Below are 288,358 nucleotides of genomic sequence, written 5' to 3'. Positions count from 1 at the left end.
TCGCGTGTCTGTTGCTGCTGGGCATGTGATCGAGATGCCTGACGTCTTTTCTAATGTACGCCGTTCCAAGCGCCTTCGCTGTGAATCCTATTTCGTTGATGTCGGCCGCTCTTTCGAGCACCTGTTGTAAATTATTAACAAATTGCTGATGTCATTTGTCTTCACGTGCCTTTTCAGTTTCCTGTGATTCATACTGCTGTACAAGCTAGCGCTGTAATGTGTATTTACCACACACTCATTCCTATACGAAATCTGCTGATTTAGGTCTCCTCTACCTGCCTTTACATTTTTGACACATAGTTTATGACCACCCTGTATATGTCGAACACTAGGAAAGAAAGACTTCAATATCAGCTTATGTATTTATTTAATCTGATTTGTTGAGGGCCACCAGGCGTTCTCTTACATTGGACGTGGGTTTCACACATACAGTACCTTTTTACATCATGATTTCCTAGAAGCAACAATTTTAATGTGACAGGCAGAGTCTGCAGTGACAATGTGAGTAAATAATACTGACTGTGAACTAATGAAGTTAATACTGGCAGTACTTCTACTACTGCAGCTCTACCAATAATGATAATAACCATAATAATAATGATAGTAATAATGACACTGGTGATAGTGGCGGATATAAAAAGAATTTATAGGTTACAAAATAGATGTTTTCTGATTTATGGAGTTCTGGGGAAAGGAGATTTAAGGAGACTGCCGCAGCTAAGAAGACTGACAGTGAACAAATTGCAGTTGGAAAGAATGATGTAAAGGGGCAACAAATGTGTACACAGACAATTTTAATCATTATTGCTGCTTTAGTAAATACGTCATGAAGTGTCTTCTGAAGTTGGAGAGGCTATTCAGTTCTCTAATATAATGAGGGAGTTTATTCTGAGACTGCAGCAGTATGTGATATTACATTTCTGCTTCATACGATCAGTAAAATCCGACTTCCACAACCATTCCTTAAGCTATTCTTCTTTAGTTTTTCATGCTCTTGGGTAACTGACTCAGTGTCAATAATTCTTAGGTGTACGGTGTGCTGAAATTGTTTCCAGATCCCTGGACGAACGTCCTAGCACATTCTATATCTACACCTACATCCGCATATATATTCCGAAGTCCACCATTCGGAGTATGGCGGAGGATACGTTTCAACACTGCTAGTCATTCCCTTTCCTCTTCCAGTCCCATATACAGCAAGATAAAAGAAATCAGGTCTTGTAAGGCAGCATATAGACAGTGTTTTTTTTTTCGCTGTCTTCACGGTCCTTAGGCAAAATGTATGTTGTGGTAGTCAGTTCAATCTGCATTCTGTCGCAAATGATGGTTCGCTAAACTTTCTCAATAGTGTTTCACGAAGAGAAAGTATTCTAGCCGTCCGCTATGGCCGAGCGGTTCCAGGCGCTTCCGTCCGGAACCGTGCTGCTGCTACGGTTGCAGGTTCGAATCCTGCCTCGGGCAGGACTGATGACCTCAGAGTTTTAAGTCCCATAGTTCTTAGAACTATTTCAACCATTTAAAAGGATTCTCATTTGAGGTCACGTAGCATTTCCGAAATACTTTCGAGCTGATCACACCTGTCGGTAATAAATCTAGCAGCATGCCTTTGAATTGTTTCGATGTTTTCCTGCTACCCAACCTGCTGATCATCTCAATCACTCTGACAGTATTCAAGAATGGGTCGCCCTAGTGTTCTACACGCGGTCTCGTATATAGAGAGCTACATTTGAATTCTCTCAATAAACAGAAGTCGTCTATTCGCCTTTCATACTACCGTCCTTTTCTGTTTGTTCCGTTTCACGCCGCTTTGCAATATTACACCTAAATTGACTGAACCTGTGTCAAGCAGTAAACCGCTATTACTTTATTCGATAGATAAGGAACAGTTTTTCGTACTCTTCTGCATTAATTTAAATTTTTTCACATTTACAACAAGCTGCCATTCATCACATCGAATCCAATTTCTGCCTAAATCACCTTATATACTCCTACATCCACTTAAAGACAACATTTTCCCCTTCGCTACATCGTTAGTAGCAGTTGGATTTTTCATGTATATAGTGAACAACAGATTCCTATCACACTTCCCTGAGGAACTCCTGAAGATAGCCTTGTCTCTGATGAACATTTTCCATCCACTATAATGTACTCGCTTCTACTACTAAAAAGTTTCTGGAACCGAGCGACCGCTACGGTCGCAGGTTCCAATCCTGCCTTGGGCATGATTGTGTGTGATGTCCTTAGGGTAGTTAGGTTTAAGTAGTTCTAAGTTCTAGGGGACTGATGACCTTAGAAGTTAAGTCCCATAGTGCTCAGAGCCATTTGAACCACTTGAACTAAAAAGTTTTCGAGCCACTCACATACTTGAGTTTCGTTCGGTCAGACATTCAACAGTTACAGTTTGGTACTGTGTTTAATGCTCTCCGCAAATCCACCAGTGTAGCATCTGCCAGTTGTCCTTCAGCATGATTCACAGGATATCATGCGAGCAAAGGGGAAACTGGGTTTCGCACGAGCGATGCTTTATAAATCCATGCCGATTTGTGGAGAGACGCTTTTCCCTCTCAAGGAAATGTATTGTGTTCGAGCGTAAATAGGCTCAAGGATTCTGCACCAAACTGAAGTTAAGGATGTTGATCTGCAAAACTGAAGATCCATTGTTTAGACCTTCTTATACATAGGAGTCATCAGCGCTTTTTTCCAATAGGTTGGGACTTGTCGTGAGCTAGTGATTGGCAATGAAAGCAATCTAAGTAAGATGCCTCACGTCCCTTTAACAATTGTTTGTCTTCTGGTTTCGAAAAGCTTTACGAATTTTGTGACAACCCCACTCTAGCGCACTATTTAAATCTTTTAGTTTTTGATTTTTAGTTGTAGTCCGCCTGTCGTAAATTGCTTTCAAATCTTAACATCTACAATCATGAGACAAAACATTATGACCACCTGCTTAATAGTTTGTTTGTCCATCTTTGCAACGAAATACGTTACTGATTCTGCGTTCATGGATCCTGCAGTCTGTTGGTAGCTTTGGGGAGGTATGTGGCATTAGATTTCTACGCATAGGTCATATAAATCGCATAAGTGTCCGCAGCTCGTGGTCGTGCGGTAACGTTCTCGCTTCCCGCGCCCGGGTTCCCGGGTTCGATTCCCGACGGGGTCAGGGATTTTCTCTGCCTCGTGATGACTGGGTGTTGTGTGCTGTCCTTAGGTTAGTTAGGTTTAAGTAGTTCTAAGTTCTAGGGGACTGATGACCATAGATGTTAAGTCCCATAGTGCTCAGAGCCATTTGAACCATTTGAATCGCATAAGTAAAGAGCTGCTGATATGCGCCCTATAGGATTTATATCAGGCGAACCTGGTAGCCGAGACATCAACTGAGTTCACTATAATGCTCCTCAAACCACTGTAGCACGGTTCTAGCTCCGAGACACGGACAGTTACATTGCTGAAAAATGACATCGATGTCGGGGAAGACATCAAGCATCAAGGGATGGAAGTCGTTCGCATCAGCGTGTCTTCGATTACTGCCACAGGTCCCATGCAAACACAGGAGAATGTCTCCCACAGCATAATACAGGTACTGGTCCCATCAGCCTCCGTCTTTGGTGCGCTGCACGTTTAGAGCCGCTGTTCCCTTCGATCAAGACGTTTGTGGAGACGACCAGCAACGTTGTGTAGCAAAACTTTGATTCACCCAAAGTGCCGACACGTTTACATTGATCGATGGTCGAATCCCGATGGCCCCGTTGACCACTGCAATCGTAACTGACGATGTCGTTAGGTCAACATGTGAGCAACTAGGGGTAGTCTTCTACGGAGCTCCAAGTTCAACAATGTACGATGAACTGTGTGCTGCCTAACACTTGTGCGTGAGCCAGCGTTGTGCTCTTTCGGTAGAGATGCCGCAGGTCACCATCTATCCTACTTTACAGAGCAGGCAAGCCTCCGAACCCCACGTTCTTTGAAGAGTCGTGGACGTCCAAACATTTTTCTCAGCCCCTTTCCATAGATGCTCACGACAATAGCACGTGAACATTCGACCAGCTTCGTCGTTTTCGAGATAGTCGTTCTCAGGCTCTGCATAATAATAATCTGTCTTTTGTCAAAGTCTCTCATCTCTATGAATTTCCCCATGCGCAGCCCATATCTTTGCTAGAGTGACCCCTTCCGAGTCTGTACCGCTCACATAGTTTTGTTACTGCGTCACGTGTCCACAACACCGGCAGGCGGCAACCAACGTACCGGTTGGTAGTGGCCATTTGTGTTTTGGCTGTACACGCTATACGTATTAATTTTTCCAATGAGTGACAAATGTAGTTTTCGAAACTACGCTGCCGACAAGTTTCACAGTCTAAACGTAACTAAAGCAGCAAACACTACGATTAGCTCTAATCCCGGTGCTACCGAAACAATATTCAGTGCACCTGCCGGCGGCCATGATCCTCAGTACTCATCTACGACCACGTCCGTTAAACAATCAGGCGCGGTTTATTGTTTTGTTTCTATTTCGCTCTTTGTTTTTACTGCCTAAAGCAGTAAGCCTCTGGAATTGTAATCAATATGAATAAAACCGAACTAAATGGCGGAACACGTAAGACAATGGGCACGATTTTGGAAGTGCTCGCGCGGCCCCTCCCGCTGGAGGTTCGAATCCTCCCTTGGGCATGGGTGTGTGAGTTGTTCTTAGCATAAGTTAGTTCAAATAGTGTGTAAGTCTAGAGACCGACGACCTAAGCAGTTCGGTTCCTTAGGAGTTCATACACAATTGAACGTTTTAGGAAGTGTTCTTTTTAGATCGGCGTCGTAAAGCAAGAATTCGCATCAATGCAGTCGGGTCTGCAATGGTATTTCCAGCTGAAGTGGTGTGCCTCAAAGAAACGAAAAACAGCTTTGGATACAAGTAACAGCAATTCAGCTCCCTTAGAGCGTATATCTATCAGGAAGAAAAGAATAGCAACAGTACCATGCACAATTTTGTAAAAAAACCACGTACGTCAATCAAAAAGAAAAGAATAGAAACTGGACCATGCACAATTTTGTACAAAACCACGTTTTGTTAAGAATCGTTCTGTAGAAAAATGAGTGGATATGGGGATACTAAATAAGACTTATAATTAAATAATATCCTTAACGTGAAGACTGCAAAGGAATCCGTAATTAGTAAATGTTATTGAGTAAGAATTTATTTTAGGAACTTTAAACAACCAGATAGAAAATTCTATGCAGCGATTTCTGAAGGACTGTATAGTAATTTATTACGTTAAGATTTCCGACACCAGTAATGTGAACACTGTAATTATGAAGGTATCCTGAATTAATAAATTATTATATAAACAATTAACGGGTCACGTACTTCGTTTTGGCAATATGCCAGTTTCTTAAACATCTGATATATTGGTTTATATTGTAAAATTATCTATTCCTAGATCACATGACCTGAAATCAACAAGAACAGTGACCCTTTTCTGGGAAGAATGCTGACTAACATGTGAGCATCTTCTGTCAAGTCAAGGCCGCAAAGGTGACAAATAGAATCTTCAGTATTAGGGCTAAGAAAATAATCTACAGATATACTGCTAAATAACCTTAAAAATGTTTATCGTAGTGGAGAACATGTCGTATCTGAGCCACGTGAAATACTGAACAGCTTCTGCAAATACAGTGAAGCGCCAAAGAAACTGGTACAAGCATGCGTATTCAAATACAGAGATATGTAAACAGGCAGAATACGGCGCTGCGATCGATAACGCATATGTAAGACAACAAGTGTCTGGCGCAGTTGTTAGATCGGTAACTGTTGCTACATTGGCAGGTTATCAAGATTTAAGTAAGTTTGAACGTGGTTGTAGCCGGCGCACAAGCGATGGGACACAGCATCTCCGATGTAGGGATGAAGTAATGATTTTCCAATAAGACCGTTTCACGAGTTTACCGTGAATGTTAGGAATCCGGTAAAACATCAAATCTTTGACATCGCCGGCCGGAAAAAGATCCTGCAAGAACGGGACCAACGACGACTGAAGAGAATCTTTCAACGTGACAGAAGAGCCACCCTTCCAAAAATTTCTGTAGAGTTGAGTGCTGGGCCATCAACAAGAGGCAGCATGCAAACCATTCAACGAAACATCATCGATATGGGCTTTCGGGGCCGAAGACCCATTCGTGTACCCTTGATGACTGCACGACACATAGCTTTACGCCTCGCCTGGGCCCGTCACCACCGACATTGGACTGTTCACGACTGGAAACATGGTGCCTGGTAGGACAAGTCTCCTTTCAAACGATATCGAGCAGATGGACGCTACGGGTAAGGAGACAATCTCATAAATCCATGGACCCTGTATGTCAGCATGGGACTGTTCAGGCTGGTGGAGGCTCTGAAATGGTGTGGGGAGTGTGCAGTTGGAGTGATATGGGACCCCTGATACATCGAGATACAAGTGTGACAGGTGGCACGTACGTAAGCATCCTGTTTGATTACCTGCATCCATTCATTTTCATTGTGCATTAGGCAATTCCAGCAGGACAATGCGACACCCCATACGTCCAGAATTGCTACAGAGTGGCTCCAAGAACACTCTTCTGAGTTTAAACACTTCCACAGGCCACCAAACACCCCAGATATGAACATTACTCAGCATATCTTGGATACCTTGCAACTTGCTGTTCAGAAGAGATCTCCATCCCGTCGTACTCTCACGGATTTATGGGCAGCTCTGCAGGATTCATGGTGTCAGTTCCCTCCAGCACTACTTCAGACATTAGTCATGTTCATGCCACATCGTGTTGGGGCGCATACGCGTGCTCGTGGCGGGCCCTACACAATATTAGGCAGCTGTACCAGTTTCTTTGGCTCTTTAGTGTATTTTTTTTACGTTAGGACATTACGCCCTGCAGCAGTTTCGAGCTCCGTGTAAATAGTCACATGACGTAGTGCAACTCTTCTCAGTTTCTAATAATACCCACCCCTCAAAATAAAACATTTACAGGTAAATCCAAACGCTGCAGACAACTATGAAGCGAATTGCAAAGCGTACTTTCATTGGACCATGTATTAGGGCTTCTACCCATTCCATTCACATACTGATTGCGGCCGCAACCTCATAGGACTCTGGAAGTTCAGACTGAATACTATAACAAAACGTTGAAGCTCACTACCTGAATCAATTTTAGCCATGTTGGTTAAGTTTAGGAATCACGACTATGTGGAAAAATTATTTGTATATATCTGATCCTAGTCACATTTATTCATTTTGCGTTTGCTCGTTATCAGGCGTTTATGCATACATATGTACGTTACTTATAAATAAAATGTCTTCATCTAGATTAAGACAGAATACCGCATTGTTCACTGTTCCGCTGCTGGAGTAGCTATTGGTGTATTTCGGGAGAGAGGAGTTAGAGGATGGTCAGGAGACGATTTCCTGCTGGCGTGGAGCTGTGACTCGTTTATTGTGGTTGAAACCCAGGCCAGTGTGGGATGTGGATATTTTTTCATCACTTGTTATATTGCGATAATCTTGCGAGACGCCGGCCGAGGTGGCCGAGCGGTTCTAGGCGCTACAATCTGGAACCGCGCGACCGCTACGGTCGCAGGTTCGAATCCTGCCTCGAGCATGGATGTGTGTGATGTCCTTAGGTTAGTTAGGTTCAAGTCGTTCTAAGTTTTAGGGGACTGATGACCTCAGAAGTTAAGTCCCATAGTGCTCAGAGCCAATTGAACCATTTTTCTTGCGAGACATTTCCAATATTTCCCGTTGTTCACTTACGATTTTGGCGTCGTTGGTACACTCGCGGAACTGTTATGTAACATCAGACACTTGCATTGTTTAGTCTGACACTGACTTGGACATGTTTTACAGCACAGTGCGTTTGTATATACACTCCTGGAAATGGAAAAAAGAACACATTGACACCGGTGTGTCAGACCCACCATACTTGCTCCGGACACTGCGAGAGGGCTGTATAAGCAATGATCACACGCACGGCACAGCGGACACACCAGGAACCGCGGTGTTGGCCGTCAAATGGCGGTAGCTGCGCAGCATTTGTGCACCGCCGCCGTCAGTGTCAGCCAGTTTGCCGTGGCATACGGAGCTCCATCGCAGTCTTTAACACTGGTAGCATGCCGCGACAGCGTGGACGTGAACCGTATGTGCAGTTGACGGACTTTGAGCGAGGGCGTATAGTGGGCATGTGGGAGGCCGGGTGGACGTACCGCCGAATTGCTCAACACGTGGGGCGTGAAGTCTCCACAGTACATCGATGTTGTCGCCAGTGGTCGGCGGAAGGTGCACGTGCCCGTCGACCTGGGACCGGACCGCAGCGACGCACGGATGCACGCCAAGACCGTAGGATCCTACGCAGTGCCGTAGGGGACCGCACCGCCACTTCCCAGCAAATTAGGGACACTGTTGCTCCTGGGGTATCGGCGAGGACCATTCGCAACCGTCTCCATGAAGCTGGGCTACGGTCCCGCACACCGTTAGGCCGTCTTCCGCTCACGCCCCAACATCGTGCAGCCCGCCTCCAGTGGTGTCGCGACAGGCGTGAATGGAGGGACGAATGGAGACGTGTCGTCTTCAGCGATGAGAGTCGCTTCTGCCTTGGTGCCAACGATGGTCGTATGCGTGTTTGGCGCCGTGCAGGTTAGCGCCACAATCAGGACTGCATACGACCGAGGCACACAGGGCCAACACCCGGCATCATGGTGTGGGGAGCGATCTCCTACACTGGCCGTACACCACTGGTGATCGTCGAGGGGACACTGAATAGTGCACGGTACATCCAAACCGTCATCGAACCCATCGTTCTACCATTCCTAGACCGGCAAGGGAACTTGCTGTTCCAACAGGACAATGCACGTCCGCATGTATCCCGTGCCACCCAACGTGCTCTAGAAGGTGTAAGTCAACTACCCTGGCCAGCAAGATCTCCGGATCTGTCCCCCATTGAGCATGTTTGGGACTGGATGAAGCGTCGTCTCACGCGGTCTGCACGTCCAGCACGAACGCTGGTCCAACTGAGGCGCCAGGTGGAAATGGCATGGCAAGCCGTTCCACAGGACTACATCCAGCATCTCTACGATCGTCTCCATTGGAGAATAGCAGCCTGCATTGCTGCGAAAGGTGGATATACACTGTACTAGTGCCAACATTGTGCATGCTCTGTTGCCTGTGTCTATGTGCCTGTGGTTCTGTCAGTGTGATCATGTGACGTATCTGACCGCAGGAATGTGTCAATAAAGTTTCCCCTTCCTGGGACAATGAATTCACGGTGTTCTTATTTCAATTTCCAGCAGTGTAGATGTAAACAGAATACACTTAATACAATATGGTGGCCTTGCAGACTGTGGATGAGTATCGACAATCGCTTCTTTACTGCGATATTCGTGTATCTAAGTGTTAGGTACTCATTTGTTTCGCACTGGTACTTCTTAAATCCGTTCGATTTGAACTGGCTAGAGGCTATTGAAGAATTTTGAGTTTTATAATTCAGTTATACACATAAGAATATTATGTTCATTTTCTTGTTACTGTAAACTGAAATTTCGATTTCTTCTATGATATCCATTCTTTTACCTTTTTCCGATTTTGTGCAAATTTTCAAGATTATCTTAGATTTTCATTATTGTGTGTTGTTACCGCTGATTTGTTATGTTTCTCAGTTGTAAATGTTCTTTAAATATTCTCTAAATGTTCTTTAAATCAAATTCAGAAAGTTTGTGTCAGTGTGGCACATCTAATATTGTTTGCGTTGCCTGTAGACAATTTTGTAAATACCAGAGCGTCAAGAGCTCTGACGGTTTTATGCTTTAAACTCATTTTAATATGTTACATTAAACGTATAATAAATAAGTGTGATGTAGCAAGAAAACGTAAATATTAAACAGCGAGCTCTGGGTTTTCTGAATGGTGCGCTAGAGAGAAGTAGAGACGCCCTGAAATCTGCATGCGTTGCGCGTTGTGGAAAGCATAATTCTAGCCCGTATGGCCACATCCCCCTGTATCTGTCACGGACCCCACGCCGCTCGCAACAAGGGGTATACGTATCTGGCGCTCAGTGTATGTACTGCACATCTGAACGGACGGATGGGACCAGGTGATAAGCGGTTATCAGAGAACCGAGACTTATACTGCGGCCCCGTTTCCGCACAGCCACAATCGCCGACTCACGGCGTTTGTACTGCCAGGACCTCGTCTACATCTATCTACATGGATACTACGTAAATCGCATTTACGTGCCTGGCAAAGAGTTCATCAAACCACCTTCGCAATAATTCTCTATTCTTCCAATCTCGAACAGCGCGCGGAAGAAAGGAAAACCGATATACAGGGTGATTCAAAAAGAATACCACAACTTTAGGAATTTAAAACTCTGTAACGACAAAAGGCAGAGCTAAGCACTATCTGTCGGCGAATTAAGGGAGCTATAAAGTTTCATTTAGTTGTACATTTGTTCGCTTGAGGCGCTGTTGACTAGGCGTCAGCGTCAGTTGATGCTAAGATGGCGACCGCTCAACAGAAAGCTTTTTGTGTTATTGAGTACGGCAGAAGTGAATCGACGACAGTTGTTCAGCGTGCATTTCGAACGAAGTATGGTGTTAAACCTCCTGATAGGTGGTGTATTAAACATTGGTATAAACAGTTTACAGAGAATGGGTGTTTGTGCAAAGGGAAAAGTTCTGGACGGCCGGGAACGAGTGATGAAAATGTAGCACGCATCCAGCAAGCATTTGTTCGCAGTCCAGCAAAAATCGACTCGCAGAGCTAGCAGAGAGCTGCAAATTCCACAATCAACTTTATGGAGAGTCCTACGAAAAAGGTTAGTTATGAAACCTTATCGTATGAAATTGGTTCAAGCACTGTCTGCAGCTGATAAGATTAAAAGAATCGATTTCTGTGATTTTATCCTTGTTCAAATGGAAACAGATGAATCTTTCGTTTCAAAGATTGTGTTTAGTGATGAAGCAACTTTCCACACTAACGGGAAAGTCAACCGTCACAATGTCTGTATATGGGGCACTGAGAATCCGCGGGAAACAACTCAGTATGAACGTGATTCGCCTAAGGTGAACGTTTTCTGTGCCATTTCAGCCAATAAAGTTTTTGATCCCTTTTTCTTCGAAGGTGCTACTGTAACTGGACTACAGTATCTGGGGATGTCAGAGAATTGGCTGTTCCCTCAGCTCGAACAAGAAGCACAGCAATTCATATTTCAGCAGGATGGAGCGCCACCACATTGGCACTTATCTGTCCGTAACTACCTGAACGTCAACTACCCGAGGCGATGGATCGGCCGCCAGGCAGCCCGTGCCAGAGCACTTCATCACTGGCCTCCAAGAAGCCCTGATCTTACCCCCTGCGATTTTTTCTTATGGGGGTATGTTAAGGATATGGTGTTTCGGTCACCTCTCCCAGCCACCATTGATGATTTGAAACGAGAAATAACAGCAGCTATCCAAACTGTTACGCCTGATATGCTACAGAGAGTGTGGTAAGAGTTGGAGTATCGGGTTGATATTGCTCGAGTGTCTGGAGGGGGCCATATTGAACATCTCTGAACTTTTTTTTGAGTGAAAAAAAAACTTTTTAAATACTCTTTGTAATGATGTATAGCAGAAGGTTATATTATGTTTCTTTCATTAAATACACATTTTTAAAGTTGTGGTATTCTTTTTGAATCACCCTGTATTTCAGTGCGAGCTCTGATTTCCCTTATTTTATTATGATGATAGTTTCTGCATATGTAGGTCGGCGTCAACAACCACTTTCGCATTCGGAGGAGAAAGTTGGCGATTGGAACTTCGCGAGAAGATTCCGCTGCAACGGAAAACTCTCTTGTTTTAAAGATGTCCACCCCAAATCCTGTATCATTTCAGTGACACTCTCTCCCCTATTTCGCGATAATACAAAACGTGCTCCTTATCTTTGAACTTTCTCGACGTACTCTGTTACTCCTATCCGGTGAGCAATCCATACCGCGTAGCAGTACTCCAACAGAGGACGGACAAGCTCAGTGTAGGCAATCTCTTTAGATCTCTTGAATCGTCTAAGTGTTTTGTCAGTAAAACGCAGTCTTTGGTTCGCCTTCCCCACAACATTTGCTGTGAGTTCTTTCCAATTTAAATCGTTCGTTATTGTAATTCCTAGGTACTTAGTTGAATTTACGGCCTTTGGATTTGACTGATTTATCATGTAACCGAATTTTAATGGATTCCTTGTAGCACTTACGTGGATGACCTGACACTTTTCATTATTTAGGGTCAACTGCCAGTTTTCGCACCATACATATATCTTTCCTAATTCGTTTTGCAACTTGATGTGATCTTCTGATGACTTTATTAGACGATACTTTTTGTGCCCTCTCGTTGTCACTATAGGCATGGGAAGCATGGATAGGATGTTGTTTGGTAGCCGGTAGGCTTTTCCTATAACACAATTGCACGCATTTATATACACTATTCTGGTTTCTATGTGCTGCCTGCGACTGTCTACGACTGCAAGTGACTGCGCTGCGACTGATAACTCAACTCGCTGACTCACTGGATGACAGACTGGAACTCACTGGATGACTGACTGGGTCCTCTGGTCCGCGGCGGCGATCTGAATACCGGCGGCCGAGAGACCGTTGTCGGCGTGTTTCTTGCGAGTCTGTCTTTGGCCCATATCGATCTTCTCGCAACCTCTTCACCGCCTGGAGTGCCAGCGCCAGCTTACGCCAGCACAATAACCGACAGCATCATCTGCAAACAACATAATAAGGCTTCTCAGATTGTCTCCAAAATCATTTATATAGATAAGGAACATACCTGCATACACCACAACTCTCACACACACACACATTCCGCCAACACTGTTCCTCAATACCAATACTAATAAACAAGCAGATTATTCTCAATTTAAAAGTTGTGAAATTCACTGCCTGCCAAGAAAAAAAAAAGAAAAAGTGAACTACCCGGAATGGTAGGAGGAAACTTCCCGTGAGATGATTTGAGATGTTATTTCAGTGAATAAAAAGGACTTGGCAGAATGACCCCACTAACCAGTATGATGTTACACTGGCCTGGATGAATACACTGATCAGTGTGAAAAGGTGCCATGAAGCCGTTGTATCCGGTCCTGAGACAAGCTGACTTACTACCGTTTTAAGTAGTCCATCATATTCTGGATACTGGCACCTGTACAGATACAACATCTGAACTGTTGATGGAGTTACAGTGTGCGTTGTGCTCAATAAGCCGAACCAGAAGTGGCTTGAATTTAATAGTGTTGACACCAATTGAGAGATTTATACCAAATAAAAAAAAAATTATGAGGCTGATCCCTCCTTGGTACACAAAATGCGTCAGAACACTGTTCCAGAATCAAAGAAAAAAGCGTGCCAAAATTAAACGAATGCAAAGTCGCCACGATTGAAGGTCTTTTACTTTTTATTATGGGTCATCAGTCTTCTGACTGGTTTGATGCGGCCCGCCACGAATTCCTCTCCTGTGCTAACCTCTTCATCTCAGAGTAGCACTTGAAATCTACGTCCTCTATTATTTGCTGGATGTATTCCAATCTCTGTCTGCCTCTACAGATTTTGCCCTCTACAGCTCCCTTTAGTACCATGGAAGTCATTCCCGCATGTCTTAACAGATGTCCTATCATCATTTCCCTTCACCTTATGAGTGTTCTCCACATATTCCTTTCCTCTCTGATTCTGCACAGAACCTTCTCATTCCTTACCTTATCACCCCACCTAATTCTCAACATCCGTCTGTAGCACCACATCTCAAATGCTTCGATTCTCATCTGTTACGGTTTTCCCACAGTCCATGTTTCACTACCATACAATGCTTTACTCCAGACGTACATTTTCAGAATTTTCTTCCTCAAATTAAGGCCCGATATTAGATATTAGTAGACTTCTCTTGGCCAGGAATGCCCTTTTTGCCATTGCTAGTCTGCCTTTGATGTCCTCCTTGCTCCGTCCGTCATTGCTTATTTTACTTCCAAAGTAGCAGAATTCCTTAACTTCATCTATTTCGTGACCATCGCTGTTCTCATTTCTACGACTTTTCAGTGCCTTCATCTTTCTTCGATTTACTCTCAATCCATATTCTGTACTCATTATACTGTTCATTCCATTCAGCAGATCCTGTAATTCTTCTTCACTTTCACTCAGGATAGCAATATCAACAGTGAATCATATCATTGATATCCTTTCACCTTGACTTTTAATTCCACTCCTGAGCCTTTCTTTTATTCCCATCATTGCTTCCTCGATGTACAGATTGAACAGTAGGGGTGAAAGAGTACATCCTTGTCTTACACCCTTTTTAATATGAACAGATCGTTCTTGGTCGTCTACTCTTATTATTCCCTCTTGGCTGTTGTACATATTGTATATCACCCGCCTCTCTCTATAGCTTACCCCTATTTTTCTCAGAATTTCGAACATCTTGCACCATTTTACATTGTCGAATGTTTTTTCCAGGTCGACAAATCCTATGAATGTGTCTTGATTTTTCTTTAGTCTTGCTTCCATTACTAACCCCAACATCAAAATGGTACAAATGGTTCTGAGCACTATGGGACTCAACATCTGAGATCACCAGTCCCTTAGAACTTAGAACTACTTAAACCTAACTAACCTAAGGACATCACACACATCCATGCCCGAGGCAGAATTCAATCCTGCGACCGTAGCGGTCGCGCGGTTCCAGACTGAAGCGCCTAGAATCGCTCGGCCACACCGGCCGGCCCGCAACATCAGAATTGCCTCTCTCGTGCCATTACCTTTCCTAAAGCCAAACTATCGTCATCTAGCGCATCTTCCATTTTATTTTCCATTCTTCTGTATATTATTCTTGGGTGAAGCTGAGGGAATTAGTTTAGGTAATGAGACACTTAAGATAGTAGATGAGCTCTGCTATTTGGGCACCAAATTAACTGATGGTTATCGAAGTACATAGGATATGAAATGCAGACTGACAATGGCAAGAGAGGTGTTTCTGAAGAAGAGAAATTTGATAGCATCGAGTTTAGATTTAAGGGTCAGGAAGTGTTTTCTGAAAGTGTTTTTACGAAATGTAACCATGTATGGAAGTGAAACCAAGTGGCCGTGCGGTTCTAGGCGTTTCAGTCTGGAACCGCGAGACTGATACGGTCGCAGATTCGAATCCTGCCTCGGGCATGGACGTGTGTGATGTCCTTAGGTTAGTTAGCTTTAAGTAGTTTTAAGTTCTAGGGGACTGATGACCGCTGATGTTAAGTCCCTTAGTGCTCAGAGCCATTTTTGAAACCAAGAGAGGAAAACAGCAAGCAGATTAAGTACAATATGGGTTTCAGTAGTTACTCGGAGACGAAGATGCTTGCACAGGATAGAGTGGAATGGAGAGCTGCATCAAACCAGCCTTCGGACTGAAGATCACAACAGGAACAACAACAACAACAGCTTTTCAGCTCAAACATCCAAGCTGCTTTAACCATAATGTGATAGATATTCCTCTTTGAATAATGAATGTACTGAATCAGTTTATTTTGAGACGTATGATGTGCGTTGCCGACTGGACCAAACTCGGTGTCCCTTGCGCTGCCAAACTCGTAGGGGGAAATAGCCCGCCCCCTGTGAATGGCGCTGTCGGCAGGCATCTCTTTACGTTTCTACTCGCTGAAAGGGTCCTTAATGGGTTACGTCAGCCGCTTATCGGCCAATCGAGTGGCTCACCCAGTAAATAGAGAAAGGGGGAGGCACTCACTGTCGATCGCTCACGAGCTATCGACCGCAGATCGACCGCAGCTGTTGTTTGCACCGCCCGACACTCGGTGCTCTTGGCGGGTGTAGCGGCGCTGCATGACAGCATTCACCGCCTTCTCGTCCCTGGCCTCTTCGCCGCGCACTGCAGAATGTGTAATATTCCTGTGAGGAAAACGATTTCAATTAGACTCTAAAAAACTTATTAAAATATTACAGGTAAAAGATACTCAGAGTTAAATTAGCTTTTGAAAGAGATAACCTCTGAAATGGAAACTAATCTGCTTGAAATGAAATAAAGAAGTCGCTGAATTGCAAATTGATTAATTAAATTTGAAACTCGTAATTAAATTTCTTGAAATGTCTTTGGGTAACTTTGAACAAAAAATGAAAAATGCTTTTAGTTTAAGTCTGTGGCAGTCAATGGTGCACTCATTAAATGGCATTGATAATATATGCTGCTCAGTGGCATTTTTCTTCCGCTGCTCGGCGGTCTCGCTGCTAAATACGTCGCGATCCTTTCTGAGATGGATATGTGAAATGCTCTCTCTATAGAACAGTCGGAGATTGTCGTTTTGCAATGAAGATACACTCATCTGGAAACTGGTAAGACAGGTCTGTCCAGAAACAAATTACTAAAAGAGGAAAACACAGTTCCATGTTGTATGAGATTCCTCCGTTACAGAACTGGACCGTCCGCAGGTTCGTGGTGCCAAACCAATGTCCATCAATTCCGAATGTATACAGATGGTTCAAATGGCTCTGAGCACTATGGGACTTAACATCTATGGTCATCAGTCCCCTAGAACTTTACTTAAACCTAACTAACCTAAGGACATCACACAACACCCAGTCATCACGTGGCAGAGAAAATCCCTGACCCCGCCGGGAATCGAACCCGGGCGCGGGAAGCGAGAACGCTACCGCACGACCACGAGCTGCGGACGAATGTATACAGAGCTTAGCAACACATCGAGAATATGTTTCACTCAGTCTTGGAGTAAATAACGTTAATTACGTTTTTCTCAAAAGAAAGATGAATTATATTCTGAAAGATCCTCAGACTCAGTTACAAGTCCCATTGTATCCTCTAATGTTATTGCCGTAGCATTACGTGAATCTTTCTCATTAACCTGAATTCGAATATGATGGCTTGCAACAAAAGTTCGCAGTTTCACAAAAGAGTTAATAACAGAGTAATCATCCATTTTAGATTAACAGTTCATGTTAGTACCATAGAGTAGCGCTGCGCGGCACAGAATGCGGAGCTCTCTCTCACATAGGAGATAAACAAATATTATTTGTTGGAAAAAAAATTAATGTTCACAGTGTGTACTCACAGAGTAATATTCCGCAAGTTAGTAAACCCAAATTGAACGTCTAAGATAACGTAAATACTCAGTGAGTCGATGTTGTTAAAACCAAAATTGAATATCTAAGTCAATGTAAACACTCAATAAGTTGATGTTAAATGTCATAATTATATATTACAAATGTCTTTCTCGGGAACGAAATGACTTGCTAGAGAACACTTCATAAGTACAATAATGTTCTAAAGGTTCGTAAACCTACATTAAAAGAACAAGAAAAAGCAAATACTAAATAACTAGGTGTCAAATGTCGTAAGGGAATATTACAAAGCGACTCAGTATGTCGTCTTCGAGGCTATATCGATGTTCCAGATGTGATGTTTCTGGTCACAACACGCATCCATTCATTCTATTTACACGACAGTGGCGTTAAATTGTGGAAAAATTTAGTGAGAGCTACTAGACAGCTATTCATTGGCCCACATACTTTCGCAAAACGATCAGACATCTTCAGCAAAACAGACCGTCTGTCGCCTAAGGCTTAATAGGTGATCGAGTTCTTCACTTACATCTATACTCCACAAACAACTGTGAAATTCATAACAGAGAGTACTTCCCGTTCCGTTTGAGTATGGAGTGCGGCTCGAATGACTGGTCAAACGCCTCTGTGTACACTGTAGGTAGGCAGTCTAACCTCGCCACCGCAATTCCTACGGGAACGATCGCAGGGGCATCTAGCACATATATGAGCAGATCCCTCACTTAAATGTAGTTCTTGAAACTTTGTAACTGTGGTTTCGCGATATAGTCTGCTTCTATCATGAAGAGTCTGCCAGTTCAGCTCAACATTTTGTGACACTCTCCCATTGGTCAGATAAACCTATAACTATATGTGCTTTCCATCCTAGTATACGTTTAAAACCCTCGTTCGTCTTATTTGGTATGCGTCCCAGAATATGACGAATATTCTACGATGGGTCGCATATATGGTTCCTAAGCAGTTAGTTTTGCAGACTGATTGCATTTTCATAATATTCTACAATGCCACCTGCCTTACCTAGACTGAACCTATTTGATTGTTCATTTCATATCCTTACATAATGGTACACCAAGATGTTTATATGATTTGGCCGAATCCAGTTTTTGCTCGTTAATACTGTACTCGTAGGGTACTAGTTTTTTTCATGTTCTGAGATGCACATTCGTAAATTTATGACGCTGCCGTCGGGATTTACTTTTTAATTATTGTGATTTATTACAATTATGACCGTGAACGCACAGTACCGCTCAACGGCGTGTTATACCGAAAATTCAGGTATACACGGTACTAAAATTTCACAGTCACGTGCACATACTTATAATTCAAATTAAAAAGAAAGAAACTTACGGCAGTTGGAAGAATGACGTAAGTTTGTTAATGATCTAAAATACTGTATCACTGAATCATACAATAACTTTGCGTCGTAATAAATATGGAAATCATACATGAAAACTACACTGCTAGTCAGCGACTAATCTAGGTAACAATTTAGACAGATGATACTGCGCAGTTAATACACAGATCAAAAAATGATTACATCACCTCGGTTCCGAGAGTTCCGGAACCTGTACAGAAAATTGGTATGGAGATCAACATAAACATCATTTCCGCCCTTTTTGATGGTCATTGCATGTTGTACCACCATACAGCGAGACTTTCAAAGGTGGTGGTCAAAATTTCTGTACACGCCGGTGCCTCTAATACTCAGTAGCACGTCCTCTTGCATTGCTGCACGCCTGTATTCGTGGTGGCATACTATCCACAAATTCATCAAGACATTGTTGGTACAGATTGTCCCACTGCTCAACGGCCATTAGGCGTAGATCTCTGAAAGTAGTTGGTTGGTCACGTCTTCCATAAACAGCCCTTTTCAATCAACCCCAGGCATTTTCGATAGGGTTCATGTCTGGAGAAAATGCTGCCCACTCTAGTCGAGCGATGTCGTTATCCTGAAGGAAGTTATTCACAAGATGTGCACTATGGGGGCGCGAATTGTCGTCCATGAAGACGAATGACGCTGCCGATATGGTTGCACTATCGGTCGGAGGATGGCATTCAATATCGTACAGCCGTTACGGCGCTTTTCATGACCACCAGCGGCGTACGTCGGCCCCACATAATGCCACCCCAAAACAGCAGGGAACCGCCACATTGCTGCACTCGCTGGACAGTGTGTCTAAGGCGTTCAGCCTGACCGGCTTGCCTCCAGACACGTCTCCGATGACTATCTGGTTGACGGCAATTGTGACACTCATCTGTGAAGAGAACATGATGCCAGTCCTGGACTGTCCATTCGATATGTTGCTGAGTCCATGCTGCATGGTGTCGTGGTTGCAAAGATAGGCCTCGCTATGGACGTCGGGAGAGCAGTTGCGCATCATAGAGACTATTGCGCACAGTTTGAGTCGTAAGACGGCGTCCTGTGGCTGCACGAAAAGCATTATTCAACATGGTGGCGTTGCTGTCAGGGTTCCTCCGAGCCATAATCCGTAGGTAGGTTCATCCACTGCAGCAGTAGCCCTTGGGCGGGCTGAGACAGGCATGTCATCGACAGTTCCTGTCTCTCTGTATCTCCTCCACAACATCGCTTTGGTTCACTCCGAGACGCCTGGACACTTCCGTTTTCGTGAGCCCTTCCTGGCTCAAAGTAACAATGCGGACGCGAACTAACCGCGGTATTGACCGTCTAGGCATGGTTGAACTACAGACAACACGAGCCGTGTACCTCCTTCCTGGTGGATCGACTGGAACTGATCGGCTGTCGGACCCCCTCCATCTAATAGGCGCAGCTGATGCATGGTTGATTGCATCTTTGCCCTGCTTTAGTGATTTCTCTGAAAAGTAAAAGGGACTGTATCTGTGATACAATTTCTACAGTCAACGTCTGCCTTCAGGAGTTCTGGGAACTTTTTTGATGTGTGTAAATCTATTCATTGACTGCAATGGACGAATTGTACGTTCAAAAGAAACTTCTTACTTTAGTGCCTAACTTCTATCCTGAAGCGCCAACTGGTATAGGCATGCGTATTCAAATACAGAGATACATAAATAGGCACTATTAGCGCTCAGGTCGCAACGCCTATGTAAGACAAGAGTCTGTCGCAGTTGTTAGCTCGCTTAGTGCTGCTGCAGTGGCAGGTTATCAAGAGCGTCTCTGAGGTAACGATGAAGTGGGAATTTTTCCCGTATGAGCATTTCACAAGTGTACCGTGAATATCAGGAATCCGGTAAAACATCAACTCTCCGATATCGCTGCGACCGGAAAAAGGTCCTCCAAGAACGGGACCAACGACGACTGAAGACAATCGTTCAACGTGACAGAAGTGCAACCCTTCCGCAAATTGCTGCAGATTTCAATGCTGGGTCATCAAAAAGTGTCAGTATGCGAACCATTTAACGAAACAACATCGATACGGGCTTTCGGAGCCGAAGGCCCACTCGTGTACCCTTGATGACTGCACGACACAAAGCTTTACGCCCCACTTGGGCGCGTCAACAACGACATTGGACTGTAGGTGACTGGAAACATGTTGCCTGGTGGGACGAGTCTCGTTTCAAATTGTATCGAGTGGATGACGTGAACGGGTATGGAGACAATCTCACGAATTCAAGGACCCTGCATGTCCGCAGGGGACTGTTCAAGTTGGTGGAGGTTTTGTAATGGTGTGGGGCGTGTGCAGTTGGAGTGATACGAAACCCCTCATACGTCTAGTTACGACTCTGACAGGTGACACGGACGTAATCATCCGGTATGATCACAGGGTTGTAGCCTCTCCCCGATGTTATTCAATCTGTATATTGAGCAAGCAGTAAAGGAAACAAAAGAAAAATTCGGAGTAGGTATTAAAATCCATGGAGAAGAAATAAAAACTTTGAGGTTCGCCGATGACATTGTAATTCTGTCAGAGACAGCAAAGGTTTCGGAAGAGCAGTTGAACGGAATGGATGGTGCCTTGAAGGGAGGATATAAGATGAACATCAACAAAAGCAAAACGAGGATAATGGAATGTAGTCGAATTAAGTCGGGTGATGTTGAGGGTATTAGATTAGGAAATGAGAAACTTAAAGTAGTAAAGGAGTTTTGCTATTTGGGGAGCAAAATAACTGATGATGGTCGAAGTAGAGAGGATATAAAATGTAGACTGGCAATGGCAAGGAAAGCGTTTCTGAAGAAGAGAAATTTGTTAACATCGAGTATAGATTTAAGTGTCAGGAAGTCGTTTCTGAAAGTATTTGTATGGAGTGTAGCCATGTATGGAAGTGAAACATGGACGATAAATAGTTTGGACAAGAAGAGAATAGAAGCTTTCGAAATGTGGTGCTACAGAAGAATGCTGAAGATTAGATGGGTAGATCACATAACTAATGAGGAGGTACTGAATGGGATTGGGGAGAAGAGGAGTTTGTGGCACAACTTGACCAGAAGAAGGGATCGGTTGGTAGGGCATGTTCTGAGGCATCAAGGGATCACCAATTTAGTATTGGAGGGCAGCGTAGAGGGTAAAAATCGTAGGGGGAGACCAAGAGATGAATACACTAAGCAGATTCAGAAGGATGTAGGTTGCAGTAGGTACTGGGAGATGAAGAAGCTTGCACAGGATAGAGTAGCATGGAGAGCTGCATCAAACCAGTCTCAGGACTGAAGACCACAACAACAACAACATGATCACTTGCATCCATTCATGACCATTATGCATTCTGAGGGACTTGGGCAATTCCAGCAGGAATATTGGACATCCCACACACCCAGAATTGCTGCAGAAGGGCTCCAGAAACACTTTTCTGAGTTTAAACACTTCCGCTGGCCACCAAACTCCCCAGACATGAACATTATTGAGCATATATGGGATGCCTTGCAACATGCTTTTCAGAAGAGATTGCCACCCCCTCGTACTCTTACGGATTTATGGACAGCCCTGCAGGATTCATGGTATCATTCCCTCCAACACTACTTTACATTTTAGTTAAGTCCATGGCACGTCGCGTTGCGGCACTTCTGCGTGCTCGCGGGGGCCCCACGAGATATTAGGCAGGTGTAGCAGTTTCTTTGGCTCTTCAGTGTATTATCAATCAAAATAATGTATTATGGTGGACTCCAAAAAATAGTGAATAAAAGAAACAAACTGTCTGCACCGCATTAATTTTCGAATCGCAGCTGGACTTTACAAATGTAACTTAGGTGGCCATTTGCCACAGACTTTGTGGTTCAGTGGTGGATACAGAATTTTTATATTCTCTTCCATTTCTTCTCTTCCACCTTTCATAGTATCCAACGTTTTCTTCTGATATCACCATACATAACCATTTTACTGGTATTTCTCCATACGGTTTTCCTCGTTCATCACGAACAAACACAACTGCACTCAGAGTAGACATCACAACAACGGCAGACGGCCACAGGCTACTACTCTCTCTGCTGTTACAATAAATTAAGTCTCTGCCCACCTGCTACAGTTCTCTTACAGACATAATAAAATGCTTTAAATACTTATTACACTTCCTACATTTATATGCTTAATTTTTGCAATAAATTGACCACAAAAATAATAATATCTGCAGTTCCTAGTTTCTCAACCAGAAATATGACAACATTTCTCCAAAACGTTCTTCAAGCAAGTAACAGACGGCCTTACTTGTTTCATTTACAGAAAATTTGCGCATACTTCGAAATACCTCAAACGGGATTATCAATTGAAATTAACAAATACACACATGAAAATGATACTGTACCTTTATGTTCCGGAAGCGAATGTCCTTAAAGGCGTGTTACTGTATGACTTAGCCGTATGGCTACAGTTTTTGAACATCTAGAGCAAGTTGCTAATCTTTGCACCACTGAAATATTATAAAGATCTGAGTGAATATTATTGCAGCTATTTTCAGACAGTACTCCTTTACGGATAATCAAATTACCTACAAAGAGCCTGAGGTTTCTACTCGTACTGTCAGCAGACTCATTGATATACCTCCGTACCAAGGAATCCTCAATCCAGTCATAAATTTCGCATGATTTCCGATCCGATCGTACGATCGGTACTAAGCGCAGGTGTGGTGCTGAGTCAAAGAAATCTTGCGTTCAAGGTCATAGCACAGGGAGAGCCCAGTATTAGATATTCTAGTAATAGTTTGCAGAAAAATGGTTCAAATGGCTCTGAGCACTATGGGACTCAACTGCTGTGGTCATCAGTCCCCTAGAACTTAGAACTACTTAAACCTAACTAACCTAAGGACATCACACACACCCATTCCCGAGGCAGGATTCGAACCTGCGACCGTAGCAGCAGCCCGGCTCCGGGCTGGAGCGCCTAGAACCGCACGGCCACCGCGGCCGGCGTTTGCAGAAAACCATTAAACTGAGGGTCTACTAGGGAAGACAGCTATCCCAGAGCCGTGAAAAAAGTGAGGTGTGGACCGCTTGCAAAAACCTGTAATGTTCGGACACAGTATTGCTAGTGTCGTACTTGGCACAGTCAAGTCGTTTAAATATCTGGGCGTAACGTTGCAAAGCGATATGAGGTGGAACGAGCATGTGAGAAATGTGGTAGGGAAGGCGAATGGTCGACTTTGGTTTATTTGGAGAATTCTAGGAAACAGTGGTTCACCTGTTGGTTCAAATGGCTCTAAGCACTATTGGACTTAACATCTGAGGTCATCAGTCCCCTAGAACTTAGAACTACTTAAACCTAACTAACCTAAGGACAGCACACACATCCATGCCCGAGGCAGGATTCGAACCTGCGACCGTAGCGGTCGCGCGGTTCCAGACCGAAGCGCCTAGAACCGCTCGGCCACACAGGCCGGCGGTTCACCTGTAAAGGAGACTGCATATAGGACGCTGGTGCGACCTATTGTTGAGTACTGTTCGAGTGCTTGAGATCCGTACCAGGTCGGATTGAAGGAAGACATGGAAGTAATTCAGAGGCGGGGTGCTAGATTTGTTGCCGGTAGATTCGAACAACACGTAAGTGTTACGGAGATGCTTCGGTAAATCAAATGGGAATCCCTGGAGGGAAGGTGGCATTCTTTTCGAGAAACGCTATTGAGAAAATTTAGAGAATGGGCATTTGAAGCCGACTGCCGAACAATTCTACAGCCGGCAACATACATTGCGCGTAAGGACCGCGAAGATACGGTACCAGTAATTAGGGCTCATACGGAGGCATCCAGACAGTCGTTTTTCCTTCGCTCTCTTTGCGAGTGGAATAGGAAAGGAAATGACAAGTAGTAGTACAGGGTACCCTCCGCCACCCACCATACGGTGGCTTGCGGAGTATCGATGTAGATGTAGGTGTAGATGAATGCATCATGACTGATCCGAACCCAAGAAACAAGATGAATGGTACACATAAGGAGTTAAGTGAACACAATGTAAATAGAACACAACATAACTGACGGAAATTCCAGTTGACAAACAGGAAAGTGAGGTGAATAAAGGGAGTGACATGAACGCAAAAATAGTAACGGGATCACAAAATGTGCTTCATGAGTGAAGTAAACTCAACATGAGTAAATGGATTGCAGCTTAAGTGACAAGAAAGCAAACTGGCTGACAGAATTCCGAAACTAGTACCGGGATTCCAACATAAGAGAATACAGCATGGGTAACTGGAACACATCATGTGTGATGGGCAAGAATCATGATTGAATGGACTCATGACTGAATGGGACAGGAATGATCGTTAGTAAACAAAACTCAACGAGTGAAGGGAACCAAAAGTGAGTGAAACGAATACAATGTAGGAGGAAGGGGCGTTTCATCAATGACTGGAGAACGCTTCATGAGTGATGGCGAAACTTGACGGATAGAAAAGCAGCTTGATTTATGGGAATGTAACGTCAGTGATAGAAATGCAGCTGAGTGAGTAAAATTTAGCCTGAGTGAAGAGACCAAAACTTACGTAAAGAGGACAGGAAATTTTTGAAGGGAGCACAAGATGAATGAATGGACAGCAACAGGGATGAATCGAACAAAACATTAGTGATAGTGTTGTAAAATGAGTTCAGAGAATGCAACGTGAGTGAAGCAGCATGAGTTAAGGAACAGTAACATGAGAGAAGGGAACTCAAAATTAGGGAAATGACTGCAGGATAAGAAAAGTGACTGTAGCCTGAGTAATGATAAGAAAATTGGGTGAAAAGGATTCAGACTGAGTGAAGAGACCACAACAAGAGTGAAGGAAATCCAAAGGGACTGATTGGTGTATAATGTGCACAAAGGCAACGCATCATATCCAACGTAAGTGTAACATAAATGAAGATGTTAAAAACGAGATGATGGAACGTAAAATGAGTGAGAAGAGGAACACAACATGAGCGATGAGAAAATAACATGCGCGGCAAGATTGCAAAATGCATGTGAGTGGAACGTCAATTGACTAAAGATAGCATGATATGTGTGTCGGGGACTCAAAATTTGTGAACAGAATGCAACTCAAGTTACTGGAATAAAAATTAGAGGACGTAATTGAACACGTACGCACCCAACATGAGTGGCAGGAATGCAAAATGAACAAAGATAATATAGCACAAGTGATGGCATTGCAAAATTAGTTAAAAAATGCAAAATGAACAAAAATAATAAATTAAACGGAAGGAGACAATTGTTCTCCAGAGTGGATATATTTGCCACTGCGTGTATTTGGTTTTCGGTGGACGTGTTTTGAACTGGTATTTGATTACATCTCTTGAAGAGGCACATGAATTTCGTTCCACGCAAACGTATTGTATGGTGATATCTATTATAAAAGAACAGACAAACATGCTCTGCATTGCAACAGCGTAGTACCACGTTCACGATGTTTCAGTCTTTGAGCAAATGCAGTGCTACAAACGTTTGTGATTTTGCATTTAAATCAAATTGAGCCGTGGTAAAAATTGCTGTTTTGAAGAGCACGCCGCAGCACGTAGTGTGAAGCAGTCGCTCTCAGTTTCTGGCGGTGGCGCCGCTGTGGCAATCGCAGCTTTGGTGTCTCCCTCTGGTGGGAAAGGGGAAAGGTTGCCTGTTCACGTGCATTTAAGGGGGCTATGAGCTCGCTAGTCGGTCAGTTGGTCAGCCGGGTCAGTGTGGGGCAATCAGTGTCTGTCTGTCTGTCGTTCGGAGTGCTAGTATGTCTGTCGTTCGGATCAACCTTTAAAGCCAGCAAATGAGAGTCTTTCCATTCCTCCAGTAAGAGAACTCAGCGAGTGGTAGCCCGGTCGGGGCTTAGTTCCACCATCTGAGTCTGCACGTTAGGCCGCCAGTCTGCTCGAGTTTGCTCGGGCAATGGTCATTGGCGGATGAATTGATCGGTTGGTCGATCGCGCACTGAGACACAAGATGACATGTCCATCTTGAGCGTCGGCGCATGTGAGGTCGCCACGCGAGTCCAGTGGGCTGCGGCGTATAGCGAGGGGTAGTAACTTCGCGGTCAACACGAGAGCGACAGGAGTCAACCCACGACATTGGTCTGGCTGGTGCGAGCTGTGTCGCCGTGAGACGGGAGATCGGCGCGCCTTCCTGCGTCCGTTGAAGCGGCTGGCAGCGGATGGTTCGGGAGAGCGATTTGGGGGTGCTGCAACAGGTCTTCTCGAGAAATCGCAGTTTATTAGAAGTTAAGTGATTTGTGATATGTTGTTTGATTTACTCTTGTTAAATTCTACTTGTTTTCTTGGTGAGGTCAGTAACTTAAGTTGCATTCGTCTCCGTTTGCCCACCCGCGGAAATGTGGTTGTTTATAAATTGGGTGGTCCGTTTTTCCCTTGTGGAGTAGGGGCGGATTAGAGCAACCTACGTTTCGTGTTGTTCGGTAATCTCCCTATCAATCTACCGTACGTTAGTAGCTGCCTCTGTCATGTTTGTCGGATTTGGTGTGTTAACGAATTTATTGCTTGGAGTGTAACGGCCTAATGCCTGAAATGTTTTGATCTTTGGAAACTTTGATTTTATTACCTATGATCTTGAGAGGCGGTATGTGTGTACTGTAGAGCATCTTAACTGTTGTTTGGCCAACCTTGTATAATTTTATAAAGATTGCATTTCATGGGCTTTTATTTAAATGATCATTTTAGTATATAAAGAGGCCACTCTTTCACCGTAAGACTTTTGTTAGAAGTTAAAATCAAGTTGCACCTTCGGTGGCAAGGTTAATATTTTAATTATTAGTGTTTTGTACCATTTCCATCCCTCCTACGGGGGGTGCATAATTTGTGTGCTTGTGTAAATTGTTAAAACTCTTAGTTTAAAGTTATCCGGTGTGTTGCAGATTTGCACCAGTGTAGTCTTTCAGAGGCTGTTGTGAACGGTCGTAACTACGGCCGTGTCAAAAGGGAGCAGCAAGGTTCTCTGCCCGAAAGCTCATACAGTCAAAACTTGTTTCTTTCTGCCTCTGAAGAAATTGTAACTTTGATATTTAGAGGGTGCTTTCTGATTATAATTTTAAATCAGTTTCTTAAAAAAAAGTTCTTAGGCACTATTAAAGTGAATAAAATTCCCGTTTGTTAAAAGGAATTTGGTTATGATTTCATCAGTTACTTCGTGGCAACTACTTCCGTGCTTACATAGTGTGGTTAAATGTGTTGATGTTCTTGATGAATCGTTAGTAAATAAAATAAATTCTTAAGAATATTCTTTGAAAATAAATCACGGTTCACGAATCACTACTGGTACTTTTTGTATCACAGCTTTACTTCTACTATACACTGATCACATTGGTCTCCATTATGAAGTTACAAGTGAAGAAGTACCCCACGTGCAGGAACGCCATCTTCCACTTGTAGGCATCCAAGGTATCAGCAGAGGCGACTGCGGCAAACTTGGAAAACCTATGTGGAGCGAGCAGCCGTGACCCCATTGTACGGCCGGGCTGGCAGTTCGCGCCTCATCAATTCTCATTGATATCAGCGGCGGCACAGGGCGTGGGCCGTGTCGTCGCCTTGCTGATAAGAGCGCCGGGTCAGCGCTCACGCCAGGAGACGGATGGTCCCGCGCCAGTTCGGCGGCTTAGCCTCCCCGCACTACCTGCCCCTCCTAACAGCTGTAGGTACAAGCCTCGCCCAGAACTGCAGACGACAGTCTGTCGCAGGATCCTGTTGCAAATTCTGAGCTCCGGAATTGTCACGTTCCTGGAGAAAAACAAAATCGTGTGATACACGGCTTGTTTTATCCACACAAGGTATACAGGGTTAGGACTAAAATATGGAAACATCGCAAGAGATGTGTGCTTGAACATAAATGCAGCTGTTCACCAAGTCTGCAAGTTGCACTGTTGTATTTGACCACAAACGGCACCTGTACAATGTCCTCAGTACGTTGCAATGTCAATCGTGGTCATGGCAACCTTTTGTGTAGTTCCGAGTACGTTGTGTCGGAGGTAGGTGACACCGAAAGTGGGCAAATTGTCGGTTCTTTCGGCGGTGTGTGTGTGTGTGTGGGGGGGGGAGGGGGCGCAAAATTAACTGAGGTCATCAGCGACCATGTCATAATCTTAGAACACTGTTGAAGAAGATAAAAGCGACAACGCGTTAAGCCCAGTCAATAGAAGGAAAGAGAGCTAGAAACAAGAACTTTCCCTTGGAGCAATGTCCAAAAAATACGCCGCAGAGACGACGGAGAACCCGAACCAAAGTTTAAATGGCACAACTTTGACATAGAGGCAGAAGAGCGAAAGAAACTGATACACAGGCCCAATATCGCGTAGGGCCCTCGCAAATACGCAGAAGTGCCGCAACACAACGTGGCATGGACTCGACTAACGTCTGACGTAGTGCTGGAGGGAATTGACACCGTGAATCCTGCAGGGCTGTCCATAAATCCGTAAGAGTACGATGGGTGGAGATCTCTTCTAAACAGCACGGTGCAACGCATCCCAGATATGCCCAATAATGTTCGTGTCTGGCGAGTTTGGTGGCCAGCGGAAGTGTTTAAACTCAAAAGAGTCTTTCTGGAGCCACTCTGTAGCAATTCTTGACGTGTAGGGTGTCGCATTGTTCTGCTGGAATTGCCCAAGTCCGTCAGAATGCACAATGATCATGACTCGATGAGAGTGATCACACAGGATACTTACGTACGTGTCACGTGTCAGAATTGTATCTAGACGTATCAGGAGTCCCGTATGGAGAGAAGTCTTCCGAAGTAAGAGTGATTTCAGGTGTGCCGCAGGTGAGTGTCGTAGGACCGTTGCTATTCACAATATACATAAATGACTTTGTGGATAACATCGGAAGTTCACTGAGGTTTTTTGCTGATAATGCTGTAGTATATCGAAAGGTTGTAACAATGGAAAATTGTACTGAAATGCAGGAGGATCTGCAACGAATTGACGCATGGTGCACGGAATGGCAATTGAATCTCAATGTAGACAAGTGTAATGTGCTGCGAATACATAGAAAGAACGATCATTTAGCTACAATATAGTAGGTCAGCAACTGGAAGCATTTAATCCCATAAATTATCTGGGACTAGGTATTAGGAGAGATTAAAAATGAAATGACCATATAAAATTAATAGCCGGTAAAGCAGATGCCAGACTGAGATTCATTGGAAGAATCCTAAGGAAATGCAGTCCGAAAACAAAGGAAGTAGGTTACAGTACACTTGTTCACCCACTGCTTGAATACTGCTCACCGGTGTGGGATCCGTACCAGATAGGGTTGATACAATAGAGAAGATCCAACGGAGTGCAGCGCGCTTCGTTACAGGACCGTTGCGGAGATGATAGATAAACTCCAGTGGAAGACTCTGCAAGAGAGACGCTCAGTAGCTCGGTACGGGCTTTTGTTGAAGTTTCGAGAACATACTTTCACCGAGGAGTCAAGCAGTATATTGCTCCATCCTACGTATATCTCACGAAGAGACCATGAGGATAAAATTGGAGAGATTAGAGCCCACACAAAGGCATACCGACAATCTTTCTTTCCACGAACAATACGAGACTGGAATAGAAGGGAGAACCGATAGAGCTGCTCAAGGTACCCTCCGCCACACACCGTCAGGTAGATTGCGGGGTGTGGATGTAGATGCAGATGTAGATGCATCAGTCCAACTGCACACCCTCCACACCATTACAGAGGCTCCACCAGCTTAAACAGTCCCCTGCTGACCCGCAGGGTCCATGGATTCATGATACTGTCTCCATACGCGCACACTTCCAACCGTTCGATACAATTCGAAGCGAGACTGGTCCGACCAGGCAACATGTTTCCAGTCATCAACAGACCAATGTCGGTGTTGACGCGCGCGAGCGAGGCGTCAAGCTTTGTGTCGTGCAGTCATCAAGCGTACACGAGCGATCCTACGGCTCCGAAAGCACATATCGACACTGTTTCGTTGAATGGTCCGCACGCTGACACTTGTTGATGCCCGGCATTGAAATCTGCACCAATTTGCGGAAGGTTTGCACTTCTGTCATGTTGAACGATTATCTTCGGTCGTCGTTGGTCCCGTTCTTGGAGGATCTTTTTCCGGCCGCAGCGATATCGGGTAGTTGATGTTTTACCGGATTCCCGATATTCACGGTAGACTCGTGAAATGGTTGTACGGGAAAATCCCCACTTCATCTCTGCCTCGGAGATTCTCTGTCTCATCGTTCGTGCGCCGACTCTAACACCACGTTGAAACTGACTTAAATCTTGATAACCTGCCATTGTAACAGCAATAACCGATCTAACAACTGCTCTTTTTTTTTTCATTTTTCGATTTATGTTCCCCCACATAGTGGCGGAGGGGGGCGGGTGGGGGGGGGGGGGGGGGAGAACAACTGCTCCAGACACTTGCTGTCTTATATAGGCGTTGCCGACCGCAGCGCCGCATTCGTCCTGTTTACACCTCTCTGTATTTGAATGCTCATGCCTATACCACTTTCTTTGGCGCTTCAGTGTGGAAAGGTCTTGATCGCACAATTCTTTCTAAGCGCTACGCGTTTCAAAATTTCACCATCAGACAAGCTGTGGAATGAAATGTCCAAGAAAATTCACGATAGAATATATATATATATATATATATATATATATATATATATATATATAAGTAGGCATCTAAGTATTCCAATACACACAAATTTCAATTAGTATCGTACTTATATTAAAATCAAAGCTCACGAAAGTGAGCACATAGACTGAATACAACATTTGGTGTCAGAAGTGCCCGAATACTTTACAGTACATCATCCTTGTCACTTGAACAAATTATTTTTCGAAGTTATAATCTACGCCTAAAATTTCCGATAAATATTTTGCCTAATAAATCCGCGAAAACCGGGGAAATAAAATACCCGGGGTGGACCAAAACTAGCAAACTAGGGCACGACGGTTCCACATGTCAGTGGCGGTTTCCCGACAGCGTCTGTTCCACATGTTAGTGGCGGCTGATTTGTGATTCAAGGCTCCACAACCTTGATCCTACCAACTGGCACATGTCAGACCAAAATACAATTACAAGTAAAATCATGGTTCGTGTATGTAATAACAAAAGTACCCCAGGTGGTGAAATCCACCCACCTAGCAGAAAGGTGGCAACCGGTCTATCGGATTCTGGGGAGACCGGACCTACACGACTTGTGAGTGGATCGGAACACTCTGGAAAACTTCCCAAAAATGAAGATTACATTGGAACAGTAAACATACGGACACTAATACAAACCGGAAAATTATACACATTAACAGAAGAATTAAAGAAGCTGAAAATCCAAATCCTAGCAGTACAAGAGACCAGATTTCCTGATAATCAAATCACTGACTACAATGGCTTCAGAATTTTTAAAAGTGGAACGGACAGAAAAATTGGTAAAGGGGCAAACATGCTTGGTATGGCCTTTATGGTCGAAAAATCCTCAGTTAAATTTGTAAAATCTGTAAAAACTATTAGCAATAGACTAATGTTTCTTAGGTTGAAACACAAGAATAAATATTACACCCTAATTAATGTTCACGCACCCTGCAACGTTGACAATAGAAAGGACCTAGACAATGTGGATAAATTTTGGGAACGATTAGAACTTGAAATGTCAAAGATACCGAGGAATGATGTCAAAATACTTCTTGGAGATTTCAATGCACAGATTGGCAGAGAAAAGAAATACAGGAAGACGGTTGGGCTATACCCAGCACACAAATTGACCAACGAAAATGGCATGCGACTAATCCAACTTTGTCAACAATTCAACATGAAAATCAGCTCAACGTCGTTCAATAAGAAACCAAGAAAACAGAAGACCTGGAGATCCCCTATAAGCCAATTGGGAGAATTTCAAATTGACCATGTGGCCATCTCATATAACTTCCAAAAAGAGATCAGATATATCCAGGTTAGGAGAGGTGCAAATATTGACTCAGATAATTATCTCACAAGAGTTCGGGTCCAATTCACCCCAAGAAGGAAAACACCAAGAATTCCACCAGCAGTCCCAAAATTTGACCTACAAAAACTAACAGAATCAGAAACAATTAAAAAATGGGAAAATTCTCCCGCAAACAACTGGGAAACATTCAAGGAAAAAATCACAAAAATAGCGAAGGAGCAAATACCACTGAAGAAGCACAAACATCCATGGTGGAATATGGAATGCGAAAAGGCAATTCAAGTTCGTACAGAAGCCTTTGCGAAGTACAGTTCAAATAAAAATGAGAAAACTCTTCGAAACTTTTTAGAAACACGGAAACTTTCAAATAAACTTATTAGACAAGAGAAGAGAAAGTATGTAACTCAGCAACTGGAATCAATAGAAGCAGATTTTAAAAATTATAATACGCATGGATTCTACAAAACTTTTGCAAACCAAATTAAAGGGTATATCCCTCAAAATGTCTGTTTTCGGAAATCAGATGGGAATCTGGCACTAAGCGACGAAGAAAACTGAAGAATTAGCCAAATATTTTGAAACGCTACTAAACTGTCAAGAACCAACAGAACCTCTTCCAATATCCAGCACTAAAGCCCCGCAACAGCAAGACTCTGTACCGCCAACTGAAGAAGAAATTATCAAACACATAAACAAACTCAAAAATAACAAAGCATCAGGAGAAGATAGAATTGTAGCCGAATTTCTCAAAAGTCTAGGGTCTAACTCAAGAAATGAGCTAGTTAAAATTATTCAAAACATATGGGTTACTGAAGAAATACCAGAAGATTGGAAATGTGCCCTAATACATCCGTTACATAAAAAAGGGGATAAATCGGATGTGAACAACTATAGAGGAATCTCCTTACTTGCCGTCACATACAAGATATTATCAGCTTGTCTTCTTGAAAGAACACAAAAACTGCTAGAACCCAAAATCTCAGATTTCCAAGCTGGTTTCAGACCAAACAGATCATGTCCAGAACAAATTTTAAACTTGAAATTGATTACAAGGATGAGACAAATGCGAAGGAAGCCTACAGTATATGTCTTTGTCGACTTTAAAAAGGCATATGATTCAATTCACAGACCCACACTATTTAAAATTCTTGAAGAACAAGGACTGGATAAGAAGACACGGAACATCATAGAGCAGACATTAACAAATACAAAATGCAAAGTGAAATTCATGGGAAAACTTTCAAAATCATTTGAGATAAAAACTGGGGTTAGACAAGGTGATGGATTATCACCTCTGTTATTTAACTTAGTTCTGGATAGAGTCATGGCAGAATGGGAAAAAGAACTCAAAAAAGAAAAGTACTGGAAACCAATATCACTGGGAACCAAAAAAGATGACCTACAAATCCCCTACTTAGCCTACGCAGACGATCTTGCAATAATGGCAGATTCTAGTGAAATGGCAGTCAAACAGATAGAAACCTTAAAAGAGTGTGCAGGAAAAGTTGGCCTACAAATATCTTTTGAGAAAACGGTGTTTACAACAACAAATCTAGAAATTTCTAAGTTACAAACCAAATATGGAGAAATTAAGAGGGTACCATACTTTAAATATTTAGGAGAGATAATTTCTGAAAAATACTCACAACAAGAAAGAATATTAAAAGCTCGTAGGGGTCTAGGGCTGGTCCAAAACATTTACAATAAAAAATGTCTATCTATAAATACAAAAATTAAACATTATAAGTCGGTAATTAAACCAATAATGCTATATGCCAGCGAAACCTTGACACTTAAAAGGAAAACAGATATGGAAAACCTGAAGAAAGAGGAAAGGAAAATCATTAGGAAAATTCTGGGACCAAGATGGACCAAAGAGGGGTATAGATTACAGAAAAATTATAAAATTGAAGAATTTTCTAACATAGAGATAGACATGAGGAAGAGGCGTCTAAAATTCTATGGCCACATAATGAGACTTCCCGATCACAGACTCACAAAAAAAATAGTAAGATACGTAGCATCCCTTGTTAATGGAGGAGAATGGATCAAAAATGTAAAGAAAGATCTGGAATTAGCCAACATTACTACTGAAGACATGAACAAAAGAAACAATTTCAAACTTAAAGTTGACAAATGGGAGGTCAAACCAGAGACAAAAGCGCCGAGAACTGGAACAAAATGGAGCGAAGAAAGAAAAGCTGAATTCTCGCAAAGAATGAAGACCTGGTGGGCAAACAAGAAGAATAAGAAGCCCCAGAAGTGAACCATCTTTACTTAGCGTCTTCCATGTTGGGAGCTTTACGACTAATAATAATAATAATAATAAATCCGCGAGTTCAGTCCACAAATTGCGAACTATATCCCGATTATATTTTTCATCCTCAGGATGCCACAAACCACTCCTTTGAGTAAACTTTCCAGTTTCTCGCAACCCGTGTTTCGTGACGTGTCGCCAATTATTAGCGAAAAGGAAATGTTTTGAATCTCACCGAATGTCGTCCGAAATCTGTACGTTCGGGCGATGAGGGAGGCTGCATTGTGCCCGCGCACGTAGTAGCATACTGATTTGAAAAGATCGGCCATCTTCGGACGACATCGGTCGTAGGCGGAATCCACCGATATCGGTGCCACTGTGACTGCAGCCTTAGACCACGGAATAACGCCAAAGCTATAAAAATCCTTCTAAGTAAATCTGTTACCAATTAACGTGGAACTGTCTCTCGGTGGAGCTGCTAGGTAGTACTCATTTCATTTGGCAGCAGAGCAGTAAATACTCAGTCTGGGAGTTGCATGTCGCAGCAGTTGGTTTCCCAGCGGACTTGCGCGCCGAGGCGGTCCTGCGAGTCCCACCTGTTGCTCCCCTCTGCAGGTGCCGGAGGAGCTGCCATTCAGAGCGAGACGTCACGTGACGTCACGTCCTCCGCTAATGGGCCGCGGGGGACTCCCAAGTAAGAGCGCGCACGCCAACCGGCAGATTGCAGGGGCGGATCGTGACCGGATTGCCACAGTAGACCCCCCCCCCTCCTTCCTTCCCTCAACCACCAAAAATTCGCCTCCCACCTCTTAACGGATGGTTGGCTAAGCAGGTGGGGCGGGGAAGGGGGGGGGGGGGCGTTTCAGCTTTCGTCTCAAAGTCGTATTCACAGTTGTCTTCAGTAGAGGGCCTTGGCTACATCCACCTTACCCATTGGCAGTGTGAGAATCACAGCTCGCTTCTGTAGGAGAAGATATGGTCGACGGGTAGCTCGTTTCCATTGCTGAGGCCGCCGACACAGCAGTACGCCATGAGACAACATCAAAGAGACACAAAATTACTTCTGGGACGAATCTCCACTCTGTAGCGGAGTGTGCGCTGATTAGACACTTCCTGGGACATCAAAATTGAGACTCGAATCTTGAGCTTAGCCTTTCGCGGGTAAGTGCTTCACCAAATAAGCTATCCCAGTACGACTCCTACTCGCTCTTATCTTTAATCTCCCTAAATGTTCCATAAGTTTGCTGTTTGAGAGGGTTTCCTTCTGAAAAAAGCATCCTGAAATAAATAATACTGACGTATAATTTCATTCGTTAAGTCTTATTAGCATGTTTTCACTCGAGCGCTTTCTCGCTTGTTTGTCCGTTCGGTACAAATTTTGCAATTAATTTTAAACTAACTTCTCGGTGAGCTAGAGTGTCTCTTTTCCTGTTCCAGTCACGACTGGTTCGTGGGAAAAACGATTGCAATACATTGGTTAAGCCACGTAAAGAGAAACTAAAATAAACCTGAAATTTATCACGAGTCTCTGTTGTAATCTCAACAAAATGTTGGAAATCGAATGAAAAATTTTACACATTCAAGACTAAAAAGCAGAAAAGAATTATTATCTAAGTAAAAATGAATTTTTAATGTATCGCTTTTTAAAGGCAAAGGTCTCTTTGTACTTTCTCTACACTTTAGACTTATCTCTTTGATTAACATGTAACCGATCGGCAAGATCGTGCTGTTTGTGACCTGCTGAAAGTAAAGCCACAACCCTCACTCTATCAAAGTGTTGTATGCCTCTACGTGAATGAAGCTGTTGTTAATACTGGACTGCTCGCGGTGTTCCGCTGTGGCATCGGTACGTTTACATGACTGGAAAACAGCCACAAAGCATACCAGCAGTAAACACCGTGCAATATATGGGTTCTAACTGGACAATGAATGAAGTGCCTAGGTTAATGAGTCCTCTAGTATCGTAGACTACATTTTACAATAGTATTAGAACCATGAATCATCATTGGCCGAGCCGTATCCAAAACAATGAAGACACGTTTTGTGGAATCACTGGTGCTGCCTGTGCTCTTGTTCACTGCAAGACCTCGACCGAGAGCCGAACTGATGTCTTCGACAAGTGGTGTTGATGGATGGTGTTACGCGTACCAAGGACAAAAATAAGAACCCAATACTTCCATTACAGAAGAACTTAACAGCAGTTTACCTTCCCTTATTGGTCAAAGGTACCTCCAGTTCCTTCGACGCATTTTGAGAACAGAAGGCCATCTTGCAAGGCAAAATCGAAGCCAGGAGAGCACGAGGAAGAGCAGCAAGTATGTTGTTGGATCACGCGAAGAAAATTACCGGCCTGACGGCAAAGAAAGCCAATTTTCAAAGTCCACTTCAAGAGTACTACGAGTTATGATAATGCTAAGCAAATACTTTCTTCTTAAGGTGCAAAAAGGAAGTTGCCACCCGCGCATTAGGCACAGACGAGTAGAATAATAATAATAATTTAAACAATAATAATAATACCAATAATAATAATAATTCCCGTGGAGTCCCGGGAAAAGAATAGGCCTCCGGTATGTTCTGCCAGTCGTAAAAGGCGACGAAAAGAAAAAACCACTAATAGGGCTAACCCCCCTTTTAGTGTGATTAGTTGGTTCAGGACAGATCTAAAGAAGCCTCGGACAAGCGCCGTCATGGTCGGGGACGACGCTTGAACCCTATGCCCGCCCACAATGGTAACGACACTGCTAGCCAACTGGAAAATGATTCAAATCCAAATAGAGGTGTTTTGCAGGATATGCTTCCTGCAACCACCCTAGAAGGAAAACAAAGACAGAGGATGAGATGGTCAAATGAAGTTAATCGACACCTCATGTTCTCTTATTACCAAGCAACCAACCTAGGAACCAACACAACTGGATACAGATCACAAGTATACACAACATTTATTACCAGATACCCAGAATTAAAATTTTTAACAGAACAACGACTAGCTGATCAGATCCGTGTAATAATCAGAAATAACAGGTTACCCCAGTCAGAATTAGAAAACATCAAACAACAAGTACAACAAATTCTGGAACAAAATAATGTGCAATTGGAAGAAGAAGAAAATACAGTAATGGACTCAAACATCCCAGAGCAAACAAACAAAGATCAACACGCATCAATTAAACAGTCAGAGGAAAACTAAATCTTAAGACAGCCACCAGAACAAGCACAAATAGGACACGAAGTGACACACATGTTAGATATAGAAGAAAAATTTCAGCTGACATATATAGAATACAAAGACACAAATACAGACATTAGACCATTCTTGCATAGACCGCCAAGTAACCCACAAGTCGAAACAACAATAAAAACTATCAACACAATCATACACAACAAAATAAATGAAAACACAACTATGGAAGAGTTACAACTACTGGTTTATGTAGGAGCACTCACTACACTAAATATACACACTAGGCAGAGATCAGAACCAACCAACACACAGAAGAAACCCACAAAACCAGCATGGCAACACAGGCTACAGATCAGAATAGAAAAACTGAGAAAAGACATCGGACAGATAACACAATTTATAAGAAATGAAATGTCAGAAAAAAAAAAACGAAAAGGGTTAGGTAAAATCTCACAACAAGAAGTGATAGAGCAATTAGATGAAAAGAAGCAGAAATTACAAGCATTGGCCAAACGACTTAGAAGATACAAAAAAGTGAAAATAGAAGGAAACAAAACCAAACATTCAACACAAACCAAAAGAAATTTTACCAGACAATAGATAACACACACATTAAAATAGACAATCCACCAAACATAACAGACATGGAACACTTCTGGAGCAACATATGGTCAAACCTGGTACAACATAACAGGCATGCACGGTGGATACAAGCAGAAACAGATACATACAAGATGATACCACAAATGCCTGAAGTGATAATTTTGCAACATTAAGTCACCCGAGCAATTAATTCTACGCACAGTTGGAAAGCCCCTGGAAATGATAAAATAGCAAATTTCTGGCTAAAGAAATTCACCTCAACACATTCACATCTAACTAAATTATTTAACAGTTACATTGCAGACCCATACACATTCCCTGATACACTTACATATGGAATAACTTATCTGAAACCTAAAGATCAAGCAGACACAGCAAACCCAGCTAAATATTGCCCCATAACATGCCTACCAACAATATACAAAATATTAACTTCAGTCATTACACAGAAATTAATGACATACAACACAGAACAATATTATAAATGAAGAACAACAAGTATGTTGCAAAGGAGCACGAGGATGTAAAGAGCAGCTGGTAATAGATGCAGAGGTGACATATCAAGCTAAAACTAAACAAAGGTCGCTACACTATGCATACATTGCATTTTGATAGTGTACCCCACTCATGATTACTACAAATATTGAATATATACAAAGTAGATCCTAAATTGATACAGTTCCTAAACATAGTAATGAAAAATTGGAGAACCACACTTAATATCCAAACAAATTCAAACAATATCACATCACAGCCAATTCAGATTAAGCATGGAATATACCAAGGAGACTCATTAAGTCCTTTCTGGTTCTGACATAACGTCTGAGAAAGGAAAGAAATAATAATAATAATTTGTTTTAGTTTAGAAGTAACATCATGTCTGAGCATTTTTACTACCGCCATTATCAAACGCTATTTTTCTCGCTAGTATTATGATGTGCCATAGAGCATCTGCGTGCTGCTATGGAAAAAGAGCCCCTTCAGTGTGAATAACAATTGTAAATGAATCTGTCTAAGACTCACAACTTCTGATTGATACCAAACTCTTATGCTTTTCACTCAGATTGCTATTCGTCTCTCTCTCAGATGAAATAACCAACTCTAAAACGAAATCAATATTTTTACAGTAAAAAAATCTGGAAGCAAGAACTATAGTAAACTTATACATATTACAATAGCTACAGATTTTCATTCTTTTATGGCCTGATGCTAAAAGGATATTACACTAAGAAATATTATATTCGCTGTTACGTTCTCGGTGTCTAAATATTAAGACAAATGCGCTGCCATCTGTTGACTATCAGTGGTACTCCGACTGCTTGCTCAGCGCAACCAGATCCAATTATTGTTGTCGTCGTCGCCACAAATGACTTCGTGGAAAGTAATTATTTCCTCCATCCATCTCCCGTTCACGTACGGTACATCAAAAAACGAAGTGACATAAACTGAGAACTAGTGACAGAGGAAATGAAACTAATAATCAGAAAGAACAAACCAGCCATAAATACAAATATAAAAACTTTTGACGAGAAAATCATAAACAATATACACAGAAAACTAAAACAATGCAGTGCACTCGCCACCAAGGCGGACAAAGGAAACTCTCTAGTCTTAATAAGAGAGGCAGACTACACTGAGAAAACAGAAGAATTCCTGGAAGGAAAAAAAATAATCAAGCTAACCAGTCACCCAACACAAAGATACCAAAGGAACCTGAAGGCTCTCTTAAAAAGCATCGCAGGCAGCCTGACACAGAACCAGACACAATGACACAAAATAATCCTAAAGCTCCACTCTTAACAAGCCTTCCAAAGATCTACAAACCTCTCATTCCAGTCAAACGAGCGATTGATTTCAGAAAAGCCACATCTTACTTCCTAGGGAGATACATGCACACATTCCTACAGAAAACATAAGCATACACATGTAACAGAAGCCTCAAAATCACAGGAAACATAGTAGAAAAAATTAAGAACATCAACATACCCACCCCCCCCCCCCCACACACACACACACACACACACACACACACACACACACACACACACACCAGCAAAACGGATGTCTTTTGATATTACATCCTTGTAAGTACGCATACCCACAGAAGAAATTGTAACCACTATAGAACAACAGCTAAACAGCAAGAAAATCCCAGACGTACAAGTAAATGAAATGTCATTCATTCTTAATCTAATCACAAAAGAACAAAAATACTTCACTTTCAACAACAATTTTTATTTTCATGGAGGGAGCTACCCATAGAGTCCCCCTTCAGTGGAATTTTAGCCAATGTTTTGTTGATCATATAGAGAACGGAATAGTCATCAACATCGTAAAACAAGAAAGGTACAAAATAATGTACTGGTACCGATATGTAGATATAATCTGTCTCATAGATGAACACAAAATAGGACAGAAGAGCTACACGGTAACATCAACACAGCACACCCATGAATACACTTCACAATGGAAGATTACAAAAACAATAAACTAAATTTCCTGGATCTTAAAATCACAATAAACGACAACCAACATGAATTTTCCATCTACAGAAAAGTCACAACCACAAGCACTGTTATTCATAGCTCATCCAATCAGCCGACAGCTCATAAATATGCCAGTTTCATACACTTGCTCCACAGGATAAACAGAACACCTCATAAACCAGAAAAATACACACTGAAAGTAAATATAATTTAAAAAATTGCACTTGAAAATTAATACAAAACAGACACTACAAACAAGTTCAACAAAAAGTTAAAAATGAATGGTAATAATAATGGCCAGCCACTCAAGAGCTCAGCCAAAGAGACTGAAAACATAGAGGCAGAACACACAGATAACACGGCAGACCACACCACATCAAGAAAAAAGAAGCAAATGGTATACACCAACGTACAATAACGAAATAGCACGTAGAATTGGAAACATATTGAAAAAGCAAGGTGTTGTGTCTAGACCATACAGCCTAGACACAATGAGGTAGCTAGGTGCACGCTATACTAACGCAGACGGGCTTGAAGTTCTGGAACATGAGACTTATTAATGAATTAGAAGAAAAGTACGTAGATGTTACTTAACTTTTATTCTCTTGTTGGAATACATCTCTTGAATAGTAGTACGCTATAAGCACTGATACAAATGGCGCCTTGCTAGGTAGTAGCTATGGACTAAGCTGAAGGCTATTCTATCTGTCTCTCGGCAAATGAGAGGAAGGCGTCGTACGTCTGGTCGCAAGCTATGTCGTCCGTACAACTGGGGCGAGGTCTAGTCCGTGTATTGTGACCTGCCATGTGGTGGCGCTAGGATTGCGATTACACAGTGGCGACACGCGGGTCCGACATGTACTACAGGACCGCGGCCGATTTAAGTTACCACCTAGCAAGTGTGGTGTCTAGCGGTGACACCACACAAGGGATCCCAGTAACACTCAGAATAAGCAATACAAAGGCTAAGATCAGACAGAACAATCTCAGACAAATTCAGCAATACAGAAATATACCAACTCACATATAACTCCTATCGTGTCAGTACACACGACAAAGAAGCAAAAATTTCCGAACAAGGTACACAAAGCACATGAGAACTCTGGAAAGTGTCAGCACACATCCCACCTTTTCAGAATACCTAATGCATAAAAACCACCACTCCGCTAATATCGAAACTCATCTACATATCCTGAAACACAGCAACAGTTTTACCGAAAACTGACGATAGAAGAAAATTATTACACACAAAAGGCCATAGTGGAAGGAAAAAGCGTAATAAACGAAAACGCAGCACTTTGCAACAACATACTCTTTACCGCTCTAAGAGAACTGACACAGGACACAGAACAAAACACACACACACACACACACACACACACACACACACACACACACACTCACTCACATACAGAGAGAGAGAGAGAGGTGGGGGGGGGGGGGGTAGACATAAATATGGAACAGAAGTCGACAGAACTCTCGCCAAATTTTTTACAACAACCTCGTATATGCTATTTTTGCACGTTTTAGAATTGAAGACTCCACTGATGATGTCGATACTGTTGCTGAAAGAAGTTTGGAGAATAAATAAGGAAAATAAAATACAAAGGTGTTTTGGATCAAGGCGGACCCACAATCCCATATTACTGTTTTTACGCAAACCAGTAACAATTATTTATTTTCCATTTAATAAGGAATTTTATGAACAGATTGGTGATATGGAAAGTGCCTTATCACCTTCGGTGGATAATTTTGAGTCGAATGCGTCGGACTCTGCAAGTTTTCATGGGGACAGGCGCTTTTTATCGCCAGTCTTTACGGATTTCTACGAACATGTGTGATCGGTTTACGGCCAGAGCATTAGTAGAAGATAAAGTTTGGTTGCGGCTGATTTCCTGTAACTTTGTGAAGCAGGAAGCCTAGAAATCTCTTTGTCTAAATAAAACAGTACAGTTAATAACCAACTAAAGCACTAAGTAACTCGCGAGATGTATAAATAGCAATAACAGGCGCTGGTTACTAACATAATTATCGTCAGGAACGCTCTACCGTGATAGATGGGAAACAGATTGTAAGGGCTCTCTACGGCAGGTGCAGCGCTCTTCCGAAACAGCCTGTTTTCCACGTCACAATCGATTCTTCCTCTTCCGTTTGCACACCACAGCGACTGCGAAGGGCTGGTCGTGCGCCTAATAGTCAGGCAACCATCAGGTCAGTAGAGAGTAACACGTGTGGCGCTGATATCAATGTAGTTACGGTTGTATACGTTCTGCAATAACAAAAGCCAAGTGTCATAATTGTATGCAGGACGGATTGTTAATAGAACTTTTTTCAAACTTATTTACACTTACTATAACAGTCACAATGATTCTATGCCACTATTTATTTTAGTTTATTTGCTACATGTTGCGCACCTCCAGGCCAGGTAATATGGTGTCAAATGTATAGCAGGGGGATTATGATTTACAGCATTTTAGAAACGTAAAATACTAGTCGAGGCTTGTAAAATATTTGACCTTCTTTACGACACAATCTCTTAAACCATTAGCGCTGGAAAAAAAAAACCCAGGGGATTCTGAGGAAATTTCATTAGGTGATGAGACACTGAAAGCAGTAGATGGGTTCTGGTATTTGGGTTGTAAAATAACTGAAGATGGCGGAAGTCCAGAGAATATAAAATCCAGTCTGGTAATAGCAAGCAAATTGTTTCTGAAAAAGAGAAATTTACTAACGTCGAATGTATATTCAAGTGTTAGGAAGAATCTTTTGAAGGTATCTGCCTGGAGTGCAGTTCTCACGGAAGTGAGACGTGGACAGTGAATAGTTCTCTACGGAAGAATGTTGAAAAGTAGATGGGCAAATAAATAACAAATGAGCTACTGAATCGAAATGGGGAAAAAATAAATTAAAGGCACAACCAGACTAAAAGAGGGAATCTGTTGATAGGACACATACTGAGACATCAAGGAATCGCAGTTTGGTAGTGGAGGGAAATGTGGAGGGTAGAAATGGTAGAAAGAGACCAAGGCTTGAATACAGTAAACATGTTCAAGTGGATGTAGGTTTCAGTAGTTACGCAGAGATGAAGAGACTTGCGGAGAACAGACTAGCGTGGAGGATTGTATCAAACCGGTCTTCGGACTGAAGACCACAAAAACAGAGAAAGGTAAATGAAAACACTTCCGAAATTTATCTTGTTCCTTTTCTGTTGAAACAGATGACCTGGAATAACGAGTCGTTGTAATATTCTAAATCTCTCGACGGTTTGACGTGAAAAGAAGGTTAATCAAAGTTGGTTATGATTTGTAGTGATTGCGGTCCTTCACTTATAACATTTAAAAAATGTCAACAGAATTGAGAGGTGGAGAGGATCTTTGTCTCTTGAAGATTTCAGTGTCACATTTTTAAGTGCTATTTAAACCACTCTGCGTGTGAAAGGAATGAGTACCCAAAGAGTTATCTTTTTCCCTACGTAATCAAAGTGAACATTTATCAAACAATACAAGTGTCTGGAATTCTGTAGAACTTACGTTGTTTATGACGAACGAAGGTACATTATTTCATTAAATGAGACAACAAGTTTACTGTTACCAGTCTCTGTTTATTTATTATCCAAGACGCGTTTCAAAGGTTTAAACCTCCATCATCAGGTGGATTTACATTTATTAACAAATGTAAATCCACCTGATGGAGGAGGTTTAAACCTTTGAAACGCGTCGTGGAGATAAATAAAAAGTGACTGGTAACAGTAAACTTGTTGTTTCATTTAATGTCCATAACAGTCATGGTAAAGCCTAATCTAAAATGTTCGCATTTACATTATTTCAGCTGTCTCGTAAATGCTTTCTGAGATTTTTGGGGCGTGAGCTCTTAGAATATAATTTTCATTGTGTCTTCATGAATTCCAGTGGCCGCTGACGAGAAATTGGAAGCCAATTGTTCGATTATCAAACGACCGAACATTATTCGTCTTCTATCGTTAACTTTTTTAATCGCAGGCAGAACCCCCCCGCCCTGAAATTAATTAGCCGATCGTTTTTCCTTAAGTTATGTATTTTTCTACGTAAGAACTGTTCTCCACTGACAGGTCGTCCATCATTGAATAATGACGTCATCCACCATGTGGAAGTCTGATGGAAGGGTTTGGGTTTGGCGAATGCCTGGATAACGTTGCTTGTCATCACGTGTAATGCGAAAAGTGAGTTACGGAGCGGGCGGGTGTTAGAGTGTTGGAGACCTTTTTGCAGTTTGGGTGTGGTCCCCGTATTGCGCTTAATAAACCGCTTTATTCAGAACGACATGAACATTTTTAAAGCATTGCGTACTGGGTACAGTAGAGGAACAGTTCGGACACGATGACTGTTCTGATCAACATGACAATGCATCCTGTCATGAAGCAGTATCTGTGAGGCAAAGTGAGGCAGGACAATGGCATTCTAGAAATGTACTGGTCTGTCCAGAGTCCCGACATGAACAAAACAGGAGTTAGACCACACACTTCGCTCCAGACCCCATAGTCTAACATCACTGACTCCTCCGGTTGTGGCTCTTGAGGAAGAGTGGACTGCCATTCCCCCACAGACATTCACACGCCATATTGAAGGTATCCCCAGCAGAGTTAAACCTGCGATAAAGGCGTATGGTGGACACACCACATATTAATGGCCACGAATAAATGTCAGATACTTTTGACCAGATAGCGCAGGTCGAGATGTATGTAAGCGATTGTGCTGTGTCATTACAAACGTAAAAATTGAGTTGTCAACAGGCCAGGATATAAGAAAAGTGTTCAGACGTTAAAGACAATTACCTCGAAAAAGTAATTTGCACAAAAATTCTTGTAGAATTTAAATACTTTGGATTAAAGGAGACCATACACCAGAAACCAGAGGTGCTGAGTTGTCGATAGCCACACACAAACGAAAGAAAACTTACTAGTTGCCGAGGTTATATTCTGATGAGCTAGAGTAAAATACACACACGCACACAAGTGCGTGCACTCATACACACTTCTCTGTCCCTACATGGTGCAACTGGATTGCCAGTACCAATGTTTTGTTTCGCCGCAGGTGGATTGGTTGCGGTGGGGGTAGTATTGGGTGGGGTAGATGAAGAGGGAGGTAGAAGGCAGGGTGTGGGATGGGTGGCTAGCGGCTCAGAGGGAGGCGGTTGGTTTACACCTAGGAATGTGGAAGGGACAGGTAGCAAGAATATGGGCTAGGCATGTAGTGCACAATTCTAGGAGCCAGTGGGGAGGGGCGCACGCTGAAGGTGACATGCAGATATGAATTTGGAGGGGGTGACAGGATTGAGGAAAGAGGAACTGTTGAGTGGAGGGTGTGAGGACAGTGGTTTACCTAAATTGAGACGAGAACGATTACAGGAGTGGAGGATGTGTTGAAAGGATAACTCCTATATGCACAGTTTATAAAAGCTGGTGGTGGAGGGAAGGATTCAGATTGAAACTGAACATCTTATGCTCATGTGCATGTTGTGCCACTGGGTTGTCAACTTTGTTCTTTGCACTAGCTTGAGAGTAGCAATTCGTCCTAGTGCAGAGTTGGTTGGTGGTCATACCAACATAAAACGCTGTTCATTGTTTGTAGCAGAGCACGTATATGACATGGCTGCTTGCACAGGTGGCCCAGGATCTGATGGACTAGGATCAGCTTGTGATAGGACAGGAGTAGGAGTTGCAGGGTGGGTAGATTGGCCAGGTTCTGCAACATTCTCCACTCCTATAATCATCCTCGTCTCAGTCTCAGGTAACCCACTGACCATTCACCCTCCAAAAAACAATTTACCCTTCCTCCAGCGAGTCACCTTCTCCCAGTTCACGTTCTAATGTCCCTTCAGCGTGTGTCACTCCCCACTGGTCCCTGCAATCATTCATTACATGCCAAGCCCTTATACCATATCTGCATCCCCTGACTTCTGCATTCCTAGCCAACAATCCGACTGGCTCCCTCCGAGCCTCTAGCCATCCACACCTTGTCTCCTTTCCTGCCTCCCGCCTCGCTCTCTCTCTACTTAGCCCACCCGACGCTACCCCCACCACAATCAGTCCACATGCCGAGAAACAAAGCATTGGCACTGTTGTCCACCTGGCACCATTTAGGGGCTGAGGTGCTTGTGTGTGTGTGTGTGTGTGTGTGTGTGTGTGTGTGTGTCTGTGTGTTTTACTCTAGTTTGTCAGACTATAACTCCAAAAGCTAGCAAATTGTCCTTCATCTGTGTATGCCTATCAACAACCCAATATATATGCTTTTCTGTGAGTGGTCTCTTTTAAAAGTAATTTGCTTTGGATACACTTCAGCCTTTCAGTGCTAGGATGACACAATTTCTACTTGTCCTCGTCAGGGCTGCCCGCTCTCCTGCCGCCTCAGATGGCGGTCGCGTCCATCACGGGCAGCACGAGGTACCCAGACAGGTGTGGTTAATTAGCAGGGAGCTCGGTACCCTCATCCATCTTGTCGGGTCCGCTCTCAGCGTAAAGTCAAGGCTTTCCATTCTCTGCCACGATCAATGCTGCTCTCTTGTTTGTGGATAGGTGAGTGCTTACAGTCTGACTGCTGGAACTTGCGCGAATGCGATGTACATATATGCTGTCAGAAATCAGCATCCCTTATTAGTTTGTTATGTGCCAGAAGATATCAGGTCATGTAGTAACCACATTTGCATTTACTCACCAAAAGGTGTTAATTAATAAAACAGAATCTGTTGTTATCTTTATCTCTTCAAGACATTAAACATCACGCATTGTGCTACTAAATCTGTCATTCTACAGAATAAATGGTGCAACAGACTATTCGTTCACAGTATACCAAAAAATGCAAAATTTGAACGAAATAACTTATGAAATAGAGAAGGAAACAGTTTTAGAGCTGGAGGAACATCATTGTTAATGAAACTTCCTGGCAGATTAAAACTGTGTGCCTGACCGAGACTCGAACTCGCGACCTTTGCCTTTCGCGACCAAGTCCTCTACCAGCTGAGCTACCCAAGCACGACTCACGTCCCGTCCTCACAGCTTTACTTCTACTAGTACCTCGTCTCCCATCTTCCAAACTTAACAGAAGCACTCCTGTGCCGACGGGGCGTGAGTCGTGCTTGGGTAGCTCAGATGGTAGAGCACTTGCACGCGATAGGCAAAGGACCCGAATTCGAGTCTCGGTCCGGCACACAGTTTTAATCTGCCAGGAAGTTTCATATCAGCGCACACTCCGCTGCAGAGTGAAAATCTCATTCTGGATTATTATTAATGTTCCACAATTTTCACTGTTATATTCTCTACTGTTTCTCACGTATTTATATGTCTTTCATTTGTATATGGTAACTATAATTACTTTTGCGAATAACACAAAAAATGTAACCATCAGTCTTGTAGAGGAAATTAGCAAGACTAGAGATGCAAAAGAACAGAGTAAGAGTAGGGCGATTGTATTGCATATTTAGACTCAATCACTGGTAAAAAAAACGCCTTACTTGAAGATCGCAAAAGTGAGAACCACTCTCAAAACAAACAATAACTTACAACGGACACTGCAGTATGCACCCCGTAAATCTGGGCCATTTTCAAAATCTATAATTTACAAAATCGGTCGTGAAAGCTGCCCAAACTTCTACCTTGGCCAAAGGGGAACGTTCAGCACAAGTGTTAAAGAACATACGATGTCGTGTGACAGTTACCCCTTCCATCTTCTCAGCACATTTAAAGAAATCCGAGCACAAAGCACTCGATGCAAGTTCTCCACAAAATACATAAAGGTAAATTAAGTGTGAAATTACAGTAAGTGGAAATTTGCAACAACTTTAGAAATCAGTCCGAAAGTTTTTTAACTGAACGGGACGATTTACGAAATAACGAACTCCCTGACTGTTTTGTATCTGTTCTTCGACGAAATGCTACAGTACCTTACAACATGAAACGTCCCCTTAGAAAAATTATTCATGACTGTGCTTAACCTGACACACAATATTTTTAGCGCAACGCAATCTGACTCTCAATAATCCCTACAAAAGAATGGCCCTGTCTAACATTAACCTATACCTTTCACAAATCATTTACCTCACAAAAATCTTCGTTACTCGAACTACTGCAATACAGCGAGCGCCACTACTGCCAGCTAAATAAAAGATTCAAGCTACGGAATGCACTAACTACTGATAGGCATAGTTAGCAAATGAAAGATTATAATAGAGAACAAACAATGTATTTACCTTAATAGTCATAATATATATAGCAGTTCATGACATCCAGTCTTACAAATTTCAAAACTCCTCCATGTCTCTCCTCACATCCACCACTGCTGGCGGCTCAACTCCAACTGCGCAACGCTACGCGCTGTTCACATCCAGCTGCCGCTGCCCAACACTATAATGGCGAATATTACAACAATGCCACCCAGCCACAGACTGCACACAGCACAGCCAGTGATTTTCATCAGAGCGCTACGTGGCGTTACCAATATAAAAACCTAAACAGCCTACTTACATAGCCCCCATGCTCCCCACAAAAAATTTTACAAATTGTTTTTGTTCCCATATTGTTTGTTTCTATGGTAATCTGTGTCATATTCATTACTACGGAAATGCGATCTTTCTCTGTAACTATTATTACTCTGCTAGTGGTTGTCATACGGGTGGTGTCTGTTTTGGTCACGATATGTGTTGTGAGAATAGCATTGTCGTGTCCAGTTATTATTTCTGTCGTCACGGAATTGTGACGGATGTTACCTGTAGTGATTGTTTTCCTGTTTTCGCATCCCGCGACTTCCTGTGTCAATTTCTAATTCTTGTAAGAGTCCTTGAAAAGCTTCAATGTCGTCTTTGCAACGTCCTGCCAAAATAATATTTCTTAAATGTTCAGGCAATTTTATTAAGCAAATGCGGATGAGTTCTGAAGGGCTGTATGGGTTTGACAGGTACTGATTCTTGTGCAACATGTCTTCAAAATATTTCACAAGACTGGAAAATTCAGATTGTTCGAAATGTTTCATCATTATGATGCTATGTTTTACTCGGTCTTGTGTAGCTTGAGACCAATATGCTGAGAGGAAGGCATGATAAAAATCTCCTTCACTGTGACAATCGTGAATGACCGATCGCATTCTTACAGCTGGTTCATTCTCCAAGTAGCCACACATAAATTCTAACCTGTGCTCCAATGACCAGTTGGGAGGAAAACAATGAGAGAATTGATGGAGCCACGCTTGTGGATGAATGTCGTTGGCAGAATTCTTAAACGTTTTGAATTTACGTGTAGTAATGAACAGCTTATAGTCAAAATCATCGTGTCGGCGAGTAGCATATCGGTCATTGTTACGTCGTGTCGGCGGTTCCATCTCAAAATTCGGTGCACCTTGCCAATTTCTTTCATAATTTCCGAAATGCCCTGTGTTATTATTTTGTGGCTTTTCCGTATTTCTAAGTTCCTCTTCCCGTGTTGGAGCGCGAGTGTCCTCTGAAATATGAAATTTTTGTATTACTTGTGCCAACTGATCTTGTACTTCACGGATTTCTCTTTTGTATTGCGTATTAATTTGATTCTGATTTTGTTTGAATTTCTTAATTTGTTCCTACTCTTCTGTGTCAGTGATGGCTACAGGTCTTGTGTCATTCAGATCATCATCTACCTTTACAAATCACTTACCTCACAAAAATCTTCGTTACTCGAACTACTGCAATACAGCGAGCGCCACTACTGCCAGCTAAATAAAAGATTCAAGCTACGGAATGCACTAACTACTGATAGGCATAGTTAGCAAATGAAAGATTATAATAGAGAACAAACAATGTATTTACCTTAATAGTCATAATATATATAGCAGTTCATGACATCCAGTCTTACAAATTTCAAAACTCCTCCATCTCTCTCCTCACATCCACCACTGCTGGCGGCTCACCTCCGACTGCGCAACGCTACGCGCTGTTCACATCCAGCTGCCGCTGTCCAACACTATAATGGCGAATATTACAACAATGCCAACCGGCCACAGACTGCACACAGCACAGCCAGTGATTTTCATCAGAGCGCTACGTGGCGTTACCAATATAAAAACCTAAACAGCCTACTTACAACTTCTACCTTGGCCAAAGGGGAACGTTCAGCACAAGTGTTAAAGAACGTACGATGTCGTGTGACAGTTACCCCTTCCATCTTCTCAGCACATTTAAAGAAATCCGAGCACAAAGCACTCGATACAAGTTCTCCACAAAATACATAAAGGTAAATTAAGTGTGAAATTACAGTAAGTGGAAATTTGCAACAACTTTAGAAATCAGTCCGAAAGTTTTTTAACTGAACGGGACGATTTACGAAATAACGAACTCCCTGACTGTTTTGTATCTGTTCTTCGACGAAATGCTACAGTACCTTACAACCTATCAGAATGATCATGGTGATTCAAGACAAGCGCGGACGTCTCACAGATAATTATATAGTCCTTAATCTTAAGATGCCGTGGTTTTAATGAGTAGCTGTGGAATACAGTCATATCTTATTATGTTATTGTCCGCCCCCGGTGGCTGAGTGGAGCCGGCACGGTGGCTCAGCGTGTTCGGTCAGAGGGTTACGTGCCCTATGTAAAAAAAAAAAAAAGAAAAAAGTTAATCGATCATCAACGAACTTAAACGGATGTCTTACGACGTCTGCCCCGAGCAGACGCAACGAACAAAAGCGAACAAAATGAGATTTAAAAAAAAAAAAAAAAGAAAAGAAAACTAGTCAGCGCGACAGACTGTCAATCCTAAGGGCCCGGGTTCGATTCCCGGCTGGGTCAGAGTTTTTGTCCGCTCAGGGACAGGGTTTGTGTTGTCCTACTCATCATCATTTCATCCCCATCGACGCGCAAGTCGCCGAAGTGTCGTCAAATCGAAAGACTTGCACCAGGCGAGCGGTCTACCCGACGGGAGGCCCTCGTCGCACGGCATTATTATTATTATATTATTGTAACTGGTAGATTATATTCTGTCGTAGTGGAAATATCATTAAAGTTACTCATTGCTCCTAGCCCCATGTGCACGGTATTAAATGGATATGGAAAACTTATGACACATTTATCATCTTTGTAAATATGCAGTTTACCAGTGACCTTTAGATCTAATGTTGTTACAGTGGTACTTGAACTGGTCTAAGGCCGAAATGTAAAATGGTACAAAAACAAATAAAAAATAGCAGTTGAAAGTATCAATGAGTCATTAAAAGATTAATACGCACATTTATTTAGTTTGAAACCGGCAGATGTTTTCCCTATTTTGTTCCCCTGTTTTTCATACTTCGTAAACCCATCTTATTTTTATGTCTACGTAAGTTTATTAAATGAACGTATGTCAGAGTTAAGTAAAATCTGACAGATATGTACCCTGAAATACTTGCTGAATCATTTATATGTAATCAACAAAAATAATACTCTGGCACGTTATTTAAAGCCAACAAAACATTAACAGTTCTCAATTATATTTTCTTTATACGTTTTCATTTTAAAATAGTCTCAAAGATTTTGTCTCACGGGAAAAGGAACAGTTTTCGTTAATTTTCGAAGAGCGGAGTAATAAAAAAATTTATTTATCCGTTTACAGTGGTTGCACTATGCCTTCCTCATGTAGAGGGATTCCATCTGGCAGCCTAGCCTGGCAAGTATCTTCACTGACGACCCAGAATTTATATTAATAATCGATGCTCTGAAATCAGACCTATTCCTTTCCTTTTGGAGCGAAAGAAACCAGTGAGAAACAGAAAAAAAATGATAATTTGTTCTCAAGCGATCTTAGAAAGTATTGTCGATGGTCTCCACACGCCGATGTGTTACTGGTCCAGTACGGACTCCGCCAAGCTTCCCAGGTATGGTTCTCGTGCGCAGTGGGTCAGCGGGTCGGCTGCAGCCGTTACCCCACTGTCGCAGGCCGGCGTTATTTCACACTCGGGATGACGGGATTAGGCGGCAGGGCGCGATCTGGGTCAAGTACGGCGCCATCGGGACTTCGCTCGCCTTCAGAGGCCGTGAAGCGACTGGATCCACCGCTCATGTCTGATTAGTTCTGCCGGCAGCGCCACGGCTTCCGTCACATACCTCTGATTAACTTCGGCCAAGTTCTCATGCTTCATTTGCAGCAGCTACGATGCCAGGCTGATCTCTTCGGAAAACTTCGAAAACTCTATAAGAACTCAGAGTGAAAATGAGAAGTTGGCGCAGGATGGTGCACGCCATAGGCTGCAAATGCTAAAATACGAGAAGAAGACCTTTGAGGAAGAAACAAAATCTGGTGTGTTGTTTTAGGAACACACACGCGAATTACTTGAAATGATATCCTAACCCGGCAGTTCAACGAATGTTTAGTAACAAATGCAAATTTAATCATTAACTGCGTCCTCGTCGGTTCAGTCATTTCATTTCACTGTATTGAATTCGTTAAATTTATTCTTATTTAATATGGGTCTACATTTTATCGGGTCTCAAAGCAACAGTTCAAGATGTAGGATTGGTTCAAAATGGCTCTGAGCACTATGGGACTTAACTTCTGAGGTCATCAGTCCCCTAGAACTTAGAACTACTTAAACCTAACTAACCTAAGGACATCACGCACATCCATGCCCGAGGCAGGATTCGAACCTGCGACCGTAGCGGTCTCGCGGTTCCAGACTGAAGCGCATAGAACCGCACGGCCACTCCGGCCGGCGATGCAGGATTACCCATCACTGAACACATACACAACATGCAAAATCTGAAATATTACTCTCCTCAAAAATTTCACCGTTGGGATGCAATTGATTAAGACATATGATAATATAAAAATTCACTGATTACCAGGAGCAATTGTGATTAAAGACACACTAGTTCTGACACACGTATACTCTTCCCCAGTGCTGCACATTATTTTCTTAAAACCTTATAACCTGAGCAATTTGAAGACATACGTTTACAACAGAAATAAATCAAACATTCACTTCAATTATACTGCCGAAAAAAATCAGTGCACCAATTCAGAAGTTTCCAATTCACTCAAGATTTATTATTGCAACAGTGCATATGGAGTACACGAAATGATTGCCTTTACAAAAATGGCTCTGAGCACTATTGAAATTAACATCTGAGGTCATCAGTCCCCTAGAACTCAGAACTACTTAAACCTAACTAACCTAAGGACATCACACACATCCATGCCCGAGGCAGGATTCTACCCTGCGACCGTAGCAGTCGCGCGGTTCCGGACTGAAGCGCCTAGAGCCGCTCGGCCACAGCGGCCGGCGAGTCACACGAATCACTTCTCGTCCCATCGTATCCCACACGTGCTCGACTGGAGACACGTCTGGTGATCGTGCTGGCCCGGGAAGTTGCTGCAGTGTGTGGGCGAGCATCATTCATTTCGAACAACACTTAACCTTCATGTTGCAAGAACGCAAAAGAACTGATCTAACAACATTCTGCACGTACCTAGTGCACCCTCTAGAAACACCAAAGAACGTGAGTTGTAGCTTATCGCACGCAGACCGTAAGCCCTGGGGGTGGGTCCAGTGTGTGTTAAACGAAAGCATCTACGAGACAGCACTCACCAGGTCTACTTCGTACACGCAAAGGACCATCAATTCCGGGCAGGCAGAACCTGCTTTCATCGCTGAAGACCACGGCGCTTCATTCCATCTTCCAGGTGATCGTCTGACGGAACCAGTAGAGCCGTGCACGTCGATGCTGTGACGTGAGTGGAAGTCTGGCTAGAGGTGAGCGTGTCCATAGTGCCACTGCTAACGACAGGTTCGCAACAGCTAAAGCGTCTGGGCTCACAACCCCGCGTATTCGGGCTGTGGTATCCGTACGATCTGCCACTGGTGCCCTTGTACTACGACGATCCTGGAGGACGTCTGTGGTGCGTCGACGTCCAGAACACCGTCTAGGGGTGTGAGAATGGTCACGTGACCGCTGATACCAGCGTCGTTGCACAACTGAAGCAACATGTCCAGCGTGTGTGCCAAATCTCCCATAGTTCCATCCCACCACTCGGAAGGCCACAGTTTCACCCCTTCTAAACAATTTGGCTCTTTGAAGCACGAGTGCTTCTCCGTGGAACAGTTACCTGCGTGCTTCACACGTTTGCACCGCACCGAGCCTTTTGGCTGTGAGCGTTCCCTATCAAAGGGTAGATACAGATGGCGCACTGGTGGTAATGCGACCACGTTATCTACTGGCGGACGACGTTGAAACCGTTACCAATACCTCAGTAATGAGGAGGTACTGAACAGGATTGGGGAGAAGAGAAGTTTGTGGCACAACTTGACCAGAAGAAGGGATCGGTTGGTAGGACATGTTCTGAGGCATCAAGGGATCACCAATTTAGTATTGGAGGGCAGCGTGGAGGGTAAAAATCGTAGGGGGAGACCAAGAGATGCATACACTAAGCAGATTCAGAAGGATGTAGGTTGCAGTAGGTACTGGGAGATGAAGAAGCTTGCACAGGATAGAGTAGCATGGAGAGCTGCATCAAACGAGTCTCAGGACTGAAGACCACAACAACAACAACATACCTCAGTACTGCACCCCAGGTGGCATGTGTCGTCATCGCATCAAAATCGACGTCGTCTTTCCAGACGAACTCATTTTTTTCCGGCTGTGTATGTGTTGTTGCTATTACTGTATAGAAAAGGATTTCACTCCTATCTTAATGTCATGGTTGTTGTTTTTGTTATTCCAGAAAGCTCGTTCAAGAAGTGAGAATGTGTTTACCATAGAGAAACGACGTGAACTCAGTTTAGATACACATACAGCTTCGAAAAAGTTTTTTGAAAGTGTGAACAGAGCTGTGAGACATAATGACTAGGCTGAATATCCTGTACATCCTATTGGACCTATAAACAGCTTATACAAGGGCACAAAGATAATAAAAAAGTTTGAAATAGTAAAACTAAAGTTATCATTACCAATAAAGGACTTAATGAAGGTAGTAGCTTGTCACGAACATCATTTAACGTGTACATACACATATCAAAAAAAAGTTTTCCATCACCTCGGAGCCGGCCGAAGTGGCCGCGCGGTTCTGGCGCTGCAGTCTGGAACCGCGAGACCGCTACGATCGCAGGTTCGAATCCTGCCTCGGGCATGGATATGTGTGATGTCCTTAGGTTAGTTAGTTTTAACTAGTTCTAAGTTCTAGGGGACTAATGACCTCAGCAGTTGAGTCCCATAGTGCTCAGAGCCAGAGCCATCACCTCGGTTCCGTGAGTTCCGGAACCTGTACAGAAAATTGGAATAGAGAATCAACGTAAACACTATTTCCGCCCTTTTTATTGCTCATGAAAATCACACATTGCATGTTGTACCACCATACAGCGAGACCTTCAGAGGTGGTGATCCTGATTGCTGTACACACCGGTGCGTCTGATACCCAGTAGCACGTACTCTTGCATTGATGCATGCCTGTGTGAGTCGTGGCATACAATCCACAAGTTCTTCAAGGCACTGTTGGTCCAGATTGTCCCATTGTAACCCAATATGCTCTGCAGAGTGTCGACGTGTTGCCTTGGCCTTGTTGATCACCAGATCTGTCTCCAACAGAGCACGTATGGGACATCATCAGACGAAAATTCAATCCCTGTATAAACGACCAAGTGCAACAGGCATGGAACTCCACCTCATACACTGACATTCGGCGCCTATGCAACACAATGCAATAACGCTTGCATGCTCAACATTTTGGCGGTTACATCGGTTATTAATGCACCAGAATTTCACATTTGTAATGACCAACCCTGCGCTTACATTAAACTTTGATCTTGTAATGTTAACCATATAGATTACCTACACAAATGTGTTCCAAGGTTTCATTACTCTACATTAATCAATATTAGGTGTTGCTATTTCGTTTTTCCGTCAGTGTACTTACACTACTGACCGTTAAAATTGCTACACCACGAAGATGACGTGCTACAGACGCGAAAGTTAACCGACAGGAAGAAGATGCTGTGATATGCAAATGATTAGCTTTTCATAACATTCACACAAGGTTGGCGCCGGTGGCGACACCTACAACGTGCTGACATGAAGAAAGTTTCCAACCTATTTCTCATACACAAAAAGCAGTTGACCGGCGTTGCCTCGTGAAACGTTGTGATGCCTCGCGTAAGGAGAAGAAATGCGTACCATCACGGTTACGACTTTGATAAAGGTCGGAATGTAGCCTATCGCCACTGCGGTTTATCGTAACGTGAGATTGCTCGCGTTAGTCGAGATCCAATGACTGTTAGCAGAATATGGAATCAGTGGGTTCAGGAGGGTAATACGGGACGCCGTGCTGGATCCCAACGGCCACGTATCACTAGCAGTCGAGGTGACAGGCATCTTATCCGCATAGCTGTAACGGATGGTGCAGCACGTCTCGATCCCTGAGTCAACAGATGGGGACGTTCGCAAGACAACAACCATCTGCACGAACAGTTCGACGACGTTTGCAGCAGCATGGACTATCAGCTCGGAGACCATTGCTGCGGTTACCCTTGACGCTGCATCACACACAGGAGCGCCTGCGACGGTGTACCCAACGACGATCTGGGTGCACGAATGGCAAAACGTCATTTTTTCGGATGAATCCAGGTTCTGTTTACAGCATCATGATGATCGCATCCGTGTTTGGTGACATCGCTATGAACGCACATTGGAAGCGCGTATTCGTCATCGCCATACTGGCGTATCACCCGGCGTGATGGTATGGGGTGCCATTGTTTATACGTTTCGGTCACCTCTTGTTCGCATTGACGGCACTTTGAACAGTGGACTTTACATTTCAGATGTGTTACGACCCGTGGCTCTACCTTTCATTCGATCCCTGCGAAACCCTACATTTCAGCAGGCTAATGCAGGACCGCATGTTGCATGTCCTGTACGGGCCTTTCTGGATACAGAAAATGTTCGACTGCTGCCCTGGCCAGCACATTCTCCAGATCTCCCACTAAAAAGTGGTTCAAATGGTTCTGACCACTATTGGACTTAACACCTGAGGTCATCAGTCCCCTAGAACTTGGAACTATTTAAACCTAACTAATCTAAGGACATCACAACAGATCCATGCCCGAGGCAGGATTCGCACCTACGACCGTAGCAGTCGCGCGGTTCCAGACTGTAGCGCCTAGAACCGCTTGGCCACCCCGGCCGGCGATCTCTCACCAACTGAAAACGTCTGGTCAATTGTGGCCGAGCAACGGGCTCGTCACAATACGTCAGTCACTACGCTTGATGAACTGTGGTATCGTTCTAGGCGTTCAGTGCGGAACCGCGCGACTGCTACGGTCGCAGGTTCGAATCCTGTCTCGGACATGGATGTGTGTGATGTCTTTAGGTTAGTTAGGTTTAAGTAGTTCTAAGTTCTAGGGGACTGATGACCACAGATTTTAAGTCCCATAGTGCTCAAAGCCATTTGAACCATTTTGTGAACTGTGGTATCGTGTTGAAGCTGCATGGGCAGCTGTACCTGTACATGCCATCCAAGCTCTGTTTGACTCAATACCCAGGCGTATCAATGCCGTTATTACGGCCAGAGGTGGTTGTTCTGCGTACTGATTTCTCAGGATCTATGCACCAAAATTGCGTGAAAATGTAATCACATGTCAGTTCTAGTATAATACGAGTATCTGTCCAATGAATACCCGTTTATCTTCTGCATTTCTTCTTGGTGTAGCAATTTTAATGGCCAGTAGAGTATATTTGTGTTGTGTGGGATGCCTACGTGTGTGTTATTTTGCATGTCTTGCTTTGCAGGCGAAGTGATTTCAGATACTGCTCTTCAGTATGAGTTTATTAGAATCGTAAAAACTGATCCAACAAAAAGCATCACCTGAATTTCCACTTCTTCACGACAACATTTCTTGAAACGCTCTCTGTATACAAACTAGTTGTCCAGTTACTGAGCTGACATTCTTTTAAGAACAACAGACGACAAATCTTGAAAGTGTTAATGCCACATTCAATAGTGCTATCTACGAGGGCAGTTCAATAAGTAATGCAACACATTTTTTTTCTCGGCCAATTTTGGTTGAAAAAACCGGAAATTTCTTGTGGAATATTTTCAAACATTCCCGCTTCGTCTCGTATAGTTTCATTGACTTCCGACAGGTGGCAGCGCTGTACGGAGCTGTTAAAATGGCGTCTGTAACGGATGTGCGTTGCAAACAACGGGCAGTGATCGAGTTTCTTTTGGCGGAAAACCAGAGCATCTCAGATATTCATAGGCGCTTGCAGAATGTCTACGGTGATCTGGCAGTGGACAAAAGTACGGTGAGTCGTTGGGCAAAGCGTGTGTCATCGTCGCCGCAAGGTCAAGCAAGACTGTCTGATCTCCCGCGTGCTGGCCGGCCGTGCACAGCTGTGACTCCTGCAATGGCGGAGCGTGCGAACACACTCGTTCGAGATGATCGACGGATCACCATCAAACAACTCAGTGCTCAACTTGACATCTCTGTTGGTAGTGCTGTCACAATTGTTCACCAGTTGGGATAGTCAAAGGTTTGTTCCCGCTGGGTCCCTCGTTGTCTAACCGATCACCATAAAGAGCAAAGGAGAACCATCTGTGCGGAATTGCTTGCTCGTCATGTGGCTGAGGGTGACAATTTCTTGTCAAAGATTGTTACAGGCGATGAAACACGGGTTCATCACTTCGAACCTGAAACAAAACGGCAATCAATGGAGTGGCGCCACACCCACTCCCCTACCAAGAAAAAGTTTAAAGCCATACCCTCAGCCGGTAAAGTCATGGTTACAGTCTTCTGGGACGTTGAAGGGGTTATTCTGTTCGATGTCCTTCCCCATGGTCAAACGATCAACTCTGAAGTGTATTGTGCTACTCTTCAGAAATTGAAGAAACGACTTCAGCGTGTTCGTAGGCACAAAAATCAGAACGAACTTCTCCTTCTTCATGACAACGCAAGACCTCACACAAGTCTTCGCACCCGAGAGGAGCTCACAAAACTTCAGTGGACTGTTCTTCCTCATGCACCCTACAGCCCCGATCACGCACCGTCGGATTTCCATATGTTTGGCCCAATGAAGGACGCAATCCGTGGGACGCACTACGTGGATGATGAAGAAGTTATTGATGCAGTACGACGTTGGCTCCGACATCGACCAGTGGAATGGTACCGTGCAGGCATAAAGGCCCTCATTTCAAGGTGGCGTAAGGCCGTAGCATTGAATGAAGATTACGTTGAAAAATAGTGTTGTGTAGCTAAAAGATTGGGGAATAACCTGGTGTATTTCAATGCTGAATAAAACAACCCCTGTTTCAGAAAAAAATGTGTTGCATTACTTATTGAACTGCCCTCGTACTAGTTGTTTTTAAAAGCTTAAAAGACGAGCGTAATTTTTGATAAATGGAACATTTCTTCAAAATGCGATCACCAGTTATTAGTTGGCTCACTTTACCCTGAGGTGACCAAAGTCGTGGGATGTCTCCTAATATCTTGTCGGACCTCCTTTTGCCTGGTGTAGTGCAGCAACTCGACGTCGTGTGGACTCAAGAAGTCGCTGTAAGTCCTCTGCATAAATATTGAGCCCTGCTGCTTCAGTAGCCTTCCATAATTGCGAAAGTGCTGCCGGTGCACTAACTGACCTCTCGAATATGTTTCATAAATATTCGATGGGATTTATGTCAGGCGATCTGGGTGACGAAATCATTCTCTCGAATTCTCCGGAGTGTTCTTCAAACCAGCCGCGAAACGTTGTGGCCCAGTGACATGGCACGTTGTTATCTATAAAAAATCCATCGTTGTTTGGGAACACGAAGTCTCCAAGTAGCCGAACGTAGGCATTTCTACAGGGATTGCCCCCAAAGTAACGCACCACTTTTTTTTCAGCCGAAAACAATGCTACAAATGCGAAACATTACGTATGTATTATTTGAAGTCTCCTAAGTGAATGCGCCAAGTTTCTGTCACTTCCGACGGATAGCGTAGCTGCAGGACAGTTTCAAAATGACGTCTGTAGGTGATGTATGTTACAAGCAACATCCTGTCACTGAATTTCTCACTGCAGAGAAAGGAACTGTCAGCAATATTTATAAGTGCTTGTGCAAAGTCTGTGGAGCATCTGCTGTCGACAGGAGTACACTTAGGGGAGGCCGCCAATTGTGAAATTCAGATTCGATTCATACTGCACATAATAAAAGCTCATGGCCAGAGGTGTAATGTGGCAAAGCACCAAGATGCACTTCTCAGCCGTTGTCGAGAAAATCGACAGTTAATAGAAACCGTTGCGGTGAAATACTCTCTACGATGTATAACTTCCTGTAGCGTCGTGGCGCAGCGGTAAGCGCTTGGGTTCGTAATATAAAGGTCGCCGGATCGAATCTCGCGCCATGCAACCTTTTTTTTTTTAGTATTTTTTTTTTGTAATTCAAATATATATATATATATATATATATATATATATATATATATATATATATATATATATCATGGGGTCTCTAATTCGAACGTTTGACTTACACTATACGTATTCGTTTCGGAATATCGTTTCTATGTCTTCCGTTAACTACACGTGTAAACATTATGAAGACAATTAATAACATTTGTGAAATACAACTTTGTTTGCAGAAAACATAATCATGTTCGAAGTCGCCAGTTTTTCGACGACAAACGACTTTCAACAACTTACTATATGCATAGTTGTTGCAACTGATTGCCGGCAACTTTTTTTAGTATTTGTTATTAATATATATATATATATATATATATATATATATATATATAAATTACAAATAACAAATACTGAAAAAAGTTGCATGGCGCGAGATTCGATCCGGCGACCTTCGGATTACGAACCCGAGCGCTTACCGCTGCGCCACGACGCTGTAGGAAATTACAAATCGTAGAGAGTGTTTCACCTCAACGGTTTCTTTTAACTGTCGATTTTCTCGACAACGGCTGAGAAGTGCATCTTGGTGCTTTGCCACATTACACCTCTGGCTATGAGCTTTTATTATGCGCAATATGAATCGAATCTGAATTTCACAATTGGCGGCCTCCCCTTGTTAGTTGCTGTCCACGGAGGGGGACGTCGTCAGAAAGCCATTCAGCAGAGCTCCACGATTTGCAGCGATCGGGGAGGCCGTCCATGGCTGTCACACCTGACATGTTGCAGCGAGCCGATGTTGTCACTCACGAGGACAGACACATTACGACTCAGCAGTTGGTGCTGGATCTGTCAATCAGCAAATGAAGTGTGGATGCAATTATCCATACTCTCGGATATTCAAAAGTGTATACAAGATGGACCCCGTGGTGTCTTAATAGTGGATCACAAACTGCACAGAAAAAAAATTTGTATTTATTTGTTGCAATGTTTTGAAGCTGAGGGGGAGGCCGCCTTGTCTCAGATTGTGATCTTTTGAGCCTGAAACAAAATGACTGTCGATAGAATGGTCCCATTCCCACTCCCCACAGAAGAAAAAATTCAAAGCAACTGCTTCCACCGGTAAGGTCATGATCACCGTGTTCTGGGACTGTGAAGGTGTGATTCTCATTAATGTGATGCCAAGAGGCAGTACCATTTATTCAGAAGCATATGTCAACACATTAACAAAACCCAAGAAGTGCTTCTGGTGAGCCGCGCGGGATTAGCCGAGCGGTCTAGGCGCTGCAGTTACGGACTGTGCGGCTGGTCCCGGCGGAGGTTCGAGTCCTCCTTCGGGCATGGGTGTGTATGTTTGTCCTTAGGATAAGTTAGGTTAAGTAGTGTGTACGCTTAGGGACTGATGACATTAGCACTTAAGTCCCATAAGATTTCACACACATTTGAACATTTTATTGTTTCTGGTGACTTCAGTGTCACAACAACCCAGGATATGTTTTGCGGCAACACGATAACGCTTGGCTCCACACGTCTGAGGACTGCTGAACACATCGCAAAACAGAGTTGGAGAGTGTTGCCCCATCCACACTACAGCCCTGGCCTAGCCCCCTCAGACTACCCTTTTTTGGGCCGGTAAAGGATGCCATTGGTGGAAGGCATTTTGAAGACGATGAGGAGGTGATTGATACACACAGTGAAGCACTGGCTCCGCCTCCAGGACAAGGATTTGTACCAACAGGGCATACACACCCTTGTTTCATGCTATAAGAAGACCATAGAATGGGATGGAGATTATGTGGAAAAATAGGGTGTGTAGATAAAACACCATTCTTTCATGTGTGTAATTCTCATTATGTTCAATAAAGAATTGTTGAAGAAAAAAAATGTGATGCATTACTTTCTGGGCAACCCTTGTAGGCAATGGTCTCTTCAGGTGGACCAGCAGACTCTGTCCATTCCGTGTGAAAACAGCCCACACAATTATGGAGCCACTACCAGCTTGCACAGTGCCCTGTTGATAACTTGAGTCCATGGCTTTGTGGGGTCTGCACCGCACTCGTATCCTAACATCAGCTGACACCAACTGAAATCTGTACTCAACCATATTCAAACGCTGCAACTCGGTCGTTACGTGAAAGACTGTGTTGTCCGTGGTGAGATATAATGCCTGAAGTTTGGTATTCTCGGCACACGGTAGGGAAGCAGCCTACTCACGCCATATAAAATTCATATGCTTTCCATTGTGTCCCATCCTAGTCCGCTGTAACTAGCTATGACATCACGAATGTTGCGCAATACCTTAAAAATAAAGTAAATAATCTGAAGAGTTGATGGCATGTCAGGAATGATGCTAAAATGATAATGTGTTAAGTTTCAGTTTAGTAACTTCAACAGTTTTCGAAATTTGGACGTTTTACGTAAAAATCATCGAGGCAACAGGAAGGAGCTAGAAACTTCAGAATTTATATTCGGATTCCTTTTTCACTGTAATTTAATGGAAACATACATCTCACAAAGTAATATTTTGGTTGAAATTCATGATTTTTTGTTTTTGTGTCCTAAAAGTTCAGAAGCAATGTAACGCTACCACCCTACTCGGACGTACGTTAGCTCTATAAAGCCTGTACTGTAATAAGTTCACGGGCTTCACCTTATAAACAAGGATTTTAGTACATAAGTTGACCGCGTGTACCTAATAGAAGCAAGATCGGACTTGTACTCAGTCAATAACTACAGTGATGCATCAAGTAAATGTAAAGCATGATTGCTCGTTCGCATGGACAAGAAATATACACAGTAGATGCTACCTATAATTAATAATTCGGTCGCCAGCCTACTTAGGCAATGAGTGAGTTTTTCCTTGTACAAGAGGGTGCATGTACAAGCATAGTAACACGTAGTAATGATGCGTTATATGGCAAAGTTTGGAACCAGAAAAATCCACTGAACTAAAGTTTTCTCTTTTTGTACTAATTTGGGCGAGATAAATTCACACAACACCACACAGCAATGATTACTACGAACTGCATTTTTTATATTGATCAGACTGAAATCGGGCATAGATTGTCCTAGAATGAGCAGTTTTGAAAGCATACATATAATGTCACTATTAAAATTGGAAAACAACACTAATACCCTTAGGTTCAATATAGAACTTAACTTTACTGGACTAATCTAATCAGTACACTTCAAGGTTTGAAAGAAGGGACAAGAGAAGGGGGGGGGGGGCCTGAAACTGTTATGGTCGTTATACTGAAACTGTTAAGTACTGAAGGCAAATTAACACTCAAAATTATCAATCTATGGATAACTACTCTTTTGTCTTACTTCTGAATAATTTAACTGTCATTATTTCTGTCTCAGATTAATTAAATAACATCGCTAACTCAATTCAAAAAACTCTCTTCCAAGTTAGTCATACTTTTGTTCTTTACCAACATTTGCAATAACACATAGAACTTTAAACTTCTTTATAGCATAGGTTTGTCTGCTGATAATTCTTACTAACACTAATTTTAAACTTTCAGTTCAGGATACTCGGGTTGCACAATACGAGGTAAGGACCCTGTCTAGGTCAGTGATCAGGATCAGTAATGGCTAGGGCAATTCTGGTAAAAGTCACGTTATTATTGAACAGTTAGAAACAGTTTCGACACTGGTCCACACAGATACACTTCTAAAGATGAAATAAATGTTTGACCTGTGCAAGTCGGTGCGGCGGTTGGCGGGCAGCGAGATAGCGGGCAGCACGGCACACATACAAGCACGGCTAAGGCTCACATTACATAGGCACTTTCCTTCTTCTTAGCGTCGTAATCTTTCCAACTTCGTGCCTCAGAATATAGCCATTCCAAGTAGTTGTCGGAATCGGTGCATCCGAGGCTCAATGGAATCCACTTTTCCTGGGTAGCCGCCTCGGTACAGTACGTGTTCCTCTGACCGATTCACAACTCCGACTGTTATACTGAGCCCGTTGTGCCGAACCGCGCCAGCGTGTGTCTTCCCGCGCTCGCCTGCCTCCACCTTTTCCCGCTCCCCTACAGGTAGGGTATTCACCACAGGTTTTCTACTACACATATCCTAATGCATTACCTACGTATGGACCAAGTGTATAAATTACAATTTTCACATCGTACAATAGTTTTAACATTAAACACACTTCCCTTTGATTACCACATTATTTGAAATCCAACATAAATAATAATATTCATTTCAAAAGTTACTCACAGTTTCTTTAACATCACGATACGAACCGAAAAAGAAGTTCAAAACATTGCTTACATTAATTTATCTAAATTCATAAAGAAAAAAAATTATTATATGTACAGTTGTCGTTACAGAAAGATAGATTAAGTAAGTGATTATATAAAGATAGGATGTTTAGATTTAGGTAGAAGGGAGATACGCTATAATAACAAAGATATGAGAAGTTCCAAAAAGGTAGCTATAAAACTATAGCTGTAGCGTCTCTCCAAAGGGCAAGTTCAGACCTCATCTATTGCGTACAGTACAACTAATATAATTCTCTCGCCAAAATTATTTAACCTAGCCACATTAAAATTTTATTATGGATACTTACCTGTATACTGATTGCACAATTAAATCGAGAGCTTCGTTGGCTTTCAGCGAATGAAGCAATTAATTATTTAGTAACTTGAAGTGGTGTTTTGCTAGCTCAGCGGCTAGTCAGTAAAGCAAATGTTGTCGGCTGCGCCTTCGGCAGTCCACACCATCCGCGCGGGGTTAGCCGAGCGGTCTGGGCCGCTGCAGTCATGGACTGTGCGGGTGGTCCCGCCGGAGGTTCGAGTCCTCCCTCGGGCAGGGGTGTGTGTGTTTGTCCTTAGGATAATTTAGGTTAAGTAGTGTGTAAGCTTAGGGACTGATGACCTTAGCAGGTAAGTCCCATAAGATCTCTCACACATTTGAAAATCTTTTTGGTCCGCACCATGGCTGTATAAATAAGAGCGTGCGAGCTAGAGTAAGGCCCCAGTTCCCTCCTAGATTCGTATCAGCGCGCACTCCGTGTCGGAAGCCGTGTCGCGTTTGGGCAGTTGCAAAGAACAGCCTTGGATGCCATATTACGTAACTCAGTATGCACGCAACAACGAGTTCGCATTGGGGTAAAGTGTTAATTATGGAACGACTCCTGTGATTTAGTCTTAGTTTGCGTATGTCGTATTTTCACGTGTCGCAACGGGACAGACTTTCTACCATTACTAGCGAGGCGTTTGATGAGTATTAACATCAAATTTTGGCGAGCATTCACTTTGAACATTTACATCGATAACAGTTATTGAACAGTTTCGTTATCTAGGGATAGCATCCGCGCAATAGACTCTGAACAGCACTGATAGTACATTAGCTGATGTGGGTAATCATTTGTGTGAATTTTACGCTTTATCGTTTTCAGAATATAGTGAAAATTTTTATAGTAAACTGCATTTTCTATGAATCCCAGACATCATCCAAAATCCTCAGAATAATGAACTTCAATAATCAATGGCTCTAATTCTCCATCAGAGTGGGCACAGTGAACTGTAATTACAGGCATCACGTTTTTGCTAATCACTTTCTGGTTGCCAACACTGTAGTTAGAGAGCCTGTGTTGAGAACGGCAACAAAATACAGGGTGATCAAAAAGTCAGTATAAATTTGAAAACTGAATAAATCACGGAGTAATGTAGATAGAGAGGTACAAATTGACACACATGCTTGGAATGACATGGGGTTTTATTAGAACCAAAAAAATACAAACGTTCAAAAAATGTCCGACAGATGGCGCTTCATCTGATCAGAATAGCAATAATTAGCATAACAAAGAAAGACAAAGCAAAGATGATGTTCTTTACAGGAAATTCTCAATATGTCCACCATCATTCCTCAACAATAGCTGTAGTCGAGGAATAATTTTGTAAACAGCACTGTAAAGCATGTCCGGAGTTGTGTTGAGGTATTGCCTTCGGATGTTGTCTTTCAGTCGATCACGATACACTTGCGACTTCAGGTAACCACAAAGCCAATAATCGCACAGACTGAGGTCTGGGGACCTGGGAGGCAAAGCATGACGAATGTGGCGGCTGAGTACACGATCATCACCAAACGACGCGCGCAAGAGATCTTTCACGCGCCTAGCAATATGAGGTGTTTTCTCTTTTTTTGTTTTTTGTTTTTGTTCTAATAAAACCCCATGTCATTCCAAGCATCTACATTATTCCGTGGTTTATTACGTTTTCTAATTTATACTGACTTTTTGATCACCCGATATAATAACAAACTTTTCCACCCGCCGCCCCACAACACTCTTGACACTGTAGATCTCGTAACACTGTATCACCTAACGATCTCCGAATGAATGTCCCATGCGTCTAACACCAACTACCATTCCGCACTCAAAGTCTTTTAATTCTCATCATGCGGCCACAATCACGACTGTTCACATGAATCACAAATGAGTACAAATGATATCTCCGCCAATGCACTGCCTTTTTATACCTTGTGTACACGATACTACTGTATATGTGCATGTCTCCATCCACTGACTTTTCGTCACCTCTAGTGTAAGTTCGCTGCCATACAGTGTCGGGAGAGCGCCCGCCGCAGCTACTCCGCTGTCGGCACCGCCGCGGATTCGTGGACAAAGGCCGCCTCTAGATTACCCAGGATGCGCACTAAAGACAGCCTTACGGCCCGACACCGAGGGTCGGTGCCTGTGGGAAGACTTTACGACGGACGGGTGGCGACCTTGAGTCGGGGCTTAGCCGCTCAATAAGCCGATACGACGGCCTCCGCGAGGCGACGGCGCTTCTGCCAGTCCCGTCGGGGTCCCTTGTTCGAATAGGCCCACTTCGATCCCATATTTTCCGTGCCACGGGCTACAGGTTGTATCAAGTCAGGCGACGAACTGTCAAATGGAGCACTGCACTGTGAATGAAACGACTTCCGTGCGAAAAAAAAAAAAAATGTTCAGATGTGTGTGAAATCTTATGGGACTTAACTGCTAAGGTCATCAGTCCCTAAGGTTACACACTACTTAACCTAAATTATTTTAAGGACAAACACACACACACCCAGGCCCGAGGGAGGACTCGAACGTCCGCCGGGACCAACCGCACAGTCCATGACTGCAGCGGCCCAGACCGCTCGGCTAATCCCGCGCGGCCGTGCGAAACAGTACTACACTACTGGCCATTAAAATTGCTACACCACGAAGATGACGTGCGACAGGCGCGAAATTTAACCGACAGGAAGAAGATGCTGTGGTATGCAAATGATTAGCTTTCCAGAGCATTCACACAGGGTTGGCGCAGGTGGCAACACCTACAACGTGAGGAAAGTTCCCAACCAATTTCTCATACACAGATATCAGTTGACCGGCGTTGCCTGGTGAAACGTTTTCGTGATGCCTCGTGTAAGGAGGAGAAATACGTACCATCACGTTTCAGACTTTCATAAAGGTTGAATTGTAGCCTATCACGATTGCGGTTTATCGTATCGTGACATTGCTGTTCTCGTTGGACAAGATCCAATGACTGCTAGCAGAATATGGAATCACTGAGTTCAGGACGGTAATACGGAACGCCGTGCTGGATCCCAACGGCCTAGTATCACCAGCAGTCGAGATGACAGGCATCTTATCCGCATGGATGTAACGGATCATGCAGCCACGTCTCGGTTCCCGAGTCAACAGATGGGGACGTTTGCAAGACAACAACCATCTGCACGAACAGATCGACGACGCTTGCAGCAGCATGGATTATCAGCTTAGAGACCATGGCTGCGGTTACCCTTGACGCTGCATCACAGACAGGAGCGCCTGCGATGGTGTACTCAACGACGAACCTGGGTGCACGAATGGCAAAACGTCATTTTTTCGGATGAATCCAGGTTCTGTTTACAGCATCATGATGCTCGCATCCGTGTTTGGTGACATCGCGATGAACGCACATTGGAATCGTGTATTCGTCACCGCCATACTGGCGTATCACCCGGTGTGATGATATGGCGTGCCATTGATTACACGTCTCGGTCACCTCTTGTTCGCAGTGAAGGCACTTTGAACAGTGGTCGTTACATTTCAGATGTATTACGACCTGTGGCTCTACCCTTCATTCGATCCCTGCGAAACCCTACATTTCAGCAGGATAATGCACGACCGCATGTTTCAGGTCCTGTACGGGTCTTTCTGTATATAGAAAATGTTCGACTGCTGCCCTGGCCAGCACATTCTCCAGATCTCTCACCAATTGAAAACGTCTGGTCAATGGTGGCCGAGCAACTGGCTCGTCATAATACGTCAGTCACTACTCTTGATGAACTGTGGTATCGTGTTGAAGCTGCATGGGCAGCTGTACCTGTACACGCCATCCAAGCTGTGTTTGACTCAATGCCCAGGCGTGTGAAGGCCGTTATTACGGCCAGAGGTGGTTATTCTGGGTACTGATTTCTCAGGATGTATGCACCCAAATTGCGTGAAAAAATAATCACATGTCAGTTCTAATAAAATATATTTGTCCAATAAATACCCGTTTATCATCTGCATTTCTTCTTGGTGTAGCAATTTTAATGGCCAGTAGTGTAGTAACTGTCTTGAGGGAAGTTGTTGTCCTGCGAAGGACGTTTTTATTTTTGAAATAAACTCTTTATTTGAAAACTTAGATTATATGGTTTCGAGATTTGACAGCGAAAATAGTATCAATTGATAAAATAGTCAGGACCGCAGTAATCATTTATTTGAAAATGGTGATCGGTTTTGGGCTTCATGTTGGCCATTTTCAGATCTTCAGAAAAGAAAGACCAACATCAGTTAAAATAGCACAGCATTTTCCTGTATGGCTGCACCCGGCGGTGCATGAATTTGTTGCGTGAAATCACAGTTGTTTACTGCTGCTGCCACAGGTTAAATAGAGTGGAAACCGTGCGTTTATGCCACATGACGTCAGCATCAGCCATTGGTAATGACTTCAGCAAGATGCGTAATGAACGAATAAAATATGAAACAAAATATGAAAATATTAGTATAACATTAGACGAAAAGTAGCTTACAAATAACTATCGCAGTTCGTTGTTAATAATAGTGTAAGTTAAAAACATTTGAAATTCAAAGAGCCAATGTGATAGGATACATGGTAATCCATCACCGCCTGGTGGCATTGACTGATATTTTCAAGGCCGCTGTTTCTATAGAGTGAACGTCGTCACTATGACTGCTGGTAGTCAAAGATGTACCAGGACTACGCAGTATGTTGCTATGACGATGGCGTGTAGTTATCTATATGCACCGGCAAGAATGAAGCAGTAAAGCACCGCAGACTGTGTTGGCAGCAGGGCGCTGATACGTTCATTTGAAGGTGTGTTACGTAAGCTATTGCCCATCGTCTGAGGCTGACTTGATGGGACAGAAGCGCGCGTATTCCACACTATTTAACCTGTGGCAGATTAGCCACCAGCAGCAGCAAACTGCTGCTATGATTTCACGCCACTCTTCCGAGCAGCGCCAGCTGCAGCCATATGGGTAAATGCTACGCCATTTTAACTCTTGTTGGTCCCTCTTTTCTTTCTTTCTTTCTTCGCATACTATATTATTTTCTGACTTTCGTATTCGATTTGGAACTCTTTTTTTCTTCTCTGTGCGTTAGATCTGAAGATGGTCAGCATAAAGGCCGAAATCCGTCAGCATGTTTAAACAAATGATTATTGCGATCTTGATTGTCTTACTACATTTAAGTCTTTGCTGTTAGCTAATTTTGCCCCCCTTGGGCACTTTCAATCTACCTCTGCTACAGTGAAAACTGTAGGCAGATAATATTTTATCTTTCACGCTTTTGTGTGGAGTCATCTCCATCTAACGATACCGCCACACAAATCTGTAAAAGAAAAGACACCACGTGACTAAAGTTTCTCACTGTGGCAGAGGTAGCCTGAAAGCAGACAAGGGGAGCGAAATTAGCTAGTAGCAAAAGCATGAAATAAATTGTTTGTTACAAAAATAAAAACAGCCTACGCGGGAAAATGACTTCCCCCAAGAAATTCGTAGTGGCTTTAGAACCATCTGTACAGGACAAATAAAATCCAGTACATTCTTAAAAGGAAAATTCCCCATTGCGTCCACCATGATTTAATGGTAAGATGGCCCAATGGATAGCACGCCAAAAATAGAACACAGATCAAGCATGAACCCAAGAAGAAGGTGTACTGAACTGTGAAAAAAGAAGCAAAACAGAAACGATGAGCGGTCCAAGCTCACGGAGTGTTACATGGAGCGAATTGGAAGCGCCATGGCACCATGGTTGTGTGTAGAGTCGTGTTCATTTCTCCACCGTGTCCTGTCTTCTTTGTTTTCCACAAAATAATGAACTCTCCGTCCGGTCACTGACGTGTCTGTTCGCTGTATTCCAATATGTGTCTGTGTCATTGTGTAACAGCGAGGTGTAAGGAAGGGACCTATAATGAAAGTTGATTCCGCGCAACTATTCTGATAGCAGCCGAAAGGAAGTTGCTCTCGAATGGGAACTGCTAACGTTTGATGACCAGACGACGGGGCAACCGAATCTTCCATCGGAAAACAAATCTGTCGTACTCGACATTGGTGACAGTATGTGTGTCATATAACAGGAATCTCTTACAGACCCATCTGACTTTTACGCCTGGCGAGTGAGTACGATATCCCTCCTTGCCCAGTTTAAGTATTCGTATGAATGTGATCACTCCCAAAGAAATGATGACAACCAAATAGTTTGTCACATAAATTGCAACAAATGAACATGTCAGTTTCACAATCATAAAGTGTTCCCTGTGCGGTGTCAAAGCAGACGTTTTTAACGTTTTTAAGATTTGACTCTTCAATTCCTTTCTTATAACATAGTTCACACCGTCTTATTTGTTGTCTTGATTTCTGTGAGAGGTCTATGCGGCATCTCGCCTGCTCTCACTATTCATCACATTTACTTGCGACGGTAATATATTCTTACCACATGACTCATATTCTTCCCACATGACTCATATTCTATAACCAAGACTACAGAAAGAGAACAGAGACGTCAGTGACCGAACGGACAGTTCACAATTTTATGAAAAAAAACGAAAATGAGGTAAGAGGGAGATCTGAACAGCGATCTCCCACACTGTACTCCAACGCCGTGACCACACAACCACGACATCATAGCTCGCAGAATTCGCTTGATGTTGCATACGAGGTGTGGCTAGAAAAAAACCGGGCTAGTACTGGTGAAACAATAAAACGAATGCAATAAGGCTGAAAGTCGCGTGGCCTGTCACGTGACTCTCGCTCCGCCTACTGCTCGAGTTTCATCTGCCTCCTGCACTCAGTCTGCCTGTGGCGTCTGTTTTAAGTAGTTGACGTTTTGTCTGTGCGTCGGAAAATGTTGAGTGTACAGAAAGAACAGCGTGTTAACATCAAATTTTGTTTCAAACTAGGAAAATCTGCAAGTGAAACGTTTGTAATGTTACAACAAGTGTACGGCGATGATTGTTTATCGCGAACACAAGTGTTTGAGTGGTTTAAACGATTTAAAGATGGCCGCGAAGACACCAGTGATGACACTCGCACTGGCAGACCATTGTCAGATAAAACTGATGCAAACATTGAAAAAATCGGTAAACTTGTTCGACACTTTCCTTGTCAACTCCTGTTAACTCAGACACTGCTCTGATTGTTAAACGGCGATCTTGTCGAACAAGTTTACCGATTTTTTCAATGTTTGCATCAGTTTTTGCTGACAATGGTCTGCCAGTGCGAGTGTCATCACTGGTGTCTTCGCGGCCATCTTTAAATCGTTTAAACCACTCAAACACTTGTGTTCGCGATAAACAATCATCGCCGTACACTTGTTGTAACATTACAAACGTTTCACTTGCAGATTTTCCTAGTTTGAAACAAAATTTGATGTTAACACGCTGTTCTTTCTGTACACTCAACATTTTCCGACGCACAGACAAAACGTCAACTACTTAAAACAGACTCCACGGGCAGACTGAGTGCAGGAGGCAGATGAAACTCGAGCAGTAGGTGGAGCGAGAGTCACGTGACAGGCCACGCGACTTTCAGCCTTATTGCATTCGTTTTATTGTTTCACCAGTACTAGTCTGGTTTTTTTCCAGCCACACCTCGTATCTTGACACTGGACGTTGATTGTCCCTATTTTGCTTCTTTTTTTTAGAGTTCATTGCACCTTCTTCCTGTTATCATACTTGATCTGTGTTCAGTTTTTTACGGGCTATCCAATGGGCCACCTTACGACTATATCATAGGGGGTGCAACGGGAAGTTTCGCTAGTTAATAACGGTATGTGCTCGTTACTATACATTAGCTGTTGCACTGAACTTAACACAGTACGAGGAAGCTTCAAAAAATGGTTCAGATGGCTCTGAGCACTATGGGACTTAACATCTGAGGTCATCAGTCCCCTAGAACTTAGAACTACTTAAACCTAACTGACCTAAAGACATCATACACATCCATGAACGAGGCAGGATTCGAACCTGCGACCGTAGCGGTCACGCGGTTCCAAACTGAAGCGCCTAGAACCGCACGGCCACACCGGCCGGCTTTTTTACTTACAATGATTTGTGAAAAACAGCCATATAAGGAAGATACAATATTATACATTTTTCGAAACGCAATTTCATGGGGGCAAAATGGTTAAGACTTTTCTTGAAAGGTGAGAAAATTAAACAGCTGAAAAGAAAGCCCTCGATTTCAATAGTCTGATATGTTTCACGTCATTCAATACTTTTTCATACATCTTAATTTTTTCATATAATGATTTGGTAAAAATTTGTGTCATAAATTATTATTTTATCAGCCTTTTCCCCAGAGCTTCACCTGCGTATTCATTCAACACATATATTGAACACATTACTTCCTCCCGTCTCTAGTCCACATCATCCTCTCGCTGTCTCTCCACCTCCTCTTCCCATCTCTATCTGTTTCCTGATCCTTTCCCTCGCTTTGCCCATTTCTTCCATGCCCCTCTCTCTGGCCGTATATTCCTCCCCCTGCATCTGACTAGATCCACCTCACCCTCTCTTTTCTGCACTTCCAGCTCCCCATCTTCCGTTCCCACCTGCCCACCACCCCTCTTTACTTTCAACTTGCCTCATTCATCGCCCATCCTCCTCTCTGTCCATTTCTTCCTCTCCCTTAATCTGTCCATACCTTCCTCTATCCATATCAACTTGTCCCCAGTCCTGCCCATCGGCATACAAAGCCAATGCAATACAGTTCAGTAAAGCAGGCTGCACTACTCCCACGACACATCTGTCATGCACGGCAGACTACACGTCAGTGGCTTGAAAATCGTTTGTTTGCCCCTGACGTTCAGGTGCAAGCAGGTCGACAAAGCGGGCTGCTGCTACTCTAACACAACCGACATATCATGCAGGACAGTCTACATGTCTGGGATCAGAAAATTATATCTTACCCAAGCAGTGTAGGCTGCCCTGCAAAGCACTTTGATCTGGTATGCTGATACTGTTCCCACACAAAATGCGGACAGCCAATCTCGCTACTCCTATTGGGCCTAGGAAGTTACATACCCTATAGTTCTGAGAGTCGTGTGTCCTGCTGTTTCTGTGCCAAATTTGGTTGAAGTCAATACAGGGTTTTTTGGAGGAGATCCTGGACATACACAGATACATTCTGCTTTATACAGATGTAATTAACATATATACATATATGTACTTACTAATGTTATTCATAACCTGCTACAACAATCTTCAGTTTAAAAGGAGTCTGAAACTGAGTGGGTGTCTTAATTTATGCACTTTCCTATCTCTCTCTCTCTCTCTCTCTCTCTCTCTCTCTCTCTCTCTCTCTCATTTCTCTCTCTCTCGATGTCTGGATTGAAAGAAAACACCAAAGAATAGACGCAGTTAATGCATTTCCAATGAAATACAAAATATCATAAGCTACATATTTCACGCAGCGTTCCAGGAGCAGTAACTTCTATTACATTTAAACCTGCAGAATAGTTGCATGTCATCACAAAACTGTTCCCTGAGGAATTTTGTATCGTTGGTGGGGAACTCCAGCAGTCATTTCCGCCAACTAACTTCATAAAAGATATGTACAACAGCTTATTCGTAATAAAAGGGACCGCACGTTTTCAGCTGCAGGCAGACTATCGTTTCAGGGAAAATTGAGATAACATAGTTCATATACAGGACCACATAAACACCACATGGTTTCATCCTATCGCGCCTTTATGGATTGTTGTTTGGTTTCAGTATAATCAGCACTTCTAAACCACTGAAATAAACTCGACAAATGAAAGTTGCTCTAAATATTTTTTTTTTTTTATTTTTCTTCAAAACAAAATCCCTGTGCCGAGAAAAGTAACGCGTGGCAGTTACATATATTTTACCTTTACCCACACAAAACTATTGCAAAACTACAAATCGTTAAACGCAGAAATAGTATCAATATCCATCCTTTAATGTTCACAGGTAGATAAAACTTAGCGGCAGTTTTGAAGTTAATTTGCCTGCCCACTAAAAAATTTGTATTATTTACGACCAAAGCACTGAAATGTCATAACAGTTATACTCTACAGTGGTGTTGGATTCGTGATGCGGCATAAGTATTACGATATCTTTAGGCTGTGTATTTTTACAACACGTATTTTAACATTTTCATACTTTATAATTATGGTTGTTGTATGGCTGGCGTGTAGCAGTGATGCAGTGGCGTCCAGTGACATTTTTATTCCATTTACTGTTGTGCCTGTGAATGCGAGCTCCCGTCTGGCGACCATTTTGTGTGAGGACATTGCCCACATTTGGAACTGTTTTCACTATCGAGCTGTAATTCTTTCTGTAATTACACTGATTGTGTAAAAAGTCACTGTAATCTTCTAACATAGGAGTTTGTTTTAATACAGCCTACTTTCCCATTGAATTTATATGAGATGGAAGGACAGTCATCTGCGTTTTATCTTCTACATTTCCTGTTATAAAATGTGAACTAAGTTTTTTTAATACTTGAGTACACAGGATGTACTTTTTGAAATCATGTAACCTGACCTGCAGTGGTGACATCTAGCGGGCATGGATGAAGGTACGTTTGTTGCCGCTGCACGACAGTTTAACTGACTCTATGAAATACATTAAATGTATTCGCCGTTCTCTTTGAGAACAACCATCAGCCGCTTAATGGAATGACGACAATGAAAATCTATACCGGACCACGACTTCAACCCAGTCTTAACCGCTCTGGCTCTCCGCGCTCAACCCGCGACCAGACCCAAACTTCCATATGTCGTCGCCGGCCGGAGTGGCCGAGCGGTTAAAGGCGCTACAGTCTGGAACCGCACGACCGCTACGGTCGCAGGTTCGAATCCTGCCTCGGGCATGGATGTGTGTGATGTCCTTAGGTTAGTTAGGTTTAAGTAGTTCTAAGTTCTAGGGGACTTATGACCACAGCAGTTGAGTCCCATAGTGCTCAGAGCCATTTGAACCATATGTCGTCGCTCCTGCAAGTCCGAAGGAACGTTGCATCGTTCTTAACAACACAGGCACTGTAGTATTATCTAGCTGAGTTTCTCATCATGTACAGTATGTACGCTTCAACGATGCTCTTTTAGATACTTTTTTTTTACTGCACGATCACGTGTAATGCAAGACGTTTATACTCAGGTATGGATATGTTATACAGATGTTTTATAGTCTTTTTTGCTTTATATTCGTACAGTTAGGAGTGTTTTGTAAATTAGACTATCTTTATGTGCTTACATTTTCTAGGTCTGCAGATAGTCAGTTCCGTCCGAAACGAATAACCTGATTACAAGAAAACGTTTGTGATTTAAGACTAGAATTATAATAAAACAAATTAATTTGAGTCTTCGTTAAATTTTTCATACGAGAATGTTCGGTTAGTAAAATAGTCTAACTAGTTCTAACTAAATTTTTATAATTAACTATTAATCAGTCTCTGTTTATTTACTACGAACTTGACTGAGAAGTTAGATACTCTCAATATATTCGTCTCTCCATCGAACACTTCAAAGTTAGCATCTTCAGCAAACACTCCCGATTTCTAAAACCGCCACCTACCTCCTTGCCTTCCTCTTGTTAGTCGACCAACCGAGAGTGTCTTTCAATGCGTTCCTCACACTATGGTCGCGCTTCTATTGTCGTCCAGTACGTCCACAATGCTTCCCCTTTCCGCACGCTTTTCCTACATTAGTCTTGTTCTAAGTTCGTACTCTAGAACTGAACCATTGCTTCCTACAAACTACTTCGCAAATTATCCACTTGCCTCGAGTATTGTACATATTAACTGGCCATAGCGCCATCTTGTTCGCTGCCTCTGAATAAATTGCGGGCTCTGTATTGTAGATGTCACAATTCACCTCATTACGTAAACACTCCTGCAGCTGCTGTCTTCCTGCTGCCTGTTGAATGTTGTCATTCCAGGAGGACATAATCATGCTGTTGATCCAGACCCGTTGCGTCGGAATGTGTGGATTCCAAGTCTTCATCCACTCAATGCAAAACTAAGGGAGTAAGCGCCGGTCAGTTCTGAAAGCAAAAATCAACCCTGCAAAAAACACAGCTATTATTTTTAACAGGAACCCCTCCCTCCCTCCTGGATCGAAATCTAATTTCGAACCATCGCCCAATGACCTTCCAAAGAAAATTCACAACAGACTAAAAATATAAAATCACAGAGCACAAGATCTAAATACTGGGATTATGACACATAAAAGACATTCATACGTCCCAATCTCATCTATGCAAATTTTGTTTGAATCGCCGCCACTCCCAGATTTTACCACTACTTCAAAACCCTATAGCCTCATCCACTTTGTCTGGCTTGCCGTTTACTCTCCACTCACCGGTATTATCTGCCACTTGATAAAGTTCCCACACCTCTTCAAACATCTGAAATGTTTACGCCAATCTTATTTCTCCCAAAAATGGGTTCCTAATACTCCAATGCATTCCCAGCCTTGGAAATTATGGATCTATTGCTGTCCCTCTATCAGCACGACCCACCTACCTTTCCTATCCAAACACTTCATGTCCTTTCCCAGGATGATTTCCTCGATGAAGGAATCTACCCGTCGTATTAACTACAATCTATGTCATTTCTTCCATTCCAAATGAAGTCGCCGACCCGCTCCTCTCGAATAATTACAATCCTACCTGCGTCCCAGCTTCTACATCCCATTTCTCTGCCCACATCCCCCCCCCCCCGCCCCCCACATCCAAAGAACAGACACCACGCGTTCGTATAACTGATTCGCCTCGATGGTCAATGAATCGACAACCTTCAGTGTGAATGTATGAACCCACAACCATCAGTGTGGAGGTGCATTTAAGTTCGACCCTTTGGGTTGCTGAGCTTGTTCGAGACTATCTGCTTTCGGAATCGTTATAGCCTCTGATGATGTCTCCTACACTGGAAGATATGACATTAGTCTGAGAAATGCGCCATATTGTTATTTTATTGTATTTTATGATTTTATAGATAAGATTAGCATGTATTCTTGGTTTTAAAAGAGGTGTATTGAAATGTCCATCGAAACTAAATTCGCCTTGTATATCTTTAATAAAAACAATACTAATCGCCGTTGTATAGGCGATTGGTATTTTTTTTATTGAACATTGAACAGCGGTAGTCCCATAGTCCACCAGAATATGGAGTTACATTCATTGTATGTGTTTTGTCGTGTGGTAATACGTTGGTAAAGAGCTGTGGCAGATCTATAGTTGTGTGCTCCTGAGTCCGTTCAATGCCCCGTTTTTATTTGCAGGCTCGTTCGCCAATATCACTAGAGTCACTTTTAACTCTACGTCGACGTACTGTGCGTGAAACTTTCCATAGTAATTAGAATGACTAGAAAGAGTAATATTTACGTCCGAGATTCACCTAATTATTTATCAGAGATGAGCACTAGTTTATTTCTTCCTTTAACAGAACTTTTACTCTTACCATCGAGTTATAATACGTAATATTCACAATCACAAATTCCTTTCGTATTTATCACAGCAAGAGCAAACCAGAGTCCTTGATATTACATTCAGCAACAGAGATATTAAATCAGAGATAGTGCAACGATAATGTTCGCTTTTCTTACGCAAGAAGTAACATCTTTGGTTCCTACACACAACGGCAGTACGTGACACAGTTCTCTCCGCAATAAAACGGGGCGTTACAATGCCTTGGATCACGGTCCAGTGCCCAAAAATCACCAAAAACTTAAACACCGGCTTTGAAAGATTACTTTTAAGTTTTTTTTATTATTTTATTCGTAGAATAAAGCGCAGCATGTTGGACCGCGCTAGCATCCCACCCTTCCCTGTTCGTATAAATGTAAACAAGAGACAAATGAATAAAATTTGGAACAAGCATTAATAGCGAACTGAGATTCCGCGTGTCTTCATCCTGTTATCATCCTGTCCTGTCGTGCCTCGAATTTTCACTCGTGCTTGCGTTACTATCCACTATACAAGATCTCTTTCAACGCTGTCTTCGTGGCTGCACTTTCTAATGCGAGCTAGAAACAAGCACTGTGCCGCATCAGCATCACTCTTAGCACTCAACCAGTGTTCCGCCTCGTATGGCGGAGCCAACGGCACAGCACACCGCCCCAGGCGGTTTCCCCAGCGTCTCCTATGTTCCCGCAATTGCATAGGCCATTACGGAACTCGCTGCACTGCAAATTCGGCGGTCTCATTTCCGCTGGGCAGTCCTAAATGGCGCAGACCCTTCGCGTTAGGCGTTTGTCAGGAAGGTAGGAGCACTAGGAAGGCGAGCAGACGCGACCAGATGCTCTGCGCTTTTACGGGCGGCCCACGAGCCAGGGAGCACACCCTTTCTCGTCAGAGCGTCAGAGCTGGCCGCCGTAATGGCCGCAGAGTGCTTTCAGGGCAGAGTACAGTCGTAGCACCTCTCTTCTTAGACTAGTTGCGGAAATTCATTTAGTGCATCTAACCTACATCTAGCTGCACATATCAGTTATTTGGCACATAATGTGTGCGGAAACAACAAATAAAAATTAATTTTAATTTTTAAAAAACTTCTAGATTACTCGGCATTGCAAGCTTTGTTATTTGTCCCTCTTACCTACCTCCACTCAATGAGTAGGGGTGAACCGTCGTTGGGATCGTCACCAATCAGCGAACGACCTCAGAGGCATTTGAATATCTATATTGCCTGCCAAAAATAGCGAGGCATGCAGAAGGGAAGGACAGGGGTTGAGAGTGAATGTGGTGTTTTTTCGGTGCCGACGGGGGTGGCCGAGCGGTTCCAGGCGCTACAGTCTGGAACCGCGCGACAGGTATGGTCGCAGGTTCGAATCCTGCCTCGGGCATGGATGTGTGTGATGTCGTTAGGTTAGTTCGGTTTAAGTAGTTCTAAGTTCTAGGGGACTAATGACCTCAGAAGTTAAGTCCCATAGTGCTCAGAGCCAGAGCCATTGATTCGGTTGTGAAAGGTATCATCAAATGGTTCAGATGGCTCTGAGCACTATGGGACTTAAGGGCTGAGGTCATCAGTCCCCTAGAACTTAGAACTACTTAAACCTAACTAAGCTAAGGACATCACACACATCCATGCCCGAGGCAGGATTCGAACCTGCGACCGTAGTTGTCGCGCGGTTCCAGACTGAAGCGCCTAGAACCGCTCGGCCACACCGGCGGGCTAGGTGTCATCACTGAGACGGAATCGAAAAGCGAGCTAGTCCCACAGGTGTTTGATCTATCCCAACTGGGAATCTTGCTGGCCTCAAGAATACTAGAATATCACGTAAACAGATCAGACAGGTACCATGTGTGAGTGAGCATTGTCCTGTCTCATAAGAGGCGGACGCAGAATGTCCGTCACTGCCATCCGCGACCTGAACTCATACCCGATGGCTATCCACACCCTGGTGCCAGCAGTACCACCGCTGTGCCTCTCCAAAACATTGGAAGAGTGGGACCTCTCCCCATGTAGTCGCCACACTTATTCTCAGTGATCATCCAGAGTACTGCAGTACAACGATCTTCGCTGAACACTATGCGACGCCATTCATCGGCAGTTCATGCTTTCCAGCCACGACACCACTCCAAACGCAGCCGTTCGTGGCGTGGTCTTAATATCAGCCATTTCACGTGACGGTAATTCCCTAGTCCAGCTGCTGACTGTCTCTGACCAATGGCGCGAGATGACTCAAGCTGTTGAAGGGAATCAATCGCTTCTACACTGATGGCACGTACAGATTTGAATGATTTATGATGTGCTTGGTGCACAATACGGCGATTCCTCCTTGTGTTGGTCAAGATGTGGTTGACCAGAACCATTGCCGACGAGGACGCCTACGCTCACGTTCCCATGCTGTCCAGCACAGGTAAAATGCCACGCGAGAGTGACCCGCAAATCTGGATTCGCCACGGTTCGATCCAACGAAGATCCACAGTGAGGCCCATTTCAAACAGGCGATAACGCTGCCTCACAAGACTACGCGGCATCTCTGTCTCCTTCTCCGTGATCAGTCAGCATCCGGTGCTGATCATACCACCTTCTGTAAGCTATCAGGTCTGGAAACAACACTAAACACAAACAGCACTAAATCGCCTGTTGCAGGGAATTGCAACTCTAATCATTTACATACCCGTCTCTGGTGTGTACGTGTACGAAGATACACTGATATCCGACCCTGTCTCATGGGTGCCCCACTTTTTCTGCCAGACAATGTATTAACAGCCATAAAATTTTTGAAAACATTAAGAGCGATCTATTAAAATTAAAATTTAAACCTTAAAACAGTCTTGATAGTAACTTTTTATTTTCATTGGAGTGACCGGTTTCGATCCTATTTAAGAACTATCTTCAGACTCCAGAACGGTGGATGGACCCAGTGGAGCAAGGTATTCCAGCGTCGAGGGTCGGCACAACTTGCTCCACTGGGTCCACCCACCGTTCTGGAGTCTGAAGATGGTTCTTAAATAGAATCAAAACCGGTCACTTCAATAAAAATAAAAAGTTGCGATCAAGACTGTTTTAATCTTTATATATTAACAGCCACTTTCAAATATTTCCCACGCCTAGTGAGGTTGGGTATGTCTCACGCCCAACGTTTTTCCAAGCCGATATGTGATATATGTACCAGGTTTGGTTGAAATTGTTCGAGAAATTCCTTACATGTCGCACCACTTCCACCCGACTCGACCCCAAACCCACACCTAAGAATCAGTTATCACCATGTGTCTAACTATTAAAATGAACGAATACGGTACTTTCTTCCAGACCGCTGTTCTGCAGGAGAAATGTTCTCAGTAAGGCGAGAGACGCAGAAAAAGTAGACAACCTTCTAGGCAGGGCAAGCACAGCTATGAGTAGTCATCTTGGGTATTAATAAACTGCTTCAGCTGTGTTCAGTCCTTTACTACCGGATCACTCCAGGTTTCGTGGTACTAAAAGCTTCAGGTGAACATACAACTAAAACATTAGAGCGGAAAAACTCGGAACCTTTTTACCCAGCATTCATTGTCGGTCACCTGAAGATGAGGTTTTCAGTGCCACGAAACCAGTAGTGATGCAATAGTAAAGGACTAAATACAGCTGAAGCGGTTTTTTAATACCCGATGCAGAAGAACTAGTTGGGCAGGTGCGGCTGGGCCGCTTATCTTACGGTCGCACAGCCCGTATGCCAGCCGGCAGACAACAGCGAGCTCATACGGGTGCGAGGAACGTGCCTGCCGCATCATGGCAATCGCTCGCCTTCCGGCGAGTTGCCTACGCCGTTCTACACTACCAGGTCCCCATTGCCGAAACCGGGAGGACACGAATACTCAGAGGTTTCTGGAGGTTATCTGTTTGCATGTACATCGACAATGAAGCGCCAGAGAAACTGGTATAGGCATGCGTACTCAAATACATAGATATCTGAACAGGCATATTACGGGGCTGCAGTCGGCAACGGCTATATAAGCCAACAAGTGTCTGGCGCAATTGTTACGTCGGTTACTGCTGCTACAATTGCAGGTTATCAAGATTTAAGTGAGTTTGAACGTGGAGTTATAGTCGGTGCACGAGCGCTGGGACCCAGAATCTCTGAGGTAGTGATGAAGTGGAGTTTTTCCCATACGACCACTTCACGAGTGTACCGGGAATATCAGGAATCCGGTAAAACATCAAATCTCCGATATCGCTGCGACCGGAAAAACATCCTGCAAAAACAGGACCAACGACGACCGAAGAGAATCGTTCAACGCGACAGAAGTGCGACCTTTCCGCAAATTCCTGCAGACTTCAATGCTGGGCCATCAACAAGTGTCAGTTTGCGAACCATTCAACGAAACGTAATCGATATGGACTTTCGGAGCCGAAGGCCCACTCGTGTACCCTTGACGACTGCACGACACAAAGTCTTGCGCCTCACCTGGAACCGTCCACATCGACACTGGAAACATGTTGCCTGGTCGGACGAGTCTCGTTTCAAATTGTATCGAGTGGATGGACGTGTATGGATATGGAGACAAGTTCACGAATCCATGGAGTCCGCATGTCAGCAGGGGACTGTTCAAGCTGGTGGAGGCTCTGTAATGGAGTGGGGCGTGTTCTGTTGGAGTGATATGGGACTCCTTATACGTCTAGATACGACTCTGACAGGTGAAACGGTACGTTGGCATCCTGTCTGATCACCGGCATCCGTTTATGTCCATTGTGCATACCGACGGACTTGGGCAATTCCAACAGGACAGTGCGACACCCCACACGTCCAGAATTACTGCAGGGTGGCTCCAGGAACGCTCTTCTGAGTTTAAACACTTCCGCTGGCCACCTAACTCAAAAAATTGGCTCTGAGCACTATGGGACTTAACATCTGAGGTAATCAGTCCCCTAGAACTTAGAACGACTTAAACCTAACTAGCCTAAAGACATCACACACATCCATGCCCGAGGCAGGATTCGAGCCTGTGACCGTAGCAGTCCCGCGGTTCCGGACTGAAGCGCCTAGAACCGCTCGGCAACCAAGACCGGCGCCACCTAACTCCCCAGGCATCAGCGCTACTGAGCATATCTGGGATTCCTTGCAACGTGCTGTTCAGAAGAGATCTCCACGCCCTCGTACTCTTACGGATTTACAGGCAATACTGCAGGATTCATGGTGTCATTTCCCTCCAGCACTACTTCCGACATTAGTCGAGTCCATCCCACGTCGTGTTGCGGCACTTCTATGTGTTCGCGGGGGGCGCTACACGATGTTAGGTAGGTCTACCAGTCTCTTTGACTCTTCAGTGTAATTTCACAAGCCATCATACGATGTGTGGCTGAGGGCATCTCGTGTGCCGTTGTCACTTCTCGTGTTTCTCATTCCAGTCGCCAACGGTGCGCGGGATAGTGGTGAGCTTCAGTAAGAGAGCGAATCTCTCTGATTTTACCATCACGGTCATTTTGCGAAGAAACATGCGAAGAAGTTTTTCTCGGTCACTCTCCTTGGAGCGGACGCCCTAGGAATTTTTAACGGTGACGCACACCTCTCTTGTTGCGTTAGCCACTGGAATTGGAAGAGAATTTCGAGCACGCTTCAGCACTCACTAAATTTACAAGTTAGGAAGCGAGAATTCTTTTCTTTATGTTTTCTATATCTCCTGTAGCACTCCTTCCAGGTAATGGCGTCGAAGTAGAGAGCTGAAAACAAATAAGTCACCAGATCCCGATAGAATCTCAGTTCGGTTTTACAAAGACTACTCTAGGGCACTGGACCCTTACGTAGCTTGCATTAATCTCGGATCTCTTGTCCAGCGAAAACTCTCAATCGACTGGGAAAAGCGCAGGTGACTCCTGTATATAAGAAGAGTAAAAGAACGGACTCGCAAAATTATAGACCTGTATCCTTAAAATCAGTTTGCCGTAGAATTCCAGAACACATTCTCAGTTCGAATATAACAAATTTCCCAGAGACCGAAAAGCTTGTGTCAACGAATCAGCACGGTTATAGATAGCATCGCTCATCTGAATCTCAGCTTGCCCTTTTCTCACATTATATGCTGCTAACTACGGATGCAGGGTAAAAGGTAGATTCCATATTCCTAGATATCCGAAAAGCATTCGACACGTACTCCAATGCAAACTGTTAACGAAGGTACAACCATATGGAATAGGTCCCCAGACTGTGAGTGGCTCGAACATTTATTAAGTCATAGAATCCAGTATGGTGTGCTCGACGGCGAGTGTTCAGAGACAAGGGTATCGTCAGAAGCGCGTCGGTGTGATAGGATCGCTAATATTTTCTTTACACATAAATGATCTGCTGAATAGGCAGCAATCTGCGGTTGTTAGCTTATGATGCTATGGTGTATGGGCGGATGTCGAAGGTGTGCCACTGACTGTGGTACGGTACAAGATGATTTAGACAAAATTTCTAATTGGTGTAATGAATGGCAGCTGGCTGTACGTGTAGACAAAATGTAAGGTAATGTGGATAACTAGGAAAAACAAACCCGTAATGTTCGGATATAGCATTAGTAGTGTCCCGCTTGACACGGTCATGTCGGTTAAGTACCTAGGCGTATCGCTGTAAAGCGATATGTAATGGAAGGAGCATGTGAGTATTGCGCTAGGGAAGGAGAATGGTCGACTTCGGTTTTTTCGGAGGGTTTTAGGAAAGTGTAGGAGACCCCACGTAGGACGCTAGTGCTACCTATTCTTGAGTACTGCACCAGGTCGACTTAAAGGAAGACATTGAAGCCATTCAGTGGCGGGCTGCTAGGCTTGTTACCGGCAGGTTCGAACAACACCTAAGTGTTACGGAGATTCTTCGGGAACTCAAATGGGAATCCCTGGAGGGAAGGAGACGTTCTTTTCGGGGAACATGTAATCTCCCCCCTCCTTCCTTCTTCCAGCTATTGTCCACATTAAACAATGCGCAGTACAAGTAATTAATAAGCAAAGCCTTTATGAAGATTTTGAGAAGAGCGAAGATTACAGTAAACTTTCAAGTTTACTTAGCTTGTCATGTTGATACGACTCCAGTTCTTCTTGTCTAGAGGTCTGAGTCTTGAAGCTGACAGTGTCTCACACCAGGCCCTCACAGTTGGTTTGAACTAAATAAATTTGAAGATTGTTGTTGAAAAATGGTTTTTATGTCAATATATTTTCTCACATTTTAGTGTATCGTACAGTCTTTTGAGGCTTCCATTAATCAAGACGAAATTACATTGTCAGCACCTATCAAACAAAAATACGTCCGATCACAGCAGAGGCAAGCTTACGACTCTCTCACTCTGCGGAAAATGCTATTTAAAACGGCTTACAATTTTTCTTAACAAATGAATTCCTACTAGCTTTCGATACATTATTAATATCGATCATTATTATTTGAATCACTCCAGAAATAAATATAGTAAACAGTACGGAATTACGTAATTAATAATAGAAATTTTAAGTGTCTAAATATTTCGTAATTTCAAATGTTTCTAAAAAAATAATTTTAACTGTACATTCAGAGCTAGTACTTATCGATTTAACATCGAAACTAAAATATTTTATAAAGTAATTCCTTTTCATAACTTTTAGCTTGAAACATAACATGCTGTGTATAAAATTATATGAAAGTTTTCAGAAAAGCAACTGATATAATACTGAACTCTCTAAAATTCGAAAAATAGTATTGGTATCGACAACTACTGTTGAGGAATAATAATGCTAGAGGAGGATGTCCCGTTACAAAAGCTACTGAGAAAATTTCGAGAGCCGACTATTGAAGCTGAATGCACGATCCTAATGCCGCCAACATACATTTCGCGTAGGGATCACAAAGATAAGACACGAGAAGTTGGGACTGATACCGAGGCATATAGACAGTCATTTTCCGTCGCTCTATCTGCGGGTGGGACAGGTAAAAAAACTACTAGTAGTGGTAGATAGTACCCTCCGCCACGTACAGTATGGTGGCTTGCGGAGTGAGTAGATATAGATGTAGCTATAGCAGTACTCAAGTATCAGTCCGTTCCACTTTAAATCGTGATGGACTGCCAGATATATGTTGGATGTAGCTGTTTCCACTTACTCTTCAAGAACTGTGTTATCAAACAACAGCTGGTCTTTACCACCATGTATACGCAATACGTCACTTTTACGTTGACGGCTAACTGCAAATCCTTGCATCAGCTGTCCATTCTTTGCAAGTCTTCCTAGTTTTGCTGTTGTTTTAGGCCTCTGAGATTTGTTTTTAGGTATACAACACCCTCTAATAGCATCACAGACTGATTAACCTCTTGTGGGTGGGGGTCAGAGTCACGCAGAATTCCCTAAATGACATCGTAGTCGTATTTGGATGCGGGTGTTATTTGTTTGCTCTATTGCAATTTCAAGTGGTACAACGGTGCTTTAGCAAATGTCAGAATCTAACAATCTTCTACCATATCTTGTATGCTTATGTTCTGTGTTTTTACATTAATAACACCAAATCACTCATCGTGTACACCCTTTACATGTAGTGATTACATGTAACTTTGCTTTTACAGATAGTGACATTAAACTAATTCTGGTTGAAACTAATCGAAACGTTCGAGAGCTATACTTACAGTCAAAAAGATTTCGGGTTTGCAGCCGTCGTCGTAAACTTCATTGCACGATATTTCGGTTGGACAACTGCCAGCCATCTTCAGGTGAGGCCTCAGTCCGTGTTCGGCTCACCTGAAGATGGCTGGCAGTTGTCCAGCCGAAATATCGTGCAAGGAAGTTTACGACGACCGGCTGCAAACCCGAAATCTTTTTGACCAGTTGATTCGCCGGGAAAATTTCAAATTTTACAGCTGTACTTACATATCACCGCTTCCTACAGCCACCGCCAGCCAAATGAGTTAAAGGACAATGGGAGTGTCACCAAATTAGAGTTGAAGTGCCTAAAATTATAGATTAGACACTAATACAATTCCTTATCAAATATTTTTACATGTCACCGCTTCAAACCCTCTACCCGTCCTTGGTGGTGCCAGGAGTTGCAATAGTATAGCTTTCCAGCTTATGTATGTATCCAGTTACAACCGCTCCAGGCGTTCCAGAATTAAGCTTACCTATCCACCCCCACCCCAAAACTGGACGGCTATTTGTGTCTTACCCGCAAAGTACTTTTTCTTAGAAAGTAAGTCATGTGTGTAACCATTTCCAGGATTGTCCTAGCCCCATAGTTTCTTTTCCAAACAGTAACTCAGGTGTGTGCCACGTTTGTGGAATTACTACAAGCGTTTCAGAATTATTCTTTATGTGTCACACCGATTGTCTACCTTGCGCACCCCAAGGGCTTAAATGTCGTAGAAACTATCACCAATCAGTCCACTGACTCCTCGAACTACGGATTCGACGCTCAAACATTTCGTTTCAATTTATGTTTACATTTCACACCCCCACTCACCGAGCGAGGTGGCGCAGTGGTCAGCGCACTGGACTCGCATTCGGGAGGACGACGGTTCAAATTCGCGTCCAGCCATCCTGGTTTAGGTTTTCCGTGATTTCTCTGAATCGCTTTAGGCAAATGCCGGTATGGTTCCTTTGAAAGGGCACCGCCGACTTCGTTCCCTATCCATCCCCAATCAGATGGGATCGATGACCTCGTTGTTTGGTCCCCTCCTCAAAATCAACCAACCAGCCAACCAACCAAAGCCCACTCAACCGTAAGGTTGCTAAAACTCTTTTATCCCGATAACATTTTTCCCTGATACTAAGTCATACACAGGGTGTTAAAAAGTATTACCTATTTTTAGAGACGTAAACCGCGAAAAATATTTCTAGTGAATATGGGCTCTAAAATGCATATCATAAGAGCTGTGGGTATTTGTTCATCTTTGCTACTGTGAAACACATCTCTCCAACCGCAAGCTCATTGCTATAGCGAACGACCTGCAGAATGCAGTAAACAAATAAGAACACATTAGTCTGTTATCCTGCGTTCTGGATATTTTTGAGCAAACAGGAGACTAGCTCGACAATTGCCCAGTTTCCAGACCGTTACAGAAGATCATGTCTGCTATTTCTCCTGTTGAATAATAGGCTTCCGTTATGCTGATAACTGTAAAAATGAAATTAGACTGTAAAAGCATTTTACAAACTTATCAAAACACAAACTGGTTCGATTATTAATAATTCGATTATAACTCACGTGCGTGCTGCACTTAAGTGGAACTGTGAATGAGGTTTACAGTAACAGTACTAACAGGTTTAACGGAATGCGTCGTCATATGTTTTATGCGTTCTGTAGGCCATTCGTAATAGCAAATAACCTGCAGTAGAAGAGATGTGTCATAGTAGCAAAGATCAACAAGTACTGATAACTCTTAACTCTTTGAGTCTCACCAGTGTTACAAAATACTCAGTTTTAAAATTTTTCCTGTTCTTAACCCTTATGATCATAGTAAACAACGAATACAAAAAGAAATTGGCGAAAAGTAAACACGCAGTTGTTTTAAGAAGGTAATCTCACTTTAGAATATAATTTTAAAATGTTTCACACAATTAACGTTTACTATCAAAGTAAGCAACGAATATACGAAAAAATTGGCAAAAATTAAACGATCAAATGTTTTAAGAAGTTGGTTTCACTTCAGAACCACTTGGGCACACTGTTTTCAACCACCCATTTTTTATGAGATATGTTTATGTATGTTTATCAACGCCTTTATGCAGCTAGGGGTATTCATTTCATTGTAATTTCATTCTAACGAGCTGCATGATCATCAATGGTATCTTCCATCTTCATATATATATGCAGTTAACACTTACCGGCCATTTGACCATCTTCTGTGCGGATGCACAAACAGTGCCCGAACTCTTACGGGTATCGGCGGTAAAGGCGCGAGCAATGAGTATGATGGGCAGGGGCACTTTGAATATAGTGCGGGACAATAAGCTGGGAATGTGGGTCTCACGGGAGGCGTGCCAGAGATAAATCCCTGCAGTAGCAGTATTCTCTGTGTCCTCGGTGGCTCAGAATGGAGCCGGCACGGTAGCTCCGCGTGTCCGGTCAGAGGGTTAGCTCCCTCTGTAATAAAAAAAAAACTGAGTTAATCGATCAACAACGAAGTTTAAACGGATGTCTTACGACGTCCGCCCCGAGCAGATGCAACGAACAAAATCGAACAAAAAGAGTAAAAAAAAAATATGGATTGAGCGTCTGCCATGTAAGCAGGGGATCCCGGGTTCGAGTCTCGGTCGGGGCACACATTTTTAACTGTCCCCATTGACTTATATCAACACCTGTATGCAGCTAGGGGTATTCATTTCATTGTAATTTCATGTTTAACCAAATTCTTATTTTTCGTAGACGGTCCCGCATCTCATAACTCCATGAACTCATAATGCCTAAAATAAATTACAGTCATAAATGTCGAGCAATAATGAGCTTCAAATTATAAAAAATGTTGTGTGAAGACTATATAATGCGCCAGTGGTTTTATTTGGAAGCCATTCATTACATCAGTAGTACAAACTCGAATTTACGTTACAGTCACGTTAGATGTAGCCTGCCTTCTTACACTGTCAATGGGCTCTTCAACATGGGCATTATAAAAAAAACACATGTCACAATCTCCTACAGTCAAATAACACATGCTCAGCGCCGACTGTTTCTTTGAACTCTATGACTGTTACATTACATTCGTAGAAGCACCTCAGTATACCACTAGATGTCTCTGTCTTGCAACATCATTGGCGGTTTCATACTAAAGGTAATGGCATTTAAAAAATAATAATAATAAAGTGGTGAGTTCAGGAAGAAACCATTGGTACTCAAAGAATTAAGTTATGCCTTTTAGAGCGCATGTTTACGAGGCAGTTTTTCTTCCTTTTGTCCATTCTATCACCTCTCAAAATATGGAATATTTTTAGTACGCTGTGTCTACCCTGTGAATGAAATTGCTCCAGAAGTTGCATGTCATCACTTTACCACCCCATCCACCAAGTATATGGATGCTAAGGAAGCCCTATCCACAGAGTAATTATTTAATGGTACTGAGTTACATGCGTACCAAGTTCGTTTGAAGTTGCCCCACGAGTTCCTTCTCTAAATCCTCACACAAACGAAAAAATGGCTGACATCGAAATAAGTGTCCAAGGAATAGAAAAGCAACTGGAATCACTCAACAGAGGAAAGTCCACTGGACCTGACGGGATACCAATTCGATTCTACACAGAGTACGCGAAAGAACTTGCCCCGCTTCTAACAGCCGTGTACCGCAAGTCTCTAGAGGAACGGAGGGTTCCAAATGATTGGAAAAGAACACACGTAGTCCCAGTCTTCAAGAAGGGTCGTCGAGCAGATGCGCAAAACTATAGACCTATATCTCTGACGTCGATCTGTTGTAGAATTTTAGAACATGTTTTTTGCTCGAGTATCATGTCGTTTTTGGAAACCCAGAATCTACTATGTAGGAATCAACATGGATTCCGGAAACAGCGATCGTGTGAGACCCAACTCGCTTTATTTGTTCATGAGACCCAGAAAATATTAGATACACGCTCCCAGGTAGATGCTATTTTTCTTGACTTCCGGAAGGCGTTCGATACAGTTCCGCACTGTCGCCTGATAAACAAAGTAAGAGCCTACGGAATATCAGACCAGCTGTGTGGCTGGATTGAAGAGCTTTTAGCAAACAGAACACACCATGTTGTTATCAATGGAGAGACGTCTACAGACGTTAAAGTAACCTCTGGCGTGCCACAGGGGAGTGTTATGGGACCATTGCTTTTCACAATATATATAAATGACCTAGTAGATAGTGTCGGTAGTTCCATGCGGCTTTTCGCGGATGATGCTGTAGTATACAGAGAAGTTGCAGCATTAGAAAATTGTAGCGAAATGCAGGAAGATCTGCAGCGGATAGGCACTTGGTGCAGAGAGTGGCAACTGACCCTTAACATAGACAAATGTAATGTATTGCGAATACATAGAAAGAAGGATCCTTTATTGTATGATTATATGATAGCGGAACAAACAATGGTAGCAGTTACTTCTGTAAAATATCTGGGAGTATGCATGCGGAACGATTTGAAGTGGAATGATCATACAAAATTAATTGTTGGTAAGGCGGGTACCAGGTTGAGATTCATTGGGAGAGTCCTTAGAAAATGTAGTCCATCAACAAAGGAGGTGGCTTATAAAACACTCGTTCGACCTATACTTGAGTATTGCTCATCAGTGTGGGATCCGTACCAGATCGGGTTGACGGAGGAGATAGAGAAGATCCAAAGAAGAGCGGCGCGTTTCGTCACAGGGTTATTTGGTAACCGTGATAGCGTTACGGAGATGTTTAACAAACTCAAGTGGCAGACTCTGCAAGAGAGGCGCTCTGCATCGCGGTGTAGCTTGCTCGCCAGGTTTCGAGAGGGTGCGTTTCTGGATGAGGTATCGAATATATTGCTTCCCCCTACTTATACCTCCCGAGGAGATCACGAATGTAAAATTAGAGAGATTAGAGCGCGCACGGAGGCTTTCAGACAGTCGTTCTTCCCGCGAACCATACGCGACTGGAACAGGAAAGGGAGGTAATGACAGTGGCACGTAAAGTGCCCTCCGCCACACACCGTTGGGTGGTTTGCGGAGTATAAATGTAGATGTAGATGTAGATATGTCCTGGAAAACACACACACACACATCCGTAAGTGAGGACACCAGACAGCATGCTTAACATTAAAAAGCTCTTTAAATGGTCGCAACGTATTTTGTTTACGCCCGAGACATGTGTAACTATGCAGTGCCAAACGGAGAAATGCAGATTACAACTTCTGACGACTCGTTGGCACACAGAACATGGCCACGTGCATCCCCAGATGGCCACGCATGTACTACACGCGTGCGACGTTTTCACTGGTATCCTCTGGGTGGGCGGTCAGGAGCCGACATGGCTGTGGCTCATAGTCACAAAGCCTCCAGAGCTCTTGCCACACGCAGCGCCACGAGCTCACGAACACTCTCCCGTCTTTGCCCAGCTAGAGTCCATTGCTGCACGGATTAAACGGTACACCTCCCTCCAACCACGTGGCTTCAGCTGCCACGGAAATCTATTTCCCTGCCCGAGCTTCGGCCAGCATTATGATTATAACAACAACAAAAAGACTTTCTTCACTTCATTGCAGTACATCAAAGAAGCTCCCTTTTCTTTTTCGTTACAAAAAGGAAATCTGTTTACAACTGACTGAAAAAGAAAAGCAACAGCTACCGATTACTTCCTGCCAACTGCCAGGACCCACAAAGTCGCAAACATGGGTATTGTGTTGCTCTGCCTCATAAGCAGCTCCGCTGTTGTGGCCACAGACCGGCCAGTCGGCTTCGACCAAGCGCCATGTCATCCACCAACCAATGGCATCACTTGGATGTTGTGTGGAGGAGTGTATGATCAGCACACCAATCTCCTGACCATTATTCTGGGTCTGGAGCCGTTCGAACAGCTCCTCAATTGGCATCAGGAGATTGAGGGGCCCCAGCCTACTTCTCCTGCCGAGGAAAAATTCCCAGTAGTACCAGGAATTGAACCCGGGTCCTCCGCGCGATAGCCATTACGTTGATACCGAGTAACGCCGTCTCTAGCCTTCACAGTAGCCTCAGTTCGACAACGTAGTCCCATGTTTCTTCATGTGTACCAAATCCAACTCATTCCACTCATTGAAGATCAGATCCCGTAGAGCTAACAAGTTTCTACGTTTCACTTGCTGTTGCAAAGAGTCCCAAATATTTTCTATTTGGTTAAGACTGAAAGATTTGTAGACAAATCAAGGTGTTGTTCAAACTACGAAAGTATGCTTTCGCTTTGAACATTGCTGTTACCATCCTGGAAGGCGGGAGATGGTATGTCTGGCATGAAGATGTAGACGTCATTTACTTACAAATGGCAAAACGTAGTTGTCGGGAAACATCCTTGTTGGTGTCTTGAATAACAGGCGCCGTTGTAAATTTGCATTTCTGTATTCTTTTATTCAATTCTATGTACATTGTAACTATGTGTTATTGATGGCTAAATTGAGTTGCTGCTCGGCAGGCCACAAAATAAAAGTTACAGTCGCTCGGCTGCCGTTGTAAATAATTTATTTAACGACCGATTTCATAGCTTATAAGTCACATCATCAGGCTAGATCTGTTAAATTAGAAAAAGCGTTCGCTACAGTTGTGATCCATTATAGCTGCATACGAAAGGGTAATTACTTTCATGACATTAAACTTGCGACATGGACGGGACCGAACATTCTTTGTCTATGAATAAATGACACAATTAGCGGATCGTCAGTAAGTGGAAATTATGGGTCCACGATTCCTCAATAATGCCTCAGATACTTTTTATTAAAAGCTGTAAGAATCTTCAAGAAATATTCGCCCAACTCAGTGTGACATAAAACCAATAAAGGGCTGGAACACACAGTGAAAAATAAGAACATCTACCATGAACCCGGAGAGGAGGGCGGTAGACCAGACACTCAGGATCAAAATCAATCAAAGTGCTCATAAATTGATAAAAAATAGTGCAAGAAGAATCGATAAGAACTCGTTGTTGTTGTTGTTGTGGTCTTCAGTCCTGAGACTGGTTTGATGCAGCTCTCCATGCTACTCTATCCCGTGCAAGCTTCTTCATCTCCCAGTACTTACTTCAACCTACATCCTTCTGAATCTGCTTAGTGTATTCATCTCTTGGTCTCCCTCTACGATTTTTACCCTCCACGCTGCCCTCCAATGCTAAATTTGTGATTCCTTGATGCCTCAAAACATGTCCTACCAACCGATCCCTTCTTCTAGTCAAGTTGTGCCACAAACTTTTCTTCTCCCCAATCCTATTCAATACCACCTCGTTAGTAACGTGATCTACCCACCTTATCTTCAGCATTCTTCTGTAGCATCACATTTCGAAAGCTTCTATTCTCTTCTTGTCCAAACTAGTTATCGTCCATGTTTCACTTCCATACATGGCTACACTCCATACAAATACTTTCAGAAACGACTTCCTGACAAATAAATCTATACTCGATGTTAACAAATCTCTCTTCTTCAGAAACGATTTCCTTTCCATTGCCAGTCTACATTTTATATCCTCTCTACTTCGACCATCATCAGTTATTTTACTCCCTAAATAGCAAAACTCCTTTACTACTTTAAGTGTCTCATTTCCTAATCTACACTCCTGGAAATTGAAATAAGAACACCGTGAATTCATTGTCCCAGGAAGGGGAAACTTTATTGACACATTCCTGGGGTCAGATACATCACATGATCACACTGACAGAACCACAGGCACATAGACACAGGCAACAGAGCATGCACAATGTCGGCACTAGTACAGTGTATATCCACCTTTCGCAGTAATGCAGGCTGCTATTCTCCCATGGAGACGATCGTAGAGATGCTGGATGTAGTCCTGTGGAACGGCTTGCCATGCCATTTCCACCTGGCGCCTCAGTTGGACCAGCGTTCGTGCTGGACGTGCAGACCGCGTAAGACGACGCTTCATCCAGTCCCAAACATGCTCAATGGGGGACAGATCCGGAGATCTTGCTGGCCAGGGTAGTTGACTTACACCTTCTAGAGCACGTTGGGTGGCACGGGATACATGCGGACGTGCATTGTCCTGTTGGAACAGCAAGTTCCCTTGCCGGTCTAGGAATGGTAGAACGATGGGTTCGATGACGGTTTGGATGTACCGTGCACTATTCAGTGTCCCCTCGACGATCACCAGCGGTGTACGGCCAGTGTAGGAGATCGCTCCCCACACCATGATGCCGGGTGTTGGCCCTGTGTGCCTCGGTCGTATGCAGTCCTGATTGTGGCGCTCACCTGCACGGCGCCAAACACGCATACGACCATCATTGGCACCAAGGCAGAAGCGACTCTCATCGCTGAAGACGACACGTCTCCATTCGTCCCTCCATTCACGCCTGTCGCGACACCACTGGAGGCGGGCTGCACGATGTTGGGGCGTGAGCGGAAGACGGCCTAATGGTGCGCGGGACCGTAGCCCAGCTTCATGGAGACGGTTGCGAATGGTCCTCGCCGATACCCCAGGAGCAACAGTGTCCCTAATTTGCTGGGAAGTGGCGGTGCGGTCCCCTACGGCACTGCGTAGGATCCTACGGTCTTGGCGTGCATCCGTGCGTCGCTGCGGTCCGGTCCCAGGTCGACGGGCACGTGCACCTTCCGCCGACCACTGGCGACAACATCGATGTACTGTGGAGACCTCACGCCCCACGTGTTGAGCAATTCGGCGGTACGTCCACCCGGCCTCCCGCATGCCCACTATACGCCCTCGCTCAAAGTCCGTCAACTGCACATACGGTTCACGTCCACGCTGTCGCGGCATGCTACCAGTGTTAAAGACTATGATGGAGCTCCGTATGCCACGGCAAACTGGCTGACACTGACGGCGGCGGTGCACAAATGCTGCGCAGCTAGCGCCATTCGACGGCCAACACCGCGGTTCCTGGTGTGTCCGCTGTGCCGTGCGTGTGATCATTGCTTGTACAGCCCTCTCGCAGTGTCCGGAGCAAGTATGGTGGGTCTGACACACCGGTGTCAATGTGTTCTTTTTTCCATTTCCAGGAGTGTAATTCCCTCAGCATCACCCGATTTAATTTGACTACATTCCATTATCCTCGTTTTGCTTTTGTTAATGTTCATCTTATATCCTCCTTTCAAGACACTGTCCATTCCATTCAACAGCTCTTCCAAGTCCTTTGCTGCCTCTGACAGAATTACAATGTCATCGGCGAACCTCAAAGTTTTTACTTCTTCTCCATGAATTTTAATACCTACTCCGAATTTTTCTTTTGTTTCGTTTACTGCTTGCTCAATATACAGATTGAATAACATCGGGGAGAGGCTACAACCCTGTCTCACTCCTTTCCCAACCACTGCTTCCCTTTCATGCCCCTCGACTCTTATAACTGCCATCTGGTTTCTGTACAAATTGTAAATAGCCTTTCGCTCCCTGTATTTTACCCCTGCCACCTTCAGAATTTGAAAGAGAGTATTCCAGTTAACATTGTCAAAAGCTTTCTCTAAGTCTACAAATGCTAGAAACGTAGGTTTGCCTTTTCTTAATCTTTCTTCTAAGATAAGTCGTAAGGTTAGTATTGCCTCACGTGCTCCAACATTTCTACGGAATCCAAACTGATCCTCCCCGAGGTCCGCCTCTACCAGTTTTTCCATTCGTCTGTAAAGAATTCGCGTTAGTATTTTGCAGCTGTGACTTATTAAACTGATAGTTCGGTAATTTTCACATCTGTCAACACCTGCTTTCTTTGGAATTGGAATTATTATATTATTCTTGAAGTCTGAGGGTATTTCGCCTGTGTCATACATCTTGCTCACCAGATGGTAGAGTTTTGTCATGACTGGCTCTCCCAAGGCCATCAGTAGTTCTAATGGAATGTTGTCTACTCCCGGGGCCTTGTTTCGACTCAGGTCTTTCAGTGCTCTGTCAAACTCTTCACGCAGTATCTTATCTCCCATTTCGTCTTCATCTACATCCTCTTCCATTTCCATAATATTGTCCACAAGTACATCGCCCTTGTATAAACCCTCTATATACTCCTTTCACCTTTCTGCCTTCCCTTCTTTGCTTAGAACTGGGTTGCCATCTGAACTCTTGATATTCATACAAGTGGTTCTCTTCCCTCCAAAGGTCTCTTTAATTTTCCTGTAGACAGTATCTATCTTACCCCTAGTGAGAAAAGCCTCTACATCCTTACATTTGTCCTCTAGCCATCCCTGCTTAGCCATTTTGCACTTCCTGTCGATCTCATCTTTGAGACGTTTGTATTCCTTTTTGCCTGCTTCATTTACTGCATTTTTATATTTTCTCCTTTCATCAATTAAATTCAATATTTCTTCTGCTACCCAAGGATTTCTATTAGCCCTCGTCTTTTTACCTACTTGATCGTCTGCTGCCTTCACTACTTCATCCCTCAGAGCTACCCATTCTTCTTCTACTGTATTTCTTTCCCCAATTCCTGTCAATTGTTCCCTTATGCTCTCCCTGAAACTCTGTACAACCTCTGGTTCTTTCAGTTTATCCAGGTCCCATCTCCTTAAATTCCCACCTTTTTGCAGTTTCTTCTGTTTCAATCTGCAGTTCATAAACAATAGATTGTGGTCAGAATCCACATCTGCCCCTGGAAATGTCTTACAATTTAAAACCTGGTTCCTAAATCTCTGTCTTACCATTATATAATCTATCTGATACCTTTTAGTATCTCCAGGATTCTTCCAGGTATACAACCTTCTTTTATGATTCTTGAACCAAGTGTTAGTTATGATTAAGTTATGCTATGTGCAAAATTCTACAAGGCGGCTTCCTCTTTCATTTCTTCTCCCCAATCCATATTCACCTACTATGTTTCCTTCTCTCCCTTTTCCTACTGACGAATTCCAGTCACCCATGACTATTAAATTTTCGTCTCCCTTCACTACCTGAAAAATTTCTTTTATCTCCTCATACATTTCATCTATTTCTTCATCATCTGCAGAGCTAGTTGGCATATAAACTTGTACTACTGTAGTAGGCATGGGCTTTGTGTCTATCTTGGCCACAATAATGCGTTCACTATGCTGTTTGTAGTAGCTAACCCGCACTCCTATTTTTTTATTCATTATTAAACCTACTCCTGCATTACCCCTATTTGATTTTGTATTTATAACCCTGTAATCACCAGACCAAAAGTCTTCTTCCTCCTGCCACCGAACTTCACTAATTCCCACTATATCTAACTTTAACCTATCCATTTCCCTTTTTAAATTTTCTAACCTACCTGCCCGATTAAGGGATCTGACATTCCACGCTCCGATCCGCAGAACGCCAGTTTTCTTTCTCCTGATAACGATATCCTCCTGAGTAGTCCCCGCCCGGAGATCCGAATGGGGGACTATTTTACCTCCGTAATATTTTACCCAAGAGGACGCCATCATCATTTAATCATACAGAACTCACTTGGTAATAAAAACAATATAAAAACGATAACTGATGGGGAATTTTGTATGCTGATGAAAGTGGCATACAATAAATAAAGCAGCCTGCAGTGCTAAGTCGTGCTCAGTGATGGAAACCGGGATCGCGCATGTGCAGTGGGACAATATTAGCTGCAGAAATATTAGCGTGGCGCGATCGCATTCGCAGACAAAAAATGTTAAAATCCTGCCCCGAATAACATAGAGTACCCGTAACAGAACAGTTATACGTGACAAAGAATTATGAGTAGGAATTAATACAATTTTTTGTTTATTATTTAAGGATCAGATGAAAATAAAATAAGCGGAAATCAGTAGCAGGATATGGAACGTATAACGTTATTATTTGAGGGGTGCTTACATAAGCATATTGTGAGAAATAAATGCTAAGTAAACGACACAAAACTGAACGGTTTAGAGAACAAAGGTGACATGCTGTTTCAATAATAAAGTAATGACCTCACAAAAAATCCTTTTTTATGTTATAAAATCTGTGCATACCGAAAACCATACAATAAGGGACAAAGTAATGTACACTGAAGCAATAAAAACACACAGTCATTAGTGCAATGGTAAAGAAACAGAAAATCTTACCCGAAATATTTATTTAAAAAATTTAAGTTATCCAGAATGTTAAGACGACGTCGTTCCATTTTCCTGTTTAGCGTCTGCTCTGGAGACTGTTTCAAAGGACTTCATAATTTACACTTCCTCAAGGATTTTAAGTGTGTTCCCCTTACTTTCCCGATGTAAAATGGCCAAATTTGAGGCTGGATCAATTGCCGTATGCCCTTGCTTCTGGAAGTGGGCACGTACCGACCTACAACCCTAACACTTAAGATATTCTTTGAGTCTAATACTGAAACATCTACGTGTTTTCCCTATACAACACTTTGAATAATCACTTTAGTTATTTCTGTACACGCCTGTTGCATTGAATTTAGCACTTGTAGGCTGCTCTCTGTGGCTATGCCTGTCGCCTACTTTGTTAGGGATGAAAAAAGCAGGTTCAGTATTATTCCCCCGCGGCCTATTTTTTCCTAGATAGTACCAAAATAAGGGATCTTGTGACATGTACGTGCTTTTTTTTATCGTCCATATTCCTAACGGTAGTAGATGGAATAATGGTCCTTTTTATACATTTAACGATACTAAGTTTAAAGTCATCTACGAACTATTTATCATCTGCCCCTTTTTATGGCTATGTGATCCAATATAAATAACGCGAGATGACTTACACCACCTACGTACCAAACACTAGAAGACACTACTTTCAAAGATGATCTACAGTGGTGTGCAACCTCAGTGGAAATAAAATTTACGTGATCACATCTGTTTAACTTTATAGCCCTAAAAGCCGAAGCAATCAGCATTATCACCGTATGTACTGCGTCCGGAGTGTCGGAGAATTGGTTCTCGTACACGTCTGCGATGGTGGAAGTACTCCGGCCACAAAATAAAAACTCATTCAAACACTAGGACGGCAGATGGCGGTCCTCTGACTAGTATAACCCAATACTGTCTTCTCCTCTCTGTGTTCTACAGACGAGAAACTTGAACTCCCAGCCACAAGGACGGAGTTCAGATAACGTCTCTACGTGAGTATAGGCAGAAGAAGTGCTCTCAATCACTGAACGCTGAGTACTCAACGACGGCGCCGTACCATGAGGTGAAGTCCAGAATCGTATAAGTTCGCAACAGTACAGTTCCTAACCGTCTAACTATAAAATCTCCTGAGAGCAAAGACAGCAAGTCCGTCTGCACCAACAAAGCTGATACGGAGCGACCGTCAGACACAGGTGCTCAAAACTGAAAAACCTCATTCTCTCCACAGCTGGCTTCCCAGCAAAGCTCGCTGCCCTCCCTCATAACTGCAGAAGGCGAATCATATTCTCGAAACCACGGAATATTGTCCCTCTCTACAGATTCTTCCGAGCGCCAACCAACCATAGTTTAGTCTTTTGTCGTCCAGCCCAGTTTGCGAGGAAATACCTATCCCCATTAATTACGAATACATACAATGGTACGCTTCTCAAAGTAAATATCCTCGGAAGCCTGCGTGATTTCCGAGGTAACGTTTCCTCGTTCCTCTCTGCTGCGTCCAAGTTTTTCAGAGTTTCCCAAGTATTATCCGGTTATCCTTACGGCCCCGCTACAATGCCCCGCCGCTGTATTGTGCTTCAGCACTCACGTGCCCAGACCGTCCGTCTTGGCTGCTTCCTGTGTCAAGCAGGATCAACACACACGTGCGGACTTTTCCACATAGGGCTTGAGTTACGCCTGCTGTTTCATTTCCACTGGCGTTCCAACCTCTGCTAGTATAGGCAATCATTCATTACGCCGTTTTGCTAATAAAGACACTCTGTCACCTTTCGTGCAATAAGCGTTAACAACTATTTAGAAGGTGTACATGACCACGTCGCTCTCTTTAAATATTGATATATACGATGTGCAACCTATCAAATGATACCTAATTCCGGTTGTAAATCACGGCAAAGTATGTAGGTGAGTGGTTGTAAGGTACGAAATTATAGCCACCTTACAATCTTACTACATCACAAGATACAACTCGACTCCTCCTCCTCTCTCTCTCTCTCTCTCTCTCTCTCTCTCCAAGACTGTACCCCACTCCACTCATCCACTCACAAGCAAAGTTTCTATTGCCGGCCGGTGTGGCCGAGCGGTTCTAGGCGCTTCAGTATGGAACCGCGCGACCGCTACGGTCGCAGGTTTGAATCCTGCCTCGGGCATGGATGTATGTGATGTCCTTAGGTTAGTTAGGTGTAAGTAGTTCTGAGTTCTAGGGGACTGATGACCTCAGCAGTTAAGTCCCATAGTGCTCAGAGCCATTTGAACCATTTTCTACTAATAGTCTTTCGCAGCACAATCCTCTATTATTAAAAAAAATGGTTCAAATGGCTCTGAGCACTATGGGACTCAACTGCTGTGGTCATAAGTCCCCTAGAACTTAGAACTACTTAAACCTAACTAACCTAAGGACAGCACACAACACCCAGCCATCACGAGGCAGAGAAAATCCCTGACCCCGCCGGGAATCGAACCCGGGAACCCGGGCGTGGGAAGCGAGAACGCTACCGCACGACCACGAGATGCGGGCCTCTATTATTCACATGCTACAAAACTTTACTTTTCAGCGTGACATTTAAAACATTACCAAAGTTACAATTTTATGTGTAAAACGAAACCCTTACAGTGTACACTCGGAAACCACCTACAAATTTAATGATTTATTCTTTCTGCTATACTGTATATGCACAATCCGCAAAACTTCTTTCGATACTGGTGTTGTAATTACAGTGGCCAGCAACGATGTTCGATTACCTCCACAAAATTTCATTGTGAAGCAGTTGATGTTCCAGACACCAGACGACCGCCTTTGCTGACAGCTGTTCTGCCGGCCAGAGTGGCCGAGCGGTTCTAGGCGCTACAGTTTGGAACCGCGCGACCGCTACGGTCGCAGGTTCGAATCCTGCCTCGGGCATGGATGTGTGTGAAGTCCTTAGGTTAGGTTTAAGTAGTTCTAAGTTCTAGGGGACTGATGACCTCAGAAGCTAAGTCCCATAGTGCTCAGAGCCATTTGAACCATTTTGAACAGCTGTTCTGCTCTCTCATGTTCGTGACAGGTACCAGGATGTACGGGCTGCTGCTGGAGAACATGTCCGAGTACATCAAGCAGGTGTACGGCGAGGACCGCTGGGAGGAGATCCGGCGCCAGGCGGCAGTGGACCAGCCCAGCTTCAGCGTCCACCAGGTCTACCCGGAGACTCTGATCCCGCGCCTCGCCAAGAAGGCCATCCAGGTAAGCGGCCGGCCGAGCGAGGGGGCGCACTGCATATGGCGCTGGATTAGCAGTATTCTAAGTATGCACTTACACAGTAAGCTTTGCCGTGTACAAGGTCGCAGCTCACGTGTGCAGCCGCTTGACATAGGGGGTCTTGTGTGTGTTTTCGCAATGGCTGCCCATCAAGTTTGAGGTGCTGCGCCATACAACACAAAATTAAAAACATATTTGCAGTTCCAAGGGATTTCCACCAGAAATACACTGAAAAGCCAAAGAAACTGGTATAGGCATGCATATTCAGAGAGACGTAAACAGGCTGCTGTCGGCAACGCCTATATAAGACTACGAGTGTCGGGAGCAGTTGTTAGATCGGTTACTGCTGCTACAAGAGGAGGTTATCACGATATCAGTGATATAGAACGTGCTGTAATAGTCGACGCACAAGCGATGGGACGCAGCAATGGTTCAAATGGCTCTGAGCACTATGGGAATTAACATCTGTGGTCATCAGTCCCCTAGAACTTAGAACTACTTAAACCTAACTAACCTAAGGACATCAAACACATCCATGCCCGAAGCAGGATTCGAACCTGCGACCGTAGCGGTCGCGCGGTTCCGGACTGAGCGCCTAGAACCGCTAGACCAGGACGCAGCATCTCCGAGGTAGCCATGAAGTGAAGATTTTCCCGTACGACCATTTCGCGAGTTACCATGACTACCAGGAATCCGGTAAAACATCAAATCTCCGACATCGCTGCGGCCGGAATAAGATCCTGCAAGAACGGGACTACTGAAGAGAATCGTTCAACGAGACAGAAGTGCAACCCTTCCGCAAATTGCAGCAGATTTCAACGCCGGCCCATCAACAAGTGTCACCGTGCGAACCATTCAACGAAACAACATCGATATGGGCTTTCGGAACCAAAGGCCCACCCGTGTAACCTTGATGACTGCACGACACTAAGCTTTACGCCTCGCCTGGGCCTGTCAACATCGACATTGGACTATTGATGACTGGAAACATGTTGCCTGGTCGGACGAGTCTCGTTTCAAATTGTTTCGAGTGGATGGACGTGTAAGGGTATGGAGACAACCTCATGAATCCATGGACCCTGCATGTCAGCAGGGGACTGTTCAAACTGGTGTAGGATCTGTAATGGTATGGGTCGTGTGCAGTTGGAGTGATATGGGACCCCTGGTACGTCTACATACGATTCTGACAGGTGACACATACGTAAGCATCCTGTCTGATCACCTGCATCCATTCACGTCCATTGTGCATTCCGACGGACTTGGCAATTCCAGTAGGACAATCCGACATCTGACACGCCCAGAATTGCTACAGATTGTCTCCAGCAAGACTCTTCTGAGTTTAAACCCTGCCGCTGGCCACCAAACGCCCCAGACATGAACATTATTGAGTATATCTGCGATGCCTTGCAACGTGTTGTTCAGAAGACATCCCTACCTCCTCGTACTCTACGGATTTATGGACAGCCCTGCAAGATTCATGATGTCCATTTCCTCCAGCACTACTTCAGACAGTAGTCGAGTCCATGCCACGTCGTGTTGCGGCACTTTCGAGTGCTCACAGGGGCCATACACGATATTAGGTAGGTGTACCAGTTTCTTTGGCCCTTCAGTATACGTTCCGCCTTCATTTAATTTTAGTCATTTAATGGATTAGCTACACAAAATTGAAGATATTCAGGAATCAATGAAACCCCAAGCATATCATCACTCTAACGTTGTTATAAATTACTGGACTGTATAGTGTACCCGGTAGCAGTTAGACCACAATTTAGTGTGATGAAAAGAAGACTGAAGTTTAGAAGACTAGTCGGGAAGAATAAATGCGCAAAGAAGTACGATACGGAAGTACTAAAGAATGAATTGATACGCTAGAAGTTTTCTAAGGATATGTATGGGTACTGCGATAAGGAATAGCTCAGTAGGGAGTTAGTTGAAAAGGAATGAACGTCTCTAAAAAGGGCAACCACAGAACGTGAAAGAAAAACATAGGTATAAAGAAGGTAATACGGAAGATACCTTGGGTAACAAAAGAAATATTTCAGTTGATCGATGAAGGAAGGAGGTACACAGATGTTCAGGGGAATTCAGGAGCACAGATATATGTCATTTAGGAACGAAATAAATAGAAAGTGTAGGAAAGCTAATGTGAAATGACTGCACGGAAAATGTGAGGAAATCGAAAAAGAAATGACTGTCGGAAGGACTCACTCCGCATGTATAAAATTCATTTCCGTGTAGTAATGTATATAGCGGGTGTTCAGAAACAGTCTGAAAAGCTTGTAAGGGTCTGCAGAGTAGGTTGTCCTGGAAATAAACGTTAAGAAAAAAATTCGATAATTTGCTCCGTTTCCGATTGAATTAGTACTGGAGTTAGCCAATCAGGTTATTGCGTATGCAAATTCAAGCATCCTGTCACAGACAGTGTCGCCAAACAAGTTTTTCGTTTGGTTTCCTCAAACCGAACAAACGTATCTTTTACACCTAGCTGAAATTTATCACTTCCGCAAAAGGCATATTTCAACTGGAAATGAGCATTTCAACAAGTGGTAACTTGCCTTCTTTTAGCGCGTGCAAGTGCTTGAATTTGCGCGTGCCGTGACCTGATTAACTAACGTGAAAGCTGGTTAAACCAGAAACGGCGCAACGTATCGAATTTTCTTCTTAACTATTATTTCACAGCACAACCCACCCTGCAGCACCCTTACAAGCTTTCCAGGCTGTTTCTGACTACCTTGTATATTATTCGGCTCTTTTATGACGGTCGTGGTCTTCTGCTTCTCGACTTCCTTACCTTCCTTACGTGCACAGTCTTCTTCTTGAATGCCCCGTGAATTCATCGCATCATTACTATTTTGTATCCATCTGCAGTGTGGTCTTCCACATTTTCTTCGCTGAGCTGGTATCCATTGATAGATTCCTTTTGGCCATAGGTGCTCATACCAAGTTAATATTTTACCGTATGCGGAATCGCGAACAATATCTTTTTCAGAACGAGATTCTCACTCTGCAGCGGAGTGTGCGCTGATATGAAACTTCCTGGCAGATTAAAACTGTGTGCCGGACCGAGACTCGATCTCGGGACCTTTGCCTTTTTGCGGGCAAGTGCTCTACCAACTGAGCTACCCAAGCACGACTCACGCCCCATCCTCACAGCTTTACTTCTGCCCGCGAAAGGCAAAGGTCCCGAGTTTGAGTCTCGGTCCGGCACACAGTTTTAATCTGCCAGGAAGTTTAATATCTTTTTCTCTTATAGTTACCCATATCCTTTCGTTTCTGATGTGTTTCAGTCTGGCGATGCGACACTTTTTCGTCAAAAATCTATCTCAAAGGACATCAGTTTCTATTTGTCCTTTTTGGTTAGCTCCTCTGTTTCAGCGCAGATGTGGTGATGCTCTCTACGACTAACTTGTACAGCAAGACCTTCGTTTGTTCGTAATGCTGGCGCTTCATAACAAGGACCTGAGTCCGCAAGTTACTCTTTTTCCTTGCCCAATTTTATTTGAGATGCCTTGTGCGCTTCTTCCATTTCTTGTAAAAACGAACCTAAGTATTTAAATATGCAGAAATTTTTAAGATGCCGAATCCTTCAACCACTGCCATATATTCCCTATTTTATATATTTATTGTCAGACCACATTTTGATTATTGTTCGTGCATTTTTCTGAACATTTAGCTGGAGTCGCCTTTGTCGCTCGCTATCGGGAACTGGTCATCGGCAAAGATTGAAGTAAGTAAAGTATACAGTATTTCTTGTCCTGCAGAAATTCCCATTCTAAGCTTTTGCTCTTCCAAGTTTGCAAAGTTTCTTCTAATTATACTTTAATCTAAGTCGCTATTAATGGCCGCGCTTGTCTGCGAACCTTATTTACGGAGAATCCTCGGGAAATTTTGTTACATAATTTAACCGTACTGTTACAACGCTCCAGTTTCTCATTGCCTGAACATACTTGTTAGCGATATTAAAATTTTTCGTTACTACTCACAACGTACCTAGTTGGAATGTATCGTGTGTCTTCTGCAGATCAATAAATGTTAAATGAACTATTATTTCCCTTTCTTGGCTCTTTTCAATGAGGTGTTTAAGAGTGAATATGAACCAAAATGCAGAGCTTTTATTAATCCATAATAAAACAACAACAGTTCAAATTTAAAATCCACAAAACCTGAACGTGCTGCATCGACGAGTAAACTTGATGGTGGATGAAAATTACCACAAACTCCGTAAGACTTCGCAAAGTCGTCATCAGGGCAGCAATTAACAGCTCGTGTATCAGCCCGTAGTCCAGTCTGGTACAGGGCAGTCAGGTCCAAGTACTGCGTCACGAGGATGACGTCAACAGTCTTCAGAGGGTGGAAGATATGTCAGCTGAGCAGCCGAGTACTGCTTATGAAGACATTCTGACATCTAGGTGGTGACACGAATTGGGTAACCGGGAGCGTTGGGTTCCCCGATAACGTCAATATCTTCCATGGCGAAATCGATGTCGCTACTTAAGTACCTGACAAACGGTTTATCGAATCAGCTTCAGACTATATCTCTAACTTTCCTCTCTCGAACAGCGCGTAGGAAAAATGAACACTTGAAATTTTCTCTGCGGGCTCTAATATTGGCAAGATGCAACGGTGTCTAAAGCTACGTATTAAAATTCAGCCCTATGCTGCCGAAACTGTCCAAATGTCGTCCAAAACGTGATGTCTGGTCAGAGTTTAGTGTCTCCCAGCTGAACTGAAATAGGATGTTGCTGCTCAACGAACAGGGGCAGTATTTGTTTATAAGTTCATGGGATAAAATATTACTCACCCCATTAAGCGCACTAGTCATTGTGGAGCACAGTAAATGGCGTAGAACTACGTACCAGGCGTCCATGTGACCATCCGCTGCTCTTGTAGGTCGTGGCAGTGAAGTGATGTGTATTTTCCAGCCAGTCGTGTGGAATCAGTGCAGTAGGATGGATCGATGTGGAGATGTAACAGAATGGCAGAAACGAAGTACTGGTTTGGACGTGGCTATGACCACACCGTGAATGAAATTGCCTGGTTTGTTCATATATTACGTCCCTACATGTTATCGCGTACCACTCATAGCCATATCACACGACGTAAGAACGCCAGTTGTTAAAACAATCTAGCCACAACGACTAGCGAATAGTGTCGCGTCTCGTCAGTTTTAAGACCACGCTTTATTGGCAGAACACTTCAAATATATAACAAACCCATTAAAGAGACTGGCTGTACTATACTTTTCCGTCCTTTGGTACAATATTGCTGCGTAGTAGCCAATACGTACCAGAGAGGAGGCCGAGAAAGTTCGAAAAAGGAATGATCGGAAAAACTTGAAACACGAAAGTTTGTTCTGGATTTTCACGAAATAGAGGACATGCTTCGAGAGCTCGTGTGGCAGTCATTAGTATATAGACTTTATTCGCTGCGGCGAGATCTATTCTCAAAATTTCAGTCACCAATTTTCTCAAGCGAATGTGAAAATATTTTGTTGACACGCACCTAAAAAATGGTTCAAATGGCTCTGAGCACTATGGGACTCAACATCTGTGGTCATAAGTCCCCTAGAACTTAAACCTAACTAACCTAAGGACATCACACACATCCATGCCCGAGGCAAGATTCGAACCTGCGACCGAAGCAGTCGCACGGTTCCTGACTGAGCGCCTAGAACCGCTAGACCACCGCGGCCGGCTACACGCACCTTCATAAGGAGAAATAACTCTTCTGTCCTTGCCGTGTGGAGGTGTGGTAAATTTGGAAGCTTCGCGTTTGTTTGGCGTCTTGTCGAGTGCAGGTCTTATATGAGGTTAATTCAACATCGGTGGGGGCTGTCTACCAATGGAGTAGCGCCGCTGCCAGTTTTTAGCGGTCGTTCCTCGTCCTGAGTTGGCGGATGAGTGGTCTGTGGGAAAGTCGGAACTTGATGTAGAATGGTAACAGACAGAGTTGAAAAACACACGAACAACGACAACTGTCTATTTATTAACCACTCACTAAGCTCAGTATAGCTTCTGGGGACGGATGTCCACACAACTTGATTACAATCGAAATGTCAATCTCTGATGATGCATAACAGTTGCTTACTCTGGCGAAGTCTATGAACATTGGATTAGCGATAAGCAGAAAGGTGCCATGGAAGAGCCGCGACAGGGTTCCCTGAGGCTATACACTCCATCGTCAGGCCAAAAGTGGCCCATCGGGACCATCCGACCGCCGTGTCATCCTCAGCTGAGGATGCGGATAGGAGATGCGTGTGGTCAGCACACCGCTCTCCCGGTCGTTATGATGGTTTTCTTTGACCGGAGCCGCTACTATTCGGTCGAGTAGCTCCTCAGTTGGCATCATGAGGCTGAGTGCACCCCGAAAAATAGCAACAGCGCATGGCGGCCCGGACGGTCACCCATCCAAGTGCCGGCCACGGCCGAGAGCGCTTAACTTCGGTGATCTGACGGGGACCGGCGTATCCACAGCGGCAAGGCCGTTGCCTCCTTGAGAGTATGGGGTCGTGGATAGTCTACCGACGAGTAACCAGCTGTTGTAACGATAAGCGACGAGGCCCCATGTGGCGGTGACTCTTGGTTAGTCCAGGCGCAGGTCCAACGAATCGAGGCCCTCGAGAGCAGCTCACGGCAAGGGCTGAACGGCGGTGTCTGACGGGTAACACCAGCGGCAGGCGTTTTCGTTCGTAGTGAAGACTCGAGAGTGGCTAGTGGTCGGTCTGTAGCCCGGAGCGGAACTGGCTCACGCGGCAGTCAGGCAGGCTTGCTTCTTCGAGTCAGGACAATAAATCCACAACGAGCTTATCGCAAAGTGAAACCTAGGGCTTAGCCTACTGCAGCCTTGAGATGTTACACATGGTTAGGAACTTAGCGTGTTTGGCGTCGTTGTGGGCGCCTGTCTTACATGAGGTAAATTCAGCATGGTGGGCTCTGCCTACCAATGGCATAGCTCGGATAGCACCCGCTTGTAGCATTCACGGTCGCCGTTCCTCGTCCCGAATTGGCGGATGAATCTCTACTTGGTGTAGAGCCTTCTTGCCAAGCGTTGGCATCTATCAAGACAGTAAGGATCAAATGGTTCAAATGGCCCTGAACACTATGGGACTTAACTTCTGAGGTCATCAGTCCCCTAGAACTTAGAACTACTTAAACCTAACTAACCTAAGGACACCACACAAATCCATGCCCGAGGCAGGATTCGAACCTGAGACCGTAGCGGTCGCTCGGTTCCAGACTGTAGTGCCTAGAACCGCTCGGCCACTCCGGCCGGCCAAGACAGTAAGTCCCGCCAGCTATGTCATGCAGGTAGTGTGCTGGTAACTGGTAACACACATGGAACACTCGATGCAGCATTTTCTTCTGGATAGTCCGTAGTCGCTTGATGTGGCTAGGGGCTACATTTCCCCATGCTTCACTGGCGTGGCTGTCGTGCGGCTGAGCGGCGACCTAAGTACCAGCCAGCGGAAGACCACAGGCGCACTGTTACGTGGGCACTTGACTATGAGGACGCAAATACACTCCTGGAAATGGAAAAAATAACACATAGACACCGGTGTGTCAGACCCATCATACTTGCTCCGGACACTGCGAGGGGGCTATACAAGCAATGATCACACGCACGGCACAGCGGACACACCAGGAACCGCGGTGTTGGCCGTCGAATGGCGCTAGCTGCGCAGCATTTGTGCACCGCCGCCGTCAGTGTCAGCCAGTTTGCCGTGGCATACGGAGCTCCATCGCAGTCTTTAACACTGGTAGCATGCCGCGACAGCGTGGACGTGACCCGTATGTGCAGTTGACGGACTTTGAGCGAGGGCGTATAGTGGGCATGCGGGAGGCCGGGTGGACGTACCGCCGAATTGCTCAACACGTGGGGCGTGAGGTCTCCACATACATCGATGTTGTCGCCAGTGGTCGGCGGAAGGTGCACGTGCCCGTCGACCTGGGACCGGACCGCAGCGACGCACGGATGCACGCCAAGACCGTAGGATCCTACGCAGTGCCGTAGGGGACCGCACCGCCACTTCCCAGCAAATTAGGGACACTGTTGCTCCTGGGGTATCGGCGAGGACCATTCGCAACCGTCTCCATGAAGCTGGGCTACGGTCCCGCACACCGTTAGGCCGTCTTCCGCTCACGCCCCAACATCGTGCAGCCCGCCTCCAGTGGTGTCGCGACAGGCGTGAATGGAGGGACGAATGGAGACGTGTCGTCTTCAGCGATGAGAGTCGCTTCTGCCTTGGTGCCAATGATGGTCGTATGCGTGTTTGGCGCCGTGCAGGTGAGCGCCACAATCAGGACTGCATACGACCGAGGCACACAGGGCCAACACCCGGCATCATGGTGTGGGGAGCGATCTCCTACACTGGCCGTACACCACTGGTGATCGTCGAGGGGACACTGAATAGTGCACGGTACATCCAAACCGTCATCGAACCCATCGTTCTACCATTCCTAGACCGGCAAGGGAACTTGCTGTTCCAACAGGACAATGCACGTCCGCATGTATCCCGTGCCACCCAACGTGCTCTAGAAGGTGTAAGTCAACTACCCTGGCCAGCAAGATCTCCGGATCTGTCCCCCATTGAGCATGTTTGGGACTGGATGAAGCGTCGTCTTACGCGGTCTGCACGTCCAGCACGAACGCTGGTCCAACTGAGGCGCCAGGTGGAAATGGCATGGCAAGCCGTTCCACAGGACTACATCCAGCATCTCTACGATCGTCTCCATGGGAGAATAGCAGCCTGCATTACTGCGAAAGGTGGATATACACTGTACTAGTGCCGACATTGTGCATGCTCTGTTGCCTGTGTCTATGTGCCTGTGGTTCTGTCAGTGTGATCATGTGATGTATCTGACCCCAGGAATGTGTCAATAAAGTTTCCCCTTCCTGGGACAATGAATTCACGGTGTTCTTATTTCAATTTCCAGGAGTGTAGATGCCTGCGACTGCAGCGCTGTTTACTGCGACCTGCACGCCAGGTAACGGATAGGCTTGCGCCCCCCAGAGGATGTGGCGGCTGCAGGAGGCATGCCTGTAAGCAGCTCAGCGACTCTTGTGCTGACAAACAACCTCGAAGGCGAGGAAGGGGCCGTCCCTGGCCCGCAAAGCATATCCGTGAACTTGGTGACCTAATATTCAGGGGCTCTACACACACCACTATGGTCATTGTAATAAAGTAAGACATATAATAGCTCACGTGGAAGGATTCTGGTGCTCATTTCACCCGAATGCTACTCGACAGTGGGACGGTCGAAAAATAGTCTGCAAGTGGCTCTGCTAACCCTCTGCCTAGAACTTAATTCTAAATTCCAGTGTAGTGATATAAACGTAGAAAATTGACTTCAAACCCGACACGAATTTCTGCTTTCAGCGAGTACAGGTCCATCTCAACTAGTTTATAAGCGAATAATGTGAAGGAAATTGCATGCAATTACTTTTACGGTGTGATACCTCACAAAAAACGTCAGTGTTTACAGCATCAAGTAATATTGCACATCTTAATGGGCAATACCGCACAGAAACTGGACAGTAGCTGAGTGGAGAGGAATAGTGTGCCCCGACGAGTCACATTTAACTTCCTTTTGAATCATATGTCGAATGCACCGACGGTCCAGCGAGCCATTCAGCCCACATTTAAAGTGCAGAAGTGCTTCGGTAGTACCGCGTGGGATTAGCCGAGCGGTCCAAGGCGCTGCAGTCATGGACTGTGAGACTGGTCCCGGCGGAGGTTCGAGTCCTCCCTCGGGCATGGGTGTGTGTGTGTTTGTCCTTTAGGTTAAGTAGTGTGTACGTTTAGGGACTGATGACCTTAGCAGATAAGATTTCACACACATTTGAACATTTTTTTGCTTCTGTAGTGTTATGCACCCCGCTCATTCAGGTTACCATGAACATGAACGGGAATGTTTATTTGTACATTCCCGGTGATTAAATGTTCCCCTTTCTTTACTTCTCCAATGACTATGCTGATGATGCTCCTGTCTTCCAAGATGACAACAGTCGTTTCAACAGGGCTGCACGTGTACGTTTCGGGTTTGACACTCACGCACTCTACTACACCTCAGCTTCCCCGCGAAATCATCCGATCTTAATGCCACAGGAAATTTCCGGGAATATTTGGCTCCATCATAGTCTGAATCGGATATGGCACACATGAACAAACTTGCAGACTCTCTCCCTCGCGGCACTGAGGCCACTATCAATGCTAGAGGCGGTGTTACGCGATATTTGCGAATGTCTCCTGAGGATGACCAGTTTTTGGTCTGCGTTAAAGTGTAATCGGTCTTACAGATAATGGTGATATTATTGACGTTGCTGCTTCATTAGGTCTGTCTTCAGCACTTAAATGTTCGCTCCTGGCTGGTCGAGTAATGGTGCGGAATTTTGGATGGGTGGTGGTGTGGAGGGGGGGGGGGGGGGGGGGGGGGGCGGACGTTTCCAGAGAGGAGTGAGTAGGAGTCAACGCATCTGACCGGAATTCTTCCCTTCCCCCACCCCCACCCCCTACCCCATCCCTTTTGACAGACCATCCAGGATGCTTCTCTTGTCTGCGGTCAAGACGGTTTTGCCAGTAAATAGAATTCTTGCTGCACACATTCCTGTATCCGTATGATTCTATGGCACACTAAGAACGGTGGATTATTCTGTCTTACCTTACCCTACCTCCAATCTCAGAGTTTTTACGCTCTACAGCTCACTATAGCAACATCAAAGTTTTTCCTTGATGTCTTAACACGTATCCTATTATTCTGTTCCTTCTTCTCATTTCTATTTTTCGTATGTCAGTTTTTTCGCCTACTCTGTGCACAACTTCTTCATTCCTTATCAATCCACCGAACTGTCAGCCTCCTTCTAGAGCACGACATTTCGGTGCCTCGAGTCTCTTCCATTCCGATTTTCCAAAATGATTAACCACCATACATTACTGTGCTCCAAACATACTTTTTCAGAAATTTCTTCCCCAAATTGAGATCGATGTTCCATGCTACCACAGTTATTTTGGCCAAGAATACCCTCTTTTTATGTGCTACTCTACATTTTATTTACTACTTCCTTCGTCCTTCTTATGTCATTTTGCTTCCAAGGTAGCATAATTCCTTAATTTCGTCTACTTTATAGTCCCAATTTTGATGTTAAGTTTATCACTGATCTCATTTCTGCTACTTGTCATTCTTTCCGTCTTTCTTCAGTGTACTCTCAAGCCATATTACGTACTCGTTAGACTGCCAATGTCATCTTCGAGTCTTATCAGTTATAGCCTTTCATCTAAAATTTTAACTGCACTCTTGAAGCTTTATTTTATTTCTGTCATTGCTTCTTAAATGTATAGATTAAAAAGTAGGGACGAATGACTGCATCCCTGTCTTATACACTTTTTAATGCGAGCACTTCGTTCCTCGTCTTCCAGTCTTATTGTTCTTGTACATATTGTATATTAACCATCTTTCCCTATAGCTCACTTCTATTACTCTCAAAATTTAAAACAAATTGGAATATTCTGCAGTGTCGAACACTTCTTCTATGAATGTGTCTTCTTTTTACTTAATTCTTGCTTCTGGTTATCAAGAAGAAAGTCAGAACTTCCTCTCTGGTGCCTTTATCTTTCCAAAAGCCAAACTGACCACCATTTAACAGCTTCTCTGTTTTCCTCTCCAATCTTCTATGTATTATTCTTAACATGAACTTGGCTGCATGAGCTGCTAAGCTGATTATGAGATAATTGTCATTCTTGTATGCTCTTGCTATCTTCGGGATTTTTAGATGATATTTTTCCGAAAGTCTGATGGTATGTCTCCAGTCTAATATATGCTACACAGCAAACTGAATAGTCGTTTGGTCGCCACTTAACATGATGATTTCAGAAATTTTGAAGAAAATTTATCTTTCCCTTATGCCTTATTTGATCACGACTCTTCCAGAGCTCATTTAAATTCCGACTTTAATACTAGATCCTTCACATCTTCCATATCGACTCTCATTTCTTTTTCTGTCTCGTCATCAAACAGTTCCTCCCGACCGTAGACGATTTCAGTGTACCCTTTCACCTGCCTACTGTTTCCTCTGAGTTTGACTGTGGAATTCCATTTGCAGTAATAACATTGACACCCTTCCTTCAAATTTCCCCAAAGGTTATTGTAATTGTTTTGGTATGCTGAACAAGTCCTTCGGATGTACATTTGTTTTCGATTTAGCCACATGTTCCTTGCCGCTATTTAGCCTTGACCTCTCTGCAAATTCCATTTAGTTCTTTCATAAACGACTTATAAAGCTGAATTCCCGTCTCGTTGATCAGTTGAAGAATTCCTTCTATTACTCAAGGTTTCTTCACAGTTACATTCCTTGTACTTACGTATGTCTATCCACAATATATTGCGCAATACAAGTAAAGGATCGCTTTTTGAAACGCCTAATTCCAATGCAATGCCGCCAAAGTATGGAACTTCGCTCAAAGGTGCCTACAACTTTACTTTGTAACGGTGCAAAGGCATGGGACCTCGCAACGGCAAGGCGTCGACACATGCGAAAAAAGGATGGTCGAGGATAACATTTCAGACACACCACGGGAGGGGGGGGGGGGGGGGGAGAGGCTGGCCAGGCGGGGAGGGGGAGAGTGGCATAAAGGGAGTCCCTTCCTCTGGAGGCAACTGGCCTCAAAGGTGTATCAGACGGTTGCCTATCTGTAGGCAAATCAGGCTACTTCACAGGTTTTCCCAGTAAAGGTGCATTTTTAAAATTCTCAATAATTGTGGGCAGGTGAAACGGAAGATTTTGTCGTTCAGAGCAGCCTTAGAGGGACCCTTTGTCATTTTATTCACCCATGTGTCAGCGTCGTTTTCCACTATGATCACGCCACAGAACTGAAAAACTATACGGACAGTCCGTTGCTTCGAATCATGTTCAAATTTCATCGAATGGATTTGAGCGGTACCCAGTGATTCCACCCTGCGCACCAGAGCAAAAGTTTCAATCACACTCCACTCCAAAGGGTTGAACTCACTTTCAGTAGGGTTATAGCGCCTTGCTATCCGTCGAGAAGTGTTGAATCACCCAGGCGGTATCTACGACGCCAAAGGTTGTCAAGAACGTCTTCCTGGTGCTCTTTCCACTGTAAACTGCCGTTTTCGAACGCGATATGTGTGGAAATCTACGTTCCAAGAAAATGGGTGGTTTCATTGACGCCCTTTACGCCGCTCCCTTAGGCCTTTTCGTTTCGATTCTGAGCGGCAGTCTGTCTGAAATATTTTTCTTGGCCTCCGATAAGAAAACCTAATTTCAACGCTGGGCGTCGTGGTTCCGACCTCCAACGCAGAGACGACAAAGTAGGGGGTGAAATGTGGCTAACAGAGCCTGTGACGACCTTTCCATAGTGTGACTCGCCCATTGTGGTGTTGGATGAATTGTGGTGACATTTGGTGCCAGTGTGACATCGTTTACCCACCCTTAACTTCTGAGCTGTGGTCTGTTTTCCTCGTGTGTCGACATCTTGTTGTCTGAAGCGTCATCGAGCCCAAGGGCAACCTCACAGGGATTTAAAATTTTCACCATTACAAAGGAAGGTTGTAGGCACTTTTCAGCCAAATTTCAAACTTACGAGTCGGAATAGCGTTTTCGAAAAAGTGATCCTTTAATTCTGTTACGAGATGTATTTTACGCCAGGTTCTCAAGAGTTATATCAATGACTTTGTCTCATCTAGATCTGCCACTCTGGCGGCAAAAACGATATGGTTTCATTAAAAAAAATCAGATTTTATACCTGTATCTTGATCATTAATGAAGTTGCGAGAACGCATTGCTGCTTCTTTCATGACACCCTGGTCACTGTCCATCTTGGTGGAAACGGATTACAAATGTCTTTATCGGCCCAAAAGTAATCTGGGGTGAGCCGGCCGACGTGGCCGAGCGGTTCTATGGGCTTCAGTCTGGAACCGCGCGACCGCTACGGTCGCAGGTTCGAATCCTGACTCGGGCATGGATGTGTGTGACGTCCTTAGGTTAGTTAGCTTTAAGTAGTTCTGATCCCGGCGGAGGTTCGAGTACTCCCTCGGGCATGGGTGTGTGTGTTTGTCCTTAGGATAAATTAGGGTAAGTAGTGTGTAAGCTTAGGGACTCATGACCTTAGCAGTTAAGTCCCATAAGATTTCACACACACACATCTTTAAGTCTTTCTAAGTTCTAGGGGACTGATGACATCAGAAGTTGAGTCCCAAAGTGCTCAGAGCCATTTGATTTTAATCTGAGGTGAAAACATTAGGCATTCCATCCTGTATAATGTGTGTGTGTGTGTGTGTGTGTGTGTGTGTGTGTGTGTGTGTGTGTGTGTGTGTGATTGTGTGTGAGAGTGGGTGTGTGCGTGCGTGTGCACGTGCACTTGAACTGGTCTCAACACGAGAAGCAAGGCAATGTTAATCCGGCGCCTCGAGTGAGTGACAGCAATTTTCAGGTGTGACGACGTTCCGTTGCAGGTGCTGGGAATTACGGAGCGCGAGTTCTTCGACCAGATGGGAGTGCACTTTGTGGGCTTCGTCAGCCAGTACGGCTACGACCGGGTCCTCTCCGTGCTGGGTCGCCACATGAGGGACTTCCTCAACGGTACGTCACCTGTCTACCCTCCTACTCCACGTCACAGGCTGTTGACGTACACCGTGGTCTAAGCATGTTTGCATTATAAAAGGGATAAGCAAATTGTCTGAAATCATTTTTCCACAAACCGGAGTGGTGCCGATTACACTGTAAAAAATAAGCAATCTGCTTCAGACAGGCATGTGATAAAAGATTAAAAGCGTGTCTTAAGACATTTAATAGCTCATGTAAGAGTAGGTGTTGCCAGGAAGATGTCAGTTGGTCAGTGTTTTGAAGTGTAGATAGATAGATAGACAGACAGAGAGATAGATAGATAGATAGATACGAGGGTCGTTCGGTAAGTAATGCCCCAAATATTTTTCCTCAGTACATATTTATTGTCAAGAGTCAGAATCCGGTGACAATATACATCAACATGTCTTGTCCATGTCCTATTTCTCACGTAGTCTCCATCACGTTCTATAGTCGTACGCCAATGTGGAAGAGCATGTATTCCTTGCTGTTAAAAGCTCTTGTCCTGTAGGCGTAACTATGTTTTCACTGCATGACTGACACTCTCGTCATCTTCAAAGCGTGTTCCCCGTAGAGGATCTTTAAGCAGCCCAAAGAGATGAAAGTCCGAGGGTGCGAGGTCTGGACTGTAGAGTGGATGAGGCAATGACGTCCAAAGAAATTTGGCGATGTGATCCCGGGTTCTCAGACTTGTGTGTGGGTGTCCATTATCGTGTTGGAGCAAGACTTCTGATGGATTCTTGACCGATGAAACACGTCGGAAACGGTTCTTGAGTTTATTCAGAGTCTTAAAGTATGCCTCTGAATTGAAGGTTGACCCTCTTGGTATCACATCCATGAGAATGACGCCGTCACAATCCCAGAAGACTGTCACAATGACTTTTCTGGCAGAGAGGGTTGACTTGAATGTCTTCTTTTGTGGTGAATGAGGATGATGACACTCCATTGACTGCCTTTTCACTTCCGGCGCAAAGTGGTGTGCACCCAGCTTTCGTCCTCCGTAACGATTCGTGACGGAAAGGCCTCTCTGACGGTCTCACAACGCTCCAACAATTCAGATGAAATGGCCTTTCTTTGAATCTTGTGGTCTGCTGTGAGCATTCGTGGAACCCATCGTGAGCACATGTTTGAGTATCAGAGAGTCTCGATCACTGCAGACGCACTTCCAATGCTGACCGACAACTGTAGAGCCAATTGTCGAGTTGTGATGCGCCGGTCGGCACGAATAATGGCATCCGCACGATTCAACATGTCTGGAGCAATGGCTGTGACAGGACGTCCCGAGCGTGGCTGATCATGGAGCTCTGTTTCTGCATTTCCTGGGACTGTAACTTTCTTTACCATCGCCCAACTGTACTCCTATCAACTGCATCATCGCCAAACACTGCACACAAACGTTTATGGATGTTCATCACGGTTTCTTTTTCTACACACAAGAATTCAATAATAGCACGCTGCTTGTAACGTGAGTCGCATATAGACGCCATTTTGACGCTGTGCTACGACTCGTCCATCTGCCAGAACGGTTCGAAACTTCATCGGCGCACAGAATAAACATCAAAAGTGAAGCACCAACAAGAATGTTTGTCTATGTGTACTAATGGCAATTTAAGAAAATGTGGGGCATTACTTACTGAACGACCTTCGTAGATAGATAGAAAGAGAGAGAGACAGAGAGAGAGAGAGGTTTTTTGTTCCTCATATCTCCAGCAAGCAAATAATTATATTCAAGAATGTGGAATAAAACAAAACTTTGTAACATGTTTTCATTTCAAAAAATATATTAAATTTATTATAAACATGTAATTTTTTATACACTGATGGGAATAATTCTTAGGCTATCAGGAGATTTTTTTTTCCTTTTTTGGTACTAATCTTTCATTTGTTTTATTATTATTATTCTCATTTTCTGCCAAACACCGATAATTCATATTAAAAAGAAGATCAGCAATATCACTTTGTTAAAGACATCAACCTTTCGACCGTTTTGATATTGTGCTCCATCTATTCTTATCCTGTACTAATTTTTTCATATCTACTAGGGCCTACAGAAAAGCAATGCCTCCGAAATTTTATGCGAAAACTCTTAAAGCTTTTTAAATAAAACGAACTTCATCAACATTCTACATCTTTATTCTTCATGTCTACACATTTATTGGTCAGTATAGCCACTCGCGACGAACGCATAACTCCCAACGAGAGAGTGCTTTGTGGATACCGTCACTGTACAATGTTCGACGGAGTCACAATGTCACTTCTGCTTGCACCGCTCCATCACTATCGAAGTGATGTCCGCGAAGGTGTTCTTTAAGTTTTGGAAACGTGAAAATCAGAGGAGCTCAAGTCGAGCTGCATGGAAGGTGATCGATGGAATGGGAGCCCGAGGCGTCGGGTTGTTGCAATGTCGCAGCGTCAGTGTGTATTCTACACTACTGGCCATTAAAATTGCTACACCACGAAGATGACGTGCTATAGACGCGAAATTTAACCGACAGGAAGAAGATGCTGAGATATGCAAATGATTAGCTTTTCAGAGCATTCACACAAGGTTGGCGCCGGTGGCGACACCTACAACGTGCTGACATGAGGAAAGTTTCCAACCGATTTCTCATACACAAACAGCAGTTGACCAGCGTTGCCTGGTGAAACGTTGTTGTGATGCCTCGTGTAAGGAGGAGAAATGCATAACATCACGTTTGCGACTTTGATAAAGGTCGGATTGTAGCCTATCGCGATTGCGGTTTATCGTATCGCGACATTGCTGCTCGCGTTGGTCGAGATCCAATGACTGTTAGCAGAATGTGGAATCGGTGGATTCAGGAGGGTAATACGGAACGCGGTGCTGGATCCCAACGGCCTCGTATCACTAGCAGCAAAGATAATCCTCTTTCCCCTATAAACACTTTATCAGAAGCTCAAGATTTTAGCTGCTGGTATGTTACTATACATAATGGATATCTTCCTCGGGGGAGGGGGGCATATCTTCCCAATATTGTTTCGACTACACTGCAGTAATTTCGGTGGCAAGCCCTTACACATCATCCTTACCGTCCAGATCCCTCCCATGCGATTTCCATGTTTTTGATTTCACTGAAGAAAGACGTTCATGGCCGTCAATTTGCTTCAGATGAAGAGGTATATGGCTGGATACAGTCGTGGTTCTGTAGGCAACCACAAACGTTTTCCCACGAAGTCAGTGGCCGTGTTGTCTTACAAGCGGTAAACATATTAACAGTAATAGTGGTTTCTTTTGAAATAAAAAACAGCTTGCTTACTTTCTTTCCATCTGTCTCGTTTTCATTTGACTGTCTCTTGTATTCTTTAAGGTACAGTTAGAACTGGAATCTCTTGCCGAATGTTTCTGCACAGGTCTGGACAACCTCCACGAGTACCTGAAGTTCTCGTACCCACGCATGCGCGCGCCTTCCTTCATCTGTGAGAACGAGACGCGGCACGGCTTAACGCTGCACTACCGCAGCAAGCGACGCGGCTTCGTCTACTACACCATGGGGCAGATCAGAGAGGTAAGCTATTAACCATGGGTTGAGGGACGTAAGCCATAAGTGTACTACGCCATTGGGCAGATCAGGAAGGTAAACCATAAGTGTACTAAACTATGAGTGAGAACAGTGAGATAATCTATAGGCCAATTTTACCATGGGGCTGATCAGGAAGGTAGCCCTTAACCCTGCTACACTATGGAACAGATTAGGAAGATAAGCTATAGGCTTACCAGACTCTTGGACAGACCAAAGCAGCAAGCTATAAGCCAAATGCAGCATGAAACAGATGAGGTAGCCAAGCAGTAAGACTATTACATCATGGAGCAGATCATCGAGATCATCCACTACTACACAGTAGGAGAGTCCAGAGGGCCCTGTCAAAGGCCTTCTACATCACACGACTAGCGAGGGAGGTAAGAGAAACATATGTTACACTGCAACCTATATCATAAAGGCCACTGCAGAACTGATAGTAAGGTAAACCAAACTGCAACTATATCGTGAACGACATCAGAGATGTAAGCAATCAGGTACAAACGTTTGTCAACAAGTAGCAGCACATCAGATTAAGGTGCTGCTTTTTCTGTAAACGACCAATCATCTTCCCTGCAAGTAATCTACGAGCACATGACACCCTGATAGAAATGTTTACTGCGTACAGCAGCTGAAATGAACAAATAGCTGTATATGACTGAAAAATGCGTGCACTGATTCCGTTTTTTTACATGTGAGTATGTGAAACAAGTTTCAGTGTTGTGTGCCATAGTGAGTAGTGTTGTGGGGAGGTGGAGTTGCTAGTGATTGTTTCTCCACTCCTGATCAGATGAACTAGAAAAATTTTCCAATATGAACAGTTTGACAAACCTACAGGTGACAAATCATAATAGATGTATTGACAGACAAGAATGTTGAAGTGTAGCCTCAGTCGCTCTTATTCAAATAAACAGTTAATGTAAATGATTCTCTAACAGTGAAATACAACGTAAAGCTGAACCATTCTTAGATACCTGCTGCTATTGCCCCATGGTACCCCAGACGATAATATGTTGCCCATAGCTAGAGCACACCAACGAGTTTTGTAATATGATATTTCTCTAACATCGAATTTGTTCCATGCATGAAATTTCTATGCATCCAGATAGATAAAAAATTGCGGTGGAACAGTATGTCGATAAGCCGACAAGAAAGCTCAGTTCTGCATAAACATCTCTCTCTCATTGTGTTGACATGCATGTGGGATTGCTGGCGTACTTTGACTACTTTCACTCCGTACCTTCCTACAGCCTAATCTTCTGGCACGATTCAGCTGAGGTTTGAAAGGTATTTATTCTACAGAAGCGTGTAGTAAGTACCGTATACTACTTATTTATGAAGTAGATAACCTACTACTGGATTTTTATACAGCTTACAAAGCCATCAAATACCATGTGAAAGATTTTCGTATTCTGTCGTCCCCTATGTGCAGACTATTAATCCTACATAAAAAATAAACACGACTGTTCTATGTGAAATTTTATGTAGTTAAGTTATAGTATTGGGTTACATTTTTGCATGAAGCAACAATTTTTCGAGTTATTTAAGAAAAACGCGATTAAAAGTCTCTTATTTACGTGTTTCTTTAATAATTCGAAAACTGCAGCCTCTAGCGAAAAAGCATCCCAGTACAAAATTTAACTACGTTAAATTTCCTACAAAAAGGTTCTGCTCATTTTTTCTATAGGACTAATAATTAATGCATAGCAAGTGACAGAATATGAAAAATCTTTTGAAGGGATTGCGGGTTGCATAAAACTCAGCAGTAGGGGCAGCTGAATCAGTTTGTATATAACAACGAAGAACAAGCACCTACCAGCCATCGGTGGAAAATAGGAAACTAGTTGTGACTTCGTCGTAGTGTCGAGTTCTTCTATAGGTGCATCCATCATCATTACTATTAGCATATGCTTTTCGCCTCCCCTAGCATGAATAGTGCCTTCCAGTGAAACAAAGCAGAGAGTATCAGAAAACTGCAGGCAAAACACAGCGGAACCTTAAAGCTCTTCCCCTGTCACGTTCCGCATTCCTGAATCCATTTAAATGGCCCCAGCACTATCTAGACCAGTGGTTCCCAGCCTGGGGTAATTGCCGCCTGAGGGATTAAATGAAATTTTCTGTGGGGTAAAAACTAAGCGGTTCGATTATGTTTCTGTCAATTAATTTCAAAGGATCATCACTATTAGCACAGTTTTGTAAGGCTCTAATGTTGATTATATAAGTGTCAATAATTACTTTTTCTCAATTACTGTCATTAATGCAGTAGAGATTACAGATTCCTCACACAGCCCACCCATTACATACATACCTTGTGCTTTGTCCTGTACATTGCAGATGATAAAAAAGAGACATTACGTAACAAATGATGAATGTCTCAAGAAAACGTCTTCTCCAAGTTGTACGTAATACCTGCAGTAGTCCGGAAATTGCTTACTTACTCGCTTCGAAACAGATAAATGAATTAATTGCCAGCACAACACAGTAGCAACTACATAAGGGTTACTATAGTGCTGCACACAGCATTGTTATTTCTGTTATTATTATTTTTAGAGTGGTTAGACATAAATCATCACTAACAGCCTGAAATCGTCCAATTTCTGCCAGGTCGGAAGTAAGGAGTGCAGCAATCAAGTAATTTACAAACAGTCAGTACAGTGCAAACATGTGAACTTGTTTAGTTTTAAATGGGGTTGCAGTGTGCAGGTCAAGCAAGTGCCGCAATGGAGAGGAGTAATAATGGATGTTTTCCAAGAAGTGTCTACTCTCACTGAGGATAGTTAGCTTTGTTATCTGGGAAGGGATTTTGGGTAACACTTGCGATGAACCACGAATTCCTTCATCATTCATTGTAAAACACACACACACACACACACACACAAACAAACACACAAACTAAACATCATTCATATTTCATCATTTTAAAAGTTGAAGTGTTCCAAGAAAAGGCTTTCATTCTACTCTACTGGCCATTAAATATGCTATACCAAGAAGTAATGCAGATGGTAAACGGGTATTCATTGGACAAATATATTATACTAGAACTGACATATGATTACATTTTCACGCAATTTGGGTGCATAGATCCTGAGAAATCAGTACCCAGAACAAGCACCTCTGGCCGCAATAACGGCCTTGATACGCCTGGGCATTGAGTCAAACACAGCTTGGATGGCGTGTACAGGTACAGCTGCCCATGAGCTTCAACACAATACCACAGTTCATCAAGAGTAGTGATTGGCGTATTGTGATGAGCCACTTGCTCGGCCACCATTGACCAGACGTTTTCAATTGGTGAGAGATCTGGAGAATGTGCTGGCCAGGGCAGCAGTCGAACATTTTCTGTATCCAGAAAGGCCCGTACAGGACCTGCAACATGCGGTCATGCATTATCCTGCTGAAATGTAGGCATTCGCAGGGATCGAATGAAGGGTAGAGCCACGGGTCGTAACACATCCGAAATGTAATGTCCACTGTTCATAGTGCCGTCAATGCGAACAAGAGGTGACCGAGACGTATAACCAGCGACACCCCATACCATCACGCCGGGTGATACGCCAGTATGGCGATGACGAATACAATGGCTCTGAGCACTATAGAACTAACCTAACGACATCACACACATCCATGCCCGAGGCAGGATTCGAACCTGCGACCGTAGCGGTCACGCGGTTCCAGACTGAAGCGCCTACAACACCTCGGCCACACCGGCCGGCGATGACGAATACACGCTTCCAATGTGCGTTCACCGCGATGTCGCCAAACACGGATGCGACCATCATGATGCTGTCATCAGAACCTGGAGTCATCCGAAAAAAATGACGTTTTGCCATTTGTGCACCCAGGTTCGTCGTTGAGTACACCATCGCAGCCGCTCCTGTCTGTGATGCAGCGTAAAGGGTAACCGCAGCCATGGTTTCCGAGCTGATAGTCCATGCTGCTGCAAACGTCGTCGAACTATTCGTGCAGATGGTTGTTGTCTTGCAATCGTCACCATCTGTTGTCTCAGGGATCGAGACGTGGCTGCACGATCCGTTACAGCCATGCGGATAAGATGCCTGTCATCTCGACTGCTAGTGATACGAGGCCGTTGGGATCCAGCACGGCGTTCCGGATTACCCTCCTGAACCCACCGATTCCATATTCTGCTAACAGTCATTGGATCTCGACCAACGCGAGCAGCAATGTCGCGATACGATAAACCGCAATCGCGATAGGCTACAAACCGACCTTTATCAGAGTCGGAAACGTGATGGTACGCAATTCTCCTCCTTACACGAGGCATCACGACAACGTTTCACCAGGTAACGTCGGTCAACTGCTGTTTGTGTATGAGAAATCGGTTGGAAACTTTACTCATGTCATCACGTTGTAAGTGTCGCCACCGGTGCCAACCATTTGTGAATGCTCTGAAAAGCTAATCATTTGCATATTACAGCATCTTCTTCCCGTCGGTTAAATTTCGTGTCTGTAGCACGTCGTCTTCGTGGTGAAGCCATTTTAATGGCCAGTAGTGTACATTTTAGTTCGGTGCGGGAGGGGGGGGGGGGGCAACAGACGGCAGAAATTGGACGGGGATAGTAGCTAATGTCTGATTGCAATCATGGGTATTGGTCTAAGGTAGGTTGGTAACCACCTGCCTATAGCGCCGTATTCGCACAGTAGGTCTTCGCTAGCCGCGCCTGTCCTCAGTCTGGATACACTGCAGGAACGGCGGGGACGACTGGCGTCGTTACTGACGTGGTGCTGTTTGCCGTTGGGCAGGTGGCGAGGCACTTCTACCACAAGGAGATGCGCATCGAGCTGGTGCGCGAGGAGCTACTGTTCGACACGGTGCACGTCACCTTCCAGCTGACGTTCGACAACCGCGCCTTCACGCTCGCCTCGCTCACCATGACGCGCGAGGAGAAGCACCTGCCCATCAGCGCCTCCATGCTCTTCGAGATCTTCCCATTCTGCATCGTCTTCGGGTGAGTAGCCTATTCCGATCGGTCAGGGGCGCTGGCACAGCCTGGTGTCCAGTGTGTTCGAGGTTGACCACCTGTGGCCAATGTGGCTGTAGTCCGTTAAGACTCAGAAAGGTTAATTGTTTTCTTGTCTGTAAACAATAAGGTTTTAATAATAATTTATATCTTTCCACGTGGCTGCAGCCAGAAAATATTGCAGCCTGCATGAAGCATGCGAGCATTTTGGGGACTGTAGTCGACTTCGGTTTAGTGGAAGAATTTTGGGAAAGTGTGCTTCATTTGTAAAGGAGACCGCATATAGGACGCTAGAGCGACTTATTACTGGGTACTGTTCTAATATTAAGAACCCACACCACGTCGGATTAAAGGAAGAAATCGAAGCATTTCAGAGGGGGGCTGCTAGATTTGTTACCGGTAGGTTCGAACAACATGCAAGTATTATGGATACTCTTCTGGAACTCAAATGGCAATCCCTAGAGGGAAGGCCACGTTCTTTTCTAGGAACACTGTTGAGAAAATTTAGAGAACCTGCGTCTGAAGCTGACTGCAGAACTAGTCTGCTGCCTCCAACATACACATAAGGACCACGAAGATAAGATACAAGAAATTAGGGCTCATACGGAGACATGCAGACGGCTGTTTTTCCCTCGGTCGATTTGCGAATGGTGTAGGAAAGGAAATGACTAGCAGCGGTATATGGTACCCTCCGTCACGCACCATACGGTGGCTTGCGGAGTATGTACATGAGGATCCAGTTACTTCCAAGGTAGGAATTATTATGACAGTATACCAGTGGAAAAGGGTTGGGGCGGCGGTGCCACTGTGCAGCGAACCATTCTTGACAAGGCTCATCATAAACTTACAAAAGCGGCAATGCAGGGAACACGTGGCGCTCAAGAAAAACGTACAACTGACTGGTGCTTAGCCAGTTTCACTCGACTCGCTGACACGTCAGCACAAAGCCATTTTAATCGAACTGCAGGAGACAAGACCACGATAAGTAAATTCAGTACTCCAAGTCAATGATCGTTCTATACAGAAAGTTGATTAGATTCAAATTCTAATCTTCGTAAGTTCTTGTAGAATCTGTTGAAGTGAGAGACATGACGAAAATTAATTCGGTTGCAAAACGAAAGGAAAAAAAGGTACCGTTTACTTCATTATGTATGTAGAGTGGTTCAAATGGCTCTGAGCACTATGCGACTTAACTTCTGAAGTCATCAATCGCCTAGAACTTAGAACTAATTGAACCTAACTAACCTAAGGACATCACACACATCTATGCCCGAGGCAGGATTCGAACCTGTGACCGTAGCGGCTAGAACCGCAAGGCCACCCCAGCCGGCTATGTATGTAGAGGGTGCTTCAAAAATTTCATTGCTATCTCTGAGTACAAGTCTCTTACAGAAAGAAAGAGAAAAGACCATATAGACATATGTCCGAAAATCATTCGTTTTCGAGTTATTAATGAAAGTTAACGTTCAGTGGATTTCCAGGTAAAGTCCAACAACTTCACTTATTTAAAATGCACCCGTTTCACTAGTTGTATCCTAGACTGAGTTGTGTTGCCAGGAATAATTGATTACATTCGTCGTTCGTTAGCGAAAAGTGCTCCTTTCAAACATGGCAGGATATTCGTTTCAAGAGCAAACAGAGAGGATTTTTACGTACGGCCGCGCAAATGGCAAGGGCATGAGGCGGCGCGGCTGTATCATACTTCGTTTCCAGGTCGAAGACAACCGAGTCATCCAGCCTACGGTGCTGTGTATCGTCGCGATGCCGATATAGGATCCGTAGCGTCACATACGAGGTGCATTCAAGTTCTAAGGCCTCCGATTTTTTTTTCTCCGGATTGGAAAGAGATAGAAACATGCGCATTGTTTTAAAATGAGGCCGCGTTCATTGTCAATACGTCCCAGAGATGGCAGCACCGTACGGCAGATGGAATTTTACCGCCAGCGGCGAGAATGAGAACTGTTTCAAATACTTAAAATGGCGACGTTTTCCTTACTTGAACAGCGTGCAATCATTCGTTTTCTGAATTTGCGTGGTGTGAAACCAATTGAAATTCATCAACAGTTGAAGGAGACATGTGGTGATGGAGTTATGGATGTGTCGAAAGTGCGTTCATGGGTGCAACAGTTTAATGAAGGCAGAACATCGTGTGACAACAAACCAAAACAACCTCGGGCTCGCACAAGCCGGTCTGACGACATGATCGAGAAAGTGGAGAGAATTGTTTTGGGGGATCGCCGAATGACTGTTGAACAGATCGCCTCCAGAGTTGGCATTTCTGTGGGTTCTGTGCACACAATCCCGCATGACGACCTGAAAATGCGAAAAGTGTCATCCAGGTGGATGCCACGATTGCTGACGGACGACCACATGGCTGCTTGTGTGGCATGTTGCCAAGCAACGTTGACTCGCAACGTCAGCATGAATGGGACTTTCTTTTCGTCGGTTGTGACAACGGATGAGACGTGGATGCCATTTTTCAATCCAGAAACAAAGCGCCAGTCAGCTCAATGGAAGCTCACAGATTCACCGCCACCAAAAAATTTCGGGTAACCGCCAGTGCCGAAAAAATGATGGTGTCCATGTTCTGGGACAGCGAGGGCGTAATCCTTACCCATTGCGTTCCAAAGGGCACTACGGTAACAGGTGCATCCTACGAAAATGTTTTGAAGAACAAATTTCATCCTGCACTGCAACAAAAACGTCCGGGAAGGGCTGCGCGTGTGCTGTTTCACCAAGACAACACACCCGCACATCGAGCTAACGTTACGCAACAGTTTCTTCGTGATAACAACTTTGAAGTGATTCCTCATGCTCCCTACTCACCTGACCTGGCTCCTAGTGACTTTTGGCTTTTTCCAACAATGAAAGACACTCTCTGTGGCCGTACATTCACCAGCCGTGCTGCTATTGCCTCAGCGATTTTCCAGTGGTCAAAACAGACTCCTAAAGAAGCCTTCGCCGCTGCCATGGAATCATGGCGTCAGCGTTGTGAAAAATGTGTACGTATGCAGGGCAGTTACGTCGAGACGTGACGCCAGTTTCATCGATTTCGGGTGAGTAGTTAATTAGAAAAAAAATCGGAGGCCTTAGAACTTGAATGCACCTCGTACTATTGGTCGTGGAAGACCACGCGTTGCTCGTACGCCTGACCAGGAAGAGCACTTCCTACGGGCTGTCAAAGAAGAGCCAGCTATTAGAGAAAGACAAATAGTCCTGGCATGTTGTATGTCGCTAAAATTGAGCATGGAGGATACTTCACGAGCAGCTCATGTATCCGTATCATCTTCAACGTGTGTAGGGTCTTACACCTGCCAATCACCCACAGGGGAGAAATTTTGCCGATGGTTTGTACCACAAACTATCAGTCCGTTGATTGTCTCTTCTGTTTTGTTCACAGGCGAGGAAAAGTGTCGGAGAGATGGAATAACGAATTTCCACAACCGACACATATCAACCTATCGCAATCGTCATGCATCAGTTTAATATGTGGGCTGGAATTGTAGGTCATTGTCTGGTAGAGCCATACGTTCTCTCAGAACGTCTTACAGGTGCTATCTACAGGAACTTTAGTCAGAACATTCTCCAACATCTGCTACTAGGTGTTTCCCTGCAAATAAGAAGCAATATGTGCTTTTTACTTGATGCAGCTCCAGCACATTTCAGTCTCAGTATTCAAGAAGCATTGGCTGTTATCTGCCACTGGCTAGTATCAGAAGGATAGATAGAGTAGGGCCGGTTGGATGGCCTGCACGTTTCACTGACCTCTGTTCTTTGGATTATAGTTTATGGGGCAACCATAAATAACTGGTCTATCCAGCTGATCACCCAGATGTAGAAACTCTTGATTGAGGAGTCATGTACGCCTGCGTAAACATTCGAAATTGTCAGGGAGCATCTGAAAGGGTGTGACAGTCCATGATTACGCGAGTGTATCTGTGTTTAGATGTGAGAGGAAGACATTTCGAGCATTTATTATGACTTTATGTGTTTATGAGCTCCAGTCACCTAAATTATAAACTTTCATTACTAACTCGAAAGCGACGGACTTTGGATATTTGTTTATGAACATTTTTCTTGTTTTTTTTTTTAACGAACCTGTCCCAAAGATTGTAAAAGTATTTTTGAAACAGACTGTACTAGTATATCGTATGGTTTTACACACACACACAAGTTATAATGTTGATGTCCAAATTTGAAAACGAGTATAGAGCACTCGGAGTCACTTGATACAGTAGGCTCCTCACATCACCCCCAAATGATTGAAGTTGGTACTCATTACGAATGTGATATATTGTTTGCTTTTCCGCTCTGCAGTCTCATTCAGCAGATGGACCGAAACCCCCCCTTCTTCAAGCTGGCCCTTGGTCCGTCTTAATGCAGTTCAGTTTCGACAAGTTCTGGCGCAGGAGTTCGAATCCCTCAAGCTTCTTTGTTGGCTCTTGTACCAGGTGAGTACTGTTGGGTGGATGTTCGTTCCAGCGTTGTCGCCACCTGGAGGTCGCTACGAAAGACCAGATACTTTCCGAATCAACCGAGGGTGTTTCAGGCGAGTTGTTGGTGGATGTTGTAGGGAATCGTACAATCATATAGCACGGGTGGTTGATGTTTTTGGGAAACACTAGATATTACACGTATGGCGTGGCCTGCTCGCTTCCCGATTTGAATCTCACAGAGCACATCAGGGATGTACTATGGAGACGGGTTGCATCAGGTCAGCATCCACCAACCCCTCTCCAAGACTCATGAGCAGCTCTGCAGGAAGAAGAGTGTTACTGCCTCAAAGTGAAATTGATGACATCATTCACAACATATCCCGTCGTTGTCAGACAGGTACTGGTGCCAGAGGTGGTCACATCCCATACTGAGCACATTAACCAGTTGTCAGAACGTCTCTGCAAATCCGTTAAGTTGAAAAATAAAACGAAGAACATTTTTGTCTACCGTAATGCATGTTGCATCTGATTACGTTCTGTATTCTTTACATTGTTTCTACTTTACTATCACCTGTTTATACTGTTTTGTGGCAAAATAAAACCAACCTTTCAAAATATCCGTTTGTTGCTTCAATTTTGGACACCGGGGTATTTAAATGATTAACTTCGTGAGCTCACAGGCTAATGTAAGCGCGAGAGAAGCCATTGCACGCTGAAAAGCTGGTACATTAACGATCGGTGTAACTGCCAAAATGTTCAATACAAGCATGCAAATGCGCATGCAGTGTGTTGTACAGGTGCTGGGTGTCAGTTTGTGGGATGGAGTTCCATGCCTGTCGCTCTTGGTCGGTCAAGGACGGTTAATGCTCTCTGTGGAAGACGCTGGAGCTGTCAATCCAAGGTGACATGTCCACACCCTCTAGAGCATGCTGGGCTATAACAGCGATATGTGGGCGAGCGTTATCTTGTTGGAAAACATCCCCTGGAATGTTGTTCATGAATGGCATCAGAAACGTAGAATCACCAGACTGAAGTATAATTTCGCAGTCTGGGTGCATGGGATAACCACTAGAGTGCCCCTGCTGTCATACAAAATCGTATCCCAGACCATAAATCCAGGTATCGCTCCAGTGTCTAGCATGCAGACAGGCTGGTTGCAGGACCTCAAATGGCCTCCTTCTAACCAACACACGGCCATTACTGGCACCGAGGCTCCATCTCTCGTCAAAGAACGCAACAGACCTCCACGCTGACCTTCAATGAGCTCTCGTTTCACACCACTGAAGTCGCACATGGCAGTAGTTTGCGGTCAGTGTAATGTACATTACAGGGCGTCTGGCTCGGAGCTGTCCTTGAAGTAACGGGTTTTTAACAGTTCCTTGTGTCACTGAGGTGCCAACTGTTGTTCAAATTGCTGCTGCAAATGCAGTACTATGTGTCACAGCCACACATCGAACACGATAGTCTTCCCTCTCGGCAGTGCCACGTAGCCGTCCAGAGCCCGGTCTTCTTGCGACTGTGCATTCCCATGACCACCGCTGCCATGAACATGTACAATGGCTACATTCCTACCAAGCCTTTCACCAGTATCGCAGAAGGAACACACTGTTTCTCATAGCCCTATTACACGACCTCGTTCAAACTCAGTAAGGTGTTGGCGTCTTTGTCGCCTTAAAGGCGACATCAACTCCCCATGTCCAATCTCAAAGGTAAATAACGCTCACGACCGTTACATAGTGCAAAGCAAACCTGATTTGCTTCCTGGCCGGCCGAAGTGGCCGTGCGGTTAAAGGCGCTGCAGTCTGGAACCGTAAGACCGCTACGGTCGCAGGTTCGAATCCTGCCTCGGGCATGGATGTTTGTGATGTCCTTAGGTTAGTTGGGTTTAACTAGTTCTAAGTTCTAGGGGACTAATGACCTCAGCAGTTGAGTCCCATAGTGCTCAGAGCCATTTGCATCCTCTTAGTGGTGCTACTAGCACCACTATTGTGTGACTGGCGCGAAATTTTAATAGACGTCATCCTTCAGATGGAGAAACACCCCTATCAACTTTCGTTTATGTGCGCATCTCCTTCTGGGTGTTGTAATTTCTTTTTCCTTCAGTGCTTTTGAAGCTCAGTATTTTTTAAGCCCTCTGCCACTAGAGGGCTCCGAATGTAGCTTGTAATATGGCAGTGTCATCGTAACTATTTCGGTGCGTGAGAGACAGCACGCTGTAATCGAATTTCGGATTCGAAGAATTCGTCCACACATGGAGCTCCCTCTCCTTGAGCGTGACAGTTGCAGATCAAACACAAGCGATGCGACATCTGCAATAATGCGACGCCTTGGGTTCATTGTCAACGATCACTAGCCTATTTCTATCTGTTTCCAAAACTTACGGAACACATTCGAAGCCTTCACTTCGATAATGATGAAACGGTGCAAGCAGAGGTCGGGTGGTGGCTCCGTCAAAATGTCAAATATTCTACAGTGAAGGTATCAGCAAACTGGTCCACTCATGGGAGAAATGCGCTCGTCGCCGGTGTGACTATATTGATAAATAAATATGCAGACACGAACAATAAAGATGTAGAATGTTAGTAATTCTTGTTCTATTTAAGAATCTTTAGGGGTTTTTGATAAACGTAAACATGGTCCACAGTAGGCTGTAAATCGTGCGATTAGCTAATTTCGACTAAGCGTCATAGTCAAGCACATTTGTAACATCTGTACTTCACGTCATTTTTCAAATCATTCTTAATTACAAACATTTCACGATATTTACATACATTTAACGATATGGCTACTTTTTACTTGTAATTAAGAGTGATTTGAAAATGACATGAAATACAGATGTTACAAATGTGCTTGATAATGACGCTTAGTCGAAATTAGCTTATCGCACGATTAAGCAAACATAGCATTACAGACTACTAAGGACCATGGGTATGTTTATTAAGGGGAGATTTACTATCTTTGACCCGAAAAAAGAATGTTCTTTGAGAATTTTCTTCTCGGGATGTGTTATAGATATCACTGTCAAATTTGGTCAAAATATTTATTGATATTTCCTCTACAAAATGGAATTTTTTCGACCGGAAATGTCGAAGATCAAAGGCGGAAGTGCCGTCGGGACGAAACAAAATTTCGATGTAGACCTCCACGCGCGGTATGTCAGAGGTCAGCAGGCTCGTCTGAAATCAAAATTGAGTTGACGTTAGCGACGTAAATAAGATTCTTTAGGAGTTGTATCTCGCTTAATTTGGACCATAGGAAACAAAATGGCGGCCATTTGAAAAAAATATAGTGTTTTTTTCATCGATTTTTCGACTTCGTCGGCCAAATGAAAATATTTATAGTTGATAGATCGGAATAAAAGTGGTACAACTCATAGACAATTTAGTTAGCTTCATCGGAAACAAAGAATCATGCCAATCGGTTCGGTAGATTTGAAGTTCCATTCCGCGATATAAAAAAAAGTCATTTCGAGAAAAACGCGTTTGAAGTTTTGACTACATATAAAAAATGCAATATTATGAAACTGACGTTCAATCTGCTCTTCCGGGTCCATAAACTAGTCCTCCCTCCTCCTCATAGAGGTCGTTCTGCTCGATCTAGGCCATCCTGCGCTGCTCCAGAGCCGCTCGTACGGCTGGTGACAAGCGGTTTTTGGCCGCTTGAATCCGGTGGGCGTCCGAATGCTTGGCGAACTGCGTCGAATAGAGTCCCAGGGTGTCGTCCATCGTTGTCAAGGTCTTCAGAATTTCTGAATACCTTTCGTTGAAGCTGCTCACTGCCAGGAACGTCGCAATCTCCACAGAATGCAAATGCTTGGGGGCTTACTTCCAAACACACGCGTTCAAACTTCCATTTGAATTTTGTGTGTTTCCTCCCGAGCACCGGTACAATAACTCGTCCTCCGAAAGGGCCTCGTAGATCGGATGAATCAGTTTTGAACTTCTTTGGAGACCGGCTGGTCGTGTTGATAATCGTCCAGATGTCCAGTAGCCTCTGCAATGCGCCACTTGCGCCATCTAGTTTCCCCAGCCGGACAATTTTGATGTTGTGGGTGGTCATCAGTCGAACACTTGTGGGAATACGCTACCCAAATTGCCTTCTTCATCTGTTCCACCAAATTGGAATGCCGTCGGATTGCCAAGCCGTAGTACGTCGTAAGCTCCTTGATCACTTTATCAGTTTTAGTCATGGGCATGCACATAGAATAATTTTTCGCTGCTACAAAGTCGAAATTCCCAAAAAAAACTGGTGCGTGATAAAGGCCGATTTCAGGCAGATGCATTTTTTTGTTCAACCGCGAATAACAAACATTTCGGTTCCGTATTCGGAAAAACCGTTTCAGGGGTAGATTCTCAACACTTTTATGGATCCAAAAATGCAATTTAAAAAAATCGATTTTTTGAACCAAAAGACAGTAAAGCTCCCCTTAAGCATCTGGAGGCTGTCGATCCCCAAAAATAGAAAATAATAAGGATTTTCCTATAATAAATACGATGATATTACTTTCCAGGACGCCCTCGCAGTTCTGGAGTCGGATCGATAGTCTTACCTGTGTACCTCAGTTGGTAGGACAGCTCCCGTCCAAACTGTCGTACTATAAATTTGTCAAGAAGCTTCGTGACTGCCTGTCACTATGCTGGAAAATGGAAAAATTCCCAGCATTTGGATTTGCAGTTGTATTGCACGTATTATCTTGAAGCAGTTGCAGTAGTAATAATTTCAATATCATCTGTCTTATTTCCTAAAGCTAGTTCTCTCAACAGAACATCTGCCTTAGTTTTACGGTACTTCTTCAGTAATTTCAGATGTCTGTTGTCATTTGTCTCACACTGTTTCCGTTCTGAATGTTCTTCACCGACGTCTATGTTCTTCTAGTCAACTCTGGCTAAAATATAATTTTGGGAACGTTGTTCGTCTCGGTTTTCTCGAGTGTAAAAGTAGGATGCACAACGAAACAGTTTTTACGAAAACGAGAAACACCAGTACATTATGAATTCTTAACCATCAGAGGTGCCTATGCCGGCCAGACCAGGTTCATCGAATGGACGCAGAGTGAAGGTCCATGTAACGAGTGACAGGCACCATGTTAAGACCCCTGCAAGCATGACGTGGAGAGCTTTCCCATCACCACCAGCGACTAGCACATACGAGCTAGTACGAGACATGAATGGCGCCATTGCTAGAGTGTTAAGATGCGTTAGCACGACTAAGCAAAGCTAGACAAGCCAAAAAAAGAAAGCGATTTTGTAACGTCACAGAAGCTTCTCTAGACATACGTATCACCTGCGAGAAATGTAACAGGAAGACATACCATCTCGCCATAAGTTGCTCAACAATAATTAAAATAATACACGTCGGCAATCGAATGTAAATACGCTATGAGCTTCTTACGGTATCTGACCCCTTGAGGCAAACAGGCAATAATTTCTTTAAACAAATATCACTCTTTTCATGTCATATACGCAGCGGGTACGGCGAGGAGTTCTTGAGTTACACAACACATAAAGCATCTGAGCGGAATGAGGAATGCTTTCCGTAACAGAAATGGTGTTTCCCAGCATTTTCAAGTTTACCATTGTTTCCACACAATGTATGTACGTCTCGATTATTGCCCTATCGAGCTGATACGATACTTGAAAACAGAGGACTTTGCACGCTGATATCGAACTGCTGTCTACATACAGAGTGCCAGTATTAAAAGGTGATCTATCTTTTGTGGAAGTACTTCAGCAAATCATATGGTGCTATCACGTAATATGTAAGTCTGCTGATTGTAAGCCAACATATGCCAAAACATTGGCTATTCTCTGACACTGTATAGTATCTCCCTCTCCCTCTTCCTCACCCTCTTCCTCTACCTCTCTTTCCGCCCACCAGGGTCTCTGTCGTACGTTCTGATAAGGAATAAAAGTGATTTTCAAACGTACTGTTGATTAAGGTTGTTAATAAATTGATGAATTGTTGTTTTTCAATTTTTACTCTAACATTAACTTTTCACCATAACACACATGTTTCATAAGAAGCGTTTTAACAAATTTGTGTAATCCAAGCATCATAAAAAACTATAAGGTCTGTTACAATGTTGCTTGACGAGGAACTCTCCACAAAAATTTCTGTTCCGACACTGACAATCTTGAGTGTTTATGGAAAAAGTTCAAGGCAATCGTAAAATGCGTTTTAGACAGGTACGTGCCGAGTAAAACTGTGAGGGACGGGAAAAACCCACCGTGGTTCAACAACAAAGTTAGGAAACTACTGCGAAAGCAAAGAGAGCTACACTGCAAGTTTAAACGCAGCAAAAACCTCTCAGACAAACAGAAGCTAAACGATGTCAAAGTTAGCGTAAGGAGGGCTATGCGTGAAGCGTTCAGTGAATTCGAAAGTAAAATTCTATGTACCGACTTGACAGAAAATCCTAGGAAGTTCTGGTCTTACGTTAAATCAGTAAGTGGCTCGAAACAACATATCCAGACACTCTGGGATGATGATGGCATTGAAACAGAGGATGACACGCGTAAAGCTGAAATACTAAACACGTTTGCCAAAGGTGTTTCACAGAGGAAGACCGCACTGCAGTTCCTTCTCTAAATCCCCGCACGAACGAAAAAATGGCTGACATCGAAATTAGTGTCCAAGGAATAGAAAAACAACTGAAATCACTCAACAGAGGAAAGTCCACTGGACATGACGGGATACTAATTCGACTCTACACAGAGTACGCGAAAGAACTTGCCCCCCTTCTAACAGCCGTGTACCGCAAGTCTCTAGAGGAACGGAAGGTTCCAAATGATTGGAAAAGAGCACAGGTAGGCCCAGTCTTCAAGAAGGGTCGTCGAGCAGATGCGCAAAACTATAGACCTATATCTCTGACATCGATCTGTTGTAGAATTTTAGAACATGTTTTTTGCTCGCGTATCATGTCATTTCTGGAAACCCAGAATCTACTCTGTAGGAATCAACATGGATTCCGGAAACAGCGATCGTGTGAGACCCAACTCGCTTTATTTGTTCATGAGACCCAGAAAATATTAGATACAGGCTCCCAGGTAGATGCTATTTTCCTTGACTTCCGGAAGGCGTTCGATACAGTTCCGCACTGTCGCCTGATATACAAAGTAAGAGCCTATGGAATATCAGACCAGCTGTGTGGCTGGATTGAAGAGCTTTTAGCAAACAGAACACAGCATGTTGTTCTCAATGGAGAGACGTCTGCAGACGTTAAAGTAACCTCTGGCGTGCCACAGGGGAGTGTTATGGGACCATTGATTTTCACAATATATATAAACGACCTAGTAGATAGTGTCGGAAGTTCCATGCGGCTTTTCGCGGATGATGCTGTAGTATACAGAGAAGTTGCAGCATTAGAAAATTGCAGCGAAATGCAGGAAGATCTGCAGCCGATTGGCACTTGGTGCAGGGAGTTGCAACTGACCCTTAACATAGACAAATGTAATGTATTGCGAATACATAGAAAGAAGGATCCTTTATTATATGATTATATGATAGCGGAACAAACAAATATAATTGAGAACGGTTAATGTTTCGTTGGGAGTGTGCGTGCTTAACGATTTGAAGTGGAATGATCATATAAAATTAATTGTTGGTAAGGCGTGTGCCAGGTTGAGATTCATTGGGAGAGTCCTCAGAAAATGTAGTCCATCAACAAAGGAGGTGGCTTACAAAACACTCGTTCGACCTATACTTGAGTATTGCTCATCAGTGTGGGATCCGTACCAGGTCGGGTTGACAGAGGAGATAGAGAAGATCCAAAGAAGAGCGGCGCGTTTCGTCACAGGGTTATTTGGTAAGCGCGCTAGCGCTACGGAGATGTTTAGCAAACTCAAGTGGCACACTCTGCAAGAGAGGCGCTCTGCATCGCGGTGTAGCTTGCTGTCCAGGTTTCGAGAGGGTGCGTTTCTGGATGAGGTATCGAATATATTGCTTCCCCCTACTTATACCTCCCGAGGAGATCACGAATGTCAAATTAGAGAGATTCAAGCGTGCACGGAGGCTTTCCGGCAGTCGTTCTTCCCGCGAACCATACGCGACTGGAACAGGAAAGGGAGGTAATGACAGTGGCGCGTGAAGTGCCCTCCGCCACACACCGTTGGGTGGCTTGGGGAGTATAAGTGTAGATGTAGATGTAGATGAACAAATCTTATTCTGGAGGTATTTCGTATTACCTCATGGATACTAAAGTTGTTGCTGACAACATAGCTTTATAAATGTGAAAACTACTGAGTTGGATCTTAGTTCGAAATCCACATTATACTGGAGGCCCCCCTATTTGTAAGCCAGCTCAAAGATGGAGGAAGGCAGCAACGCACCAATTCCAATACGACAGTGGCTAGTAAAGGAATGTGATGTTCAAATCAGTCTTCAAGTTGAAGACAGTTTTACCTCTATATACTGAAGTGTACCATTACTAAATAAGTGAGAGAAAGACTTCACGGGAAATTGCGTGTAAGGCATATTCATAAAGGTACGAGTTCTTCCACAAGTCTTCCATATCAAGAGCACCTTTTAACACTATCCTAGTCTTTTCACTATTGTGGTTGAACTAATCAGTATTTAAAAAGGGAAGAGAGCAGGTTGTAATTAACTCTACTTCTGATTTTTTCAATACTGCATATTTCAAAGTTAAGTAAATAAAAAAATACTTTGGAACTAATGCAGTTCTGCTATCAATAATCTCAAAATGAAATTGACTCATGCGTAAACTTAAAGCTTAAGGCATTTGACCAAGACTAATGTAGGTAATACTTGGCTACACTGCTCCAACAGCAAAAGAAGTTAGTTTAGTAGTAATTCGTAATACAAATATTAACAGTAATGTACACTGATAAGCCAAAACATTATGATCAGTGCCGACCGCGACGTTGGATGCCGCCTGGTGGCGTTGCAGACACGTGACGCGCTAACAAAAGTGTGGAAGCGTATCAGACACAGACGGTGGAGCACCCTAGCGAAGACGTGGAGTGCAAAGGCGAGATCCTTTGAGATTAGCGACTTTGACAAAGGACGGATTATTATTACGCAGATCCTGTGATCGAGTATCTCGAAAACGGCGAAGCTAGTCGAATGTTCAAGTGCCAATTTCGTGAGCATCAATGGAAAGAGATAGGACAGTGAAACTACCACTAGGTGCTACATGGTCGGACGTCCACGACTCTTCACAAAATGAAGGGTTCGGAACCTTTTCTGCTCTGTAAAGTAGAATAGATTGTGATCTGTAGCATCTCTGCCGAAAGAGCACAATGCTGGTGCACGCACAAGTGTTTCAGAGCACACCGTTCATCGCACATTGTTGAACATGGAATTCCACAACAGACCACTCCTGCGTGTTCACATGTTCATCCAACGACTCGTCAGTTACGATTGCAGTAGACACGGGACCGTTGGGATTCGACCGTCAATCAATGAAAACGTGTCGGCTCTTCTGGTGAACCCATTTTTGCTACAGTAGGTCGTCGGTTGTCACCACAATCGAGGTGAACGGCGGCTCGAAACGTGCTGCCCGTCACGGACGCAGACTGGTGGGAGCAGTATTATGCTGTGGGAGACATTCTCCTGTGATTACATTGGACCTGTGGTAGTAATCGAAGACACGCTGATAGCTGTAAATCACTGCATCCCTTCATGCTTGATGTCTGCCTCGATGGTTATGTCTTGTGTCAACAGTATAATTGTCCGTGTCTGAGAGTCAGAACCGTGCTGTAGAGGTTTGAGGAATATTATAGTGAACAAATTCGCCTGATGTAAATCCTATGGAACGCATCTATCGGGCGCTATCACTGCGTACACAAATCAGCAGCTTGTTACTTACGTGAATTGCATACATGACCCGTGCGTAGACATCTAATACCACATAGAGGGTAGAGGCGTGTGGGAAAAAGGTAGAGGTCTGTTAGATAGGAAAATCATGGAGACGATACGTAGGAGTTGAGGTGGACAATGGGACATACAGTCACTGAGATAGACAGAGGATGGGGGTAGTGTATTGTTTGAATAGAGTAGTGGTTACAAATGCAAAGGTTTGGGGATGGATGGAGCAGGAAAAGGAGAGAGGAGCCCTGATGTGGAGTGGGGTAGGTGGGGAAGAACTAAAGTTGGTAGGAGGGATAAATATTGGGTCAGATTCCATTGTCAGGGAGAGGGAATTGGCTCTGAGCACTATGGGACTTAACATCTTAGGTCATCAGTCCCCTAGAACTTAGAACTACTTAAACCTAACTAACCTAAGGACATCACACACATCCATGCCCGAGGCAGGATTCGAACCTGTGACTGTAGCGGAGAGGGAATTGATTGAAGTTGTGTTCGGATAGGATATAGAGCAGGTGTAGGTGCATGGACGGAGGGGTGTGTTTGTGAAGGCATACCAGGGTTGGTGATCAGAGGGGAGACAATGAGTTATTGGAATCCAGTTTGCAGAAAGTATAGGAAATCCTGAGGTGTTCGATGTGGGTGAAGAGTGGTGGGAATTTGATTAGATGGTAGAGGATCCAGGTGGGAGAAGGTAAACAGATGTGGAAAGTGAGATGGAGTGCATGGCATTTGGGGATTTGAAGGGACTTATTGAACTTTGATGGGGCAGAGATCCATGTAACATTTGCATAGCTGAGGATGAGTCGGACCAGGGTTTTTGTAGATGCAGAGACTAGTGGTGGGGTGTAATCCCCAAGTTCAGCCTGTTAATAGTTTTAGTATACTGATCAAAGCTAAGTTTTCTAGATACCATTGTGAAGCATCATCGTAAGAATGATAACCTACAGGAGTTACATCTCAGTCAATGACAATATATTAATTTGTATGGAAAAAGTCCAACTCAGTATCTTAACCTATTGCTGCTACAGCTTACACAAAGCTATACTTGAGTGTTTAGGATTGACAACAGATCAAACATGCTATCATGTGTTCTTGCAGGTTTCCAGAGGTGTCTGATATTACATGTTTAAACATTTCTCATAAATTGGGGATGCAGTCACTGGATGGTGCCACAGTCTGTCACTGGTGAAAGCACAGATTTTTCAAGTTGAAATGCTATGCAGAGGAATGATAGAGACCAAAACTCTTATAACAGTTTATTCTTTTAGACCTTTGTATTTCCCACATTTCTTGACGTACACAATTTGACTTGTAAATACGTACAACCACGTTACATCTCTAATGTTGCTGATACATGCTATGTGTATATAACATCAAATAATGTGAGAGGAACTAGGATGATTAGTTTTATATAAGGCAGGTTACTGCTGTTTTAATAGCTCTCACATTGCATAGATCGTTCGTTTATGAGCACAGCAACTTCTGTTTTTTCAGATTCTGAGACACTGCACATGTTCTCCCCAAGAGAGTTCATTGTTCAGATTCTTAATTTCCCTGGAGAGTGTGCTTGTGGATTAATGGATGTTTCGAATTTTCAGCTTACGTTAAAGTACAAGTGTGCCTCTTGCATTTTACACGTTTCTTGCCATTTTAACTGGGCTCATGTGGCCTGTGGTGTTTGAGAGTTTATGGAGATGGATACAGTTCCGTCACAACAGCACATTAGCAGTGAGAAGCAGAACTCTTGTCATCCAGTTTTTATAAGGCCATCGAATCATCAGACATGTGAAGCACCTCTGTGTGCAGGGCTGCTGCTGGCAGATTGTGACCTGACTCCAGGTTACCTATATGATTGTGCCAGACTCACACAGGTATGGCCTCACACAGCGTTGTGAAGTCAGTACTCCTGCGATATGTGGTGCATGAGCTGAGACCTGGCTCAGCATGTGGTCACACCCCTGTAAGGCTGCAAGCAGACTTCACAACCATGGAAAATCCCCTCCCTGCCTTCACAGCAATGCAGAGTCGGTCAGTATCTCAGATCAGCCATCTTGGAAGCTAATGCCATAGATCCTGTGTCAGTACACAAAAGTCGCCATCTTGTATAGCTATTTGGAATTTTTAAATTTCACACCAACAGGAGAAATGAAGTTCTTGCATTTTTTAGAATTTGTTAATAATCTATACTTACGATGATAACCCTACTTACAACAATGACATCATAGGAGGTTGCATACCCTGGAGCTCAAATGGGCTATTCCCACCAAAATTTGAACTTCCCGCCATTTTTTAATTTCCTGCAATTTTTTTAATTTCCTGCATTTTTTATTTTGTTACCAATTTATACAAAGAGCAACTGGCCTATGTCAGAGGGGGAGGGGGAGTAGGGAAATTTTGAACACTGTAGAGGGAAGGGAAAATCTGGTAACAATGCAGACTGGCCTCGAGCTCTTCTCATCTGTCTACTCACAGCACTTCTGTTCTCTTGTACTGTAGGCAAAGCAAGTGAAAGAGATGTTATCTTACCCTTTCAGTTTGTCATGAGTATAGCAGATTCATCATGATGTTAATGTGTTATATGTGATATTATTTACCATTTCACACTATTGATTTCATACTCATCAATCCATTCATTACATATCAGTCCACTTACTTCATTCAATACACACTAATTGCAGCAGGGTAAGTCACAGTTCGCCACCAACTCCCCCTCCTCAATGTTGCATTCCGCACATGTGTTGTTGTTGTTGTTGTTGTTGTTGTTGTGGTCTTCAATCCAGAGACTGGTTTGATGCAGCTCTCCATGCACATACCACATAGGAAAAAGGTTTTGTTTTCGATCCCTCTTACTGCACGGTCTTCCCCTTTCTGTCTTCTTTACTCAAGTTCTTGTATTTTGGCGGTTCTGCCTGTGGTCTCACAAACCTGCGTTGGTCGCAGGTATGATCAGCTTGTGAAAAAGTGCTTTTTTGTGACTGGAATGTTCTCGGCAGGCAGTCAGGCTACAAACACATGCACATAGATGGACCCCAAGCAAGCAGCTGAATATCCTGTGGTAAACACAGCACATAATTTCTAGAATTCCTTGCCATTTTCTAAAAAAGCTTTCATGCTACTTTATCTCCACATCTCTCGTCGTACCTTCTATTACAGCTACTTTTGGGTGTGATTATGAAAAATTTTAATTCTTTGCATATCGATGATTGTGGCAAATGTTTATGGACAATCGCAGCTGAAATTTATGAGCACGTGTTCCACTTCGGTTGCTCGACCCATGTTAGTCCTCCTTTGGTAGCTTGACCACGAAAATAATATTGTAGTTATGAATAAATGTCTTTTGTTAATTCCTTGCCATTTTCGAGAAAAGCTTTCGTGCTACTTTATCTCAACAGCTCTCGTAGTACCTTCGATTACAACTACAGGTCCAATGAAAGCCCAGCATAGCATAATTCTGCCTCGACCAGTCTCTGTCACGGCGCAGTTCATGTTTCTAGCGGACGTTCGCTTCAATGACGTCTTATCAGGACACAACCATGGACAGGAAATGTGATACTCCGACCAGGCGGCTGTTCCATTTTATGTGCAATCAAATCTCGATGACCCTTTGCTATCATAAGTGACTATGTCGTTTGGCCAACGTGGGTGCCATCTGCTGAGGAGCCGTATGTCCAGAAATATGCATTGAACGGCGTGCTCCGAAACATTTGTGCCTGCACCAGCATTATACTCTTTCGTCATATCTCCCACAGATCGCCGTCTATCCCGCTTTACAGAGTGGGCAGGCCTGCGTCCTCCTCGTTCTGTGATAAGGTGTGAACTTCGAAAACCATGTCGGCCACCTCATGGTTTCACGGTCCCCAACAACTTTTTATAGATTCTCAAGACAGTAGCACACTAAATAACAACTAACCAGCTTCAGCACTCTGAGATTTTTGTTCACTGGCGCTGTGCCATAAAAGTCTGCCGTTTGTCATAGTCGCTTCTGTCAGTTAACTGTCCCTTTTCTGGCCCGTGTCGTCGCTATAATCATGTCTCATTCACATCTGCACCGCTTACATATCTTCCTTACCGCATCACGTGCCTCAGTGCCACCAGAAGCCATTCAGTCTCACGCTGGGTGGTACTCATAATGTTTTGACTCATCATTGAAGCTATTGTATTGCCTTACCCCATTCTGCCTGGCTGTGATTATGCACTAACATTTTCGGCTTCAGAAGCAGTGAATGACATTCACCTCTTCGTAGTGCTACCGCCTCTGGAACTAAATCGAAAATACGTCGTATTTCGTAGTGTTATGAGTGCACGAAGACTCCGTCAGTGTGATATTAATCTGCAATGTTACAAGAAAACCAGCTGGTCAGCTCCATAAAATCTCTGTCAAGCCAAACGTCTAAAATTTGTAAATGTATGACACATTAAAAACAAAATGCGAAGATCACGAAACAGAACAGATGTGTTCAAGCACAAATGATTGGTAAGTAGCACAGGCTTTAACATGGTAATGGTTCCCGTTACCTCTTTTAATTTCGAATCAACTGTGCGCCAAGTCCCGTTATCTCCTTTAATTTACAGTATTGTTTATCATCTACGGAAATTCCTTGTTTTAAATAGCGTAAATGGAGAAAGATTCAGAGTCTTTACTGGAATAAAGTGATATCCATAAGGCAGCGGTGTAATTTTTATGCTCGAATACAAATAGAACTTTTCGAAATTTCCAATGTACGAACTGTGTTTGCTTTAATCGTGGAGTGGCTTGACTGAAAAGAGAAAGCTTTATACGTGACGGAACAGTGCCAAAGTAGTGTTGGTCAGAAAGCGTGAGAAACAGGAACAATGCATCGAAACATTTTTATTCATGAAACATACGAAAAATGAAGAATAACTCTTTAATTTTATAATGGTGGATTCAATTTCGATTTATTTGATGGGGAAAAATTCGCTAGTTGCACTATGCTGTTTTAAATCTTTTTATACCAATTTTTCATCCTTAAACAATTCATTAGTATCTCGAGGATGATTCTGTAACTAATGCCTCCTGTTTTCTGTGCTGACTTTGAGTATCCGAGCCAAGTTATGTAGATGCAGTACCACAAGCGTCCGCCACATGTGGGGGGTGGTGGGGTGGGGAGGTGGAGCAAGAAGTGATCACGCCAAACGCCACCAACCGCCCCTCCCCCCCCCCCCCCCACTCCCTGCCCGCTTCTCACCGCCCTGGAGTCAGCAGTGCAGAGTTTTTATTCATTCCACAGTAATCAACTTATAAAAATATCCAGTCGATAACCATCAATTCTCTGTGGTTAAATATTTTTTTTGTGCTATCCGCAAAATTTACTTCTTGAGAAATGACACGTCTCGAAACTGACAAGCTCCTTCATATCAAAAATGGCAAGTTTAGAGTCTTGCCCCTCGCCTTGATAAATTTGTGTAGATTCCTATTTAGTATTAATTTTTGAATCTAGCAACTAATTTCCTGACGATTTCTTTGTCCTGCGACTTACACTATCTGGTCCAAAGTATTCGGACACGCTTATGCAACTCGAAATTGATCACCAGATGTCACGAGAGGTGAACCCGCCAATAACGCCATAACCTCCGCCTACTTATATAAGTAGGCGGAGGTTATTACGTTGTCAGTAGAGGAGCAATAACAGCAGAATAGATCGGTCAATGGCTTCGAAAGTGGAGTAGTCATTGAATGTCACCTGAGCAACAGATTGTAATGTTTCTTTATTTACGTGGCCATTACGGCGCTCCAACCCCAGTTCTCGATACCAGTAATATCGTACTACTTTTCTGCGAAGTAACAGACATATTTTTGTGACAATATTCACATTTGGTTTTATTAAAGTATAGGTACTCCGATGTATCGATATATTACAGTGATATGGTTCTTGTGTGTATTCATTTCTGTGAGACTGTCATAATCTTTGACTTACTTGGAACCGTTTTGGGGCGAATGCGCACAGAGCAGTCTTTGTTTCACTTTGCAGAAGTTCAGTTGTTATTTCACTTTGTAAAAGGTCAAGTCTTGTGTTTGGTTAAAGTGGAAATTAAATATATGAAGACTGATACAAAACTGTTTTCTTGATGATGTGACAATTAAGAAGAAGTACTGTATATGTGAATTTACAAGAAGTTTAATAAAAATGTGGATCGTGAGCACCAAGTCAAAAATTATTTCTACCATATCATTGTTCTGATCTGGGATTGTTTGATCATTAAGAATTTCCTGAAAAACGCATTTGTTAGGTCTTCAAATATTGCTAAAATACAGATCTGGACCTTCTACCAGTCAGAGTGTAATCACCCTAGAATCAACAAGATGAGCCATAACAACTTCGACGAAATCTACGTGGGAATCCATTCGAGATAAGTGCCAAAATTAATGACTTTTTTACAGTGACTTCACTATTTCCATTCTGACGATACCATCCACAGCCAATAACTTTGTTGTTGCCCGATAAAGCGAACATATGCTGCGTGAGCAACATTATTAATCAGATTTCTAACCTACCTTGCAACTGGTGGTATTGTTAGAAGATACACCAGGGATATTTCAACAGTTCTGAAGCTGCCCCCGTCGACTGTTGGTGATGTAACTGTCAAGTGGAAACACGAAGGAACAATCACAATCAAACCAGCACCAGGCGCACCTCACATACTGGCGGAAAGGAGCCGCCGAGCACTGCGGAGCGTGGTTGTAAAAAAAAAATGGAGTGAAATCAGCGTATGGAGTCACCCGTGGGTTCCAAAGTGCTGCCAGCAGTCCAGCCGGCACGATGACTGTGTGTAGGGAGTTGAAATAATGGGGTACAATGGTCGATCGGCTCCTCATAAGCCACAGACTCCTGTGTTCAGTACTAAGTGACGCCAGAGGTGGAGTAAAGAGCGATACCACTGGTCAGTGGATGACTGGAAACAAGTGATTTGGGGTAATGAATCAGGCTATAACGTGTGGCAGTCCGATGGCAGGGTCTAGGGTTGGTGATTGCACAGATAATTTGACCCATCATCATATCTAGTGCTAGCAGTGAAGTACAGAACAGGTGGTGTTACTGTATGGGATGTTTCTCATAGTAATCGTGTAACCCCCTTATTATGCTTAAGAAAATGCTAAATGGAAGGATATGAACACATTTTACATCATTCTGTACTGTGTACAGTAGGAGAACATTTCAGAGACAATTATTATGTCAGCATGACAATGCACCCTGTCATAAAGCACCGATCCCGAAATGGACTGGCCTGCCCAGAGTCCCGGCCTGAACTTAATGGAACACCTTTGGGATGAACTAGAATGTAGACTTCGCTCCAGACCGCAGTGTCAAAATGGGTACATGCTCTGGTTTTGGCTCTTCGGACCATTCCACCACAGGCATTCAGATATCTTACTGAATGTGTCCCCAGCAGAGTTCAAGCTGTCATAAAGGCGAAGGGCGGACACACTGTATATTAAGGGCCACTAATAGCGGTGCCTTTACTTTCTATCATATAGTGTTTAACACCAGCAGGGAAACGTTCGAAAATGGATTCTGGACAACGAGATGTTTGTTCAAACAAATTTCGGGCTTGCAGCCGGTCGTCGTTCAATACTTCGCACGATATTTCAACGGGGCACCAGCCAGTCATCATTCAAGCGCTTAAATCAGCTGCCCTGAAACCAACAGTTTTTTAGTAGGTATGTGGATGACACGTTCATAGTGTGGCCTCATGGAGAAGATAAATTAATGGAGTCTCTACATCACCTCAACTCCATTCATAACAACATCCGCTTCACCATGGAAATAGAGAAATATGGTTGTTTACCTTTCTTGGATGTCCTGGTTCGAAGGAAGAATGATGGTTCTCTAGGGCATTCAGTTTACCGGAAACCCACTCATACTGATTTGTACCTGCAAGCATCGAGTTGCCATCACCCATCGCAAACCATAAGTTTGCTTAAAACACTTGTTCATAGAGCTCATAGTGTCTCAGATCTAGATAGCTTACCTAAAGAACTCGCCCATCTAAAGACAGTATTCAGCGAAAATGGGTATTCCATCCGGCAAATTTACAGGGCACTAACAGCTAAAACTAAGAAGCAGGAAGTGAATAAAGAGGAGAACATGCCGGAACAATCTTTAGCTTTTCTTCCTTTCGTTGGCAACACTTTGTTTAAAATAGCAAGAATCAGGTAAAAGTGGTTTTCCGCCCACCATCGAAGATTCCGGACCTTGTGGGATCAGTTAAGGACAATCTGTTGCTACGAAAGGCTGGAATTTACCAGATATCTTGCCAATGTGGTATGGCTTACACAGGTCAAACCACATGCACCGTGAAAGAACGCTGTACTGAACATCAACGTTACACCCACCTTTTGCAGCCAAGCAAGTCCGCGTGTTGCTGAACATTGTATTTCTACTGGACATTCAATGGCGTATGAGAAAACAATGATTTTGTCCACAGTAACGTCTTTCTGGGACTCCATTATTAAAGAATCCGTAGCAATACGACTGGGGGAAAATCTGTTAAACCGTGACAGCGGCTAACAGCTGGACAGTGCATCGTATCCCATCATCTCGACGATTTGCTCTAATCGAAGACGACAGAGTGCGTCAATGACCGCGGCAAACAGCAACGCAGAGGGGGACTGAGTTCTGCTATTCCACCAGCGAGGGCGCTGCCGGCGGGCAGTGTGGTTCATCTATCAAGTTTTCGACGCATGCGCAGAATACTTACAGTACGCTATATATTGCGGAACGGAGGACGTTTTTGCCCTCCCCCTCCCGGATGACGAACTTCGCTGTGACATCTACCCTTCCTTCCAACTATAACCTGGCCTTGTTCCCCCCCCCCTCCCCAGGGCCCCCTTTTCCTCTTTCCTCCTTCTCCCAGAGCGGATTTTCCTCCGTCCCCCCCTCCCCTGAGACCCTGCACCCCATACTTGCCTCTCTCCTTCCCACATCCCTCCCTACCTGGCCCTCTTCCGCGCGCCCCCCGATCACCTTCCCCATCTCTTCCCCTCCCTCCCTTCTCCAGGTCTCCCTCATCTCCTAGCGCCTGGCAGATCCTCTGTATTGCTCTTCATCAGTGTGCCACATCAGTGTTGTTTAGTGCTGTTTCTCGTGTGCGTCAAGAGGTGTGATTTTAATTGTGTCCTGCCTTGAGGTTCACCGTCAGTGTTACATTATGTGCTATGCCATCCGTTGCTACCTTTATGCTCCAGTCATACTGTGCCTTGTGTTCTTTTAACCGTCGCAGTGTGTGGATTTTTGTGTGTGCTACTTTTAAACAGTTTTTTGTCTCCATTTTAGTCACCCCATTTTTTGTCTATTGCCTTCCATGATGTTCCCCTTTTTTATATCTATGTTCACCTTATTCTCTCCTTTGCTGTTTTTAAATGTCTTCTATTGTTTTGTTCTATGTCTTTCGGCTGAAGAGCAGCGCCTATGCTGCTGCCAGCCCGCCCCGATGGGGAATTGAAATACAATAAAGGAAAAAAAACGTTTTTGCCAGTCGCAGGCTCACCTGAAGATAATTGGCAGGTGCCCTGTTGAAATATTGTGCGAAGTATTGAACGACGACCGGCTGCAAGCCCGAAATTTGAACAGTCAATTCGCCGGGAAAATTTTAAAATTCACAACGAGATGCTTGTTAATCAGAGATGTCCCATTTAATTCCTCACTGATAAACAAACTGCACTAATTGAAATCCGTGGACGCACGCTAAAGGTGTATGGTGAAGTTACAATAGTCATGGGCAATTTGAGGCTGTGGGTACTGGGTTTCAATAGTGGTGAAAAGAGTGTGCACGAGTCACATCGAAGTCTACCATCCTCAGCTTACATTCTTCATAACGAACAGCGGCTTCGTCATTTCAGCCATGGTGATCGGCGGATTACGACGAAGGGATTTTGTGAGCAACTAAATAAGATGTTACTTAGCAATCATATACAACCGCTCGCTCGCCGATAGATCTGTATCTACAGATTGGAAAATTGCGCAGGTCGCACCAGTGTTTAAGAAGGGTAGTAGGAGTAATCCATCGAACTACAGACCTATATCATTGACGTCAGTTTGCAGTAGGGTTTGGAGCATATACTGTATTCAAACATTATGAATCATCTCGAAGGGAACGATCTATTGATACGTAATCAGCATGGCTTCAGAAAACATCGTTCTTGTGCAACGCAGCTAGCTCTTCATTCGCAAGAAGTAATGGCCGCTATCCACAGGGGATCTCAAGTTGAGTCCGTATTTCTAGAGTTCCCGGGTTCGATTCCCGGCGGGGTGAGGGATTTTCTCTGCCTCGTGATGGCTAGGTGTTGTGTGATGTCCTTAGGTTAGTTAGGTTTAAGTAGTTCTAAGTTCTAGGGGACTGATGACCATAGATGTTAAGTCCCATAGTGCTCAGAGCCATTTGAACCGTTTGAACGTATTTCTAGATTTCCGGAAAGCTTTTGACACCGTTCCTCACAAGCGACTTCTAATGAAGCTGCGGGCCTGTGGGGTATCGTCTCAGTTGTGAGACTGGATTCGTGATTTCCTGTCAGGAAGGTCGCAGTTTGTAGTAATAGACGGCAAATCATCGAGTAAAACTGAAGTGATATCAGGTGTTCCCCAGGGAAGCGTCCTGGGACCTCTGCTGTTCCTGATCTATATAAATGACCGGGGTGACAATCTGAGCAGTTCTCTTAGGTTGTGCGCAGATGATGCTGTAATTTACCGTCTAGTAAGGTCATCCGAAGACCAGTATCAGTTGCAAAGCGATTTAGAAAAGATTGCTGTATGGTGTGGCAGGTGGCAGTTGACGCTAAATAACGAAAAGTGTGACGTGATCCACGTGAGTTCCAAAAGAAATCCGTTGGAATTCGATTACTCGACAAATAGTACAATTCTCAAGACTGTCAATTCAACTAAGTACCTGGGTGTTAAAATTACGAACAACTTCAGTTGGAAAGACCACATAGATAATATTGTGGGGAAGGCGAGCCAAAGGTTGCGTTTCATTGGCAGGACACTTAGAAGATGCAACAAGTCCACTAAAGAGACAGCTTACACTACACTCGTTCGTCACCTGTTAGAAAATTGCTGCGCGGTGTGGGATCCTTACCAGGTGGGATTGACGGAGGACATCGAAAGGATGCAAAAAAGGGCAGCTCGTTTTGTATTATCACGTAATAGTGGGGAGAGTGTGAAAGATATGATACGCGAGTTGGGATGGAAGACATTAAAGCAAAGACGTTTTTCGTCGCGGCGAGATCTATTTACGAAATTTCAGTCACCAACTTTCTCTTCCGAATGTGAAAATATTTTGTTGAGCCCGACCTACATAGGTAGGAATGATCATCTAAATAAAATAAGAGAAATCAGAGCTCGAACAGAAAGATTTAGGTGTTCGTTTTTCCCGCGCTGTTCAGGAGTGGAATGGTAGAGAGATAGTATGATTGTGGTTCGATGAACCCTCAGCCAAGCACTTAAATGTGAATTGCAGAGTAATCATGTAGATGGAGATGTAGAACCTCAGTTATCGCCAAGTGTGTCGGAGAGAGGTCCACCGATGCTTACAGAAGACCAAAACGTCTTCGAATGGAAACTTGTCGGAAACTGCTGCTGAAGGTGACAACTTTCTGAACATCGTCAGCACCAGAGATGAAACGTGGTGCCATCACTACGAGCCAGAATTCAAAAGGCAGTCCAAGGGGTGAAAACGTGCGAGTTCGCCAACACAGAAGTAGTTCAAGACACGGTATCTGCAGGCAAACCGATGTGCACTATCTTGAAGGGAAGCCAGGGTGAGGTTCTTCTACATATCTTGGAGCCTAGAGCAACTGTCACTTCAGAACGCTACAAGACGACATTGAACGTGCAGAAAGGCCAGATAACATCTTGTAACACGATGACGCGTAACTCCACAACAGTGTTGTAACCATGAAAGAACTCAATGCCAAATTTGGCTGGGCTGTCCTATCACATCTACCGCGTAGTCCTGATGTAGCACCTATAAACTTGCTTCTTTTCGGGCCTAAGAAAGATGGACTACGTGGCAACCATTTTCCAGACTCAGCCTCTAAGCTGCAAGACGGTAGTTAGCCTCGTCTGGTTCAGGTTTTTACGAGTGCGGCGTGGACGCTCTTGTCGATCGTTGGCAACACTGCAATAACGAATAGTATTGACTATGTGGAAAAACGACAGTGTTTAGCTGAAATATTTTTCTATTTAAGTATGTTATTGTGCTTTCTGTATCTGCTGTAATTCCTATGAAAATAAATGGGAGGCTTTAGCTTCGGAATGATCCTTGTCTTTTGTTGTTTAAGCTGCTGATGCTAACAGCCCGCAGTGCAGTCCCCCGTTGTATGACTTGCTGATGTTTTCTGTTTACTTAGGAACGACATGGTGATTCGGAGCATCGGGAACTCTCTCATGGTTATTCTGCCTGACCTCATCAGTAAGAAGATTACAAACTGGTTTGACCTCGTGCGCCCCTTAATTGCCTTCAGATTTGAAACTGTAAGCTCTTTCTACAAAGGTATTTTATTTCTGAGTGTTGGCAACCGTCAGTCTACGCACGTGGATCTGTCTCGGTAACTGTCATACGCCTGTGCTTCCGTTTCAGATCTTGAACCGCACAAACAATATTTTCGAGCTGGTCACCGTGGAACCGGTTCTGACGGAGCGGCCGTCGGACAGGAAGAAACACGAGATAATACTCAGCGACCAGTCCGATTCAGTCGACGAGAAAAAACTTAGACTGAAAGGTAAGGCAATTTGGTATTAATTGTAGAATATGATCATTTTAATGAAAAAGCAAACATAGGAGTTTTAGTTCAGCGAGATATTCGGGAGAAATTGAGTTTAAGAAGTCGGAGAAGGGCGAAGGCAGTTTGAAACTACGAACGAGAAACGCGAGGAGTGTCTGGATTAGGGATGCATCGTCTTCGACTCCGAAATGTCGGGACTTCCGACTGAAATTTCATCTCCGACTCCACAGTTTTCAAAAGGTTTTACAGAAGGTGAAGGTTCAAAGTCTGAACCTCAAATATCAAAAATAAAACTGCAGTAATAACGCTGCCAACAATATAACATGAGCGGTCAAAGAACCTTGCTGCGTGCCGATAGGCCTAGGCCCAGCACGGACGAATGCCGCTGTTCACAAATCATCTCCGGTATATCTAGGGTTGCCACATTACAAAGACAAAATTACCGAACATCGCCTGGCGGAAGTATTTGCTGAACTGATGGTGAACACAATAAAACACTGAATATTAAAACGGTATTGATTACTAATAGTTGGAGGTTTCTTCGAATTTTCGATAATTTTAATTTCTGAATAAAAGTCGTTGCTCGACGCACATTTCAAATTACAACGAACTATCATATCGACATTCAATTTGTTTCTAGCGACAGACTATAAATGATTCACGTGATTGAAGACTCTTTCCACATATGTATACTGCATGGAACTGCCATTCCTCTTCTGATATTTTTGTGTGTTAGACGTTATTTCTCCATTTAAAAACGTTTCCACGAAACATAGAAGCTTAACTTTGTAATTATTCCAAAGTTTTATGTAGTATACGCATCTCTTCGTATAAACTGTCTAAATTAGTGACATGAACGGAATTCCAAAAATCTCGAACCACCCATACTTCGGTACCGAACACGGGGCTGAAATACCGAATTGTTTGGTAAACAACCGAATACCTGGCAACCCAGGGTATATCTGATTCAGAATGATTTAATGAAATTCCGCATTTTTACACTCGCGGTATAAAACAAAGCTTTTCAGTGACCCTGTTACAAAATAATTGCGGTGAAACTAGTACACAGACATCAAAAAAAGTTTTGCATCACGCTGGTTCCCAGAACTCATGAAGATAGACGTTGACTGTGCATATTGTATCACAGACACAGTCCCTTTGACTGTTCAGAGATGTCACTAAAACGCGCAAAGATGTAAAAAACCATGCATGAGCAGCGCCTATTAGACGGAGGGGCTCCGACAGCCGATCGGTTCCAGTTATTCTGCCAGGAAGGACGTACACGGTCCGTGTTGTCTGTAGCTCAACCTTGCCTAGACGGTCCATATCGCGGTTCGATCGCGTCCTCACTACTTTGTGCCAGGAATGGCTCTCGACAATGGAAGTGTAAAGGCGTCTCAGAGTGAACCAAAGCGATGTTGTTCGGACATGGAGGAGATACAGAGAGACAGGAACTGTCGATGACATGTCTCGCTCAGGCCGCCCAAGGGCTACTACGCAGTGCATGTTGAATAAGGCTTTTCGCGCAGCCTCAGGACGTCCTGTTACTACTCAAACTGTGCGCAATAGGCTGCATGATACGCAACTTCACTCCCGATATCCATGGCGAGGTCTATCTATGCAACCACGACACCATGCAGCGCGGTACAGATGGACCCAACAACATGCCAAATGGACCGCTCAGGATTGGCATCACATTCTCTTCACCGATGAGTGCCGCATATGCCTTCAACCAGACAATTGTCGGAGATGTGTTTGGAGGCAACGCCGAACGCCTTACACACACTGTCCAGCGAGTGCAGCAAGGTCGAGGTTCCCAGCTGTTTTGGGGTGGCATTGTGTGGGGCCGACGTACGCCGCTGGTGGTCATTGAAGGCGCCGTGACGGCTGCACGGTACGTGAACGCCATCCTCCGACCGATACTGCAACCATATCGGCAGCATACTGGCGAGGCACTCGTCTTCATGGACGACATTTCGCGCTCGCATCGTGCACATCTTGTGGCTTCCTTCAGGATAACGACATCGCTCGACTAGAGTGGCCAGCATGTTCTCCAGACATGAACCCTATCGACTATGCCTGGGATAGATTGAAAATGGCTGTTTATTAATGACGTGGCCCACCAACCACTCTGAGGGATCTGCGTCGAATCGCTGTTGAGGAGTGGGACAATCTTGACCAACAGTGCCTTGATGTACTTGTGGATAGTATGCCACGACGAATACAGGTATGCATCAATGCAAGAGGAAGTGCTACTGGGTGTTAGAGATACTGGTGTGTACAGCAATCTGGACCACTGCCTCTGAAGGTCTCGGTGTGTGGCGGTACAACATGCAATGTGTGGCTTTAATGAGCAGTAAAAATGGCGGAAATGATGTTTATGTTGATCTCTATTCCAATTTTCTGTACAGGTTCTGGAACTCCTGGAACCGACGTGATGCAAAACTTTTTTTTTATGTGTGTATTTGAATTTACTGTACGAGTCTCTTAGCCAAACTGAAGATTCTGGCGCCTCTGTTCATAAACGACCAACGATAAAACTGTTGACAGTTAACCCAGCAGAAGCTACTGACAATCGCACTAACTCTACAACTGTGACAACACTGGAAAAAACAATGTCCGGTATTTATTACCAAATATTTTAATGAGCTGCAATAATGACAATATTAATGATAAATCTGAGCTACGGAAATACTTGACGCTGAATTCTCATTAAGGAAAGGCTTTCAGTCAGTAAGAATAATTGTACTCTCACGTTTGAGAATCCACAAACACAAAAACATTCCATCTTATACTACGGAAGTAACTGTCTCTATCGATGGGTTCAGTGGCAAGAGAAAAACGGTTTAGTCGAGCTGCTTAATAGACCACTTTTTAATAAAGAGATTAAACATATGTAAAGCCCTACAGTTAAAATTCATTAAATATAACTTATTGTTTTACAGTTCCAGCATTTGATTCAGCTCATTTCTATTGAATCTTGAAATTGTTAATTAGTATTCTTCCATGAATAATTTTCCTATAAAATTTATTTTGTTGCTTAAATAAATAAACTCTAAATTTTGGGCAGTGCTGTTGTTATTGAGAAATGGTAATTATATAAATACCACCTTCGATTCCGACAAGACATTTCCGTTGTCTCGCACTCCGATTTCGATTGCAGTAAAACCACCCTCGTCATTTGAGTAGACTCTAGATAGCTCAGCTGGTAAGGATTTTGCTCACGAGACGCAAGGGTCCAAGGCACAGGGTTTTAGTATCAGATGGCTTCAGAACGAAAACAGTTAAGCTGTTTTCTTTTTCTACGTGCTGGTAGGCGTTTCAGCTTCCTATGCGAGGCATAACACAATCTTATCACAAACGACCAACATTCAAATGTGCTTTCAGAATCAGAAACCCACTGCCCAGTCTGTCCTTGTATACGACTGAAGATGTTCGTACCCACAGTGGTTGCACTGAAATAATAATAATTTGCATATCCAAGCATGCAGTTCCTTTCATGCCAATCTGAAGTTAGTTGCAGGCTGCATTCGTGTTGCAGTTCTAACTGTCAGATGTGTATTTCCAGCAATAACTCAATTATTTATTACGGTGGAATCAACGTCTGAGCCGCACCGTCAAATGTACCCGATTAAAAATATATTATTTTATAACTTTTCGTCCTCAGTAAGTCTTGCTGCAACATATTACAAAGTAAACCTGTTTGATTATGTCTATTTGTAAAGCCCATTCATAGGGAAATTGGCGTCCATAACATGGCATATCAACTAACGAATCTCAAACTTGGCACATCCACAAACGTATTTCAAGCAACAATAGCTAATTCAATGCATAAAATATCGACCTCCGTAAGTTTAATTATGTCTAGATACAAAATAATTCAAGTAACGACATTGCTGTTCAACTCAAGTTCGCTTTCTCCTTCTGCTTATCTTACATCATTATACATTATAAATGAGAAAGCTTGTGGGCGTGTGTGTTAGAATGTTTGTTACTCCTTGAAAATGACGCGGCTGGATGGATTTAGATGAAACTGGAATGGTGATAGCTTGTACCCTGACACGGGCTACCTAACATACCAAAAGGATGGAGAGTGGGGTTGACAAACAAGTGTGCCCAAATGTGCGTATACCCATGCTTATTTATAAAGTATTTGAGAATGAGAGCACTTAATGAGTTTCAACAAACTTTACACGCAAAATCAGACTATTACGAAACTTTTCTTCGCCGACAACCCCCACAAAATGATGACAGGAAAAAAGTTTATCGTTCACTACATTTTCGCTTTTCGGGCAGTAAAACTGCCGCATGGAGCATGACGTATTAATTTAATGCTTCTTTACTACTAACTGTATTCGTGATACATCTTGCAGACAGTTTTCATATATACCACTGAATGTACCAGCACTATTATATTATTGTATGACACACGGGTCAACAGACAGGACGTCATAAACACTGAGATGCGTGACATACTGCCGCATCATGAATGATGTTTAAATTTATTACTTCATTGCTAGTAATTCTACTCACAACGCATTCGCAGACAGTAAGCAAATACACCACGGGATGTACCTTCAAAATTATATCGTTGTGCGACATACAGTTGGGAGAAACTGCGTCATAAACATTGTGCTGCGTGAAAATGACATTGCAGGGAGAAATTCGCTATATATACAGATGAAATATGTGTACAAAAACCTTTGAAATATGTTAAATATACATGGAACTGATTTGACATGTGCATACCTGGGAAAAGGTCGTGGTAAACGATTTTAACAAAATTTTGTAGAAATGCACTTCAACCAGAATTTTTAAAAAAATAAGTAAAGAAAACGACGCGCCAAGAAGGAATTATCCGAACGGGACGGAAATCGGTAGATGTGATTCATATGAACAGACAAACGAGTGATTAAATTTTCAGAAAAATAGGATGATTTACTCAAGAGAAATAGCTTCACAAATTGACCAAGTCAGTAGCGCGTTGATCCACCTCTGGCCCTTACGCAAGCAGTTATTCGGCTTTGCATTAATTGACAGAGATTTTGGATCTCCTCCTGATGGATATCGCGCCAAATTCTGTCCAATTGGCGCCTTAGACCGTCAAAATTCCCAGACCGTTGGTCGGCACTGCCCATAATGCTCCAAACGCTCCTCAGTTGGGAAGAGATCCGGCGACCGTGTTGGTCAAGTTATGGTTTGGCCGAAACCACAGTTATGGAGTGGCGTGCCAGTTCCATGCTGCTTCATGATAACTCATGTTCCCAACTTACACCAGCTCAAGCGCGAGACACTCGAGCACCCGGCCTATAGTCCTGATCTCACCCCCAGTTTCTATTGGAGGAGGATGTGCAGCATCTTCACGCAGAGTTTTAACAAACTGATATCTCCAACCAGGAGCATCGGTGGGATGATTGCCTCGATACTCACTGTTATTTTGACTGATTGGCATACCTATCCTTGACTGTACGGTCTTCGAACAGAAACTTTTGATCGCCCTTTACAGTTACGATCCCAGGGGTGGGATACCAACCTTACTGTCACCCGCCATATGCCCCGACAAACAGAAGTGATGGTCTGGGTGCCATTTCTTTTCGTAGCAGAACCCCTCTGGTTGTCATCCGTGGCACCATTCTAGCACAGAGGTGTATCGATGATATTGTACGCCCCGTTTTGTTGCCTTTCATGAGAAGCCATGGTGGGCTTACGTTCCGCAGGATAGTGCTCGCCCACTGACGGCGAGAGTTCATAGTGCTTCCTTTCGTGCTTGCCAAACCATAACTTGACAAACATGGTCGCCGGATCTCTTCCCAACTGGGGAGCGTTTGGAGCATTATGGGCAGTGCCCTCCAACGGTCTGGGAATTTTGACGATCTAAGGCGCCAATTGTTTGTCTGTTCTTATGCATCACATTTACTTATTTCCGTCCCATTCGGATAATTCCTTCTTGGCGCGTCGTTTTCTTTACTTATTTTTTAAAAATTCTGTTTGAAGTGTATTTCTACAAAATTTTGTTAAAATCGTTTACGACGACCTTTTCCCAGGTATGCACATGTCAAATCAGTTCCACGTATATTTAACACATTTCAAAGGTTTTTGTACACATATTTCATCTGTATATATAGCGAATTTCTCCCTGCAATGTAAGAGCCACCGCCCTCCTTTTGGAATGAGGGTGATAACGTGAAGAGAGAAGGGGGAGGTGGAGATGGACACTCGACTGTTGCAACGCTCAATTTTTGACCAGTTACGGCTCGTCTGCTGAAGTGGGGACCGAGCCACCCCTGTCCGGCCCCATACGGCTCTGCTCGGCCACGTACTCGGTCAATGTCTGATGTCCGGACTCCGGAGCATAGAGAATATATATATATATATATATATATATATATATATATATATATATATATATATATATATATATATATATACGGAATGAGCACAGCCTACTGCGCATGTTCTCTATATCAAAGCGGGCTTGTCACGTGATTTTGGGACGACGCCGTTCTCTACAATTTGCAGTAATAGCAAAACTTGAAGATTACGCGTAAACATCCGAATCAACGACATTACTGCACCATTGCTGTTACTAAAACTCAGACGTGTAGAAACGGTTATGTACGTTTCTACACGTCTGAGTTTTAGTAACAGCTATGGCAGTGTCGTTGCTGCGGATGTACACGGAAGTATGCAAAGGAGAATCATTTACTTTTCGTAAGTACGTACAACAAACGTATACTCGTAATTTAGTAATGATATGAGGCACTTTATATGTTGAAAAATATCGAGACACGGTATTACAAAGTCTTATTTATAGGAATAATTTCTGTGATTTTATGGCCATTGTGTTCGCGAGAAAATTGCTGTATAAATTTGCAACTATGTTTGAGTAAACTACCAGTCACTAAATATATATTGGGCTTATTTTCGTACGCAGATAAAATTTATACATAACAGTCAGATTAATTTTCTCCAATTCATGCAGATTCTCCAACCCTTATCTGTGCATCTAACAATTTCTGCGTGAGACAGTTGCCTATATAGTAACATTGTAACGTAACTAATTAAAACAGATTCGACAATATGAATCAGTGCAATAGAAAACTTAAAAAGATATTGTTGCCTGTCAATTCTTTTATTGCTCCAAAATTCGAACCCTGATCTTGTAATTTTTTTGTGAATAGTGTGTGATTTTTCTTTTCTAATGGGATGATGAAAAAATTTTAGACGCTTTACTTGTTTATAACAGTCAGAGGCTTGAATGAGGGGAAAACTGTAAATAATAACGGACAAGCAGTTGGTGCAAATCGCGCACCGTATTTACTGTAATAATTTCATGGTTCCAAATGCATTGTTTTTTCGTGACGCTTCGGTGGCGTCTACAATGTCAATGTAGCATAATTAATTAGAACAGAGATTCGACAATATGGATAAGTGCAATATAAAATGAAAAAAAAAATTGTTGGTGGTTACTTCGTATCCCGTTACAGAAAAAAACGAAAATAAAGTGGAAAGTTACGGTACTATGGCGAAAAGCGCAATACCATTGCTCTTCATTTCAGTTCCTGATGTAAATTGTTAAGATGTCTGTAAAAGGTGTATAGGGTTTAACAGTATTTCTAAGCGAAGTAATAGCACTCAAAATGCAAAAAGCGCCGTCCCAGAATCACGGACTTGCGCTCCAGAAGATTTTGGGGACAGAATTGTAGCTCTGTGCATCCGAATGCTCATTCCATAGACATGTTTAGTCTATGCTCCGGACATGCGGATAATCGAGCGTGACCGGTCATTGCTGACATCTCACTTCACTTCGACTCGTCGCACTGCACAAAATGCCTCGCTCTGTCATCCTTCCTCTCTCTCTCTCTCTCTCTCTCTCTCTCTCTCTCTCTCTCCACACACACAAAATTAACATTTCCAAGAACTCTTACGTGGCACAATTAACTTGATACAGCATGTACACTCCTGGAAATGGAAAAAAGAACACATTGACACCGGTGTGTCAGACCCACCATACTTGCTCCGGACACTGCGAGAGGGCTGTACAAGCAATGATCACACGCACGGCACAGCGGACACACCAGGAACCGCGGTGTTGGCCGTCGAATGGCGCTAGCTGCGCAGCATTTGTGCACCGCCGCCGTCAGTGTCAGCCAGTTTGCCGTGGCATACGGAGCTCCATCGCAGTCTTTAACACTGGTAGCATGCCGCGACAGCGTGGACGTGAACCGTATGTGCAGTTGACGGACTTTGAGCGAGGGCGTATAGTGGGCATGCGGGAGGCCGGGTGGACGTACCGCCGAATTGCTCAACACGTGGGGCGTGAGGTCTCCACAGTACATCGATGTTGTCGCCAGTGGTCGGCGGAAGGTGCACGTGCCCGTCGACCTGGGACCGGACCGCAGCGACGCACGGATGCACGCCAAGACCGTAGGATCCTACGCAGTGCCGTAGGGGACCGCACCGCCACTTCCCAGCAAATTAGGGACACTGTTGCTCCTGGGGTATCGGCGAGGACCATTCCCAACCGTCTCCATGAAGCTGGGCTACGGTCCCGCACACCGTCTTCCGCTCACGCCCCAACATCGTGCAGCCCGCGTCCAGTGGTGTCGCGACAGGCGTGAATGGAGGGACGAATGGAGACGTGTCGTCTTCAGCGATGAGAGTCGCTTCTGCCTTGGTGCCAATGATGGTCGTATGCGTGTTTGGCGCCGTGCAGGTGAGCGCCACAATCAGGACTGCATACGACCGAGGCACACAGGGCCAACACCCGGCATCATGGTGTGGGGAGCGATCTCCTACACTGGCCGTACACCACTGGTGATCGTCGAGGGGACACTGAATAGTGCACGGTACATCCAAACCGTCATCGAACCCATCGTTCTACCATTCCTAGACCGGCAAGGGAACTTGTTGTTCCAACAGGACAATGCACGTCCGCATGTATCCCGTGCCACCCAACGTGCTCTAGAAGGTGTAAGTCAACTACCCTGGCCAGCAAGATCTCCGGATCTGTCCCCCATTGAGCATGTTTGGGACTGGATGAAGCGTCGTCTCACGCGGTCTGCACGTCCAGCACGAACGCTGGTCCAACTGAGGCGCCAGGTGGAAATGGCATGGCAAGCCGTTCCACAGGACTACATCCAGCATCTCTACGATCGTCTCCATGGGAGAATAGCAGCCTGCATTGCTGCGAAAGGTGGATATACACTGTACTAGTGCCGACATTGTGCATGCTCTGTTGCCTGTGTCTATGTGCCTGTGGTTCTGTCAGTGTGATCATGTGATGTATCTGACCCCAGGAATGTGTCAATAAAGTTTCCCCTTCCTGGGACAATGAATTCACGGTGTTCTTATTTCAATTTCCAGGAGTGTATAACATAATTCGATATTGAGTACAAGCACAAAAAAGACTCATTTCCAAATGGATTTACGCTGCTTGTCAATAACAGGAAACTATGTACGCATTAAATAAACACTATTCCGCAACTTTAGGACATGACTACATCTGTAAAGAAAATATATGAAGAACATTATATATTCATGGCTGCAACTACTCACAATTTTTGCTTGAAGTAAATTTATAGTTACTGTTGATCAGCAGTGGACCACTGACGCACTCTGGATTTAATTGATTTGCCGATTTGTTAATAACATGCCAGCTTTACTAAAGCACCGTTCACTAGGTGTGATTGTCGCTGGAATATATAAAATACGTCTTGTAACTGCAGCCATCCCTGAAAGAATATGTCTGTTCCAGCATTTTAACATTGACTTGTCATCTGCAACGTGTGTTGATATATAGAGACCTACTTCGTCTGAAACGGAGAACTTGTAATTGTCGCAGTTGAAACGATCTCTCTTTCTGGATGGCGATGACATTGTACCTGACGACTCTATCTTAACAAACACCAGAGAGAGAAGTGACACAGAACTGCACGAAAGTGTAGCTGGAAAAAAGTGTATTTTACATTGATAAAATAGCACACAAATTATATTATTTCCCTTTCGCTACGAAGCAATATGCACTAACTATACAAGAACGATTACGTTAATGATTGCACGTAGTACCTGTAAAATTAGCACACTTTTGTCACACACTCCTACGAATTTCCTGTTTATCATTTGTGTCAAGCATATTGACATCAAGGAAAGGACCAAAGGAATGTAGCAATTTTATGGTTGGAGATAATTACGACCTTCTTACGTACAAAAGTCGGGGTTCAATTTTTAATCCATTGTATCTCGTATTAAAAATACATATATGATAGAATACATCAGTTACGTTAGTTAATTACAGGTCTATCCTTCCTACGTATCATAATGAAAAAGTACTTGCAACTGCAGTAATGTAACACACTTCACATGATTTGAGGTCATTTTCGTTGACAAGGCAGATCTGTTGTCAATCCAAAGAAGAACTAAGTAGATCGTAGGTTCTTTATCCACATTTACTCCTGTAAACTCATTGTCATATCCCTGTAACCTGTAACTGGAATTATTTTGCACCACTAAAGCAGCAACTTCGATGTACTAAATGTGTGTGGACTTCAGCGTAAATGTACTAGCTGTTTCGGCATATACTGACCTCTTGTATCAAGCAGAGCCCACTTTTCTTCATGTACTGTGCAATACATTTTCAGTATTTATTGTTTCTGCAACACTTGGGGCATCATTTAACAAAAAACTATCTTCATCGAAAGTGTGGCTAAGTGCTGCGTTAATACAATGAGCAGCACAAATAAGCCTTTCGTTATGTTCCGATGTTTTTACCATATTAGCACCATTGTCTGTGACCAAAAAAAGAAAGTGCAACATCTCAGGTGAAATTTTTCAATCAGCCATACACTCTTTTTTGGAAAAAAATGTCATGTTACCACCTTGAGCTGCTGCTAAAACTGCCCGCATCTCGTGGTCGTGCGGTAGCGTTCTTGCTTCCCACGCCCGGGTTCGATTCCCGGCGGGGTCAGGGATTTTCTCTGCCTCGTGATGGCTGGGTGTTGTGTGCTGTCCTTAGGTTAGTTAGGTTTAAGTAGTTCTAAGTTCTAGGGGACTGATGACCATAGATGTTAAGTCCCATAGTGCTCAGAGACATTTGAACCATTTTTTTTGCTGCTAAAACAACCGGTTTCAGTCGCCTAACCATCATCACCTCTTGCTTCAAAGATAAGCATATATCATGCGAGGGTGGTTTGAAAAGTTCTCGGAACCGCCACGAGAGGTAAGCGCTAGCACAACGAGTTGTTCACATGATATTCATTGGACTGTTGCCTGTAACGCGTGCCACGTCAGTGCTCTTGGAAGAGAGCTGTTGCGGTGACGTGGCTTTGTTGTTGATCTCGCGTAGTGATTTGCGAAGATGGATAAAATCGAGATTCGAGCAGTGATTACGTACTTCGTAAAGAAAGGTATGAAAGCAATGGACATTCATGTGGGTTTCCAGAATACACTGGGGGACTCTGCTCCTTCATCTTCCACTGTTGCCAAGTGGACAAATGAATTTAAATTTGGTTGGGAGAGCTTAGATGCTGATCTGCGCAGTGGTCGGCCAAGGTGTGTCACTACTCCATAAATCATTGCAAAAGTGCACAAAATGGTCATGGAGGATCGCCGAGTGAAAGTGCGTAAAATTTCTCACGCTTGCCAGATGTCATATGAAAGGGTATATCACATTTTAACTGAAGAATTAGGAATGAAAAAATTACCTGTAAGATTGGTGCCACTACTCTTTCTGGATCAAAAACATGTGCTGTCGCCACGGCAAAATTACATAAACCCGCCTTATTCACCTCATATGACTCCGTCAGGCTTCCATCTCATCCCAAAACTGAAAATTTTACTTGGTGGACGAAGATTCACGTGAAACGAAGAATTGATAGCCGAAGTTGACAACTATTTTGTAGGCCTGGAGGAAACTCATTTTCGAGATGGGATCAAGGCACTGAAACATCCTTGGACCAAGTGCATTAATCTACAAGGAGATTGTATTGAAAACTAAAAAAAGTTTCAGTGATATAAGTACCTTTTTTCTACTCCGTTCCGAGAACTTTCCAGACCACCATCGTATGACATTTTTGAAATATATATCAGCGGTGGGGCAAAACCTACTGAAAATACATAATCTCTTACGTTTCTTTTTTGAAATTTACTCCCATCTTCTAGACGCCTGAAAATTAAATTATAAATGAAACATTATTTACAAGAGGCCAATCCGTATTTATGTAATGTGCTGCAAGCATCAGATAATGCGCCTGATTGAGTGAATCAGTCCACATATCAACTGTTGCAGCACATGTTTCATTAATAACTTCCTTAATAACAGGAGGTATTATTCTGATTCAAATTGCATCAACCTGTTTTTTGGCATGTCTCCTCCTAGAAGAGGGATGTGCATCTAGAGGGATGTACATCTAGACCTCCTTAGCTTAAGTCTCATGCACCTGGCACACAACGCAACACACTTCGCTGCTATACTTGTTTTATTAATGCCGATATAACTGAAGGAGTTGTGTCAGTGTGGGATTTCGCACAACTGTGTTTCTTTAAGCGAATCGTTTCCGACTGGAAACACAACAGTCCAGAGCAGTCCATGTGAGATACGTACCCAGTGGACTTGCTGTTTTCGTCTACAGCCAATAGAAATTTATTCTGTAGTTTGATTTTTACCCCTCACATTTCTTCAGTGTCTATGCATTGCTTTCATTCTTACCGCACTGGCTTCCTCACGTTGCATGATTAAGACAGACACACCACGAATGAGACGCCTGTGCTGACAGCAGCTGCACATCAACACACGTTTACCATATTGGACAGACATTACCTAGGATTCGGTCATGGTTTCTTTGCTCGGCCACAATAGCTGGTGCGGGCAGCCCATTCAGTTAGGCTGCGCTCGCACCATCTCGCATTGTGTGTTCACTTACTCAGTCATGCAGAACTCTAACGGATACAGATTGCGGGGAAGGGGGAGCAGGAGATAAACAGAGAGAGGAGGAAGGAGGAGATGGACCAATAGAAGACTGGAGTAAATACACACCCGGGCAATGCCAGGTACGCAGCTCTCTCTACATATATGCAGAGAATGACAAGTCTCGGAATGTTATGAACAGAGACATACTGTAGCAGCAACATTTTTTTGTGCTGTAAATTACTGTTTAGCCACGGGTAACACCGCGAGGTGCAGTTAGTAACATACATAAGATTTAATGCATCTGTGTCAGTGACAGGGGTGTGTGTGTTTGTGTTGTGGGGAGGGGGAGGGGACACCTCTCATTACGGCGTGTGCCTCGAGTGGCCTCCAAGTTATTTACTTCTGCACTTTCATGTGTTTTTAAAGTTTTGGGTAGGGATTTCATTTATCGACCAGTTTAAGCTTAACTATCTGTCTAATCTGTACGTTCTTACTTTTCTCACGCCATTTAGTAGTACTGCCTATGATGACTCTTCGTGGAGTATCCTTCAGTGGTTGGCTACAGTTTTTAGCTGCCTGGGTTTTACTGACTTCAGCTACTGTCATGAGAATTTTCGACCACGGCTACAAGGCCAAAACGTTGGAGCTGGTCATTCCACAACGTTTTACGTGAATTTCCAGAGCAACAAGGGACTAATAACCAAGATGTTTAGTCCCTTTAAACCCATAATCATCATCACCAGGAAAAATATCACATGCAGCAACAATCTGATACCTACAATTACGAAACCAAAGACAGTTGTAATTTTTTATGATACGAAAGCAAGCAAATAAATGTGTGTACTTTCATTCTAAGCGTCTTTAGATTGGTTATACAGTTCGGGGCGCTCGCCAGCCAATAGAAGATAGCAGGTTTCAGCGTCGCACATCAGTTTACTCTTGAGTTCGAGGTGTGCTGTCGTGAAGAAATTAAGGCTGCCCCACTTTACGTTTGTACAAATGAATAACAGTATACTGCAGTCCGGTTTTTGAGGTCTAATGGTGTACCAGGAGCAAAAGACACAATACTGCGGCAATGTTTTATCGTGGCGAAGTGTTTGCCTGTGGACTAAACAATTCAGAAAGGGCTAAATATGCGTGAAGGACGGGGAAAGATCAAGGCATGCAATGACTTCCAACACATGGAGCAAATCTGTTACGTCACTTTGGAAAACCGACGAGTGACTGTTGATGAAGAACCAAATCAAATGCACATTTGTTATCGTTCTGCATATGATGACATCTATAACAAAAAAGTTCAAATATACTGAAGTCTGCACAAAATGCGTCCAAAACTAACTCAATTAAGAGCATAATCACAGTCATATGAGAATCTGTCAGCAACTACTGGACTGACGGGCTGATGGAGAGGATATGTTAAAACTGAAGATGAAACATGGGTTTAAACTTTGAACCAGAGTGCAAATGCTGTTCTACGGAATGGAAACACAACGGATCTTCTTCCAAAAAGCAATTCAAGAGTCAACCTTTCCCGGCTCAAGATTTTTGGGGCATACAAGGACCAACTATGGAAATGGGGTCAGCAGTAAACATGCTTTTCAGTGATATGTTTTGCAATGAGTTGAGGCCTGCAATTCAAAACAAACACCGAGGTCCATCGTCAGCGTTCTTTTTTTCCATGACAATGCGCTTGCATCATTTAAACGCTTCATATTATTCATTTCGATGTGTTGGAGTAGCCTGTATATAGTCCTAAAATCGCGTTATCGCATTTCCATTTATCTGGTCCACTTACAGACGTCTGTTGAAGAAGGGAAAGAAGAGCTGCATATGTGATTCTTTCTCGGCCTAAACACTCTTTTCTCCATAGAGTATTAGAAACTTTGTGCAACGATGCATCAAATGCATTGAAAATTAAAATGGCTATGTAAACTACTGGCCATTAAAATTGTTACACCACGAAGATGACGTGCCACAGACGGGAAATTTGACCCACAGGAAGAAGACGCTGTGATATGCAAAGAATTCGCTTTTCAGAGCATTCACACAAGGTTGGCGCCGGTGGCGACACTTAAAACGTGCTGACATGAGGAAAGTTTCCAACCGATTTCTCATACACGAACAGCAGTTGACCTGCGTTGCCTGGTGAAACGTTGTTGTGATGCCTCGTGTAAGGAGGAGAAATGCGTACCATCACGTTTCCAATTTTGATAAAGGTCGGACTGTAGCCTATCGCGATTGCGGTTTATCGTATCGCGACACTGCTGCTCACGTTATTCGAGATCCAATGACTGTTAGCAGAATATGGAATCGGTGGGTTCAGGAGGGTAATACGGAACGCCGTGCTGGATCCCAAAGGCCTCGTATCACTAGCAGTCGAGATGACAGGCATCTTATCCGCATGGCTGTAACGGATCGTGCAGCCACGTCTCGATCCCTGAGTCAACAGATGGGGACGCTTGCAAGACAACAATAATCTGCACGAACAGTTCGACGACGTTTGCAGCAGCATGGACCATCAGCTCTGAGACCATGTCTGCGGTTACCCTTGACGCTGCATCACAGACAGGAGCGCCTGCGATGGTGATGGTGTACTCAACGACGAACCTGGGTGCACGAATGGCAAAACGTCATTTTTTCGGATGAATCCATGTTCTGTTTACAGCATCATGACGGTCGTGTCCGTGTTAGGCGACATCGCGATGAACGCACATCGGAAGCGTGTATTCGTCATCGCCATACTGGCGTATCGCCCGACGTGATGGTATGGGGTGCCATTGGTTACTCGTCTCGGTCGGCTCTTTTTCGCATCGACGGCACTTTGAGCAGTGGACGTTACATTTCAGATGAGTTACGACCCTAGGCTCTACCCTTCATTCGATCCCTGCGAAACCCTACATTTCAGCAGGATAATGCACGACCGCATGTTGCCGGTTCTGTACGGGCCTTTCTGGATACAGAAAATTTTCGACTGCTGCCCTGGCCAGCACATTCTCCAGATCTCCCACCTTGAAAACGTCTGGTCAATGGTGGTCGAACAACTGGCTCGCTACAATACGCCAGTCACTACTCTTGATGAACTGTGGTATCGTGTTGAAGCTGCATGGACAGCTGTACCTGTACACGCCATCCAAGCTCTGTTTGACTCAATGCCCAGGCGTATCAAGGCCGTTATTACGGCCAGAGGTGGTTGTTCTGGGTACTGATTTCTCAGGATCTATGCAACCAAATTGCGTGAAAATGTAATCACATGTCAGTTCTAGTATAATATATTTGTCCAATGAATACCCATTTATCATCTGCATTTCTTCTTGGTGTAGCAATTTTAACGGCAAGTAGTGTAATAAAAATAGGTCACCATCCCTTTTGTTGGTGCAATAAATTAGAAAAATGTCGTGCAAATACCTTTGTCCTCTTACAAAGTTTGTGTGTGTGTGTTTACACTATCGCTCTTGTTGCAGGGCAAATGATATACATGGACAGCTGGCAAATGATGATGTACTTGGGAACGCCGGTGATGCCCGACCTCAATTCCCTCATTACTACAGGGCTCTACATCAACGATCTCTCAATGCACGACTTCAGCAGGTAAGCCATAGTGTCATCATACGCCACAAACTTTTAATTTAATTTAATTTACGGTACATACCTCATAAACTACATCTACAGCTACACTCTTCAATGGCAGAGGGTATTTCCCATTCTCTTTGTTCCATTCGCGTATGGAGCTCGCTCTACCTTGTCTAATCTTAACTTCGTCGTCTCTACTTGTACGAGGTGCATTCAAGTTCTGAGGCCTCCAATTTTTTTTCTCCGGACTGGAAAGAGATAGAAACATGCGCATTGTTTTAAAATGAGGCCGCGTTCATTGTCAATACGTCCCAGAGGTGGCAGCACCGTACGGCAGATGGAATTTTACCGCCAGCAGCGAGAATGAGAACTGTTTTAAATACTTAAAATGGCGACGCTTTCCTTACTTGAACAGCGTGCAATCATTCGTTTTCTGAATTTGCATGGTGTGAAACCAATTGAAATTCATCGACAGTTGAAGGAGACATGTGGTGATGGAGTTATGGATGTGTCGAAAGTGCGTTCATGGGTGTGACAGTTTAATGAAGGCAGAACATCGTGTGACAACAAACCAAAACAACCTCGGGCTCGCACAAGCCGGTCTGACGACATGATCGAGAAAGTGGAGAGAATTGTTTTGGGGGATCGCCGAATGACTGTTGAACAGATCGCCTCCAGAGTTGGCATTTCTGTGGGTTCTGTGCACACAATCCTGCATGACGACCTGAAAATGCGAAAAGTGTCATCCAGGTGGGTGCCACGAACACTGACGGACGACCACACGGCTGCCTGTGTGGCATGTTGCCAAGCAATGTTGATGCGCAACGACAGCATGAATGGGACTTTCTTTTCGTCGGTTGTGACAATGGATGAGACGTGGATGCCATTTTTCAATCCAGAAACAAAGCGCCAGTCAGCTCAATGGAAGCACACAGATTCACCGCCACCAAAAAAATTTCGGGTAACTGCCAGTGCTGAAAAAATGATGGTGTCCATGTTCTGGGACATCGAGGGCGTAATCCTTACCCATTGCGTTCCAAAGGGCACTACGGTAACAGGTGCATCCTACGAAAATGTTTTGAAGAACAAATTCCTTCCTGCACTGCAACAAAAACGTCCGGGAAGGGCTGCGCGTGTGCTGTTTCACCAAGACAACGCACCCGCACATCGAGCTAACGTTACGCAACAGTTTCTTCATGATAACAACTTTGAAGTGATTCCTCATGCTCCCTACTCACCTGACCTGGCTCCTAGTGACTTTTGGCTTTTTCCAACAATGAAAGACGCTCTCCGTGGCCGCACATTCACCAGCCGTGCTGCTATTGCCTCAGCGATTTTCCAGTGGTCAAAACAAACTCCTAAAGAAGCCTTCGCCGCTGCCATGGAATCATGGCGTCAGCGTTGTGAAAAACGTGTACGTCTGCAGGGCGATTACGTCGAGAAGTAACGCCAGTTTCATCGATTTCGGGTGAGTAGTTAATTAGAACAAAAAATCGGAGGCCTTAGAACTTGAATGCACCTCGTATGATTCGTAGGGGTTTGTAGTATATTCCTTACTTAACACCAGTTGCTGAAACTTTTTAAGTTGTCTTTCGTGGGACAGTTGGCGTTTCTCTTCAAGTATCTGGCAGTTCAAGTATTCCAATATCCCTGTGGCTCTCTCCAGTGGTCAAACAAACCTGTGACCACTAGTGCTGCACTTCTTTGCCTACGCTCAGTATCCCCTGTTAGTCTCACACACTAGAACTGTATTCTGGAATGGTCTGCACACGGATTTTGCAAGCAATTTCCTTTATATATTGACTGAATTTTTCCAGTGCCATACTAACGAAACGAAAGTTGCCACTTGCTATGATCTATGTGATCATTTCATCTTATGTATCTATAAAATCCTGTACCCACGTGTTTGTATGAACTGGCTGATTCGAATTGTAACTTACTGATATTGTAGTTGTAGAATACTATGTATCTACGTTTTGCGCTAAAAGCGCCACTATGGGGATGTAAATCAGGTTTGTTTTAAATACTCGCTGTAACAGTTGTGAGCGTTAGTTACCTCTGAGAATGAACGTGGCCGGCCGAAGTGGCCGTGCGGTTAAAGGCGCTGCAGTCTGGAACCGCAAGACCGCTACGGGCGCAGGTTCGAATCCTGCCTCGGGCATGGATGTTTGTGATGTCCTTAGGTTAGTTAGGTTTAACTAGTTCTAAGTTCTAGGGGACTAATGACCTCAGCAGTTGAGTCCCATAGTGCTCAGAGCCATTTGAACCATTTGAATGAACGTGGTGAGTTGATGTTAGTCAAGAATGCCTTTAAGGCAACAAAGATGCCATTATCAACATCTTAATAAGTTTGAATGAGGTCTTGTAATAGGGCTGCCAGAAGCTGCATGTTTCTTTCGCAACACTACTGGAGGATTGGCACGAATTCAGCCACTCTACATGACTGCTGGCAGCGGTGTTCACGAGAGAGTCGCAAGAAAAACGGCCATGTGGGACTACCGAGAGAGAAGACTATCGTGTTAGGTGTATGGCTCTGGCCCATTGTACTGCTTCTGCAGCGGCAATTTGGGCAGCAATTAGTACCACAGTGACACAACGAACTGTTTCATATCGGTTACATCATGGGGCAGCTCCGAGCTAGACGCTCTGTACAATACATTCCACTGACCCCAAACCACCGCCATTTGCGACTTCAGTAGTGCCAAGTAAGACCTTGTTGGAGGACAGAGTGGAGGTCTGTTGTGTTTTCTGATGAAAACTGGTTCTGCCCCGGTGCCAGTGAATAAGGCCAGCTGAGGGCCTCCGACCAACCTGTCTGCATGCTAGACGCACCTGGAGTTATCATCCAAAGTGAGATTTCCGATGCACCCTGACTGCAGATTTGTACGTTAGTCTGTGATTCGACCTGTTGTGCTGCCATTATGAACAGCATTCCAGGGGGATCATAGAATGAAGGCTTTCACGGTAGGTGTTGTCATCGCTTAACATTTCCGGGCTGAGATGCCGTGGTCCATACATAAAACTCTCCCCTGACGTTTCGCCTTCCACTGCGGAAGGCATCCTCCGAGGACAATTGTCGAACTGCAACTACAGCGCGAGCGAGTGCCATATATATAAGCCATCCAGAGGGCGCCGCTGTCAATCACGTGACGTCGGCTGTGTTGTGATCTCCGATATTGCCAACTTTCTCAATTGAAATGTATCGATTGTCACGCTGTTGCTGCAATGTTGACATCCATATCTTATCCAGCTTAATGCCTTCATCTTTTCTATTAAAATTGTTGCAGTGTTTGGCAATCTCTATGGCCTCTCTGTACATTCGCTCATAATAATGTGACGTCTTTGCTATGTCGGTCGTCTCACTAAACTTTATTTCATGATCACCTTCCTGAAACACATGTTCCGCTACAGACTATTTATCAGTATGTCCGGGCGGCAGTTCCTTTTATGTTCACCCAGACGGGTGCTGGCGCTTGTTTTTGTTGTGCCCATATAGACCTTTCCACAACTGCACGGAATTTATAGACACCTGGTGTAGTTAGAGGATGTCGTTTATCCTTTGCGCATCTTAAACATTCTTTTATTTTCGTGGTGGGTCTGAAAACAATTTCCACGTCGTACTCTCTTAAAATTTTTCTAATGCTATCAGTGACCTTACTGATAAATGGTAGGAACACTTTACCCTTGGGTTGGTATCGATCCTCGTCCGTCCTGTTTGTCAGTCTAGGGCGTAGTCCGCGATCTATCTCTCTGTTGGAATACCCATTTGAACAACGGGCGCTGCAAACAGCTAGAAAAAGACCAGCCAGATGGTATCGTTATGTAGACGATACATTTGTTATATGGACCCATGGGGAAGAGGAACTGGATGCCTTCCTGTTACACCTGAATAGTATTAATCCAAAAATTCAATTCACTATGGAAAAGGAAATCGATGGTCACCTGAACTTCTTAGATGTGACTGTAATCAAACGAGAGGACGGATCATTGGGTCATAAGGTTTTCAGCAAAGACACACACTGATCGTTATCTGCAGAAAGATTCTAACCACCACCCAAGACACAAAAGAGGAAACTCATTTTCGATATGGGATCAAGGCACTGGAACATCGTTGGACCAAGTGCATTAATCTATAAGGAGACTACATTGAAAAATAAAAAAAGTTTCTGTGATGTGAGTACTTTTATTTCTATTCCGTTCTGAGTACTTTTCAAACCACCCTTGTTCATAAATGCTTGCTCCAGGATGCATTCAGGATGTCTTGTGAGAAAAGCACGAGTTGAGTTTCGTATGAATGATGTTTTCGCAATCCATGTTGATTGGCTTGGAGGAGGCCATTATATTGGAGGTATCTCACTAATTTTGCACTCTGAATATATTTTAAGATTCTACAACAGACAAATGTCAATGATATAGTACCAAAATACATATAGTTTAAGATATTAGAGGATAATTTGGTGGATCAGTTCTTGTAGATGGGTGTGACTTGCACTTTATTCCATTCATCACCACACGAATGGGCAGTTGTATTAGAAATATCTGTGTATTAAGTCACGTTTGCTGTGAGTACACTGAAGGTCAGTTTGGCCTACCAGTCAGGAAGGTTTCCTTTCCAAGTGTTGCCACTTTCTCTTCCTTAAAGTGAGTGACAGAGTGTGATGCTTAAAGCACGAGAGTGGTATTTTGGTGGAATATTCAAATACCCAGCTGGTTATTCCAGTTTTTCGTGATTTTCCTAAATCACTTATGGTGAATAAAGGCATTGTCCCTTTGAAAATGCCACAGCTCCAGCTTTGTTACATTCAAGATTTTGTTTCATCTCTACTGACATGCTTATTGATTCAATTTTAAACCTGAAGTCTCTTCCATGTGAAGTACAAGTCGTGTGTTAAGTATAACTGCAGATCTGAGTTTCAGTTCTGGGAGGGGCCACTGCATGGAAATCTCCCCCACCCGCCACCCACACCCTCTGCTACAAATATAAAATGGGGTCACCCCAGCTTTTAATGAACCACAGGAGTCTAAATGTTGTTTAGCTACCAGAGGGACATTAACCAACAAGATTGCCTTTCTTGCAAAATTATTCATTACAAAGATATTTTAGAGGACGTGAGTGGGCTCTGATAGAAGATGGTGAGTGAAAGTGAGTCAGTATAAGGCAGCACACTCCCTTTATTACTCCAATACTTGATATGGAAAGCTCAAGACCACATCTGGCAGGTCTGGAAGGTGGGCTTTGACACATGGACCTGGTGACAAAGTGATGTTGTAGGGCACTGGGAGCTGCTATGCTCAGTGGAGCTCAGGGGTGGTGAGAACTTGTGTAGTTGACATCTCCGACTGAGACATGCCTGTCTGGCAATGGTGGCTGGCTCTGGCTGCTGCCCCAACTCTTGGTCCAACAGTGGGCAGCTGGAGCCCCTGCCAGATGGCACTGTCAAGATGATGGTGGAGTGGAAGCCGACACAGCAGTGGACACCAGCTCAGTCACTTACTGTTTGGATCAATGGCTGGATGGACAGCGTTCATAGGTGTCAAACATGGTTTTTTGTGGTATTTCTGCTGTAAATGTTATGCATGTCACATGCTGCAGTTCCCTTGTTTCAGTAACTAATTAAACACTGCAATTGCTCCAAGTGGCTTTTTTTACAGCCTTAAGCTATCTTACCCAGGACCACCCCATTACAGTTGTGCAATCCCTGGGACCGCACTGCTTTTCACACCTCTGTTTCTAGGAACACTATTGGCATTAGAGACTTGGGCTGCCCAGTAGCCTTCATATTCTTAGTCTGCTGCTTGTTGCCATGATAGTCATTTCTGAAAGCACTTTGTATGCTTTTGTTTCAATGAAATAATGTCCAAGGGATGGAAAAACTGTGTTAGTGTAAGTCAATGACACACTGGATATTTTTCTTGTTCATCGTGTTCATTGCATTTGTTTGTTTTGTTCTTCATATCTGTCAGTGCTAGACTCTGGAGCTATGTCAGGCAACCCCGGCCCATTGAATGTGAGAGCAGATGATCTATATTTGAAGAAAAGCTTTCAAGAATTATCAATGAAGTGAGGAGTGGCACATCCAACTTCGAATTTTCTTGCATGGAGGATGGAGATTTTATACACAGTGAACATGATTCAGAATCGAGTGTGTTTGGTGAGAGTGAAAGTGGTGAGGAAAGGGCTGAAGGAAAATTAGAAAGATGGTGAGAAATGTGCTAGGAAATACTAATATGGCAGAAATAGGTTCAAATGGTTGGCAGTAGACCCAAACAGGAATGTCAGAATCCCAGCTCATAATATAATGAAGATACCAGCACTTTATCACAATCTCAGAAGACAATCACACGTTGACCCACTCACCACTTCGAGTTATATTTTTAGTGATGAAATGCTGAACGAAATGCTCACATGGACAAATGAAAAACTTGAAAAAATTTGGGGAAATACACAAATATGAGAGAACAGAAGTTATACCTTGTATGATGCATGAAATAAAGAGTTTTATCAGCCTTCTAATTTACACAGTTGTATTCAAATCAAATGACAAAGACATATGTTCTCTCTTTTGTACTGATGGGACTGGCCAAGATATTTTCCATATCAATATGTCATCAGCAAGATTTTTTGCAATTCTCAACTGCATGAGATTTGACAACCCTGATGACAGGGAGTTACATAAGGTTTCTGATCCAGCAGTGACTATAACAAACATTTGGCATAAATTCAACGAAAATTCTCAGTGGTCCTGTGTTATTGGTGCTGATGCTATAGTTGATGAAATGCCTTAGTGGAGGCTGTAAGTTCAAAATGTATATTGCATCTAAATTGGCAAAGTACTGCCTGAAGTCCACTGATTCCAGGAGTAATTATGTCTTCAACAACTATCTTTACTGGGGAAAAGGTTCAAATGGAGCAGGACTTCCCCAGATGAGAAGAAATGCACTCTTCACACTCAGGCTGTCCTCAGATTGTGCAAGCCAGTAACACATAGTAACTGAAACATTACTGATGATAACTGGCATGTGTCAATCAAACTTGCAGATGTGCTGCAGAGGAATGGTTTTGACCATGGTGGGAACAATGTAAAAGAACTGAAAGGAAATTCTACTATCTTTCTTACTTTCCCATGCATGTGAAGTTGGAACAATGCTGTATGCATTTACCAAACACATTGTGCTGATTTCCCACATGCCTAAGAAAGAAAGAGCAGTAATTCTTATATAAACAATATATCACTCCATAGCGGATGATGTTGAAGGTGAAAAACCTGTAATTATAGCCCACTATAATAACATACAGGGTGGTGTTGATACAGTAGATGAAAAGAGTGCTAAATTTTGTTCAAGTTGCCATCCACAACACTGGCCCAAGACTGTGTTTTCCTGTATTGTTGATATGAGTTTTCTCAATCCATATATTATTCATCAGTCATTCAAGGAAAGCACTGTACTTACAGGACAAACTTTATGAAAGCTCTGGCAAAAGAACTGGTCAAACCTTCATTGCACAAAAGAATAATGGACAAAATCTTCCACGAGAATTGAGATTTTCTATCATTCAAGTTCTAGGAGCTGAAGTACATCTCTATGAAGACCTGGAAAAGGACAAACCACCTAAGGATGGAAAGAAGACATGTTGCATTTGTCCACCAGAAAAGAAGAGGAGGACAAGCTATTTGTGTTGCAAGTGCAAGGTCCCAATTTGTTTGAACTGCTCAAGTAAGGTGTGTCTGCAATGCGTGTAAGGGGACTCGAAATGTGCCCACTTTCACTATTGCAGATTTTTTTCACGTAATTCATTTTCAACAATACTCATTAATTTTAACACTGATGGCATCTGTCCAGCATAAACTTGCAACAACCAAGTTTCATGTAAGGAACTACATTTAAATATTTCGATGGGTGTCCATCAATGTAAATTTTGATGAGAATTTTTAGTGCATTATGAATAGGTCTTTTGCACAGCACTGAAACAATATTTTGTTCATATGTTATCATTTATGTATAACTGAAGAACGAATATGTAGTACTAAATGCAAAAAGTAGCATTAGATAGTGGTTTTTTAAGTATTTTTTACATCTCCTGTACACGGTCCATGGGACCGCACGAATGCAGCTGCATAAGAAGTACTCAAGACTGTGATTCCAGGAAAATAATAACACATTCAGTGGTGAATCTTATGTGCTCAGATGTTAAGTTTTAAACTGGATATTCTGCTTCATGCAACATCTCAAAATCTACTCATGAATTTTGTAATGTACTTTGCATTACATATGTTACTGTCAAAGCACTAAGGGAGTGTACAGTGTACTATCATGTTCCAAATTTAAAGCAATCTGCTAAGCACTGATGTTTATACCCTGTGTTATCAAGAACAGAAGCTACATGGGAATGGTTTTTGTTAGAGAAATATGCACTAATGTAAAAATTTGTGTAAGAATATTTTATGTGTTTATTTATTCCCTAATCAAATGAGTCATGTAGTGTGTGTGTGTGTGTGTGTGTGTGTGTGTGTGTGTGTGTTTGGGTGTGTGGGTGTGGGTGTGTGTGTGTGTGTGTGTGAGAGAGAGAGAGAGAGAGAGAGAGAGAGAGAGAGAGGAGGGGTGAAGACTAATGTAAAACATGATGTTAGTTTCAGTAAAACATGTTAGTTTAATGCTTTTACATTTTCATCATATCACCTCATATCATCAGACTTTCCCATATCATAATGTAACTTTATATATCATGATTTGCATGCTTCATACAAAAAATGATTCAAAGGACCAATAAAGAAACACAAAGTACTTGCATCACTGAACTCTGAATGTAACACTTTTGTGCAGAGATCTCATGCTAGCTGGCACCCAACAGTCTGTGGAGCTGAAACTGGCATTGGATCAAGAACAACAGAAGTCAAAAAAATTGGAAGAATCCATGAGAAAACTTGATGAGGAGATGCGGAGGACAGATGAACTGCTTTACCAGATGATACCAAAGCAAGTTGCTGACAGACTGAGAACTGGCGAGAATCCTATTGATACTTGTGAGGTGACTTAAACCAATCTCCTTCTGTTCAAAAATTGTTGAATTATTATGAACTTGTGAATCTGTTAACACACACAATTGAAGAATGTCTTCTGGGATTTATTATTATTGTTGTTAATGTTAATATTTATTTTATTACAATTTGTGTACCAGGAATTCTTTGTGTGTAAATCACACAATGATGAGTTCTGTTTGTCCTGTGGTTGTTAAATATCTAGTGAAAAGTAGAACTAGTCAACATGACTCTTTGTGATTCAGTTAGCCTCAGTGTGTGTGAGATTGTAGCATTTTACCTTCTCTCCATAGCCCATACTCCAGGCTGTAGCCGCAAAAGAAAAACTTCTCATAGTAGATTCGTAGTTGTTTTAAACCTTGGGTTGCACAGCACTTACCATTTTTCAACAGAAATTTCTTGTCGGATCTGCAACATCATGAAGGAATCACAACCTATAAAGGCACAGTGAAATGATTCAGTGCATATGCAACATAACATACCCAGCATTTCATGTCTGTCTAGCACTAGGAAGTCTACCACACTGCCCTAACAAATAGGTTTGTGGATATTACGAGTCATAGATCAGTAATAACACACTTTTGCAGTCAAATGAACATATGTTTAAACACTGAACAAGGCAAATACAATATGGCTGTACAAACATAACACACAGAGAGGCATAGAAAGAAGCAGAGTCAAAGGTCATCAGGTCCAAATACATGATGCTTCACACCTGAGGCGCCACAGAGACACCTTCACCCAGCAGTGTGGAGCCCAGCAGGGAGAAGCTAGCTCACTTCAACACAAAATCATGGTGCCAGCGCAGCATCTGAAGGCAGCATCCAACGTGCAAAGTGGGTGCCTTGGAAGTCCCACCGACAGGAGCATGTGCGTCGGACTGCTGCGCAGGTGGTGAAGAGTCATTGGAGACCACGTCGACGGCACCAGTGGGTGAGGTGTCAGCGATGGCAGGCCGGCCGGGGGTGTCAGAACGTGGCTCGGAGAGGGACCACGCAGGTTTTCATCGGTTAACTGAAACTGTATTCGGTCGTCCATTCAGTAGTACGACGAAAGTATTCACTCCGCAGCGCAAGATGCGGTGCAGACCAGAGTAAGAAGGTAGCAGGGCTGCACGTACGGAGTCGTCTCGTATCATGACGAATTTGCACAATGCCAGGTCTTTGTGTACCAACACCAGCGGCATGGAATGAGCACGAGGCAGGGGTGGGCAAAGGCAGGCGATTTCATTCATGCGCAAATGTTTGTAAGCGTTAAGACGCCCGGCTTTATTAGGCATAGGTGAGCCATCTGTGGTGCGGTTTCTATGACAAGTGCCATTGCTGATGGCCGAAACCCACGAAGGGGGTCAGGCAGGGGAGGGAAAGAGGGGACCTGTTGCAACGATGGTTCACTGACCTTGCTGGGCTGGAACGGTGTGAGCAGGGAGTTGGCAGCAGACAATGATGAAGGGCATGGCGTAGCAGACACGTGATGTGAGGAAACCCATGAAGCAAGAACATGAGCATCCTGTAGATTCATCCGCAATGGCATGGAAACAGCAGTAGGTGGAGGAAGCCTCAACACAGGAGCAATGTAGTGCAAAGATGCAGTAGATGCAAGTATTGGTTCACCTTGTTGCGGCTCTGCAGACAGGCCACCGATTGTACTCCGTGCGTGTGATGATTCAGCAGAGGTGCTGGCAATGCGGGCGCATAATGCCTCGCTCTGTATGCAGAGCTCGTTGATTTGTGGGCACACAGCCGGCAAAAGAGAGCTGTGCAGTAATACACTCGAGCATAGATGCACATGTGGCAAGTGTAGCCAAGGAGGCAGAGACTGAAGTCATGCTGAACTCGTTCCAGCATGGAATGGCACAACCAGACGCATGGCAGAGCGTGGCAGCCTGCAGGTCTGGTGAAAGTTTGTAATGCAAGTCCAACCCAACCACAAGTTCATCCACATTGGCGAAGTCAAAAGTCCAATGGAAGGTGGCAACTGGTGACAGGTGAAGTGACATCTTGATGGAGCCAAGGACTGCGATAGGAGAATGATTAGCAGCGATCAAAGCAAGGTTAGCAGATGAAAGCATGCTGCCCATGTGCTTGGCTGGGATAACACTGATGTCGGTGCCTGTGTCGACAAGAAAGCGAGTGCTTGATGACAAGTCACTGAGATAGAGGCATGGCGCCGCTGGAGAGAGTGGTGCGGCAACAGACGGCAGGAACCGTGAAGGATCATGGCAGGACATGGTGCCTAAGCATACCCGCTGGTCTCAGTTGGAAAAGGCGCAAGGCGTGTGGCAGTTGTGGGTAACATCCCCATAAGTAGTGTGGAACCAGCACAGCACAGCTGACTGTATTGGGGCCAGAAGCCAATCGGGTTGCTGCTTGAGCGAGGTCCGCATCTGTTGGGGGGCCACAGGCAGTACCTCCAGTAGGCTGCTAGGTGGCAGCTCCTGAAAAGCACCTGAGGTGGTGAGGTGAGCTCGTTGGTCTCTACCGGCAGAGTGCAGAACCGAAGGTGCAGGCGTGCCAACTGATGGTCACGGGGATGTCGGCTGTGACATGCAGTGTCAGTGACGAATGATTGCATATACCCGATTGGCAATGTGGCAACCAGCAGCGCCAAGACAGTGTGCGGGGAGGGGGTTTGACATCAGGCATATAAGAATGTGCAACCCCGTGCATTTGAATGTTAGAATTACAGTTCTCGAACTTCGGCGGCACGTCAAACCAAACCAAAGGAGACTGCGTAGCTGAGGGGTGAAACACAACAGCCCTCACTGGATTATCATTCACAATGTCACTAAGCGGCATGCACTATCCATGAATCAGCTGTTGCTGTGCAGTTCCACCAGTTGCACTCGACAGTGGCCATGTTGAGCCGGTTAAGGTTAAGTGGCTGCCAGCATGGCTGGGCATAGGTAACTGTTCACTTTTAACCAGACGCACATTAGGTATACTTGTATATTCGTGATTGGAAGCAAAGTCAATTAGGTCTGCTATGCTGGTAGATCCATTGTTCCAAAGACAATGTGGACCAGCACACAAACTCCATTAATGATGAAATGAAGCAAAAAACAATTACCAAACATACGACAACGATGTCAGGGTCACCACTGTAGATATTACGAGTCATAAATCAGTAATAACACACTTTTTTTTCTAACCAATATAATCCCGATGTGTACACCACACATACTCTGCTATATGAGTAGCCACTTCCTTTGCAGAGTAGAGTACTGACTTTTCTATTGAGCGGGAAGAACAATTCTTCACTTAATAGCAGAAATCAAAAAGTTTGTATGTGAGATCAATGCAGAATTGCCTGAGCCTCTCGATCAGACCTCCCACTCATCTCCAAACCAGAGGACCATGTTTGATTCTGGATATATTGCAGAAGACAGTGAGGCAGTCCTCAACCCTACATGTGGAGCTAGCTGTCTTGACCACTTACAGCCAATCATCTTAAGTTACTGAAGATGGCCTCAGAACCCAGGCAGAAAGTGTCATTTATGCTGACATGAGCTACAATTTGTTGTCAATTGCACACAGGGCATTCAATAGCCAATGACAGAGCCACCTCCATGTTTCAGACAAGACCTCCTGATGAACATTAAAGTGCACACTGGCCTTTCCCTGACACGTTGCTGTTTCTCTGAGGGGGCACCATTACCCACCTGACACTGGAACTATAACTGAGCAACATACCCAACCTCCATGCTTGTTCACACTTAGCAGGAAAATTGGACACTAGCTCAACATAAGAGGCATCCTATGCTGACTCAGGTGCATTATTAGCACAGAGCAGCATCTTGTACTTGTTACTAAAAAGTAAGGGGCAGCTGTGTGTCCAGTTCCCACATTAACCTTCCCCCCATAGGTACATGAACCTACTACGATTGGCAATTCACCCTCAAGTGAAGACAAATCATTCAGATGTTGTGTTTTGGAAGATATATTATTAATACAATGGCTTCCACAGGATTCCATTGCAACCAGAGGTGTAACAACTTTTGCCACAGGTGCCCCACTGCCAGTGATTCAAGGCTGTGGCCATGCACTTGTGTCTCCACATAAGCAGTCGAGTCTGTTTCCATTTCCTTCTAGAAGATGATCCCTCTTATTATGATACCTGTGTTGCCTCGCAACAGTGCAGCTACAAATCTTTATAAATTACTTGTGGTCCAAGATTTAAGTGAATAAATCCCACCAGCTGGCGTGGCCGAGCGGTTCTAGGCGCTACAGTCCGGAACCGCGCGACTGCTACGATCGCAGGTTCGAATACTGCCTCGGGCATGGATGTGTGTGATGTTCTTAGGTTAGCTAGGTTTAAGTAGTTCTAAGTTCTAGGGGACTGATGACTGCAGAAGCTAAGTCCCATAGTGCTCAGAGCCATTTGAACCTTTTTTTTCAATAAATCCCATAGTAAGTCATTATATTTTGCCATGACATTTTTTCATTATTAGCATTTTTATTCATAAATGTTTGACTGACCACATTCATTTGTGCTCATTAACTTTAATTTAATCTTATTATTCTTACTGAAGCAGTATGTAGCATTTTAAATCAAGTTCAGAGTTAACTAAAATATTTTGTATTTTTAATTGCAGATGTTTGACACTGTGTCTATACTATTCTCAGATGTGGTGACTTTCACAGAAATCTGCAGCAGGATCACACCAATGGAAGTTGTCTCAATGCTGAATGCTATGTACTCTATTTTTGATACACTGACAGAAAGGAACTGTGTCTATAAGGTAAATCTCACTAATGTTTTAAAACTGTTGAGTGTTTGTCTAAGATCCATAAGCAAACTGAAAATAGGTAATGCAACCACTCATCTACATATGACTGATGTGTGACTTAAAAGCTGTCTTTGAAAAACCTTGAAAGCTTTAACTACTTTCTTTTTCCCGTATAAGTATCTCTAGAACAAAACAGAATGTGATAAATCTCACATGGGGCAAGCCAGTAAATCTGCTGTTACTGAACATTGTATTTCTACTAGTCATTCAATGGATTATAATGGGATAAACATTGTGGCTCACACATTGAATGTTTGGGAGTCCATCATTATACAGTCAGTGGAAATACAACTTTCTAAGGACCAAAGTACTCCGGACATGAGATGGAATTCTGTCATTGCAGTTTTCCAGAATGAGGATAATTGATCTAACATTGATAAGGCACAGAGGGTGCTTGAACCAAAATACAGACTTGCAACAAAAGTATACATCCTCAAATAATGCCTGCACACTACTTTACAAGTGCAACATTCATTCATTGGTAAAGTCTTCAGCCTCATCTACACTGGAGCGATGTTGTAGGTCTTTGTTGTGGAGCTGCCCTGATTCAATGCGTCACATCTGTAGGTGACAGCCCCACAACTGACAGCCTTGTCCACACTACATGGAGCAGTTCTGCTTGAAATGTCTTGGGAACTAAAGTATATGCAGGTCTCTCTGTTTAGCTTTTACTTCCAATTAAAAGTGGAAAACATGCAGATTGTGGCTCCAGAACACATTGGATGTATGTTTTTTTTTTTTTTTTTTTTTTTAATTATTATGGTTCTTTCATATTGTTGAGCTTTCTGTAGCTGATTCCAACTCCAGTGTCATATACTTGGATGTGTGGTGCCATGCAAGAATTTCTGACAGCAGAGGCTTTCAGCACTTTATGAAAAAGTAAATAATGGGACGTTGGATTTGCCTCACCCCACCTCATTGTGAAGGATAGAAAATCCCATTCTATTCGTGTGTGTTTCCCGTATTAAGAAATTTGATGGCTGAAACAAATGATCATTATCACGTCCTGACACAATATTCAGTTAACGTCTAAGCCATGTGCACCGCATTACTGAAAACTTTTTAGGGATATGGGCCACAAAATTCTGGACTTTGGCAAAACCTATAGAACTACACAGTCCAGTAAGGTGGAAACAGTGGTTCTTGAAAGTGCCTGTTTGCATGATATTTTATAATGTCATTCAAAAACAAATTACACTTTACTTGGTCCTTTTGGCAAAGAAGATTCTAATGGAACTACAAGAATCAGAACCTCTTGGGCTACATACTGTACAAAGGAGATTTCCAAATAAAATACAGGAAATCAGACATTAATTTAGAGATTTCTTTATATTACATGAAGTTCAGTGCATTGGCAGGATGAGATGATTTTAAAATATGCATTGATGGGAACAAATTACAATGCCAAAAAATAATTAATATAGAGTAATGAAATTTTTGGAATACATTTGTCTAGGTAATATATGTAAGTGATAAACATGGCAAGATAATGGGGTAATGTAAGTGCGAGAAAAGCCATTGCGAATTTGAAATTCTGGTACATTAATAACCACTGTAATTGCAAGAATGTCGAATGCAAACATGCAAATGTGCATGCCAGCTGTTGGTTAGTGGTATGGAGCTCCATGCCTGTTGCACTTCGTCGGTCAATACAGGGACAGTTAATACTGTTTGTGGATGATGCAGAAGTTGTTGTCCAATGATGTTCCATATGTGCTCAAATGTAGACAGATCTGGTGATCAAGCAGGCGAAGGCAGCACGTTGACACTCTGTAGAGAGTATTGGGTTACAACAGCAGTATGTGGATGATAGTTATGAACACCCCCTCGAATGCTGTTCATGAACTGCAGCACAACAGGTTGAATCACCAGACACATCTGCAGTCAGTGAGCATGGGATAACCAGCTGCCATAAAAAATCACTCTCCACACCATAACTCCAGGTGTAGGTCCATTGTGTCTAGCATGTAGATAGGTTGGTTGTAGGCCCTAAACTGGTCTCCCTCTAAACAACACACAGCCATCACTGGCACAAAGTCAGAACCAGCTTTCATCAGAAAACACAACAGACCTCCACCTTGCCCTCCAATGAGCTCTTGCTTGACACCATTAAAGTCACGGTTTGCAATTAGTGAAATACATCTACAGGCCATCTGGCTTGGAGCTGTCCTTGAAGTATCCAGTTTGTAACAGTTTGTTGTGTCAGTGTTGGGTCCACCCATTGCTTATATTGCTGCTGCAGATGCTGTACCATGTGCCACAGACATTCCTTTTCAGTAGTGCTATGTGGATGTCTGGAGCCCAGTCTTTTTGTGACAGTACAGTCTCATGACCACCACTGCCAGCAATCATGAGCAGCGGCTACATTCCTGCCAGCCTTTCTGCAATAACGCAGAAGGAACATCCAGCTTCTAATTATAAAACCTCGTTCAAACTCGGTAAGGGAATGGTAATTGTCTCTTTGTCACCTGAAAGGCATTCTTGGCTAACATCAACTCATTATGCCCAATATTGAAGGTAACTAACGCTCATGATCATTGCAGTGTGTATTTAAAACAAACCTGGTTTGCATCCTCATTGTGGTGCTAATTCTTGTTCTCAGTTTCTGTAAAGAAAATAGATGTGATCTGAAGCTCGTAACAAATATCAATTTTGTACTATCTTACCTAATATTCTTCTAAGTCAGTGCTATGGCCTCCTTTTGACTGACTGGCATGCAGGAGAAACGTGAGTTTCACATCTGAAACATAAACATTTTTTAGGAGAAGAGCCACTCTTACTACTATGCTCTAATTTGTGTTTCCACCAAGATTGGCTTACCAAAGCGTGACCTTTTTTCCATTTCCGCTACTAAAATGCCAAACATTTTAATCCCTGTCCTCATTTGTCCCAGATTCTGTATTTGATATGTGTGATATCCCACAAGCAGTTGTTTACTTTAAGATCTTCAATTAGTTACAAAGTAGATTCCATCATCAGCATAATGGAAAATATAAAATACAACCACATCAGATGACAACAATAACATCAACTTCTATGTACCACACTGAGCCAAACTTTTCCTGAATGCATTGACACTTGCAATGTCATACAACATTGTTCGAGAGAAATCATTTTAAACCTGCAGTATGGTCTTGGGACATGGGAACATGTTATGGGTCAGAATCACAGCAGTGCTGACTCAGACTCGAGTCAGCCATGCAAAAAAGACATGCAAAATTGAGTCTCACTGTGGGCTTACTTTAAACTGAGGCGCTCTATATACCAGCATCAGTGTAAAACAGAAGATAAACAGAAGACTCTGTGCTAAAGTATCATGACAAGAAGCTACTGACATCCAGCAATTACCCTGAAATACCATAGAAAATGTGTATTCTGTGAAAATTTTAAATATCAGAAGTGAAATGTGCTGGTACAGGGTGTATATGCAGACAAGGGAAAAAATTCCTGGATTTTCCACTTAAAAACACACCTTCTCCCAGGTGAAAATACACTTTTGCCATGTTAAGTGACAGTATAATTTCCCTCAGAGCTGTAAAATGAATCAATCCTTTGAATGGTTAAGGTTTTATACACTGGCATAGAATTTCCCAGCACTTTATAAGACAAAACTCAGGGGAGAAAAGCATCTTCTTCCGGATGAAAAAATTCCTGGGTTTTTCCTGGATTTCCTGGTTGTCTTGGGTCATATACACCCAGTGTTAATATGTATTTTACGTCACATTATTTGAATATCCCTGCAGTTCTTGTGTTCTGGTGCTTTTTCAACCTTCTGGTAATGATCCCTCCCCCCCATTTATTTTGTTTCCTCCTCTGTTTAAAGCTTTGCACACCATTCTTCATACATCCTTTTGGTTTATAGTATTCTTTGCCTACACCCAAATTCAGCAGCTTTTACTTCCTTCCTCCATTCATAGCATTTGTAGATTTAGGAAACGATTTCGATAATGTTAACTGGAATACAGTGTTTGAAATTCTGAAGGAGACTTCAGTAAAGTTAAGGGAGAGTGCCAGGATACCTACAATTGGTACAGAGACCAAACTGTACCGGTAATTATAAAAATCACAGAGCATGAAAGGGAGGCAGTAGTGAGAAAGGAGTCAGAATGACTGTAGTCTATCCTCCATGTTACTCAACTTATACATTGAACAAGCAGTAAGGGATATGAAAGAGAAATTTGGAAAGAGCATTAAAGTTTAGAGAGACGAAATAAAAACTTTAAGGTTTGTTGATGACACTGTAATTCTGTCTCTGATGGCAAATGACTTGGAAGAATTACATCTGCATCTACATGAGTACTCTGCAATCTACAACGACAGATGTTTCATCAAACCACTTTCACTCTATTTCTCTACAGTTTAATTCTAAAACAGTGCACAGGAAAAACAAACACTTAACTCTTTGTATGCAAGCTCTGGTTTCTCTTATTTTATTACAATGATCATTTCTCCCTATGTAAGTGGATGTTAACAAAATATTTTTGCATTTGGAGGACAATGTTGGAAACTGAAATTTAGTGAAAGGATGTTTCCACAATGAAAAATGCTTTTGTTATAATGCTTGCCACCCAAACTCATGTATCATATCTATGTCACTGTCTCTCCTATCTAATCATAGTTCAGTCAGGGGCAGTTCAATTTTTTTTTTTTTTTTTTTTTTTTTTTTTTTTTTTTTTTTTTTGACGTCCTCCGTCAATGCAATCTGGCAAGGATTCCAAACTGCACAGCAGTACTCTAGCAGAAGATGGAAAAGCATAGTGTAGACAGCCACTCTAATAAATCTTTTGCATGTTCTTTGTGATTTGCTAATAAAACACAGTCTTTGGTTCACCTTCCTCGCCACATTACACATTATCTAAGTCATTGTTACAACTGAAGTTGTTCATAATTGTTATTCCCAGTGTGTAAGAATGCATAGTGTCTTGAAAAGTATAATAAGACGTACATAAATAAAAGTAAAACACAGGTTATGCAGTGCAGTCAAATTGAATCAGGTTATACTGAGGGAACTGGATTAGGAAATGAAAAACTAAGAACAGTGGATGGGACTGCAAAATAATCGGTGAAGGTAGAAGTAAAGTGGATATAAAATGGAACTGGCAATAAAAATAAAAGCTTTCCTAAAAATGAGGAATACAGTACAATCTAAAATAACGTTACATTTCATGAACCATCTTCTGAATATATTTGTCTGTGGTACAGCCATGCAAGGTAGTGAAACATGTGCAATAAACATTTCAGACAAGAGGAGAATAGAAGCTTTTGAAATGTGCTGCAATAAAAGATGGCTGCATATTATATGGAAAAATTAATTTAAAAAAATTGATAGCAAAGCTTGATTAAAAAAAGGAACAGAATGATAGGACACATTCTGAAACATCAATGAATTGTTAATTTATTAGTAGAGGGAAGTGTCGAGAGTAAAGTTTCTAGATGGAGACCAAGGTTTGACTACAGTAAAAAAGTTCAAATGGATCTAAGTTGCAGTGGCTATACAAAGATTAAGAGGCTTGTACAATGTAGGCTAGCATGGAAAATTGTGTCAAACCAGTCTTTTGACAGAAGCTTATAACAACAAATAACCTTCTTTTCTGGCTTTATTATTAACTCTATAGTTTGCCTATGGATCAAGTTGCAAGAAGAACATGAAAGGGAATAATGAGCAATGGTAAAAAATAATCTCCACCATACACTTACAGTGGTTTGCAGAGTATGTGTGTAGATGAAAATGTAGACCCAATTCAATAATGGATATATATCTGTCTGTCTATCTATCTGTGTGTGTGTGTGTGTGTGTGTGTGTGTGTGTGTGTGTGTGTGTGTGTGTGTGTGTGTGTTCAGTTAGTACTTTTTTATGCTAATTTATTTTAGAAATAGATTTTAACTAACTAGGTAATCTATGCAACAGGCTTACATAATACCCATTGGATCACTAGCTTGTGTTATCCAACATATCTATGTAAGATACTCACCTAGACCATCATAAAAATGTATATTCGTCTACTTGCTTACTGTGCTGTATGTCTATTTTCAGCATACAAATTTAAGGGAATACGTGTTTGAAACCTGTTTTTATGATTTTCTGTTACCTGCTTTTTGTTTATTTATTTATTTGTTCTGGTGATTTTGTTTCTTCTAAGATGTTAAGTGCTGGTAGTTACATGAATGTAACATTAAAAAGTTATATCCCTATTATAGACTGAACAAACAACAGTAATGAAAGTCAACATTTTTAAAATCATATACCTAGCATTTCTATTCATTGTTGTTATATCGTTTCTTAAAACATGCCAAAACATATTTGAAATTTAATATCCACCAATCCTAAATCTAAGTGTTACAAACCACTGCATTAGACTGATACTTTAAAAGCCTTCTTTTTTTAAAAAAGAAAAGGGGGGAGGGGGGGGGGGTGATTTACACAGAGCAAGAAATGTAACGTTCTCAACCACAGTTAGAAGCAGAATGTTTGTATCCTGAATGATGAGAAAGTACAAAATATAATAATTCCAATGTTACTCATTACGTTCCTTCCACAACATAAAAGTTTTTATTTGGTTAATTTCAAATCAATTCAAAATTGAAAAACCAAATCATTAAAAATAAGTGTTATTTCTAAATTTTCTGAAAATCAACAAATGTAGTCTGAATTGTACTTTTCTTATTAGTGCAGCAAAAATTTTCCTATTACTTAAGCAATAATAATAATAATAATAACAGAAATAATAATAACAATAATTCTACTACACATATGACTTCAACTTTGATGCTTCATTTTGTTGATGGAAAATAGCCTATTTATGACTAATAATTACAGTAAGTAACTAAACCTTTCTGCGTATTAAGTTTCTAGCACCCATACCAAAACTAGTTAGCTGATCCTCCTGTATGATATCTGTCCGCTTTTTCTCTCATTTAGTGGTTTCTTTTCAGTGAGATCCTTTTAGTTACAGTCTGCATGACTCTCTTAAGTTTTCTGTTTCTTTTCTTTCCCTTTCTTTCTTTGGCCTCCATCATTGTCTCACGCACAAAAGGCATTTGTGCGAAATAGGCCTGACCAGGATATTTCTGTCTTGCGCCGCCAGGTAGAGACCATAGGTGATGCTTACATGGTTGTGTCCGGTGCTCCAGAGAAAGAAAAGAACCATGCAGAGAAAGTATGTGATATGGCCCTTGACATGGTGGAGGCAATCACAGACCTCAAAGATCCTTCAACAGGTAAGATAATCTGATTTTTAACTATTTATATCCTTTCCTTTGTGTCATTTCAATTTTCTGCCCTTTCAGTAACCCTTCTGAAAATGCTTTTAAAAAATGAGTGCCTGCATGATTTCATTAGAGGCCAACCCAATTTCTGCCACTTGGGATTCCTCAACAAAGTAAGACAGTAATGATTTATTTAATAACTCATGAACTGGTTATATATAAATATATCAAGGTGCTTGTGGCTTATATCCTCTTGCCATTCTTTTGACATTACCTGACTGTCAGGTTTCTGTGTAATCAAATATTGTTGAAGTGCTGGATATATATGTGGGAATTTCGCATTAAAGATTTGGGCACAAGTCTATCTGTAATTCTTTTGTCAAAGGGAATATTCAACTGACAAAACTATAAATTTACATTAAGACAAAATGGTTGTCTAGTGCTTACCTCCAGGAGCTAAAATTGTACATATTGTCAACAGAAACATATAAAAACGCAAAAAACAGTCCTAGCATTCAGAGCTATTGGTACCTTCCTCAGAGAGAAAAAAGGGATATGTTCCAGTTTAACCATCTCCAACCTATCCATCTTTCTCCCCTGAGGAAAAAACTAATAGTTCCTACAGCTGTGATGTTTTTTTTTTATTTTTTTGTGTGTTCATTGGAAGTGCATACAATTTTACCTCCTGAAGTATGGTACTGATCACCCACTCTGTTGCCACACATTGTAACAAACGTTTCATTCTGGAGATCCTTTACTTAAAAATTTATATATTTGCAATTTCCCATTGGCAATACTTTTGACAAACTGTGATATGGCTAATAATCATTGAAGCAAAATAAATCTTTTGGTGTTTGCAGAGTTACTAATCTGTGTTTACAGCAATACCATGACAGCTTTGAAATATTAACATCACTCTTCCTCAGTCTGATGAATCTAGCAATCTGATGTTAAATAACTCACATAACACCACTGAGATAAACATGAAATTTTTTATGTTCGTTACTCTCAAAACACATTGCAATTATCAGCTTCTCCTATTGATTTTACAGGTAGTTTATGCATCACAGGCTATCAGGTACACATTTTAAACAGTGGCAACATACTTATTCACATATTTCAGAACTGTGTCTCTGTGACTATTTAAATGTTCATAAACCACAACAAGTTAAATGCTTATTGTCAGTAATGGATTCTTCATTGAGTGAGTCACAAAAAAATTTAACACAGAGATGTTAACAACATGAATACCAAAAGCATGCTAGTTGACACAGTTTGTGTACATAAGCAACTTCATAGAGATAAACAAAGAAAATTGGATACATTTTTACTTGTGGTAGTTGTAAGGTATTAACTGGTTGGTAACCAGACAAGGACTAACCCAACTAGTGTTTAGTGATTCTAGTTACAGAAAAGTGTATGAATAATTGTGGAATTTGGCTATTATATTTTAGTTTATAATGACAAATAGGTCAAAATTAGTGTTGTGGGCCCCCCATTGGAGGTTTGAGTCCTCCCTCAGGCATAGGTGTGTGTGTTGTCCATAGCATAAGTTAGTTTAAGTTAGATTAAGTAGTGTGTAGGCTTAGGGCCGATGAACTGAGCAGTTTGGTCCTATAAGACCTTACCAGTGTTGTACGAATCACAGTGAGCCGAAAGTAATCTGCTGTAACTACATGTTAGATAAGTGGAAAATGACGAAGTTGTATGGACAATATTATTAATACTATGCTGCCATAGGGATTCCCCCTTTAGCTAATTTATATAAATTTGTATGTCAAATAATTAGTAAATGGTGCCACACAGTATGATTAGGGAATGGAGCACTAGATTTCTGTTACAGATTCAGTTGTGCTGAAACAATCTTTTTATTTAATCCTTAGGTTTCAAATTTCGTAAGCACTTTGAGTAACAAGCCCACCAATGGTCAGACATCTACCCATTGGTGGGCTTGTTACTGGAAGTAATGGAATCCCATTGATTTTGGCCTTCTGGACTCAACTTTGTTTGCTGTATATGTTCACATGCTTAATAAGCATGCTTAATAATCTGTACTGTTTCCATTTGAAGGCACAATTTGTCACTGTGGTTCATATGTTGATGGCAGATTACACTTGGTACCTGAACATAATGCTTTTCAACATTGAAACTGGTAGCATGTTTTGAATAAATGACATTGGATTACAATACAGCTTTGGTTTCGATTATCATTTTTGAAGTACTTAATGTCCAGCTGCAGTCCAAATGTCATTTATGGATTACCAGAGACATTGATATAATAGTCATAGGATAATATATTTTTTAACTGCACAATTTTACATTTCTGAACATTTAAAGCAAGCTGCCAATTTTTGCACCACTTCGAAATCTCATCAAAACCTGACTGAATATTTATGCAGCTGCTCTCAGACAGTATTTCATTATACACAACTGCTTCATATGCAAAAAGTCTGAGATACTATTAATATCATCTTCGAGGTCATTAATATACAACATGCAGAGCAAGGGTCTCAACAGATTTACCTCATGCACACCTGAAGAAACTTCTACATCTGTCAATGACTCTCTATTCAAGACAACTTGCAGCATCCTCCCTACCAAAAAATCCTCAGTTCAGTCACAAATTTCACTTGCTATTTCATACTATTTTACTTTTGATAATGAGTGTACATGTGATACTGAGTCAAATACTTTTCAGGAATCAAGAAACACTTCATCTAACTGTCTGCCTTGATCTAAAGCTTCCAAAATGTTATGTTAGAAAAGTGTGGGTTGGGTTTCCCATGACTGATGTTTTCAGAATCAACCCCGTCTAGCATGGAGGAGATCATTCTATTTGAGATGTCTCATTATGTTTGAGCTAGGAATATGTTCTACGATTCTGCAACAAATGGATGTCAAGGATGGACAGTAATTTTATGGATCAACTCTGCAACCCTCCTTGTAGAGGGGTGTGACTGGGCACTGTTTTTTGTCAGAGGGATCTGTACTAGATGGTACTCAAAGGCTGGGCTAATTCAGCAACAAATTCCATCCGACCCCGGAGCTCTGCTCAATTTTAATGATTTCAGCTGTTTCTCAACACCACTGACATAACACTTATTTCACTCATCTTTTGAGTGGTACAAGGATTAAACAGGAAGTTCTCCTGGGTTTTGCTTTGTAAAGGAACATTTGAAAATAGAGTTTAGCATTTCTGCTTTTGCTTTCCTACTCTCAATTTCTGTTCCCACCACATCCATAGTTGTGTGGACACTAACTTTTGTACTGCTGACAGCCATTATATATGACCAGAATTTCTTTGGGTTTTGTGTAAGATTGTCTGACAATACCCTACCAACGGCAGTCACTGAATACATCACTGAGTACTCATTTTACACCCAAATACATTTCCATCAGCATCTCTGTATATGTAGCCCCACACTATGTTTTACACCTATTATGCAGTAGTCTCTGTTTCTTTAGAAGTTTCTTTGCAGTGACTGTATACCATGGAGGGTCCTTCCCATTATAAACTGTCCTACTGGGTACATATCTATCCAGTGCAAGGCCAACTACCACACAGATTGATACTTAGTGGCTGTACATGCAGTTGAAATGGTTCCTCATGCACCTGGGACGAACCTTGAAGCACTGTCAGCAGTTTCAGCCAGGTAGAATGCTGTCTCACTGAGGGCTGCCAAGTGCTCATCAAGATTGGTTCTCATGATGTTCAGACAAGAAATTTAACCCTCAGATTGCACAGAAGTCATTGTCTAAATTATATGAAACATCTGTAAAAGCCCACAAATTTTTTGCCCAATCTGCAAACTCAACATCTGAACACAGCAAATGTACATCATTTCCACCCACCTCACTTGACTTACACACTGTGGTGCACCCGACTTCCTACCCCTATGAGGTCCAAACTTGCCATAGGTACCTACAAACCTGTGTTCAATAAAAATTTATGTTTCTTTCCACTCATTAAACAAAATTTTGCATTGCACACATTTTGGCTGTGTTTATATTTAATGGGCACATTTGCTTGACAGCTTTGGACCTCCCATTTTTATTTAACACTGGGTTACTATTCCCACCTCACGCCCATCTATTATGTCAGGACTGATGATCTAACAGTAAAAGTGCATGCCTGGAAACTTGGAGATCATACGATATGATCCTGGTCTGCCTTTAACCAAGCTTTCACCTCCAAACAACGTGGAGATTCACCAGGAATGACAAGTGGTCCTGGTTCCCCATTATCCATAGGTCCCCTTTTCCTAGCAGGACTTAGTTGCAGCGAAATGGACACAGAGGAATTGTGGGCAAATTGTGATCTGGAGAATTATGTGCCTAGTAAGTGGATAAAGCATGAAAAAGACACACAATGGTGTAATAAAAATATTTGGAACATGCTTAGGAAGCAGAGGCTGTTACTCTTGCTCCAAAAGAGGACATGCAAGTGACAACAAGTAAAGGTTAGTAGAGCTTTGTATGTCTGGAAAAGATCTATGCATGAAGTATACAACTACTACCACTGTCATACCTTATCAACAGATCTGGCAGAGAGTGTAAGAAAATTTTAGGCCTACATAAAATCACTGAGTGGTTCTAAGGCTTCCATCCAGTCACTTGTTGACCAGTCTGGTGTGGCAGTTAAGACAGCAAAACAAAAGCTGAAGTTTTAAGTTTCATGTTCAAGAAATTGTTCACACAGGAGAACTGTACAGATTCCTGTACGGATGATCTAGTAAAATGCATCACTGGCATAGAGAAACAAATAAAGGAGTTGAAAACACATAAGTGACCAGATCCAGAGGGAATCCCAGACCCACCAGGTTAGCCGAGAGTGCTGTGCTGCTTCCCGGACACAGGTAGGTGCACCGGCCCTGGAATAAATCTGCCCGGTGGATTAATGATGCGGGCTGATGTGCAGGCCAGCCTGGATGTGGTTTCTAGGCAGTTTTCCACATCACCCTAGGTGAATACTGGGCTGGTCCCTACGTCCCACCTCAGTTACATGACTCACAGACATCTGAACATGTTCGCATTATTCCATGGATTGCACTAGCCACAGACATCTGGGTACACTCATTCTGTCCCTGGGGGTACAGGGTGGCAGCAGGAAGGGCATCCGGCCACCCCTTAAAATTAACATTGCCAAATCCATACCTAACCACACCAACCCTGTGCGACCACATGATAAAGGCGCAAGCAATAGATAGATAGATAGATAGATAGATAGATAGATCCAGATGGAATCCCAGTTCGGTTTTTCGGAGTACTCTACAGCATTGGTCCCTTTCTTATCTTGCATTTATTGTGAATCTCCATCCCAGCACAAAGCCCCAAGTGAGTGGAAAAAAGCATAAGTGTCTTCTGTGTATAAGAAAGGTGAAAGAACAGACTTGCAAAATTTGCAGATCAATATCCCTAACATTGGTTTGCTCCAAAATCATTGAACATATTTTCAGTTTGAATGTAATAAATTTTCTTAAGACCAAGAAGCTTATGTCCAGAAATCTTCATGGTTTTAGAAAGCACCACTTATGCAAAACTCAGATTGCCCTTTTCTCAAATGATATACTGCAAACTATGGATGAAGGGCAACAAGCAGATTCCATATTTATAGATTTCCAGGAGGCTGTTAAAGAAAGTATAAGCTTATGCAATACTTTCACACATGTATAGGTGGGTTGAAGACTTCTTAAGTCGTAGAAACCAGTAAGTTGTCCTCTTAAGCGAGTGTTTGTCAGAGATAGGGGCATCATCAGGTATGACTCAAAGAAGTAGGATAGGATCACTGTTACTCTCTACATACATAAATGATTTCATGGAAAGGGTGGGCAGGAATCTGCAGTTGTTTGTTGATGATGTTGTGGTGTATGGTACAATGTCAAAGTTGAGTGACTGTAGGAAGATACAAGACAACTTAGACAATATTTATAGCTGGTCTGATGAATGGCAGCTAGCTCTAAATGTAGAAAAATGTAATTGAGTGCAGATGAGTATGAAAGACAGACCTATAGTACTTGGGTACAGCATTAGCAGTGTCCTGCTTGACAAAGTCATGCCATTTAAATATCTGGGCATAACGATGTAAAGCGATATGAAGTGGAACGAGCATGAGAGGGTCTGTGGTAGGAAATGCGAATGGTTAGCTTTGGTTTATTGGGAGAATAATAGGAAAGTGTGATTCATCCATAAAGGAGACTGCATATAGGATGCTAGTGCCACTTATTCTTGGGTACTGCTAGAGTTTTTGGTATCTGTTTCAGGTTGGATTAAAGGAAGCCACTGAAGTAGTTGCTTTTGGAAATCACCTGGGAACCCTTTGGTGGAAGGCAATGTTCTTTTCATGGAACACTACTGACAAAATTTAGAGAACTGATATTTGAAGCTGATGGCAAAACGATTCTGTTGTCTCCAACATACATTGTGTGTAAGGACTATGAAAGCAAGATACAAGAAATAATGTCCCATACAGAGGCATATAGGCAATTGTTCTCCCTAGTTCTGATTGTTAGTGGAACAGGAAAGGAAATGACTAGTAGTGATACGGGTACCCTCCGCCACGTGTGGATGGATTGCAGAGTATCCATGTAGATGTAGGACTGCTACTGGGGTAGGTTACTGACATGCTAGTCACTGAAGTGGTGGCCAGTTGAAAGACTTGCAGCAGGCTGTTGAGCCACACAAAATTTAATCAGTCTGTCATGCTCTTTGGTAGACTTCTGCCTACACTTCCACTCCAGATGCCTTGTTCACACCCATTTCCTACACTGTCATTAATAGCATTTCAACTTTACGTGCCCTGCCTGTTTGCACATGGAACTTTTAACTCCATATCCCAAACTCAGGTCACCATATTAGTCTCCTGTAATGCTGTTGCAGCAGCTACGGGTTCTGCTAAGTTCTTGGGAAACTGTATCTAACACCGCCTAGAAAGTTTTTCATGGACTCTCCCTGTGTTCGCAACACATTGTTTAATGTCTACAGGTAAGTTTCCTTCTGCAACATTACACAAAACATTTCCTTAAAATTTCAGATTTGCGCTCATTCCTTAATTTTTTGTGATACATCACATTTGCTTTGGCATCTCCCATCAAGTGTAACTTGACCAGATATAAGAGTTTTTCTTTTGACCAACATCCTACACTACTGGCCATTAAAATTGCTACACCACAAAGATGACGTGCTACAGATGCAAAATTTAACCGACCAGAAGAAGATGTTGTGATATGCAAATGATTAGCTTTTCAGAGCATTCACACAAGGTTGGCACCAGTGGCGACACCTACAACGTGCTGACATGAGGAAAGTTTCCAACTGATTTCTCATACACAAACAGCAGTTGACCGGCATTGCCTGGTGAAACGTTGTTGTGATGCCTCGTGTAAGGAGGAGAAATGTGTACCATCACATTTCCAACTTTGATAAAGATCGGATTGTAGCCTACCGCAATTCTGGTTTATCGTATCGCGACATTGCTGCTCGTGTTGGTCGAGATCCAATGACTGTTAGCAGAATATGGAATTGGTGAGTTCAGGAGGGCAATACAGAACGCCATGCTGGATCACAAAGGCCTCATATCACTAGCAGTCGAGATGACAGGCATCTTATCTGTGGCTGTAATGGATCATGCAGCCACGTCTCGATCCCTGAGTCAACAGATGGGGACGTTTGCAAGACAACAACCATCTGCACGAACAGTTTGCGATGTTTGCAGCAGCATGAACTATCAGCTTGGAGACCATGGCTGCGGTTACCCTTGGCGCTGCATCACAGACAGGAGTTCCTGCAATGGTGTACTCAATGACGAACCTGGGTGCACGAATGGCAAAATGTCATTTTTTCAGATGAATCCAGGTTCTGTTTACAGCATCATGATGGTTGTATCCATTAAGGCGACTTCGCAGTGAACGCACATTTGAAGCATGTATTCGTCATCGCCATACTGGCATATCACCCGGGGTGATGGTATGGGGTGCCACTGGTTACACGTCTCGGTCACCTGTTGTTCGCATTGACGGCACTTTGAACAGTGAACGTTGCGTTTCAGATGTGTTACGACCCGTGGCTCTACCCTTCATTTGATCCCTGCAAAACCCTACATTTCAGCAAGATAATGCATGACCAAATGTTGCAGGTCCTGTACAGGCCTTTCTGGATACAGAAAATGTTTGACTGCTGCCCTGGTCAGCACATTCTCCAGATCTCTCACCAATTGAAAACGTCTCGTCAATGGTGGCCGAGCAACTGGCTCATTACAATACGCCAGCCAGTACTCTTGATGAACTGTGGTATCGTGCTGAAGCTGCATGGGCAACTGTACCTGTACACACCATCCAAGCTCTGTTTGACTCAATGCCCACGTGTATCAAGGCCATTGTTACGGCCAGAGGTGGTTGTTCTGGGTACTGATTTCTCAGGATCTACGCACCCAAATTGCATGAAATGTAATCACATGTCAGTTCTAGTATAATATATTTATCCAATGAATCCCCGTTTATCATTTGCACTTCTTCTTGGTGTAGCAATTTTAATGGCGAGTAGCGTAGTTTTGTGGCAGTTCACAGTTTGTCTATGAATGCCAACATGTCTTCCCCTGCCTTATCCACAAAACGAAAGACTACAGTACTGACATATTAGATTAGGATTGTTCCCTCCTGTTTTCCCATAACGATACAATTGCCTGCATAGCTCCATGTTATCTACCTGCATTTACACCATCTGATTCAGTAAGGTCAAAACCACTTCCGTGGTAGTAACGTTCTCACTACATAGTTAGTCCATTGCAAAGCCTACATCCACAACAACAACAAAATGATAATAAAGGAACCCATCTGCCAGCGAACACACCTAAATCAAATTCTTACTTCTCAGTGCATACTATGAGCAACCTCTAGACTACCTGGCCTAATGTCCAGACATCCTACACTTAAAGCAAATCGCAGGGGATGATTTTACATGCAAAGCACTGTGCCCCCAATATGTTGCAATCGGGCATAAACCTCCATCTGTTTTTTACTGAGTCCTTTACAGATACTCAAATCATTGCCTGAATTCACTTTTAAAAATCAAACTCTCAAAATCACCCTTCACTTCTAAAATGCATCTTTTTGGCAATTTAGACACCGCCTGCCCAACCCAACTGCAGGAAAGACAGTTTATCTTTATGCACCATGATGAGGTGATCCATGATGAGACTGCTGCTCTGGAATGTCACTTCCAGCTACTGGTTCTTCTGACAGCAGGCTTGCATGCAGCTGCTTTGGACTCCAGTGCTGCATTTCCATATTGTGTTCTTCAATAGTGTGGCAGGCGCAGAATCGGGAATGCTTTGCTAACTTGGCACTGACAGTGCAACAGCAGCTGGTGGTATTGGCATCCTTGCTGACCAAGTAGCATGTCAGCTTAGATAGTGTAAGGCCAGACAGCTGACAAATACCAAATGGTGACCCACTGGAGTGTGCAGGCATTCCAAATTGAACCCAAATTCCCCAGAGACTGACTGGCATGTCAGATGATGGTGTCATTCCACTCAATCCCATTCACAGCCTAGAACCATCAGGGCCAGTTGTCGGCTTGTAGACCAATGGTTGCGACCAAAAGATGCCACTACTTAGTGAGACATGGTGTGATTTAGCCATGCATTTGATCAAAGTTTGGCAAGGAAACTACGCTAGTCAGATGGAGGATGCAAGATTATTTTGCTGGCTGAGCCAGATGTATTGTCACAGGAAGCAGGCTCCCATTATGTAACCGACTGTGGAAACACCACCTGTAGCAATATGGCTGGCCACATAGGACAGAATGCAGAATTTCTTGTTTCTGGTGGCTTGGCAGTAGCTTTCTCCAGCATTTTGCAGTGTCCAAATGCAGGTTCATGACTGTAGCTGACTCAGATGGTTGCAATGGCCAGCTTGCAGCTTAGACTGCTTTGGTAGAGATATATTTATTGATGCTTCTATTTTCTTATATGGCTTACTTACATTTACAATCTGTATTGGTTTGACTTTAGCCTACTATTAATATAGTGCATGGTGAGCTTCAGTCAGCCAGTAGTTGTTTTCCCATAGAATGTTAAACTATCTAATTCATTTGCTGTGATGCTCTCATCTACACAAATGAAGCTGTGGGTACTTTGTGGGAGTGGCTGATCGTTACGTGTACACATTAAAAATTATAGGTGTAGGCACATTGATTTGGTGGTAAGCTTCTTTTTTTTCTTTTTTACTTCCTAGCTGATACTCTTCTATATTAAACACAGAATGGGGAAAGAAAGAGAAAGGATGTGTGAAAAACTTGTGACTTCCAGCCACACAGGGTATTGTGGTAATGCATTGGCGAAAGTTGAAAATTTGTGTCGGGTTGGGACTCGAACCTGGATGCTCTACTTCTCTTGAACAGTTGCCTTAATCCCCTTGAACATCTGGATATGCTTTCTGTCTGACCCAGATGCTCAACTTACTGCATGCTGCAGTTGAGAATTTGGACCACATGGAAAGTGCGTCCAGATGGCCGAGGGCGTTAAGGCAGCCATTCTAGAGAAGTGGAGCATCAGGGTTTGCCATTGCATTACCACAGTTTCTTGTGGAGCTGGAAGTCATGAGTTTTCCACCCCTCCTTTCCATTTCTTTCCTCATTCTCAGTTTCATATAAATATATACACCGGCTGCATGATTATGATTGGTGTCTGTTCTGTTGGACAAGTACGACAGAAGAGACCTCATTTAGTTAAATGATACTCTTCTGTTGGAGTTACAGGTAGAAATTTTTACTGAGAAGGAGATACCTAATAATGCTAATAAAGGTGTAATAATATGTTAGCCCACAGAACTTCATTTACATCTACGACACACTCCACAAGCCACCTGATGGTGTGTTGCTGAGAGTACTTTCAGTCCACTATCTGATCCCTCCAACCCTGTTCCACTCATGACTAGTGCGTCTGAAGAATGATTGTCAGTAACACTCTGTATTCATTATTAGTAGTGATGGTTAAGTGTGTCATAGACAGCATTTGAGTCTTCAACATTTGTCCTTTACTTTGCTTTCTTTCGAATCTATCTTTTCTGTGATTCATTATTTGAATATATGTGAAATGTAGTTTTTGCCATTGTTAAACCCTCCTGTGGAAAAAGAAGTTTGTCAGTGATAGTAGCTTTTATGTATATAGAATACTCCCTGAAATACAGTGATGAAAACTGGATAACTTTGATTTTTATCATACCAAAACTTGTTTTGCACAAAACTCTAATTGGACAATCCAGCTATAGTTTACTATCACCCATTAAATGCCTTCTGCTACTCCTTCCTTATAATAGTTCCCTCTGCAGGATTCACAAGCTGCCATCATTGCTTCCTGTAGTCATAAATTTGCTATTACTGTACTTTTCCCCACTTCATATCATATCTCTTCAAAGTTCTGTCTCCATTGTTCCCTGTTATATCATCAGTGTTCTTTACTTGATGGTTTTGCTTACAATTTCACTGACAAAACATGTTTTGGTTATTCTGGTGTTCATTTTCATTGCATGCTTATACCATTAGAGTTAATGGTTACCTCTCATAAGGATTTTACCACAGTATTTCCATGCTAGATTTGGAGAAGCCATGTGACTGTGTATAAGACCATCAGGATGACACCAGCATAAAATCAGTTATATATACCAAATATTTAATTTTGCTGACTAAAAGCTCTTTAACTAGTCCAATGAATGATGTATGGGACATATTGAGTGAAATATGGTACATCCATCATCCCACTCAGTCAATGCCAAAACAGAAAAGCTTGGTTTGAACATGGAGCTGAGACCTCCCCACTTAATAAATGATATATGTTTTCGTAACAAACAAAACATACTCACCACAATATCTTGGCTCTTGAACTCATCTGGAGTGAGATATTGTGTTTGTGGGGCTGGTGAGAGGTAGGAGAGGAGGAGGAGGAGGAGGAGGAGGAGGAGGAGGAGGAGGAGGAGAGGGGATGGGAGAATTGTAGCAAAGGAGGATCAAAGGGTGGGAGGGAGAGGGCCAGTGACCAGATTAGAAATGTGGTACTAATGAGCTCTTTCTTACACAGATAAGGAAAATTGCAGATGGTACAAGATGAAGTGAGTTTGGGGATAGTATGGAGTTTGGGATAGGCACTAGAACAGAGGAAAAGGAAAACACAATGGGTTTAAGTCAACAGAAAGAAGTGGAAGGCATGGGGACTATTGTGTCTCACTGTTTAGAGGCACAAAATGTGTGGGTGTTTTCAGCTCGTTACTAAACGCAAATAAGTAGGAGGCCGAGTTGATAGGAGCTGAAGGAGTCCAGGTTGCAATATGTGGTACGGCACACTGTTAGAGAGAAGGATTATAATTCAAGAAACACATAGTACAATGAAAATTACTTATCTTCAGTAGATTGTAGGACTGCAGCTACGGCTATAACTAATACAACATATTCTCAGGGACTAATCCTGATGGGCCCTCCTCAGAGAATCAATGCAAACAAAACTGGATGAGGGCCGATTATGAAAGTTCATCTGCCTAGGTTGAAATCTAGCTAAGCAGTGAATGAGGCACACTCCAGTTCCGTCAAGCTGCACGGCCCGCTAGAGTGTGCTGTGCTCGGCAGATGATGAGCTGCCAACCTTGTGTTGGGGCGGTGTTGTAGTAGTATCTGTGGCAATGATACTACAGGGACAAGAATGGAGATGAGTATTGTATGGCCAGTGCCCATCTATGCAATTGAGAGAAGCTGGTATGGGAGGGGGAATCTAGATGGTATAGGTTCTGAAACAGGAAGCTGAGTATGTTGCACTTAGCAGCAAGTTCAGCAACAGGCTGGTCAATTTAGCTCTTGGTTACAGTTTGGCAGTGGCCGTTCATATGGGTGACCATGTCCACATTAAAGGCAGGGTTATTATATGATATGACTGCTTTCACAGGTAGCCTTGCTCCTGATTGGATAGAAATTGCTGTGATGAGAACAGAAAAGAATGGAATATGCTGGTTGGGTGCATAGGACAAAATCCTCTACTGAGATATGACCTATGTGGCAAGGGATTAACTATGCAAGTAGGAGTGAACTACTTTAAATCTCTCAATAATATCAGAAATATTCTTCCAATATGGTGCTGTAAGCACTAACTAGCCATTAATCACCAGATACATATTCATCAATAATTGCACCACTTCTCTTTCAATTGACATTAGCTCATTTATTTTTTAAGTATACTTATAAAAAGAAAAAACTATTAGTTACTTTACAGGACATATGATCTTCAGTTTGCTGTAAAACTTGAACTAGCTCATCTTAACATCATTCCTTCTTGTCTTTGGCAACTAAAATGACTTCTGTATCCCTCAGTCTTTAAGACATTTGACATTAGAACCACATTATTCTATTTTCTCACAGCTGATCAAAAACTTTTATGTTAATTTCAGGAGACATCAGCCATCACTATCCTCTTTTCATTTCTCCAGTAATTTTTGCAAATACACCCAAAATAATACTGTAAAAGCTCAAAGTGTATATTAACTAAATTTCACTGATCGTACAATGATTTCAACCTTACTTGGAAAGCTGTCAACCCTCTGTTTGTGTTCTTATTTATGATTGTTTTATTTAAGCTTTTTGTTTATATTTCAGTCAAATTTTTGTGGGACCAATAAAGTGAGATGAAGAAAAACTAAAATTGGATGAATGTCAGGTTCTTTTGTTAGCCACAGCATACGAAGTATTGCAAGACAAAGTGTCTTTGAGACCCTCTGACCCCTCTACTCTTTTTGGGTCAATTAAAAGTACCCAAGTCTAATTGCAATTTTGTTAATTATTCCATTTTATGCAATAACTGCATGTATACCAGAGATTAAAAATCTTCAGTTATTTGTCGCATGAAGTAGAGAGTGAGAGAAGCAGAAAAAAGAATTTTGCACTTCATTCATTTCTTGTCATTCAGTGTAGGTTATTCTTGTTCTTGGCACAATAGTTGTAGTTCAATGATTCCTTCATGCAAAGAGGCAGCCGGATTTTGTTTATCCCTACATCAAATCAGTAATACCATGAAGCATAATTTTTCTTCAAAATTAATTTATTTCACATTTAGTATTTTCCATAATTTAATGCACTTCTTAAAAAGAATTGCTAAGTTCCAACTATCTCTCATCTAAACATACATTCTTTCTTCGTCTGCGCGGACAAGAGCAGCATATAACAATTTCAGTACAAAGATATATTAAAAACAGAGATTCCATGACTTACCAAATGGGAAAGCACTGGTAGATAGGCACAATAAAAAACACACAAACACACACACAAAATTTCGGCTTTTGCAACCCCCGGTTGCTTCGTCAGGAAAGAGGGAAGGAGAGGGAAAGATGAAAGGATGTGGGTTGTAAGGGAGAGGGTAAGGAGTCATTCCAATCCCGGGAGCGGAAAGACTTACCTTAGGGGGAAAAAAGGACAGGTATACACTCGCACACACACACACACCTATCCATCCACACATATACAGACACAAGCAGACATATTTAAAGACAAAGCACCCTATCTACCAGCGCTTTCCCGTTTGGTAAGTCATGGAATCTCTGTTTTTAATATATTTTTCCCATGTGGAATGTTTCTTCATTTTATTTATATCAGTACAAAGATATGTATACATGATCAATATAACTGATGTTCTTGGCCAAAGAAATGTTTCATGAAAGAAAAACAAAATACCGTCTTCTATTGACTTCATCTTTATGAACAATTATCGGAAAGAATAAGAATGATTATGATACTAAATCTCAATATTCTTGACTTCACAATGAATAAAACTGTAAAGTCTATTAGAAATGCAAAACTAATTATGTTTCCCGTAAAACAGTTAATTTTGTATCAGCTTTATGCTTCACCAATGTACAGTTACATCAGAATTATAGAAAATATACTATCTGCAATTTCAGTCTCTTTGGTCATGTTCTGAATTTTAATGTATCCAGTTCTCTGATACTTCATAAAAAGGAGATGTTCATTGAACAGTTCCATTACAATTCGAAGATCAGAATCAGAACTGAAACTGACGTCTTCTCAACTTTCCAGTAATTTCCATCACTGAGACACAGTAGTCACAGTCAAAAGTTCTCATAATATGAGAGACTTATTTTTTTAAAAAAATAACATTTATTCAAATTCATAATTTCTATAACAGTCTCCAATAATACCCATTTTTGCACTTTTTGGGGAATTCCAACTTGATGCTTATGGAAGGATCATTTCACTGTTTTGGTTTTCTGTCACAGTTGCGTTCACATTCAAATTTGTTGATGACTAGTTTCAGAAACAATGTTCATTTACAAACCATTACATATAGTCAGGAATAGAGCATTGGAGTTCTCTAATGGAGTAATTTAGTTCACAATGTATTGTAAAGTGTGATAATTGGGAAAAAACTGTAGGCAATGATCTCTGCAAGTATAAGGAGTAAAAAAGGATTGTATGGACAGAAATTAGGTTCAAGGGGTGTAGACCTGTTTTTAGGTGAATATAACAGATCTATAACAGTGCGAGTTTTAATGACTGAAAGCACATATGAGAACACCCCAGGCAAGTCGGAATGCTCTGTCTGCACTAGTGTTTTAGCTCCACATGCAAGAGGTAGTCATCAATAATCCCTACTGATGCTGAACCATGGTTGAGGATTCAGTACCACTATGCCATGGGGATTTCCTGTAGCCCATACATGGGTGTTGTGATAGCATATAGCCTCATTCCTGAACAGAATGGATGACAGAAATTCCAACACCCCGGTGGCCTATACAATGAACCGGTGACAAAACCATCACCACAGAGGCAAGTCCATAGGTTATAAGCTCTGTGTGCATTGTGAGCGAAAGGGGTAATGGCAGTTGGCATGGGGAAACATGGTCATCTGGCTTACCCCACACTTACGGTTCACATGATGCAAATACTGGGGTCATATTCTACAGTGTTCAACACCTTGTATCTCTGCCTTCAAGTGGCTGCACCTACCTTGGAATGCATTTTCAGCCATATGTCCATATCATTCTCACTCTTTATTTTCAAGGATCATTCCTGCAGTTTGTCTTCATTTACAAAAATCATGCTGTATGTAAATGGCCTGATAATTAATGCTGACTGCTCTTGAGGCTGTTAGTGAATGATGCAGTCCCAACAGAGTGTTCACTTCATTGTGAAAATGCAGACAGATCTGAAGATAATTTACTCTTGTAACAAAGACTGCTAGCTAACCCTCAACATACATAAATGTAATGTAAATAATAGATGTTATAGGTGACCGCTTACCATACCGTTGGAGCACTGAGTGGTTGACAGGCACATACTTAAACTAGATTGGAAATCTTGAGATCTATAACTTTAGAATTCTCCAACATTTCATTATGTATTGAGCATAATTGGCCTAATAAGTTATGTTTGTCCTTCTTTGATGTTGTTGGTGGATAATGCAGTTGTATACACAGTGGTCATATCATTGTGAAAATGCAGGCATGTCTGAAGATAATTTGCACTTGAAGCAAAGACTAGCAGCTAAACATCAACATAGATAAGTGTAGTGTAAATAACAGACACAGTGATGTTAACTCATCATACTTACCTGTACTTTTACACCTACATCCACACTGTGTGAACAACTGTGAAATGCACAGCACAGGGTATTCCCTATTCTAGGAATTGTTAGAGTAAGGGAGAATGAATGTTTAAATGCATCTGTATGTGCTGCAATTAGTCTAATATTGTCCTCTTGATCCCCATTTGAGAGATACATAAGGAGTTGGTGTTTAGTCCTGAATTCATCACTTTAAAGCTGATTCTTGGAGCATGTAAGTAGGCTTTCTCACGATGGTTTGCATCTACAGGTATCTCAAGTGTCTGCAGGTCAGTTGACAGTTCTTGTAGAGTTGACATGCTGGGCATCTGAGAATCATATAACCAAGATTGGAAATATTACTGAGGTTTTGGAAAGTAAAGATAAATGACATCTGCCTATGTTCGCTAATTTGCATAGGGTTTGGTTTTAAGGTGCTCTCACAGTCTCAGCAAGGAACTTAACTGTAAAAGCTAAAGCTAAACTCTGCTATACCTCCCTCTCTCTGCCCCAGCCTCCTCCTTACCCCCACCACCCAAACTGCTTCTCCCATCATTCACAGTTCCTCGCAGTTGGTCTCAGTGGCCAGAAATGATTAATGGAAAATTTCATATAAATATGTGAGACAAATACTAACAAAGAGGGGTTGGCCAGTACTTACCTCAGCTCAGTACAGCCGATAGATAACACAAAACAGAACAGAAAATTTACATTCGTAGCTTTCGGAACTTTGTTCCTTCACCAGGGAGGAGAGAGGGGGAAAAAGAGAAGAAGGGAAAGTAGATTTAGTTACTCACAAGCCAGGTTATGAAGCAACAGGGAAAGGTAAACAGGGAGGGTAGCAAGGATGGAGGCATGGTTGTCAGAGGGAAGCCAAAGATATTCTACTGTTAAGTACTGTGCCAGCTTCAAACCAAAGAGGATGCATACAGAAGTAAAGAGGTATATAGTATAAAGATAACCACAACTATGTAGGATGAAAAGATGCGTGAATGGCTAAAGAGGAGAGGGAAAAAGAAGAAGACTGAAGAGTAAATGGGAGTGAGGTTGGTTAACGTAGGTTCAGTCCAGGGGGATGGCGGGATGAAAGGATGTGTTGGAGTGCAAGTTACCATCTCCGCAGTTCCAAGGGACTGGTGTTGGATGGGAGAAGCCAAATGGCATGTACGTTGTAGCAGGTCCCTAGGTCCCTCGAATTATGCTGGAGGGCATGCTCTGCTACTGGGTATTGGACATCTCCTAGGTGGACAGTTCATCTGTGCTCATTAATGCACTCAGCCAGTTTAGTTGTCATCATACCAATGTGAAAGGCTGTGCAGTGCAGGCTTGTCAGCTGATAAATGGCATGTATTGTTTCACATGTGGCCCTGCCTTGAATTGTGTATGTTTTACGAGTAGTGGGGCTGGAGTAGGTGGTTTAGGTGGTTGTGGGGGGATGCATGGGGCAGGTTTTGCAGTGGGGTCGGTTATAGGGGTAGGAAGTGCTGGGTAGAGAAGGTGCTCTGGGAATATTGTAGGGTTTGACAACGATGTTACGGAGGTTAGGGGGCTGATGAAAGGCAACTCTGGGTGGTGTGGGGAGAATATTGTCAAGGGATGATTTCGTTTCAGGGCTTGATTTGAGAAAGTCATATCCCTGGTGGAGTAATTTGTTGATGTATTCGAGGCCAGGATAATATTGGGTGACAAGGGGGATGCTTCTGCATGGTCTGGGTTTTTGGAACATTGTTGTTGGACGGGGAGGAATGTGTTGCTCAGGAGATCTGTTTGTGGACAAAGTCTGCAGGATAGTTGCGGGAGAGGAAAGCACTAGTCAGGTTATTGGTGTAATTGTTGAGGGATTCGTCACTGGAGCAGATACGTTTGCCATGAATACCTAGGCTGTAGGGAATGGAGTGTTTGATGTGGAATGGATGGCAGCTATCAAGGTGAAGGTACTGTTGTTTGTTTGTGGGTTTGATGTGGACAGAGGTGTGGATGTGAGCTTCAACAATATGAAGGTCAACATCCAGGAAGGTGGCTTGGGTTTCGGAGAAGGACCAGGCGAAATTCAGACTCGAAAAGGAGTTGAGGTTATGGAGGAAATTAAGGAGTGTTTCTTCACCATGAGTCCAGACCACAAAGATGTCATCTATAAACCTATACCAGGCCAGGGGAAGCAGCTGATGGGTCTTCAGGAAAGCCTCCTCCATGCTGCCCATGAAGAGGTTGGCATAGGACGGAGCCATCCTGGTTCCCATGGCCATTCCCCTGATTTGTTTGTAGGTCTGGCCTTCAAAAGTGAAGTAATTATGGGTGAGGATGAAGTTGGTAAGTGTGATAAGGAACGTGATTTTTGGAAGATCTTTGGGTGGGTGTTGGGATAGGTAGTGTTCAAGGGCAGAGAGACAATGGGTATGTGGGATGTTTGTGTAAAGGGATGTAGCATCTATGGTGACAAGAAACGTTTCAGGTGGGAGGGGAGTGGGAATGGATTTGAGGCGTTCTAGGAAGCGGTTTGTGTCTTTGATGTAGGATGGGAGTCTGCAGGTGATAGGTTGGAGGTGTTGGTCTACCAGAGCTGAGATACGTTCTGTTGGGGCCTTGAAGCCTGCCACAATTGGATGGCCAGGATGGTTCTCTTTGTGGATTTTTGGTGAGTAGGTCCGTGGAAGCCATTGTGAGGCCTTGTGAGGGACCTTGGATTTTTAGGATTTTTTGCAGCTCAGTCTGGATAGAGGGAATGGGATCCTGGGTAACAGCTTTGTAGGTTGAGATGTCGGAGAGTTGACACAGTCTTTCTGCCACATACTCCACATGGTCAAGTACCACAGTTGTGGAGCCTTTATCCGCCAGGAGGATGACAATAGAGCAGTCTGTTTTCAGCTCCTTAATGGCACGGGATTCAGCTGGGGTGATGTTGGGGGTTGTCGGGATGTTCTTCAAGAAGGACTGAGAGGCAACACTGGATTTGAGGAATTCCTGAAATGTCTGCAAGGGATGGTTTTGGGGGAGGGGAGGAGGATCCCTTAGGGAAGGTGGTCAGAACTGTTCTAGACAGGGTTCAACACTGGGTTTGGTATTTGGGGGCTGTTTTTGGGTGGTGAAGTGGTATTTCCAGTTGAGGTTCCGGGTGAATGAGAGGAGATCTTTAACCAGAGCAGTGTGGTTGAATTTAGGCGTGGGGCTAAAGGTTAAGCCTTTTGATAGAACAGATGTCTCTGGAGGAGAGAGGGATCTGGATGAGAGGTTTAGAACTGAATTGGGACTGGTGGTATGTGGCATTTGACTGTGGTTATAGTTGAGATTTGGTCTGTGTGGGGTATGTACTGGGATTGGGAGATTGAGTAGGAAGGCCAGGCTAGGTTTGTTGGCTATGAGGGGGAGGTTTTTTGAAGGTGCTGTTGTGGTTAGTGTTTATGAGGGATAGGGAGAGGGACCCCACTTCTTAGGTGTTCCACTAGCACTGTGGATGGTAGTTTTTTCAGGTGGTGTGTGGCATGGAACTCAAGTTTGCAGCTGGCTTCTAGGACGATGTTCCTGAGTGTGTTCTCCAAGCAGGGGTTTGAGAGGTGGAGGACTTTGAAGAGAGATAGGAGCTGTTGGGAGTGGTGGTTACACGAAGTAGTCTAGAGATTCAGGACAAGTTGGGTAAGGGCTAAGGATTGAAGGTTCTGGAAGTCCAGGAGAGACTGCTGGAAGGATGGATTGCACCCAGAGATGGGAACTTTTAAGGTAAGTCCTTTAGGCGTAATTCCCAAGGTTAAGCAGGACTGGAGGAAAAGTATGTGGGATTGCAGTTTGGCTAGGGTGAAAGCGTGTTTCCAGAATGAATGTAAATAATGTGGTATAGGATTAGGGTACATAGTGGGTAGGAAAATTAAATAACTAAAGTTAAAATAGTAATAATAAGAAGGAATAAAACAAGGAGGGAAGGATGATAAAGAAAATAAAATCTGTTGGTATTGTTCAATACCAAAGGAAGACCACTAAATAAGAAAAGTATGGATGAAGGTTGACCAGACGAAGCAAGTATGTCCAGATCAGGGCAAACGAACACACGTTGCTCAAAAAAAAGGTGATCGCGAGTGGCATAAAAAGGATCGCGGGTGGCGCAAAAAAGATCGCAGGTGGCGCAAAAAAGATCGTGGGTGGCGCGAAAAAGATTGCTGAAGACTGAAGAGTAAATGGGAGTGAGGTTGATTAACCTAGGTTCAGTCCTGGGGGATGGCGGGATGAAAGGATGTGTTGGAGTGCAAGTTACCATCTCCTCAGTTCCGAGGGACTGGTGTTGGGTGGGAGAAGCCAAATGGCACGTACCTTGTAGCAGGTTCCTAGGTCCCAAGAATTATGTTGGACAGCATGCTCTGCTACTGGGTATTGGACATCTCCTAGGCAGACAGTTCATCTGTGCCCATTCATGGGCTCAGCCAGTTTAGTCGTCATCATACCAATGTGAAAGGCTGTGCAGTGCAGGCATGTCAGCTGATAAACGGCATGTGAAACAACACATGTCATTTATCAGCTGACATGCCTCCATTGCACAGCCTTTTACATCGGTATGACGACAACTAAACTGGCTGAGCACATGAACAGGCATAGACAAATTGTCCGCCTAGGAGATGTCCAATACCCAGTAGCAGAGCATGCCGTCCAGCATAATTCTAGGGACCTAGGAACCTGCTACAACGTACGTGCCATTTGGCTTCTCCCACCCAACACCAGTCCCTCAGAACTGAGGAGATGGTAACTTGCACTCCAACACATCCTTTCATCCCGCCATCCCCCTGGACTGAACCTATGTTAACCAACCTCACTCCCATTTACTCTTCAGTCTTCTTCTTTTTCCCTATCCTCTTTAGCCATTCACGCATCTTTTCATCCTACATAGTTGTGTTTATCTTTATACTATATACCTCTTTACTTCTGTATGCATCCTCTTTGGTTTGAAGCTGGCACAGTACTTAACAGTAGAATATCTTTGGCTTCCCTCTGACAACCATGCCTCCATCCTTGCTACCCTCCCTGTTTACCTTTCCCTGTTGCTTCATAACCTGGCTTGTGAGTAACTAAATCCACTTTCCCTTGTTCTCTTTGTCCCCTCTCTCCTCGCTGGTGAAGGAACAAAGTTCCGAAAGCTACGAATGTAAATTTTCTATTCTGTTTTGTGTTATCTATCGGCTGTACTGAGCTGAGGTAAGTACTGGCCAAACCCTCTATCTCTTTGTTAGTATATATATGACTTCATGCAATGGCCGTTGGCTCCCATTTAATTTAGGATCTATTTATGTGGGTGAATGTTCTTCCTCTCACTGAACTTGAAAGGTAAGAACATGTACATCATATTGCAATGAATGGTATAATCTTTATTCTGAAAGATTTTGTATTTAATTTATATACTTGAAATTAAGTGTGGAAATCAAAAACATAAATTTAAACCATTGTTTATGGACAAATTACATTGAAATTACACTCTGCAAGAGTCCAATTGGGTGTATTACTTTAGAACTGTAATACCCATTTTAGAGGTTAACTTCTTGATTGGTTTATGAACTTGCAGCATGTTGCAGGTGAAAAATAGTGCCACAACTTGTCTTATAATTGAAATAAGTGGTTATAGCTCTGTCATGAGTTGTACTGAGAAGTATCCTTTTTTTATTTCTTGATGGTGACTAATTTTGGACCCCTGTATCCATTTTCAAACCATCCGTATTGTAAATGTGACAAATACAGGCAACAGCCTATGTACAAAAACTGACCCTACAGTGATGATCAAAGCAGCACTACCTTAATGCCACCTTTCTAGACACTTGCTCAGTTATTTCATTTTCAGTTGACAATAAATTACATATTTCTTTTGATGTAGAGCAGATGTAGATACCAAAAAGTTCAATGATGAACTTCATATATAATATTCACTTGTTTAATTACATCAACATGAAGCTTATACTTACTCTGATCAGTGCTGATATTAATTTCAATCAAAGCCATTGTTACATCATTGCAGTTTCTGTTTGCCCATTCTTTCAAAGCTCCCATCTGACCAGTTACCAGCAGCAGACACATTCATTGTCCAGAATTGGTGCGTAAACACTTCCAGATCAATGCCACTGCCCCGTGACTCAGAGGAAGCTCTGAAACTCACAATATAATGGAATCAGTATTACCAATAACATATGAAGGGTTGGCTGTTGAAATGTTGTCAACACCAATTTCTCGTTTTTTTTATGTTTTATATTTATTTTACAGTATAGGAATGATGCTAAGGGTTTGTATCCTTATAATTCAGACTCTGTGTGACATCAATGCACACTAATTTGATATGCCTGTTTGACCTTCCTATTTCACAAGACATTTATCTGTGTGTTCATTAGCTGTATGGTGCTACAGAAGTAGAGTGGCTTCAAAAATTAATGATATATAACTGTGTCTCTGTTTTAGGATCTCATTTACAGATACGTGTCGGTGTGCATTCTGGGGCTGTTGTGGCTGGAATTGTAGGCCTCAAAATGCCACGATATTGCCTCTTTGGGGATTCAGTTAATACAGCATCACGAATGGAATCAACAAGCGAAGCAATGAAAATACACATTTCACAGTCAACACGTGATCTTCTTCCATCAACATACCACGTATCAGAGAGAGGAGAAATACAAGTAAAAGGAAAAGGTAAATTACAAGAATATAGGAGTTGAAGATCCATTTAAAAATGAAGTTGTGATGGTCCTCAATTATTCTCTACTTTCTACAATGTAAGAAAAAGATAGATTCATCAGTTTCAACATTTTGTTGACAGGGAACCAGCAGCTTTATTAAATTCCTTAAAGCATTTATTACTGATTCTGTCAACAGTTGCAGTAGTTATATTGGGTGACTAGTTTTGAATCAGCTTTATAAATGTTTGCAGAATGAATGCCACAATACACATATGACTCTTACCAAATCAAAATCAAACTGATGATTTTGATTTGGTAAGAGGCATGTGTGTATTGTGGTATTCATTCTGCAAATGGTGATTTTGATTTGGTAAGAGGCATGTGTGGATTGTGGCATTCATTCTGCAAACATTTATAAAGCATATGTTGCCACTTTGATGTTTATTAATAAGATCAGGCATTGTCAGTGCAGGCTCAGTAGGCCAGGCTTGAAAATGAACCTGTAAGGTTCAAAACTAGTCATCCAATATAAGTACTGCAACTGCTGACAGAGTCATTAATAAATGCTTTAAGAGAAGATAGATTGCTACTTATCATAAAGGTGGCATGTTCTGTTACAGACAGGCACAACTAAGAGACACTTAAACATTAGTTTTGGACACACACACACACACACACACACACACACACACACACACACACACACACACACACACACTCATTCATACAAGAAAGCACACCTCATGCACACATGACCACCATCAGTGGCAGCTTGGACTGGAATGTCACCGTCACATAGAATGGAAGTCACATAGAATGGAAGCAGCTATCTGGAGGGGCATGGGAAAGGGGAAGGGATAGCAGTGTATGGGTGGGGCAGAGATCAGAGCACTGTCTGGTGCAGTGTGCAGGGACTAGCCTGTCAACAGGTGCAGCACTGGGTGGCTCTAGGGCAGGGAGAAGGATGGTGGGGTGGGGGCAGGGGGAGGGGGACAGGGGGACAGGGAGCAAAAAAGGAGAGGAGTGGGAATCACTGGACAGCTTTTTGTATTGGTATGAATATCCAACAAGCTGTCCATCTGGATGAATGACCACCATCAAACAGTAGCCTAGAGCAAAGTAGACCCACCATGTGTCACAACATGCAGCTGAACATAACATGCTTGACTTCAATGGCTGCTTCACTACCTGAGCCATCTGGATTCTCCCCTCCATCACAAGCTTTTCTGAACTGTGCAAATGAGGGTTATCCTTATAACACATTCTCTGCTTCCGAAATTATCCCAGCCTCAAATTACAGTAACACAATGATCTCACACACTCTGCTCAACAGTTTCCACCCTCTCTGCCCTCTCACCTCCTCCCTATTCTTACCTCCCACCCTCTTTGTGCACTGCTCTCTGCCAACACTCCTGCCCAAGTCTTTCCCCATTCATGCTCCTCTCCTTTTTCCCATACAGATTGTCCACATTTGGTGTTAGAATTTGATTGACAGGGTATTTGTTAGGAGTCTTTGTAAAATATCCCGTATTCAGTGACATGTAAAAGTACATGTTGATTCACTACACAGTGTATTCGCAACAATTTTAATGCAGAATATTTTTCAAACACACAAAAGAAATGTAAGCAAAAGAGAACCACCACAAAGAATTAAGTGATTCTGAGGAAACCTAGATTATGATATCTTAAGAATGTGCCATAGGGCTGAAAGCTGATTCCAGCATTTATTAAAAAGTTGGGGTAGCCACTTCTTAAATTTAATGTACGAGATCCATACTAGAAACTGTGAGCAAATCATTATTAAAATTATATCTCCAGAAATGTAACATAAATGACTGCATAATTGTGACCTACAGACTATATGCCTCATGTTGCCATATTGTGATGCTATTAATGACCACAGGCAGTACTTTCAAAATAACTGACATGAACATTTCACTACAACAATGAGCTGCCACCGAATTCCTTGCTTAAGATGGAAAATGTGCTACTGAAGTTCACCTCAGACTTCGATTCTGTTACAGAACAGATGTGAGGGAATGCTGCAAGATGATGGAAAATGTTTGGCAAGCAATGCTTCCATGTCTTTGGGTTGCTGAAGTAGAGTTCTATCATAAGGGTATTTTCAGACTTGTAGAAAAAAGATGTGTGCAAATAAAAGGAGATTACATTGAAAAGCAACAAAGTATGTAGATTAAGTTGATGTACTTGGTTTGTCTAAGATATGAAGATTCAAAATTTTGAAAGTTGTTGCTAGTTACTTTCAGTATGGCCCTCATATACACTGGGTGCACAGAACCTACCTGTTTTCATTCAAGTTTTTAATTGTGTCACTGTCTGGTCAGTATGAGTGTAAATTTGTGCCAAGCTGATAAAGCACTCACATTAGATGGGAGGAAATGCTTTCACAAAGTTTCTATATAAACAGATTAGTAAATGAGTATAAGCATAGGGAATAAAAGTAATGGAATTTGAAACACTTCCAAAAAACATTATAGCTCACATAATACTCAATATTAAATGTTGAATAGAACCATAAACAGCGAGGGTTGAGATCTCTGGAGAAATTGAAGTATTTATCATAAGAATATGCTAAACAGTGTGGGAGGTGCTATATGGTAAGAATAACAGTAGGCAAGTAAATTCATTTACAGGAATGTGAGTCTCAAAGCAAAAAGATAGTGGTAGGATCAGAGTTACTACACTGCTTGGCAATTGCTAAAGAACAACTAACAATGGCTATGGAACACCTGTCCAATGTCAGTAAAGCAAAATACAGAAAGCAGCATATGTTAACCGCATTGAAGCCCGTGCACAAATGCTCTGTATGCATTTGACAGTTAATGCAGTCAGTGATTGACGAAGTTTGTTGTGGAACCAATTAGTGTGACATTCTGGGTGGTACTGTGACAAGTCTTCAAGCATAATTTGAGTACTTACGACCTTTGATGAGCAGTTGAATGGCTCAAATCTGGTCAATCTGTCATTACTGTGGCCACAGTAATGGGTGCAATCCAATCAAAATGGCAGCTGAAGTTGAAAATGCTATGCAGAAGCATTCCAATGGTTATAGACAGACCACCTCACCACAAAAGTATTGATACATAGCCCTAGTGGTGAAAAAGAACAGACATCTCACTGCTTGGCAGATTGCTGCAGACCTTGCAACTATTACTAGTGCACATGTCTCTGCCAGAACCATTTCATGGCAATAAAATCAGGCTGGTTTCAATGCTTGGAAGCCAGTTAAATGCATCCCACTTTAACCATACTATTATTGAGAAAGAGTTCATTGGTGTAAGGAGCATGTTGGTTGGGTTTAAAAACAGTGGTCCAGAGTGGCATTCTCTGTGGAAATTCATTTCCCTGTGACAAGCGATTCTGGCCACCAGTTAGTGTGGATAGAGAGGGGAACACGTTACCCACTACAGAATGTTCATGAACATCATTGGTATGGCGTAGATGTTATAGTTGAGCAAGCATTACGCACAATGGGCGAAAACTGCTACAATGCACTATTCCGATCCAAGCTCCCAGAGATGGTGGTCATGTGTACATGAGGTGTATTTGCTTGTGTGAAAGAAAGTGAATGTGTTTCCTTTTCTGAAGAAGGTTATGGCAAAAAGATAAATGTGTAACTATTTTTTTATTGTATTTGTCTGCAATTCATCATATCATATTTACAGCAAGTAGCAATCTATCCTTTTCATCACGTTAAAATAATTTATTACGGTAGATAAAAAATCTACTCACCATGTGGTGGCACAACACACACATAAAAAAAATGTTACAATTAGGCAAACTTTCAGATACAGTGGTTTCTTCTTGAGGCAGAACAGTTAAAGAGGAAGATACAGGGCTGAAGGAAAAGGACTGGAAAGATCCACAAAAAGGGGTAGATTTTGGTAAAGTCACCCAGACCATGGGTCAGGGGAGACTTACTGTACAAGATGAGAAGGAAAGGCTGATTGTTGGGGCTGCATCGGATGAGATTTGAAAACCTGAGCATTTAAAGATGGAAGACAAGGTAAAATGCAAGACAGAGACAACTGCTTAAAGATCATGTATGAGTTAATAAGTGTGAAATGCTAACTGCATTCCGCATTCTAAGTTACAGAGGTTGGAGGGGGCAGTGAAAAATAGACAGGTAAGACAATGAAAGATGTAGAAAACGAAAATGGAGTGAAGAAAAGAGTAGTCACTGTGAAGAAATGCTGAGATGGAAGAGATTAATGTAAATTAAGACCAGGTGGGTGGTGAGAGCCAAGGACTTGCTGCAGTGCTAGCTCCCACCTGTGGAGTTCTGGGAAACTAGTGTCTGGGGGAAAAATCAAGTTAGTGTGTGTGGTGAAACAGGCACTGAGGTCATGACCGTCATATTGTAGAGCATTCCGTGCAACAGGATATTGTGTGTTGCCAGTATACACCCTCTGTCTATGCCCATTCATCCTAATTGATAATTTGGTGGTAGTCATGCCAATGCAAAAGGCTGTATTGTATTTACATAACAATTGGTATACAACATGTCGTTTCACAGGTGGCTTCCCCTTTCATAGTATATGTTTTGCCAGTTATAGGGCTGGTATGGGTGGCAGTAGGAGGGTGCATAGGGCAAGTCTTGCAGTGGGGATGGTCACAGGGGTAGGAGCCATAGGTTAGGCAGATGGGTGCGCAAGGAGCAGAGGGTCTGACAGGAATATTGTGGAGATTGGGAGGGCGATGAAAAGCTATTCCAGGTGCAGTGGGTAAAATTTCAGACAGAATGGATCTCATTTAAGGGCATGATTTTAGGAAGTCACAGCCTTGTCAAAGTAGCTGACTAGTACATTCAAGACCAGTATAATACTGAGTGACCAGTTGTGTGTTCTGAAGTTGTTTTTAGGGGGGTTCAGCAGTACCAGGATTGGATGTGATGGCCCTGAAATCTGCATTTGAACTAGGCTGGAGGGGGGGGGGGGGGGGAGTAAATACCTCCAGTGAACGCTGAGGTGAGAATGATAGGTGTATTGCTGTAGAGTCTGCATGCAAACAAATACTTATGCCTCAAATGCCAGGGCTATATGGGAGGGAACGTTTGACATGGAAAGGATGGCAACTGTCAAAATGTAAGTACTGTTTTTGTTGGTAGGTTTAATATGGACAGAAGTGTGTAACTGACCTTCAGTGAGGTGTTACCGTCTGCTTATTCCCATTCATCCTAATTGGTAATTAGGTGGTAGTCATGCCAATGTGAAAGGCTGAACAGAGTTTACTTAACAGCTGCTCCGTGTGTCATTTCACAGGTGGCTCTCCCTTTGTTAGTATATGTTTTAACAAAGAGAGAGAGGGGCTGACCAGTACTTACCTCAGCTCAGAACAGCCGAGAGATACACAAAACAGAACAGAAAATTTACGTATCCTAGCTTTCGGAACTTTGTTCCTTCGTCAGGGAGGAGAGAGGGGGAAAACAGGGGAAGAAGGGCAAGTGGATTCAGTTACTCACAACCCAGGTTATGAAGCAACGGGGGAAAGGTAAACAGGGAGGGTAGCAAAGATGGAGGCATGGGTGTCAGAGGGAAGCCAAAGATATTCTACTGTAAGTACTGTGCCAGCTTTGAACCAAAGAGCATGCATACAGAAGTAAAGAGGTATATAGTATAAAGATAAACACAAATATGTAGGACAAAAAGATGTGTGAATGGCTAAAGAGTAAAGGGAAAGAGGGGAAGACTGAAGAGTAAATGGAAGTGAGGTTGATTAACGCAGGTTCAGTCCAGGGGGATGGCAGGATGAAAGGATGTGTTGGAGTGCAAGTTCCCATCTCCGCAGTTCCAAGGGACTGGTGTTGGGTGGGAGAAGCCAAATGGCACGTACAGTGTAGCAGGTTCCTAGGTCCCTCGAATTATGCTGGAGGGCATGCTCTGCTACTGGGTATTGGACATCTCCTAGGCGGACAGTTCGTCTGTGCCCGTTCATGCGCTCAGCCAGGCTTTCCTGAAGACCCAGCAGCTGCTGCCCCTGGCCTGGTATAGGTTTATAGATGACATCTTTGTGGTCTGGACTCATGGTGAAGAAACACTCCTTAATTTCCTCCATAACCTCAACTCCTTTTCGAGTCTGAATTTCGCCTGGTCCTTCTCCGAAACCCAAGCCACCTTCCTGGATGTTGACCTTCATATTGTTGAAGCTCACATCCACACCTCTGTCCACATCAAACCCACAAACAAACAACAGTACCTTCACCTTGATAGCTGCCATCCATTCCACATCAAACACTCCATTCCCTACAGCCTAGGTATTCATGGCAAACGTATCTGCTCCAGTGACGAATCCCTCAACAATTACACCAATAACCTGACTAGTGCTTTCCTCTCCCGCAACTATCCTGCAGACTTTGTCCACAAACAGATCTCCTGAGCAACACATTCCTCCCCGTCCAACAACAATGTTCCAACACCCAGACCATGCAGAAGCATCCCCCTTGTCACCCAATATTATCCTGGCCTCGAATACATCAACAAATTACTCCGCCAGGGATATGACTTTCTCAAATAAAGCCCTGAAACGAAATCATCCCTTGACAATATTCTCCCCACACCACCCAGAGTTGCCTTTCGTCAGCCCCCTAACCTCCGTAACATCGTTGTCAAACCCTACAATATTCCCAGAGCACCTTCTCTACCCAGCACTACCTACCCCTGTAACCGACCCCACTGCAAAACCTGCCCCATGCATCCCCCCACAACCACCTAAACCACCTACTCCAGCCCCACTACTCGTAAAACATACACAATTCAAGGCAGGGCCACATGTGAAACAATACATGCCATTTATCAGCTGACAAGCCTGCACTGCACAGCCTTTCACATTGGTATGATGACAACTAAACTGGCTGAGTGCATGAATGAGCACAGATGAACTGTCCGCCTAGGAGATGTCCAATACCCAGTAGCAGAGCATGCCCTCCAGCATAATTCGAGGGACCTAGGGACCCGCTACACTGTACGTGCCATTTGGCTTCTCCCACCCAACACCAGTCCCTCGGAACTGCGGAGATGGTAACTTGCACTCCAACACATCCTTTCATCCTGCCATCCCCCTGGACTGAACCTACGTTAACCAACCTCACCCCCATTTACTCTTCAGTCTTCTCCTCTTTCTCTTTCCTCTTTAGCCATTCACACATCTTTTCATCCTACATAGTTGTGGTTATCTTTATACTATATACCTCTTTACTTCTGTATGCATGCTCTGTATGCATCCTGGAAGACGAAAGATCTGCTGCGCTCAGCTAAAGACATGCTCAAACTCAACACACCTGGCATATATAGCATTGCCTGCTAATGTGGTGTACAGTACATTGGACAAACGCAGTGCTGCATCTCGAAAAGGTGCGAGGAACACATCAGACATATCCAACTTGGACAGACAGAGAAATTTGCTATAACTGAACATAGTATCAAAAAAAAAAAAAAAAAAAAAAAAAAAAAAAAAAAAAAAAAACACCTTTGATTATGAGAACACCAGGGTGCCGTGCCGAGCCAGGAGCTATTGGGACAGCATCATTAAAGAATCAATAGAAATGGCTCTGAGCACTATAGGACTTAAATTCTAAGGTCATGAGTCCCCTAGAACTTAGAACTACTTAAACCTAACTAACCTAAGGACAACACACACATCCATGCCCGAGGCAGGATTCGAACCTGTGACTGTAACGGTCACGCGGTTCCAGACTGTAGCGCCTAGAACCGCTCGGCCACTCCGGCCGGCGAATCAATAGAAATATGGGTCCATGAGAACCTTGTGAACAGGGACGAAGGTTATCAACTTAGCGTGGCCTGGAATCCAGCATCAGCATTGACAAATGTGTGTGTGAATAAAATGGCAAATAATCTCTTTAAGATCCCCCACCCCTGGCTTGGCAACACCCTATGTTCCACCTGCTCATCATTGTTGAGCACTTCAAAAATGTACCTGTACGGAGACAAACTGTGATGGATTCCTAGTAGTTTCCAGACAGGCAACCCCTCCACATGCCTACTGGCAGTCACAAGAGCAGCACTATAGCCTATCTGCATGTCCCTAGGATTATTATCACAGTCTGTCTCTGTTCAGGTACATTTTTGACACGCTCAAAACTGGCAGCAGGTGATGCTAAGGGTGTTGCCAGACTGAATAGTCTTAGCGGATCCTTTGCTGTTTTAGTCATGCATGAGTCACCCTTTGTGATCACACCCCAGGAGGCCTTGAAAAAGAGGGACAAAGAAGCATAAGCACCCCTGTGTTGCTTTAGCTCACATTCAAAGTTCATCAACTGGTCTTCAGTGGCCCCTCATGGCGTCATCCTATACACCAGTGCAAAAACAGTGGTTACATTGCACTCCAAAAGGATGTGGTCACATTCAATGGGGTTGCTGGTCCACAATGTCCTCACAGACAGGTTGAATCATCCGAATGTCAAAGGTTGCCAAGAACTTCGTCCTGCAGTTCATCACATTGCGAACTGCCATTTTCAACCACAAAATGTGTGTGTATAAATGCCCTGAGGAAAGGGGTGGTTTCATTGACGTCCTTTATTCCACCTCCTAAGGCCTTTCGGTGTTGATTCTGAGCAGTTGTTGTTGTTGTTGTTGTTGTGGTCTTCAGTCCTGAGACTGGTTTGATGCAGCTCTCCATGCTACTCTATCCTGTGCAAGCTTCTTCATCTCCCAGTACCTACTGCAACCTACATCCTTCTGAATCTGCTTAGTGTATTCATCTCTTGGTCTCCCCCTACGATTTTTACCCTCCACGATGCCCTCCAATACTAAATTGGTGATCCCTTGATGCCTCAGAACATGTCCTACCAACCGATCCCTTCTTCTGGTCAAGTTGTGCCACAAACTCCTCTTCTCCCCAATCCTATTCAGTACCTTCTCATTAGTTGTGTGATCTACCCATCTAATCTTCAGCATTCTTCTGTAGCACCACATTTCGAAAGCTTCTATTCTCTTCTTGTCCAAACTATTTATCGTCCATGTTTCACTTCCATCTGAGCAGTAGTGTGTCTGAAATGTTTTCTCAGCGCCCATAAGAAAACCGCATGATTTAAACATTGGGTATTGCAGTTCTGACCTCCATCACACAAGTGTCCAAATTAAGGGGTGAAATATTGATAAGAGGAATTGCGATGACCTTCCTATTATGTGATATGTCCATGGTGACTTTGGCCAGAACTGTGATGATAACTGGCGATATCATTAACCCTCCTTACAAGTCACATGAACTTCTGACCTCTGGGATTTTTTTCACATTTGTCAACACCTTGCTGTTTAAAGCATCACTGAGGCTGAGGGTGATGTTTCAGGGTACCGAACTTCTGCACCATTACAAAAGATGGTTGTAGACACCTTCAAGCCAATTCCAACTTCTACATTGCGAAGGGAGACAATTACAGAGTTTCAAAAAAGTTATCCTTTAATTGTATTACACAGTGTGGTTTGGCAAATGCATGTGCTCATGCCATACTTCTTTTGTATCTTACACTTACAGGAGTTGTAGATGAAGACATAGTTCACCATCTTTATAAAGGTTATCGTTTTGGAGTCAGCAAGATACTGGGAGAAATAGTGTGAGATGACATAAAGGTCTTATGTGTAAATAATATGAAATTTACTGCAAAAACAGTTCAAGCATTTTCTTTTCTATTACAACAGTTTCTTTCAAGAGACCATAATAAAGGAATGCACATATGGCTGAGGGCCACACAGCAATGAATTAAATAGTATATCACTGAACATTTATGCCATGCAGTACCCATATATAAACATTATGTTTTCTTTTATAAGATTACCATTCGTGGTGGCTGCAGTAACACACTACAGAAACATTTGGCAATGGTGTAGAATCTTACTTATTACCCATAAATCTACAAAGGCATATTACTGGCAGTACACCAAAAAGTAAATTAAGAATAGAGACAAAATTCAGTTACACATTTTTTTTCCTGATACAAGAAGATTTATTTTTATTAGAGTACATTCTGCATAATGGGATTTTTTTCTGTACAATGTTGCAGGTTCAATGAAGACATATTGGTTGGACAAAAAAGAGTATCGTAATCCATTAATGCGCATGGCTATTCCTGGCCCAAAACCACAGTGGGAGTATGATGCTGATCGTGCATCTATGCATGGTCTGCTAGGCCCCTCCGATGAACGTCGTGTCTATTCACCAGTCACTTTTCAAGATGTGGCAAGGCGTTCTATAGCAAGTTCACCTGTTAAAACCACAGGGAATCGAGGTAATAAGGAAAGTACATTATTTTGTGTGGTATAATGTGCATCCAACTCAACAGTCTAATATAATTTTTTTCTATATATTCATCCACACAAACAGAAATACGTTCCAACTCCATGGGAGCAGTATTTGCAACTTCCTGCATGGCAACATCTTCAGTATGCGACATTGATCGGGCAGATGTAATCACTTCCTTCGCACGGATACAAACTACATGTACAGCTGTCTCACCACAAGGGAGGGCTGCTCCCTTGATGAAGTTTCCATCAATAAACAGTGTGTCCTCAGATGGAGCTCTTCTGCCTATACCTCCTCTAAATTCTCCAGTTCCTGGCACAGATTGTGAAACTGTTAATTCTCACTTTGGTAACTGCCCTACACTGACTTGTCACAAGGAAAGTACTCTGTGTGACATGCATCATCCGTATGGAAATATACAAAGCTCAACAGTAGTTCCAGAAGAAGATGAAGAGGGAGATGAGGAAGAAGACAGTGTGCCTGTGAAGATGCAGCTTCCACCCACTTCACGTTCTGATGGGAGCCTATGCATCCGCACTAAGAAAGTGATTCACCGTAGCCAGGGACAGGGAATGGTCCAGCAACAGTGTTGTGGTGGGTTTGGCAACTCTGGGGCAAAAGACAAGCAGCACAGCAATTCTTGTGATATTCTCTGAAGCTAAACTTTAATTTTAGTTATTAACATTAATGACTTTGCATACAGTTGTACCACGGATGTATTTTTCAAGTGTTGAAGTGTGTTTCATTTTATGTGAGACAAACAGCTGGAGGAGGCATGACACAGAAACAAAAATAAAAAGTTTCATATTCCAGAACTGTCTTATCCTTCAACAGGAGAAAAATTAGTTAACAAACAGAAAGAGATCTTACATCATAACTTAACAAACAAATAAAATACATTTTATTTCTCACTCCTCTACATATAACTGTGTATCTATTGTTGAACATATTTAAATAATCTTCTTCTAGTTTCCACATTCCTCTGCCATAGAAAGAGAAACCAAACATAAAATCACAATATTTAACATCTTTAGTTACTGTGTTTTTCTTTTTGTGCATAGAGATCAGATGAATCTCATATTCATAAAAAGGAGAAAGCAACACACATTACAAAATGATAATAGAACTTTTGTCTGTGTAATGTTTTGGGATCTATTACTTTTTACCATTTATTTGTCATCCCTTTGAAATTTTATGTTGTTCAATTATCCTTTTCACGACCACGACAAATGTAACAAAAGTAGTTTGTCTCAAATAAAATGTTCCTAATATTAGTGTACTCTCACTTGTATGCAAATTCATTTTATGTTGTGAACATGAATGAGTGTTGTTGAGTGAAATGATTTTCTGAAAGCAGTGAGCATTGTTACGGTGTCTAAACTTAAAGATATTACAGACAATACTCATCAAGGATACTCACATTCTAAACTATTTTAAAACTTCTGTACATTTCCATATGCAAGTAACAATTCATATTATCTATTGACACATGTAGATATTAAACTGCCTATTGAAAATATATATAAACCATTAGAATCCTCATAATGTTGACCATCTGTTATGCAAAATGTTAAATTTTATAGCCATGTAGTTACAAAAGCTAAATTTAGCTTTGTGTACCTGTGTCTGTACATAGCTGTATTTGCTTAATCATTAGGTTAATTTATTAAATGTTACCATTGAAGATAATTGACAAACCAGGCTGTGTTATGTTATGAAACCTTAGTATAATCTAAGTTATTGAAAACTATAACTTTTAATAGTAGCAAAATAGTGATACAAACTTAATTTTACATTTGTTAAATAGCCTTGTGACACTATGACTTTCCAATTGTAATTTTTTCCTTACATTTAGTATCATTCTGCACATTCATTTCAGTATTGTTTATTTTACTACAGAGACATTCACCAACTTTTTTAGTGTTTCAGGACACAAAATCTCAGTATCCAAAACAGTGTAAGTGCATGAAATAAGTATGCAAGAATTTAATCAGATACCTCCCGTTTCATATATTTTGCTGCATTCCTTTTTGGTGATTTCCATACTTACACCAATACACTGCACATGCAGACAGTGTGAGAACTGAAAACTGTTGATGATGGAAATGATTAAAGAAAAACCAGGTTTCTTGTTATTCTTAGAAAAATAATGGACTTGAGTTATATGTAACAGAACCAAATCATAACAACACAAATAATGTGGACAACTTTTAAAAAGACATTGTTTTAATGGATAGCAAGAAGGAAAAGAAAGAACAGGGAAATTGTCCAGATGTGAATCAAAGGGATGAGAACATAATATGCGAAATAGAGGGAGCTAGAAAGTGTGTTAGGAAAGCAAGCAGATGGTATAGGTAAAACAAAGAATAAAATCAAATGTACACAGAATCATATTATTTTTACTATATTATACTTTACTGGGATTGTTAAAATTATATTTTAGCTTTCCTTGAAACTTCACTCACATCCATTGGTCTGCTCATTGTCTCAGTGCTGTATTCTTTACATCACTGCATTTCTTTTTCATGCAAATAATGTAATATTACTCATGCCCAGACTCAGCAATTTATGGCCAAAGAGGTACACTTCTGACTGTAGGCTGAGAGACTTCTTTATCCATGACATGGGATGTGTAGAAAAAATACCTCACCCACAACATATCTAAGTTTTCTTTGTCTCTTAGACACAGTCTTCAACCAATGTAAGCAGTGTCTTTATTGATTTTGTTGTAATATGATAGTTTACAATGATATGAAAACTGTTTCTTGCTGATTACAATTACAGAATTATCACTGCATTCAGCTCTCTGAGAAAACCTTTTTCAATGACAATAATATACGGTATGGATGCTTTTGTAACTGCGCCTAGATTTGCCTTTTAATAAACTCCCAGTTACCTGTGACTAGTCTACAACTGGGGTCTATTCATTAGTGTGGCTGCCTCCAGGGTGCAGGATCCCGGGTTCAATTTCTGGCTGGGTCTGAGATTTTCTTCACTTGGGTACTAGGTGTTCGTGTTGTGTTTGTCATTTCATGTAATTTTCATTGGTGTGAAAGACACTTAAGTGTCAAAGAGAAAGCCTTGCACCAGATGACTGAACAAACCCACATTAGATCTCCCTGCAATAATGCCATATGATTGCTTCATTTCTTTTACTTGTGACTCCATATAGGTAATGCAGGCAGAAATAACTCCAAAGGCAGCACTGTTCATCTCTCACACTTCTTGCTGGTCCAGCAATGATTCTATGGTTCAAGTGATAAGGTACTACAATTTGGTATACGAATGTTTTGAAATGGAAGTATTTGGAAACATCTATCAGAGAAAATGAGGAACATGTGTTATGTAGGTATAATGAGAGATTTTAGTTCTGATGTTGGAAATATTTGTTACGATACTATTGGTTCAAAGATAAATGATTTCAGTTTCACTGTAGGAAAATAAGACTGTTTGTCATCAACAGTTTTGTAATGAAATTTTCTAGTGTTCGAGCATGGAACACTACTGATTTATCTTGATTCTTGATCAACATTTAGTTAGGCCTACCGACTTGTGTGCAGAGAATATGATACTGTACATCACAGTTTTAGTTCATTAACACGGGAAGCTTATACAGATACACAACTGAAATTTCGAGAAGTGAGCTAACATTTCACACAATTATTCATTAACAGTAATTTACTAAGTTTCATTATTTGAACAATACAACAAATGAAAACAAAACTCAAATATAAGTGATATTTTTCACAGGTTACTTCTTGAAGAATTGCAGTCTGTAAAAAAATAACTAAGTTGCTTGTTTTACAGTCACACATTATATCTGACAACTCTGTTTCATATACTGTTGATCAATGGGGATTGGTTTCAGTTCACAAGTATTTTACTGTGAGATTAACTGCTTCCAACCAAAGTTGTGGTTTACTTTTTATCCATTGCTTTACACTGTTTTCTGCATAAAAACAGCTTTAATTATTTCTGTACATTGTCCTGAACTAAGACTTATTTAATTGTATTCTGTACTCAGTTGGTTTTATACATGCCATGTATAGATTATTTTTACCAGGTGTACATTCAAATCAGTATGTGGTTGTTGTTTCTTCTCATGTTTCTATGAATCCTTCCAGTGTTAAATCCTACTCCTCCTTCATGTTCTTCCAGTACAGTAGGTTGTGTAGGAATGCAGCTGCCTATTACCTTAAGCTTTAAAAACAGTTCAAAAAGACTATTTTTTGAAAGAGAAAGTATGTAATTTATCAATATAAAAAATACTGGTTTAAATGAAGCTCTTCAGTGACATGTGTTGCCTATAAAATCAGTTGTTAAGGGATAATTAAATAATGTAGCCTTTGTTGTGTTGTCATTTGTGAAGAAACAGGCTCTGGATGATAATAATTTTACTACAATGTAATTGTTTTAAAAGACTGTAATAAAAGATGATAATTTTACTCTAAATGTATGTGATATCCAGTTGTTACTGTAAATAGTGTTTTAGAGTTGGAGATGGAGTTCAGCTATGTACCTGATTACACAAAACAGTATAGGACAGTTGTACACACACTGCAGTTTTAATCTGATTTAAAAATATAGTAGAGCATGAAATGCTAATTTTTTTACAGTAATAGAGGAAAATAATGAAGGGCAAACATGCTATGAAAATAATTTTAACTATTGAAGGAAGAAACTAAAAATAGATTCGAATCTAGACTACATAAAATTATGCCAGTAATGAAACAGTGCTGATCTTGAAATGTAAATGAAATGCTTGAAACTGACTCTCCAAGATTTATTTGGAAAGCTCAAGGGCAAGCATATTCAATACAAATAGAAATCAGAACATATAATATTAAATTATATTACCCAAAATTATTTTTTAGTGTCAACTAACAACAGAAACGCAAGCTCTTTTTTTTAAATATCCTGTTATAGTTCACAACTTCTTAATGTGTGCATATCTTAACAAAATGAAATACAGGGAACAAAAGTTACTTTGTTGGTACAATGTGCATCAGAATACAGTCATTCACACTGTTGTCTGAGCTTTTCTCTCAAGATACATATGTACAGTCTCTGAACACCTGACATACCTTGCATCATTCGCATTTCCTAAATTGCTGCTAAATGTGATTATAAAGGTTATAAAAATTCTCTCTTCACCATCGCCACTGCTTCACTGCCTCCTGTGTGATCAGGATGACTAGAAAATATTTGAGAAATAGCTGCATGGCCTTACTAGGTTCATCAGGTAAATGATACAGAAGGAAGTTTTCTATAACCCACAGAATGCAATAAGTCTGCTGTCAGGTTATACATTTGAAGTGAATGCAAAGTAAAAGAGTACTCACTGATCACTCTTTCTGTAAGTTATTGGCAAAATACTTGAACCCAGGGATATAAATTCCAGCCGACATCAATATTAATATTGAACAGGTTTTAACTCTTACAGTATACAAACAGCTGATAGTATTCTCTGGAATCAAGGAAATTAACCACACCTTTTAATAGGAACTACCCCAGTATTCAACTTAATCAATTTAGGGAAACAGTGGAAAAGTTAATTTTGGCTATCCAGTTAGAGATTTGATCTCTACTTGTTCCAACAGTGGCTTTTTTTGTGAGAACTGCTACACTGCACCACTATGTCGCATAACTTGGCAGTTCCACTGTCAGTGATGCTGTCACGAAATGGAAATATCAATCAACACACGGAGAGGCATAATGAACTGATAATGGCCACTGGCTATAAAACATGTTGTTTAAGAGCAATTTCAGGTATGCTGCTTAACTGTTACAGAGGACTTGCTTTACGACTCCCGTGCAGAAATCATTAATATGATCATCTTCAGAGATTATAGAATTCACTGTATTTACATGGTTGATTGTTTTGCTCAGAAGGCATTAATCATGAGAGTCCGTGCATGCAGTTGCTTATGAAGGTGCAAAAACATTTATCTGTGACACAGTGACAGATGGTGTGAAGTCATGAGCATAGTAGCAATGTGTTATTCAAATGAACATGCACAACCCTAGTGGATGCCCATTTTGTTACAGTGGCATGAAATTCAGTCATTGGTGTCATGGTCTGGAATTGTTTTTCTCTGCTGGAGCACATACCATTAGTTATTTCCCATAGCAGAATGAACATGCTTTCCATGATTTTCTGTATCAGTATGGTAATATACCACATCACGGCTTGAAGAAAATGAAGTGAATTAGCTGGACTGGCCAGCTCAAATATCTAGTATGAATTTCATCGAACATATTTGGGTTGGGTGTATGTCAAACAACTGACACATAAACGTGGCTGGAAGAATGGACACAAATTCTTCATATCATAACATAGTGGAAAGTGTCTTCTGAAGGTCAGTACAGTAATAAAGTAAAATGAGGTCTTAGAAGGTACAAGGGTGGTTTGAAAAATTCTCGGAACCACCACGAGAGATCAGCGCTAGCACAAGTTGTTCACGTGATATTCATTGGACTGTTACCTGTAAACACGTGTCATGTCAATGCTCTTGGAAGAGAGCTGTGGCGGTGGCATCGCTCTGTTGTTGCTCCAGTGTAGTGATTTGCAAAGATGCAAAAAACTGAGATTCAAGCAGTGATTAAGTACTTCATGCAGAAGGGTATGAAAGCAAAGGACATTCATGTCGATTTCCAGAATACACTGGGGGACTCTGCGCCTCCATATTCAAACTGTTGCCAAGTGGACAAATGAATTAAATTTGGTCAGGAGAGCTTAGATGCTGATCTGCACAGTGGTCAGCCAGGATGTGTCACTACTCCAGAAATCATTGCAAAAGTGCACAAAATAGTCACGGAGGATCGCCAACTGAAATTGTGTAAAATTGCTCATGCTTGCCAGATATCACCTGAAAGGATATATCACATTTTAACTAAAGAACTAGAAATGAAAAAAATTATCTGCAAGATGGGTGCCGTGACTACTGACGCTGGATCAAAAATGCATGAGAATGGACATATTAGAACAATGTTTGGCCCATTTTAGGAGAAACAAACAAAATTTTTTGTACTGGTTTGTGACCACAGATGAAATTAATATAAAATACCCCAGAGACAAAGAAACAGTCAAAGCATTGGAAACATGCTGATTCTCCACCACCAAAGAAAGCAAACACAATTCCTTCAATGGGAAAGGTCATGGCATCAGTGTTCTGGGATGCAAAGGGGATTCCATTTGTGAATTATCTCACCATGGGGCAAACAATTACTGGAGAATACTATGCTAACCTCCTGAGTAAACTGCAACACAAATTACGCAAAAAAAAGGCCACGTTTAGCAATGAAGAAAGTCTTCTTCCATCAAGGCAATGCGCACCCGCACACGTGCCGTCACCATGGCAAAATTACACAAACTGAGGTATGATTTGAATTGTTGTCACCCCCTCCCCCTCCCCCCTCTTATTCATCTGATATGGCTCCATCAGACTTCCATCTCTTCTCAAAACTGAAAATTTTACTTGGTGGATGAAGATTCACTTCAAACGAAGAATTTATAGCCAGAGATGACAACTATTTTGTAAGCCTGGAGGAAATTCATTTTTGAGATGGGATCAAGGCACTGGCACATTGCTGGACGAAGGGTAATGATCTACAAGGAGACTACATTAAAAAATTTGAAAAAAGTTTCAGTGATATAAGTACCTTTTTTCTATTCAATTCTGAGAACTTTTCAAACCACCCTCGTATTAGATACGTGGCTCCCATCTTTCAAATCCAACCATCAATCAGAAGCCACAATTTGTGTTTATGATTTATTCGTTTATTTGTCAGGTTCCATGGGACAATACAAGCCGAAGCTATTTTATCATGGAATGAGCCAGTACATTAAATTCTAATTAGGAAATTATTAAAACATTAATAAATCAAAAAACTGTGAGGAGTATAAGAATAAATAATACATTACAGATAAAAGTTCTCAACTTCAAAATCTAAAGTTTACTTCTCAGTTCCACTGGAAACCTACAGTAACTGAAATCTGCTTAATATTGCACGCCTTTCTGTACAGTGCTAAAGAAAGTGTAATACAAGTCCAGTTCATTTTTTTGTGTAGTCTTCACAGACACTGAATGTTGCAGTTTCTACTGAGTAAGTCAATACTGTCAGCAGCTAATTGCATGATGGAATGCACATATATGGTTAGCAGAGTTAGAATTCTGAAATACCTGAACAACAGCCTACATCAACTTCATGAAACTTCATGAACTGACACCACAGATCAGTCTGACTGCCCATTTCTACACTAAGAATATTCCTTGTGAGTGCACCAAGGTATCCCAAAACATAACACCATAAAAGATAATAGAGTGAAAGTAAGTAAAGTAATCCATACATCATGTTTCAGTGCCAGAGACAGTGGACACTATTCTTATAGTGCAGATAGAAGCATACAGTTTCTGTACACCACCTTAAATATCATACTTCCAAGAGATTTAGGAATAAAGGAGACCTCTCACCAAACAACAGAAGGATTGATTCATCAACAGGCACAACAAAAAGAGAAAGAAAACTAGCTTTACGAAAAAATCCTTTGTCGAGCTGGAGTAAAAAGTGGACTAGGGTGGTGTAGGATTTGGGTTGTGTTGGGTTGGGTGGGTAGAGGAAGGGGGAGGCAGGAAGAGCAGTTTGGAGGGAATGCTAGTGGTCTGGAAGTAGGCAACACGTTCACTGTCCAGAAATGAGGGAAGGAAGTGTGGCAGGTACAAGGGCTAGGCAAGTGATGGGGTGCATTGCACGATGAAGGTGACATGGAGACATGGATTTGGAGGGGACAACAGGACAGAGGAAGTGGAAACTTTGGATCGAGGTTGTGGGCACAGTAGGTTAATGGAGATTGACACCGGAAGCGTCGTTGGAGCAAAGGATGTGTTGGAAGTATAACTCCCATCTACATAACTCAGAAAAGATGGTAGTAGAGGAAAGCATCCAGATGGCTCTGGTTGTGAAGCCTCCTCTGAAAATGAGTATGTTGTGCTCAGCCACATATTGTGCCATTGGTTTGTCAACTTTGTTCTTGGCCATGGTTGTGAAGGCCCTTGTGAGACCTCCAGTGTACTGAGCAAGGAAGTTCTTGTCACTGCAGATAGACCACCCATGGGTGGCTAGCATCTATGGCAACTTTTTGCTGTGGAAGGGAGGACAGCTACCAAAATGCAGGTACCATTGGTAGTTAGTGGGTTTAATATGGACAGAGCTCTGGATGGAGCCATGAGAGAGGACGAGGTCAACACCCAGTAAAGTTGGACCTAGTAAGGACTCCTAAATTATTTGCATTCTACCAGAACTTTCCTACATATTTATAACTCTAAGGAAGCTCTCAATCCATCATCAGTCCAAAGAATTTAAATTGGTCAACTTCATGGACTCTAAGGTAAATAAAATTTTAGAAGCTTTTCATGTTAGACGCAGTATGCAATGCATTTTGATTTAGTAAAATGATAATCTGCTGCAAAAGCCAAGTATTGATGTTACCAGCTACTACCAAATATTGTTAGCCACAGCATATATATTATGTCCCACATCTTTTGCAATATCACCTGTGTCATTGTCTAAGCAAGCTCTCGGGCAGCACATAGGTCTCAATATAAAGCACTTCTGGAGATTACCATAATGTAGGAGTACCAATATCAACCCCCTTCACTTTCTAATCGCATCACACTTGTCTGATAGCTGCTCCATCTCTGGTATTCTGGTAGGTTGTAGAAGCAGTTGCATCTTTTCCTATGCTGAGAATTTTCACTCAAACTTTGCATGACTCTGAACTTGTTTACAGTGTGGCAGAATGTAAGTAAATGGTCCATATGCATGCCTCTCACTGGATGCAACAGAAAGAGTCTGTAATCAATTGTTCAGATTTGCAGTAGTGTGTTGCGAGTTACTGTTCCCAGAAAAATATCTATTCAAGTTTACCATTCTACACAATATAGTTTTATTACATTTTAATTTATTTTCTACTATCTCAAATTCTTTCCAATATCTGGCAATTTCAAGAAGTAATTCAAAAGGAAAAAAATGAAATTGTAAGTGGTCAGCATGCAGCCGTATTTAGATATGGGTGTGAAATGGGATTGTAAAATGACTCATTCTACTTCATTACAGTTAATTGTACCAATGATTCTTGGAACATTACAATAAATAACTGGTACACGACACAACTCAAGTTTATTTGCTTCTGTCAAATGTCTACTCTTGTGCCATCTACACTTACTTCTGAGTTGAGCTTCTCACTTTTGTGAGAGCTATCATTCCTGTACAACCTGTGATTCGCTACGTTTATATCATTCAGTTCTAACCAAGCTGTCAGCTGCTCATAATTTTGCCAGCAATCTTACTTAATAGATTCGATTTCTTTTTTAATTAAAATCAGACTTTTTAAATTAAAATTTTTTTAGTCAAGACCAGGTAAGCATTAGTTTTTTCTCTAATTTTACATCATATTTTTTGTAAATTTGTGGTCCAAACCAGCTAATCACATCATCATCATGGGTGGTTGCACTTCCCTTCACCTTCAGCTATCTTCCTAATTTTCACTGAATCACTTTTAGAAAATATCTAATATTATCCCTTATTTTTGACAAAGGAAAAATTACATTTTATACAGTCGAGATATGAGAAACTTAAAATTACATGTGTGACATGTAATACTACCAGTTCCATGTCAATAAACTTCTGTATGGAAGTTATCAATGTTATATTCTATACTAAATATGTGGCTGAGCTAGTCCATTTTAAATGTCATCTAATATAGATACCTCAAACAGAAGACACTAGTTATCTGTATGCACTGTAAAGGTTCATTGCACATTTTTGACATCTTCAGAAATGCCATTTTTGACTGTGTTATGATGCTCTGAAAATGGGTCTCAGCCTGAAAGTAGTCATTGAATGAACAAAAAGCAAAAATCTGCAACTTGGACTGGTTTTTCGATCTACTGATTAACAGAAGTTGCTGACCCAAGCTGCTCCATCATGCTGTAAGTTCATAAATCATGAAATATCTTAAACAGAATGACCTCCTCCATGCCAGCCAGCACAGATTTTTTAAATAACAATCATGTGAAACCCAACTCACACTTTTCTCACATGATGTACTGAAAGCTTTGGATAAAGGCAGTCAGGTAGATGCAGTATTTCTTTATTTCTGAAAATCATTTGACTCACTACCGCATCAATGCTTATTATCATAAGTATAATTGTATGGGGTATCAATGAACTTTGTGATTGACTTGAGGATTTTTGGTAGGGAGGATGTAGCTAGTTATTTTTGATAGAGAATCAAAAAATGGAAAATCCAGGGTGGAACTGTGGGCAAGAAGTGAGTGAACCACCCCATTGCTGAATCTGCTGCCAAACATGATATCCGTCATTCCAATGACTACTTCACAGCCTGTGCCATATGGATCCTCCCACCAACACCGGCTTTTCTGAACTGCACAGGTGGGAACCTTTCCTCCAATACATCCTAGTTTCCTGTAACCCTCCTGGCTTTAAACTTCGTTAGTCACTGTTCTCACCCATCCAGCCCCTTTCCTGTTCCCATTCCAGCACTACACAGCTGTCACTCTTCCACCACACCCAGTATTTTTATTTCTCTCCTTTTCCACTACTTTCTCTGCCCCTCCTACACCTCACTCCTGCACTCTGTCTAACCTACAGCACTTCACTGTCCACCACCCCAACATACTATCCCTCCCCCTCCCCAACCCAGCCTCCTCCTTACCCCCACCCAGTCACCACTCCCATCATGCATTTGCTGTCTGCAGTGTGGTTTCAGTTGCCCGAGACTGCAGTCATGTGTGCGAGTTGCATTTGTGTGTGTGTGTGTGTGTGTGTGTGTGTGTGTGTGTGTGTGTGTTTGTGTTTGTGTTTTCTATTGTTGACAAAGGCTTTAATGGCCGAAAGCTTTAAGTGTGAGAGTCTTTTTGTTCTGCCTATCTGCGACTCAGCAGCTCCGTTATATGATGAGAAGCAACTTTCCTTTTCATAATACTGTTATTTTCATGGAGATTGGCAGATGTAAAAGTAACTTTGGGTGTGTCCCAGGAAACTGTGTTGCAATCCTAGTTGTTTCACATTGTGTATTAAGGCCTTGTGGATAATATTAATAATAACCTCAGAATTTTTGCAGATGATGTAGTTACCTATAATGAATTACTATCTGAAAGAATCCTCACAAACATTCAGTCACATCTTTATAAGATTTCATAGTGGTACAAAGTTTGGTTGGTTGGTTGATCATGTGTGGGGACCAAACAGAGAGGTCATCAGTCCCACTGGAATAGGGAAGGATGGGGGAGGAAGTCAGCCAGGCCCTTTCAAAGGAAACATCACAGCATTTGCCTGTAGCGATTTAGGGAAATCATGGGAAACCTAAATCAGGATGGCCAGATGCGTGTTTGAATCATCATCCTCTTGAATGCGAGTCCAGTGTGCTAGCCATTGCACCTGTAAAGATCGGCAACTTGCTTTCAAAATTCAGAAATGTAAAATTGCGCTCATCACAAAACAAAAAACAAAAAACTTTGTATCCTATGGCTATAATATCAATAAGTGGCAGCTAGAATCGGTCAACCCCCACACCTGTGTTTAACACTTTGTAAGAATATGAAATGGAACAAGCACGTAGTCTCAGTCATTGGTAAAGCATGCTGGTAGACTTTGGTTTATTGGTGCAATATAGGCAAAATGCTGTCAGTCTACAAAGGAGACTGCTTATAAATCACTCATGTGGACCAGCCAAGAATACTGTACTGCTCAAGTGTATGGTACCTTAACAAATATTGAATGTAAACAGAGAAATGCAGCAGGAATGGGCACAAGTTTGTCTGGTACATTGGACAGTGTCAGAGATGCAGAAGGAACTGTAGTGGCAGATGGTTGATGACAGACATCCCAAGAAAGCCTACTTACAAAGGATCAAGAACTGGCTTTAAATGATTATCCCTATAACATTGCTCTCATAGGAATCAAGACAACAAGAGTAAATTAATTGCATCAGGGGCTTAGATATGGGAGGGGGGAGGGCAGCGAAGGGAGGGTGTCCACCCCCAACCCGCCCCCCCCCCCCCCACATCCACACTGTGCCCTAGAGCCATCAAGGTTTTTTTCCCTCCAAAATCCCTTATGGTCAAATATGACAATAATTAGTTGTAAGGAATACAAAATTATACCTGTTGGACACTTACTATAGCTGTTAGATTCAAAGTTTGGCAGCACTGAAAAGTGGCACAATGTAAGTTGAGCTTCGGTACTCATCTCGTTTCAGTACATGAGTGTATGCTTCGCGTCAACTGTCTGATGTTCACAACTGCTATCAACTCTAGTGATGTAACAACTGTAGCACTAAAGTAGCACAGCGATCTGGTGCTGTGTGTGTGTGTGTGTGTGTGTGTGTGTGTGTGTGTGTGTGTGTGTGTGCCAACTGAAGTATAAACAGTGTAATGAGTCTGTTTGTATGAACAACTCTATGATATGATTGAATCACATAACTTAGAAACTTTTCTGTGTAATTTATACAATAGTTGCTGATTATCTGCACGCATGCATGTCTAATGTGACCTCACTGTAGAGCAGACAGATGATACGTCAATTCTTATGTCCCTCCACAATGTGGGAACAAAGTTATGCTTCCTGCTCTCTTGAATTCCTCCACATCTCACACTACACTGATATCGAAGCTTATCTTAGTACCAACAACTTAAATTGACTTTCATCAATATCTACATAGCAGAACTACAGGGTGTTAGAGCACTAGAATTTCTAACCAAAGAACAAGATATTGATTACCAGATACTTGAAAGCCCTTAATGCTTTAGACCAGGGCTTCCGAACGTGTGGTCCGCGGACCCCTTAGGGGTCCGCCGGCTCTTTCTAGGGGGTCCGCGGCCACCCTTCACCAAATTGTGTAAAATAATGAGTAAAATTATTGAATAAAATGTGAAAATCAAATTCATTACTATTTTTTTTTCTTGTGAAAAATGTGTACTTTTACTTCAGGTTGTATTCCCAAGCAGCCTTTGTGGTTCCTAAGTGAGAACGCGTACACAGTTTAGTGCCGGAGAATGCGGCTTTTCTGTTCGACTGTTTCGCAACAATAAGGGGGTCGTTTGTGCGCCGGCTCACGGCGGTAGATGCGCTGATACCTTTTACGCATGCGCAGAGTGAGCTTTGTCGACGAGTCATTCCATGTCAAATCAACACACTTTAAATAAAAATTTTACCTCACCCTCTTAGATTTTGCTGAAAGTTGGTATACTTATAGTGGGTCCAGAAACTAGGAAAAATACCAAATTTCAATTTTTTACCTCAAACCATTCCTGAAATATGGTCATGTAAACTTTTCAAAAACTGACCAAAAATGTGTGAACGGACTTTTTATAAATTGCCCTAGGAGCTGCCTTAATTGAGCTAGAGAACTGGAAAAGGTGTCATTTTGCAGCACTTTGCATGCTCTTTCCAGGGATATAAATAAAACATAGCTTCTAATTAATAACCTTTTTCAAAATGGTAATTAATATTTTGATTCAATTTTTTTACAAAAAGTACATAATTGAAAATTTTCAAAATATTTCTGTAACTACTTCATACTGTTGTAAATCACATGGCAAAATATAAATGTGGGATGATGATGGGTTCATTGTTAAAAAAAAATTATTCCAGACTCTTGTTTTTCACTAACGGCCCTAGTTTGACCAAACTGACCTTTAAGGTAGGATGTCAGTAGAGGACCATATACATAGGGCTTGATGTCTGTACAATAATTCAGAGACTGAAGCCATTGTTGAGATGATGTGTTCTGCATTGTTACCTTCTAAGGCTTTGTGTGCCTACAGCATTATTGTGCACTGTGGTTTTAGTGCAAATCAATTGTTACCTCTGTGTTGACCAGTCTGTATCTATTATGTTTAATAGTTCATTTTCAAGTAAACTGAAGGACAGTTTATAAGTGGTTTTTGTATAAATATGGAACCAAGTAAAAAGGGCAGTGCTGTAAGAGTGCAGTGTTGTAATCCATTGAAGAGGTCAAATCATTTTATTGGAGACAGAAAATAACTGAGAAATGTCACAACATGGATGCCCAAATTATTTCCTCAAATACCAAGTGGTGCCAAGATTTGTGATGAATGTAGGAAAGATGTAACCAAATTGAAAAATACACCAAATTAATGATAGAAAATGCCAAACTAAATACAGTAACAAACAGCAGCTTAAACAATTATAAACAGTGCATTGCAAAAATGCTTTGCAACCCACCATCAGTTGATTGCAACATGGGAAACTGTGAATACTGTCCAGGAGAAACTGTCATACATAAAATTTTAAAAGACTCTTTCCATGAAATCTTAATTGAACAAGTTGAGTTCCGACAGTGGATGTCAGTTGACCGTTGTAATTTGGAAATTGTTCAGAAAACTTCTGAAGAATTCATAGATTTATTTTGTAGTAAGATGTCGACTTTGATTCGGCATGACTTCATTGCCAAGCAACAACGAACATTCCTTAACTTCACAAGAGAAAATCTTATGGAATCTGAATCTGTTGTCATATGTGATTTTTCAGAAAATTATAGTATAGTTCTACAGGATGAAGCTCAGACTTTCCACTGGACAAGACAACAGATTACCATTCATCCTTTTGTTATATATTACAAACAGGAAGACAAAATTGAGCATATGAGCTTTGTCATTGTTTCTGATTGCCTGGAGCACAATACAGCTGCGGTTTACACCTTTCAAAAGAAGCTAATTTCATATCTAACAAATAAATTTCAAAAGATTCCAAAAAAGATATACTATTATTCTGATGGTTCTGCCGCTCAGTATAAAAATAAGAAAAACTTCCTGAACCTTTGCCTTCATGAGGAAGACTTCAACATAAAGGCTGAGTGGCACTTTTCAGCCACGGCACATGGGAAAGGCCTTGTGATGGAGTAGGGGGTTCAGTAAAGAGACTGGCAGCTCGTGCAAGTTTGCAAAGGCCATACCAAAATCAGATCCAAACCACACAAGATCTATTTGAGTGGGCAGTAGATAATATCACACTTGTTGATTTTGCATATTCCACTCAAGAAGACTATGCTGCTTCAGAAATATTTTTAAAATGCCGACTTGAAGAGGCATTGACAATCAAAGGAACACAGCAATTTCACACTTTCATTCCCAACACTACATCAAACTTAATAGTCAAATACTTCTCAGATGATATGCAGAGTTGGGAGAGGGAAGTAACTACATCACCAGACAAACTGAAGTTACAAGATGTATCAGGCTATGTCACCACTGTATATGGCAGAAACTGGTGGTTTGGGTACATTTTAGAAAAAAACAAAGAACTTGATGAAGTGAAAATAACTTTTCTTCATCCATGTGGACCAGCTAAGTCATTCTCTTATCCTGCACAGGCAGATGTCCTGTGGGTGTCAGTTGTGGATGTTCTCACAAAAGTGAATCCATTTACTCCGACAGGGAGAACATACATTCTTAATGAAACCGATGTAAACCAAACCCAGTCAGCTTTATTAAAATGTAATATGTGAAGTTCCAAGACAATTTATTGGGAAACTGCTTTCAACTCAAAACTTAATTTTTGTCTCAGGTTAGTATTAATGTATATTTTATAGAAAGTTGTTTCAAAATTATTGTTAGTACCTATTGTGTTAAATTTAGCTATGTACAGATACCTGTTACTCAAAAACAAGCATTACGTATTTAATTTGTTTAATAGTTCCATTTCAAACGTAATGGACCAGAACTATTATGTAAATACTTATACTTATTCATACTTTATTTCAGTTTGTAATTAAATGCTCAATTTCTTGTTTTTATTATATCGGGTAATATACTGTTAGTGAAGTTGTATGAAATTAAAATAAGCAATCAACTTAATTATAAAATATGCTGATTAGTTTTGGTTTAATGAGGTGATGTTTTGATATTTCTAATACTTTTTTTGCTTACCTTTCAGTATATTTTAAAGACATTCCTGTTTGTTAAAGGTCAATTTGGTCAAACTAGGGCCGTTAGTGAAAAACAAGAGTCCGGAATAATTTTTTTTAACAATGAACCCATCATCATCCCAGATTTATATGTTGCCATGTGATTTACAATAGTATGAAGTAGTTATGGAAATATTTTGAAAATTTTCAATTATGTACTTTTTGTAAAAAAATTAAAATTAAATTAAAATATTAATTAGTATTTTGCAAAGGTTATTAATTAGAAGCTATGTTTTGTTGTATATCCCTGGAAAGAGCATGCAAAATGCTGCAAAATGACACCTTTCCCAGTTCTCTAGCTCAATTAGGGCAGCTCCTAGGACAATTTTAAAAAAGTCTGTTCACACATTTTTGGCTGGTTTTTTAAAAGATTACATAGCCATATTTCAGGAGTGGTTTGAGATACAAAATTGAAATTTGGTATTTTTCTTAGTCTCAGTGCCCACTATAAGTATACCAACTTTCAGCAAAATCTAAGAGGGTGAGGTAAAATAGGTGTGTTGATTTGACATGGAATGACCAATCACAGTGCTCGCTGGCACGCATGCAGCCCCAGGAATCATTAAATGTTGAACTTGCTTTGTCAGTGTACTACCTATTTCATAAGTCAATTTTTGAAAGTTGTTTTCATTCATCTCTAAACCGAAGACTACTGATACTTTGGAAAGGGGGGGGGGGGGGAGGGGGGTCATTGGGAATGTGGAACTTGCATTAAGAAGCTTTCAGTTCCCATGGGTTTCGCTCTGAAATTTAAAGTTACTTTGCTCTTGACTGACTAGGGGTCCGCCATGGATTTTCGGCTGAGGAAGGGGTCCACCAGCTGAAAAGGTTGGGTGGCCCTGCTTTAGACTTTTGAGCATCTCAGAGTTTAAGTTTAAGTGATGTAACAACAGTATACTCATAGGTGTCAGCAAGCGGTGGCAATAGTTTGCATAAGTGGGAGTTTTCTTGCTTTTTTATTTTTCCAGACAAACGTACAAGATCCTAAATGTCTGAAAATCAGACATGAGAAACAATACAGTGCCTATCTTAATGCTGTAACCACACAATAACTTATGCTTATTGTACACTTATTTGTTAAATGTTTGCTTGTAGTCACGCTTATTTGGTTTTGTAACATTCTCAATCAACAAATCTGGTCTGAGGGACACTAGTTCATTTGTGGCTAACTTGTCCTGGCAATTTAATTTTCTGCTAGCTCTTAAAATCTATTAAACAGGATTCATCTTGACACTGCACATGAAAGCCGATTTGTACTTTCGTGTCTGTACTTTCACCCACACAGTATCCAACCTACAACAACACAGACTGTCGTTTATGGAAATGATTAAATTCAGGTAGTAACGCCTTAAGCTCTACCAACATAGTCACCTAACTACATGTAAATGAAACGAACTAAACTGGTGCACTCTCCTGTTAGGAGCACTGAAGGATTACTGTATGATAAAATCCAAAACTTAATACACTATAACTCATTCAAAAGTCCACAAAATAGGTAATTTCTGTCTGTGTAACTATAATATACACTGAGTGCGATTTAATTTTAGTATTATGTCGAAAGAATTGCCATATCTGATGAGTGAGCTACCACCTACGTAAACTTGTAGTTGAGTGGTCAGCCCTAGCTGTGCACACCACGTCCCATGCACGTTGTTTATCTGATCCGCATGTATTTGACCTCTAGGGCAATTCCGTCATGCCAGTCGTGCATAGGGTGACCATATTTTCTTCGGACAAAAGTGGGACTTTCATACATTTTCTGGCCAAAAAGTGGGACAATTTTTATTTCTCTTTAACTATCACTTTTAATGCTAACATTTCTTCTTCCTCTGCAAATATAGCCTTCACTGATTATATATATAATCTGTGTGTGTGTGTGTGTGTGTGTGTGTGTGTGTGTGCAAAACGAAACAAAGACTGGAAAGAAGTGCATTTCAAGTTTTCAGAAATTTGATTAAGAAATGTAACATTTATAACACAGAATGTAGAAAGACATACAGTAATAATCACTAAAAAAAAAAAAAAAAAAAAAAAAAAAAAAAAAAAAAAAAAAAAAAAAAAAAAAAAAGTTCTTAGTGAACACAAGGAATTTATGGTTTTGTGGATTCCACACTGCAATCATATTTCTTCCAAGATGAAATTTCATTCAGCAACTCAGGTTTGCCTGATAGGTATGAATACAAGTCAGTGCAACTGTATTTACTGAAGTTTAAACAGGTCACTAAAATACACTTAACGCTCCTCACCGTAAATCTATTCCTCTCATCTGTCCACTGTGACGATAGTAAGCTGAAAACTCTCAACATTTGCATTGTGACAGGGAGTGAAAAGAAGTACTGCACTATATTAAGCGATTCTCTGAACTGTTCATTACACTGACAAGATCTGAAAAACCTACACCATTTTTCATGTGCCATCAACTGATCCCATTGTTCGCTGTCTGTTTCCACTTGTTGTTTTACAAATGACTGTATATGAACTATTTCATCAAATAAGAGGCTGTCATTTACTAGAATGCCCTTTTCATTTAATTTTCAACTACTGACCATTCTGGTGGTTCTGTGAGCATCATCCATGAGAATACAGAAAACTCAGCTATTCCCTGTAACCATGAGGATAAATAGTCCACTGAAGCTTCATAAAACGTTGATACAGCTATGTCAAATTTTTCAACAGACTGGTCATCACAATCATTCAGCAGTTTTTTTTTACACTTCGTGGTACAAAATGTTCATGTTTCCTTGAATTTAGACTTGTCAAAGCTTTATTTAAGACTGCTAACACTTCACATATGGAATTATTCTGTTTCTCAATGCTCAGAATGGATTGTTGGAAAACACTCATTTGTGAATGCACAAAAAGTAAATAACATTCATTTATAGGATCACTGAAAAAACTCTTTAAGATTGCAGGGCACTTTGAGTTAGACTGTGACAAAAAGTAAGATTTCAAAGGTTCATACATTTTCAAGATCCTTTCTATGGCTGGCAACAATGAAAGCCACCTTGTTTTGGAAAAGGAAAGTAAATTTTTGTGAGTGACACCAACAAATTCACAGAATTCAGTGAGTTCTGCAACACAAATAGAAAAAAATATGAAAATGGTTGTACTACTTCATGACAATGCAGTCAATGTCAACAGGTAAAACATCACAAGCACTTCGAAGTGTGTTATGAACAACATGTGCTGGACAACCTATGCCAACAATATTAGAGTTTTTTTAATTTTTCTTTCAGATGTGTGAAAACATTATTACCCTCTTTCTTCATTAACCCCCCAAAATTACAGTTAGTATTGTCTGCACCAAATGCAACACACTTTGAGATGATACTGAATGACTGTATAACATGAGAAAGATAATTGGAAATTGTTTCGGACTTTTCGTTCTGCAATTCATCAAGATCAAGCAATTTCGTCTGCAGTCCACCCTCACTTACAGAAAAATACTTAACTATCACAGGAAAAATTTTCCGATGCCCATGGTTGCTTGCATCAGTAGATATTGAAAAGTATTTTGCACTGTTTACAGCAGCTATTACCTGTTTATGGGAATGCGGAGCTATAACATTGTTGATAATTGCTTCACACTTGGTTCTTCCACACGAAACATTTTTTGCAATCTTAGAATCAGGAAATTTTTTTTTTGTTTAGTTGAACACTGCAGTCATTAGAACCATAGTTTTGGTGGTGTTTAACAACATGGAATGACAGGGTTCCTTCTGCTGCAGCTACGTTTTTCTGTTCCTGTGTATTTGAAGCTACATATATCTCGTCATTTTTTGCGAGGAACCTGCCGATCGAAGATTCTTCCTGTGTTTCTCTGATTCCATATGATGCTTGAGATCTGCAGCACCACCATGAGACACGGATACAGCACAGTTACATACGTTACATTTTGCTGAACAGTTATTGTCTGTAGCAGTGAAGCAAGGAAATTTCCTCTGTAGCTCTTCCGAAAACTTTGATTTTCGTTTCGGCATCGCCACGACGTGCTAGCACTTCACGAAACTGATACTGAGTGCTGACGACAATGGAAAGCAAAAGCAAAGAAAATATGAGTACGCAACAATTACAGTGCTTGTTGTCGTTGTTGTTGTGGTCTTCAGTCCTGACACTGGTTTGATGCAGCTCTCCAAGCTACTCTATCCTGTGCAAGCTTCTTCATCTCTCAGTACGTACTGCAGCCTAAATCCCTCTGAATCTGCTTAGTGTATTCATCTCTTGGTCTCCCTCTACGACTTTTACCCTACATGCTGCCCTCCAATACTAAATTGGTGATCCCTTGATGCCTCAGAACATGTCCTACCAACCGACCCCTTCTTCTAGTCAAGTTGTGCCACAAACTCCTCTTCTCCCCAATCCTATTCAGTACCTGCTCATTAGTTATGTGATCTACCCATCTAATCTTCAGCATTCTTCTGTAGCACCACATTTCGAAAACTTCTATTCTCTTTTGTCCAAACTATTTATCGTCCATGTTTCACTTCCATACATGGTTACACTCCATACATATAATTTCAGAAACGACTTCCTGACACTTAAATCTATACTCGATGTTAACAAATTTCTCTTCTTCAGAAACTCTTTCCTTGCCATTGCCAGTCTACATTTTATATCCTCTCTACTTCGACCATCATGTTATTTTACTCCCTAAATAGCAAAACTCCTTTACTACTTTAAGTGTCTCATTTCCTAATCTAATTCCCTCAGCATCATCCGACTTAATTCGACTACATTCCATTATCCTCGTTTTGCTTTTGTTGATGTTCATCTTATATCCTCCTTTCAAGACACTGTCCATTCCGTTCAACTGCTCTTCCAAGTCCTTTGCTGTCTCTGACAGAATTACAATGTCATCGGCGAACCTCAAAGTTTTTATTTCTTCTCCATGGATTTTAATACCTACTACGAATTTTTCTTTTGTTTCCTTTACTGCTTGCTCAATATACAGATTGAACAACATCGGGGAGAGGCTACAACCCTGTCTCACTCCCTTCCCAACAACTGTTTCCCTTTCATGTCCCTCGACTCTTATAACTGCCATCTGGTTTCTGTACAAATTGTAAATAGGCTTTCGCTTCCTGTCCTTAAGCTGTACATTATCAGGGGGTACCAACGTACGGAATGTCAGTTTCAATTGATAGTTTATAAAATCGACACTCAGAAAATATTTTAACCGCTTTGTAAATGTCTGAAAATAATCCTTGAAAATCGGGACAAATTGCTTTTTTAAAAAAGTCGGGACAAATTTTTGAGCCTCAAAAAAAGGGAAAATCCCGATTCATCGGGACGTATGGTCACCCTAGTCGTGCATACTCAGAAGCCACTTAAAAGGTTCACAATTGAAGGTTTGCTCGTGCCCCTGATGCTAGTTTCACGGAGTCTAGATGGGCAGCAGTGTGGCATAGCGCGGTACATTTAGGTGCCGTATATTTCAGATTACTGTATCTGTATTACGACAGAATTCAAAGAAAATAATAATCCCGCAATACTTCAAAAGTTTGGGTGTTAATGTGCTATTACACAGCAGCAACCGCTGCTTCGTTGTGTAGAATAATGTTCGTAAATTAACAGAAAATGTTTCATTACTCACATACTTCTGGGGGTGTAATTATTATGCCCACATCACCTGCTGTATGGAGGAACAGAGAGGTGACAAAGAAGCCATTCTATAGTTTGATATACCGTAAGATATAATTTTGCTATCGAATCAGTTTCGTTTCGCCATTAGTTCGAAAGGGCTGCCGGTCCTTTCCCTGACGTGCCACACTTGCGAATTATGCCTTATACACTATGTGATAAAAAGTATCCGGACACCTGGCTGAAAATGACTTACAAGTTCGTGGCGCCCTCCATCGGTAATGCTGGGACTCAATAGTGTTGGCTCACGCTTAGCCTTGACGACAGCTTCCACTCTCGCAGGCATCACGAGCTGGAAGGTCTCTTGGGGAATGGCAGCCCATTCTACACGGAGAGGTATCGATGTCGGTCGGTGATGCCTGGCACGAAGTCGGCGTTCCAAAACATGCCAAAGGTGTTCAGTAGGATTCAGGTCAGAACTCTGTGCATGCCATTCCATTACAGGGGTGTTCACAGGCCGTGCATTATGAATAGGTGCTCGATCGTGTTGGAAGATGCAATCGCCATCCCCGAATTGCTCTTCAACAGTGGGAAGCAAGAAGGTGCTTAAAATATCAATGTAGGCCTATGCTGTGATAGTGCCACGCAAAACAACAAGGGGTGCAAGCCTCCTCCATGAAAAACACGACCACACCATAATATCACCGCCTCCGAATTTTACTGCTGGCACTAAACACGCTGGCAGATGACGTTCACCAGGCATTCGCCACACCCACACCCTGCCATCAGATCGCCACATTGTGTACCGTGATTCGTCACTCCACACGTTTTCCCCACTGTTCAATCGTCCAATGTTTACGCTTCTTATACCAGGCGAAGCGTCGTTTAGCATTTACCGGCGTGATGTGTGACTTATGAGCAGCTGCTCGACCATGCAATCCAAGTTTTCTCACCTCCCGTCTAACTGTCATAGCACTTGCAGTGGATCCTGAGCAGTTTGGAATTCCTGTGTGATGGTCTGGGTAGATGTCTGCCTATTACACATTACGACCCTCTTCAACTGTCGGCGGTCTCTATCAGTCAGCAGACGAGGTCGGCCTGTACGCTTTTGTGCTGCACGTGTCCCTTTACGTTTCCACTGCACTGTCACATCGGAAACAGTGGACGTAGGGATGTTTAGGAGTGAGGAAATCTCAGGTACAGACATACGACACAAGTGACAACCTTACCACGTTCGAAGTCCGTCAGTTCCGCGAAGCGCCCCATTCTGCTCGCTCACGATGCCTAATGACTACTGAAGTAGCTGATATGGAGTATCTGGCAGTAGGGGCCTATGTGGTAGCACAATGCACCTAATATGAAAAATGTTTCTTTTTTGGGAGTGTTCGGATACTTTTTGTCACATAGTGTAACGCGCAGTTTTGGGAATATCTTCGAATTACGCTGATTAGAATAGCAGAAAAAAATGATAGCATTGTGAGGAAAACGAAAAATTGTTGAATACGACTAAATCACGTAAATCCAGTGTGGCAGACCTGTTTATCTGCCATGTGACAATAGCAGTATAACTCGCTCAGTGGAATGTCATGGAGGGAAATCTCTCGTAGTGCCCACGTTACGTTCTGACCAGTTACTGTGATGGAAATGACGCAAGCAAGCAACAAGGTTTCGTGAAAGTGCGTCACCGCTACTGTCTGGTACTTATTTGTACCTATGAATACGAAATTAAATTAATACACAGCTCCAGGTCGAGTAGTTCACTGCGTAAAGGCTAGTGCAGGGCCATCTAGTGTCAGCTCGCGTAGATAGGCTAGTACGGTGGCAAACTTCGGAATTCTGAGCTGTACTAGGAAGCATAGCTTCAAGCAAGTCGTACTGGCTATATACACTTAAGCGCTAAAGAAACTGGTATAGGCATGCGTATTGAAATACAAAGATATGTAAGCAGGCGCAGGTTATCAAAATTGAACGTGGTATTATAGTCGGCGTACGAGCGATGGGACATAGCACCTCCGAGGTAGCGATGAAGTGGGAATTTTCCCGTACGACCATTTCCAGAGTGTGCCGTGTATATCAGGAATCCGGTAAAACATCAAATCTCAGACATCACTGCAGCCGGAAAAAGATCCTGCAGGAACGGGACCAACGACGACTGAAGAAAACGTTCAACGTGAGAGAATTGCTGCAGATTTCAGTGCTTTGTTAGCGTGCGAACCATTCGACGAAACATCATCGATATCGGCTTTCGGAACCAAAGGTACACTCGTGTACCCTCGATGACTGCACGACACAAAGCTTTACGCCTCGCCTCGGCCCGTCAACAAGACATTGACAAGAAACATGTTGCCTCGTCGGACGAGTCTCGTTTCAAATTGTATCGAGTGGATGGTCATTTAGGGGTATAAAAAACCCTCATGAATCCATGGACCCTGCATGTCAGCAGGGGACTGTTCAAGTTGGTGGAGGCTCCGTAATAGTATGGGGCGTAAGTAGCTGGAGTGATGTGGGCCCTCTGATGTGTTGGGTAATTCCAGCAGGACAATGCGACACCCCTCACGTCCAGAATTACTACAGAGTGGCTCCAGGAACACTTCTGAGTCTAAACAATTCCGCTGGATACCAAACTCTCAAGGCATGAATATTATTGAGCGTATCTGGGATGCCTTGCAACGTGCTTTCTAGAAGAGATCTCCACCCCCTCGTACTCTTGCGGATTTATAGACAGCCCTGCAGGATTCATGGTGTCAGTTCCCTCCAGCACTACTTCAGACATTAGTCGAGCACATACCACGTCGTGTTGCGACACGTCTGCGTGCTTGCGGGGGCCCTACAAGATATTAGGCAGGGTAGCAGTTTCTTTGGCTCTTCAGTGTAGTATGACCACGTTACGCGAATGCTGAGACCCTTAGCGTACAATATAAGAAATTGCAAGGTTGGTTGGCGCAAACTTTACGAATGGTGTAGGTGAGTTGCTTGGATCGCCGCTACGCGAATGTGAAAGAAAAGGGAATGGTTTGTTACATATGCACTACTTTCACTGAGATTGGGAAGCTTTTCGATTTCAGAACAAAAAAAGCTGCGGGTTACGTGTGAACAGTGATATGGAAACCACACTTTTTTTATTTAAACACAAAAACTTTTAAACAAGAAGAGTAAGTTGTAGATTCATAGCTCACTGCACGCCAATCATGCTCTTCAATTTACCCAACGGGGCTAGTCAATCAGTAAGAAAAACAATCTGCTGACTGCCGCACCAATACCTTAAAAATTAATAGTTACCATATGTTGTTTCAATGAATAAAAAATTGCAGCTATGTGCGTCTTTTGAATGGATCTATCTTCTGGTGTATTGCCAAAGTTAGTATGTGGAATTTTGAATCTTTCCATTCTACATAATTTCTCACTTTTTAGATTACGCATTAGAAAACATATTCTAGAAAATCACCTTACTTAGACTGAGGGAAGGCGGGATAATTTCACGAGGAGTCTGAGATGTTGAATTTTTAATTTCTCTAGTAACTCTATAGATGGTGCTGCATACGTTATGGTACTGCCTCCTTAACGCGCTCTGCAGGCATGTCTATTCAATTAGACTCACTTCGTCGTTTTGCTGAGAACAGAGGCTTGGAAGTGGATACCGTTTTTGTAACAATTTTTCCTATGGTTTAAGTAAGTTTCATGAAAGTATAATATTTTTTATGTTAATGAATATTAGATGATTCGTCTTAAACCTTATAGGACTGCAGATGTTTTAATAATGGTTTAATGAAATTATTCTGTTAGACTTTGTCCATGTTTCAGTCTGTATCAAAACGCCGACTGCGGTTACGATGGTGAATTATGCAGAGGTTAAGAGTGCGAATTCGTAGTCTTACCCGTTTCCCTCTTTTGCCATACCTCTAATTTCTTTGTTGCTGTGTAGTCCCGTCATTTAGATTATAGGCTATGCAATAAATAGGGGGAAAATGTGTGTAATGAGGACAAATCGAGAGAAAATAGTTCGTGAATTTAGTGCAAAGTCTAAACTGGCAAACCTAATCCGTGAAACAGTTACAGATAGTCTGAAAAGTAAAATTTATGGGAAAAATTTCACAGCCTTTCAAAATAAAAACACGTGCACGGCAAGCTGACGGCCTATCCCCAATTCATTTTAATAGTGTGCTATAAAAAACAGTGTGAATATGGAACGAAAAACTTGTTGAATTCAATATCTCGCCTATAAGGCTAGGAAGAGGAAGCAAGAAGATCGAAATCAACTGCCTAGCATTTGCAGATGATTTTGCTATACTTTCCGAAAATGTGACATCTTCTATAACACAAATAAGTCTCCCGAAAGAAATAGCCAACAGAAGTGGCTTAAGAATTTCTGCAGAAAAACAAACTTTGTAACAAACGTTAAGGATGCCCCAAAATTCCTGAAAACAGATATTGGCCAAATAGAGGAGGTGAAAAAAATCAAATACACTCCTGAAAATTGAAATAAGAACACCGTGAATTCATTGTCCCAGGAAGGGGAAACTTTATTGACACATTCCTGGGGTCAGATGCATCACATGATCACACTGACAGAACCACAGGCACATAGACACAGGCAACAGAGCATGCACAATGTCGGCACTAGTACAGTGTATATCCACCTTTCGCAGCAATGCAGGCTGCTATTCTCCCATGGAGACGATCGTAGAGATGCTGGATGTAGTCCTGTGGAACGGCTTGCCATGCCATTTCCACCTGGCGCCTCAGTTGGACCAGCGTTCGTGCTGGACGTGCAGACCGCGTGAGACGACGCTTCATCCAGTCCCAAACATGCTCAATGGGGGACAGATCCGGAGATCTTGCTGGCCAGGGTAGTTGACTTACACCTTCTAGAGCACGTTGGGTGGCACGGGATACATGCGGACGTGCATTGTCCTGTTGGAACAGCAAGTTCCCTTGCCGGTCTAGGAATGGTAGAACGATGGGTTCGATGACGGTTTGGATGTACCGTGCGCTATTCAGTGTCCCCTCGACGATCACCAGTGGTGTACGGCCAGTGTAGGAGATCGCTCCCCACACCATGATGCCGGGTGTTGGCCCTGTGTGCCTCGGTCGTATGCAGTCCTGATTGTGGCGCTCACCTGCACGGCGCCAAACACGCATACGACCATCATTGGCACCAAGGCAGAAGCGACTCTCATCGCTGAAGACGACACCTCTCCATTCGTCCCTCCATTCACGCCTGTCGCGACACCACTGGAGGCGGGCTGCACGATGTTGGGGCGTGAGCGGAAGACGGCCTAACGGTGTGCGGGACCGTAGCCCAGCTTCATGGAGACGGTTGCGAATGGTCCTCGCCGATACCCCAGGAGCAACAGTGTCCCTAATTTGCTGGCAAGTGGCGGTGCGGTCCCCTACGGCACTGCGTAGGATCCTACGGTGTTGGCGTGCATCCGTGCGTCGCTGCGGTCCGGTCCCAGGTCGACGGGCACGTGCACCTTCCGCCGACCACTGGCGACAACATCGATGTACTGTGGAGACCTCACGCCCCACGTGTTGAGCAATACGGCGGTACGTCCACCCGGCCTCCCGCATGCCCACTATACGCCCTCGCTCAAAGTCCGTCAACTGCACATACGGTTCACGTCCACGCTGTCGCGGCATGCTACCAGTGTTAAAGACTGCGATGGAGCTCCGTATGCCACGGCAAACTGGCTGACACTGACGGCGGCGGTGCACAAATGCTGCGCAGCTAGCGCCATTCGACGGCCAACACCGCGGTTCCTGGTGTGTCCGCTGTGCCGTGCGTGTGATCATTGCTTGTATAGCCCTCTCGCAGTGTCCGGAGCAAGTATGGTGGGTCTGACACACCGGTGTCAATGTGTTCTTTTTTCGATTTCCAGGAGTGTATATTGGGGAGATAATCAAAGAAAATGCTTTGGAAAAATTTGCTGTAGAGGAAAGCTTGCATAAAATGGGGAGAGCATATGGTATCACCAAAGACCTCTACAATAAAAACTGCCTATCCAAAAATGCAAAAATTAGGCACTGCAACGCAGTAGTGAAGCCAGAACGCCTATATGCTTGCGAATGCCTGGTATTAAACTACAATTTAGATAAATTAGAAGTACTAGAAAGGCGAATTATAAGGAAAATATTAGAACCACAAAACACAGCAGAAGGCTGGAGATTATGAAGTAATGCTGAAATATACCAAAATATAGAAAATATTTCAAACGTAATAAGGAAAAGAAGACTCATGTTTTCTGGACATTTATTTCGAATGCAAGACAATAGTAGATTAGCTAATAAGAATTTCAAATATTCATTGGGTAAGAAGTGCACAACAAGCTGGGTCAACAAAGTAAAAAAGGATGTAGAAAGAAACAATATAAAAACTGAAGGTATAAAAAACAGCGAAAGCCTTAGAGAAAAAGTATTGAGACTGGAAAGATTCCAAGGCAGGGTAGGTAAAAAGACTGGTTTAAAATGGTCTGAAGACAGAATGAATAACAGATGAAAGCATACTGGAAGAAAAGGATAGAACGAAGAACTGACATTGGAACGTGATCCTCAGATGATCTATTAGCAATAAAAAATAGGTTAACCAATGGCCCATTGTGGTAACAGTCTACAGTACAACTATACTACTGTTCGTAAGTGACTTTAGAGAAAAGTAGAACTATTGTCTTCTCTGCTATGTGATATTTTTCGAACGAAATTTTTTACCAGAAGCAGGACCTTTAAAATTCGGCTGATATTTAGAATTTGTAACATACAGGATGGTCCACTGATCGTGACCGGGCCAAATATCTCACGAAATAAAACGAAAATACTACAAAGAACGAAACTTGTATATGCTATTCAATACCGCTTCAACCGCACGCGAGCTATGTGCCGTACATCCATCATGTTGGAAGTACATCGCCATTCTGTCATGCAGTGAAACATCTTGTCGTAACATCGGTAGAACATTACGTAGGAAATCAGCATACATTGCACCAATTAGATTGCCATCGATAGAATGGCGGCCAATTATCCTTCCTCCCATAATGCCGCACCATACATTAACCCGCCAAGGTCGCTGACGTTCCACTTGTCGTAGCCATCGTGGATTTTCCGTTGCCCAATAGTGCATATTATGCCGGTTTACGTTACTGCTGTTTGTTAATGACGCGTCGTCCCTAAATAGAACACGTGCAAAAAATCTGTCATCGTCCCGTAATTTCTCTTGTTCAAAAATGACTCTAAGCACAATGGGACTTAACATCTGAGATCATCAGTCCCCTAGACTTAGAACTACCTAAACCTAACTAACCTAGGGACATCACACACATCCATGCCCGAGGCAGGATTCGAAACTGCGACCGCAGCAGCAGCGCGGTTCCGGACTGAAGCGCCTAGAACCGCTCGGCGACACCGGCCGGCTAATTTCTCTTGTGCCCAGTGGCAGAACTGTACACGACGTTCAGAGTAGTCGCCATGCAATTCCTGGTGCATAGCAATATGGTACGGGTGCAATCGATGTTGATGTAGCATTCTCAACACCGACGTTTTTGAGATTACCGATTCTCGCGCAATTTGTCTGCTACTGATGTGCAGATTAGCCGCGACAGCAGCTAAAACACCTACTTGGGCATCATCATTTGTTGCAGGTCGTTCACATGTGGCTGAACACTTCCTGTTTCCTTAAATAACATAACTATCCGGCGAACGGTCCGGACACTTGCATGATGTCGTCCAGGATACCGAGCAGCATACATAGCACACGCCCGTTGGGCATTTTGATCACAATAGCCATACATCAACAGGATATCAACCTTTTCCGCAATTGGTAAACGGTCCATTTTAACACGGGTAATGTATCACGAAGCAAGTACTGTCCGCACTGGCGGAATGTTACGTGATACCACGTACTTATACGTTTGTGACTATTGAAGCGCCTTTTATCACAAAGCGAAAAAAGTGGTCCTACTAAAACATTCATATTTCTTTACGTACTACACGAATATGTAATAAAAATGGGGGTTCCGATTAAAAAAAAAACGCAGTTGATATCCGTTTGACCTATGGCAGCGCCATCTAGCGGGCCAACCATATTGCCATCTGGTTTCCCCATCAAACTAGACGAGTTTCCTTCCTTGTAGTTTTTTCGTTTGATGCCTATTTCGTGGGATATTTGGCTCGGTCACGATCAATGGACCACCCTTCAGATGTATTGTTTCTCTTTGTAGAACAACAAAGTGACTGTGTACAGTGTCCCTCCTACAGGTCGTAAGGTGCAATTCCTCAGGTGTTTGGGCAGACATTTGCAATTTCGTAAGACCGCTACGGTCGCAGGTTCGAATCCTGCCTCGGGCATGGATGTTTGTGATGTCCTTAGGTTAGTTAGGTTTAACTAGTTCTAAGTTCTAGGGGACTAATAACCTCAGCAGTTGAGTCCCATAGTGCTCAGAGCCATTTTTTTTGCAATTTCGTTTTTGCAATGTGTAGATGAGTCAGCCCAAACAAATATTATTCGTCACGTCTTTCATGCGACGACCGCTGTCAGTGGAAGCGCCGTTTAATTTCCCGTTACAAACAAAATTGTTTTTAAAGCGAAATTTTACGTGCTCATTCGAGGGAGCGGTCCACGATTAGCCTAGTGCGATATTTATTGTATCTGTATGAATTAGCAGGGACAGTAAAACACGAAGAATAACCCGTACTCCTGCAGCGATAGCACTGCCCAGGCTCTCGTTGACTGCTGCGGCAGCATTGCTCACTAATTGCTGCAGGAGTACTAGTTTTTATTACATTACTTATTAACGCATATCGATACAAGAAAAATCGCGCTAGACCAATTTCGACCCGCTCATTCGAATGGGCACGTACAATTCCGCTTTAAAAATTCATTTTGGTCGTAACGGAAAACAAACCGACATTCGCTACCGACACACGTACATGCACACGTTGTGTGTGTGTGTGTGTGTGTGTGTGTGTGTGTGTGTGTGTGTGTGTGTGTGCGTGCGTGACATACACACTAAAACAGTTGATACGCTACTGGTGTCAGTACATATTTTCTCTTTTACACTACTGGCCATTATAATTGATACACCAAGAAGAAATGCAGATGATAAACGGGTATTCATTCGACAAATATATTATACTAGAACTGACATGTGATTACATTTTCACGCAATTTGGGTGCATAGATCCTTAGAAATCAGTACCCAGAATAATCACCTCTGGGCATAATAACGGCCTTCATACGCCTGGGCATTGAGTCAAACAGAGCTTGGATGGCGTGTACAGGTACAGCTGCCCAAGCAGCTTCAACACGATACCACAGTCCATCAAGAGTAGTGACTGGCGAATTGTAACGAGGCAGTTGCTAGGCCACCATTAACAAGACGTTTTCAATTGGTGAGAGATCTGGAGAATGTGCTGGCCAGGGCAGCAGTCGAACATTTCTGTATCCTGAAAGGCCCGTACAGGACCTGCAACATGCGGTCGTGCATTATCCTGCTGAAATGTAGGGTTTCGCAGGGATCGTATGAAGGGTAGAGCAACGGGTCGTAACACATCTGAAATGTAACGTCCACTGTTCAAAGTGCCGTCAATGCGAACAAGAAGTGACCGAGACGTGTAACCAATGGAACCCCATACCATCACGACGGGTGATACGCCAGTGTGGCGATGACGAGTACACGCTTCCAATGTGCATTCACCGCGATGTCGCCAAACACGGATACGACCATCATGATGCTGTAAACACAACCTGGATTCATCCGAAAAAATGACGTTTTGCCATTCGTGCACCCAGGTTCGTCGTTGATTACACCATCGCAGGCGCTCCTGTCTGTGATGCAGCGTCAAGGGTTACCGCAGCCATGGTCTCCGAGCTGATAGTCCATGCTGCTGCAAACGTCGTCGAACTGTTGGTGCAGATGGGCTGTTGTCTTGCAAACGTCCCCATCTGTTGGCTCAGGGATCGAGACGTGGCTGCACGATCCGTTACAGCCATGTGGATAAGATGCCTGTCATCTCGACTACTAGTGATACGAGGCCATTGGGATCCAGTACGGCGTTCCGTATTACCCTCCTGAACCCACCGATTCCATATTCTGCTAACATTCATTGGATCTCGACCAACGCGAGCAGCGATGTCGCGATACGATAAACCGCAATCTCGATAGGCTACAATCCGACCTTTATCAAAGTTGCAAACGTGATGGTACGCATTTCTCCTCCTCACACGAGGCATTACTACAACGTTTCACCAGGCAACGACGGTCAACTGCTGTTTGTGTATGAGGAATCTGTTGGAAACTTTCCTCATGTCAGCAAGTTGTACGTGTCGCCACCGGCACCAACCTTTTGTGAATGCTGTGGAAAGCTAATCATTTGCATATCACAGCATATTCTTCCTGTCGGTTAAATTTCGCGTCTGTAGCACGTCATCTTCGTGGTGTAGCAATTTTAATGGCCAGTAGTGTAATTCAGGCACTATTTTCCCAAAATTTATCTATATCAGAAATCACTGTCCACGACTGGCAGTTGGTGAATTATAATGTGCACTCTTCTAATGACAGCATGTTTCTTTGCTTGACCAAAATATATGTTTCTATGTGGTTGGTCTAATTCTAGTGAACGTCTTTTACGTTACGGCGAGGACGCTCATCCGTCTATGGCTTTATCTTATCTAGTTCCTTTCTTCTGATGTGTGACAGTTAAGTTTGCACCGTTGAAGATGAAATTCATCTGACCTGTGTTTGTTTTCATTACTGTTTTTTGCCGTTTTTCAGATTCGCCGCTTCAACGATATAAACATTTAACCAAATCTCGAATTCTGTCGTTAGTTATTGTGCTATCTGTAGTTTTCAGTAACCTGACGTAATATTTTTTTCATAGTCATATTGTTTCCAAATATATTTCGCAATAAATTTTCATTGCACCTTATCATCTTACTCAAAGAAATTTCCGAATACTCTTGTTTAATTCAGAATTGTTATCGTGTTCCTATTATCGTTTGCTTCATACTACCGTCGACACACTATTAGCTGCATTGCGTGATATCATCACCCCTGGGAGAACGTAAGACAATCAATCCAGTTTCGACTCGGTAACGCCTCTGAACGTATCTGCTGTTTTCGATTTTTCAGTCGATAAATCAGCCTATTGTATGTCTGCGACGCCCTACTGAGTCTTTTTATCTGTCTCCGACGATGGGTAACGCTTGTTTCACAACAGTTCCAGCAACCGTGACGTAATTTTGACGTCACACACAATATCTGCGACCGCATGATCGGTTATCGATTTCCGTTAGCGTTCGATACGGGCCTATCTCAAGATTTCATGCGAGCGTGCCGGAGATTTACAAAAACATATCATTCTCAGAATGATCTCTTATAATTATTGCTGTAATAACATGACACTCGATGATTTATCGACTGTTAATGCCTTCATACAAGTGTGCTCTCTTGGGAGTGAGTTTTGGTCGTCAGTAATTTACATATTACGAATGACACAAACTTGTTTTATAATTTGAACTATGCCGTTTCAATTTAACGGAACACTGAAAATTTATCACAAATACATTACCATTAAATGTCAATAACAAATCAACGACACAAACCTTCAAGATCAAATATGATATCCAAGACCGGAGTTAAACATCGGATGGCCAAATGCTAGCATAATGAATAACGTCGTAGTTACTGGAGTCGATGGTTGTTGGTTCGCATACCGTTACATCTATTTTTCCTGTTTTCATTGTTAACACGTTCTGTTATCGTCTTATGAACGTAATACAAGTATTTCTGCACTATTGGATGTTATTTATATTCAGTCTAATCTGAGATCGAAGGACGAAATAAATATTTAGCTATTTCCGAGCATGTGGTTAGGTAGGAACCTGATAGGTAACCTTGAATTGCTGCGACTGAAACGAGCAACAATAAAATTCTTCTCAATAGTTACTGGAGTCGATGGTTGTTGGTTCGCATATTCTTCTCAATAGTTACTGGAGTCGATGGTTGTTGGTTCGCATACCGTTACATCTATTTTTCCTGTTTTCATTGTTAACACGTTCTGTTATCGTCTTATGAACGTAATACAAGTATTTCTGCACTATTGGATGTTATTTATATTCAGTCTAATCTGAGATCGAAGGACGAAATAAATATTTAGCTATTTCCGAGCATGTGGTTAGGTAGGAACCTGATAGGTAACCTTGAATTGCTGCGACTGAAACGAGCAACAATAAAATTCTTCTCACAAATATTTGTTTCTTAATTTCCAAATATGTAGCGAATTCCAGAGTGTGTGGTTAAGCAGGAACCTTAGGGGACAGCTTAATGCAGAGAATGAATCGAATTGTTAGAAAGTCGATACCCGATCATCGATATTGAGTGTGACGTAAAAATGTCATGTTTGCGGGAATGGTTGTGAAACGATGACTATCTATCTCTGACGCCTGTCAGAGATGATAAAATATTCATGTTCGTAAAAACTTTACATGAAAAACAAGGAAGGACTTACTTCTGTTGTGTCTAGCTGCACTGAGGCAAAAAAACGCCATTTATTTACTTGTAAGAATAAACTAAATTTGGTTAGTACTTTGACCGACACGGCTAAAATCTCTTTAAATTGTCAGCGGAATTCAAGAGGCTTGCAGCTGCTCCCACTTTACAGAGAACTTTTAGCATCCTGCAATTATTAAAAACGGATAAGAGTTTGGAGTGGTGAGCTGGTATGTTTGAACTAGTTTCATTTTACTTTTCCTTCTTAAAACCTACAATAACTTTCCGTGTTTGAAAACATGCTTTTATTAAATAATTTTCTAAGGCGGCAAACTAGTTTCTTAATTTATTCTACTAGACTTCACAACTCGTAAATAAATTCTCTTAAACTACGTTACTGAAATCCAGCCCGCTGAGTTTATTTTTTTCCGCCCTAATATCGGTATCATACAGTTTTATCACTGTTTAATAAAATAGTTTCATTAGGCCCTTGTTACGTACCTTTCCTGCTCGTTTTCTTATGGAAGGTTATTTTATGGACGAACATGTAGCTCTTCTAACTTCTGCCTATTCGTCTCTGGCATCATATCCAGTTTCCCAGTGCATAATCATACTTCAGTTGTTGTCCTACTTTGTTATTAAATTTCTCCATTATCTCGTAGTGGGATTTTCAGCCATTTACCAGTTTCTGTAATCTTGGTACAGGTCTTTTAGCTCATCATGCTTGGGACAACCAGTAGACAGTTACCGGTTACGCAGGAGTTCATGCAGCGACCTTCCTCGAAAGCCGGTTCCAGACGGTCGGTGTTGTTTCTTTGTTATAAGATGGCGCCTTGAGCTAGTGATGAGGACAACCGAATGAAAACTACCGATTCAGTCGGTTGTTGGAGAACAATCGGCTCATGCGGCTGTAGTTTTACATATCAGTTGAATCTAAAACCAGTTTACATCTACATACATACATACATACATACATACAATCATACATACTCCGCATTAGTAGCTGCAAGGTGTAAAATACTTCCATTGCGTGTTGACTGTCGAAGCAGCTGCACAAGACTGGGAGCAAGCGAATAAACACAACTGAGCCGGGTGTACTTGTGTATCGGTTGAATTATTATTGATTCATTATTTTCGGGTGAAACCAGTCTATGGGCGCAACCGGATGAAAATACTCGCCTAAGTCCATTGTTTTGCACATTAACACAATTTTTCATTTTTTTCTCAAGTAAAACCAGACCATAGTTTTTCTGTCGGTTGAGACACGTGTGCTTTCTTTGAACTGAAACCATTTCGTGTTTCAGTTGACAGAACTACTTATTCATTCATTCTTCATTGGAAATTTGTGGTAAGGACTTATGGGTCCAAACTGCTGAGGTCATCGGTCCCTAAGCTTACACACTATTTAATCTAACTTAAACTAACTTACGCTAAGGACGACACGCACACCCATGCCCGAGTGAGGACTCGAACCTCCGACGGGGGCAGCCGAGCGGACCGTGACAAGACACCTGAGACCACGCGGGAACACCGCGCGGCCCTTCGTTCCTTCTTCTGAATGAAACCAGTCTGGAGTACCGTCATTAGTTAAACTAAACCGGCGGTATACAAAGAGGGTACACATACCCCCAATGGAGCGTGAAGACATCTTAGGCGGTACGTAAAATAGGCATTATACATATTCATTTAATTATATACTGAATAGGCTAATTCTTTTTTATTTAAAAAATTGATTAATGTATGCTGTGAATTAAATTGTTCCAGATGCAATTAACACATAAGTAATTAAGCTGATTTGTCATTTGGGACTGGTACAAAGTTGAGCATAAACGTTTCCCTTAAGAATATACGAAGAAGAATGGAACATTGTCATATTTTAGCCACTGTTTGCATTCCGTGTAACTGAAAAGCATGATGATGATGATGATGATCCTTAATTGAAAATCATTTTAATCTAGCCCTTAAACTCTTATAGAGCTATTTATTCTTGTGGAAGGTAAATATATTGTGGATAAATTATGTCAGCAGCTACGTAGGTACACATCACACTCATACACACAATCCTGTTTACATTTCACAGCCTGTGAAAAAGAAGCAGGTATTGTAATTGAAGGGCATGAAGTGCTATTCACATTCACACATTGGCACTCCAGTTTCACGAATAAGCCTGCCTCTAGCCATCACTAAACAATCTGTACCATCGCTCGCATCCCTCTGGACTGCACGGGACAGAGAATTGGAGCCATCTGCCCTCGGCACATTGCGTTCTGAGAGGAAACATTCAATCGTTTAGGCACTGTTACATCGGTATTGTCGACTGCACTCTGTCATCGCCTGTCACCATTGTTAGTTACTGTCATACCAATATTTACGTTTCATTGAATGATAAGTAGCTTTTGGTTTAATTTTTCGTTCATGTTTATGAATAGGCATTTACTAAATAGTGTGGATCTAAATGCCGAAACGCTCAGTGGTGTGCGAATGGGGAACTAATAACAGGATAAAGAGTGATTCTGAAGATAAATTCATTGCGATATACGGAGTGGCTAAGAAAGAAATGATGGATTTAAGTTACTTATTACAAACAGTAAAAGTTAGAAACATTACACAAGTCACTGGATAGAGGAATGTTAAAAACCGACACAGTTGCGCTGTTGTGTGTAGCAACATGCCGACTACGCCACATTCTGTGTTGGAATTTGCGCGAAGTCAATCCATTGTTCAAATGCAACGTGCATTCCGCAGTCGATTCAGCAAGAAATCGCCTCTGCACAAGCAGATATTTGACTGGCGCACAAAATTCTTGGAAGTTGGTTGCATTTGCAAAGGGACGATCACTGGTCGGCGACGCACGTTTGATGAAATGTTGAGCGTATACGATATGCCTTCACAGGGAGCCCTCGGAAGTCAACAAGATGGCAGGTCAGGAACTTCACAGTCCTCAAACAATGACATGCCGTCTCCTGAAACAACGCTTGCATATGAAGCCTTCCAAGTCACAGTTACAGCAGCAACTGGGTTCCGGTGACCGTAACAGAACGTACGAGTTTTGCATGTCACTTCTCCAGAATATGGCAGAGGACATTTTTTCCCGAACGACCTGTTTTGCGGAGGAAACTAACAGAAATATCATATGCGGACACGGGGCACAACTGTTTTCTCAACTTCATGAGGATACCAATTATTTCATATTTATGCATGACGGCACCCCGCCTCGCTTCCATCTTCAAGTGCGGCGTTCTCTTAGCAACAGCCTCACAGCATTGGACTGGAAGAGGTGGCCAACAACGTCTTCACTGCTTTTGGCCTCCCAGATCACCTTACCTCATACCTTGCAATTTTTTCTTTAAGGATACTTTAAATAATCTCTCTCTCACCTATGCCAGCTACTCTTAAAGATCTGAGAAATCAAATTGTTGAAGCTGTCCATTCTTGTGCGGAATGAAATGGACTAGCGTTTCGATGTTTCTAGAGGAACGCGTGTTCATGTTGAGTGTATCGTGTAGCGTCTGTGCGAATATAAAACTCACAACTTTCCTCTGTTCAGTGACATGCACAATGTTCTTTCTTTTTGAATCACCCTGGACAGTTTCTACAGTGAAACGCCAAAGAAAGTGGTATAGGCATGTGTATCAAATACAAAGCCATATAAACAGGCAGAATACGGCGATGCGGTCGGCAACGCCTATTTATTTTTTTGTTTTGTTTTGGTTTTAGGGCGCAAAACTGCCATGGTCATTAGCGCCCGGTCCGTGACTTAGTAAAAAACCGAAAATGGAAACCAGCGGCAATGGGAACGAAAGTCATAAAATTGGAGAAACGAAAAGCAGAAGGAAGGCTTAAAAATCCACTACAGAAAGGGGTGGTTGTCCCCAAAGAAAGCTTCAAATGACTGACGTCATTTCACTGGCACTAACAAACTCGAGAACGCGATCGGCTGAGCGCGTGTCATCTGCTAAAATGGGCGATATATCAGGCGACAGCTGTAGACGGGAGCGTAACGGATTAAAATAGGGGCACTCAATTAAAAGGTGTCTTACCGTCCACAGCTGAGAGCAGTGGGGACAGAGTGGGGGAGGATCGCCGCTTAAAAGATGTCGATGGCTAAAAAGACAGTGCCCTATCCGGAGTCTAGCTAAAATTACCTCCTCCCGACGACGCGTTCGGGAGGAAGAGGTCCAAGCACAAGGAAGAGCTTTCACGTCCCGCAATTTATTATGGGGAAGTGTCGACCAATGTGCGTGCCATAAATGAAGAACACGACGACATAAAACGCTCCTTAGATCGGCGAAGGGAATCGATTGAATAGCTGGCCGAAGAAGTGAGACTGCAGCCTTGGCTGCAATATCGGCCGCCTCATTGCCACAGATACCAACGTGTCCTGGGAGCCAGAGGAACGCCACCGAGACGCCCCCCAGGTAGAGGAAGCGCAGACAGTCCTGAATCCGGAGGACCAGAGGGTCGACAGGGTAAAGAGCTTGGAGACTGAGGAGAGAGCTGAGAGAATCTGAGCAGATAACGTACTGTATTCGCTGATGGCGGCGGATGTAGTGGACAGCCTGGAGAACAGCGTAAAGCTCCGCAGTATAAACTGAACACTGGTCGGGAAGCCGAAAGTGATTTGGGGTGTCGCCAACAATATAGGCACTCCCTACACCTAACGATGTTTTCGAGCCGTCGGTGTAAATAAATGTGGCTTCTGTCATTTGTGCACATAGAGCAGCAAATGCCCGACGATAAACAAGTGAAGGGGTACCATCCTTGGGAAATCGACAAAGGTCACGGAGCAGGCAGATCCGGGGACGGAGCCAAGGCGGTGCTGTACCCCAAGTTGTCAAGAAGGTTTTAGGAAAGCGAAAGGAAAGAGAATGGAGCAGTTGACGGAAGCGGACTCCCGGTGGTAGTAGGGAGGAGGGGCGGCCTGCATACCCTACATCAAAGGAGGCGTCGAAAAAAATGTCATGGGCTGGATTAGCAGACATGGAAGACAGATGGCTAGCATAAAGACTCAGAAGGACTGCTCGCCGATTGGACAGCGGAGGTTCAGCAGTCTCAGCGTAAAGGCTTTCCACAGGGCTGGTGTAAAAAGCTCCAGACACTAAGCGTAATCCACGGTGGTGGATAGAGTCGAGACGCCGAAGAATAGACGGCCGAGCAGAGGAGTAGACTATGCTTCCATAGTCCAATTTCGAGCGCACTAAGGCGCGATAGAGGCGGAGAAGGACCACTCGGTCCGCTCCCCAGGAGGTACCATTCAGGACACGGAGGGTGTTGAGGGATCGCAGACAGCGAGCCGAAAGATAGGAAACATGGGAGGACCAGCACAGTTTTCTGTCAAACATAAGACCCAAGAATTTAGCGACGTCTGAAAACGGAAGGTTGACAGGACCTAGATGTAAGGAGGGCGGAAGAAACGCCTTACGTCGCCAAATATTAACACAAACGGTCTTACTGGGAGAAAAACGGAAGCCGGTTTCGATGCTCCAAGAGTGGAGGCGATCGAGACATCCTTGAAGACGTCGTTCAAGAAGGCTGGTCCGTTGAGAGCTGTAGTAGATCGCAAAATCGTCCACAAAGAGGGAGCCCGAGACATCAGGAAGGAGACAATCCATAATTGGATTTATGGCAATGGCAAACAGTACAACACTCAGCACGGAGCCCTGGGGTACCCCGTTTTCTTGGGAGAAAGTACGGGAGAGAGTAGTGTTCACCCGCACCCTAAATGTGCGCTCTGCCATAAATTCGCGAAGAAAAAGGGGCAGCCGACCTCGAAAGCCCCAAGAGAACAGTGTGCGGAGGATGCCTGTCCTCCAACAGGTATCGTATGCTCTCTCCAGATCAAAATATATTGCTACTGTTTGGCGTTTCCGGAGAAAATTGTTCATGATATAAGTGGAGAGAGCAACAAGATGGTCATCAACTGCAGAACGATGCTTTCGGAAACCGCATTGGGCAGGTGTTAAAAAGACTGCGGAACTCCAGCCACCAAGCTGAACGGCAATTCACCATACGCTCCAAAACCTTACAGACACTACTCGTGAGAGAAATGGGGCGATAGCTAGAGGGGAGATGTTTGTCCTTCCAAGGTTTCGGAACAGGAACGACGATAGCTTCCCGCCATCGTCTGGGAAAAGTACTGTCGGTCCAAATTCGATTATAAAGGCGAAGGAGATAACGCAGACTATGGGTTGATAAATGCAGCAACATTTGGACGTGGATACCATCCGGTCCTGGGGCGGAGGAGCGAGTGCATGTTGGAGTTCCCGCATGGAGAAAACAGTATTGTAGCTTTCGCGATTTTGAGAGGAGAAGGCAAGATGTCGCACTTCCGCTGCACGTTTCTTCGAGACAAACGCTGGCGGGTAATTTGAAGAGCTCGAAATCTCAGCAAAGTGCTGACCCAATGAGTTAGAAATTGCGACGGGGTCCACTAATGTATCATTCGCGACAGTGAGCCCAGAGACCGGGGAGAAACTAGGCGCGCCTGAGAACCGTCGAAGCCGACTCCAAACTTCCGAGGAGGGAGTGAAGGTGTTAAATGAGCTAATAAAGAATTTCCAGCTTGCCTTCTTGCTATCGCGGATGACACGACGGCAACGGGCACGGAACTGCTTATAGCGGATACAGTTGGCCAAAGTAGGATGGTGGCGGAAAACGCGTAGAGCACGTCGCCGCTCACGTATTGCGTCACGGCATGCCTCGTTCCACCAAGGAACTGGGGGGCGCCGGGGCAATTCGGAGGTGCGTGGTATTGAACGTTCCGCAGCTGTAAGAATAACGTCGGTAATGTGTTTGACCTCATCGTCGACGCTGGGAAAGTGACGGTCATCGAATGTCGCTAGAGACGAAAAAAGTGTCCAATCGGCTTGGGCAAACTTCCAGCGTCGCGGGCGCATATATGGCAGTTGAGGCTGCAGTCTAAGGACACATGGAAAGTGGTCACTCGAGCGTGTATCATCAAGGGCGAACCATTCGAAGCGCCGAGCTAGCGGAACAGTACCGACCGCAAGGTCCAAATGAGATAAATTTGTCGTGGAGGCAGACAAAAATGTAGGGACCCCAGTGTTGAGGCAAACTAGATCCGCTTAGTGGAAGACGTCTAGCAATAGTGAGCCACGTGGACAAGGATGTGGAGATCCCCAAAGCGGGTGGTGGGCATTGAAGTCCCCAACCAGCAAATAGGGGGGTGGAAGCTGACCAAGAAGATGAAGGAGATCAGCTCGTGCCATTGGCGTGGACGATGCAATGTATACAGTACAAAGAGAGAACGTGTATCCAGAAAGGGAAAGACGGACGGCGACAGCTTGGAAGGAAGTGTTTGAGTGGATTGGGTGATAATGGAGAGTATCATGGAGAAGAATCATGAGTCCTCCATGGGCTGGAGTGCCTTCAACAGAGGGGAGATCATATCGGACAGACTGAAAATGAGGGAGAACGAAGCGGTCATGGGGACGCAGCTTTGTTTCCTGAAGACAGAAGATGACCGGCGAGTAGGATCGTATGAGGACCGACAATTCATCCCGATTGGCTCGAATGCCGCGGATATTCCAGTGGATAATGGACATAGGGTGAACAGAAAATGGAGGAATGTGACCAAGGTCGCTGTCAACTCAACGACTGCTCAGAGCTTGCGACCGACAGCATGGAATGGCATTCAGCCGAAGGCAGAAGATCCTGATCCATAGGTTGTTCAGGAGCAGCTCCTGCCACCAGCGATCGGCCGGTTGATCGGCCGCCAGCAGTGCGCCTCGGCGACACGGAAGACGGCCGAGGGCGATTTCCGCCAGGTGGTGCTGTAGATGGGACACGCCTTGGCGGAGAAGGAGATGAACTGGGTTTCTTTGTAGCCTTCTTGGAAGTATGATGTTTCGATGAAGGAGGAACCGATGGGTGTGAAGTTGGGGTACACAAAAAATCCTCACGAGTATGCTCTTTTTTCGAAGTCTTGGTGTCTGACTTTTGGGCTCGAGAGTTAGCAGAACCCGATGAAGGGTGAGCCATAGAGTGGGCAGGCGAAAGTGGTGAGGTTGAACGGGCGATCTTTGCGCTGGCCGATCTGACGACCGTGGCACTAAAGGTCAGGTCGCAAGTCTGCGTGGCCGCCTCCTTTGTTGGCCGAGGAGAAGCAAGGACAGTGCTGTATTTTCCTGTCTAAGGCACGGTGGGCTGTCGACTGGCGAATAATTTTCGAGCAGCAAAGGTCGACACCTTTTCCTTCACTCTGATTTCCTGAATGAGCCGTTCGTCTTTAAAAATGGGGCAATCTCTAGAGGAAGCAGCGTGGTCACCCATACAGTTGATGCAGCGAGGGGATGGAGGTGGACAAGCACCCTCATGGGCATCCTTGCCACACGTAACACATTTGGCCAGATTGGAACAGGACTGGCTGGTGTGATTGAACCGCTGACATCGATAGCAACGCATAGGGTTTGGGACGTAAGGGCGAACGGAAATTATCTCATAGTCTGCTTTGATTTTCGAAGGGAGTTGAACTCTGTCAAATGTCAAGAAGACAGTGCGGGTTGGAATGATGTTTGTGTCAACTCTTTTCATAACTCTATGAACAGCCGTTACGCCTGGTCAGACAGGTAGTGCTGAATTTCTTCGTCAGACAATCCATCGAGGGAGCGCGTATAAACGACTCCACACGAGGAATTTAAAGTACGGTGCGGTTCCACCCGGACAGGGAAGGTGTGTAGTAGTGAGGTACGCAGCAATTTTTGTGCCTGGAGGGCACTGACTGTTTCTAACAACAGGGTACCATTCCGTAATCTGGAACAAGACTTTACAGGACCTGCAATTGCGTCGACACCTTTCTGAATAATGAAAGGGTTGACCGTGGAGAAGTCGTGACCTTCGTCAGACCGAGAAACAACAAGGAACTGTGGCAACGATGGAAGAACTGTCTGTGGCTGAGCCTCAGTGAACTTACGCTTGTGAGCAGACATAGTGGAAGGTGAGGAAACCATTGCGGAAGAATCCCCCATGATTACCGGCGTCTCCGATGGCGCGCCCCTCCCTTGTGGGGGCCCTCTCTGAGGGCACTCCCACCTTAGGTGATTGTTCACACCTCAGGTCACACCTCCCGACAAACGGACGGAGGGACCAATCGTCACTTTCGGAAGGTATCAGCTCAGGTAATCACTCCTCCCTGGGCCTGGCCGTTACCAGGGGGTACGTACGTGTCCTACCTGTCTACCCGGGGGTGGGGAATTACGCGTTACCCCGTCACCGGCTACGCATGGAAGTGCGTGGGTCGGCCTTCAGACACGCACAGGGAGGAAAAAAGAGAAAGGGAAATGAAAGAAGAGGGGTCTCAAACGCCGCAGCAGAGAAAAGGGCAAAGAGAAGAGGGAAGGAAAAGAGAAGGACAGAGGGAGGACGAAGACTTGCAAGTGTAGAAAGCAAGGAATTTGTAACAGTTTCGAGCGTCCGTCTCCGGACGTAGGCACAAACCATACTCCCAGAGGGGGAGAAAGGGAAGGAAAGAGCCAGAGGTGAGGAGGGGGGGAGAAGATGGGGGATGGGGAAGGATGCGGAAAGGGAGGGTATGCAGCCCGGAAAGGAAGGAGGGCCACATTAGCTCGGGGTCCCGTGCTCGTTACGCACGTATCCACAAAAAGAGTTGTGGACCACCCTGGGGGGGGGGGGGCAACGCCTATGTAAGACAAGTGTCTGGCGCACTTGTTAGGTCGGTTACTGCTGCTACAATGGCAAGTCACCAAGATTTAAGTGAGTCTGAACGTCGTGTTATGGTCGGCGGAAAAGCGACGGGACACAGGATCTCCAAGGTAGTGATAAAGTTGGGATTTTCCTGTACGACCATTTCACAAGTGTACAGTAAGTATCAGGAATCCGGTAGAACATCAAATCCTCGACCTCGCTGCAGCCGGAAACATATCCTGCAAAAATGGGACCAACGACGACTGAAGAGAATCGTTCAACGTGACACAAGTGCAACCCTTCCGCAAACTGTTGGAGATTTCAATGTTGGATCACAAACAAATGTCACCGCGTGAACCACCCAACGAAACATCATCGATATGGGCTTTCGGAGCCGAAGGGCCACTCGTGTACCCTCGATGACTGCACGACACAAAGTTCTACGCCTCACCCAGACCCGTCAACACCGTCTGGAAACACGTTTCTTGGTGGGACGAGTCTCGTTTCAAATTGTATCGAGTGAATGGACGTGTACTGGTATTGAGGCAATCTCCACAGACATGAACATTATTGAGCGTATCTGGCATGCTTTGCAACGTGCTGGTCAGAAGAGATCTCCACCCCCTCGTACTCTTACGGATTTACGGACAGACCAGCAGGATTCATGGGGACAATTCCCTGCAGCACTACTTCATACATTAGTCGAGTCCATGCCACGTCGTGTTGCGGCAGTTCTGCCTGCTCGCGGAGGTGCTATACGATATTAGGCAGGTGTACCACTTTCTTTCACTCTTCAGTATCCAAAGATGATTCATGTACCGAAACCACATTAATTAAAGAAATACAAAGAAAATTAAAGGATGATCGCAATTCTCGTGAAAGAAATATTTCCTACAAGACATTAAGCCACCAAACAATTAAAAATTGTGTCTCACATGCTTTCCGTTCACGTCACATCATTTAACGCAAGAGCGTATTGCTGACGGGTGGAGATCAGGAGGAAGGGAAAGAGAGAAGAAAAAGTAAATCATTTATTTAAATATAAATTTATAATGTAGCAAGTATCATTAACCTTTTAAAACGAAGTAAAAATCCGTATCTTCTGCCAGAAATACGAAAAACTCATTTTTAAGTAAACACATAAGCACTCCGTGTTCAGGCCACGAGTGGCCTACCGGGACCATCCGGCCGCCGTGTCATCCTCAGTGGAGGATGCGGATAGGAGGGGCGTGGGGTCAGCACACCGCTCTCTCGGCCGTTATGATTTAAGTAAATATATGAATTTTTAAAATACCTCAGTTTAAAACATACATTTCATTCGCCTCTCATTGAAATAAGATACGTTGTCTCTATTTACTTTGTCTTCTTCGGCGAAGGAATTTCGGAAAAAAAGAGATTTGTAAGTCTGCCTTAGTGGCACTGTCAACTTTGTAGGAATTTGGTAAGGACCTAATCATCGAGAGAGATCTGAAAACACCAATATACTTGAATATGACCGATTTAAGCCGTCAAGTTTTAGGTGTTGCTTGTTGGAACCATTGTGACTGAATGTGTTGTTGAGTTTGTCTGGTTCAGCATATGGACTTTCAAGGTTACAATTAACATGAACCTTGTACACCAAAGTACGAAGCACCTCTTCTCGTTGTGCTGGCTAGAGGCAGTTGTGACAAAGATATGATTATCTGTACGGGGAAACCGTGTAGAATAGGACGATTCAGCAAGGCAGCGTTCCGGAAGTTGATAGTAGCTGACTACAGACTGGGGTAGAAACAATGTGACACATGATACCGCAGGAATAAGTCATTCGTCTCATTAATTCTATATTTTGACATAAATATAGCCACATTGTACAGTGAAGAGTCGTGGTACACATCCCTTTATATAGCGGCTACGTGACTAACACTATGCATACACACCCCGTGTTAGTACACTATGCAATTATAAATTTTATGCTTTTTCTGGTGATTGCTTTATAAAGCACATTTTTACTATGGTTTATTTATTTTTAGCACAGAGATCTCCGCTTTGCTGCAGATTTCGTATGGGCTCCAGAAACATGGTCTAATATTCGAACGATTTCCGTACAGAGCGAAACTCCTCCATTCGTCTCGCTCTTTTATAGAGATAAGGGAAACTGTTACCAGCACTAGCTCCTGAGGACACGAAAACCAAATTGAACGCAATATATTTCCACCTGTTACAGGCACTGTATTCCTACACAACATTCCATCTGTTATTTTCTCGTCTGGATGGCTATGACCTTAATTATGAGTTGGCAGTCTGTTGGATAGTTTTCGATCGCTGGTCACTGCTCAAGGACGTGACTTCCCTTTTCTGCTGTTCTTAGCCTTTCGACTGGACGCTGTTTCCGTTCTGTTTCTGCCCTGATTCTCTCGTTCTTTAAACACGTTGTAAATTCTAAGGTGTCCTCAATATGCAGAGATGTTACGTTGGTGCACAAGTTCGTAGCGTTTGTGTTTTACATGTCTGTATTCCGGTTGCTATAGGTTTATTTGCCGATTGTTGTTTTTTTGTTCGTACACTCCTGGAAATGGAAAAAAGAACACATTGACACCGGTGTGTCAGACCCACCATACTTGCTCCGGACACTGCGAGAGGGCTGTACAAGCAATGATCACACGCACGGCACAGCGGACACCAGGACCCGCGGTGTTGGCCGTCGAATGGCGCTAGCTGCGCAGCATTTGTGCACCGCCGCCGTCAGTGTCAGCCAGTTTGCCGTGACATACGGAGCTCCATCGCAGTCTTTAACACTGGTAGCATGCCGCGACAGCGTGGACGTGAACCGTATGTGCAGTTGACGGACTTTGAGCGAGGGCGTATAGTGGGCATGCGGGAGGCCGGGTGGACGTACCGCCGAATTGCTCAACATGTGGGGCGTGAGGTCTCCACAGTACATCGATGTTGTCGCCAGTGGTCGGCGGAAGGTGCACGTGCCCGTCGACCTGGGACCGGACCGCAGCGACGCACGGATGCACGCCAAGACCGTAGGATCCTACGCAGTGCCGTAGGGGACCGCACCGCCACTTCCCAGCGAATTAGGGACACTTTTGCTCCTGGGGTATCGGCGACGACCATTCGCAACCGTCTCCATGAAGCTGGGCTACGGTCCCGCACACCGTTAGGCCGTCTTCCGCTCACGCCCCAACATCGTGCAGCCCGCCTCCAGTGGTGTCGCGACAGGCGTGAATGGAGGGACGAATGGAGACGTGTCGTCTTCAGCGATGAGAGTCGCTTCTGCCTTGGTGCCAGTGATGGTCGTATGCGTGTTTGGTGCCGTGCAGGTGAGCGCCACAATCAGGACTGCATACGACCGAGGCACACAGGGCCAACACCCGGCATCATGGTGTGGGGAGCGATCTCCTACACTGGCCGTACACCACTGGTGATCGTCGAGGGGACACTGAATAGTGCACGGTACATCCAAACCGTCATCGAACCCATCGTTCTACCATTCCTAGACCGGCAAGGGAACTTGCTGTTCCAACAGGACAATGCACGTCCGCATGTATCCCGTGCCACCCAACGTGCTCTAGAAGGTGTAAGTCAACTACCATGGCCAGCAAGATCTCCGGATCTGTCCCCCATTGAGCATGTTTGGGACTGGATGAAGCGTCGTCTCACGCGGTCTGCACGTCCAGCACTAACGCTGGTCAAACTGATGCGCCAGGTGGAAATGGCATGGCAAACCGTTCCACAGGACTACATCCAGCATCTCTACGATCGTCTCCATGGGAGAATAGCAGCCTGCATTGCTGCGAAAGGTGGATATACACTGTACTAGTGCCGACATTGTGCATGCTCTGTTGCCTGTGTCTATGTGCCTGTGGTTCTGTCAGTGTGATCATGTGATGTATCTGACCCCAGGAATGTGTCAATAAAGTTTCCCCTTCCTGGGACAATGAATTCACGGTGTTCTTATTTCAATTTCCAGGAGTGTATTTCACCGTTGCTATTTCAGTTTACATTTTGTCCTTTTGTTATTTGGAGGTGGTGAGTGGAGCTGAGGATGCTAGAAAATGGTGTGTCAAGCAGAGAAATCGGAACATTTGGCGACATATTCTTCTGTTTCAGTTCGGTGGAGGGGTGGCAGCAGCGTAGGCAGACAGAAACTTTTGCGCCGTGTATGGGAATAATGCCATTGGACAGAGCATGGCAAGAAAATGGTTTTCTCGTTTTACGGAGGATCGTTTTGACACTAGTGACTTCCATGTTCAAGAAGACCGTCAGCGTTTGAAGACGATCGTTTAGACGCATTAATCCATTATGATCCAGGTTGGTGTACGCGAGAATTGACAAATGTGATAAAGCTGATCATACCACCATCGTCCGATATTTGCACGCAGTGGGGAAGATCCAGAAATCAGGTTTATTGGTACCGCATGCTATATGCCAAAATCACGAAAATCAGTGAATGGACATAAGTGCATCTCTGCTTGCTCATCAACTGGATCGTGAACAGCGCCGACCGTTCCTATCTCATAACATTACTGGTGACGAGAACTGGTCTCTTTACGCTCACGTAAGGAACAGGAAGGAATGGTTGAGCCCAAATCTAGAAACAACCCCCGTACAAGGACCTGCGCGCATCCACGAAAGGTAATGTTACGCATCTAGTGGAACAGTGATGAAGTCCTGTACTACGAATAGCTTCCCCGAGGTGCAACCATCACTGCTGACATTTGTGAACAAAAATGGTTCAAATGGCTCTGAGCACTATGGGACTTAACATCTATGGTCATCAGTCTCCTAGAACTTAGAACTACTTAAACCTAACTAACCTAAGGACATCACACAACACCCAGCCATCACGAGGCAGAGAAAATCCCTGACCCCGCCGGGAATCGAACCCGGGAACCCGGGCGTGGGAAGCGAGAACGCTACCGCACGACCACGAGATGCGGGCATTTGTGAACAACCGAGGCGTCTTGCAGACGCAATCCAAGAACAGGAAGCTTACTATATACAGGGTGGTCCACTGATCGTGACCGGGCCAAATATCTCACGAAATAAGCATCAAACGAAAAAACTACAAAGAACAAAACTCGTCTAGCTTGAAGGAGGAAACCAGATGGCGCTGCCTTAGGTCAAACTGATATCAACTGCGTTCCGCACCCACCTTATGCACCTGATCTTGTCTCCTCAGGTTTTCACATTTTCCGCCAAGGAGCTTCCCTTCCGGTTAAAAATGCGCTCCGAACATGGCTCACCGATATCTTCGCTTCAAAACCATATGATTTCTGTAGTCTAACGAAAAGTTAAGCCAGCGTTGGCAGACTGTTGTAAATAGTGAAAGTGAACATATTACTGATGAGTCTCTGTTACGTGTATCTGTTGCGTTTTGTTAAATGTATGGAAAAACGCTACGATCTTATGCGGCAACCTAATACATTTTCACCTCTTAGAGCCACTTTACTCCCACTCAGTATTCCGCCAGTTATTTTCTCGTTTGCTAAACTACGTATGTCGAAAAGTTTTATCTTGTCTTATGGCTATCCTGTTCCTCCTCCTCGCAAGAGACTTCCAGCGATATTTCCTCATTCAACAGATCCGACCACTTAATTTCTAACACACCTGTCTCTATTTTTCCAATTGTTCATTGTACAATTCCACTTTTAATTCAGAGCTCTATCACAAAACACAGCCGCCCAGAGTGGCCGAGCGGTTCTAGGTGCTTCAGTCTGGAGTTCTAAGTCCAGGGGACTGATGATCTCAGAGCCATTTGAACCATTTTTTGAAAAGAGGTATGTCAAAGCGGTAGGTGGATCAAAACAAAATGTCCAGACACTCTGTGACCAAAATGGTACTGAAACAGAGGATGACAGACTATAGGCCGAAATACTAAATGTCTTTTTCCAAAGCTGTTTCACAGAGGAAGACTGCACTGTAGTTCCTTCTCTAGATTGTCGCACAGATGACAAAATGGTAGATATCGAAATAGACGACAGAGGGATAGAGAAACAATTAAAATCGCTCAAAAGAGGAAAGGCCGCTGGAACTGATGGGATACCAGTTCGATTTTACAGAAGAGTACGCGAAGGAACTTACCCCCCTTCTTGCAGCGGTGTACCGTAGGTCTCTAGAAGAGCGTAGCGTTCCAAAGGATTGGAAAAGGGCACAGGTCACCCCCGTCGTCGAACAGATGTGCAGAACTATAGACCTATATCTTTAACGTCTATCAGTTGTAGAATTTTGGAACACGTATTACGTTCGAGTGTAATGACTTTTCTGGAGACTAGAAATCTACTCAGTAGGAGTCAGCATGGGTTTCGAAAAAGACGATCGCGTGAAACTCAGCTCGCGCTATTCGTTCACGAGACTCAGATGGCCATAGGCACGGGTTCCTAGGTAGATGCCGTGTTTCTTGACTTCCGCAAGGCGTTCGATACAGTTCCCCACAGTCGTTTAATGAACAAAGTAAGAGCATATGGACTATCAGACCATTTGTGTGATTGGATTGAAGAGTTCCTAGATAACAGAACGCAGCATGTCATTCTCAATGGAGAGAAGTCTTTCGAAGTAAGAGTGATTTCAGGTGTGCCGCAGGGGAGTGTCGTCAGACCGTTGCTATTCACAATATACATAAATGACCTTGTGGATGACATCGGAAGTTCACTGAGGCTTTTTGCGGATGATGCTGTAGTATACCGAGAGGTTGTAACAATGGAAAATTGTACTGAAATGCAGGAGGATCTGCAACGAATTGATGCATGGTGCAGGGAATGGCTATTGAATCTCAATGTAGACAAGTGTAATGTGCTGCGAGTACAAAGAAAGAAAGATCATTTATCATTTAGCTACAATATAGCAGGTCAACAACTGGAAACAGTTAATTCCATAAATTATCTGGGAGTAGGCATTAGGAGTGATTTAAAATGGAATGATAATATAAAGTTGATCGTCGGTAAAGCAGATGCCAGACTGAGATCCACTGGAAGAATCCTAAGGAAATGCAATGCGAAAACAAAGGAAGTAGGTTACAGTAGGCTTGTTCGCCCACTGCTTGAATACTGCTCAGCAGTGTGGGATCCGTACCACATAGGGTTGATAGAAGAGATAGAGAAGATCCCACGGAGAGCAGCGCGCTTCGTTACAGGATCATTTAGTAATCGCGAAAGCGTTACGGAGATGATAGATAAACTCCAGTGGAAGACTCTGCAGGAGAGACGCTCAGTAGCTCGGTACAGGGTTTTGTTGAAGTTTCGAGAACATACCTTCACCGAGGAGTCAAGCAGTATATTGCTCCCTCCTACGTATATCTCGCGAAGAGACCATGAGGATAAAATCAGAGAGATTAGAGCCCACACAGAGGCATACCGACAATCCTTGCTAAACTACGTATGTCGAAAAGACTGGAGTAGAAGGGAGAACCGATAGAGGTACTCAAGGTACCCTCCGCCACACACCGTCAGGTGGCTTGTGGAGTATGGATGTAGATGTAGAAAACACAGTTTCAGTCATGTGTTCCTATTTTAGGTTCTTGTTTCGGAAATGTTGAACCTGTCGATACCATCTGTCTGCCGTAACTCGTGACACTATACTGTGGACAAAACATTAAAATGTAGTATACGTTAAGTGCCGTAACATATACCATGATGACGCATTTGTTGTCTCTGTCAGCTTCCAACAAAACTGTCAACTTCCAACCTATTCTACGCTGCAGATCAATGTCACCACAAACTACAGTCATAAATAATACAGAAGCAAAATAAAGATTATCAGTGTCCTGTCCGGTTCGTGCACGTATGGCGTCATACGCTACACTCTTACGTCACGAGGCAAGCTGATGTCCGGTATCGGTAGGTTCAACCCACTACTTATTCCTACGACAGATTTAATTTTTTATCTGGAACCAAGTGAGTTTCTCCGGATAACCACGAAATTACTCTCTCGCAGTTGATTCATATCCTCTACAGTATTTTTCACAGTTGACGATTGTTAGTAATATCGATTTCCCTTTTGTGCTGCTCGTTTTTTATTTTGTCTTTCTACTGTTAACTCTGAAAAAGACGTCTGTGTTATGCATCTTGAGCATTTCGTTTTACGGACTTAAAAACCATTTCTGTCTTCCAGAACAGATATCATCAAATATGAAAAGAATGACAAAATAGTATGACACTGAAAAATCATCACCAAATTTCTAATTTTTACAGTTATTTATTCCGTTAGATTTGTTTCTGGTTAAGTATGTTACGAGTGTCATGTAATACGAAAGGTGCTGATGGTTTTTCAGTGTCATATAATTTTTGGTTTCTATTCGCACTGTTATTTTTTTGTTCACAATGAACGATGTGAAGTGTCACTGTAACATACGACTTTGTATACGCCGTATGTGGCACTGCTGCTGTTTGCTGTTCATTGGTTTAAACGCCCTGCTGTTTCTGGAAAAAGTTTAAAGAGCTTACATGTAGTAATTAACTTGTACTTTTATTGTGTGGGTTATTTTATCCTTGGTAATTGGAGGTCAGCCTCGTGATGCCAATTGAGGAGCTACTCGACCGAATAGAAGCGACTTCGGTCAAGAATACCATCATAACGACCGGGAGAGCGGTGTGCTGACCCCACGCCCCTCCTATCTGCATCCTCCTGGAGGATGACACGGCGGTCGGATGGTCCCGGTAGGCCACTAGTAGCCTGAAGACGGAGTGCTTTGGTAATTGGAAGTGGTAAGAAAGACATTCCCTACATGCTAATACGGTGGCCGTCTACCTGAGTTTTCCTTGTGGCAGCGGAGGGAGTGGACCACCAGTTATGTATTTATTTGTTCTGTCACTGTTCATTTTTACCGAGCGAGGACGACGGTTCAATCCCGCGTCCAGCCATCCTGATTTAAGTTTTCCGTGATTTCCCGAAATCGCTTCAGGCAAATGCTGGGATGATTCCTTTGGAATGACGCGGCCGACTTCCTTCCTCATCCTTCCCTAATACAATGAGACCGATTACCTCGCTGTTTGGTCTCTTCCACCAAATCAACCCAACCCCAACTGTTCATGTTTAAAATTTACTTTGTTGTACATATATGTGTAACTGACCTGGTTTATACACCATGTCGGAAAATATTGTTTCATCTATCTGCTACGTGCACCCTGGTGTGATACGTTTTGTATGTTGTTATATGCCCTAAATAATTTTTGTAACAGTTGACTGAATAAATTTTAATTTCCATGTCCAGCACTATGTTTTCTTGAGACAGTTTTGGTGAGCGGTGTGTGACGCAGTGGCAGTTGACATAGGTTCCGTGGTACCAGCTCAGCACAATATGGTGCAGTGGGCCTAAGTTTTATTTATATTATTTTTGAGGTTTGCTCTCGTTGTCAAAGTTAGTTGTGTGAGCTAGGGCACACAATGTTTAAAGTTATTTTTGTGAAGCCATAGGAACACATAAACTTATCTTTGTTTAGAGGCAATGGTGGATGCCCACACAAGTTGCAAAATGGACACCTCACGGGCACTATCATTTTCCAAGCCAACGTATTGTGTTCGTCAATTTTTTTAAAAAAATGGGAAGCACAAACTCCCATTTAACCCTACACAAAAAAATATAACTTCACAGTAATTGCTCTGGTCAATCACAGCCAATCTACACTCAGTACACCTACTAGATAGATGACCAGTACGCCCCTGCAGATAGACAGAGAACAGCCTTTACCTTTCCGGCAGGACATTTTCATTACAGATGCATGCCATCTGGACTAAAGAACGCACCAGCAACTTTTCTCCGGTTGCTGGATGGGGTACTGAGAGGATTAAAGCCAAAAACTTGTTTGGTCTACCTTGATGACATTATTGTCCATTCAAAGGATTTACCGGAACATGTGACACGTTTGGAGATGCCTTTAATGGACTACGACTGGCACATTTTACGTTAAGTGTGGACAAGCGCTATTTTGCGCAAACTCGGGTAAACTGTCTGTGGCACGTGACTGTCAGCGACGTGAACTATTTTTCTTGTGTCTTCTTTGATATGTTGTTACTTTTTTGTTACGATGTGTGAAATGGTGGGCTTTTATCCATGTGTCATGTGGGAATAAAATAGTTCTTTTAACTGTGATTGGCTACGCATTTGTGTGTGTTCCCTGCCACACTCAGAAGAAGATTAACGGGTTATGGGCCCAGGATCGCCGAACCACTGCGACTGGGAGTAAAGGTGACGTCTAAATGAAGACAGACTGGAAAATCATTCGAAATGCTGAGAAACTGTGAGTATGGAAATTTCCCTTCTGCGGACTGCGAAGAGGATTCGTAAACGATATTACGAAATCAGTGTTGAAGTGATAGATGCGACTGATTTCCTCGAAAAAAAAAGCGGGAAAATAAAGGAACGGAAAGTTTTTCTCTCTCTTACTGCACGATGTATTTACAGTTCAAACATGTCAGATGAGAGAAAAACAGAACTGTTGAATGAAGATAATTATCGAATAACGGGAATACTCATGAGTAAACTAATTTGGTGCGCTATCGACCCTGGCATGGGAAATACACCCACAGCGGACGAATGAAAAGCAAATGAAAGGGCAATGGCCGGCCGCGGTGGTCTCGCGGTTCTAGGCGCGCAGTCCGGAACCGTGCGACTGCTACGGTCGCAGGTTCGAATCCTGCCTCGGGCATGGATGTGTGTGATGTCCTTAGGTTAGTTAGGTTTAAGTAGTTCTAAGTTCTAGGGGACTAATGACCACAGCAGTTGAGTCCCATTGTGCTCAGAGCCATTTTTTTTAAAGGGAAATGGGAATTCTACTAAAAACGGTAGATAATAATTCACTTGGTGATATACAAGACTGCCAAACAGCGAAAGAGATATGGGACGCGCTGATTCACATACACATTTTAATTTGTGGGACGGAATGCTTGCGTTAAAACAACACGCGAACATCAAAAAGAAAGAGGAACAATCGATGTTAGATTACCTCGCGAGACGCAAAGAACTGCTGTTCGAAGTTCGCGATTCTGGTTTTGAATCATCAGATGTGCATGCCTGGATGGATCTACCTGCTGAATAGGAGACTTTTGCAAGAAGTATACGGTGTGATGAGACGAATTTCTCGCTCAAGAAATTCAAAACCCGAATGTTAGAAGAAAAAAGGCTGCTTACAAACATGGAATGCAAAAGTGATGGGAGAGAATTAAAGTTTCGAGGCCAGACACAATAAACAGTGGCGGAAGTATTCAAAGCGGACGAGACTGTGGGAACAGGCAGCGTGATAACATTCAAGGAAATAACGAGAAAACACATGACCGTGGTCCACCTTGTTTTCGTTGTCAGGAATACGGACGCAGTGGAAAATGCCGCCCTCAATTCAGTAACTTCATTTCAAATAAGGGGCAAGCAAACCATTGGAAAGAGGCAGATGAAACATCTTCATATTCTGTTACGTTAACTGACAGCAAAAGAGCATTACTGACTGACAGTGGAACGCTATTACACGAAATGTCATTCTGCAAATGAATTACGTGCGATCATACTGGACACTATTGTGTGTTCACACGTGACATACACCACTTTGTGTGGAAACGGAAGAGACGATGTGTGGATTCTGAACAATGGAGAAACAGAGCACATGACTTACCAAAGTGATAAAATCGCCACTTTCACCGCCCAAGAAGAGTCAGTAAAGGTAGCTGGTGATGGATTTTTGTTGTATTCTGGTTTTGGCACTGTACACCTATGCTGGTCAGAAGAATGTGGAGGACGAACAGCTGACTTCGACAACACTTTGTACAAACCAGTTCCTTAGGTGACTGATAAAGGGATGTTGGCATCATTTGCAAAAACTGAAGCTAGAAGAATGAGACAATGATAGTTGCGAAAGGTTCAAGTGTTGAGTGGTACTTAAGTAAATAAATTAGTGAAATCAAAGTGAACTAGAAATTAGAATATAAATGAAAAACTTGGTTTAGTTTAGAGAGTTACATACTCGCAAACAGCGGGCCTAACAGCAGAACAGAAGAGACAATGACCGTGAAGTCAGCAAGTTCCACATAAGCGGGCGCTGTCGATTCAGCCGTCAGGGCATCGCCCGACCGGCTCACGTGTTTCTCAGTTGTCGCATGTGAGCAAAGGCCCTCGCCTACATCCCAAGAGCCAGTGACCGACGTAAAGAAGATTCTTCGAGAAGCTATTCAACGTGACAGAAGAGGCAATGACCGGCTCACGTGTTTCTCAGTCGTCACATGGGATCAAAAGCCCTCGCCCACATTCCAAGAGCCAATGACCGACGTTAAGAAGATTCTTCGAGGAGCTTCTCAACGTGACAGAAGAGGCAATGACCGTAAAGTCGTTCACCTCCAGTAAATTGAAGTGAATAAATACGCGAGACGCAGTGGGCCAGACAGACGGAGACGGAGACCGAGACCGAGACGCAGTGGGCCACGCAGGCGCAGGCGCAGGCGCAGGCGCAGGCGCAGGCGCAGGCGCAGGCGCAGGCGCAGGCGCAGGCGCAGGCGCAGGCGCAGGCGGAGACGGAGAAGACGAAGAAGACGAAGAAGTTTTCAGTCAGTTTCGGTGCTGAAGACCGTCATGCAAGAAGAGACTGCATCATGAACAAACGCACCAAGTCCGCCGCTGTAATGGAATAGCAAGCAGCAGTCGCGGCGCCAGAAGACAGAGGTTAAAACGTATTTGAAGTCTGGTTTTTACATACCCGGGTGACTCGTGAGGACGGGAAGGAGACGGCCTCACATCAGCAGTCACCTGTGAGCTGGGATGAAGACCTGACAGCCGAAGACTGGCAAGCGGGAGTCCGTGGTTCGAGTCCGCCACACTGGCCTTCCCCCGCCGCGCCGCTCCGCTGGCCGACGCAGAACACACGCGGCCGCTTAGAGAAGAGAAACACTGGGACGCGACACCCAAGGCATCATCCGATGCACGATTTCGCTCGCAATAATTAAACGGGCCACCTCGCGCTGCGCGTCTCCAGTCAACTGGGCGAGACGGCGACACGAGATACTCACCGCTACGCGTAATCAGACGCTGCCGCCGCCGCCGCCGCCGCCGCCGCAGCAGAAGACTTCACAAACGACACAGCTGCCGCTCTCCGAACCAGAACATACCGTAAGATACAGTTGTACAAATCTTCAATAAAAGTTATCTTATGTAAAAATGATGTTTCATTCGACCTCATACTCGAGCCAAGGAAGAACCCACCCTGCCCACATGTTGTTAAGAGAGAAAAGTTAATTTATTTAATATTTTCACCCTGAAAGAATGCTTTAGAATGCTCATCCTGACAATTGACTTGCATCAAAAGAGAAAACCCCGTTACATTTAGTGACAGAAGTGTCACATTTAGTAACACAACTGTTACATTTGGTGTCAGAGAAAAAACCCTTGGCTCAATATGAGGTGTGAATGACAGTCACTAAAGGTCCACAGTTAGTATCGTTTAATGTGAGAAAGGATAGATGTTGCATAGACAGTCGTAATGTTTTCTTTATTTTGAAGGGTATTCTCTCTCATAATTTTAAGAGTTTGTCGAAAATATTTAAACATCTTTTCAATTCAGTGTGGTAATATTGTGTAACTAATAGTTTGTAAAATGCTGACACGAAATCGTACAAAGTCAGAGTCAGCACCACAAGCGGTTTCTACTGATGAAGCTATTCAGAGCTTAGTTAATCAAATAGCACAGCCTAAAAGCGATAATAATGCATTATTTAAACAGTTGAGTGAGGTTAGGCAAACCAGTTCAATCCCTCCCACCCTAGATTCCTCAGCAGCAGCCTTAGTAACTCCTTTTTCAGGTAAACCTGGCGAGGACATAACAGCCTTTTTTGATGATTTAGTAGCAGCTTCAAAGTTAGGATCATGGTCAGATGAACAGCTCTTACAAATGACAAAGTTAAGATTGCTAGGAGAGGCTAAAGCACACGTATTATACCATGAAGAATTACGGAATGCTCCAACATTTGAGGAATTGAAGAAAGGATTACTTAAACGTTTTCAAAAACAGAACAGCTGTAGATTTTATAGGGAAAAATTAAACACTATCACTCAGAGGCAAAACGAGTCGTTAGAAAGTTTTGTAGATAGGATTAGAAAAGTTAATATTAACACCTATCAGTTGACAACTAGTGATGAAGCAAATAAAGTTATTTTACAAGAGGCAGAAGATAGAGCTCTGGATACATTTTTACGTGGGTTACCTCTTGAAACGTCCCGTCGTGTCAGGGCAGAGTTTCCTAAAAATTTAGCGGAAGCTGTATCTGTGGCGACAGCTTTCGAAGAAATAGACGTTGCCACCAGATACAAGGAGAAGCGAAATGTATTTTCAGCAGGAGTACGATGTTTTAGGTGCGATCGACAGGGACATATAGCAAAAAACTGCAGACAACCTCAATGCACTAATTGTCAAAGAATAGGTCACACATTCAAGGAATGCAGGTCTAAGAAAGTTTTTGGAAATAGAAATCAGTTAAACTCCAACGGGAATGTCGGAACCGCCGCCAGGCGTTCCCAATAAAATTTCATGCCATTAAGGCGAATGTGAAGGCGGAATGCTGGTTATCTGCTACCATACGGGATAAAGAGGCAAGGATACTAGTGGATACAGGCGCAAACGTATCAATAGTAAGTAATGAATGTATTGGAGAAAAGAAATATGACCCTCCAAGGTATAGATTGAGTGGAGTAGGAGGAGGTACAGTGAAGTCATTAGGATGTACATCACTGATTTTCTATATTCACGGTGTACAATTTCAGGAAGATGTAGAAGTGGTAACAAAGGTAACTGACGGGTACGACGCGATCCTAGGACTGGATTTCCTGAATAAACATCACGCTAAAATCGACCTCAGACAGCAAACTGTAGAACTTAGCGGAATAGTGTTTCAGCTAGGTGACACCGCTGCAAAGGGCCCGCTGCCGCAAGATTTCCCTAACCGGAAGGCGAAATCAACTACACTGCGTGCAACGTCCTTGAAGGTTGATTCGCGGGATCAGATACCATCTGGCTCAGGAAAACTTTTCTGGATGACAGTTGACCCCGAGGTACCTACAGATACAGTATGTCTAATAGAGCCATTAGAGGAAAATGAGGAATTAGATGTATCACATTGTTTTGTACGTAGGAGTGTTGTACGGGTTCAAGACGTTGAGGGAGGAAAAAAAGTACCGGTCCATATTGACAATTTCGGAGTGGAGGACAAAGAGTTACATAAGGGAATATTAGTAGCTACAGTCAGTACTTTTCAAGAAGAAGATTTCATTTGGTCAGATATTAATGATGGTCAGAAACCAGACGCCTATAAAACCGCATTACGCCAGAAGATTGAGCATTTGCAAGGAAAGGATAGAGACACGATAGAAGCAGTTTTAGTTGAGTTTCAAGATTTATTTAATGCAGAAGGTCCACTACCAGCAACAGATATCACACAGCATAGGATCCCAACAGGAAATAGCCCCCCAGTTTATAGGAAGCCTTATAGAGTTGCGCATCACTTACAGCCAGTACTGGATGAATTTATAGAACAGCATCTAAAAGATGGAATTATAGAATATTCTGATTCGCCTTATAATTCAAATATTGTAATTATTCCAAAGAAGTCTCCCGACGGTACGAAACGATATAGATTTTGTTGTGACTACAGACACCTTAACAAACAAACTATCTCAGATGTTTATCCTCTTCCAAACATTACAGATATCATTGACAGTTTGGGTAACAGTAAATACTTTTCAACAATCGATCTACGTAGCGGATATCATCAATTGGAAGTTGCACCTGAAGATAGGCATAAAACAGCATTTTCTACCCCTGGAGGCCATTGGCAATTTAAAAGAATGCCTTTCGGATTGAAAAATGCACCAGCAACTTTTCAAAGACTACTCGATGGAGTATTGCGAGGACTCAAAACTCAGCAATGTTGTGTATATCTAGACGATATTATTGTATTCTCCAAAGACATTAATGAACATGCTGTGCGTCTGCGTAATGTTTTTCAGAGACTTAGAAAAGCTAAATTAACATTAAATATGGAAAAATGTACTTTCGCATTGACAGAGGTTACATACCTAGGGCATGTCATTAGTGAAAAAAGAATTAAAACAGATCCTCGATTAATTTCGGCAGTTAAGGACTTTCCAACACCACAACGCGTTAAGGAAGTACAAAGTTTCATTGGTCTCGCATCGTACTACCGGAAATATGTTCAAAATTTCGCTGAAATTGCCCGACCCTTAACCCAATTATTAAAAAAGGGTGCAAAATTTCATTGGTCTGAAGATTGTGAATCAGCATTTCAAACCCTTAAAGATAAGTTAACACACAGTCCAGTATTAGCTTACCCAGATTATAATAAAGAATTTATTTTATCCTGTGACGCAAGTGGTCATTCAGTAGGAGCTGTTTTGAGTCAGAATATTAATGGCGCGGAACACCCCATAGCCTACGCTTCGAGACAACTAACAACAGCAGAAAGAAATTATTCCACAACGGAGAAAGAATTGTTAAGTGTTATTTATGGCATCAAATACTTTAAATGCTACTTGTATGGTAGGATATTCAAGGTCATTACAGACCACGCAGCTTTAAAATGGTTGCTTGGATTAAAGGATCCATCTAGTCGTCTCACGCGTTGGGCCCTATGTCTTTCCGAAATGGATTTCGAAGTTATCCACAAACCAGGCAAAAAACACACGAATGCAGATTGCCTAAGTCGGAAAATAGCACTTTTGGAAGCAACAGGCCGAGATACTGACGACTGGAGAAAGGCACAAGATGAGGATACAGAATGCAAAAAATACGCATCTCAAAAACAATTTTGCTTTGAAGATGGTGTATTATGCCGTAAAACAAAACTTGGACCGCGAATTGTTGTTCCCCAACACCTTAGACAAGAAATAATGGCAGAGGCCCACGATCATATCCTTGCAGGACACGGTGGACAGCGGACAACCGAAAGACGTGTAGCAGTGCGATTTTGGCGGCAAACCAGAAAGCAGGATGTTGCGCAGTACGTTCGTAATTGCATTGCGTGCGCACAACGAGCTGAACTTTCTCGTTCAAAAATACCCTTACAGAGGCTCCCCGAGGCTTCATGTCCATTTCAAATCTGCGGAGTGGATCTCTACGGGCCATTTCATAAAACACCTGCTGGTAATTGTTCTTTCAATTATAGATCACTTTTCACGCTATCTAGCTATAGTGAGTCTCCCAGATCAGCAAGCAAATACAGTTGCCCAAGCTTTAGTTAACAACTGGATACTTAAATTTGGCGTACCTGAAGCTATTATCACAGATCAGGGATCTAATTTTATGTCTGAATTAATGAAACAGCTATGCCACTTACTAAAAATACGTAAATTACGCACAACTCCGTTACACACTCAGTGCAACGGACGCACAGAAAGAGTTCATCGGACAATTGGCAAGATGCTTAGTTATTATATTAATGAACAACATTCTAATTGGGATACGTATTTACCAATAATCGTGTCGGTATACAACGCCAAAACGCATGAAGCAACTGGCATGTCACCTTATGAAGTGGTCTATAGGAGAAAAATGCCGTCCCCTTTTGATGTAATCAGGCAGAAGAACGGAAAAGACGGAGAAACAGTAAGAGATTTCAGTCGAATGATGAAGGATGTATGGAAAAAGGTTCAAAAATCTAATACAAAGGCTTTGGAACGACAGGAAAGATTAGGTAATACCCAAGCTAAATATCCAAATTACAAAATCGGTCAGTGGGTTATGCTTTCAACTCCTTACATAGCGAAAGGAAAAACGAAGAAATTTGTAACAAACTACAGAGGTCCTTATCAAATTATTGAGATCACGTCACCAGTCAACGTCAAACTGCAACTGCCCACCCGAACCACCATTGTGCATGCAAGTCGTTTAAAACCTTTTAAGGGCGTTCCAGATGTAATTCCTTCAACAATAGTGTCTGCTTTTCCGAAGGGTGGAGGTAGTTCCCGTAAAGGAAAAAGAGTGGCCACGCCAGCACAACATACAGACATGGCACCATACAATCTTCGATCAAGGGTGCAAATGTCCTAGTTGAATCTTAGTAGACTATGGACGGTATACAAATGTAAATAATTAATAAATTATAATGGTTTATTTTTTTAAGAAAGAAAAGTTGAACGTAGAAACATGTAGATCTTGTAGTCAACAATATATTCCTTCTTTTCTTTATTTTTGTTTTTACTAGGTTGGTAGGTCCATAACCATGTTGTTTGCTTTTTTCAGAAAACGCCATGCAAGCATTTCCTACACAAAACCTATCCTACCTCAATTACTCCCTTGACAGTTCCCTTCTGAAGTCATTAGATATGTTCATAAACTCACAGCAAGGCAAAATTGATGCCAATGCTATGATGCAACATGTCTTAAAATTAAAAGGTGAACGCAAAACAAATATTATAATGCTAGGAACGGATATATCTGGAACCTTTGTGTTGGTGTTTCTGCTTTGTACAGTTTTCTTTTATTTAAGACGAAAAATAAGCCAAATCATAATATACCACTTCATCAAATCCCTGTTAACTGGATACCACACTCTTAACTGGTGTACTTCAGTGGTTACTTTTGAGCACTACTGTATTAATTTTGTTTATTGTACTTCATTCTTTATTAAACAGACTCATGTTAAAATGAACAATACTGTAGAATAGATATTCTTGCATTAGTATAGGATAGATTAAACAGGTGTTGCTATGTAACTTTCTAAGTGAATAATCTATTTTTGTTTATTCATTGTCATCAAGGTTTGTTACACTTATTACAACCATTTATGTGTGAACTATGTGATTTATGAGCTTACAGTGCTTTAGTAAAGTGATAGAGTATTTTCCACATACTTAATGTGAAGCGTGTGTAATCTTCTAAGTCGAGAGTTTTCATTGCTTGTGCTTTTGCCGTGTGAAGAGTGGAGGAATGTTGAGTAGTAAATTCGAGGGCGAATTTCTCCGAAGGGCGGAGGAATGTTGAGTGGTACTTAAGTAAATAAATTAGTGAAATCAAAGTGAACTAGAAATTAGAATATAAATGAAAAACTTGGTTTAGTTTAGAGAGTTACATACTCGCAAACAGTGGGCCGAACAGCAGAACAGAAGAGACAATGACCGTGAAGTCAGCAAGTTCCACATAAGCGGGCGCTGTCGATTCAGCCGTCAGGGCATCGCCCGACCGGCTCACGTGTTTCTCAGTTGTCGCATGTGAGCAAAGGCCCTCGCCTACATCCCAAGAGCCAATGACCGACGTAAAGAAGATTCTTCGAGGAGCTATTCAACGTGACAGAAGAGGCAATGACCGGCTCACGTGTTTCTCAGTCGTCACATGGGATCAAAAGCCCTCGCCTACATTCCAAGAGCCAATGACCGACGTTAAGAAGATTCTTCGAGGAGCTTCTCAACGTGACAGAAGAGGCAATGACCGTAAAGTCGTTCACCTCCAGTAAATTGAAGTGAATAAATACGCGAGACGCAGTGGGCCAGACAGATGAAGAAGAAGACGGGGACGGAGACGGAGACGGAGAGGAGAAACGAAGAAGACGAAGAAG

General features: G+C 42.9%; 1 protein-coding gene across 1 annotated transcript; it reads left to right on the top strand.

Annotated features, from left to right (window-relative positions):
• Window positions 1–102,797: 102,797 nt before the first annotated feature.
• LOC126198786 (soluble guanylate cyclase 88E) lies at window positions 102,798–225,044 on the top strand. Its single transcript, XM_049935356.1, has 13 exons — window positions 102,798–102,965; window positions 117,449–117,575; window positions 120,948–121,102; window positions 125,876–126,081; window positions 152,722–152,845; window positions 152,952–153,093; window positions 169,465–169,591; window positions 178,397–178,601; window positions 183,206–183,352; window positions 190,486–190,618; window positions 213,615–213,842; window positions 223,866–224,090; window positions 224,186–225,044. Exons 1-13 carry the CDS (start codon window positions 102,798–102,800, stop codon window positions 224,758–224,760), a joined length of 2,562 nt encoding a protein of 853 aa, XP_049791313.1. The 3' UTR covers window positions 224,761–225,044.
• The last annotated feature ends 63,314 nt before the right edge of the window (window positions 225,045–288,358 follow it).

The sequence above is a fragment of the Schistocerca nitens genome, chromosome 8, assembly GCF_023898315.1.
Source record: "Schistocerca nitens isolate TAMUIC-IGC-003100 chromosome 8, iqSchNite1.1, whole genome shotgun sequence".
Classification (NCBI taxonomy): Eukaryota; Metazoa; Arthropoda; class Insecta; order Orthoptera; family Acrididae; genus Schistocerca; species Schistocerca nitens.
Note: the sequence above shows the minus strand (reverse complement) of the source record. Positions and strands in the feature narration are given on the sequence as shown.

Bases quoted from the DNA above. Each gene is read 5' to 3' on its own strand.
- LOC126198786 (XM_049935356.1), top strand. From the start codon at position 102,798: ATGTACGGGCTGCTGCTGGAGAACATGTCCGAGTACATCAAGCAGGTG. The intron at 126,082-152,721 runs GTGAGTAGCCTA...CTGTTTACTTAG, and splicing joins CCATTCTGCATCGTCTTCGG to GAACGACATGGTGATTCGGA. The intron at 213,843-223,865 runs GTAAATTACAAG...ACAATGTTGCAG, and splicing joins AATACAAGTAAAAGGAAAAG to GTTCAATGAAGACATATTGG.